Source organism: Nycticebus coucang, chromosome 22 (assembly GCF_027406575.1).
Source record: "Nycticebus coucang isolate mNycCou1 chromosome 22, mNycCou1.pri, whole genome shotgun sequence".
Classification (NCBI taxonomy): Eukaryota; Metazoa; Chordata; class Mammalia; order Primates; family Lorisidae; genus Nycticebus; species Nycticebus coucang.
Window position 1 is genome coordinate 22,419,415 of NC_069801.1, and position 283,304 is coordinate 22,702,718.

Consider the following 283,304-nt stretch of genomic DNA (forward strand, 5'->3'; position numbering starts at 1 on the left):
GTTGCTGTGAGCCGTGTGACACCACAGCACTCTACCGAGGGCAATAAAGTGAAACTCTGTCTCTACAAAAAAAAAAAGGAAAAAAAACATTCTACTCTATTTCAAAGCCAGCTTAAAAATGATACCTAAGGGCTTGGCACCTGTAGCAGTGTGGTTATGGTGCCAGCCACCTACACTGAGGCTGGCGGGTTCAAAACCGGCCCTGGCCAGCGAAACAACAGTGACAACTGCAACAAAAAATAGCCGGGCATTGTGGTGGGTGCCTGTAGTCCTAGCTACTTGGGAGGCTGAGGCAAGAGAATTACTTCAGCCCAAGAGTTTGAGGTTGCTGTGAGCTGTGATGCTACAGCACTCTACCAAGGGTGACATAGCAAGACTCTGTCTCCAAAAAAAAAAAAAATTGATACCTAACTGTGGCACCAGTAGCTCAGTGGGTAAGGTGCCGGCCACATATACCTAGGCTGGCAGGTTCAAACCCAGCCTGGGCCAGCTAAACTATGACATCTGCAACAAAAATAGCTGGGTGTTGTGGCAGGTGCCACAGCTACTTAGGAGGCTGAGGCAAGAGAATCACTTAAGCCCAAGAGTTTGAGGTTGCTGTGACCTGTGACATCATGGCAGTCTACCAAGGGTGACATAGTGAGATTCTGTCTCAAAAAAAAAAAAAAAAAGATGGGCAGCACCTGTGGCTCAGTGTGTAAGGCGCCGGCCCCATATACCAAGGGTGGCGGGTTCAGACCCAGCCCCGGCCAAACTGCAACAAAAAAATAGCCAGGTGTTGTGGGGGCGCCTTTAGTCCCAGCTACTCGGGGGGCTGAGGCAAGAGAATTGCTTAAGCCCAGGAGTTGGAGGTTGCTGTGAGTTGTGTGATGCCACGGCACTCTACCGAGGACCATAAAGTGAGACAGAGTCTCAGAGTCTCTACAAAAAAAAAAAAAATGATACCTAAGATACTGCTAATGACTGTAAATGGGAAGTGGAAGTGGGGAGAAATAGTAGGACATTAAATATAGCTAGAAGGGCAGCGCCTATGGCTCAGTGGTTAGGGCGCCAGCCCTATATACGGAGGGCAGTGGGTTCAAACCTGGCCCTAGCCAAACTGCAACAAAAAATGTAAGGCGTTGTAGCGGGTGCCTGTAGTCCCAGCTACTCGGGAGGCTGAGGCAAGAGAATCACCTAAGCCCAGGAGTTGAAGATTGCTGTGAGCTGTGATGCCACAGCGCTCTACCCAGGGTGACAGCTTGAGGCTCTGTCTCAAAAAAAAAAAAAAAAGAGAGCACGCGCCAGAGGTGAGGGTCATTCATGACTGTTTCTATCTGTGCCCAAATATAGAAAAAGAATAGGCTGCAGACAGGAAAGCTGCCTGTGAACCTGTACGTACCAGGTCTTGTTCCAGGAACTTTATACTATTTAGCCTTCTGTAGCCTATTAGGGAAGTTATACTATACCCATTTTACCAGTGAAGAAACTGAAGTGAGGGCAGTGCCTGTGGCTCAGTGGGTAGGGCGCCAGCCCCATATACCAAGGGTGGTGGGTTCGAACCCAGCCCTGGCCAACTGCAACAAAAAAACAATAGCAGGCGCCTGTAGTCCCAGCTACTCGGGAGTCTGAGGCAGGAGAATCGCCTAAGCCCAAGAGCTAGAGGTTGCTGTGAGCTGTGACACTACAGCACTCTACTCTCAAAAAAAAAAAAAAAGAAACTGAGGTGAAGTTGTTTCCCCAAGGTCAAAGCAAATTATGTAATTGCTCTTTGAATATATACAAGGACAACCACTTACATCCCAGGATTTATTCAGTATGGACCACATAGAAATGGACCTCAGGCTGACATCACAAAAGGACAATACTTCATGTCTTCCTTTCTGGCAAGCAGCCCAGTTTCAGTCCAGGTGGCCTCAGCAATGACTCACTTTTTATTCATCACTACAGTGATGACCTTGTTTAATGCACCACCCATTACCAGGGGTTCAGAGAAACTATGAGTCAGAATTGTTAATGTCATGGATTCTACCCACTCCCAGATTTCCCTTCTGCCAGCCCTCCAAAGAGGCCTCAAATTGCTATTGCCCTTTTGAGGTTAAAGGGTCTTGCAGAAGGCTGTTTAGGAGGTACATATTGCCCAGTGTTTGTTGAAACAGTGAACCAATTTTGAGTTTTTGTGGATTTAGATAGGAGAGGAGAAGAAAGTTTAGAAAGCTACTATCTATTGTACCCTCAATGAATCCCCAACAATAAAAAAAAAAAAAAGAAAATTGGAAGGTAACATATTCAACTGAAAAAAAAAAAAAAAAAGAAAGCTACTATCAGAAAGGGCAGGTCCTAGGCTGGGCACGGTGGCTCATGCCTTTTACTCCAGCATTTCGGGAGGCTGGGGCAGGAGGATTGCTTGAAGTCAGGAGTTCAAGATCACCCTGAGCAACACAGCAGACCCATGTCTACAAAAAATAAAAACATTAGCTGGGCATAGTGGCGCTGGCCTATAATCCCAGCTACTGGAGGCTGAGGTGGAAGGATTGCTTGAACCCAGGAGTTTCAGATTGCAGTGAGCTCTGATAAGGCCATTGCACTTCAACCCAAGCAACACAGTGAGACCCTGTATCAAAAATTTATTTTTCTTAAAAAGGCAGGGGCAGGGCCAGGGCCAGGCAAGGTGGCTCATGCCTATAATCCTAGCACTTTAGGAAGCCGAGGAGGGTGCACTGCCTGAGCTCACAGGTTCATGACCAGCCTGAGCAAGAGCAAGACCCCCATCTCTAAAAATAGCCTGGCGTTGTGGCAGGCGCCTGAATCCCAGCTACTTGGGAGGCTGAGACAAGAGAATCACTTTAGCCCAAAAGTTTGAGTTTGCTATGAGCTATGATGCCACAGCACTCTACTTAGGGTGACAAAGTGAGACTCTGTCTCAAAAGAAAAAAAAAAATAAGAAAACACAACCTTAAGCACTTCAAGGTTCCTATTCAATTGAAGTCCTAGAAGGCATGATGAAAAACCAGGAAATCACCAGCAACCCAGACATTTTGCTTCATCTGTCTTTTTTGTATAGATATTGGTAATTTTTCCCTCATGAATTTTGCCTTGTGAGGGGCTGTTCTACAATAGAACTTTACCCTGGAAGTGAGAACAATGTAACCTAAAGATTGTACCCTCATATTAATTTGAATCACGATTAGAAGGAAAGAAAAGAGTTTTGCCTCCGGTATAGAGTATAGAAGTCTTTTGATAGGAGCAAACACCTTTAATTTTGTTCCATTGGGCACCAGGGACACACATACACAAATATACACACACTCTCTCTTATTTAATGTTTACCTCCTTACTACTCCCTCTAGAAGAAACAAGCGTTATCTTGTGACTCTCTTTCTGCTTCAATCAATTGCCCTATAACCTGCTTTTCCTACACTCCTTTCACATACTCTATTCCAACATTATACAGGGTAAATTCCTATTCCAGGAAGCTGAGCCAAGTGATTGACAGATAGTGGAAAAAGAAGTGATGAAGATGTTACCTGAACAGGTTTCTTGGCATTGGTTTATGACCTCTGGTCTGTACACAGTGTTCTTTTTTTGTGTGTGTGTGTGTGGTTTTTTTTTTTTTTTGGCTGGGGCTGGGTTTGAACCCGCCACCTCTGGCATATGGGACCAGCGCCCTACCCGCTGAGCCACAGGAGCCGCCCTGTACACAGTGTTCTTACTACCTAAAATCACATTCACTCAAGTCATTAAAATCTAAACTAAATCTGGTGCACACTTCAGCAGCACATATACTAAAATTGGGACCATACAAAGGAAATTAGCATGGCCCCTGTGGAAGGATGACACACAAATTTGTGAAGTGTTCCATATTTTCAAAATAAAATAAATCCCAACTAAAGTGGCCTTCCTTGTGGTCACTAGCAACTTCTTAGTTAACTGCCACATCCAAAAGCCTATTTTCAGTTAATGTACTTGATTATTCTGCAGCATTTGTTGCTTTGGGTAATTTCCCAGTCCTCACAACTCTTCTTTCCTGGCTTGAGACACCATTATCTTGTGGTTCTACTCTAATCATGCTTTATCTGTCCTGCTGGCTTCTTCTCTGACCACCATCTAAATGCTGGTTTTACACAAAAAAACCCAGGTGGAAAAAAATAAAATAAAAAAAAAAGTTAGCGCTGGGAGGCTGAGGCAGGTGGATTGCTTCAGCTCAGGAGTCAAGACCAGCCTGAGCCGAGTGAGACCTTGTCTGTAAAAATAGGCAGGCCTTGTGGTGGGCCCCTGTAGTCCCAGTTAGTAGAAAGGCTGAGGCAAGAGAATTGCTTAAGCCCAAGAGTTTGAGGTTGCTGTCAGCTATGATGCTACAGCACTCTACTGAGGCTAACAAAATGAGACTCTGTCTCAAATAAATAATTAAAAAATGGCCACGCACCGAGGCTCACATCTGTAATCCTAGCACTCTGGGAGGCCAGGACGGGTGGATTGCCTGAGCTCAAGAGTTCGAGACCAGCCTGAGCAAGAGGGAGACCCCATCTCTAAAAGTAGTCAGGCATTGTGGTAGACGCCTGTAGTCCCAGCTAATTGGGAGGCTGAGACAAGAGAAATACTTGAGCTCAAGAGTTTGAGGTTGCTGTGCGCTGTGACGACACAGCAGTCTACAAAGGGCAACAAGACTGTCTCAAAAAAAAAAAAAAAAAAAAGGTTCCGTTTTTATGTCCTTTCATCACTTTCCCTGTTCTCCCAGGGTGACTTTAATCATTACCCTTATACAACTTGTAAATCTTTCACCAACTCACATTTCTTGCTGGAGCTCCAATCCCACATTTCTTTGGGCACATATACACCCAGGTTACTTATATGCACCTCCAAAGTGGAACTTACTCTCTACCTCCACAATGTAGTTTCCATTTATCAGGGTTAGAGATCCTGTATGTTCAGCCTTTGAAACCTGACACTTTGGTAACGTCCTGTCTTAATCTGAAGTTCATTGGGATAACAAATGCTACCTCAGAAATATTTCTTGGAATGCCTCAGGCCAGCAGTTCAACACCAGCTTGGGCAAAACAGCAAGACCCTGTCCGTATAAATGAAAAAAATTTTCTTTTTTTTTTTTTATAGAGACAGAGTTTCACTTTATGGCCCTTGGTAGAGTGCCGTGGCCTCACACAGCTCACAGCAACCTCCAACTCCTGGGCTTAAGCGATTCTCTTGCCTCAGCCTCCCGAGTAGCTGGGACTACAGGCGCCTGCCACAACGCCCGGCTATTTTTTTTTTTTGGTTGCAGTTTGGCCGGGGCCGGGTTTGAACCCACCACCCTCGGTATATGGGGCCGGCGCCCTAACGACTGAGCCACAGGCGCCGCCCTAAATGAAAAAAATTTTCAAACTCAGCCAGGTTCAGTGGCACATGCCTGTAGTTGTAGCTACTCAGAAGGCTGAGTTAGGAGGATCCATTCCTTGAGCCTAGGAGTTGTAAGATGCAGTGATCAGGCCACTGCACTTTAGCCTGGGTGACAAAAATGAGACCCTGTCCCTTTAAAATATGTACACATATACACACACATATATACAGCTCCTCACCTTATTTGCCATCCAATTTCTTTTTTTTTTTTTTTGGCCAGGGCTGGGTTTGAACCCACCACCTCTGGCAATATGGGGCTGGCACCCTACCCCTTTGAGCCACAGGCGCCGCCCTTGCCATCCAATTTCAAAGCCAATATAATATAATGAGACTTTATATAACATCTTTCCCACCTGTATCTCCCATGTATCCTCCAATACAATCTTTTACTTCAAAATTTATTGGACCTCAGGTACCTGCAGAATAAACTTTAAACTTCTTGACCTGGACTGTAAGATATTTTGTAATTCAGCTGTTGCCTACTTTCCAGTCTCATGAAAAGCCTGACAGTTCTTCCTGTAATGTTCTTCATAAAACTGACTTCTCAGGGCGGCACCTGTGGCCTAGTTGGTAAGGCGCCGGCCTCATATGGTGGTGGGTTCAAACCCGGCCCCGGCCGAACTGCAACAAAAAAATAGCCAGGTGTTGTGGCGGGTGCCTGTAGTCCCAGCTAATTGGGAGGCTAAGGCAAGAGAATCGCTTAAGCCCAGGAGTTGGAGGTTGCTGTGAGCTGTATGATGCCACAGCACTCTACCGAGGGCCATAAAGTGAAACTCTGTCTCTACAAAAAAAAAACTGACTTCTCAGTCTCCCTGGGAGACCATAGGCCTACCTTTGTACTAATTCCTCAGCCTAGAATACTGTCAACATCCATAACCCACCCCTTTACCATTCCTATAAGTTTTTGCTCAAATTTTAGCTTCTCAGGCCAGCAAGGTGGCTGACACCTGTAATCTTAGCTCTTTAGGAGGCCAAGGCAAGTGGATTGCTTGAGCTCAGGAGTTCCAGACTAGCCTGAGCAAGAGCAAGACCCCATTTGTACTAAAAATAGAAAGCACTACTGGGCATTGTGGTAGACACCTATAGTCCCAGCTACTCAGGAGGCTGAGGCAAGAAGATTGTTTAAGCCCAAGAGTTTGAAGTTGTGTGAGCTATGATGCCATAGCACTCTACCCAGAGCAACAGAGTGAGACTGTCTCAAAATAAATAAATAAATAAATAAATAAAATAAAAATATCAGCCATTCTTTCACATAAAATATTATTCCAGGAAAACATGTAGGGCCAGGTGCAGTGGCTTAAGCCTGTAATCCCAGCACTTTGGGAAGCCAAGGAGGAAGGATCACTTTTTGAGACCAACCTGTGCAAGAACCAACACCAAAATGGAAAAAGGTGTGGTGTGATCCTTTTGCAGTTCATAAGATTGGGTTTTCATGCGCATGCATGAGATGTGCCTCCCACAAATCTTGTTATGACTTCAGCACATTACCCGTCTGACACGAAGAAATTTTAAAAAATTGAAAAAAAAATAAAAAGGTGTGGTGACACTCACCTGTTGTCCCAGCTACTCAGGAGGCTGAGGCAGAAGGACCACTTGAGCCCAGGAGTTTGAAGTATAGTGACCTAAGATGATGTCACTGCATCTTAGCCCAGGAAACAGAGCAAGACTCTGTCTCAAAAACAAAAATTTAAAAAGTGGCTATTTTGGCTCACAACTCAAACATCACATAAGTGCTTTCCATAAGCACTAAAAGCACTAAAACGTCTCTTTATAGAGACAACCAATGTACTTTTTTACATAACAAAAGTGATTTATGTATACTTCTCACTTTGTCACAAAGAATACGTGTATTATTAAAGACACAGGTACTCAAAGATTGAGAATTAATAAAACTAATACCAAGGACATTCTTAGGTGAAGGTGACTTTTTTTTTTTTTGTAGAGACAGAGTCTCACTTTATGGCCCTCGGTAGAGTGCCGTGGCCCCACCCAGCTCACAGCAACCTCCAACTCCTGGGCTTAAGCGATTCTCTTGCCTCAGCCTCCCGAGTAGCTGGGACTACAGGAGCCCGCCACAACACCCGGCTATTTTTTGGTTGCAATTTGGCCGGGGCCGTGTTTGAACCCACCACCCTCGGTATATGGGGCAGGCGCCCTACCGACCAAGCCACAGGGGCCGCCCCGGTGACTTTTCTCTTTTACCGATTTTAATTAAAAAACAAAGATTCTATTAAGAATACAGTTACCACAAGTAGAGTTTGGTGACAGGCACTAGCAGGTTTACCTACTGTTGATTTTTACACCACCAGTGCTGCTGTCAGTAGAGCAAAAAGGGCAAATAAAGTCTAAGTCTTTTTTTTTTTTTTGCATTTTTTTGTTTTTGTAGAGACAGAGTCTCACTTTACCGCCCTGGGTAGAGTGCCGTGGCGTCACACAGCTCACAGCAACCTCCAGCTCTTGGGCTTACGTGATTCTCTTGCCTCAGCTTCCTGAGCAGCTGGGACTACAAGCACCCGCCACAACACCCGGCTATTTTTTGTTGCAGTTTGGCCGGGGCTGGGTTTGAACCTGCCACCCTCGGTATATGGGGCCAGTGCCCTACTCACTGAGCCATAGGCGCCACCCCTTTTTTGCATTTTTTATTTCCATTTTATATTTGTATACATATTGTTAGAGGTCTGCCAGTTTTAATGATCTCATGACCAAATCAGCCTTTAGGGCAGTGTCTGCCTGTCCTCTGGTTTTACTTGCAATGTGACCAGGTTCATTATAATCTCAAAGGAGAAAAAAAAATGTTTAAAAAGGAGAAACAGGGCGGCGCCTGTGGCTCAGTCGGTAAGGCTCTGGCCCCATATACCGAGGGTGGTGGGTTCAAACCCGGCCCCGGCCAAATTGCAACCAAAAGATAGCCGGGCGTTGTGGCGGGCGCCTGTAGTCCCAGCTACTCGGGAGGCTGAGGCAAGAGAATCGCTTAAGCCCAGGAGTTGGAGGTTGCTGTGAGCTATGTGAGGCCACAGCACTCTACCGTGGGCCATAAAGTGAGACTCTGTCTCTACAAAAAAAAAAAAAAAAAAGGAGAAACAACAACAAAACAATATTATTCAGAGCATCCTAGTAATTTTTTTGTGCATGTACTTAGCTGTACATGTACTATAAGTAGTTGGTTCATGAGAGACAGTTAAAAAGTCCAAAGATAAAAGGTTTCTTTTCTCTTTTTTTTTTTTATTATTGAGATTCATTGAGGGTTAGAAGAAGCCAGGTTACACTGATTGCATTTGTTAGGTAAAGTCCCTCTTACAATTGTGCCTTGCCCCCAAAAGGTGTCATAAACCCAGACTCCACCTCCCTCCCTCCTTCCCTCTCTCTGCTCTCCCTTTTCTCCACTCCCCACTGTGTCATTGTCATTAATTTCCTCATATCAAAATTGAATACATAGGATTCATGCTTCTCCATTCTTGTGATGCTTTACTAAAAATACTGTAAAGTCTAAGTCTTATGAAATAGTTTTGACCTCATGGACTCTCAAAAAAATCTCCAGATCCTGGAGTATGCTGACCACACCTTCTGAACAGGCTGTTCTGAGCCTGTTTCACATCTTATTTTTTTTTTCAAGCTGTCGCCTGGGTAGAGTGCCGTGGCATTATAGCTCACAGCTATCTCCAACTCAGGCTCAGGTGATCCTCTTGCCTCAGTTTTTCTATTTTTAGTAGAGATGGGGGTCTCACTTTTGCTCAGGCTGGTCTCAAACTCATGAGCTTAAGCAATCCACCTGTCTCAGCCTCCCAGAGTGCTAGGATTACAGGCATAAGCTACAGCACCCAGCCTGTTTTACATCTTACAATTTTGATAATCATGCCAATGTCTTAGAATTGCTGTGATAGTAAATAATGTATGTAAAGCACCCAGCACAAAATCTAAAATACAGAAGGAACGAGGGAACACCCTAAATGTTTCTTTTTTGTTTTCAGAGAACTTACAGGTTAGTGAAAGAAAAAACAACAGATGTACAGCAGCGCTTGTAGCTCAGTGGGTAGGGCACCGGCCACATACACCAAGTCTGGTGGGTTTAAACCTGGCCCAGACCAGCTAAAACAATGACAACTACAACAACAAAAAAAATAGCCAGGGGCGGCACCTGTGGCTCAGTCGGTAAGGCGCTGGCTCCATATACTGAGGGTGGGGGGTTCAAACCCGGCCCTGGCCGAACTCCAACAACAAAAAAAATAGCCGGGTGTTGTGGTGGGCGCCTGTAGTCCCAGCTACTCAGGAGGCTGAAGCAAGAGAATTGCTTAAGCCCAGGAGTTGGAGGTTGCTGTGAGCGGTGTGATCACGGCACTCTACCAAGGGCCATAAAGTGAAACTCTGTCTCTACAAAACAAAAAAAAAAAAAGAAATAGCCAGGCGTTGTGGCAGGCGTCTGTGGTCCCAGCTACTCGGGAGGCTGAGGCAAAAGAATCACTTAAGCCCAAGAGTTTGAGATTGCTGTGAGCCATGACGTGATGGCACTCCACCCAGGGCCACAGCTTGAGATTTTGTCTCACCAAAAAAAAAAAAAAAAAATAGACGTACGTGCAAAGTAAGAGTCTACACAAGTAGACTGTTCATGTTTTGTTTTGTTTTTTTTGTCCCTTGAGTCATAAGGCTGTTCATGTTTTCTTAAGTGAGTGAGTCAAGAGAGGTTTAATGAAACTCCTATTTCCTTTAGAAATTTTCAGAAGGCAGGACACAGTGGCTCACACCTGTAATCCTAGCACTGTGGAAGGGCAGGGTGGGTGGACAGCTTGAGGTCAGGAGTTCAAGATCAGCCTGAGCAAGAGCTGTTGTCCAGGGTGGAGTGCAATGACCCAATCATAGCACATTATAATCTAGAACCCCTGGCTCAAGGGATCCTCCCACCTCTTCTCGCCAGTAGCTAGGGTTACAGGTGTCTAATGCCACACCAGCCAATTTTTTACATTTTTTATGTAGAGAGGTCTCATTTTGTTGCCCAGGCTGGTCTGAAGTAATCCTTCTGCCAGGGCCTCCAAAAATACTGGCATTATAGGCATAAGCCTCTGTGCTCCCACCTCTCAAATTTAGTTTTCTAATGTTTTGTAAAGTATCAATATAACCTGTCATTACGGAGTATTTCTTTTTTTTTTTTTTTTTTTTTTGGCCGGGGCTGGGTTTGAACCCGCCACCTCTGGCATATGGGACCGGCGCCCTACCTGCTGAGCCACAGGCGCCGCCCCTTTTTTTTTTTTTATTATTATTTTTTTTTTTGTAGAGACAGAGTTTCACTTTATGGCCCTCGGTAGAGTGCCGTGGCCTCACACAGCTCACAGCAACCTCCAACTCCTAGGCTTAAGCGATTCTCTTGCCTCAGCCTCCCGAGTAGCTGGGACCACAGGTGCCCGCCACAACACCCAGCTATTTTTTGGTTGCAGTTTGGCCGGGGCTGGGCTTGAACCCGTCACCCTCGGTATATGGGGCCGGCGCCCTACCGACTGAGCCACAGGCGCCGCCCCCGGAGTGTTTCTTTTTAATCATGTTGGGTTGATGCTGACTTTGTCTTTTTCCTTCAAGACTGCTGCTTAGCTTAAGAAGCATCTAAGCCAAGTGCTCATTTAAAATGAAGATATATACATTTACCAGTTTATTATAAAAGATGTTATAATACAAAAGAGGGCGGCGCCTGTGGCTCAAGAAGTAGGGCGCCGGTCCCATATGCTGGAGGTGGCGGGTTCAAACCTAGCCCTGGCCAAAAACCAAAAAAAATAAAAAAATTAAAATAAAAAAAATACAAAAGATACGGGTTAAGAGATGAAGGCAAGGTATGGAGAAAGAAATTCAGAGCTTCCACTCTCTCCTGGGCTTGGAACTTCTACTGTTCAGCTATTTAGAATCTCCAAATACCATAAATGTTTTACTCAGTATAGTCCATTCTGTGATAGATGTCAATTTTATAGAACATTCACCTAACACCAAACTCAAAATTCAATCACAATTTGCAACATTTCATTCAGAATATGCGTCTCAACCATTCTCCAGTTGCCTACTTCTTTAAATTAGGAGGGTTTTGTGTGTTTGCGGTCAAATATCCGTAACATAAAATTGACCATTTTAAACACCTCTGTCACCCTGGGTAGAGTACCGTGGCATCATAGCTCATCGTAGGTTTTGTGTGTTTGTGGTCAAATATCCATAACATAAAATTGACCATTTTAAACACCTCTGTCGCTCTGGGTAGAGTACCATAGCATCATAGCTCACAGCAACCTCAACTTCTTGGGCTCAAGAGTTCCTCCTCTTGCCTCAGTATTCGGAGTAGATGGGACTACAAGCACCCGCCACACGTTCGGCTAATTTTTGTTTTTTTCCATTTTTAGTAAAGACCTCATTCTTGTTCAGGCTTGTCTCCAACTCCTGAGCTCAAGCAATCCACTGGTTTCGGCCTCCTAAAGTGCTAGGATTACAGGCGTGAGCCACCGCGCAGTACTTTTAACCAGTTCTTTTTTTTTTTTTTTTTGAAACAGAGTCTCAAGCTGTCGCCCTGGGTAGAGTGCTGTGGAGTCACAGCTCAGACAGCAACCTCAAACTCTTTGGGCTTACGATTCTCTTGCCTCAGACTCCCAGGTAGCTGGGACTACAGGCACAGGCCACAACGCCCAGCTATTTTTGTTGTCATTGAGGTTTTAGCAGGCCTGGGCTGGGTTTGAACACGCCAGCCTCAGTGTATGCGGCCGGCACCCGATGCCGTGCATCTATCGTTTTTTTTCTTTCACTAATCTTTTTTTTTTTTTTTTTTTTGTAGAGACAGAGTCTCACTTTATGGCCCTCGGTAGAGTGCCGTGGCCTCACACAGCTCACAGCAACCTCCAACTCCTGGGCTTAAGCGATTCTCTTGCCTCAGCCTCCCGAGTAGCTGGGACTACAGGCGCCCGCCACAACGCCCGGCTATTTTTTTGTTGCAGTTTGGCCGGGGCCGGGTTTGAACCCGCCACCCTCGGTATATGGGGTGGTATATGGGGCCGGCGCCTTACCGACTGAGCCACAGGCGCCGCCCTTCTTTCACTAATCTTTTTTTTTTTTTTTTTTTTGTAGAGACAGAGTCTCACTGTACCGCCCTCGGGTAGAGTGCCGTGGCCTCACACAGCTCACAGCAACCTCCAGCTCCTGGGCTTACGCGATTCTCCTGCCTCAGCCTCCCGAGTAGCTGGGACTACAGGCGCCCGCCACAACGCCCGGCTATTTTTTGTTGCAGTTTGGCCGGGGCCGGGTTTGAACCCGCCACCCTCGGCATATGGGGCCGGCGCCCTACTCACTGAGCCACATTCAGTGGCGTTAGGGGCATTCAAGGCAGAATCAATTCCTTTTGAGACTCTGCATTTCCGTAGATGTCTTTTTCTACTTCACATACTTATTATCCCAAAGTTTTTATCACCAGTTTATTTAACGGCATATCCTACAGACTAGGTGCAGTGATTATAGAAAAAGAAAATTTCAGGCTTGGCGCCTTTAGCTCAGCGGCTAGGGCGCCAGCCACATACACTGAAGCTGGCGGGTACGAATCCAGCTCAGACCTGCTAAACACCAATGACAACTACAACCGAAAAATAGCCGTGCGCCGTGGCGGGCGCCTGTAGTCTCAGCTACTTAGGACGCTGAGGCAAGAGAATCGCTGAAGCCCAAGACTTTGAGGTTGCTGTGAGCTGTGACGCCATGGCGACAGAGTGAGACTCTGTCTCAAAAAAAAAAAAATAAGAAAGAAAAAAAAGAAAAATAAACTTTCAGTCCGGTATATACCTACTCAGGTAAACGCTTACAAACCCATTTCTGTAACTTACCTTCCTGGCAAGGTCCCGCGAGAAGTGTCGCGAGAGGCTCTTAAACAAGGTAGGGGTGGAGCTCAACCTTCGGCATATTCCCAGAAGCCTCAGCGAGTTTCTGAATCTCTAACTGCGCATGTTCTCGCGCAGACGTACTAGGCATTCCTTAACATCCGGTGTAAGGTATAAATACTGATGCTGTGCGGTCAGGCAGCCTTTTGGAAAGTGATTCGCAATTGTTCCGTTTGTGGTCTGGTAAGGGATTTTTGTTTGCGTCTATCCTCAGCCGCGTACCTTGGTTTGGGAACTAGGTTTCCTCATGAGGATCATACTGTAGAGGAAAGTTTTGCCTACTGCGGTGGTGTTCGTACGTGAGTTCGGTGCGGGCCGCGGAGACCAGGGCCTACTCGGCTGCAGCCCGACTCGCGGAGATGCTAAATGTGTTGCACCACCTCTTTCCCAGTGCTGCCTGTTAACGCTGTTTGTCTTCCTCTCAGTAGGTGCAATCCCCATCCCATTCGGAGAATTTTCATTCTCTGGTAAATGGATCCAATTTTCCCATTTGTCTTTTTGTAATGCGTGTAGTTGAACGACTCCACGTACCCAATTTCACTGTAATTTTGACATTACCTCACGCATGGTACTGTAAGATTTCTAGATTATTTTGGGATCTCTGAAAATTAAAACTGCTGATACAGGACAGATGATCCGTTTTGAAAACGAATTTTGGTTTTGCTTTTTGATACTGGGAAGAGGGAAAGCCTGTTACCTAGTTGTATGGGAAACTAGACTACAACGTGGATACACCCGGGAGGTCACTCTCCCCGGGCTCTGTCCAAGTGGCGTAGGGGAGCATAGGGCTCCGCCCGGTGATGTACAGTCCCTTTCCACAACGTTGGAGATGAAGCTGGGCCTTGAGTCTGCGCCTGCATATTCCTACGACTTCCCAGAGTCCTGTGGACAATGACTGGGGAGACAAACCATGCAGGAAACAGCCTTTTAGACCACTCAGTATTCATCTTAATTCATCTCCAGTTTACTTCTTGATAGACTAATACCTTGTTTTGCAGAATTTGCTAATGATTCCATTAACTCCTGAGGTAAGTAGATTTGGTCTGAATTTATTTTGGCTTATTGATGTTAATCAACATTCTCTATAATAAAACTAGGAGTGAGCTAACCCCTGTTTTAGTCAAGAGTTACCATTCAGTCATTCTGAGCTCAAAACTCTTGTTTGATGTATGCAAACAAACATAGACATCGAATATGTTTTACGGGGTGATGTTTAGAAATAATACTACATTGATAACTGAAGTTTGTTACTAATTAGTTTCCAACGTGGATACCTTGGGAGGTCACTCTACCCAGGCTCTGTCCAAGTGGCATTAGGGGAGCATAGGGCTCCGCCCCATGATGTAGAGTCCCTTTCCACAATGTTGGAGAGGAAGCTGGGCCTTGAGTCTGCACCTGCATATTCCTACGACTTCCCAGAGTCTGTGGACAATGACTGGGGAGACAAACCATGCAGGAAACAGCCTTTTAGAGCACCCAAGCTTGATCTTAACTCATCTTCAGTTTACTTACTGATTGATTAATGTCTTATTTTGCAGAATAAGCTAATGATTACAATAACTCCTGGGGTAAGTAAATCTACTCTGAATTGAATTTAGATTATTGATGTATTACATTTTTTGTAATAGAACCATGAGGGAGGTGACGCCTGTTCAAGGAAGTCAAGAGCTACCGCTATGACATTTAATCATTCTGAACTCAAAACTCGTTTGATATATGCAAACATGGACATTGAAAATGTTTTAAAGGGTGATGCTTAGAAATACTACATTGATGACTGAGCGAAGTTTCTTTTTTTTTTTTTTTTTTTTTATAGAATACCCACAGGTATGGGGTATTCTTTTTTTTCTTTTTTTTTTTTTTTTTTTTTTTTTTTGTAGAGACAGAGTCTCACTTTATGGCCCTCGGTAGAGTGCCGTGGCCTCACACAGCTCACAGCAACCTCCAACTCCTGGGCTTAAGCGATTCTCTTGCCTCAGCCTCCCAAGTAGCTGGGACTACAGGCGCCCGCCACAACGCCCGGCTATTTTTTGGTTGCAGTTTGGCCGGGGCCGGGTTTGAACCCGCCACCCTCGGTATATGGGGCTGGCGCCTTACCGACTGAGCCACAGGCGCCGCCCAGACTGAGCGAAGTTTCTTACTAATCAGAAGTGTTCCAACGTGGATACCCTGGGAGGTCACTCTACCCAGGCTCTGTCCAAGTGGCATAGGGGAGCATAGGGCTCTGCCCCGTGATGTACAGTCCCTTTCCACAACGTTGGAGATGAAGCTGGGCCTGAGTCTGCGCCTGCATATTCCTACGACTTCCCAGAGTCCTGTGGACAGTGACTGGGGAGACAAACCATGCAGGAAACAGCCTTTTATAGAGCACTTAGTATTCATCTTAATTCATCTGCAGTTTACTTCTTGATAGACTAATATCTTGTTTTGCAGAATTTGCTAATGATTCCATTAACTCCTGAGGTAAGTAGATCTGGTCTGAATTTATTTTGGCTTATTAATGTTAATCAACATCTGTAATAGAACTAGGTGTGAGCCAATCCCTGTTTTAGTCAAGAGCTACCTCTGAGACAATTTAATCATTCTGCGTTCAAAACTCGTTTGATATATGCAAACATAGACATTGAATATATTTTACAGGGTCATGTTTAGAAATACTACAATGATGGGCAGCGCCTGTGGCTCAGTGGGTAGGGTGCTGGCCCCATATACCAAGGGTGGTGAGTTTGAACCCGGCCAAGCTGCAACAACAACAAAAAAATAGCCAGGCGTCGTGGCGGGCATCTGTAGTCCTAGCTACTTGGGAGGCTGAGACACAGGAATCCCCTAAGCCCAGAAGTTGGAGGTTGCTGTGATGCCACGGCAGTCTACCAAGGGCGACACAGTCAGACTGTGTCTCAAAAAAAAAAATAAATAAAATACTACATCGATGACTGAAGTTTGTTACTAATCAGAAGTGTTCCAACGTGGATACCCTGGGAGGTCACTCTACCCAGGCTCTGTCCAAGTGGCATAGGGGAGCATAGGGCTCTGCCCCGTGATGTACAGTCCCTTTCCACAACGTTGGAGATGAAGCTGGGCCTTGAGTCTGCGCCTGCATATTCCTACGACTTCCCAGAGTCCTGTGGACAGTGACTGGGGAGACAAACCATGCAGGAAACAGCCTTTTAGACCACTCAGTATTCATTTTAATTCATCTGCAGTTTACTTCTTGATAGACTAACATCTTGTTTTGCAGAATTTGCTAATGATTCCATTAACTCCTGAGGTAAGTAGATTTGGTCTGAATTTATTTTGGCTTATTGATGTTAATCAACATTCTCTATAATAAAACTAGGAGTGAGCTAACCCCTGTTTTAGTCAAGAGTTGCCATTCAGTCATTCTGAGCTCAAAACTCTTGTTTGATATATGCAAACATAAACATAGACATCGAATATGTTTTACGGAGTGATGTTTAGAAATAATACTACATTGATGACTGAAGTTTGTTACTAATCAGAAGTTCCAACATGAATACCCTGGGAGGTCACTACCCAGGCTCTGTCCAAGTGGCATAGGGGAGCATAGGGCTCCACCCCATGATGTACAGTCCCTTTCCACAATGTTGGAGAGGAAGCTGGGCCTTGAGTCTGCACCTGCATATTCCTACGACTTCCCAGAGTTCTATGGATAGTAACTGGGGAGACAAACCATGCAGGAAACATGTACTGTACTACACTTTCAGGTTAAAGGATGATCTTTGAGAAGCTTATCATTATTTCTTTTCCTTTAGGAAAGAACTGTACAGGGTGTCCATAAAGTTCTTACGCAATTTGAAATAGTTTGACTTTGTAAGTATACGTGATAGAATTTGTTAAAAGGATTAGAGGGCTTGATGTATCTATTTTTGTGTGTATGTGTCTAGAAATTTTATTTTTAGAAGTGTAATTTAAAAATTAATTACTTTTCAGAATCATGGACCTATGGCTTCACTAGAAGAGAATAGAAAACTGTGTTCTTTGGTTGAACTAAAATCTGCCGCTGCTGTCCAAAGAAGTTTTAGAACTCATTACAAGAAGGAAGGACAAATTTAAAGAAACAGGCTCTGTCAATGATACGCCATGGTCTGGTAGGCCACGTATTAGTGAAGGAACTGTAGCATCTGTAGAAGAAACCATTCAGGCAAATCCAAGAAAGTCATTAAGACAGGAATCCCTAGAACTGAGGCTTCCAAATTCTGCTGTACAAGAAGATTCTGCGGGCAAGACTTCACATGAAAGCATATAAAATTCAAGTGCATCAAATGTTAGAAAGAGGATTATCATACACAGCTTTCTGTCACCAGTTCTTTATGTTTCTTTTTGTTTTTTTTTTTTTTTAATAGATATTTATTTATTTATTGTGGGTTTTTGCCGGGGCTGGGTTTGAACCCACCACCTCGGGCATATGGGACTGGTGCCCTTCCCCTTTGAGCCACAGGTGCCGCCCTCTGTCATCAGTTCAATGAAAAACTTAGCAATGATGCATTTTTGAGTAATTTGATGATCTCCAATGAAGCAACATTCCTCATTAGTGGCAGAGTCAACAGGCATAATTGTCATATTTGGGGAACTGAAAATCCACATGAGTCTGTTGAACATGAAAGAGATTCTCCCAAAGTTAATGTGTAGTGTGTTTCGGGCAAAAATCAGTCATAGGACCCTTCTATTTTGAAGGGGGTGTTAATGGTGATAGCTATTTAGAAATGCTGCAAAATTATTTATTCCTTAGCTTGAAGAATTAGGACTGATACAGAATATAATGTTCCAACAAGATGATACTTCTTGTTGCATTGCTTTGCATGTTAGACAGTTTATTTATTTTTTTTTTTTTTGTAGAGACAGTCTCACTTCATGGCCCTCGGTAGAGTGCCATGGCCTCACATAGCTCACAGCAACCTCCAACTCCTGGGCTTAAGCAATTCTCTTGCTTCAGCCTCCCAAGTACCTGGGACTACAGGCGCCCGCCACAACGCCCGGCTATTTTTTGGTTGCAGTTTGGCCAGGGCTGGGTTTGAACCCGCCACTCTCGGTATGTGGGGCCGGCGCCTTACCGACTGAGCCACAGGCGCCGCCCACAGTTCCTACATTAGAAATTCCCTAAGAGATGGATTGGAAAAGGTGGACCATTTTCCTGGCCTCCACATTTGCCAGATTTAACTCCATTGAGTTTCTTTTTATGGGGACATGTGAAAGCTAATGTTCAACCAAGTCATCTTTAGAAAATTTGCAAGCTAGGATAACAGATGTGATTGCTGATAATACTGAAAATCAGCTTGAAAATGTTTCTGAGAATAACTGGCTTATTGTACCCTCAATGAATCCCCAACAATTAAAAAAAAAAAATGTTTCTGAGAACTACAGAATCGTATCACCCTTTGTATTGGTAATGTTGAAAATTAACAAGAGCAATAAATGTTTTTTATGGTTTTTATCCTTTTTACAAATTCCATCATACATTTACAAAGTTACAACTATTTTAAATTGCACATGAACTTTCTGGATACCCTGTATTTCACTTTTGGGCATTGATAGTATTTATTTCATCCTTTAATTACCAAAAGATTGATAAATGGAGACCAGAGAGGGTTATTTATCCTTTGACACAGTCTCACGACATCACTCTCAGAGTGCTGTGGGATCACAGGTCACAGCAACCTCAAAGCTCTTGGGCTTACACGATTCTCTTGACTCAGCCTCCCAAGTAGCTGGGACTACAGGCACCCCACACGCACACAGTGCCTGACATTTTGTTGGGTTTTTTTTGTAGAGACAGTTTCACTTTATTGCCCTCAGTAGAGTGCCTTGGCGTCACAGCTCACAGCAACCTCCAACTCCTGGGCTTAGGCGATTCTCCTGCCTCAGCCTCCCAGCTAGCTGGGACTACAGGCACCCACCACAACGCCCAGTTATTTCTTTTTGTTGCAGTTTGGCCAGGGCTGGGTTTGAACCCGCCACCCTCGGTATATGGGGCCAGCGCAGCAGGTCCAGGCTGGGTTCAAATCCCCCATCCCCGGCGTATGTAGCCAGCACCCTAACCACTGGTCTTCGGGCACCAAACCTCAGGGTTTTTTTAATCTTTGGCACATGACTAGAAAAACTGCATACATGTACCTTTTAAAAAATTTGTCCACTAAACAAAAGTCTGCTGAAGATACTGATAACGGGAATTGCTTTAAAATTCAGGTTTTTATGGCACCCCATCATAATGACAACCTTATGCCCAATTCCAGGTGGGGCTATATGTTAGTGTTTATGATAAAATGTGGTCATGGCCTATGAAGTCATAACACTACGATTGCTTAGCTTTCTGGTTTTGATCATGTCTAGTGTATGGATCTGAACTTTGCCTCAAAACCTGTATTTTATTTTATTTTATTTTATTTTATTTTTTTTGGCTGGGGCTGGGTTTGAACCCGCCACCTACAGCATATGGGGCCAGCACCCTACTCCTTTGAGCCACAGGTGCCCCCAAAACTTTTTTTTTTTTGTAGAGACAGTCACTGTACCGCCCTCGGTAGAGTGCCATGACGTCACACAGCTCACAGCAACCTCCAGCTCTTGGGCTTACACAATTCTCTTGCCTCAGCCTCCCGAGCAGCTGGGACTACAGGCACCCGCCACAACGACCGGCTATTTTTTGGTTGCAGTTTGGCCGGGGCTGGGCTTGAACCCACCACCCTCGGTATATGGGGCTGGCGCCCTACTCACTGAGCCACAGGTGCCGCCCAAAACTATATGTTTTTAAGAATTAAAGATTACAGGGGCAGTGCCTGTGGCTCAGTTAGTAGGGCGCCCATATACCAATGGTGGCAGGTTCAAAACCAGCCCCAGCCAAACTGCAACAACAAAAAGCCGAGCATTATGGCAGGTGCCTGGAGTCCCAGCTAGTCGGGAGGCTGAGGCAAGAGAATCGCCTAAGCCCAGAAGTTGAAGGTTGCTGTGAGCTGTGACGTCGTGGCACTCTGCCATGGGCGATAAAGTAAGATTGTCTGAAAAAAAGATTGAGGTATTTATGTGTGATTCTTTTTTATGTGAAAATAAATGCTGTGGTGGTATTAGCCAAGATACTTTGGTGCTGCTTTTGAAAACTACATACAACCTGATTGGTTCTTCAGTACTAACGATCGTGGCCTGGGTGGCGCCTGTGGCTCAGTCAGTAAGGTGCTGGCCCCATATACCAAGGGTGGCGGGTTCAAACCCGGCCCCGGCCAAACTGCAACCAAAAAATAGCCGGGCATTGTGGCGGGCGCCTGTAGTCCCAGCTACTCGGGAGGCTGAGGCAGGAGAATCGCCTAAGCCCGGGAGTTGGAGGTTGCTGTGAGCTGTGTGAGGCCACGGCACTCTACCAAGGGCCATAAAGTGAGACTCTGTCTCTACAAAAAAAAAAAAAAAAAGATCGTGGCCTAGTGCGGAATAGGCCCAGCTACTCGGGAGGCTGAGGCAAGAGGATTGCTGTGAGCTATGACTCCAGGGCATTCTACCCAGGCTGACAGTTACTGTCTTAAAAAATACTAATGGTCATGATACCTGGTCTGTGTTAACCTTATGTTGGCAATAATTTATTTATTGGGAATACCGAAGCCAGGTGTTTTGAAACAAGAATCCATGGTGAGTGGACAGATTCCACCTCCTGTTCCAGGGAATCTGACGGGCTAGGGTTCATCCTGTGCAAACCTTTGGGTTGGGGCTGGTTGGACCCTTTGTGGTCTTTTTTTGTTCTGACAGGGTACAATCTCCCCACAATGTAATAGAGCAACTGGAAGGTTTGGCATAAATTCCACAGTTGTCATGCTGGTTCAGCCTTTGCTGGGTGATGTAATTGAGCCTAAGGATTGTCAGAATTGGCCTGTCTAATGATGTGACAAACTTGAGTCACAATGGAGCCCTTGTTAAGTACCTGCATTGGCCCTCAACATAGGCAACTCCTAAGGCCCTGAAGGATGGAGACTAGTAGGAAACTATCTAGAAGGTAATGTGTAGGTGCTAGGTGGTAGGACAGCCTTGAGGCCATTTAGAAGTCACTGGGTGCAGCATTGAAGGTAGTGGATAAAGTTGAGGCTTTTTTGTTGTTGTTGTTTTTTTTTTTGAGCCTCAGGTGAACTCCTGAGCTCAAGCAATCCACTCACCCCAGCCTCCTAGAGTGCTAGGGTTACCGGTGTGAGCCACAGTACCCAGCCATGAAGTTGAGTTTTTTTTTTGTTTTTGTTTTTTTTTTTTTAAACATTTATTTATTTTTATTTTTTTGGCTGGGGCTGGGTTTGAACCCGCCACCTCTGGCATATGGGACCAGCGCCCTACCCGCTGAGCCACAGGCGCCGCCCAAGTTGAATTTTAAGTAGTGAGTTGTGGCAGTGGAGTTATTGAAGGTGCATAGGTGTTAGGATAGGAGCAGGTTAAATAAGGTTTTTCCTTGTAGTCATGATTCTGGGAAATATATGGGTTTATTTTTGAGACAGTTTCACTGTGATCCTCTTGCCTCAGCCTCCTGAGTAGCTGGGACTACAGATGCCTGCAACAACTCCAGGGTAGTTTTTCTATTTTGAGTAGAAGTGGGGTCTTGCTCTTGCTCAGCCTGGTCTCTGTGATCCACCAGTGGCAGCCTTCCGGAGTGCTAGGATTACAAGCATGAGCCACCATATCAGCCAACAGTTTTATTTTATTGTATTGTATATTTGAGACAGTGTCTCACAACGTCACCCTCGTAGGGTGCTGTGACGTCAGCTCACAGCAACCTCTAACTCAGGCTTAAGCGATTCTCTTGCTTCACCTCCCAAGTAGCTAGGACTACATGCGCCCGCCACAATGCCTGACTTTTTTTTGTTGCAGTAGTCATTGTTTTAGCTGGCCCAGGTCGGATTCGAACCCACAAGCCTTGGGGTATTTGGCTGGCATCGAAACCACTGTGCTCCAGACGCTGAGCCCAACAGTTTGATTTTAAATCTAAATAACAAGTACAGTAACCTTTAAGAGATCTTCCTGGGTCTGGGTGCTGGGGCTCACCCTGTTAAACCTAACACTCTGGGAGGTCAAGGTACGTGGATTGCCTGAGCTCACAGTTTTGAGACCAGCTTGAGCCAGAGCAAGATCCCCGTCTCTATACATAGGTATGGTGGCAGGTGCCTGTAGTCCCAGCTACGTGGGAGACTGAGGCAAGAGAATTGGTTGAACCCAAGTTGGAGGTTTTTTTTTTTTTTTTTTAGAGACAGAGTCTTACTTTACCGCCCTCGGTAGAGTGCCATGACGTCACACGGCTCACAGCCACCTCCAGCTTTGGGGCTTACGTGATTCTCTTGCCTCAGCCTCCCCAGCAGCTGGGACTACAGGACTGCAGTTTGGCCGAGGCTGGGTTTGAACCCACTACCCTCGGTATATGGGGCCGGTGCCCTACTCACTGAGCCACAGGCGAAGTTGGAGGTTTTGTGAGCTGTGATGCCACGGTACTCTACGGAGGACAACATAGTGAGACTGTCTCAAAAAAAAAAAAAAAAGCCAGATGTAGCTACTGAGCAGCCTGAGGCAGGTTTGTGTGAGCTCTGAGAGTTAAGGTGACAATGAGCTGTGATTGCACCATTACACTTGGTGGCATAACAAAAGCAAAAATTCGGTCTTTTCTTTTTCTTTTTTTCTTTTTAGCTGCAGGCTCCAAGCCACTTTTCTGTTTTTAGTAGACAGGGACTCACTCTTGCTCAGGCTGATCTGGAACTCCTGAGCTCAACTCACCCACCTCAGCCTCCCAGAGTGTTGGGATTACAGGCATGAGCCACCGCGCCTGGCCCTAAAACTCTGTCTTAAAAAAAAAAATAAACCGGGCGGCACCTGTGGCTCAGTGAGTAGGGCGCTGTCCCCATATACCGAGGGTGGTGGGTTCAAACCCAGCCCCGGCTGAACTGCAACAAAAAAATAGCTGGGCATTGTGGCGAGCGCCTGTAGTCCCAGCTGCTCGGGAGGCTGAGGCAAGAGAATCACATAAGCCCAAGAGCTGGAGGTTGCTGTGAGCCGTGTGACGCCACAGCACTCTATCGAGGGCAATAAAGTGAGACTCTGTCTCTACAAAAATAAAAATCAAAATCAAAAAATAAACCAGGAGGCCAGGGGAGATGGCTCATGCCTGTAATCCCAGTACTCTGGGAGGCCAAGGTGGTTGGATTGCCTGAGCTCACAAGTTCAAGACTAGCCTGAGCCAGAGTGAGACCATGTATAAAAATAGCTGATCGTTGTGGTGAGCGCCTGTAGTTCCAGCTACCTGGGAGGCTGAGGCAAGAAAATCACTTTATGGGCGGCGCCTGTGGCTCAGTGAGTAGGGCGCCGGCCCCATATGCCGAGGGTGGCAGGTTCAAACCCAGCCCCGGCCAAACTGCAACAAAAAGATAGCTGGGCATTGTGGCGGGCACCTGTAGTCCCAGCTGCTCAGGAGGCTGAGGCAAGAGAATCGCGTAAGCCCAAGAGTTGGAGGTTGCTGTGAGCCGTGTGACGCCACGGCACTCTACCTGAGGGCGGTACAGTGAGACTCTGTCTCTACAAAAAAAAAGAAAATCACTTTAGCCCAAGAGTTTGAGGTTGTGACCTAGGATGCCATTGCACTCTACTAAAGATGACAAAGTGAAACTTGGTCTCCAAAGAATAAACAAAATAAACCACAGAACTATTGTGTTAGTCTAGCATAGTAATCACTACACCATAAAAACTCAGTTTCAGTTGCAATGAATTATAAACCAATGTGCCTATCTTTACTTGATTGTAAAATACAATCAAGTATTGGAAAATACTAAAGGAGGAAAAAAATACTAAAAATGAGTACAGTTTTTTTTTTTTTTTGAGACAGAGTCTCACTTTGTCACCCTTGGTAGAGTGCTATGGCTTCATAGCTCACAGCAACCTCAAACTTGGGATCAAGTAATCCTCTTGCCTCAGCCTCCCGAGTAGCTGGAACTATAGGCACCTGCCACAACACCCAGCCATTTTTATATTTATTTATTTATTTATTTATTTTGAAACAAGAGTCTTTGTCACTCTCGGTAGAGTGCTGTGGCATCACAGTTCACAGCAACCTCAAACTTCTGGGCTTGAGCAATTCTTTTGCCTCTACCTCCCAGGTAGCTAGGACTACAGGTACCCACCACAACGCCCAGCTATTTTTTGTTGCAGTTGTCATTGTTGTCTAACAGGCTTGGGCCAGGTTTGAACCTGCCTACCTTAGTGTATTTGGCCAGTGCCCTAACCACTGAGCTATGGGTGCTGAGCCCTGGCTATTTTTAGAGACAAAGTCTCATTCTGGCTCAGGCTAGTCTTAAACTTGTGAGCTCAGGCAATCCACCTGCCTCAGCCTCCCAAGAGTGCTAGGATTATAGACATGAGCCACGGAGCCTGGCTATGAGTATAGTTTCCTGAAGAGTGAGGGTCCTTTTCTGGTCACACTTTCCTATATCATTCCTCATTGCCTCTTTGCATGTCTTTCCCATGCACAAAGACATGGATAGAACCTTCATATTTTGATAGTACTCCAAATTTGATGAAGATTTACCATGGGGTAAGCATTCACCAATCTTCATTACAGCCCTATGTGGTACAAACTTTTAGTCAATCCATTTTCTAGATATGGAAAACAATCAAACTTAGGTTATTTATTCAAGGTCATACAGAATGGGATTTGAAGGTCTGCTAGTCTCTAGATCCTGAGCTCGCTCTCCCTCTCTTTTTTCTTGAGACAGAATCTCATTATGTTGTCTTCGGTAGAGTGCTGTTGCATCACAGCTTACAGCAACCTCAAACTCTTATGCTTAAGCGATTCTCTTGCCTTAGTCTCCCAAGTAGCTGGGGCTACAGGCACCCACCACAAGGCCTGGAGATATATATATTTATATATATATATATTTATATTTGTGGTTGTCATTGTTGTTTGGCAGGCCAGGGATGGATTCAAATCTACCAGCCCCAGTGTATGTGGCTAGTGCCCTAACCGCTGAACTACAGGTGCCAAGCCTAAAATAGAGGGTTTTTGTTTGTTTGTTTCTGAGACAGTGTCTCACTCTGTCGCTCCCGATAGAGTGGTATGGCATCACAGCTCACAGCAATCTCAAACTCTTGAGCTTAAGCAATTCTCTTGCCTCAGCCTCCCAAGTAGCTGAGGCTACAGGCATCCGCCACAACGCCCAGCTATTTTTTGTTGAGGTTGTCATTGTTTAGCTGGCCCTGGCCAGGTTCGAACCTGCCAGCCTCTGTGTATGTGTACAGTAACCACTGTACTACAGGCGCTGAGCCTAAAATAGAGGGTTTTATAGCCAGGCGTTGTGGCGGGCGCCTGTAGTCCCAGCTACTTGGGAGGCTGAGACAAGAGAATCGCTTAAGCCCAAGAGTTTAAGGTTGCTGTGAGCTATGACATCATATCACTCTACCAAGGGTAACATAGTGAGAGAGACTTTGTTTCTCAGAGTCAGAGAAAAATAAAGTAAGACTCCGCACCTGTAGTTCAAGCAGGTGCCAGCCACATACACCAGAGCTGGCGGGTTCAAATCCAGCCTGGGCTCGCCAAACAGCAATGACAACTACAACCAAAAAATGGCTAGGCATTGTGGCAGGCACCTGTAGTCCCAGCTACTTGGGAGACTGAGGCAAGAGAATCACTTAAGCCCAAGAGTTTGACATTGCTGTGAGCTGTGATGCTACGGCACTCTACCCAGTACAATAGCTTGAGGCTCTGTCTCAAAAAAATAATTAAATAAAATAAGGTTTTACAAAATAGGCAATAATAATAATAATCACTTTTTATAATTACATTAAGCTTCATGAATGATTAAGATCTTGGAGGAAGACAGCAGAAAGAGATTAAAGATCCCAGGGTTAAAACTTGGAGAAACTTCACAGTATATCATCCAAAAAAGGATTGCATGATGGAAGCAGAGGTCAACTTGGACAGGTAAGAGACCCTGCAGATAGGGAAGTGCCTTTGGGTGGGCTCTGCAGAGTACAAGAAATTCAGTTGGTGAAACACTCATCAAAAGTGTCGGTCTAGAGTTTGTGTCGTTTGGGTGCCATATGATGACTTTCAGAGTCAGAATAAACATGAAATGGAGAAAATACCTTGGGGTGGCGCCTCTGGCTCAAGGAGTAGGGCACCGGTCCCATATGCCAGAGGTGGTGAGTTCAAACCCAGCCCTGGCCAAAAAACCAAAAAAAAAAAAAGAGAAAATACCTTTTTGCATAGGTTACTGCTCTGACTTGGGAAATTCCCAGACACAATCAAATGGCCTGAGAGGTCACCTCACAGGGAACACTTGAAGTCCTGAAGAACTGTGAAAGGATACTAAAGAAAGGATGTGGTAACAAGGGTGTACTTTGATGCCTGTTTTCTTTTTTTTTTTTGCTGTTTCAAAATTTCAATGTTAGTTTTTGCACGCCCTCCCATCCCCCAACCCTGTTTGTAAGGAACTAAAACATTACATCTGGTGAACAGCAAAGATTTCACTACACCTCAAATGCAGAACACCTATGAAGCAGAGGAATGTTGGCTTTTTAAACAGAAGCAGATAAAAAAAAAAAAGATGCAGGACTCCTTCAGTTCTTCACTAGTCTTAGAAAAACTTTCCAGAATACTGCTTCACACTATAAAAAAAAAAAAAAATCTTGCATTAGAATCCTTCAACATCTGCATACTGCTTCACACTGTTCTGCAGTAAATACTATGCATTCTGTATCTGATCCTGTGTTCCTGTAATGGTAATGATCCGATCTTCAGATCCTTCTAAAGGCTCATCGATTTTGATGGAAGCTCCCAACTCATGACAGATTTGTTTAATCCGCTGACCACCTTTGCCAATAATAGATCCAGCCAAATCTTTGGGAATAGTTACTTGTGTAGTAATAATAGGTCCACCAAGATCACCATATGAGCCACGACCCCCTGCATAGGAATAATCATATCCGGAGCCACCCTGTGGTTCATAAGCCATCTGCCATTCTGATGGGCTCCATGTATCTATTGCAGAATCCCAAGTTTCATCGGCACTGAAACCAACCATTCTATCGTAACGATCTCCAGGTCTTCCTCTTCTGTCATAGGCCATTAGATCTCCTCCTCTAGGTGGTGGTGGTGGAGGAAGAGGGAGATTCCGAGCTCTGCTACCACCCCGGCCACCTCGTCCAGGTGGAGGGGGAGGTGGTCCTCTATGAGGGCTCATGTCATCATAATCTCTTCTGGATGGAGGCATGGGACGCCCACCCCGACCAGGAGGCATTCTGTCAAAACCACTTCTTCCTCGCATTGGGAATCCCACAGGCCATCCACGGTGGTCATCAAACATCATTGTAAAACCACCATAGTCATAGGTTTCATCATAAAAATTGGGATCATAAGGCTGTGCACATCCTTTGATGGGAGACTCAGATATAAGATCAAGGATGATCTTTATGCACTCTACAACCCTATCAGGTTTTCCTCCAATAAGAATGACTCTGTCAATGGAATGAGGACAGCATTCCTGGAACAGCTTGATTGTTGTTTGAGTGTTCTCTCAAAGTTCTTTGATTTTAGCACCTTTCACCCCAATAATTCCTCCTGCCAGACTCTGATGAATCAACAGTCTCAACTCGCAGTCAAAGTCACTTCCTTTATAGTGCTGGTAATTTAAGCATTCCACAGCATCAGATTTGAGCAGGAGCTGGCTGGTTGCAGTGGGTGATGGCAACTGCAGGCCCTCTTCCAAGGTAGGGATGATTTTCTTCAGAATTTCTCCAATTGTTTCAATATCAGCACTGATACTCAATATGCGCTCGGGGCCACTCCTGTCTGGGACTGAAACACTGGCATTGTAGTCAGTATGGAGAGCCTTAATATTCTTGCCTCCTTTTCCAATCACTGCCCCAGAATTCTTGCTCTGAAGCAGAATGTGTAATTCAACCATCTCGTCAGTGTTTCTAGACCTTTTAAATGCTTGTTCTTCTTCCATATCTTCTGCAGGACGCTTACCAAATTCACCACTGGTTTCAGTGTTGGGGAAGGTTTCCTCTGGCTGTTCGGTTTCCATTTTCTTATTTAAATAGACACACCAATCTGTTATTATATGTCTTCGTAGAGGAGAACTGAAATGTTCTGGGCAGGACCAACAACTGACATCCTAATGCTGAAGTAGCCTCTCCTCAGCCCTTGATGCCTGTTTTCAATCTCCAGGTCCTGAGCCCAGTTCATACCTTACCTTCTTTCTTATTCTTTCTCATTCCTCTTACTTCCCCATTTTCCTCAAATCCATTGTATCTTGTTCTCAAAACTCTGATCATGTCATTCCCGTGCTCAAATTCCTTCCATAGTCTCCTTCCATTGCTTTAGGACAGAGACTGTATTCCTTAGCCACACAAGACCCTGTCACTCCCATGGGCACCCCAGCTCCAGTATACTACTTGGTAGCTTCCCACAACCTCCCTGAGTTCTCATGCCTTCCTGTCATTGCAAGGCCACTTCTCTTAGGATGCTTTGCCCTCTCAGACTTAACTTGGAAAGCTACTTGTAAGCCCTAGGTTGAGTTAGATGCCCCTTGTGTACCCTTGTCATAGCCCCCTGTGGTTGTTGATAATCTTTATTTCTTATCCTTCTCTGTGGAGACCTTTCTTATTTATTTATTTATTGAGACAGAGTCTCACTGTTGCCACAGATTAGAGTGCCATGGTGTCAGCTAGCTTGCAGCAACCTCAAACTTCTGGGTTGGGGGCGGCGCCTGTGGCTCGGTTGATAAGGCGCCGGCCCCATATACCGAGGGTGGCGAGTTCAAACCCGGCCCCAGCTGAATTGCAACCAAAATAAATAAATAAATAAATAAATAAATAAACTTCTGGGTTGAACCAGTTCTCCTGCCTTGGCTTCCCAAGTAGCTGTAACTACATGTGCCTGCCCAACTAACTTATTTTCTATTTTTAGTAGAGACAGGACCTTGCTCTTGCTCAGGCTGGTCTTGAACTCCTGAGCTCAAGAGAATCCTCCCACCTCAGCCTCCCAGTTTACAGGCCTGAACCACTCCACCTGGCCATGAGACCCTCTTGAGGGCAGGGAAGATCAGTATTTTTTTTATCCATAAGACCTTGCCTAAATATCCCAAATTCAAGTAATCTTTGTCAGTTCATTTGCCCTGATTTGGTGTTTCCAAAATACACAACCCCCGCAGCCAGGGCAGAGAAGAGATCTTGGCCAAGAGTTCCCTAACCAAAGCGTGCCACTTGTACTTCTCCGGGTGGCCGCCAGGGGCCGCTGGGCTCTTTGTTTTCCTTTCTCGCCCCGGGTCGAGGCCGGAGACCCGTAGAGCGCATGCTCTGGGGCAGTTCGCGGCCCGGCTGGCGGGCGCTGGAGTTCTGGTGGCTGATCTGCACCAAGGTAGGTCGCGCCTGTGACCCACGGAAGGTCTGGGTGGAAGGCGGCGCCTGGGGTGGCCACAGTCGGAGCACTGCCTGGTCCTCGGTGGGCCGAAGTCGTTGCTGACTCCCGCCTGGGTCGCGCGGAGCCAGCCCCACGTGAAGCGGGCGGCAGGAAAGTCGGGGCTCGCGCGCGAGCATCTGGCCCCGCGGGGCGCCCAGGCTGCCAGCCTGGCCCCGCCTCACCGGAGCGAGGGCCGCGCGGCCCCTCCGCCGCCGCGCTTCTTACGTCCGCCCTGTGGCGCCCGCGCAGGCGGGAGATTCAAACGGCCCGAACGGGGCGGGCCGGGTGCGCGCGGCAGCGGTGACCTCGCCAACCCCGGATGCGCAGACCTGAGCGCCTAGCCGGCTGGGGCGGCCTCCCAGGCGGGGACTGCATTTTCGCAGCGGGGAATGTGGTCTTCAGCATGCATTTAGAGAAAGTGGTTTGCAGATCAGGGTCGGAACCCTGTCCGAGAGAGGGTCTACTTTGGGAGCTCAAGGGTGGGTGCCGAGGTTCCGCTGCAGAGAAAGAATCCTCAGCGTTAGTAGGCACCCAGATGATGACTGTTGAACAGTTGTAGCGGTGTGCCGTGAACTCCGAATTAGCTCAATCTGTCAACGAAGTATTTGCTGGCGGTCTTCCGTGTTGCTGTTGCAGGGGTGGGGGACAATGGTGAGAAGGGCGGGCCCTGGCGCTCCTTGGAGAGACCTCATGTAGGCCCACAGTTGCAGTCCAGTGTGATCACCAAAATATGTTCTTGGAGCCTGGGGTGATGCTGCTGGAAACTCATTCATTCATGAGATATTAATGGAACTCCGACCACGTGTGATTTGTGTTGTGTGTATGAAGTGTTACGGGAATCCGGGAGGGGGGGGGGACCACAAACACTAACCAGGAAGGTTAGGGATGGTTTTCCAGGTTAGGTGACTTTTTTTTTAGACAGAGACTGAAGCTGTCGCCCTGGGTAGAGTGTGTGGCATCACAGCTCACAGCAACTTCCAACTCCTGGGCTTAAGCAATTCTCTTGTCTCAGCCTCCCAAGTAGCTGGGACTACAGGCGCCTACCACAAGCCTAGGCTATTTTTTGGTTGCAGTTGTCATTGTTGTTTGGATGGATTCGAACCCACCAGTTCTGGTGTGGCTGGCGCCTTAGCTGCTTGAGCTACAGGCACTGAGCCAGGTTAGGTGACTTTTGAACAGTATTTTGAAGGAACAGTAGTAATTCAAACAGCTTGGTGGGGGAGGGGGGTTGGGTGATTTAGGCAGGGCACACAGCAGAAGCAAAGGTTGGTATAGGGGAATGTTGTGGTCAGGGATACCACAGGCTTTTCAGTGACCGGAAAGGGAGAGTGATAAGATGCATGAAAGGTCTGGTGTGCAAGGAACACTGCGGGGCTGGTGGAGGTGTCAGGGAAGGTTTGCCCCAAGAAGGGCCTCAGAGCAGAGCCTGGAGAGATGAACTGGGAACCACCAGTCTTCTATTTAGAAGACATCTCAAGAATAGGCATCATCCTGTTCTTTGCAAGTTGGTAGTGGGGTTTCCTTGAGTGACCCACCCAATCCCTCTGAGATCAGTTTTCTTATCTGTAAAATAAAGGTAATAACACATGTGGTGAGGGTCTAACATCTGGTCGGGGTGGTGGCCTCTTTTTCAGGGGGAAAGGGCTGAATGCACAGGCCTAAGCACAGCTTGTGTACAGGGTGATCCTGGGTGAGGAATTCCTAGTGTGAAATATACCAGCTCTTGCCTGGCATAACAGCAAGCAGTTCAGCAAATGTTTGTTGACAAATGAGTTCTCTCCTCCCTTCCCTCTTGGGGACCTTCTACACAAAGAGATTCTTCAGCTCTGAGTCTGGCAGGCAGCTGCTGCACCTGTCTCTCTTTGCAGAAATGAGGCAGTGGTGAGGTCACAGGGGGTCATAGCAGGAGCACCAAGCTCCTGATACGCTGTCTAGGCTGGGATGCCAGTCCCCTTCATTCAACAAGTAAAGAAACTGGCAGTGCCCATAGCTCAGTGGGTAGGGCTCCAGCCACATACACCCAGGCTGGCGGGTTCAAACCCATCCCGGGCCAGCTAAAACAACAATGACAACTACAACAAAAAAATAGCCAGGCGTTGTGGCGGGCACCTGTAGTCCCAGCTACTTGGGAGGCTGAGGCAAGAGAATCACTTAAGCCCGAGAGTTTGAAGTTGCTGTGAGCTATGATGCCACCCACTGTACCAAGGGTGACAGCTTGAGACTCTGTCTCAAAAAAAAAAAAAAAGGAGGAGGGGTTGAGTAGCTGGGACACTGCTGTGGTATGGTCAGGAAACCTGGGATGTCATCCTACCTCTGTAATGGCCTGGGACTCCTTTCCCTGATCCTCATATCTCTAAAACCCAGGGATGATTACACCACCTGCAGAAGACAGGTGAGAGCATTTTAGAAAAGGCTGGCACACCATGGGTGCCTGTTAGTGGAAGTTGACCTAGTATCTGACTTTTATTTGTGACTGTCTCACACTCTTACAAGGATTGTAAACTCCTTGAATATGGAGCTCTGTTGAGAGCACTGGGGCTAGAACACAGGAACAAAAGAGGACTCCTTACTCTGCACCCAGACACTCATTACTGGATAAGAAGACACCCCCCAGGGCAGTTAGGGAGTCTGTACAAAGGACGAAATTGTGCATTAGAGAATAAGCAGGTCACAGGTGCAGGGCTCAACCTTTTAGAAGGTGGCCTCCCTTTCCCTACCCCTGTCTGCCCATCACAGGGCCTAGAGATGAAGAATCTGGGGCAGGGACCAGGCATAGTGGCTCACACCTATAATCCTAGCACTCTGAGAGGCTGAGATGGGTGGATTGTTCTAGAGTTCAAGATCAGCCTGAGCAAGAGTGAGACCCACCCCCCATCTCTAAAAAACAAAATAGCTGACTTGGCGCCCATAGGGTTAACGGTGCCAGCCACATACACCGAGGGTGGTGGGTTCAAAACCAGCCTGGGATAGCTAAACAACTGCAACAAAAAAATAGCCAGGCATTGTGCAAGTGCCTGTAGTTCCAGCTACTTGGGAGGCCGAGGCAGGAGAATCGCTTAAGCCCAAGAGTTTGAGGTTGCTGTGAGCTGTGACACCGCAGTATTCTACCGAGGGAAACATAGTGAGACTGTCTCAAAAAAATAAATAAATAAATAACCAGGCATTGTGGCAGGCTCCTATAGTCCCAGCTACTCTGGAGGCTGAGACAGACAGGAGGATCACTTGAGCCCAGGAGTTTGAAGTTGCTGTGAGCTATGATGGCACAGCACTCTACCAAAGTGAGACTCTGTCTAAATAAAAAAGAAAGAGAGAATCTGGGGCAAAAGAGAACTCAGGTTTGTCAGACTGACTCATTGCTCTCTCTACTCTAGCAGGGAGTTGTACCCAGTATCCTTTCCATGTCTTTCAGTGGATCTGTCACCATGTGGCCCTCCTTCAGGCCCTAGCTGCCTCAGTGTCTCTTGTCTGGTCTCACCATCTTCTTCCCAGCTGGTTTCTGTTCTTTGCTCCTTGTACTTGGCTGAGCTCAGCCTGCTCGGGCTGCCTTAGCTCCCACCTGGATCATGGTCTGTCTTTAACTGACCTGTTCTTTTTTTTTTTTTTTTTTTTTTTTGAGACAGTCTCACTTTCTTGCCCTCAGTAGAGTGCCACGGTGTCATAACTCACAGTAACCTCAAACTCTTGGGATCAAGCTATCCACCCACCTTGGCCTCCCAGAGTGCTGGGATTACAAACGTGAGCCACTTCATCAGGCTGTTCTTTTTTTTTTTTTAACCGATTAAATATACCTGGGTTCTTTTTCTGGCTCTCTGTGTGAACTTAGGCAGTTAAAGTTACCTGTCTGAGCCTCAGTTTCCTTAACTGTGAAATCAGAGTGATATGCCCTCTTCTTTAGCTTGTTATGAGAAGTAAAAGGTTTTTGCATGTGAAAGACACAGTGAGTGGCCAGTGCCCCCAAAGGAGCTCATATTGGGAAGCAGAGTGGTATGGTTGATAGGTGTATAAGTCATTGTGATCCAAAAGACTGTCCCAGTTTCTCTAGGATGGAAGGAGGGTTCAGAGGTTTACCAGAGGAGGTGACTTTAAGACATGAGTAGAGGCCGGGCAAGGTGGCTCTCTCCTGTAATCCTAGCACTCTAGGCCCAGGCGGGTGGATTGCTTGAGCTCACGAGTTCGAGACCAGCCTGAGCAAAAGCAAAACCCTGTCTCCACTAAAAATAGAAAAACCAAGGCAAGAGGATTGCTTGAGCCCAAGAGTTGGAGGTTACTGTGAGCTATAATGCCACAGCACTCTACCCAGGGCGACAACTTGAGACTCTGTCTCAAAAAAAAAAAAGGGCTGGGTGTGGTGGCTCATGCCTTTAATCTTAGCACTCTGAGAAGCCGAGATGGGTGGATTGTCTGAGCTCACCAGTTTGAGACCAGCCTGGGCAAGAGCGAGACCCCATCTCTAAAAAAATAGCTGAGTGTTGTGGCAGGTGCCCATAGTCCCAGCTACCTAGGAGGCTGAGGCAAGAGAATTGCTTGAGCCCAAGAGTTTGAGGTTGCTGTGAGCTATTATACCACGGCACTGTACCAAGGGTGACCAAGTGAGACTCTGTCTCAAAAAAAAAAAAAAGACATAAAGACATGATTAGAAGCTTTTTTTTTTTTGTAGAGACAGAGTCTCACCTTATCGCCCTCAGTAGAGTGCCATGGCGTCACACAGCTCACAGCAACCTCCAAATCCTTGGGCTTAGGCGATTCTCTTGACTCAGCCTCCCAAGTAGCTGGGACCACAGGTACCCGCCACAACGCCCAGCTATTTTTTTGTTGCAGTTTGGCCGGGGCTGGGTTTGAACCCACCACCCTCGGCATATGGGGCCGGCGCCCTACCCACTGAGCCACAGGCACCACCAACAATTAGAAGCTTTTTTTCTGTGGGATAGGGATGGGAAGGGCACTCAAGGTAAAGAGATGCAAAGTGCACAGAGATGACGGTTAGCAGTCCAGCCTCGTACAAGTGGCAGGGAGATTGTGGAAAGAGAAGGGAGAATGTGACATTTGGGGAATGAGGTCAGAGTTCTGTTGGTACCAGACCCTGGGGGCAGACCTCTGGTACCAGGCTGAGAAATGTAGGCTCTATTGTCCAGTTCCAGAGGGAACCAGTAAAGAGTCTGAGCAGGCAAGCAACTTGTTTCAAGTTTGAGGTTTAGAAAAATCATGAATGACTTGGAGAACGAAATGGAGGTGGGAGCGGGAAGACCAGAGACAAAATGCTATCTTTCCTAGGGGAGGAAGTGGGCAGAAGCGATTTCTTGTAACACTCAAGGGCACCAGCTCTGAAGTCTGACCAATGTGGCTCAGATCTTGGTTTTCTCTTCAAATCTTGGGCAAGATATTCACCTTGGTGTTTTTTTTTTTTTTGTTTGTTTGTTTGTTTGTTTTGCTGTTTTTGGCTGGGGCTGGGTTTGAACCCGCCACCTCTAGTGTATGGTGCCCTACTCCTTTGAGCCACAGGCACCACCCAACACCTCAGTTTTGTTGTCTGTAGAGTGGGAGTATAGCCTGCTTGCAGTGAGATGCCCCTAGAATGTTAGCCAAACACAGGTGGCTAAGGGGATGTTGACTGGGTCAGCTGCAGTGCACAGTGACAGACTTTTGTGAGTACCCAAACCATGTCACATAGCCCTTATTGTCTGATGACATTCCACACCCCGCTCACAGGTCATTCCAGCATCTGTGCCAACCATGCTACTCCAATCGTGTTGCACCAACCATGCTGACATAATTCTGTTTCCTGGCTTTTCACTTGATTTTTTGTTTGAGTACTTTTCCATGCTACTAAACACTCCCTCCTGGTCCCAGCTAACTGCTACAGATCATTGTGATGAGCTGATGAGATACTTGCCTTCGTGTACAGCCATCTACCTAAAACAAGAGGATATCTGTCATATCTCATGCCCCTACCCCATCTAATTTTGCCAGTGTAATGTCCCTTCTGGGATGGCTCCCAAGAACTTTGGACTTGATTAAAACACCTAGTAAAATGAGGCTTCAGGCCTCCTCTCTCCTGTTGGTTTCACAGTGTTCTCCATCTCACTAAATGGAAGTCTGCCATAAGTCAGGCCTGGTTATTTTCACCTGAGCCTGGGAGTCCTTGTGTTAGGCCAAACTCACTCTAGGATCCTGGGCAGGCCAGCCAAGGATCCCTAGATTTTTTAGGATGAACTTTTTTTTTTTTTTTTTTTTGGTAGAGACAGAGTCTCACTTTATCGCCCTTGGTAGAGTGCTGTGGCGTCTCAGCTCACAGCAACCTCCAACTCCTGGGCTTAGGCGATTCTCCTAAGCAGCTGTGACTACAGGCACCTGCCACAACACCCGGCTATTCTTCTGCTGCGGTTTGGCTGGGGCTGGGTTTGAACCCACCAACCTCGGTACATGGGGCCAGCACCCTACCCACTGAGCCACAGGTGCCACTCTTTTTTTTTTTTTTTTTGAGACAGTGTCTTACTGTGTTGCTCCTGGTAGAGTACTGTGGCGTCACACCTCACAGCAACCTCAAACTCTAGGGCTTACGTGATTCTCTTGCCTCAAGCCTCCCAAGTAGCTGGGACTACAGGTGCCCACTACAACACTCAGCTGGGTTTTTTTTTGTTTGTTTGTTTGTTTTGCAGTTGTCATTGTTATTTAGCTGATCCGGCCCAGGTTCAAACCAGCCAGCTTGGGTGTATGTGACCAGCGTCTTACCCACTGAGCTAGAGTGAGACTGTCTAAAAATAAATAAATAAATGTAAAGCTCATGAAGACATTCATCTACCTAAAACTTTTTAGTATTTTCTCTATAAGGCCTTGGGTGACCTAGCCCCTGCCTGCTTTCCTGTTTCATCCCATTCAACAATTGCTGCAGCCCCAGCTCCACTGGCCTCAGCAGGCTCCTAAATGCATTGCACTGTTGCCTAGGACGCTTTTCTCCTGGTCTCCCTCGCTGGCTTCCTCTCATATGTCATGTGTTAATTAAAATGACACCTCTGACCTCTCTCCTATCCCAAGTTATTCTCTTTTTTTTTCTTTTGAGACAGAGTCTCACTTTATTGCCCCCAGTAGAGTGCTGAGGCGTCACAGCTCACAGCAACCTCCAACTCCTGAGTTTAGACGATTCTCTTGCCTCAGCCTCCCGAGTAGCTGGGAGTTCAGGCGCCCACCACAATGCCCGGCTGTTTTTTTGTTGCAGTTTGACTGGCTGGGTTTCAACCCTCCACCCTCAGTATATGGGGCCGCCGCCCTACCCACTGAGCCACAGGTGCTGCCCTCCTTTTTTTTTTTGAGACAGAGTCTCACTTTGTCATCCTCAGTAGAGTGCCGTAGTGTCCTAGCTCACAGCAACCTCAAACTCTTGGGTTCAAGCGATTCTCTTGTCTCAGCCTCCCAAGTAGCTGGGACTACAAGTGTCCGCCACAATGCCCGGCTATATTTTTTTTGTTTAGCAGGCCCAGGCCAGGTTCGAACCTACCAGCCCTGGAACTGGCATGTGGCCAGTTCCCTAACCACTGAGCTATGGGTGCCCAGCCTTTTTGTTTTTCTTGTGATAATATAGTAAAAATTTACCATTTTAAAGTGTACAGTTTTGTGGTATTAAGTATGTTCACATTGTTGTTCAAATTATTCTCTCATCATATCACATGGTACCATCTATAATAATTTTGGCTTTTTTTCTTTTTTAGTAGAATGTAAGCTCCATGAGAGCGGGGAGAGGGTTAGTCTCCTTTCTCCTTGCTGTACCTCCTGGCCTAACCAAGCATATTTGTGGGATACATGAATAAATACTGCCATCTCTTGAGTACTTGCTGTGTGCTTGGCACTGCAGGGTCCTTTACAAACACCTCATTCAGCCTTGATGACAGGTCCAAGAAATAGTCATTGTGTCTCCTTTTACAGATGAGGATACAGCTCAGAGAGGTTAAGGCTGCTGGTCAGCTGAGATCCCAAGGCCAGGGGTAAGCAAGACACAGCTCTGGAAGGCAAATCCAGTTCCCTCTAAGCCCAAAGTTGTTTTATATATAGAGAGAGAGAAAAAACTAGCTATATATATATAGTTGTTTTTATGAAACAGTCTCACTCTTACCCAGGCTAGAGGGTCGTGGCAAGATAGCTCACAGCAACTTCAAACTACTGGGCTCAAGCGATCCTCTTGCATCTGCCTCCAGAGTAGTACAGGGCCTCCGCCACCAACTCCTGGCTAGTTTTTTCTATTTTTAGTAGAGACGGTGTCTTGCTTTTGCTCAGGTTGGTTTTAAACTCCTGAGCTCAAGCAATCTACCTGCCTCAGCTTCCCAGAGTGCTAGATTATAGGTGTGCGCCATTGTATCTTTTTTAATTTTTAAAAATTTTTTAGAACACACATTTTTAGTGTGTGGAGATGAGTCTCAGAGGCAGGTTGGAGGGGAGGAGTCCTGCCCTTTGGGAGGATAAAAGTTGGCTGAGGTTCAGAACTGCCACCTCATCAGAGTCAGAACCAGGCCAGTCCCAACCTGCAGTTCAGCCTACACAGAATTGGCAGGGTTCTAGGTCCTTGGTTACTTTCCCAGAAAAGTACCTGGTCTTGTATTCATCTACCAAGGAGGGGAGAGCTGGAGAGGCTGAGGCGCTTAGAACCTCCTGGAAGGAAGGAAGGAATAAGGAAGAGCAGCTGGTTTGGCCCACAGCCAGGACTGAGTAGGGCTCTTGGGGTTCTTGTTGAATTTTTAACCTTAGGTAGAGGTCTCTGTCCCTCATCTATAAAACAGAGAAGGGGTGAGTTAGATTAGATCACTGCTTCCAAGAGGGGTGTACCTGAGTATTGCCTGGGGCAGGCTCTAGACACTAGTGCCATGGTGTCTATTGCTCATAGCAACCTCAAACTCTGGGGCTTGAACAATCCTCTTGCTTCAGCCTCCTGAGTAGCTGGGACTGGGTGCCACCCAACTAGTTTTTTTTTTTTTTTTTTTTTTTTGAGACAGAGTCTCAGTATGTTGTTGCCCTGGGTAGATTGCCTTGATGTCACAGCTCACAGCAACCTCAAACTCTTGAGCTTCAGCTATTCTCTTGCTTTAGCCTCCCAATTAGCTGGGAATACAGGCGTCCACCACAAGGCCTGACTATTGTATTGTTGTTGTTGTTGTTGTCATTGTTGTTTAGCAGGCCCAGGCCAGGTTCAAACCCACCAGCCCCAGTGTATGTGGCTGGCACACTAACCACAGCTATGGGTGCTGAGCCCCAACTAGTTTTTTTCTATTTTTAATAGAGACAGTGTCTCACTCTTGTTCAGGCTATTTTTTTGTTAATGTTGTTGAGACAGAGTCTCACTTTGTCACCCTTGGTAGAGTGCTGCGGCATCACAGCTCACAGCAACATCAAACTCTTGGGCTAAAGGATTTTCTTGCTTCAGCCTCCCAAGTAGCTGGGATTACAGACACCTGCCACAATGCCCGGATATTTCTTGTTGCAGTTGTTATTGTTTTTTTTTTTTTTTAGCTGGCCCAGGCTGGGTTCGAACCCACCACTCTTGGTGTGTGCGGCTGTCACTGTAACCACTGTGCTACAGGGGCCAAGCTGGAGGCTCTCTTGAACTCCTGAGCTCAAGCAATCCACCCACCATGGCCTCCTAGAGTCCTAGGATTACAGGCATGAGCCACTGTGTATTAGGCACTTCTTTTTTTTTTTCTGAGACAGAGCCTCAAGCTGTTACCCTGGGTAGAGTGCTATGGCATCACAACTCCAACTCCTGGGCTGAAGTGATTCTCTTGCCTCAGCCTCCCAAGTAGCTGGGACTACAGGCACCTGCTGTATCGCCAGGTTATTTTTTGGTTGTAGTTGTCATTATTGTTTGGCAGGCCTGGGCTGGATTTGAACCTACCAGCTCTGGTGTATGTGGCTGGCATCTTAGCCCCTTGAGCTACAGGTGCCAAGCCCTATTAGGCACTTCTATGTAAGAACTTTCACATTATTAGCTCTTACATATCATACAAAGGTGTAGGTACTTTTTTTGTTTGTTTGTTTGTTTGTTTTGAGACAAAGTCTCACTAGGTTGCCCTTGGTAGAGTGCTGTGTCGTCACAGCTCACAGCAGCCTCAAACTCTTGGGCTAAAGGATACTCTTGCCCAGCCTCCCAAGTAGCTGGGACTACAGGCGCCCATTTTTTGGTTGCAGCCGTCATTGTTGTTTGGCGGATCCGGGCTGGATTCAAACCCGCCAGCTCAGGTGTATGTGGCTGGTGCCTTAACTGCTTGAGCCACAGGCGCTGAGCCTGTGTGTGTAGTTTTTAATCTCTTGTTGGACTTTTCAGGAAATCTAGGGTCTTATCAGAAGTGGCACTTATTAATCACAGAGGATAAATAGTCTGGTTTGGTTTTATTTAATGAAAATAGCTTTCCTTCCCTCTGTTGATAACAGTAATGCATCACCAAAGTTACTATCTAAGGGATAGAGAGAGTTATGAGGGGTATTTTAGTTAATGTTATTCAATGTTTTAATTTCTTTTTTTTTAGAGGCAGAGTCTCCCTGTATCACCCTCGGTAGTGTGCCATGGTGTCACAACTCACAGCAACCTCCAACCCCTGGGCTTAAGCAGTTCTCTTGCCTCAGTCTCCCAAGTAGCTGGGACTACAGGCGCCCGCCTAATTTTTTTTTTTTTTTTTTTTGAGACAGTCTCACTATGTTGGCCTTGGTAGAGTACTGTGGCATCACAGCTCACAGCAACCTCAAACTCTTGGTGATTCTCTTGCCTCAGCCTCCCAGGTAACTGGGACTACAGGCGGCCAGCCACAACACTGGCTATTTTGTTTTTTTTTTAGAGACAGAGTCTCACTTTATCGCTCTCAGTAGAGTGCGTGGCATCACAGCTCACAGCAACCTTCAACTCCTGGCCTTAGGTGATTCTCTTGCCTCAGCCTCCTGAGTAGCTGGAACTACAGGCACCTGCCACAATACCTAGCTATTTTTTTTTTTTTTTTTTGTAGAGACAGAGTCTCACTGTACCGTCCTCGGGTAGAGTGCCGTGGCGTCACACGGCTCACAGCAACCTCCAACTCTTGGGCTTACGCCATTCTCTTGCCTCAGCCTCCCAAGCAGCTGGGACTACAGGCACCCGCCACAACGCCCGGCTATTTTTTGTTGCAGTTTGGCCGGGGCTGGGTTTGAACCCGCCACCCTCGGCATATGGGGCCGGCGCCCTACTCACTGAGCCACAGGTGCCGCCCCACGCCCGGCTATTTTTTGGTTGCAGTTCAGCCGGGGCCGGGTTTGAACCCGCCACCCTCAGTATATGGGGCCGGCGCCCTACCGACTGAGCCACAGGCACCACCCTTTGTTGTTGTTTATTTGTTTAGGAGGCTGGGGCCAGGTTTGAACCCACCAGCCCTGGTACATGTGGCTGGCACCCTAACCGCTAAGCTACAGGCACTGAGCCCAGTGTTCTAATTTTTTTACAACAGACTAAAAAATCTGAAAACATATAATGCTCTTTTAAAAACAACTAATAGGCTTAGCACTCTATTATGACACCAGCCACGTACACTGAGGGTAGTGGGTTCAAACCTAGCCCAGGCCAGCCAAACAACAAGACACCTGCAACAAAAAACAGCCGGAAGTTGTGGCATGCACCTGTAGTCCCAGCTTGGGAGGCTGAGGCAAGAGAATCGTTTAAGCCCAAGAGTTTGAGGTTGCTGTGAGCTGTGATGCCACAGCACTCTGCCGATGGCGAACATAGTTAGACTGTATGTCAATTAAAAAAAAAAAAAACAGCTAATATAGGTAGGTACAAGGAAAAAATCCAAAATTGTCTATAATCTCATTTTCCAGAGGTTACCATTTTTAATATTATATATATTATTTTCTTCCACTCACTTTTTCTACACATTTTCATGTGTATATGCATTTTGATTTTTTTTTTTTTTTGAGACAGAGTCTCCCTTTGTTGCCCTGGTTAGAGCGCCTTGGCATCATAGCTCACAGCAACCTCAAACTCTTGGGCTCAAGTGATTCTCCTGCCTCAGCCCCCCAAGTGGCTGGGACTACAGGTGCCTGCCACAACATCCGGCTATTTTTAGGGACAAGATCTCACTGTTGCTCAGGCTGGTCTCCAACTCCTGAACTCAGGCAACCCACCTGCCTCAGCCTCCCAGAGTGCTAGGATTATAGACGTGAGCCACTGTGCCCAGCTTTCTTTCTTTTTCTTTTTCTTTCTTTCTTTTTTCTTTTTTTTTTTTCGAGGCAATGTCTCACTCTATCAGCCTGGGTAGAGTTCTGTGGCATCTTTCATAGCTCACAGCAACCTCCAACTCCTGGGCTTAAGTAGTCTCTTGCCTCAGCCTCCCAAGTAGCTTTAACTACAGGCGTGTGCCACTACACCGAGCTAGTTTTTCTTTTTTCTTTCTTTCTTTTTTATTTTTATTTTTTGCAGTTTTGGCCGGGGCTGGGTTTGAACCCGCCACCTCTGGCATATGGGGCCAGCGCCCTACTCCTTTGAGCCACAGACACTGCCCTAGTTTTTCTATTTTTAATAGAGATGGGGTCTGGCTCTTGCTTAGGTTGCTCTTGAACTCCTGACCTCAAGCCAGCAATCCACCCGCCTCAGCCTCCCAAAGTGCTAGAATTATAGGTGTGAGCTACCATGCCCAGACTCGAATGGCTTCGTATTGTTCTACCATGAATATTCCACATGTTATTATCTAGCTTGTCCACTATTGGCTGTTTTTCTTTTTTTTTGTAATGTTATAAAGAATATACTAGAGAGTATTTGTGGAACAACTCTGGGTGACTCCATTCTTCTATTGTTGTGATAAATTTTGGGAAGTGGAATTGCTAGCAATTCCTTTTAGCTTTTTTTTAGGGTTTTTGATAAATATTGCCAATTAGGAAAATGTTTACCATTTCTTTTTTCTTTTTTTTTTTTTTCTTGTAGAGACCGAGTCTCACTGTACCGCCCTCAGGTAGAGTGCCGTGGCGTCACACGGCTCACAGCAACCTCCAACTCCTGGGCTTACGCGATTCTCTTGCCTCAGCCTCCCGAGCAGCTGGGGCTATAGGCGCCCGCCACAACGCCCGGCTATTTTTTGGTTGCAGTTTGGCCGGGGCTGGGTTTGAACCCGCCACCCTCGGCATATGGGGCTGGCGCCCTACTCACTGAGCCACAGGCGCCGCCCATGTTTACCATTTCTTACATGTGATTTATGGGTTTTTCAGGACCAAAAGATGCCACCTAAGCGCATAGCTAAGAGAAGGTCACCCCCAGAAGATGCCATCCCCAAAAGCAAGAAGGTGAAGGGTAAGTTGATCTCCTATTTCTGGGTGTGGGCGGCATCTTGGAGCCCTGAGAATCTGGGACTATAATCCTTCCTCCATGATACTTGAAAATGAGGGGCTTGGACAACCCTGGATGCCCCCCAGCTAAAGGGTTTCCTATGGCACATTGAATACCACCCTTGGGGACTCATCTAAAAGGCAGTACTGGCAAAAAACTAGATCTAGGGCTTCTTCCCAGGCAGTAATGCATTATGGTTAGCACTGTTGATTTCCAGAAATGGGTTCAAGTCCTGGCTCTGCCACTTTCTAGCCATGTAACTATGGTTGAGTCACTTAATCTTGCTGAATATGGATTATCCATTTGATAAAATTAAGGCAAGAGCAGCACTAACCTCTCTGGGCTGTTGTGAGGATTAAATGGGATAATAGCCTGACAGTATTTGAGGGAGATGGCTGTACCTTCTTCTCTTCCTGGGACCCCTGAGGAGGACAGGGAGGAGAGAAGAGCCACCCCAGGCTGGGAGGGGCGAGTATGGACCCAAGCTTAGACGGTGTCTGTCTTTTACAGGCGTGAGGGCTGCTACCTCCCGCCGAGTTCCCGGTTCCCGCTCCTGCCAAGGTGCCTATGGGCTGAGCCCTCCTACCCAGACAACTCGACCAGGCGTCTCCCTGCCCAGCGCACCCACTGCGCAGCCAAGGCGGCGCTGGCCTCTGTGGCCACGCCCCCAGGAAAGTGGCTGGACGCCATTGGCCGTCTGGGGGCACAGGCGGCCTTCATTGGCCAGCAGGGGGCCCTGTGCCGCCTGCTGGTTGATTCCTACCTTTCAGCAAGTGGCTCCATTCACTCTTACTCCTGCCCTTTCCTCTTTAGCTGCTGATCTGCTGCTGGATAGGGGCCGTAGGGGATAGTTTTCTTCTGTGAATATGCCCAGGAGTTACAAATCGCAGCCTGGTAATACAAAGAGTGGCCACGATGGAGATTGAGGATGGTGCTTTGACTCAGATGTTCTCCCTTGGTTTCAGTGCAGACTCAGCAGACTGTACTGAAGTTCAATTTTATGACCCTGGGAAAGTTGCTGAACTGGGAAGCTCTGTTCCTTTCCCTAAAGCAGAATCCTAAATCTGGAAAGTATGTAGCATAATTTGGGATACTGCAACGCAGTTAGAATTAGGAGGGTAAGCAGTCAGTAAAGGGTAGACATTATTATCTGAAAGCTGACTGCTGACACCATGGCTCTTTACCAGTTACTTACGGCTAATTAGGAAAACCATCTTGTGTCCTCACTGTCCTCTTAACCCTCCCCACTTTTCCATTTCCTCTCTCTCATATTAATGTGCTCAGGGTTTTTTGTTTTTTGGGATAGAATCTCACTCTGTTGCCCAGGCTAGAGTACCATGGCATCAGCCTTGCTCACAAAAGCCTCAAACTTCTGGGTTTAAGTGATCCTCCTGCCTCAGCCTCTGGAGTAGCTGGAGCTACAGTCTCCCACCACATGCCTGGCTAATTTTTCTATTATTTTTTAGTAGAGACGGGGGTCGTTCTTGTGCAGGCTGGTCTCAAACTCCTGAGCTCAAGCAATCCTCCTGCCTCGACCTCCTGTGTAGCTGGGACTATGGGCATGAGCTACTGCGCCCAGCCAGTGTGTTTAGGTTTTTTTTTTTTTTTTTTGCAGTTTTTGGCCGGGGCTGGGTTTGAACCTACCACCTCTGGCATATGGGGCCGGCGCCCTACCCCTTGAGCCATAGGTGCCACCCTGTGTTCAGGTTTTAATCTTCACAAAAACCCTATGAGAGGAATTTTTGTTATCCTTGTTTCACAGATGAGAAACTTAGGCTCAGAAAAGATGATACTAATAGTCTGTGGCAGAGCAGGGGCTTGAACCTAGATCTGTGTGATCCCAGAGCCCATGAAGTGACCTCCCCTCTCTCCTGTCATCCTACAAACTCAGGGCTGTCTTCTTCACCCCTTAGTCTCACACAGGTCCCACAACACAGAACCAGGTTTGGTGCTGACACTGGGCCAGGGCGATGTGGGCCAGCTGGGGCTAGGTGAGAATGTGATGGAGAGGAAGAAGCCAGCCCTGGTGCCCATTCCAGAGGATATTGTTCAGGCCGAGGCTGGGGGGATGCACACCGTGTGTCTAAGCAAAAGTGGCCAGGTAGGTTGTGGGGTTGGCACAGGATTGGACAAGACGTGGGGTTGGGGGGTTTGGGGCAGGACCTTTGAGCCGCACGCTTTTCACTGTGGAGATAGAGCTGGCTAGCTAAGCAGGGAGTGGCCTGAGTCAGAATGGACTGAGAGACAGACCTTACACTAATGGGGCATCCTGGACACAGGTCTATTCCTTCGGTTGCAATGATGAAGGTGCTCTGGGAAGGGACACATCAGTGGAGGGCTCAGAGATGGTCCCTGGCAAAGTGGAACTTCAAGAGAAGGTGGTACAGGTGTCAGCAGGAGACAGTCACACAGCAGCCCTCACCGAGGATGGCCGTGTCTTCCTTTGGGGCTCCTTTCGGGTAAGGCTGGGTCTGGAAAACTCATGGGTCCTGGCAGGTGGAACCAGTTGATAGGGCCCCAAAGGTAATCCACCTCCATGCCCCCATTACGTTTATTGTTGAGGAGATAAAAGCCCATAGGTAGAACTGAGGCCCAGACCCAGGTCTCTGGCTTCATCATCCAGGCCTATCTACAACTCTGGCTGATTCTTTAAATCTGATGTTATGTAGTATATTTCCTGGGCAAAAAACAGTTCAAGGATGTTCCTGGGTTGAGGCTAATCCAGGAAGCCCTCACCCATCTCCCTACCTTCAGCCTCCCCCTGACCATCTAGCCCTTTTCCACCCTTCACAGAGGCTTAGGGCAGGGAGGCAGGGATTGTTGCATCCCAGAGAGCTTAGAGTTTTCAAGGCAGAGGAATATACATTAAAAAACAGATTCAGCATTAAACTATTTTAGAAGTTTGGTATTTAATTCATTTTGAAATGTCAAAAATAAAGGAATCTGATAGGGTGTTTCCTCATCAGGGATATTTTTAAAAATTTTTATGGAGAAATGCAAACTCAATATAAAAATAATCAGAATAGACTCAGTGCCTGTGGCTCAAGTGCCTAAGGCACCAGCCACATACACCTGAGCTGGCGGGTTCGAATCCAGCCCAGTGGGCGGTGCCTGTGGCTCAAGGAGTAGGGCGCTGGCCCCATATGCCGGAGGTGGTGGGTTCAAACCCAGGCCCTGGCCAAAAGCTGCAAAAAAAAAAAAAAGAATCCAGCCCAGGCCTGCCAAACAACAATGACGGAACCAAAAAATAGCCAGGCATTGTAGTGGGTGCCTGTAGCCCTCGCTCCTTGGGATCCCGGCAGAGGCAGGAGAATCGCTTGAGCCCAGGAGTTGGAGGTTGCTATGAGCTGTGATGCCACAGCACTCTACCCAGGGTGACAGCTTGAGACTCTGTCTCAAAAATAATAATAATCAGAATAATATATTGAAGTCCCATCTACTTGCCACATAGCTTCAACAATTATTGTGTGGCTAGAGTTGTTTATTTCCACCCCCCCTGCTTCTTGGTTATTTGAATGCAAATCCTATACCACATATGATTTCATTTCTGAGTATTGCAGCATGTGGCCTGGCTCCTCCTTGCCTCTTCATATCTATCTAGTACCAGAGCCCTTCATAAGACAGCTCCATGGCTGCCTGCAAGTCTGGACTTGGCTGGTATGAGGCAGGCAAGACTGGCTGGTAAGTGCTATATCCCTCCCTTCTAGGACAATAATGGTGTAATTGGGCTGTTGGAGCCCATGAAGAAGAGCATGGTGCCCATACAGGTGCAGCTAGATGCGCCTGTGGTGAAGGTAGCCTCAGGTAAGTCTGGAGGTACTTGCTCTGGGCAGGAGACTAAGAGCCCTGTTCTGAGGCTGGCCCAGGCTTGGGCTTTATAAACAAGCCGCGCATCCATGACCTTCTTCTCACCCTCAGGAAATGACCACTTGGTGATGCTGACAGTTGATGGCGACCTCTACACCTTGGGCTGTGGGGAACAGGGCCAGCTGGGCCGTGTGCCTGAGTTATTTGCCATTCGTGGTGGCCGGAGGGGCCTTGGTAGGTCTTGGTACCCCCAGCAGGTCAAATGGGCAAGTGAGCCCCCAGTAAAGGGCCAAAGACAAAGGATTCTGTGGTTAGGCTTGCTTCAGGTGGACCTTGGGTTTGAATCCTGTTTCTGCCACCTACTGGCTATGGGCCCCTGGACATAGTTTCTTCATCCCTACACTTAACCTACCCCTAAACCTACTTCATTAGGTTGTTGTGAAGTTAAATGGATTAATTAGAAGACTGTCTGGTGCATGGTAGGTTCCATGTAAATGTTACCTATAATGACTGTGGGAATCTGAGAAGGCACTTATATTCTCTTGGCCTCAGTTTCCTCTTCTATAAAATAGAGATAAGAGGCTGGGTGTGATGCCTCACACCCTCACACCTGTAATCTTAGCACTCTAGGAGGCTGAGGCAAGAGCTCAAGAGTTCGAGACCAGCCTCAGTAAGAGCGAGGCCCTGTGTCTAGTAAAAGTAGAAAAATCAGCCAGGTGTTGTGGTGGGCACCTGTACTCCCAGCAACTCAGGAGGCTGAGGTAAGAGGATCGCTTGAGCCTAGGAGTTAGAGGTTGCAGTGTGTTAGGCTGATGCCACAGCACTCTATCCTGGGACAACACAGTGGGACTGTATCAAAAAAAAAAGTAGGCATAGGAGTCCCTGTGTAGTCTCCCTCCGAGGGCTTTTGTTTTTTTGTTTTTTTTTGTAGAGACAGAGTCTCACTTTATGGCCCTCGGTAGAGTGCCGTGGCCTCACACAGCTCACAGCAACCTCCATCTCCTGGGCTTAAGCAATTCTCTTGCCTCAGCCTCCCGAGTAGCTGGGACTACAGGCGCCCACCACAGCGCCCGGCTATTTTTTGGTTGCAGTTTGGCCGGGGCCGGGTTTGAACCCGCCACCCTTGGTATATGGGGCCAGCGCCCTACCGACTGAGACACAGGCGCCGCCCCTCCTCCGAGGGCTTTTGTAATGGAAAAGAAACAGACTCACGGCGTGTGTGTGTGTGTGTGTGTGTGTGTGTGTGTGTGTGTGTGTGTGTGTGTCTGTCACTGACCACACAGGCGCCGCCCCTCCTCCGAGGGCTTTTGTAATGGAAAAGAAACAGACTCACGGCGTGTGTGTGTGTGTGTGTGTGTGTGTGTGTGTGTGTGTGTGTCTGTCACTGACCATAGTATCCTTCTCTGCCTGCAGAAAGACTCCTGCTCCCTAAGTGTGTGATGCTGAAATCCAGGGGAAGCCGGGGCCATGTGAGATTCCAGGATGCTTTCTGTGGTGCCTGTTTCACTTTTGCCATCTCCCTCGAGGGCCATGTATATGGCTTTGGCCTCTCCAACTACCATCAGCTTGGTAAGTCCCAAGCCAAGCATCGGGCATGACTCAATGACTGGGGTTCCAGTCCTGCTTCTACCAGCCATTCATATTGTACCCTTTGTGGGGTTATTTAACCACTCAGAACCATGCTTTTGTCATCTGTAAAGTGAGAATATTCATCTCCTGATGGGGGTGGCCTCCCTGTAAAGGGATTAGGAAGGGCAGCTCCCGGGCGGCACCTGTGGCTCAGTCGGTAAGGTGCCGGCCCCATATACCGAGGGTGGCGGGTTCAAACCCGGCCCCGGCCAAACTGCAACAAAAAAATAGCCGGGTGTTGTGGCGGGTGCCTGTAGTCCCAGCTACTTGGGAGGCTGAGGCAAGAGAATCGCTTAAGCCCAGGAGTTGGAGGTTGCTGTGAGCTGTGTGAGGCCACAGCACTCTACCGAGGGCCATAAAGTGAGACTCTGTCTCTACAAAAAAAAAAAAAAAAAAAAGGAAGGGCAGCTCCCAGAACACCTATTCTGGCCTTTTACCCAGGAACTCCAGGCACAGAATCTTGCTTCATACCCCAGAACCTAACATCTTTCAAGAATTCCACCAAGTCCTGGGTGGGCTTCTCTGGTGGCCTGCACCATACAGTCTGCTTGGATTCAGAAGGTAGGGCCTCCAGGTCCTTCTCTAGGTTGGGGGTGGAGTGTTCCTAGGGCTCAGGCCTAGCCAGATTCCTGAGACCATAGTCCTTGGAACTTGGGCTTGTTCCATGGACTGTGCCAGATGTGGGTCTGTGTGGGACACCCCATCCCCCCAGAGTCTTGTTCTTCCAAGTGTGTGAGTTCAAAGCGGAGGTATGTGGAAGTTCTCACAAAATTAGGAAGAGCCACTGCAGACCTTCCTCTGATGGCCTCGGGAGTGGGGACAAGCTCCCACAAACATGAGGACTCACCTGGCCTACCACCTATTTTGCCTAGAGCATACCCTTTGCTACTGCTTACCTCTCTCCCTTCTCCCACAGGAAAAGCATACAGCCTGGGCCGGGCTGAGTATGGGCGACTGGGCCTTGGGGAGGGTGCTGAGGAGAAGAGCATACCCACCCTCATCTCCAGGTTGCCCACGGTCTCCTCAGTAGCTTGTGGGGCCTCTGTGGGGTATGCTGTGACCAAGGATGGTGAGTGGGGCTGCCCACACTCGGTCTGGTTGGAACCCAGGGGTTGTGATTCTTTACCAAGTTCCTCAGCAGACTGTGATGTTCACCACTGGGGAGAGCTGAGATGCAGAGTATTAGTGAGTATTAGTATTAGGAACTTCATTCCTAATTCTCAGAAGTGCTGACTTTGATAAACATAAAAGGAGTAAGCATTAAACGTGATCTGTTCTGCAAAGGAGTAAAACAAAACTGAGGCCCAGGGAGACAGTGGGACCTGCACCAAGGTCTCCAGATTCCTAATCCAGGCTTCTCTGCACTTTCCATCATGGTGACGCCTTTATGTACCACCTAGCATGTGCCAGCTTCCCCAGGAGTTGCATTTAGAAACTTACCAGGAAAGAGAAGGCTCAGCAGTCAGTCCTGACAAGCACAGCAGACAAGAATACGCATAAGTGGCTTCCAAAACCTGAGTGGGTGAGGGGGACAGACAGGGAGATTCTTTAGAAGTCTGGGCCTGGAAGAGGTGGTTGATCTGAGATTATCTGGGAAGATTACTTGAGGGGGTCGGGCTTGCACTGCACTGCAAAGTTTCAATCCTTTATGAAAAGCGAAGGATGGCACCCCAGGCAGAGAGACATCAGAGCACTCTCAAAGGTCGCTAGTCCTGAGAACAGAGGGTGGTATGTGGTTTTGGGGAGTGGCCAGTCATGTAGGGCCTTGAATACCATGCTTAGAAGCAAGAAGAAGTCTTTGGCAATGTGTAAGGACTGTGGTCTCCGGTTTACAAAGGTTTTTTTGTCCATTTATCTCCTTGGCATCTCACATCTTCCCTAAACTGAGAAGCTGGGATCTTGTTAGGTTGCTGTTGTTCAAGGCCAAATTCATTCCCATGTCTCGGCTTTCTATACTACAAAAAGGTGGGGTGGAATCCTGGAGATAGCTGTCCCCATTTCTCTCCCTTGCAGGTCGTGTTTTTTCCTGGGGCATGGGCACCAACTACCAGCTGGGCACAGGGCAGGATGAGGACGCCTGGAGCCCTGTGGAGATGACGGGCAAACAGCTGGAGAACCGAGTGGTCTTATCTGTGTCCAGTGGGGGCCAGCACACAGTCTTATTAGTCAAGGACAAGGACCAGAGTTGATGAAGCCTCTGAGGGCCTGGCCCCCCTCAACCTCCTTCATAGAATAAGGAAGATTCTGGCAGGCCTCTCCCCAACCCTGAACACCGTGTCATCTCCTGCCTTTTTCCCATCAGCAGAACAGAATCCTTCTCTTTTTCTTCCTCCTTTTTGGAATTATCCTGGGATCTGCAGGATGAAGGGAGGGATGGATGGGGAGTGGTTCAGAAGGAATATTGCTCACTAAAGAGCTATGTGGTTTGCCCTTTGCTCCCATTTCCCTACCTTCCATCGTCCTGGCTGGCCCTGGTTTGCCTACCAGGAAACCAAAACTTCCTCACTTGAGGTTTTCGTGCCCACACTGAGAAGTCGGGTCTCCATCAAGCTCCACTGTAGTCATGTGCCCCTTTCCTGTCCCCAACAATCCACTGGCCAAATGGTATAGTAATCAAACCCAGCTATCATTGACCCATGCCTGAAGGAGTCTAGAGAAAAGGCATGGCTATATGGCCAGGGTAACCCCAAGCCAGCTGATCAGGTGTCCATGAGACAAAAAAGAATGATCCTCCGCTTGACCAAGAAAAAAGCTAACTAGCAGTTCTCCAGAAGCACAAACCATATGCTTGCCTCTCAGGCATAGCAGGTGTATCCTGCCTATTCATTTGGCTTCTCCTGTTAAGGGCCTGAAACCTTGAAAAAAAGCCACTTGTGCAGGATAGGGTAGGGCAGGGCAGGGTATGGGGGGAGAGAGGATAGAGGGTTTTATAAACAAACAGCAATATTGAGAGGTAAGGGTGGGATAGAGGGCTGGAGAAGAGTCTGGTCCCAAAAAGCAAGCAGCAATTTGTACAGTGGCTGAAAATATACTTTTGATTTTTTTTAACTGTAAAATATTTCGGAGGGGAGAGTGAAGTCTTTTAAAACTTGGAATAAATTTAGAGTTTTGTAAATTTAGAGTTTTGCCGTTCCTTTTCTACACAGTCCCTGCTTTTTCAAGGGAGCATCTGCTATGTGCTGGGCACTGTTGGGAAGGACAGAGTAAACCTATGAACCAGGTGTCAAGGATAAAAATGTAAGTGATGTCAGAATGCTGGGAGGTGCTGGTATATGAACACAGCTGCCAATACAGCTGTTCAAGGGGCTTTTCAAATCCATCACAAAGGAAGGGAAAGTTTCATTTGGTTGTTTTTTTTTTCTCCAACTCCTGGGCTTAAAGGATTCTCTTGTCTCAGCCTCCTGAGTAGCTGGGACTACAGGCACCTGCCAGAATGCCCAGCCATTTTTTTGTTGCAGTTTGGCTGGGGCTGGGTTTGAACCTGCCACCCTTGGAATATGGGGCTGGCGCCCTACCCACTGAGTCACAGGCACCACCCTCATTTGGGTATTTGTTTTGAGGGAAGGACAGCACTGCATTTCTTTCTTTTTTATTTTTTTTTCAGAGACAGAGTCTCACTTTGTCACCCTTGGTAGAGTGCTGTGGAGTCATACCTCACAGCAACCCCCAGCTCTCGGGTTTAGGCGATTCTCTTGCTTCAGCCTCCTGAATAGCTGGGACTACAGGCGCCCACCACAACCCCCAGCTATGTTTTCGTTTTAGTTTGGCTGGAGATTCCAACCCGCCACCCTCGTTATATGGGGCCGGCGCCCTACTCACAGAGCAACAGGCACCGCCCATTACTGCATTTTTCTAATACTCCAATTACAGGAATGGGGTGGATCTTTTTTTTTTTTTTTTTGTAGAGACAGAGTCTTTCTTTATCAACCTCGGTAGAGTGCTGTGGCATCACACAGCTCACAGCAACCTCCAGTTCTTGGGCTTAGGCGATTCTTTTGCCTCAGCGTCCCCAGTAGCTGGGACTCCAGGTGCCCGCCCTACGCCTGGCTATTTTTTTGTTGCAGTTTGGCCGGGGTTGGGTTTGGACCTGCCACCCTCGGTATATGGGCCTGGTACCCTACTCATTGAGCCACAGGCGCCGCCCCTGGGGTGGATCTTTTTAATATCCTAATCCTAAACCAAGATTTTTGAACACAATAGTACATCTCAAGAAATGCTAACTGAGCTGTTTGTATTATTGTCAGAAGACAATGTATTTATTTAAACAAATTTAAAACAATCAGGAGGTGGAGAGAAGTGTATGTATGGGAGGATTGTTGATAAAAGTATCTGAAACTGCAAACAAATAGAAGGTCTTGTAAATTATGTTATTTAAAAATAAGAATACAGGGAGCTCAGCGCCCATAGTTCAATTAGAGGGCACCGACCACATACACCCAGGCTGGCGGTTTGGAACCTGGCCCGGGCCTGCTAAACAACAATGACAACTGCTGGGTGGCACCAGTGGCTCAGTGAGTAGGGCGCCGGCCCCATATACTGAGGGTGGCGGGTTCAAACCTGACCCCTACCAAACTGCAACAAAAAAATAGCCCGGTGTTGTGGTGGGTGCCTGTAGTCCCAGCTACTTGGGAGGCTGAGACCTGAGAATGGCTTGAGCCCAAGAGTTTGAGGTTGCTGTGAGCTATGACACAATGACTCTCTACCAAGGGCAACAAAGTGAGACTGTCTCAAAAAAAAAAAAAATTAAAAACCTTCCACATGTATAATAACTTAAAAATAATGAGCACCAGCCTGAGCAAAAGTGAGACCCTGTATCTACTAAAAATGAAAAACTGAGGCAGGTGGATTGAGTCTAGGAGTTTGAGATTGCTGTGAGCTATGACACCACGACACTACCAAAGGCGACAGGGTGACTATCTCAAAAAAAAAAAAAGGCAAAGAGCACAGCACGGCGACTGGCAAATGGTGGTACAAACAGCTACCAGTTACAACTGCCACGTTGGAGAATTTACTGAATGCCAGTTACAGAGCCAAATGCAAGTGATTTCCCATCTTATTTTTTCCTCCCCACCTAATGCGGCAAGGACTGTCATTATGTTGGGCATAGAGGTTAAATAAATTGTCCAAATAATTAGCAAGAAGTGGGGCTGAGAGTATGCTCCATTTGTTCTGAGTCTATAGCCAAAGCACCTAACTACTACACTATTGCAGTAACAGGATAAAGCTGGAAATTTCCCAACTCGTGACTGGCCCCCAGGTTTTCAGATTGAGGGATTCTTGGCTTGGGAGCACAACATACTGAATGTAGTGTTTACATATTGGTAAGAAAGGACTTCAGGGGCCCACTAAGCCCAGAGGGATCTTCAGAAGGGGGACCCCAAGCACTTGGGATGAGCTTCACTGTCAGATTAGTATCACTATGTGCAGAAGCTTCCCATTCTGAGCACCAAAGTGAGGCTGAGGCCTGGGGACCCTCAGACTAAGCACGCATGGGCTAGGTGGCTCATGCTGTAAGCCTTGGACTTGGGGAGGATGAGGTGGGTGAATTGCTTGAGCTCACAGGTTCGAGACCAGCCTGAACCAGAGCGAGACCCCCGTCTCTAAAAATACCCGGGCGTTGTGGTGGGCGCCTATAGTCCCAACCACTTGGGAGGCTGAGGCAAGAGAATCGCTGGAGCCCAGGAGTTTGAGGTTGCTGTGAGCTATGACGCCATAGCCCTCTACCGAGGGCGACGAAGTGAAACTGTCTCCAAAATAATACTCAGTTTTATCTAGCCCATCCTGTTTATGATGGCCTTCTGTGGGCAGGTCACTGCTGGTACCAGTTAGCACTCTTGCAGTTTGGAGAAGGTATTGGGACTCGAGCAAAAAGACCTTGGGGATTTATTAGTGGTAAGGTGCCAGGGTTCCCCTAATTTAGAACTTAATTTTAACCCGCTGTGGGGCCATATACAGAAATAGGGGAAGAATTCCATTCCAGCTCCAACAAAAGCCCTGTTTTGTGGACTGAGCAATGCGCAGGCAAAGGATGGCTGGAGCAGAGCAGTGACTTGCATCAAGGTCACAGAGAAAGTAGTGGAACTGGATTCTCCGGTCTCCCGAAGAGGTCCTTTCACTTTTTTTGTAAGTGCTCACGTTTGCAACGTTTTCCAAGCATATATTAATTTTGTAAGTTGATATATAAAAATACACGTAGGGCGCCGGCCCCATATGCCAAGGGTGGCGGGTTCAAACCCAGCCCCGGCCAAACTGCAGCAAAAAAATAGCCGGGCGTTGTGGCGGGCGCCTGTAGTCCCAGCTGCTCGGGAGGCTGAGGCAGAAGAATCGCCTAAGCCCAAGAGTTAGAGGTTGCTGTGAGCCGTGTGACGCCATGGCAGTCTACCGAGGGCGGTACAGTGAGACTCTGTCTCTACAAAAAAAAAAAAAATAGCTGGGCGTTGTGGCGGGCGCCTGTAGCCCCAGCTGCTTGGGAGGCTGAGGCAAGAGAATCGCGTAAGCCCAAGAGTTAGAGGTTGCTGTGAGCCGTGTGATGCCACGGCACTCTACCCGAGGGCGGTACAGTGAGACTCTGTCCGGTGGCTCACGCCTGTAATCCCAACACTGTGGGAGGCTGAGGAGGGAGAATCGCTTGAGCTCAGGAGTTCGAGACTCGCCTGAGCGACAGTGAGACCCCGACTCGTGAAAAAAATGGAAAAACCCAGCCGGGCGCCGCGGCGAGCGCCTGTAATCCCAGCGGCTTCCGGAGGCTGAGGCAGCGGGGTGCCCGCAGCCCGAGTCTGAGGTTGTGGTGAGCTACCACGCCCACTGCACTCTGCTCAGGGGCATAGGGTGGGACCCTGTCTCAACAACAACAAAAAAAAACATGTTGGGGTATTGTTTTTTAAATACATAAAATCAGAAATAAACCCGAGAGCGCCCAATATCAAGCCGCCCACTAGCTCAGCAGGCGCCTGCCCCGTCCCCCGCGCGCTGGAAGTTCCGCGCCCTGCGGGTAGCTTTAAAAACCCAGAGCCCAGCGTCGGGGCCCGCCCCTCACAGTTGAGTTTCGGAGCGTGCGCAAAAGCCGTCGGATGCGCATGCTCCGTGGCGGTCCCCGCAGCTAGGACTGGCTTCCGCGCCGGCCTTTGAGGCCCGCGACGTTCCACCTGGGTACGCGGGCATGGCGGCCAGCTTGTGGATGGGCGACGTGAGTGAGGCGGCCGCCTGCAGTCTGAGGGGGGAGGAGGAATTTGGTGTCGCGAGGTAGCGAGGAGGACTTTAGATCCGAAAAGGGTGGACATGAACGGGTTATTTTTGGAGATACAAAAGCGGGTCCCAGCTTCTGAGGGAAAAGGCAGAGTCAGCGGGGGTTGGGGCCCTGGGGCCCCCACCTGGGTTTCTGGGAGAGAGAGAGGTGCTTTGGGAAAATAGAGTGAGGGGTATCCCGAGGATTGAGGGGCGCCGTGGTTGGTTCTAGGACGGAGGGATGGGGTTCCTAATTACAAGGGGGAGGCTCCCTAAAGGGGAGGGAATTTGAAGAGAAGGATCTGGGAGTCCAGACCATTGTGCAGAAGGAAAGCTCTGCTGAGAGGGAGGGCTCTAGCTTGAGTCGCTTTGTTGTTGTTTTTTTTTTTGAGACAGAGCCTCAAGCTGTTGCCCTGGGTAGAGTGCTGTGGCATCGCAGCTCACAGCAACCTCCAACTCCTGGATTAAGGCCATTCTCCTGCCTCTGCCTCCCACAACGCCAGCTATTTTTTTTGCAGTTTTTGGCCAGGGCTGGGTTTGAACCCACCAACTCTGGCATATGGGGCCAGCGCCCTACTCCTTTGAGCCACAGGCACTGCCCACCCTGCTAGTTTTGGGTTCTAGCTGTCATTGTTGTTTGGCAGACTCAGGCTGGATTCGAACCCACCAACTCAGGTGTATGTGGCTGGCGCCTTAGCTGCTTGAGCCACAGGGGCCAAGCCTCGTTCTTTGTTTTTTGAGACAGAGTCTCACTCTGGTAGAGACTCAAGTCTCTACCCTTGGTAAAGTGACATGGCACCATCATAGCTCACAGCAACCTCAAACTCTTGGGCTCAAGGGATCCTCCTGCCTCAGCGGGTAGCTAGGACTACAGGCACCCGTCACAACGCCCAGCTAGTTTTTTATATTTTTTAGTAGAGACGAGTTCTCACTCTTTCTCAGAGCTGGTCTCAAACTTCTGAGCTCAAGCAGTCCTCCCACCTTGACCTCCCAGGGTGCTAGGATTACAGGACTGAGTCATCGCGCCCACCCTGACTCATTCTCTCTTGTTTTTTGTCTTTCCCAAGACAAAGTTAGGTTTACAGAGCAAGATACATTGACCACAGACAATGAATGGCCCCTTGGTCACACCAAAAAGACCCATTCTCTCCTGTTTTTAAGCAGCTAGAACCCTACATGGACGAGAACTTCATCTCCAGAGCCTTTGCCACCATGGGGGAGACAGTGATGAGTGTCAAAATCATCAGAAACCGCCTCACTGGGTATGACGTCTTTCATGTCAGTTCTCTTCTATAATTTTTCCTCAGCTGTTATGAAGGAAAATATAAACTTCCGAGTGTAAGAGTTCCTCACCATTCGCTGATAGTTGTAATCATGATGTTATAAAAGCTAACATTTTGAGGGCTTCGTGAGTGGAAGTGTAGCATTTTGTTTAAACGCAGGACTGGAGCAAGACTGTTTGAAAGCTATTTCTGCTTAGATAACTTGAGTAATTTACACACCACATCAGTGCCCTTAACTCTAAATTTATTCACCTTGACTGTAAAAATGGGCATAAAAATAGCACCTGCCTCCTAGAGTTATGGTAAGGATTACATAGTTAATCCACATTCAGCATTAGAACAACTTCTGGCATGCATGCTCAGTAAATAAAATCAGGTTATGATCTGCTAGGTAATAAGCACTTTACATTCATTACCTTTTTAAAATCACAAAACCAAAATAGCCGTGTGTCAAGTGCTGGGCGCCTGTAGTCCCAGCTACTTGGGAGGCTGAGGCAAGAGAATCTCTTAAGCCCAACAGTTGGAGGTTGCTGGTGAACTGTGACGCCATGGCACTCTACCCAAGGTGACAGCTTAAGACTGTGTCTCAAAAATAATAAAATAAAATCACAAAACCTTAGAGCTAAGTACTGCTATTAGAGAAGCTTAATAACTGTTAAAATTACACATCTATGAAATAACAACCAAGGACTTGAATTCAAGTCTGTCCTCAAAGCTCATGAATGCCCTTAACTCTTAAGCCATTCACTTAAAAAATTATTTATAAAGACACTACTATGTGTTATGGTAAAGGTTCCTGGCTGAATCAAGCCAAATGTAGTCCCTCCTCATGGAGTTTACTAGTTTACTTCATTCTACCAAGTGAATGAGATCATAAATAAGTAAAACAGCCGGGCATGGTGGAGGCCAAGGCATGTGGATTGCCTGAGCTCACAGGTTGGAGACCAGCCTGAAAGAAACCTCGTCTCTAAAAAGAGCCGTGCTTAACCAGTTTGATGTAAATATTTCAAATGGTATGTAACACCAGTACATGGTACCACATTATCGCATTAATGTTCACAGTTATGATTTTAACAAATAAATAAATAAATAAACATAGCCGTGCATTGTGGCTGGCGCTTGTAGTCTCAGCTACTTGGGAGGCTGAGGCAAGAAAATCACTTGAGCCAAAGAGTTTGGGGTTGCTATGATGCCACAGCAGTCTACCAAGGGTGACAAAGTGAGACTGTCTCAAAAAATAAATAAGTAAAACAAAAAGCAGAGTATTTTTCGATAGTGTTACTCTCTTAGCTCTAGTTTCTTCTTTTTCTTCTGGGTAGTAGGTTTTTTTCAGATTCTGGTTAGAAATGAGAGAGTTTGGCTGGGGGCAGTGGCTTATGCCTGTAATCCAAGCACTCTAGGAGGCTAAGGCAGGAGGATCACTTTAGCTCACGAGTTTGGGTTGCTGTCAGCTAGGCTGAGGTCATGGCACTCTAGCCTGGAGCAATAGAGTGAGGCTCTATCTCAAAAATAAATAAATAAAGATGGCTCAGCACCCTTAGCGCAGTGAGTAGGGCGCTGACCACGTGCACCAAGGCTGGTGGGTTTGAGCCCGGCCTGGGCCTGCTGAACAACAGTGACAACTGCATTCAAAAAATAGCCGGACGGGCACCTGTAGTCCCAGCTACTTGGGAGGCTGAGGCAAGAAAATCGCTTAAGCCCGAGAGTTTGAGGTTGCTGTGAGCTGTGATGCCATAGCACTCTACTGAGGGCAACATAATGAGACTTTCCAAAAAAATAAATAAGAGGTGAGGGCTAGGTGTGGTGACTCACGCCTGTAATCCTAGCACTCTGGGAGGCTGAGGCGGGTGGATTGCCTGAGTTGAGTTCAAGACCAGCCTGAGAAAGAGACCCTGTCTCTGAAACTAGCTGGGTGTGGTGGCGGAATCTGTAGTTTCAACTACTTGGAAGACTGAGGCAAGAGAATCACCTGAGTCTGAAAGTTTGAGGTTGCTGTGAGCTATGATGCCATGGCACTGTACCAGGGGCAAGAAAGACCGTCTCAAGAAAAACAAAAAGGTGAGAGATCTGACTTGTGGCCCACTCTGTGGCTCTTTGGTGAACAGGTACTTTGTGTGACCCCGTGACTAGCTGAGCTCAGTGGCTCATTCCTATAATCCTAGCACTCTGGAAGACTGAGGTGGGTCAATTGCCTGAGCTCAAGAGTTTGAGACCAGCTTGAGCAAGAGACCCTGAGTTTAAGTAGAACTGAGGCAAGAGAATCACTTGAGCCCAAGAGTTTGAGGTTACTGGGAGCTAAGATGATGCCATGGCACTTTACCCAGGGCAACAGAGACTGTGTCAAAACAGAAAACTAAAAAAAAAACACATTACTCAGGGACCGATTTTCTGACTGTTAGATCATGCCCAACTAAATATTTCTCTTCCTGCTCAGACAGAAAACGCTAGATATTTAACTACTGGTGTAAAAATTCAGTCTGTAATAATGTCTCTACTTTTTGAAACATAACTCTCACATTTTAATCTTTATTGAAGTAAGATTTGGAATTATCTTTTCTTATTCTGTTGTTACTAAAATATAGTGGTTATTTATGATGGTACCTACAGACACGTTTACATCCTGCCTTATTTGACAAAGGCTTTGACGTGGCTTACAAGAATATAGTAAAATAGGGTGGCATCTGTGGTTCAAGGAGTAGGGCACCGGCCCCGTATACCAGAGGTGGTGGGTTCAAACCCGGCCTCGGCCAGAACCTGCAAAAAAAAAAAAAAAAAAGTGTATTGTAAAATAGGTGGCACCTATGGCTCAGTGAGTAGGGTGCCGGCCCCATATACCAAGGGTGGCGGGTTCAAACCTGGCCCCAGCCAAACTGCAACAAAAAAAATAGCTGGGCGTTGTGGCAGGCACCTGTAGTCCCAGCTACTCGGGAGGCTGAGGCAAGAGAATCGCCTAAGACCAAGAGCTGGAGGGTGTTGTGAGCTGTGACGCTATGGCACTCTACTGAGCACAACAAAGTGAGACTCTGTCTCTAAAAATAATAATAACAATGATATTGTAAAATAAATGTAAATAAAGAATCAAGACTCGGGTAGCCAGCTTTTAGCACTTTGTGAGGCTGCTGCAGGAGAATTCCTTGAGGTCAGTTCACCCTGAGCAACAGCAAGATCCTATCTCTACAAAAATTTAGCCAGGCATGGTAGTGTGTACCTGTAATCCCAGCTAATTGGGAAGCTGAAGCAGAATGATCTATTGAGCCCAGGAATTTAAGGTTACAGTAAGCTATGACTGTGCCATTGCACTCTAGCTTAGATGACAGAGCCAGACTCTGTCTCTAAAAAAAAATTTTGTAAATGATATACTGAAATAATTGAGGAATTGCCCAGATACCTTATGTCAGTGGTTCTCAACCTTCCTAATGCCACAACCCTTTAATACAGTTTCTCATGTTGTGGTGACTCCCAACCATAAAATTATTTTTGTTGCTGCTTCATAACTGTAATTTTGCTCCTGTCATGAATCGTAATGTAAATATCTGATATGCAGGATGTATTTTAATTGTTAGAAAGGGGTTGCGGACCACAGGTTGAGAACTGCTGCCTTATCTGCATATCTGCAGCTTACTGGCCAGGGTAGAGTGCAGTTGTCTCATCATACCTTCTATACCTTTTCAGGATAGAACCTCAAACTCCTGGGCCCAGGCAGTCCCTCTTCCTCAGCTTCTCATGTAGCTGAGACTACAGGTATGAGCCACTGTGTCCATGTCCAGCTAATTTTTTCTTTTCTCTTCCTTTTTTTTTGGAAATAGAATCTTACTCTGTTGCCCTGGGTAGAGTACCATGGAGTCATGGTAGCTCATGGCAACTTCAAACTCTTGGACCCAAGTGATTTTCTTGCCTCACCTCCCAGGTAGCTGGGACTACAGGCCACAGTGCCTGGCTTTTTGTTGTTGTTGTTGTTGTTTAGCAGGCCTGAGCTGGGTTCAAACCCACCATCCCTGGTGTATGTGACCAGCGCCATAGCCACTGAGCTGCAGGCACTGGGCCTCTTTAAATTTTTGGATTGGGAAATTTTCATAATAAAACATTGATGGTGCCGAATGTCGTGACTTATGTCTGTAATCCTAGCACTCTGGGAGGCTGAGACGGGTGGATTGCCTGAGCTCACAGATTCGAGATCACCTTGAGCCTGGCTATTTTTTTGTTGCAGTTTTGCTGGGGCCAGGTTTGAACCTACCACCCTCGGTATATGAGGCCGGCACCCTACCCATTGAGCCACAGGTGCCATTCCAGAAGCCATTTTCTTCAAGGCTCATGTCTGTGAATCCCAGCACTTGGGAGGCCGACGTGGGGGGATTGCCTGAGCTCACAGGTTTGAGACCAGCCTGAGTCTCAACTTCATAAGAGTGATAACTTCAGAAGAGTGATAACTTCATCTCGAAAAATAGCTAGGCATCATCTCGAAAAATAGCTAGGCATTGTGGCTGGCGCTGGTATTCCCAGCTACTTGGGAGACTGGGGCAAGAGAATCACTTAAGCCCAGGAATTTGAGGTTGCTCTCAGCTATGACATTATGGCACTCTACCCAGGGCAACAAAGTGGGACTCTATCTCAAAGAAAAAAAAAAAAAAGAAACCATTTTCTGGCTTGGTGCCTGTAGCTCAAGTGGCTAGGGCGCCAGCCACATACACCAGAGCTGACAGGTTCAAATCCAATCTGGGCCTGCTAAACAAGGACAACTACAACCAAAAAATAGTTGGGCGTTGTAGTGGGTGCCTGTAGTCCCAGCTACTTAGGAGGCTGAGGCAAGAGAATCGCTTAAGCCAAGAGTTTGAGGTTGCTGTGAGCTGTGACACCATGGCACTCTGCCAAGGGCAACATAGTGAGACTCTGTCTCAAAAAAAAAAAAAAAAAGTTAATTTAATATATATTTTAAAAAGAGAGAGAATAGGGCGGCACCTGTGGCTCAGTTAGTAGGGCGCCGGCCCCATATGCCAAGGGTGGTGGGTTCAAACCCAGCCCCAGCCAAACTGCAACAAAAAAATAGCCAGGCGTTGTGGCAGGTGCCTGTAGTCCCAGCTGCTTGGGAGGCTGAGGCAAGAGAATTGTGTAAGCCCAAGAATTAGAGGTTGCTGTGAGCCATGTGACGCCACGGCACTCTACCCGAGGGCGGTACAGTGAGACTCTGTCTCTACAAAAAAAAGAGAGAGAATAACCCAAGCAATAGACCCTGTCTCTAGTAAAAGAAAATCTAGTCCAGTGTTGCGGCAGGTGCCTATAGTCCCAGCTACTCTGGAGGCTGAGGCGAGAGGATCCCTTGAGCCCAAGAGATTGAGGTTGCTGTGAGTAGTGATGACATAGCACTATCCCCAGGGTGACTCTCCCCAGAGTGAGACTGTTTCAAAAAAAAAAAAAAAAAAATGGACTTTCTCTTATATTTCCACAACGTTCATATTACACTAACAAAACTAACAATGTTTCCCTAATACCATAGAAAAGCCAGTCTCTGTTTAAATTTTTCCTCAGAATATCTTTGATAGTTTTGTTGTTGTATAATGAATTAGGATCCAATCTTGTATGATGCACTGCATTTAGTTCTTCTAAGTGTCTTTTAAGGTACAAAGCCCACCTCTTTCTTTCCTGTCAACGTTGCTGTCTATGGGAGGTAATCCTAGTTCTTTTTTTTGGCCGGGGCTGGGTTTGAACCCGCCACCTCCGGCATATGGGACCGGCGCCCTACTCCTTGAGCCACAGGCGCCGCCCATAATCCTAGTTCTTTAATAACGTTTTACATTCTGAGTTCATTTGTTTCTTTGTGGTATTGTTTTATTTAGTCTATCCATAATATTTCCTATAAGTTGGATTTTAGATCTAAAAGCTTGATCGTCCCCAACAATGAAAAAAAATAATAAAAATTTAAAAAGCTTGCTCAGATTGCATAAGTTTTGCAAGCGTATGTCATACATGATGCAGCACACATAAATGAACATTTACTAAATGAGTCTGGGACTGGCCTAGATTGGCAATGCTTTTACTGAGGTTGTTAGGTTGCGTGTGAACTAGAATATGGCAGGGAGCAAAAACGATATGGGCTCTTAATTAGAAAAACAGTTTCTGTACCGGGCAAGTTGGCTCACACCTGTAATCCCAGCCTTCTGGGAGGCCGAGGCGGGTGGATTGCCTGAGCTCACAGGTTGGAGACCAGCCTGAGCCAGAAAAAGAAGTCGTCTCTAAAAATAGCCATGCATTGTGGTGGGCGCCCGTAGTCCCAGCTAGTAGGGAGGCTGAGGCAAGAGAATCACTTGAGCCCAAGAGTTTGGGGTTGATTGTGAGCTGTGACTCCATGGCACTCTACCAAGTGCAACAAAGTGAGATTCTGTCTCGAAAAGAAAAAGAAAAAAAAAGAAAAGAGAACGGTTTCTCTCTTCCTTCAGGCTAAGACACATCTGTGTTTGTTTGTTTGTTTTTTAATTAAATCAGAGCAGTGTACATTAATGCAATCATGGGGTCATCTGTGTATCTTTAACTGTTGTCTTTCTGTTTGCTTTCTTTCCAGGATTCCAGCTGGCTATTGCTTTGTAGAATTTGCAGATTTGGCCACAGCTGAGAAGTGTTTGCATAAAATTAATGGGAAACCCCTTCCAGGAGCCACACCTGTAAGGACATTTAGATACTGATGATGTTGCCTTCCTTTATTGTCATTGATTGCTACCCTCTGTTGGATCCCTGCTGTATACTTATGTTATTTTGCTCTACTTATGTTATGTTATTTTGTTATAACAACCTTGTATTGTGGGCATTGTTATCTCTGACAGCCCATGAAATTGAAGCTCAGGGAAGTGAAATAACTTGCCCAAGGCAACCAGGTTTAGTCAGTGGCATAGCCAGGATTCAAACCTAAGATTTGTTGCCTTCAAAATCCATGTGCTTCCCACTCTGTGTCACTGCCTCACATAAAAGAAGACTTGAAACTCTAGACTTCTTGCCTGATTGAGAAACTAGAACAGGCTGGCTGCAGCAAGGACACATTTCAAGAGAGTTACATTCTGCTCTTCCCACAGTTACTTAGCTTACAGCTGCACCAGCTGGCACACCTGGGCTCATAGAACCATGGAGCTGGCAGTGCCCTTAGAGGTCATCCGTGCAACCCCCTCATTTTATACAGGAGAGAAAGCTGAGGCTTAGAGAGGGGGAGATGTTTTGGCCAAGGTAATTTATTTCAGTTTTTTTCAAATATTGTTTGACTCTTGAAACACCTTTCTCTGTTTTAGTTTGTTTGTTTGTAAATTTCTAGGCAAAACGTTTTAAACTGAACTATGCTACTTACGGGAAACAACCAGATAACAGGTAAGCACAAAGTAATGTCTAGCCAGAGACACAATGTGTCTGCCAAACCATCACTCTACTGAGGGCGACATAGTGCTCTGCCTTAAAAAAAAAAAAAGAAGAGGGAATGGGAGCTGCTGAGTTCAGCTGCTCTTTGCCCCTTTCTGAAGACCTGCAGGAGGACCTTCATAGTGTGCCTCCTGTGAAGCCCAGGTCTTTTTCAATGTGTGGTCCCTCCCCTAGTCTTCGGTTTTACTACCCACAGTGTGATGGTTTTATTCTGAATTGATATTGTAGCAACATAAATCACTTATCAATTCAGGTTGCTGTTTGAAAACTTTAAAACCTTTTCTATTTTTTTTTTTTTTTAATTCTTTTTTTTTGTTTGTTTGTTTGTTTTGAGACACTGTGTTGCCTTTGGTAGAGTGCTATGGCGTCACAGTTCACAGCAACTTCAAACTTTTGGGCTTAAGTGATTGTCTTAAGTAGCTGGGACTACAGGCACCCGCCACAACACCCAGCTATTTTTTTGGTTGTAGTTGTTATTGTTTGGCAGGCCTTGGCTGGGTTCAAACCTGTCAGCCCCAGTGTATGTGGCTGGCGCCCTAGCTGCTGAGCTATAGGCGCCTAGCCAAAGTATTATATATAATGGGAAAACCCAAATAATCTAATAATAGTAAAGTGGGTAAATTATAATATGTTCATAAATTGGAATGCTGTGAATTTATTAACAAGTTTCTGTGTATCTATTAACAAGTTGCAGAATGCTAACTTGTCCAGATATTGGCAATAAGTTAAAAGTCAAAAAATGCTAGTAACAGGGCGGCGCCTGTGGCTCAGTCGGTTAGGTGCCGGCCCCATATACCGAGGGTGGCGGGTTCAAACCCGGCCCCAGCCAAACTGCAACCAAAAAATAGCTGGGCGTTGTGGCGGGCGCCTGTAGTCCCAGCTACTCGGGAGGCTGAGGCAAGAGAATCGCTTAAGCCCAGCAGTTGGAGGTTGCTGTGAGCTGTGTGAGGCCACGGCACTCTACCGAGGGCCATAAAGTGAGACTCTATCTCTACAAAAAAAAAAAAATGCAACAAAACATAATGAATTGGCTTAGCGCCTATAGCACAGTGATTATGACGCCAGCCACATACACTGAGCGAAGTTGGTTCCAGCCTAGCCCAGCCCAGCCCAGCCCAGCCCAGCTAAACTGCAACAACAACAAAAAATAGCCGGACCTTGTGGCAGGCGCCTGCAGTCCCAGCTACTTGGGAGGCTGAGGCAAAAGAATCACTTAGGTCCAAGAGTTTGAGGTTGCTGTGAGCTGTGATGCCACAGCACTCTACCGAGGGCGACATAGCAAGACACTGTCTCAAAAAAAAAAAAAAAAAAATCATAATTTTACCCAATTTTTTTTTGTGTGTGGGACAGAGTCTCACTTTGTCAACCGCAGTAGAATACTGTGGAATCATAGCTCACAGCAACCTTGAACTCAGGGGCTCAAGTGATTCTCTCTTTTTTTTTTTTATTAAATCATAAACCCATAGATCACGTATACCTTAATGCAAGGGTCCTCAAACTGCGGCCGCAGGCCACATGAAGCGGTGTGAATTATATTTGTTCCAGTTTTGTTTTTGACTTCAAAATAAAATATATGCAGTGTGCATAGGAATTTGTTCATAGTTTTTTTTTTTAAACTATAGTCCGGCCCTCCAACGGTCTGAGAGACTGTGAATTGGCCCCCTGTTTAAAAAGTTTGAGGACGCCTGCCTTAATGCATGTATGGGGTACATTGTGCTGATTTCATATAGAACTAGGAGCATTTACATCACACTGGTTAATATCAAGCGATTCTCTAGCCTCAGCCTCCCAAATAGCTGTGAATACAGGTACCCGCCACAATGCCTGGCTATTTTTTGGTTGCGGTTGTCACTGTTATTGAACCTAGCCTGGGCCGGGTTTGAACCCACCAGCATTGGTGCATGTAGCTGGTGCTGTAACCACAGTGCTACAGACGCCGAGCCTATATTCTGATTTTTTACAAGGAATATGTATTATACTTAAAATAGTGTTGATTTATTTTTTGAGCAGAATTGATTTTCTAGGCAAACTGGCCTGATCTCTACCACCTCAAAGCTATAATGGAAATATTTTTTGCATTCTTATTTTTTGAGAGAGTCTCACTCTGTTGCCCTGGGTAGAGTGCTATGGTGTCATAGCTCATAGCAACCACAAACTCTTGTTTTCTTTCTTTCTTTTTTTTTTTTTTTTTTTATTAAATTAAAGCTGTGTATATTAATGCAGTCATGGGGTACAATGTACTGGTTTTATATACGATTTGAAATATTTTCATCACACTGGTTAATACAGCCTTCATGGCATTTTCTTAGTTATTGTGTTAAGACATTTATATTCTACATTTAGTAAGTTTCACATGTACCCTTGTAAGATGGTAGGTGTGGTCCCACCAATTACCCTCCCTCCACCCATTCTTCCCCCTGCCCTCCCATCCCTTTCTCCTTTTCCCATATTCTTGGGCTATGTAACCTCAAACTTTTGGGCTCAAGCGATCCTCTTGCCTTAGCCTCCAAAATAGGTGGGACTAAGGCGCTTGTCACAAGGCCAGGCCATGTTTTTTTAAAGCCAGGGTCTCACTCTTCCTCCGAGTGGTCTTGAACTCCTGAGCTTAAACAATCTGCCTACCTTGGCCTCCCAGAATGGTAGGATTACAGGTGTGAGCCACCATACACAGCCTATTTTTTATATTCTTTTTTTTTTTTTTTTTTTTTTTGAGACAGAGTCTCAAGCTGTCACCCTGGGTAGAGTGCTGTGGCGTCACAGCAACCTCAAACTCTTGGACTTAAGCGATTCTTTTGCCTTAGCATCCCAGCTAGCTGGGACTACAGGCACTCACCACAACCAACACCCACTATTTTTTTTTGGTTGTAGTTGTTGTCATTTGGCAGGCCTGGACTGGGTTCAAACTCAGCAGCTCCAGTGTATGTGGCTGGCGCCCTAGCTGCTGAGCTACAGACACCAAGCCTATTTTTTATATTCTTAAGAGATTGTCCATAGAGGCCAGGCCCTGTGGCTGGCCTCTATGGACAATCCTAGCACTGTAATCCTAGCACTCTGGGAGGCCAAGGTGGGTGGATTGCCTGTGCTCACAGGTTCGATACCAGCCTGAGCCAGAGCAAGACTCTTATCTCTAAAAAAGAGCCAGCATCGTGGCAGGTGCCTATAGTCCCAGCTACTTGGAAGTTGCTGCAAGCTATGCTCCATGGCACTCTACCGAGGGCGACAAAATACAACTAGACCCATCGGCAATGTTGTTCCCTAAGAAATCCAGGAGAGTTTTACCTGGGATGTGCAGAAAAGCTTTTCAGAGCAGAGGTTTTGGTCTTTATGTCTGAATCTTTTTGTTCTCTCCTCTCAGCCCTGAGTACTCCCTCTTTGTGGGGGACCTGACCCCAGACGTGGATGATGGCATGCTGTATGAATTCTTCGTGAAAGTCTACCCCTCCTGTCGGGGAGGCAAGGTGGTTTTGGACCAGACTGGCGTGTCTAAGTAAGGCCTTACCTGTTAATGATGGCCACACTCTTTTCTCCTAGGTGGAGATGTTTTAGAGAGGCGGATAGCATGGCAGTAAAGAGCACAGGCTCTGGAGTATGAATCCCAGCTCCAGTGTTGGTAACAGTAATGCAGGGTACAGTTACTGAGCCTCTCTGACCCTGTGACCTTATCGGTAAAAGGGGGCTGATTAATAGTATCTGCTCATAGGGTTGATGTAAGAATTCCAAAGGATATAATATGAGCAAATCACATAGGAAATTGTTTATAGGTGTTTGCTATTTTATTACTGTTACTGAGCCTTCATTATAGGTAGAAGTTTTCACTTCAAAAATGGAAAAACCTTAAAGGCTCATTCTTGATTAGCATCGTAGTTAGAAGCCCAGGCTTTGTTAGTCTGACAGATGGGGCTTTAAATCCTGCTTCTGTCATGACATTTGACAAGTTATTAAACCTCTCTGAAGTTGGTTATCTCTTAGTAAAGTGTGGATCCTAGCTTCATGGAATTGTTGAAACAGTTTGATGAGATAACCTTGGGGAAATGCTTAGCACAGTGCCTAGGAAATAAGTGCTTGTTAACTTTAGCTGTCATTCATTTTCCCCCCAACTATAATATGAACTCAGGAGAGCATCAGAGCAGACTCTGTAAATATTTCCTGAATTAGTTTCTTCAACTGTCACTACCATTGCTACTGTTTCCAATAGATTGGGAAAGAATCTGCTACTTGGGCAGGATCCCCAGGGGTGATGGTGTAAAGGAGAATGGGGAACTGAACATGGAGATTCCTACAGATCTCAGGATTGTCATGTGCTTGAATCCTGACACTGCTCTGTGCTCCCCTCACTGATGGGACTATTGACTCTTGATTTTCTCAGCCCCTCCTTTCTGTATTCCTGCCCACCTTCTTGCCCTTCCCTCTTCTCCATGCCTCCATTCTTAAGATACATTCATCACATTTGTGATCTAAATAATGGGTTGGGTTTTTTTTGTTTGTTTGTTTTCTTGCAGGGGTTATGGTTTTGTGAAATTCACAGATGAATTGGAACAGAAGCGAGCACTGACAGAGTGCCAAGGAGCTGTAGGACTGGGGTCTAAACCCGTGCGGCTGAGTGTGGCAATCCCTAAAGCGTGAGTCCTGCAGGAAGGTAGAGGGGCTCTGGACTCCCATCTCTACCCCCCTACCTGGACACTCCTCACATGTTTGCTGAGAATCAGGACATCCCCATGTTGGATGGAAGATTGTGGGGGATATTCTGGTCAAGCCACAAGTAGTCAAAGGGCTGCTGTTTGCCAGGCTGTGTGCTGGGTGTTAGAGCTTAACTGGCATAGCTCTACCCCTCTAGAAGCTTATAGTTATGATTGTAGGGGGCAGATACATTAGATGTTGCTGGTGGCAACACTGGAAAAGCTTTTGGCTATACATACCTGTTATCCTTTGCCTACTAGTGCCACCATTGGAAACTTACCCACAGAATTAATAAGAATAACACAAAAAGAAAACAATTACTAATAGTTTTAGCCTTATTTATATTAATGAAACCTACAAACCGCTTCTGAATGTCTCTTGCTATGGGAATGGGTAAGAATTAATGTTGTAAACATCCTATAGAAGATTATATACGTCTGGGCCGGGTACGGTGGCTCACACCTATAATCTTAGCACTCTGGGAGGCCAAGGGGTATGGATTGCCTGAGCTCACAGGTTTAAGACCAGCCTGAGCCAGAGAGAGAATGTCTCTAAAAAATAGCCGGACATTGTGTTGACCTGTAGTCCCAGGTACTTGGGAGGCTGAGGCAAGAGAATTGCTTGAGCCCAAGAGTCTGAGGTTACTATAAGCTAGGACACCAAGACACTCTACCAAAGACAACAAAGTGAGACTCATCTCAAAAAACAAAAAAATTACATACATCACTAATACAGCTATCGTGTCAGGTAAAAACCTTTCTTCCCTTACATCTCTAGGCAGGTTTCTCCTGGAGATGTAATGCAGCTTTTCTTGAGCCAGCCGTGGTGGCTCACGCCTGTAATCCCAGCACTTGGGGGGCCGAGGTGGGTGGATTGCTTGAGCTCACAGGTTTGAGACCAGCCTGAGCCAGAGCAAGACCTCATTTCTAAGAAAATAGCGAGGCATTGTGGCGGGCACCTGTAGTCCCAGCTACTTGGGAGGCTGAAGCAAGGGAATCGCTTGAGCCCGAGAGTTTAAGGTTGCTGTGAGCTATGACGCCATGGCACTCTACCAAAGGTGACAAAGTGAAACTGTCCCAAAAAAAAGACAGCTTTTCTGTGAATAAAACCTTTCATCCTTTAGCCAAGTTAATGATTCCAACTGGGAGTAAATTTGCCTCCCAGGGGACATTGGCAACATTTGGAGACATTTGTCGTTATAGCCACTAAGGACGTGCTAATGGTATTTAGTGGGTAGCAGCCAAGGATGCAGCTAAGTATCCTGCAGTTCATAGGAGAGTTCCCACTACTATGTCAGTAGTGTGAAGGCTGAGAAACTCTGTACCTAATAAGTATAAGAGTTGCTAAGTTCTTAGCCGGGCGTTGTGGTGGGCGCCTGTAGTCCCAGCTGCTCGGGAGGCTGAGGCAAGAGAATCGCTTAAGCCCAGGAGTTGGAGATTGCTGTGAGCTGTGTGAGGCCACGGCACTCTACCGAGGGCCATAAAGTGAGACTCTGTCTCTACAAAAAAAAAAAAAAAAAAAAGAGTTGCTAAGTTCTTAGGGTAGGACTTCCAGATGGCCATTTTCTTAAAGCAACAAAGATTTTTTTTTTTTTTTTTTTTTTAGAGACAGAGTCTTCTTACTTTATCGCCCTCAGTAGAATGCTGTGGTGTCACAGCTCACAGCAACCTCCAACTCCTGGGCTCAGGTGATTCTCTTGCCTCAGCCTCCCAAGTAGCTGAGACTACAGGCACCCACCACAACACCCAGATATTTTTTTGTTGCATTTTGGCTGGGGCCAGGTTCAAACCTGCCACCCTCAAGTATATGGGGCCAGCGCCCTACCCACTGAGCCACAGGTGCCGCCCCAAAGCAACAGAGATTTTGAGGTTGTGATAAAACTGTGTTTAATGCATTGGAGATTATCTGGTTTCCCCCTCGAAATGTTACTTGATGTATCTTCTATCATATAAAAGACCAGCCTGGTCAACATAACAAGAATCTGTCTCTATAAAAATTTTAAAATTAGCCAGGCATGATGGCACACACATACTTGGGAGGCTGAAGTAAAATCACTTAATTACAAAAGTAAAGCTCATTCTTTTCTGTTTCTTTACAATATACAGTTTTCCTTTTTTTTGTTGTTGTTGTTATTGTTCTTGTTGAGAAAGAATCTCACCCTATGCCCTGAGTGGTGTCATTGTTCACTGCAACCTCAGACTCAAGCTGTGGGCATCTTGCTTCCTCAGCCTCCAAAGCCACTGGGATTATAGGTGCTTGGTGTGGCACCCAGCTGGGTTTTTCATTTTTTTTAATGAGTCAGGGTCTCCCTCTTGTTCAGACAAGTCTTGAACTCCTGAGCTCAAGCAATTGTCCTGCCTCAGCCTCCCACAGTGCTGGGATCACAGGTGTGAGCCACTGTGCCCCACTATAGTTTTCTATATAGTTGTACAGTCATCTTTTTTTTTTAACTATTAAAATCTCGTCTTGGCACCTGTGGCTCAATGAGTAGGGTGCCGCCCCCATATGCCAAAGCTGGTAGGTTCAAACCCAACCCCGGCTAGAAACTGCAACCAAAAAAAATGAAAAACAAAACAAAATCTCTTGTCTTAAAAGCATGGACTCTGGAGCCAGACTGCCTGAGTTTGAATCTCTTACTAAAATAGCTGCGTAGGGAGGTGCCTGTGGCTCAAAGGAGTAGGACGCCGGCCCCATGTACTGGAGGTGGTGGGTTCAAACCTGGCCCGGCCAAAAACTGCAAATAAATAAATAAATAAATAAATAAAATAGCTGTGTGACTTTGGACAAATTACTTAACCTCTCTCTGTACCTCAGTTTACTCATCTGTAAAATAAGAATAATGGTATACTTACTACATAGGGATGCTGTGAGGATTAATGAGTTAATCTGCATAAAGCACTTAGAATAGTCTCTGGCTACAAAGGCAGTATTATGGAAATGTTTTTGTATTTATTTTTGTTTATTTAAGGAGCCGTGTAAAGCCAGTGGAATATAGTCAGATGTATAGTTACAGCTACAACCAGTATTACCAGCAGTACCAGAACTACTATGCCCAGTGGGGTTATGACCAGAACACGGGCAGCTACAGCTACAGCTACCCCCAGTACGGCTATACTCAGAGCACCATGCAGGTAACAGTGGTTTGGCAAGTCTGCCCTTTTGGGTTATGTTTCTCCACTAGAAACTGGTCTTTCTCCTGGATGGAATTGGTAAGAACTGACAGTTGGGCTTCAGAAAAAAAATGGGGAAAGCTGAAACAACCATAAGCCATCGTGGACGTAGGCCATGATTTCACCACGCTCCTCACACACCTCTCTGGTCTCTTGGCAGACATATGAAGAAGTTGGGGACGATGCATTAGAAGGTAAGAGTTTGTTCATTCATTCCTCTGACTCTTGTCTTAATGGCTGGCGCTGTGCTTTCAACTAAATGCTGAGAGACAGTGAGGTAAATTCTGCTCCAGAAGAACTTACATTCTTAGTGGGAGAGCAGACATGACATGTGTCACAGAGTTGTGAGTGCAGATGAGCCCAGAATAAGTAGCTATTGGGGAACAAGTCCAGCACTGCCTAGGCTTGTGGCATTCTACTCAAGGAAGTGGGTCTCTAACAGTAATACTATTTATTACTTTGTTTGATGGTTTATAAAATTCATTTTATTTGGAAAATAAAGTATTATGAAGAAACTGAAAGTCACCCCTAATCCTGCAATGTAGTAATAACTGCTATTAATTTTTGTTTTTATTTTTTTGAAACAGATCTCACTCTTTCCCTGGTTAGAGTGCTGTAACATCATAGCTCACAGCAACCTCCAACTCTTGGGCTCAAGCGATCCTCTTGCCTCAGTTTTTCTATTTTTAGTAGAGACGGGGTCTTGCTTTTACTCAGGCTGATCTCAAACTCATGAGCTGAGCACAGCCTCCCAGAGTCCTAGGATTACAGGTGTGAGCCACTGCGCCCAGCCCAGTATTAATTGAGACAGTCTTACTTTGTCACCCTCAGTAGAGTGCTCTGGTGTTATAGCTCACAGCAACCTCAAACTCCTGGGCTCAAGCGATTCTCTTGCCTCAGCCTCCAGAGTAGCTGGGACTACAGGTACCCACCACAATGCCCGGCTATCTTTTTGTTTTAGACGGCCCAGGCTGAGTTCGAACCCACCAGCCCTGGTGCATGTGGCCAGTGCCCTACACACTAAGCTACGGGCGCCGCCCTAGAGACAGTCTTAATTCAGTTACCCTCGGTAGAGTGCCATGGCAGCTGGGATTACAGGCATCCCCCACAATACCTGGCTATTTTTAGAGACCAGGTCTCTTGCTCAGTCTGGTCTCCAACTCCTGAGCTCAAAAAATCCACCTACCTCGGCCTCCCAGAGCACTCAGAAAGTAAATTTAAACAGTTACAAAAGCAGATTTCTTCTTTTTTGAGAGTCTCCCTATGTTGCCCTTGGTACAGTACTGTGGCATCACAGCTCACAGCAACCTCAAACTCTTGGGTTCAACCCATGGTCTTGCCTCAGCCACCCAAGTAGCTGGGACTGCAGGCACCTGCCACGATGCCTGGCTATTTTTAGGGATGAGATCTCACTCTGGCTCAGGCTGGTCTTGAACTTGTGAGCTCAGGCAAGCTACCTGCCTCGGCCTCCCATAGACATTAATTTTGTTTTGTTTTGTTTTTGTGGTTTTTGGCCGGGGCTGGGTTTGAACCCACCACCTCCGGCATATGGGACTGGCACCCTACTCCTTGAGCCACAGGCGCCACCCTCTTTTTTTGTTTTTTTGTTTTTTTTTTTTTGAGACAGCCTCACTTTGTTGCTCTTGGTAGAGTGCTGTGGCATCACAGCTCACAGCAATCTCAAACTCTTGGGCTTAAGAGATTCTCTTGCCTCAGCCTCCCAAGTAGCTGGGATTACAGGCGCCCACCTAAATGCCCAGCTATTTTATTGTTGTTTGGCAGCCCTGGTCTAGCCACTGAGCTACAGGCGCTGAGCCAGCTTTTGTCAGATTTTGAGCTGGTGCTTTGGACTCAGTAACTTTGATCAGACTTGCCAAACAAAATTTGAAATGAGAACTAGACCATAAAATCTAGGGTGCCTGATCGCTGGAGACATTAGTTGCAGCTTTCCATGATAAGTATAATAACAGCCACCATTACTGTATTTTCTAAACACATTATCCTACTTTCAGGAGCATCAGAATCTGCCCCTAAGAGTGGAAACTGGCAGAAAGAGAATAGGGACCTTACCCTAAAACAGTCTTAGGTAATGGGAACAGAATCAAGTCCTTTACAGCTGTCCCTGTAGTCTTCCCTGACCCCATCCTTGCTTTTCTTACAGACCCCATGCCACAGCTGGATGTGACTGAGGCCAACAAGGAGTTCATGGAGCAGAGTGAGGAGCTGTATGATGCACTGATGGACTGTCACTGGCAGCCACTGGACACAGTGTCTTCTGAGATCCCTGCTTTCATGTAGCAAAGACAAAGAGCATGTCAGGACTGTGAGAGGGAGATAAGACCTTTTTAAAATTGTGTGTGAAGCCTTTTTTGAAATATGAGCTTTAAGATTCTAACCACCGGGCGGCGCCTGTGGCTCAGCAGGTAGGGCGCCGGTCCCATATGCTGGAGGTGGCAGGTTCATACCCAGCCCCGGCCAAATTAAAAAAAAAAAAAAAAAAAAAAAAAAAAAAGATTCTAACCACCGGGCGGCGCCTGTGGCTCAACGTGTAGGGCGCCGGTCCCATATGCCGGAGGTGGCGGGTTCAAGCCCAACCCCGGCCAAAAAAAAAAAAAAAAAAAGATTCTAACCACCACCATTTCTGGAGATTGAATATTTATGCAACGCTGCAACCTTGACAATGATCCATTGCAGTTGAAGTGACAAACTGTTGAACAAAATTCAAATTGACTTTTTTGACAGTCTCACCTTGTCACCTTGGGTAGAGTGCCCTGGTGTCATACCTCACAGCACCCTCAAACTTAGGTTCAAGCTATCCTCTTGTCTCAACCTCCTTAGTAGCCAGAACTATAGGCACCCACCACAACACCCGGCTATTTTTTTTTTTTTTTTTGTAGAGACAGTCTCACTGTACCGCCCTTGGGTAGTGCCGTGGCGTCACATGGCTCACAGCAACCTCTAACTCTTGGGCTTATGCAATTCTCTTGCCTCAGCCTCCCGAGCAGCTGGGACTACAGGCGCCCGCCACAACGCACAGCTAACACCCAGCTATTTTTTAGATATGAGGTCTCACTCTGGCCCAGGCTGGTGTCAAACCGTGAGCTCAGGCAATCCATACCTCTTGGGCTCCCAGAGTGCTAGGATTACAGCTGTTAAAAATAAAAAAAAATTTGAGCTGCCACACCTGGCCTCAAATTGCCATTTTGGTCACAACTATTGCCCATGAAGTTATCCACACTCCTAGAGATTAAGCACAGCTGGATATACCCAGAGTTTGTAAACTATTAAGGTTCTGTTTGAATTGTCAGAGCACCTGGCGTACAGCCATTATACATTGGTGGGGATGGGAGGAGCATGGCCCAATGAGGGATATGTGGTGGGAAGCAAAGATGCCAAACCTAAAGCCAATACTTCGTGCTTGACCTCATAGGTTTAGTCTGCTCAAGGGCATCTGTGTGCCAAGACCCCAAACATCACCCATTACTTGGCCTTAATTACCTTAAGCACTTTCCATAAGAAATGGCAAAGGAGTAACTTGACCAAGACGCAATTCCAAACTGAACGGCATTGTCACTCCCTTTTCCAAGTAAATCGGGAAACCCTATTTTCCAACTTATATTGTCATGTTGTGTACAAAGACATTTGCTAGTCCCTACTGAGTTTTATAAAACCGATAATTGATCTAGTTTGTGCTAGAGGATTGACTGCTTCAAGCAGAGTAATCAGTCTGTATCACAGAAGCCTTCAAAGCTGTAAGGACCTATTTAAAATAGCCTCAAGTTGAGGAAAAGAAAAATAAGTAAAAATGCAGTTATAAGATTGGTCTCATTATTCCTAAGAAGTTAAGATTTTCCGAGTTTGGGTTTACAGAGTATTACAGGGAGAATAACCAACACTTTGAACGACAAGACCAACATACATCCGGAGTCTTTAATTGATCAACATCAGATACATACAGAACCACCAAAATCAAACATCTGTGCTTGGATTTCAGTTTCCACCTAAAATAATTTGTCTTGTTGCCCACCTCTTCCTGTGGAGGTTCTCTCCTGAAACCGAAGAGTAAGCAAAGTGTTAGTACTGCCCCAATTAATCCCTACCCAGGCACTTTCCTAGGAGCTGGTCTCAGTCCCATATCCGCATTTCTCATCCATAGATGTCCACTCAGATTAGGTTTCATCCTGGACCAGACATCCTAAAAGAAGTACCTGGAGCTACATGGAACTACTTGTTTCTACCCCTCAATCTATATCCCACACTCCCTTGCTGGGGGAGTAAGGAAAGCTTGTAGAGTGGGGGAATCTAATAGACCAAGCCATTCTTTGAGCATTTATTTTTGCCCTCTGGTCATGAGTAGCTTAATAAATACAGCAGACAAGGAAGGCCAGATGCAAATACACTAAAAACCTTTTTCTTTTTTGAGACAGAGTCACTTTCTCACCCACGGTAGAGTGCCATTGCATCACAGCTCACAGCAACCTCCAGCTCTTGGGCTTAGGCAATTCTCTTGCCTCAGCCTGCTGAGTAGCTGGGACTATAGGTGCCTGCCACAACGCCCGGCTTTTTTTTTGTTGTTGTTGCTGCAGTTTGGCCCGGGCTGGGTTTGAACCTGCCACCCTCATATATGGGGGCTGGTGCCCTACTCAGTGAGCCATAGGCACCACCCATGTACTAAGAACTTTTACATAGAACTAAGTAACTTTACATCTCTATTTGCTACATTATTATTATTACTATTATTATTATTTTTTTTTTTGTAGAGACAGAGCCTCACTTTATGGCCCACAGAGCCTCACTTTATGGCCCTCAGTAGAGTGCCGTGGCCTCACACAGCTCACAGCAACCTCCAACTCCTGGGCTTAAGCGATTCTCCTGCCTCAGCCTCGAGGAGCTGGGACTACAGGTGCTATTTTTTGGTTGCAGTTTGGCCGGGGCCGGGTTTGAACCCGCCACCCTCGGTATATGGGGCCGGTGCCTTAACAACTGAGCCACAGGCGCCGCCCTATTTGCTACATTATTTAAGACAGCGTTCATGTACATTGAACAGTACCTGAATCTACAGGGAGCTGTGACAAAGCTTCAGGTAGTTATGAACTTACCCGACTCAGCAGCTCCATAATGATAAGCGAAGGCAGCTTTTACTGGTAACCTAGACCCAACAAAAAGGATACCATGAATTACAAGAAAGCGGATGACTAGGTATGGTAGCTCCTAGCACTTTAGGAGGCTGAAGTGGGAGGATTGCTTGAGTTCAGGGAGTTCGAGACCACCCTGAGCAACAGTGACCATCTCTACTAAAAATAGAAAAAAAAGCCAGCTATTGTGGCAGGCACTTACAGCCTCAGGTACTTGGGAGGCTGAGGCAAGAAGATTGCTTGAGCCTAAAAATTTGAGGTTGCTGTGAGATTCGACACCGTAGCACTCTACCCAGGATCTTTTTTTTTTTTTTTTTGTAGAGACAGAGTCTCACTGTATGGCCCTCGGTAGAGTGCCGTGGCATCACACAGCTCACAGCAACCTCCAACTCCTGGGCTTAAGCGATTCTCCTACCTCAGCCTCCCAAGTAGCTGGGACTGACTACAGGCGCCCGCTACAACGCCCAGCTATTTTTTTGGTTGCAGTTCAGCCGGGGCTGGGTTTGAACCCGCCACCCTCGGTATATGGGGCCAGCGCCTTACCAACTGAGCCACAGGCGCCGCCCTCTACCCAGGATCTTAAAAAAAAAAAAAAAGGAACAGATAGATCCCTCCCTGAACACAATAAAATTCATCATCAATCACTGTATCACTTCCACACATTCCTTACCCCTTGTAGCCAAAGCCTGCATTTATCTCATATTATACAGGGGAGCAATGAAACAAGTTCAAAGAGATTGTGAACTTGTTTGAAACTAGCCCACACGATCTATACCACATGACAAAGATGTGAGGCCAGCTTCAGTATTACTTTTCCTCCTTTTACGACCACCAAGACCGGTGTTCAGATCTGATGGGAAAGGGAATCGGGAGGGTCAAGATGTCTTCAACATCAGCCTTACCTTTAAAACAGCCCCAAAACATGCTGTTCTCTTCAGTATCAGATACTGCTAGGAAACTTAGGGGCAACCTGCAGAACAAAAGTTTAGTGTGAAAAGAAAACCAAGAAAATGATCCAATATACCCATTAACAAAAATTGATGGAAAACACCTGATTCAGATGGAAGGCTGAGCCCAGGCCTTGAAACATTATAGGAAAGGCGAGTGGCAGCTGCAGGTATTGTACTGACCTAAGCTGTCAAAGTCTCTCCAGATTGTTCTTGCATGCAGTTGGAGATCCCATGGCAACAATCAGCCACAGTCCTTGGAAACATGCTGCACTGTCCCCCACTGCCCTCCTTAGCTCCCAAAGTTAAGTGTCTAGAGCAAACCTACACAGGTGTCCTGAGATTGTTCTGTTTCAATCAGGAGCCTTCACTCTCCAGAAAAATCCAACTCCAGCCATCTTGAAATCTTCATCTGGCACAGCTAAAATGAGAACACAATTATCCTGAATTTATCTCATCGTTTCCTTCATTTGGTCCTCAGAATCAGGTCTGACTGACCTCTGGTCCTGATACTGATCCATTAAGCTTTGCAGGTAAGTGACACAATGCATTGTTATGTATGATCTGTGGTCACACGCCACTGGATTTCCACAGTACACATCTCCAACCTACTCCCAACTGCCTCTCCATGTTGATTCTTGGTCTCAGCCAGCTACTTCTCAAGTCTCATTCTGATTAATAGTATATATAAAACCCCAATTTTCTGCTGTTTTATGGGAACGTGCCAAGCTCAATGAAGGTCTCTGGCTATCTCCAAGAAACGGCAAGTACAAAAACTGTGTTTTCCCAAAATGTTGCTGATCAGTTACAGCAAACAGAACCGCGACCGTCGAGGAAAACTGTCACTCTAGGCTCCTCTTTGACCACAGCAGCTATATGGAAGCAGCTGCAGCTTCGATAAGGGCCACGGGGCAATTCAGGTCACAGAGCAGCCACAAACCACTACTACCTAGCCACGTGATCACCTAAATCTTGTGCATTATTTCTACCTAAATACATTTTAACTGACACTCTAGTGGCCAAAAAAGCAAAGTCATCCTGTAGGCCCCAAAGTCCACTAATTCATCTTGTGCCAGTCTGTGCTTTTTCTTAATGTTCTTAGCATCATTTTATCCCTATTTTATTTTTTGAGACAGTCTCACCGTGTTGCCTTTGGTAGTGCTGTGACATCACAGCTCACAGCAACCTCCAACTTTCCTGTTTAAGCGATTCTCTTGCCTCAACCTCCAGTAGCTGGGACTACAGGCGCCCACCAGGCCGGCTATTTTTTATTGCAGATGTATTTGTTTTAGCTGGCCCGGGCCAGGTTCAAACCTGCCAGCCTCGATGTATAACTGTGCTACAGGCGACGAGCCATATTTTATTTATTTTTTGAGACAGAGTCTGTCACCCTCAATAGAGCGCCATGGCGTCACAGCTCACAGCAACCTCAAACTCTTGGCCTCAAGCGATTCTCTTGTCTCAGCCTCCCAAGTAGCTGTGGCTCAGGTTGGTCGCTAACCTGTGAGCTCTGGCAATCCACCCGCCTCGGCCTCTCTGAGTGTTAGGATTGCAGGCGTTAGTCACCCCGCCCTGCCTTTATCCTTATTTTAATGGGTAAGAGATCTGGACCGATAAAATTCCTTGTCGAAGGTCACCAATCATAGTAGAAAGCGACGAGATTGTGATGCAAGAAAGGGTCTGAAGGACTAAAATACGTCCTTAAATCCTAGGAAACTTGGACGTAATCGCCTGTCCAAAGGTACTCTGCCGCTATCCTTAATAAGCAGATTTAACCGAGATTATCCCGACACAGCACACAGCCTCCTTCAATTAATCCACTTCAGGCCCAGGGCTCATCCCACGGCCCCAGGTGCCGGTTCCTGCGCCCTTCGCCGCGTTACTCACCCATCAGGCCCGAGCGCGCCTCTGCGCAAGCCGAGGCCGGGGAGGGCGCGGACCCCGCGGGCTCCGGCCCTTCTCACAGCGCAGGCCGCCGTCGAGGCCTCCCGGACCTGGGTCCCACCAGGCGGGCAAACACGGCTCCTCCGGGCGGCGGACAACATCGTGCAGCCTCGGGAGAAAGGCCATGCAAATATAGGCGGCGGCCGCGCCGAAGAGTGAAGGCGCAAACAGCAGAAGGGCGGCCTTCACAACACAAAGACCGCCAGAGCCGCCGCGGCGGGGAAAAAGAACGAGTGTCCCCGAGGGGCGGCTTATATAGGCCGCTCTGACGGTGGCCCGCTTTACTCCCTGGGAGTTGTAGTTCCTGTGGCCTCCGGAGCCCGAGGCACGTACCCGCCATGCCCTGCGCGCGTACCCGCGCCAACCCGGCAAGTGCTTTTCTCCAGGCCAGAGGAGGCGCCTTCGCATCTCAGAACTTGGGGCGCGCACAGCTGAAAAGGTAAGCAGACCCTGGGCGCCCTCTGGAGTTCAATCTCTGGAATGACTTTCAGTGTCGAGAAATTAACCCTGAGAGCTGGAAAAGGGCTGAGCTCAGAGCGCGGTGCGATGTGGGCGAGCCGCGACTGAGCGAGTTCGCGGGAGGGCTCAGATAAATGCAAGCCTTGTCTCTCCACTAATCTATAAATTATTGAGCGCTTATTATTTAAATTATGCTCGATTATGGGCGGCATCTGGGCTCGGTGGGTAGGGCGCCGGCCTCATATATTCAGGGTGGCGGGTTCAAACCTGGCCCCGGCCAAACTGCAACAAAAAAATAGCCGGGCGTTGTGGCGGGGGCCTGTAGTCCCAGCTACTTGGGAGGCTGAGGCAAGAGAATCGCCTAAGCCCAAGAGCTGGAGGTTGCTGTGAGCTGTGATACTACAGCACTCTACTGAGGGTGACAAAGTGAGACTCTGTCTCTACAAAAAGAAAATAAATAATAAAATAAAATAAATTATGCTTGATTATGTCATCTAGTTTTCATTATAACTATATGTATAATAATTAGGCCTTTATCTTTCTTTCCATTTTGATACAGTATCTCACTATGTCACCCTTGGTAGAGTGCTGTTGTGTCACAGCTCACAGCAACCTCAAACTCCTGGGCTTAAGCGATTCTCTTGCCTCATCCACCCACCTGTACCTATAGAGTGTTATTTCTTTCTCCCTTTCCCTTTCCTCAGCGTCTCATTCTGTTGCCTTGGGTAGAGTGCTGTGGCATTATCATAGCTCACAGCAACCTCAATCTCTTGGGCTCAACAGATCCTCTTGCCTCAGCCTCCCAAGTAGCTGGAACTACAGACACCCATCCCAATACCAGGCTATGTTTTCTTTTCTTTCTTTCTTTTTTTTTTTTGTAGAGACAGAGTCTCACTTTCTCACCCTTGGTAGAGTGCCGTGGCATCACACAGCTCACAGCAACCTCCAACTCCTGGGCTTAGGCGATTCTCTTGCCTCAGCCTCCCTAGTAGCTGGGACTACAGGCGCCCGCCACAAAGCCTGGCTATTTCTTTGTTGTTGTTGTCGTCATTGTTGTCGTTGTTGTGGTTGTTGAAGTTCGGCCCGGGCGGGTTTGAACCTCACTGAGCCACAGGCGCTGCCCACGTTTTTTATTTTTAGGAAAGTCAGGGTCTCATTCTTACTCACACTGGTCTTGAACTCCTGAGCTTAAGGGTTCTGCCCACCTTGACCTCCCAGAGTGTTGGGATTACAAGCATGAGCCACCTTGCCATCTTGCCCAGCCCTAATTTCTTTTTTTGTTGTTGTTGTTTGTTTGTTTGTTGTTGTTGGTTTTTGTTTTTCATTTCATTTAATAAACTTCATATCATGGATTGCATACCTGTCATATGCAGTAGAATCAATTATAACATGTGATATTTTAAGGTACATTAGGCACTTATACGTCAAAAACTGTAACTCTACTAAGATAAGTAAATGAAAATACTGAGTTTACTGAAATTTCTTTAAAAAACTCTTCTTCTGGGGCGGCGCCTGTGGCTCAGTCGGTAGGGTGCCGGCCCCATATGCCAAGGGTGGCGTTCAAACCCGGCCCCCGGCCGAACTGCAACAACAACAACAAAAATAGCCGGGCGTTGTGGCCGGCACCTGTGGTCCCAGCTGCTTGGGAGGCTGAGGCAAGAGAATTGCTTAAAGCCCAGGAGTTGGAGGTTGCTGTGAGCTGTGTGAGGCCACGACACTCTACCCAGGGCCATGAAGTAAAACTCTGTCTCTACAAAAAAAAAAAAAAAAAAAACAACTCTTCTTCTGGGGCAGCACCTGTGGCTCAAAGAGTAGGGTGCCAGCCCCATATGCCGGTGGTGGCAGGTTCAAACCCAGCCCTGGCCAAAAACTGCAAAAAAAAAAGTATTTTTGGGCAGTGCCTATGGCTCAAAGGAGTAGGGTGCTGGGCCTATATACCAGAGGTGGCAGGTTCAAACCCAGCCCCAGCCAAAAACGCAAAAAAAAAAAAAAAAAACCCTTCTTCTGGCTGGGTGTAGTGGCTCACACCTGTAATCCTAGCACTCTGGGAAGCCAAGGCCAGAGGATCACTTGAGCTCAGCACTTTGAGACCAGCTAAGCAAGCGCAAGACCCTTCTCTACTAAACAGAAAAGTCTCTTCTTCCAGTCCTCATCAACTTTCCTCTGCAGACTGATTTCTCCCAGGAGCTAAGGAACCAAGGCCAGGTCCTGAGACAGCCGCTGGTATTTGCCCTGGATCTGGAACTCCACCCTTAGAGGAGGTACATCATTGACATGTATTCACCCAAAGACTGGACCTGAGGGGCCTGAGGATTCTGCTGGTTCATTGACACATTGGATCCTGAGCTAGGCCCAGCACCATGGACTGGCTGAGTGTTGCCTGCGCTCAGCGTTGGGATATTTGTCTGGCAATGCAGAATTTTCAGGGCAATCTCCGGATCCGCAATTCTCATCGCTACCTGTGCTTGCAGCAATGCATAAGCCAATTGAGGGTTCTGAAGCAACATGTTCCGTACTTCCTGGGGGCTATTCTGGACACAGAGCTTCATTTGTTTCATCAGCTCAAACATCCGCTCTGGTGGAAGACGGCAACTGCTTTGCTAATAGACTCAGGGGCATCCTCAGGACTGATGGTCTTTCCAAAAGGCAACTCAGTGATAGGGGCCCCAGTGCCGAGGCTCTTCAGCTCTTCTGTGTTCTTTTCACTGGCAGCATTGTCATCTCGAAGGGCTCTCCCACTGAATTCACCCCCATTCAGGTTCCACATGGCACTAAGGGCTGTCTCTTGGTCTTGGTATTCACAGAAGCCATAACTCTTTGGCTTTCCTGTCTCCCTATCATACACCAATCTGAAATTAACAACAGGTCCAACCTCAAAAAAGATGTCCTTCAACTGCTCTTCAGTAGCTTCATAAGGAATGTTCCCCCACGAACACAGAATGTAGGGAACAGTCCACTGCAGGGTCTTTAACCGTCATACCCGCCATAGCTCTCTCTCAGCGTCTTCCCGTGCACCAAAGCACACTTCCGTACAGAGCCCCTAATTTCATCATCTTGTTTGTAGCTATGGTTTCATGGATGTAGGTTTATGTCAGAATTCATTGCACTGTACATTTTAATCTGTGCAGTTTTTATTGTGTGTCAGTTATGCCTCAATAAAGCTGCAAAAAAACATAAGCAAGAAAAAATATACATCATGTTTACCCACTCAAAAATCTCCAAATTTCTGATAAACTTAGAATAAAAACTGAAGCCGGACAATGGTCTCCAGAGTCACATGTCAGCAGACTCCACCTTGCTGCCCTCTTGCCCACCACTTGCTCCTTTACTCAGTCTGTTTCCTTTTTTTTTTTTTTTGTAGAGACAGAGTCTCACTGTACCGCCTTCCAGTAGAGTGCCATGACGTCACACGGCTCACAGCAACCTCTAACTCTTGGGCTTACACAATTCTCCTGCCTCAGCCTCCCGAGTAGCTGGGACTACAGGTGCCCGCCACAACGCCCGGCTATTTTTTTTGTTGCAGTTTGGCCGGGGCTGGGTTTGAACCCGCCACCCTCGGCATATGGGGCCGGCGCCGTACTCACTGAGCCACAGGCGCCACCACTCAGTCTGTTTCCTATCCCCTCTTCCTGGTCTCCTCTTCCAGAATGACCCCTGCCTGCTCCCACCTCAGGGCCTTTGCTCTTTTTTTTTTTTTTTTTTGTAGAGACAGAGTCTCACTTTATGGCCCTCGGTAGAGTGTCGTGGCGTCACACGGCTCACAGCAACCTCTAACTCTTGGGCTTAAGCGATTCTCTTGCCTCAGCCTCCCGAGCAGCTGGGACTACAGGCGCCCGCCACAACGCCCAGCTATTTTTTTGTTGCAGTTTGGCCGGGGCTGGGTTTGAACCTGCCACCCTCGGCATATGGGGCCAGCGCCCTACTCACTGAGCCACAGGCGCCGCCCAGGGCCTTTGCTCTTATTGTTGTTCTTCCACTTCTCACTCTCTCACTTCCTCTGGATTTCTGTCCAAATGTCACTTCCTCAGACCATCCTATTTTGATATAGCACCCTGCCACCCTTCCAGTCATTGCCCTGTTTGATTTTCAGCCTCCCCTGACATCACAGTATGTATTTGGTTTCTATCTTCCCCATTAGAATGTGAGCTCCCACGTGGGCCTGGTGGTGCTCTGCTACAATTCCAACTACTTGGGAGGCTGAGATGGGACGATCACTTAAGGACTGGAATTCAAGGCGGCGCCTGTGGCTCAGTCGGTAAGGTGCTGGCCCCATATACCGAGGGTGGCAGGTTCAAACCCAGCCCGGCTGAACTGCAACCAAAAAATAGCCGGGTGTTGTGGCGGGCACCTGTAGTCCCAGCTACTTGGGAGGCTGAGGCAAGAGAATCGCCTAAGCCCAGGAGTTGGAGGTTGCTGTGAGCTGTGTGATGCCATAGCACTCTACCGAGGGCCATCAAGTGAGACTCTGTCTCTACAAAAAAAAAAAAAAAGGACAGGAATTCAAGACCAGGCTGGGCAACACAGCAAGCCCTCCAACTCTTGGGCTCAAGAGATTCTCTTGCCTCAGCCTCCCGAGTAGCTGAGATTACAGGTGCTCGCTACAACACTTGGCTATTTTTAGAGACCAGCTCAGGCTGGTCTCAAACCTATGAGCTCAGGCAATCCACCTGCCTCTGCCTCCCAAGTGCTGGGACTATAGACATGAACCACCATGCCCAGCCGGTCAAAAAATATTTAAAGAATAGGGCGTTGCCTGTGGCTCAGTCGGTAAGGTGCAGGCCCCATATACCGAGGGTGGCGGGTTCAAACCCGGCCCCGGCTGAACTGCAACCAAAAAATAGCCGGGTGTTGTGGCGGGTGCCTGTAGTCCCAGCTACTCGGGAGGCTGAGGCAAGAGAATCGCTTAAGCCCAGGAGTTGGAGGTTGCTGTGAGCTGTGTGATGCCATGGCACTCTACCAAGGGCCATAAAGTGAGACTCTGTCTCTACAAAAAAAAAAAAAAAAAAATATATATATATATATATATATTTAAAGAATAAAAAAAATCAGCCAGGCATAGGGGCACTCATCAGTAGGCCCAGCTACTCAGAAGCCTGAGGCAGGAGGATCATTGAGCCCAGAAGTTCAAGGCTACATTGAGCTATGATCAGGCCACTGCACTCCAGCCTGGGTGACAAAGCAAGACCTCATCCCTAAAAAAAAAAAAAAAAAAAGGAAGAAAAAATAGAATGTGAGCTCCCTAAGAACAGGAATTTTGTCTTTTTTCTCCTCATTGCTCTCTAAGTGCCTCATACATAGAAGATGGCCAGCACTTACTGAAATAATTACCAAGTGAATGAATGAATGAATAAAACCTGGCTAAGGTCACATACTACAAAGGGGCAGTTGAAAGTACAACCTAGATCTGTTCTAATGCCAAAGAACATAACCTCAACTGCTATGTTACACAGTTCCCCCAGAATGACCCTACAAAGTGGGTACCATGATTTGCCTCAGTTAGCAGAAGAGGAATTAAGTCAGAGAAGGGAAATAACTTACCCCTGGGGTCCCACAGAAAATCCATGGCAGAGGTTAACTGACATCTGGATTTGAGTGAAACTTCAGGAGCAGTCAGAGGCAGACACATGACTCCAGCCCACAGCAGGAGCGTCTGGAAGAAAGAGGAAGTTCAAGAAGCCAGATGCTGACAGTGCACTGCCCATCTGAGCTGACCAGAAAGGCTTCAGGGACAGCTGGGTTCAAACTCTACTCCCGGCTGTTTCATGCTTCTCTGCCTTTGTTCAGTGGCCCTGCCTGGAATACCCTTCACCCTTGACCTCCTCAGCTCCCACCTACCATGCAAGATCCAGTTTCAGCATCACCTTCTCTGAGAGGTCTTTTCTGACCCATTGGTTTCCTGAACCCAGCTCTATTGTGGTATTTGAATGAATGGATGGATGGCTGCATAGCACTTAGCCACTTCATTCATTCATCCAGCCATAAATATTTGCCAAGTTCCTACCTTGTGCCAAGCACTGAGGATGCTAGCATCAGTGCCTGCCCTCCAGGAGCTTGCAGCCTAGGAGACAGCAGACATCATAGGTGGACAAAAGTGCATGTGACCTCATCTGGCCAGTCAATGAAGGGCTCCTCAAGGACAGGGATCCTCACTGAGGTCCAAAGTAGGATTAGTTCATCCTTCGAAAGGCAGAGGAGGAGTGTTCCTGGCAGAGGGCTGAGGAGAGGAAAGGTGTTCAGCATGGCTGGAGCTAGAGCCCCAGTGGAAGATAAGAGAAGGAGCTGAGGGCATCCACAGGGGCCACATACAAAAGATATTTTTCAAGCTGAACAGAGTGAGGTGGGAGAACATTCTGATGAAGGAAACTTTAGGGCAGGATCTCTTGGTTTGGGCAGCATGGGCAGGGGAAGACCTTCCCCTTTTCTGAGGCTCTTTCTGGTTCCCAGATTCTCAAGTTCCTCTCTCTCTTCTACTCATGGAGACTTGGACCCTTTCAGGCTTTACTGTGCAAGTGCCCAATAGTCAGATGTGAGAAAATGGCTTTCCATTGATTTGTTTAGAATAAGCCAGAATAAACCTGGGTCTTCCCAGATGCAGCCGAGAAGAAAAATAACACACAAGGCTTTAGCCTTGTGTAGACTTGGCAGCTAGCTTTAGTCTTCCCTGCTGAGTGACCTTGGGCTAGTAATTTAACTTCTCTGAGCCTCAGTTTTCTCTGTAAAAATGGGCAGAATATTTATTCACAAGGTTGTTATAGAAAGAGGTGATGATATGCTGTATTTCAACAGTTTGGACATCCCCGCCATTGCCAATTTGCCAGAAAAAATTAAACTGGTAAAATCCATCCATACTGGCACAGTGGGTTGATAAAGGAGCAAACCAATAGACCAAGGCTATTTGGAACCAGCCAGAACTCCAGCCTCAACGCCCTGGATTTTCAGAAGGCCAGCCTGAAAGAGTGGACTGGCTCATGCAATATCCTAGTCCCTAACCCAGCAAGAGCCAACCACAATCTTCTGGTTCTCATGGGACCTGCCTTGGGGTCTCCTCCCTTTTTGGGGGGGGTAGGGGATCTCACTCTGTCACCATAGGTAGAATGCAGTGGCAGACAGTGAGTTAAGGCTCACTCTAAGCTCAGACTCCTGGGCTCAGACAATCCTCCTGCCTCAATCTCCCAAGGCTGGAACTAAAGGTGTGCTCCACAATGCCTGCATCATTTTTCCATTTTTAGTAGAGACGGGGTCTCACTCTTGCTCAGGCTGGTCTAGAACTCCTGAGCTCAAGCAATCCTCCCACCTCAGCTTCCCAGAGTGCTAGAATTATAGGGGTGACCCATCATGCTCAGCCCTGGGGTCTCCTTTTGTGGCATCAGAGGAATAATGAAGAGTGAGACAAACTTGTGACCTGGGGCAAGCCATGGCTCTGAGCCTCAGTCTCCTCAGCTCTAAAATGGGCACACTATGGCCCTATGATTTGTGCTGCCCACGAATCATGGAGAACTGATCATCTAGCCTCATACATGTTAGTTGTCTAGTCCACAGGTCAACTGCCCTCCTCTAGAACTGCAGTTGTCTGTGTCTGCCCTGCCTCCTCAACCTGACTGTGTGTCCAAGTCCCTTCTGGGGCCCTGCTGTCCAGCACAGACAGTCATGAAGGAAGTAGTGGGGGCTGTTGAACACTGAACCACAGGCTCCAGGCCAGGGCCAATGGGGCTCTAGAAAAAGGGCAGCTGAATGGAGAGGGAGAACCTACAAACCACCCCGGTTCCAGAGTGGTGGTCCCAGATCCAGCATCAGGGACCCCTGGGGGGAGCAATGAGGGTGAGGCGGCAAATGCTTCACTTGTGCACACTGGGGTTCCCCTTCCCAAATTGTCTAGGAATCCCTTTATCCTGAGATGTAGGGGTTATTATCCCCATTTTACAGAGGAGAAAGTCGAGGCTCAGAGAGAGACAGTGACATGCCCAGATGTTTTCTCCAGGTTGGTTGGTAGGACTCCCTCGCGCCCGTTCCCCACTGTGCTGGAGACGGGTCAGGCTCCCCAGTCCCGCCTGCAGCTGAAGCAGGGGCGGCGCCGGACTTGGGGAGGGCTCTTGGGGGGCGGGAGGGCCGGGCGGGGCAGGGCCTTGCCGGACGAATAGCTGCTGGGGCTGCGGCAGGGACCATGGAGGCTGGAGGCTGCCACTACCAGTTTCGGATCGTGCTGCTAGGGGACGCGGCGGTGGGCAAGACGTCGCTGCTGCGGCGCTACGTGGCGGGCACGCCCAGGACCCCGGAACCTGAGCCTGAGCCCGAGCCCACGGTGGGCGTCGAGTTCTACCGCCGCGCGCTGCAGCTGCGGGCCGGCCCGCGCGTCAAGCTGCAGCTCTGGGACACCGCGGGCCAGGAGCGCTTCAGGTGCAGGGCCCGCTGGAGCGCGGCGGGGGTTGGGGTGGGAGGGACCCCCACACGTGCCAACCGCAGTGGTCAAGTAGAGGTCTGGGGTCTCAGCGCCGGGTCCCGGTCTGCTGGGTCGGCCCCTCCCTCACTGGGTCACTCGTCCTACAAATACTGCCGGTGGGCCAAGCCCCAGAGCAGCATTTGGAGGGGAGGAGGCTTGCACCCTGACATTGAATTCTGGATCTGGGAGCTGAGACAGGCCACGGAGCACAGAGGGGCAGTGTCAGGGAGTCGACAAAGCAAGAGGGGCTTATGTTGGGCTTGAAGGGGAGGGAATAGAGAAGCAAAGACCTGCAGTCAGGAAACATCAGGCCTCCCGGGAGTGGAGAGGGAGTCGGGAGAGTCTGTGAATCACATTTGCTTTCTAACTGGGAGCACCCAGTCTCTTGGGAGGGACGCAGACAGAAGCACCGGCCTGTGTGTGATGAACTGTAATGGGGTGCGAGGCATTCTGTGGATCCCAACTGGAGGCCTTCCTGACTCTGGGGGTGTCTTGAAGGCATAAGTCTCTCCCAACTTTCCTCCCCACTCCCAGGTGCATCACCAGGTCCTTTTACCGAAATGTGGTGGGTGTCCTGCTGGTCTTTGATGTGACAAACAGGAAGTCCTTTGAACACATCCAAGACTGGCACCAGGAGGTCGTGGCCATTCAAGGTCCTGACAAAGCGATTTTCCTGCTGGTTGGCCACAAGAGTGACTTACAGAGTACCCGCTGTGTCTCAGCCCAGGAGGCAGAGGAGCTAGCCACTTCCCTGGGCATGGCCTTCATGGAGACCTCAGCCAAAAGCAACTGCAATGTGGACCTGGCTTTTGACACCCTTGCCAATGCCATCCAGCAGGCCTTGCAGCAGGGGGACATCAAGCTGGACTGGGGGGGCATCCGGCTCATCCACAAGACCCAAACCCCCAGGTCCTCCAGCAGGAAGCAGCATGGCCCATGCCAGTGTTGACTCTGGGAGAGAAAAGGCTAAAGCAGTGCCAACTTCAAACCTACTGGTGGGGTGGGGAGTGCTGGTATCTCCCTAGAGGACAGATGACAGAATAAATAGTATCCTGATATACTCATACCTGCTGGATTTGGGAGTCTTGGCTCAGTCCCTTTCCATGAAAAGGTCTAAGAGGCCAAGTGTGCAACTTCCTGTCTTTGAGCCTCAGTTTCCTCATCTGTCAATGGGTCTCATAACAGATCCCACCTCACAGGGAGGTTGTGGCCATGAATGAGATAAAGGATGGGATGTGCTCACCCAAAGCTGCCACACTGTGAATTGAATGACAAAAGCTGTCATCCCCATTCTGTCCCCTCTTGGCTTCGATGGGGCTGCTCTGGCAGCATTCCTGGGCTTGGACAATGAGACATGCAGCATCTGGACGCTCCGGCCCAGGCAAGGACATGTGTGGGGAACTCTGGACGCTCCGGCCCAGGCAAGGACAGGTGTGGGGAACTCCGGTGAGCCTGGCTTGAGGCCTCCTTAGGTCCTCAGGCTAGGTTAGTCTGGGCATGGGATTGAGGGTTGCTGCCAATGTCCCTGCCCCAAGCCCAGGGGCTGAATCTGGTACTGAGAGGCCGGGAGGAAAATAAATTAGCAGCAACTATATTGGGTGCACAGTGGACACTACGGTGAGCCACTAAGATCCCCATTCTGGGCTGAGGAGCCCGTGAACCCTCCTCTAAGCTGCTGGGAACAGTGCCGGGGTGGGGAGTAGCGGGTGAGAGGAGTGGACATCAGCTTGCAGCACTCTCTGGGAAGTGCCCACCCCTCAGGAGTGGCCACATCCAATATCTGTCTGTTGGGAGAGTTTCAAGGTCTTGTCCCAACTCTAGACAACTCTGAAGATCAACCCAGATTTTATCACTGTCCATGGGATTCATTGAGGACATTGTTGTGACATCACAGCCAAGTTCTCCTCTGTCCCATCTGCCTCCTTCCCTGCCTTCCCCAACCAGGCATCCATCTCAAGAATACCCCCTAAGATTTGAGGTTGCTGTGAGCTATGACACCCCAGCATTCCACCAAGGGTGACAAAGTGAGACTGTCTCAATAAATAAATAAATAAATATAAAGGCATTTCAATCCCTTAAAAAAAAGAATACTCCCTAAGAAATGTCTCCACACAAATCTCTCTCTCAGAATCCACCTTCTGAGAGCCTCATCTACAACAGGAACTGCTGGATAGAGAATGTCTGGGGAGCAATTAGGGAAAGTCTCTTGAAGGAGATGGTGTTTGTGTTGGGTGGAATCTCAGCAGGTGTAGAAGGGGGAATATCATTGTGCCAAGGGGCACGGGTAGGGCAAGGGCATTGCCACAGCAAAATGCACGGCCGCTTAACTCACCTTGTAACCTTAGGCCAGTTACTTCTCCTCCTGGAGCCTCAGTTTCCTCTTCAGTAACAGGTAACTGATAATCCCATCTCCCTAGGGTTCTTGAGAGGTTTTTAATCAGGCTGAGTTTCTCAGCTTCCTCCCCATGGAGTTGGATTAGGATGCCTCTGCTTTTTATTTTATTTTATTTTATTTTATTTTGAGACAGAGTCTTACTGTATCACCCTCGGTAGAGTGCCAGGGCATCACAGATCACTGCAACCTCAAATTCTTGGGCTTAAGTGATTCTCATGTGTCAGCCTCCCGAGTAGCTGAGACTACAGGGGCCCACCACAATGCCTGGCGTTTTTTTTGTTGTTGTTGTATTGTAGTTGTCATTGTTGTTTAGCAGGCCTGGGGCCAGCTCAAACTCGCCAGCTCCAGTGTATGTGGCCGGTGCCCTAACCACTGAGCTACGGGCACTGAGCCTGTCTCCGCTTTTTAAAACCATCTCGGGGCAGCCCCTGTGGCTCAAAGGAGTAGGGCGCTGGCACCATATGCCGGAGGTAGCAGGTTCAAACCCAGCCCCGGCCAAAAACTGCAAAAAAAAAAAAAAAAATTAAAGCCATCTCACTCATCCTCGTGATGGTGGTGTTGTGAGGTCAGCATAATTATTCTCATTTTACAGAGAGAAAGGCTGGGGCCAGTGGAGGAAAGTGATTTGCTTAGGGCACATTTTCATTCCTTCATCAATTTTTAAAAAATGAACACCTACTCTCTTCTAGTCTTTGGGGATGCAGCTGTGAACACAACAGAAAAGCCCTCCTGGGGCTGACATTCTTGTGGAAGAGAGTGAAAAAATGGGCGGTGCCTGTGGCTCAGTGGGTAGGGCACCAGCCCCATATACCAAGGGTGGCAGGTTCAAACCCAGCCCCGGCCAAACTGCAACAAAAAAATGGCCGGGCATTCTGGTAGGCGCCTGTAGTCCCAGCTACTCAGGAGGCTGAGGCAAGAGAATCACCTAAGTCCAAGGGCTGGAGGTTGCTGTGAGCTGTGATCCTATGGTACTCTACTGAGGGCGACAGAGTGAGACTCTGTCTCTAAAAAAAAAAAACTGAGTAAATAAATGAGCTCCATGTTTCCCACTTGTGTAGGTTCTCTGGCAACCACAGGTCAGGGAGAGGGGACTGAGAGTGACAGGGGCTTCTTTAGAGCAGGAGGTCCGGGAGGGCCTCTCTGAGGAGACGACCTTGAGCTGAGACCTGGAGGAGGAGAAGCCAAGAGAAGAACAGAGATCTGGGCAAAGGGAACAGTCACTGCAGGCAGCATCTTACTAGCGGGTTTATATACAGTATATCAACTCAGCCTTCACAACAAGCACGTACAGTAGGCACTATCATTTCATTTTACCAGTGAGGCGAAAGGCCCAGAGAGGTTAAGTGACTTGCCTAAAGTCCCCCAGCCAGTAAGTGGAGAAGGAATAGCAAGAACAGACTTGAGGCAGGAAAGGTGCGGGCTCTTTCTGGAAATTCACAGGAGACCCACGTGGCTGGAATGGTGGGGAGGAGCAGGTAACGCCCCTCCGCAGGATCAATGGCTTCTGCCCTCCCAGAGTCTCTGTTCAGGGGCACAGGCCTAAACGGAAGCTTGTTTGGGAGATAAACAGCTGCTCCAGGGGAAGGTGTGAGGCCCTCAAACCAAGTCCCCCAAACTCTGGGGGTAGACAGGAAAAAGAAGGGACACTCTCCTCTCTCAAAGTGCTGGGTGGGAGTTGGAGAACCAGTCCCTGAAGGCCAGGCCCATCCAGGGCAGGGTCCACCTCCAGGAAGAGGCAAAGCCTACTGTCCCCTGCTTGCATCGAACTCTCAGCCTGGTTCCCAAATGTAACATGGGGATAATAACAGATTCTGTCACACAGGGTTGTAAGATTCAATGACATGTACATCAACTCTTCCCACATACACGGTTCATCCACTGTGAGCCGTTTCTATTGCCAATGGCTTATTCTCAACCCCACAGCAATCCAGGGACATCAGCTATTCTTTTCTTGTCCACTTCAGAGACAGGGACCTCCGGTCCAGGGCAGGGAGACTGATGCAGCTGAATTGGTGAATCGAGGCAGCTCAGCACTCTAGTAATTTTCTCCACTGCCTCTGGCCAGCTTTGGGGATGGTCCTACCTCACATGCCCCTCAGTGTGGCAAAACTTCCAGAGACAGACAGTAGGTGGCTTTGATGGGCCTGTGCCTGCACAAGCAGGGAGGCAGCCCTGCCCAGGCCCCTGTCTAGAGGAAAGGCTGAGAACATCAATGGAGAAGGGGGAAGCAGAGAGGGTTGGGCCACCTGGGAACTGAACAGTCTCTCCCACCACTGCTCAGAGCCGGGCCTCCTCTCCTTTGAGCAAGTCCTGTGCCCCATTTGCCATCATGGTCACAGTTCAGGCCCCCAAGCTACCTCTGGTATAGATTGTGACAGTCCTCTTTTCTCTTTTTTTTTTTTTTTGAGACAGAGTCTCAAGCTGATGCCCTGGATACAGTACTATAGCATCACAGCTCACAGCAACCTCAAACTCTTGGGCTTAAGCAATTCTCTTGCCTCAGCCTCCCAAGGAGCTGGAATTACAGGCACCCACCGTAATGTCCGGCTATTTTTTGGTTGTAGTTGTCATTGTTGTTTGGCAGGCCCGGGCTGGGTTCGAACCCGCCAGCTCCAGTGTATATGGCTGGTGCCCTAGCCGCTGAGCTACAGGCACCAAGCTGACACTCCTCTTGAGGATCTCAGGCCTCCAGGGTTTCTCCTGTGATTCAGCATCTGCATCATCCCAGAGGAATCTTTTTATTTTATTTAATTTGATTAATTAATTAATTTTTTTATTGTTGAGACAGAGTCTCACTTTGTCACCCTCAGTAGAGGGCTGTGGCGTCATAGCTCACAGCAACCTCCAGCTCTTGGGCTTAAGCAATTCTCTTGGCTCAGCCTCCCAAGTAGCTGGGACTACAGGCCCTGGCCACAATGTCCAGCTACTTTTTTTTATTTTTGCAGTTTTGGCCGGGCTGGGCTTGAACCCGCCACCCCCAGTATATGACTCACTCCTTGAGTCACAGGCACTGCCCTGTCCAGCTACTTTTTCTTTTTTTTTTTTTTGCTTTTGCAGTTTTTGGCTGGGGCTGAGTTTGAACCCACCACCTCCAGCATATGGGGCGGGCACCCTACTCCTTGAGCCACAGGCACTACCCCCGTCCAGCTACTTTTAAAGACGGGGTCTTGGGCGGCGCCTGTGGCTCAACGGGTAGGGCGCCGGTCCCATATGCCGGAGGTGGCGGGTTCAAGCCCAGCCCCGGACAAAAAAAAAAAAAAAAAAAAAAAAAAGACGGGGTCTTGCTCTTGCTCACAGGAACAGTCACCGTAGCCTGCATCATACAAGATGGTCTCAAACCCGTGAACGCAGACAATCCACCCTCCTTGGCTTCCCACAGTGCTAGGATTATAGGCGTAAGCCTGGGTAGAGGGCCATCGTGGCATTGTTCACAGCAACCTCAAACTCCTGGGCTTGAGCAATTCTTTTGCCTCAGCCTCCCAAGTAGGTGGGACTATAGGCACCCACCACTACGCCTGGCTAGTTTTTCTACTTTTAGTAGAGATGGGATCTTGCTCTTGCTTAGTTTAGTCTCAAACTCCCAAGCTCAAGCAATCTGCCCACCTCAGCCTTCCAGAGTGCTAGCATTACAGGCATGAGCTACCATGCCTGGCCCAGATCTTTTTAAAGTAAAAATCTGGACCTGTACAGTGGCTCACACCTGTAATTTTAGCACTTTGGGAGGCCTAAGAAGGAGGATTGCTTGAGGCCAGGAGTTCAAGACCATCTTAAACAAGACCTGTCTCTACAAAATAACAGACAAGTTTTTATGGACAAATTTGCCATGGTGTGGTGGCACCTATAGTTGCAGTTATTCTGGGAGGCTGAGGCAGCAGCATCACCTGAGCCCAAATGTTTCGCTCTGTTGCCCAGGCTTCAGTGCAGTAGCCTGATCATAGCTCACTGAGCCTTAAATGCCTGGGCTCAAGTGATCCTCCTGCCTCAGCTTCCTGAGTAGCTACCACATTAAGCAAATTTTTAATTTTTTTGTAGACTTGGGGGTCTCACCATGTTGCCTAGGCTGGTTGCCAACTCCTGGGCTCAAGTATTCCTCCCACCTCAGCCTCCCAAAGTGCTGGGATTATAAGCATGAGTCACCATGGCCAGCCTACTCTCAGAGTTTTAGAAAAGGTTAAATGAGAACTCTTCCTGTATAATAATAATAATAATTCTTCTTTGCTTCAAGTACTTATTATACAGGAAGAGTTCACAAAATGGAAGTCCCCATCTCTTGTCCCTGAAAGTTTCTCTATTAAGAATGGAAGAGATGGCTTCCAAGAAGTAGGGGGGAGCTGGGAGGTGGGAGCTGGGGAGATGGGGGCATGAAAACTCTTTGCAGTGAAATTTTCTTTTTTTTTTTGGGCCTGGGCTAGGTTTGAACCTGCCACCTCCAGCATATGGGACCGGTGCCCTACTCCTTGAGCCATAGGCGCCGCCCTGCAGTGAAATTTTCACAAATTTTTTTCACCTCAATCCTGCCCCTTCTGTAATCTTCCCAATGTTTGAATTCTGAACCAAAAAAAAAAAAAAAGAGAGAGATGGGGCAGCGCCGGTGGCTCAGTGAATAGGGCACTGGCCCCATATATCGAGGGTAGCGGGTTTGAACCCAGCCCCAGCCAAACTGCAACAAAAAAATAGCCGGGCGTTGTGGCGGGCGCCTGTGGTTCCAGCTACTTGGGAGGCTGAGGCAAGAGAACTGCGTAAGCCCAAGAGCTGGAGGTTGCTGTGAGCTGTGACGCCATAGCAGTCTACAGAGGGCAACAAAGTTAGACTCCATCTCTAAAAAAAAAGAATGGAACGAGAAGTCCAAGTAACCATGATGTTGGGGAAACAACAAGGATTCTAGACTCAGTTCTTTTTTTGTTTGTTTAGAGTCTCACTGTGTTGCCCAGACTAGAGTTATGTGGCATCATAGCTCATAGCAACTTCAAACTCCTGGGCTCAAGCTATTTCCTGCCTCAACCTCCCAAGTAACTGGGAATTACAAGTGCCTGCCACAATGATTGGCTAATTTTTTCTTTTTTTTGTAGAGAGGTCTCTACTAAAGAGGTCTCACTCTTGCTTAGGCTTATGTGGAACTCCTGAGCTCAAGGGATCCTCCTGGCTTCGCCTCCCAGAGTGCTAGTATTACAAGCATCAGCCACCATGTCTGGCCCAGATTCAGTTCCTTTTTTTTTTTTGAGACAGAGTCTCAAGCTTTCACCTTGAGTAGAGTGCCATGGCGTCACCTCCCAGCAACCTCAAACTCTTGGACTTAAGTGATTCTCTTGCCTCAGCCTCCCAAGTAGCTGGGACTACAGGTGCCTGCCACAACACCCAGCTTTCTTTTTTTTTTCTTTTTTTAGAGACAGAGTCTCATTTTATTACCCTCGGTAGTGCCCTGGTGTCACAGCTCACAGCAACCTCCAGGTCTTGGGCTTAAGCGATTCTCTTGCCTCAGCCTCCCAAGTAACTGGGGCTACAAGTGCCCGCCATAACACCCAGCTATTTTTTGGTTGTAGTTGTCATTGTTGGTTGGCAGGCCCAGCTGGATTCAAACCCACCAGCTCTGGTGTATGTGGCAGGCACCCTAGCAGCTGAGCTACAGGTGCTGAGCCCAGTTTGGTTCTTAAAGGTCCTGACACCCTTCTAGAGATGTGGCCTCAGCTCTGCTAAGAGTGAGGTTCCAGAATATTCTCTTTGGACCTATCCTTAAGCTATTCTATGCAAGCGAAGTCCCTTCTCCAAGATGAGACCCCAGCCAAACCCTCCAGCCACAGCAGCTGTGACAAAGTTAGGCTCCTCAGCCTCCAGATCTGTGAGTTGCTTCCCTGCCTCAAAACACGCTGGCCGTCGGGTGGCGCCTGTGGCTCAGTGAGTAGGGCGCTGGCCCCATATACTGAGGGTGGCGGGTTCAAGCCCAGCCCCAGCTGAACTGCAACCAAAAAATAGCGGGCGTTGTGGTGGGCGCCTGTAGTCCCAGCTGCTTTGGAGGCTGAGGCAGGAGAATCGCTGAAGCCCAAGAGGTTGCTATGAGTCCTGTGACATCATGGCACTCTACCGAAGGCAGTAAAGTGAGACTCTGTCTCTACAAAAAAAAAAAAAAAAACACGCTGGCCGCGGCGGCTCATGCCTGTAATCCTAGCACTCTGGGAGGCAGAGGAGGGCAGATCGCTGAGTTCACATGAGTTTAAGACCAGCCTGAGCAAGAGAGAGACCCCATCTCTAAAAATAGCCAGGCATTGTGGCAGACACCTGTAGTCCCAGCTACTTGGGAGGCTGAGGTAAGAGGATCACTTGAGCCTAAGAGTTTGAGGTTGCTGTTAGCAATAACGCCACAGCACGCAACCCCAGGGCAACTGAGACTGTCTTTAAAAAAAATTCGGGCTCCGCGCCTGTGGCTCAAGCGGCTAAGGCGCCAGCCACATAGACCTGAGCTGGAGGGTTCGAATCCAGCCCAGGTCCGCCAAACAACAATGACGGCTGCAACCAAGAAATAACTGGGCGTTGTGGCGGGCACCTGTAGTCCCAGCTCCTTGGGAGGCTGAGGCAAGAGAATCGCTTAAGCCCAGGAGTTGGAGGTTGCTGTGAGCTATGATGCTATGGTGCTCTACCCAGGGCGGCAGTCTCAAAAAAAAAAAAAAAAAAAAAATTCCAATTGAATATATCCCCTCTTCATCTTAGAAGGAACAGAGCTGCAATGTGCCACTATTGGATCCTTTCTGAAGACACTGCCTGCTCTGACAGCCGCAGAAAGCACGTCCATGCACCTTGTCCATGCTCAGGTTGGAACCCATCCTCTACCCTCTCACCCTCAGCCTCTTCACATGGTAAAATGATTCTGATTCCTAACTAACAAGATAGTTAGAGGATTAAATATGTCAAGCACCCAATGTCAAGTTCCTCTTGCTAACAAGCCTCTTTTGTATCTTTCATGTGTTCCTTTGCCTAGAATGTCCTTCTTCCATCTTTGTTAAACTGTTCACCCTTCAGGGCTCAGCCCAAATGCTGCCTTACATAACGTATCAGCTCCTTCTCAGAGCTTTCAGGGTGCTTAGCAGCTCTTTCCTTCTCAGCTCTGGCACTGTTGTCTGTATCTTACAGCCCCCCCTAGACTGCAGTCCTTCAAGGCCAGGGCTATTTGATTCTCTTGAAGAACCTACTATGGGTGGAGCTTTTAAAAAGTGTTACAGAAATTTTTTAAAACACCCAAGAATAAAGAAGATACTATAGGTGGTGCCTGTAGCTCAGTGGGTAGGGCGTCAGCCACATACACCGAGGCTGGTGGGTTTGAATCCGGGCCAGGCCAGCTAAACGACAATTGCAACAAAAAAAAATAGCTGGGCATTGTGGCAGGCGCCTGTAATCCCAGCTACTTGGGAGGCTGAGGCAAGAGAATCACTTAAGCCCAAGAGTTTGAGGTTGCTGTGAGCTGTGATGCCACGGCACTCTACCCAGGGCAACAGCTTAAGGCTCTGTTTCAAAAAAAAAAAAAAAAAAGAAGAAGAAGATACTATAAAGTATAAAACAGTATGAAGAACTCTTTGTGCCCCATGTAACTTAACCTCAATAAATACCAACAGGTATGGCCAATCTTATTTTACCATCCTCCCTTGTTTTATGAATCCAGCTTTAACCTAACACTCCCAACCCTGGTACAGAGCATGTGCTCCATCTACTGTCCCAGGGCTCCTGGCTGGGACATCTCCTCCTAGCTGTGCTGGGAGTGCTGGGAGAGGCGAGCTTTACACTGCACTGCCCCTATTCCTGCAGGAATTGGCCTAGGGCTGGATGCACGCCAAGGGGAGGAAGAGGGAGATAGCCTAGCACAAAGGGCTGTGATCTCCACGACCCTTTGAGCCTCCACATGGCGACCACTCAGGATGGATACAGGACCAGGGCTTCTATTTCAGGGAATTTCCACTTCTGTCTTGATGGGACCCAGCTCTGCCAGGTGGTTTCTTTCTTTTTTTTTTTAGAGACAGAGTCTCACTTTGTCACCCTCGGTAGAGTGCCGTGGAGTCACAGCTCACAGCAACCTCTAGCTCTTGGACTTAGGCGATTCTCTTGCCTCAGCCTCCCAAGTAGCTGGGACTACAGGCGCCCACCACAACGCCCCGCGATTTTTTTGTTGCAGTTTGGCCAGGGCTGGGTTCGAACCTGCCACCCTGGGTATATGGAGCCAGCACCCTACTCACTGAGCCACAGGTGCTGCCCTGCCAGGTGGTTCCAAATGACACTATGACATCTTGTAGAAGTTTTGTGGAGGCTTCTCTATGCCTACGTCTGGAGTGTCCTGGGGAACCTAGACCTGGAGGCCCCTGATCTTTGGGTTCTGGCTCTACTTCTCCTGCAAGTCTGATTCAGCCCCAAGGCCACATGGTTTGTGCATCAGCTCTGGCCTCACTTCTCCTCCTAGCTGGCCTCAGTGTCTTACACGGACATCCTCTGGTAATACTAGTTCCATATCATCCTCCTGGGAGACTCAACTGTGGGCAAATTATCCTTGTTGGGATGCTGCACAGAGGGCATCTTTGTTGAGGTAGCTGGGGGTACAGGTAGAGACCCAATGCTGAAACACAGGTGACCAGGAAGGTCCTGGTAAGTTTGGCAGCAGCAGGCCTCTGGACATGGTCCCTGTTCCCTACCTTCTACACCATCTCAACCCTGAGAGCCAAGGAAGGAGCATCTGCCAGGAAGGGTGGGGCAGGAGAAGGGGCCTTGGAGGTCATTTAGAACAATGGGACTCTGGACCGATAGCACAAGTCTGAGTCCTGCCCCGTCTAGTGACCTTGGAGAAGTCACGTGACACCTCCAGACCTCAGAGTTCTTACCTGCAAAATAAGGGGTCACACTGGATGACCTCTGAAGACTCTTTGTCTTTTTTTGAGACAGAGTTTTATGTCGCCCTTGGTAGAGTGCTGTGGCATCACAGCTCATAGCAACCTCAAAGTCTCTCTTTGGCGTAAGCGATTCTCTTGCCTCAGCCTCCCAAGTACCTGGGACTACAGGTGCCTGCCAAAACACCAGGCTATTTTTTTTTTTTAGAGACAGAGTCTCACTTTGTTACCCTCGGTAGTGTTGTGGTGTCACAGCTCACAGCAACCTCCAGCTCTTGGGCTTAGGTAATTCTCTTGTTGATTCAGCCTCCCGAATAGCTGGAACTACAGGCACCTGCCACAATGCCCAGCTATTCTTTTGTTGCAGTTTGGCTGGGGCCGGGTTTGAACCTGCCACTCTCGGCATATGGGCCAGCACCCTACTCACTGAGCCACAATAGCGCCACCCCAGCCTATTTTTTGTTGTAGTGGTCATTATTATTTAGCTGGCCCAGGCAGGGTTTGAACCCGCCACCCTTAGTGTATGTGGCTGGTGCCATAAGCACTGTGCTATGAGCGCCAAGCCATGAAGACCCTTGTCTTCAGGCCAAGAATGAATACAACTTCCTCTAGGAATTCCAGAAAAGCATTGCCAAAACTTGGGTGCCTCCTCAGTTTGTAGCTCATGACAAAAGCTCACCATGCCCAATTCTTATGACAGAAAAACTAGACTTAGCTCCTTCTGATGTTTGGCCTCCTTTGGAGTAAGATAACAGAAAAATCCTTGTGCTTTCTTCAAACACAGAAATAAATAACAGCACTGCCACCTGCTGACTGGAGAGCTATACCAGCCTTGCCTGTCCTCCTAACTCCTGTCATTTCAGAGGCTGTAAGCCATATGCCCTGTGTCTTTCAATTAGTAACTTCTTTATTCTGGAAAAGCAAATGAAAAGTCATATTCATATAAACACTGACATTACAAAGTACAAGGAAAAGGGGAAAGGAGAAGGAAATAAAACCCTCTATAAATCCTGCTAATACTGTCTCAGCCAACAAGATCATACTGCTTTGTTCCATATTCAATCACTTATATAATAAACCACAAATAAAATCTTCTCTGGAAGATACACTGCTCCTCTTTGCGACGGCAGGGAAACAGGCCAGGAAGTTGGGGTAGGAGGCTTTATTCTTTTGGCAGATCCTCTCAGTCATTATAGATATTGCTGCACTGTTAATAAAAAATATATGCTTCTCTGTAAAGCATTAAAAAAAAAATTCCAAAGATGAGATGGCTGAGGTCTCAGCTCAAGTATCTCCGAATACATTTTTGTCCATTCCCTGACCTTTCCGTGTGTTATTTCTTCGTTGTTTTTCGGATCAATGCCATTCTCTGAAAGGAGAGAGAAATAAGCAGTTACACTGGGGCAGTTAGAGTCAGGAGCCTCCTGGAACATCCATGTGTAGCTAGCAGGCAGCATCATCTACACTGTAGGCTGGAGCCCTCAGGGTCTCCACCTCCAGCTGAGCAGTTCCTTCCAACCAGACAGCAGTCTGGAGGGCCCCAACACATGTTTAGAGGGGCCAGTAGATCCGTTGCATTGATCAAAAGAGCCAAACTGCTCTAGGAGAGCAGGGTGGCAAAAAAGTTAAAAGCAGGAGAAGGTGAGAGTTCTTGCATTTGGGGAACTTTGAGGATAACCTAGCAAAGGATGTGTTTTCTAGACTCTCCATACCCCATTCTCTTCTTTCTCTGCTGGAGAAAATAGGAAAAGAGCCTCAATTTCAAGCTTGTCATCATATACAAAGGAAACTGACAGTTCACAACTGATGACCTGCCGTGAAGAGAAACTGAAGACTAATAACCTCTACCAAAACCCACCACGGGGCCAGGCGACGTGGCTCACATCTGTAATCCTAGCACTCTGAGAGGCTGAGGCGGGTGGATTGCCTGAGCTCAGAAGTTCAAGACCAGCCTAAGCCTCAAGAGTGAGACCACATTTCTGCTAAAAATAAAAAAAACTTGCTGGGTTTTGTGGGAGGCATCTGTAGTCCTAGCTACTGGGGAGGCTAAGGCAGGAGGATCGCTTGAGCCCAAAAGTTTAAGGTTGTGAGCGAGGACACCAGGGCACGGAGTGGCTAAAAACTGCTGTGGAAACATTCAGATCAGAGTTTCAATTCTTACTATTACCAGCCAGTGTGCAAATTAACAGCTTGCTTTGCTCACTCTTTTTTATCAAGAAATAATGCCAGCGGGTGGCGCCTGTGGCTCAAGGAGTAGGGCGCCAGCCCCATATGCCAGAGGTGGCGGGTTCAAACCTAGCCCCGGCCAAAAAAAGAAAAAAAAAAAGAAATAGTGCCAGGGCGGCACCTGTGGCTCAAGGAATAGGGTGTCAGCCCCATCTCCTGGCGGGTTTGACCCTGGCTCCGGCCAAAAACTGCAAAAAAAAAAAAAGAAAGAAATCGTGCCAATATTATGATTATTTGTTGACTAAATAAATAGGATTAAGAAGTCGATAATTTGGGAGCAGAGCCAAAGTGACAGTCACTTGCCTAGAGAGACCCCTTTCTGAAGAACAGAGCAGTCCTTTCATTCAGGCTTTTGGCAGTTTCCTTGTAGGGGTTTCTCTATGAGCTCTCTAAACATCTACTCCAAAGATACCAGGCTGTGGCAAAGCAAGTGGCACTCACTCAGGACTGCCCAGCAGTGCCTGCCAATAAAGCTCACTTTTCAAATTAGAGTAGTTGATTAAATTAAGACATAAAAGTGAGGCCAACAGTGCTGTTGGACTGACCAAAGACAGGGACAACTTGCTCTCTTAAAATGGTATTCTCATACTGACCTCTGCATTCCTTGGCAAGAAAATAGAACTGGGTGTATTGGCTCATTCCTGTAATCCCAGCAGTTTGAGAGGCTAAAGTGGGAGGTTCACCTAAGACCAGGAGTTTAAGAACAACGTAGGCAGGCGGTGCCCGTGGCTCAGTGAGTAGGGTGCCAGCCCCATATACCAAGGGTGGTGGGTTCAAACCTAGCCCCAGGCAAATTGCAACAAAATAATAGCCAGGTGGTGTGGTGGGCACCTGTAGTCCCAGCTACTCAGGAGGCTGAGGTAAGAGAATCGCCTAAGCTTAAGAGCTAGAAGTTGCTGTGAGCTGTGATGCCATGGCATTCTACCGAGGGTGACAAAGTGAGACTCTGTCTCTAAAAAAAAAAAAAAAAAGACCAGCCTAGGCATTACAGTGAGACCCTGTCTCTACCAAAAAAAATTATGTAGGCACAGTGGTATGTACCTATAGTCCTAGCTACTCAAAAGGCTGAGGCAGTATCACCTGAACCTAGGAATTTGAAACTGCAATGAACTATGATCAATTTTTTATTTTTTATTTATTTTTTTGATAGTCTTACTGTCACCCTAGGTAAAGTACTGTACCATCATAGCTCACAGCAACCTCAAAACTCTTTGGCTCAAGTGATCCTCTTGCCTCAGCCTCCCGAGTAGCTGGGACTACTGGCACCCACCACAACTCGCAGTTAGTTTTTCTATTTTTAGTAGAGACAGGATCTCAGGATCTCTTCTTGCTCAGGCTGATCTTAAACTCCTGAGCTCAAGCTATCCACTGCCTCGGCCTCCCACAGTGCTAGGATTACACAGGCATGAGCCACTGAGCCCTGCCATGTTTTTATTTTATTTTTTGAGACAGTCTTACTATGTCACCCTGGGGAGAGTGCTGTGGTATCATCTTAGCTCACAGCAACCTCGAACTCTTAAGACTCAAGTGATCCTCTTGCCTTAGCCTCCTAAGCAGCTGAGACTATAGGAGTCTGCCATGAGCCCTACTAATTTTTTTTTTTTTTTTTAGTAGAGACACGGTCTTACTCTTGTTCATGCTGGTCTCAAACTCCTGAGCTCAAGGAATTCACTCACCTCAGACTCCCAAAGTGCTAGGATTACAGGTGTGAGCCACCACGCCTGGGCCCATGATCGAGTTTTTTTTTTTTTTTGTAGAGACAGAGTCTTACTTTATGGCCCTCAGTAGAGTGCTGTGGCCTCACATAGCTCACAGCAACCTCCAACTCCTGGGCTTAAGCGATTCTCTTGCCTCAGCCTCCCGAGTAGCTGGGACTACAGGCACCCGCCACAACGCCCAGCTATTTTTTGGTTGTAGTTTAGCCGGGGCCAGGTTTGAACCCGCCACCCTCGGTATATGGGGCCAGTGCCTTACCAACTGAGCCACAGGCGCTGCCCCCCATGATCGAGTTTTTAAAGGACATTGCACTTCAGTCTAGGTAGTGATAGGAAGACCCTGTCTCTTAAAAAAAAAAGAGGGCAGAGAACCAAGGTTAAGCTTGGAGATAGGCCTATGTCTGGCACAGCAGCCTGGATACATCCTCTCAGCACAAGTACAGAACACTTCTGTTTTCTTTAACCTGCTCTCTCCTCGTAGGGTCAGATATGGTGTTCAGCAACAATGAAGGGAGATTTCATTAAGGAAATGTAAAGAGGGTGAGCTCCATCCATGTTAGAAAAACCTACAATCAACAGCTTTAAGTGACACCCATCAGAGCTGAGAGAGAAAACAGAACCCACGTGGGAAGAGCACAGCACCAAGGAAGCACGTGACTGATCTTCCACAGACTGCTGCTGCCTCTTGTCCTCTCTGACCCTTGAGGGGACAGAGTGAAGCTTGCTGTGTGGAAGAAGTGAGGCCCCTCGTAAGTACCTGTGTGCACCCCTTCTGGGATATACCTTGAGGGAGCAGCCCCAGATGTCCCTAAGGCTCTGGTGGCTCCTCACCTGTTTATGAGCTTCTGTGGTGCAAGCTTTTTTGTAGGGTCGGATTTCTTCAGAGCCAAATCCTGGGATCCACATGTTCCACTGGCGCTCTGCAAAAAAAGAAGTCAGCACAGAGATAAGGGTAACAGGAAGGCAGTGTCAAGAGCACAATGTGAACCTCAGACGAGGGTCGGGAGAAGGAATCTGGGCATCAACTGTCCTAACACTAACCCTCTAGAGGGATTCTATGGAATAGAAATAGGGACATCACACGTGGCTCTGCCTAGGTTTTAAGGACACAATTAGAGCTTCTTGCACAAAAAATGAGGGTAAATTAGTCAAAGCTGTGACTGCTTTCCATTCAGGTTATCTCATCTACATGAAATGAAAGTCGTTTCTCTCTTCAGTTATCTCATCCCTAAGCTCCAAGTAACTGTTCTCAAACCTAAAGAAAACCTAGGGACATAAAGGGCATCTCTAAATCCTGGAACTAAGAGTGAAAGCCCAGCTCTGCTGCTTTACTATGGACCTAATAACTAGTGGACTCAGTTTCTACATCTTTTTTTTTTTTTTTTGAGACAGAGCCTCAAGCTGTCGCCCTGGGTAGAGTGCCATGGCATCACAGCTCACAGCAACCTCCAATGCCTGGTCTTAAGCGATTCTCTTGCCTCAGCCTCCCAAGTAGCTGGGACTACTGGCGCCCACCACAATGCCTGGCTATTTTTTGGTTGCAGCCGTCATTGTTGTTTGGCAGGCCAGGGCTGGATTCGAACCCGCCAGCTCAGGTGTATGTGGCTAGTGCCTTAGCCGCCTGAGCCACAGGTGCTGAGCCAGTTTCTTCATATCTTATATGGTAGTAACAACAATAATAACCACCTCAGAGGGTGGCTGAGACATTCGGTGACATAATACATGTGAAGTGTTTAGCCTAGAGCCTGGGATAAAGACATACATATGGATATAGACACACGTATGTCCATATCACAGCTCCATGCTCTGGTGACACTGGATATCATAATCCCTATAAGATTGTCACTAGCATTTTCCAGAGAACAGGGACTTTGTTTATTCAACTTTGTCAATAACTAGCTACACAGCCTCTAACCCACAAATATAGGTGTACTATACTTTAAGTATACCTAGTATTAAAAACTTATACCTCGGGCGGCGCCTGTGGCTCAAAGGAGTAGGGCGCCAGCCCCATATGCCGGAGGTGGTGGGTTCAAACCCAGCCCTGGCCCAAAACTGCAAAAATAAAAATAAAAAAAAACAAAAAACATATACCTCAGCCAGGCACAGTGGCTCACCCTTGTAATCCTAGCACTTTGGGAGTATAAGGATGAGCCAGGTAAATTGCTTGAGCTTAGGAGTTTAAGACCGGTCTGAGCAAGAATGAGACCCTGTCTCTATTAAAAATAGAAAAACTGGCTCAGTGCCTGTGGCTCAAACGGCACCAGCCACATATACCTGAGCTGGCGGGTTCAAATCCAGCCTGGGCCCAACAAACGACGATGACGACTGCAACCAAAAAAAAAAAAAATAGCCGGGCGTTGTGGCGGGCGCCTGTAGTCCCACCTACTTAGGAGGAGGAGGCAGGAAAATCGCTTGAGCCCAGGAGTTGGAGGTTGCTGTGAGCTGTGATACCACAGCACTCTACCCAGGGTGACAACTTGAGGCTATCTCAAAAAAAAAAAAAAAAAGAAAAACTAACTGGGCACAGTGGTGCACACCTGTAGTCTCAGTTCCTGGGGAGGTTGAGGCAAGAGGATTGCTCAAGAGTCTAACATTGCTGTGAACTAGGATACCACAGCACTCTAACCAGAGCGACAGAATGAGACTTGGTCTCAAAAAAAAAAAAAATTATACCTCAAACTCTGGTTTCTCTTCAGGTCATATAAATCTTCTGCCTTTTAAAAAATCATACCTCTGGGGGCGGCGCCTGTGGCTCAGTCAGTAAGGCACCGGCCCCATATACCGATGGCAGGTTCAAACCCGGCCCCAGCTGAACTGCAACCAAAAAATAGCTGAGCGTTGTGGCGGGCGCCTGTAGTCCCAGCTACTCGGGAGGCTGAGGCAAGAGAATCGCTTAAGCCCAGGAGTTGGAGGTTGCTGTGAGCTGTGTGATGCCATGGCACTCTACAGAGGGCCATAAAGTGAAACTCTGTCTCGGTGGCACCTGTGGCTCAGTGAGTAGGGCGCCGGCCCCATATGCCGAGGGTGGCAGGTTCAAACCCAGCCCCGGCCAAACTGCAACAAAAAAATAGCCGGGCGTTGTGGCAGGCGCCTGTAGTCCCAGCTACTTGGGAGGCTGAGGCAGGAGAATCGCGTAAGCCCAAGAGTTAGAGGTTGCTGTGAGCCGTGTGACACCACGGCACTCTACCTGAGGGCGGTACAGTGAGACTCTGTCTCTACAAAAAAAAAAAAAAGTGAAACTCTGTCTCTACAAAAAAAAAAAAAAAAATCGTACCTCCACCTTATTAGGGAACTTATTAAGGAATAAATCACTACTACAACAGATTTATATGGTGACTCTTTTATCATTTTTTATCAATGTTCCTGAAGCACTGAAAATAGTATTTTTTTTATAAAATTTGTTTTTCCCAGGAAGACACCTACTTAAGTAAAAATGAATTATTACTGATTTCATAGTTATATTTTATGTCTAATGCATAGTAAATATTATGTGAATGAATGACTCATGTTTGTTTCTAGAATAATATGACATATAACTTTTCCTCTAACGTTTCTTTGAAAACAAAAATGTCTGAAACTGGCTGGGAGCCGTGGGTCACGCCTGTATTCCTAGCACTCTGGGAGGCTGAGGTGGGAGGATCCTTTGAGCTCAGGAGTCTGAGTCCAGCCTGAGTAAGAGTGAGACACCATCTCTACTAAAAATAGAAAGAAACTGAGATAACGCCGGAAAGGCTATTTTAACCACTGTGATAAAAATGTGTCAAATGGTTTATGAAGTGAGTGTATGATGCCCCATAATCATATCATTGTATACAGTTATGATTTAATAAAAAAATTAAAAAAAAAAAATAAAAAAAGAAATGTTACCAAAAATAATAGAAGTCAAGACTTGCTCTTGAAAAGAAAAGGTTATTTGGAAAATAAATTAATATGTGAGTTCAGATAAAAAAAAATAATAATAAAATAAAAATAGAAAGAAAAAAAATTAGCCCGGCATTGTGGCTGAAGTGAGAAAATTGCTTGAGGTCAGGTATTAGAGACCAGCCTACGCAATATAGTGAGACCCTGTCCCCACAATAAATAGAAAAATTAGGCAGATGTGGTGATGTGCACCTCTAGTCCTAGCTATTTGAGAGGCTGAGGCAGGAGGATCACTTGAGCCTAGGAGTTTGAGGTTGCTGTGAACTATGATGCCACCACTATACTCTAGCCTGTGCAAGACCCTGTCTCAAAAATAAACAAACAGAGCGGCACCTGTGGCTCAAAGGTGTAGGGCACCAGCCCCATATATTAGAGGTGGTGGGTTCAAACCCAGCCCCGGCTAAAAAAAAAAGAAAAAAAATAAATCTTGTTGATTGTTTCAGACACTGCCTCTTTAAAAAAAAAATAATAATAATAAAATGAAATACACAAAGAAATAATAAAATCAACAACGATTTTTTTTTCTTTGAGACCGAGCCTCAAGCTGTTGCCCTGGGTAGAGTGCCGTGGCATCAGAGCTCACAGCAACCTCCAACTCCTGGGCTCAAGTGATTCTCCTGCCTCCACCTCCCAAGTAGCTGGGACTACAGGTGTTTGCCACAACGCCCGGCTATTTTTTGGTTGCAGCTGTCATTGTTGTGTGGCAGGCCGGGGCTGGATTCAAACCGGCCAGTTCAGGTGTATGTGGCTGGTGCCTTAGCCGCTGACCCAAAATCAACAACTATTGTTTTTTATAGAGACAGCATCTCACTGTGGTAGAGTGCCGTGGCATCACAGCTCACAGCAACCTCCAGCTCTTGGGCTTAGGCGATTCTCTTGCCTCAGCCTCCCGAGTAGCTGGGACTACAGGCGCCCACCACAATGTCCATCTATTTTTTGTTGCAGTTTGGCAGAGGACGGGTTCAAACCCGCCACCCTTGGTATTTGGGGCCGGTGCCCTACTCACTAAGCCAAAGGGGCTGCCAAAATCAACAACTATTGTTTTGGACCACTGTTTAGGGCTTAATAGATAACAAGAATATCCGTACTTCCACCCTGAGCGAGAGCAAGACCCTGTCTCAACAACAACAAAAAAGAATATCTGACAGCAGCGCCCATAGCTCAGTTGGCAGGGCACCGGCCACAGACACCAAAGGTGGTAAAATCCAGCTTGCGAAGCAACAATAACAATTGCAGGGCGGCGCCTGTGGCTCAAAGGAGTAGGACACCAGCCCAATATATCGGAGGTGGAGGGTTCAAACCCAGCCCTGGCCAAGAAAAAAAAAACACAAAAGAAAAAAATATATATATATGGCTCGGTGCCTGTGGCTCAAGCAGCTAAGGCGCCAGCCACATACACCTGAGCTGGTGGGTTTGAATCCAGCCCAGGCCCGCCAAACAACAATGTACCCAGGGGGACAGCTTGAGGCTCTGTCTAAAAAAAAAAAAAACTATTGCAACCAAAAAATAGCTGGGTGTTGTGGTGGGCGCCAACTACTTGGGAGGCTGAGGCAAGAGAACTGCTTAAGCCCAAGAGTTTGAGGTTGCTGTGAGCTGTGATGCCACAGTACTCTACCCAGGGCAACAGCTTGAGACTCTGTCTCAAAACAAAAGGTGGCACCTGTGGCTCAAGGGGTAGGGCCGGTCCCATATGCCAGAGGTGGCGGGTTCAAACCCAGCCCCAGCCAAAAACAAAAAAAAAAAACACAAAAAAAGAATATCTGTCCTAGTCTATTAATACTAACACTGTGAACCAGAAGTGTGTTATTTACTTCACCTAAATTAACAATGCCTCTGCAATAGCTTTTTGACACGGTGAAGGAAGTCTTTCAGTATGCTTCTCTTTCATTCTCTTGGCTTAACTGAATTTGTAGTTATAGTCTATTCTCTCTTTTTTGATCATATCTTAGTCAATGCAGAGGGGGCTTATTCATTTCTAGGGGATTATGATTATCAATGTTATGTGAATATCTCCCAGAAAAATCCAAGGTCAAATTTAGTGTCTATTAAGTGGACAAGCAGAATATATAATTGGATGTACAGTATTATTATTCTTTTCTTGGGGAAATGCATAAATAGATAAAAACTGCAAGAGAACACCAAGGAAAGGTTTTATTTGAATAGGGGAGACATAATAGTAGCTACTAAGATAGAGCTACTAAGCTCATAATAGAGCTACATAATAGAGCTACTAAGCTCTTACTTTGTGCCAGGTCCTATGCCAGTCACATTACAAATATAATCTATAAATCTCACAGGAAGGAGGATATTATGATCTTTGATTTATAAATGGGGAAATGGGCTCTAAGAGAAATTAAATAGGAAGAATAAGCTGAGATAGCTAGCAAAATCTGATTTCAAACTAATGCCCGGGCTCATTCTCCTTGCCATGGATGGATTTCTCTTCTCTACTGAATAAATACATTAATCCCAGAGCTCAAAAGCCTGGTCCTGGCATGAAGGTTCCTCTGACTACACTTTCACTGGCAGTCCTGAAAAAGTAAGTTGTGAGGGTACGTCAGGGAGAAACAAGACCACATACCTAAATGCAGCTGGACATCTTTCACCTCCAAGGTGCTGGACTTGCGATGCCGAGCAAGCTGGCAGGCTGCTGTCACCACACTCTCGATAAAATCATCAGCAATCTGCAACAGCATCTGGTGAAGGTAAGGTGGAGAAAGTGACCATGACACTGTAAGGGTAGGCTCTTATTGCTGAGACAACTGTTTCTGCCTGAATTACATATTTAATTAGACGACTTCTTCTTTTTTTTTTTTTTTAAACTCACAGAGCTTTTATTTATTTTATTTATTATTATTATTTTTTTTTTCTTTTTGCAGTTTTTGGCCAGGGCTGGGTTTGAACCTGCCACCTCTGGCATATGGGGTTGGCGCCCTACTCCTTTGAGCCACAGGCACCGCCCTAGTTAGACTTCTTTTTTAGACATAGCCTCTGTCTATCGCCCTGGGGGAAGTACTATCACATCACAGGTCACAGCAACTTTGAACTCCGGGCTTCAAGCAACCCTCCTGCCTCAGCCTCTCAAGTAGTTGAGACTACAGGCCCCACCACAGTGCCCAGCTAGTTTTTCTGGGGTTTTTTTTGTTTTTTTTTTTGTAGAGACAGAGTCTCACTTTATGGCCCTCGGTAGAGTGCCGTGGCCTCACACAGCTCACAGCAACCTCCAACTCCTGGGCTTAGGCGATTCTCCTGCCTCAGCCTCCCAAGTAGCTGGGACTACAGGCGCCCGCCACAATGCCCGGCTATTTTTTTGTTGCAGTTTGGCCAGGGCTGGGTTTGAACCCGCCACCCTCAGCATATGGGGCCGGCACCCTGCTCACTGAGCCACAGGCGCCGCCCCCTAGTTTTTCTGTTTTTAGTAGAGAGAGGGTCTTGCTCTTAGTCAGGCTGGTCTCCTAAGCTCAAGCAATCTACCCGCCTAGGCCTCCCAGAGTGCTAGGATGACAGGGGTGAGCCACCATGCCGTCCCCATCCTTTCTATTAGAAGGCCTGGAGTCAGCATTTGGGCTAAGGTGGGGATGAGGAATGAAGAAGACAAAAGGATCATCACCTAGACTGAGTACAGCTCACACCATTCTAAGCATGTACCTTCAGAGATTCTGACAATGTATGATACTTTACTACCCAGCAGGGACCTACTAACCCAATCCCTACTCCCACCCATTATTTTCTTCAGAATGGGTCTCTCTTTTTTTATTTTAGAGACAGGTTCTTTATCCATCACCTGGGCTAGAATGCTGTGGCATTATCATAGCTTACAGCAACCTCAGACTCCTGGGCTCAAGCAATCCTACCTTACCCTCCTGAGTAGCTGGGACTCCTGGCACGTGTCACCATACCCTACTCATTTTTCAACTTTTTGTAGAGATGGGGTCTCACTCTTGTTCCGTGGGTCTTCAACTCCTGGCCTCAAGCAATCCTCCTGCCCTGCCTTCTCAAAGTGCTGGAGTTACAGACATGAGCCACCATGCTCAGCTGTCACAGTCTCTCTCTTTTTTCTTTTTTTTTTGAGACAGACTCTCAAGCTGTCATCCTGGGTAGGGTGCTGTGGTGTCATAGCTCACAGCAACCTCCAACTCTTGGGCTTAAGCGATTCTCTTGCCTCAGCTTCTGGAGTAGCTGGGACTACAGGTGCCTGCCACAAGGCCTGGCTATTTTTTTTTTGTTGTTGTTGTTGCAGTTTGGCCGGGGTCAGGTTTGAACCTGCCACCCTTGGTATATGGGGCCAGCACCCTACTCACTGAGTCACAGGCGCCGCCCCAGTTTTTCTATTTTTAGTAGAGACAGGGTCTTGATTTTTCTCAGGTTGGTCTTGAATTTGTGAGCTCAAGCAATCCACCAGCCTTAGCTTCCCAGAGTGTTGGGATTACAGCATGAGCCACTGCGCCTAGCCTGCTTCACAGTCTCTTAAGTGCACTTTTATCTCCATCATCTTCCTTAATCTTTTTTTTTCTTTTTTGCAGTTTTTGGCTGGGGCTGGGTTTGAACCCGCCACCTCTGGTATATGGGGCCGGTACCCTACTCCTTGAGCCACAGGTGCCGCCCCATCTCCCTTAGTCTTTACAATAATCATGTGAAGATGGGAGGCTGAGGCAAGAGAATAGCTTCAGCCCAAGAGTTGAAGGTTACTGTGAGTTGTGACAACACAGCCCTCTACTGAGGGTGGCACAGTGAGACTTTGTCTCAAAAGAAAAAGTGAGTGGTGGCTCAGTGCCTGTGGCTCAAGTGGCTAAGGCACCAGCCACATACATCTGAGCTGGTAGGTTCAAATCCAGCCCGGGCCCGCCAAACAACAATGATGGCTGCAACCAAAAAATAGCCATGGACCTGTAATCCCAGCTACTTGGGAGGTGGAGGCAGGAGAATCACTTGAGCGCAGAAGTTGGAGGTTGCTGTGAGCTGTGATGCCACAGCACTCTACCCAGGGCAACAGCTTGAGGCTGTGTCGCAAAAAAAAAAAAAAAAAAAGTGGGTAGCACCTGTGACTCACAGAGTAGGGTGCAGGCCCCAAATACCAGGGATGGCAGGTTCAAGCCCGGCCCCGGCCAATAACTGCAAAAAAAAAAGTCCATTATTTTGGTTCGGCTCCCTGTAGCACAGTGGTTACAGCGCCAGCCATATACACTGAGGCTGGTAGGTTCGAACCCAGCCTAGGCCTGCTAAACAACAGTGACAACTGCCACAAAAAATACCTGGGCATTGTGGCAGGCACCTATAGTCCCAGCTAGTGGGGAGGCTGAGTCAAGAGAATCACTTAAGCCCAAAAGTTGGAGGTTGCTGTGAGCTGTGACAGCAAGGCACTCTGCACTCTACTGAGGGCAACATAGTGAGACTGTGTCTCAAAAAAAAATAATAATAATCATGTGAAGAAAATGGGATAAGGATTTCTCATTCTACAGAGGAAGACTAAAACTGAAACAATTTGCTCTAGCCATGTAACTAGAAAGCAGTGGAACCAGGATTCAATCTCAAGGGTTCTGAGTCCAAATCCTATTTTTCCTGCTTCAATGTCAATTACTTCTGAATTATGTGAAAGCAAGAACAGAATTCTGAACATAAAAGTCTACATGAAAGGCAGCACACATAGCTCAGTCAGCTAGGTGCCAGCCACATACATGGAGGGTGGCGGGTTTGAACCCGGCCTGGGCCTGCTAAACAACAATGACAACTGCAACCAAAAATAGCCAGGTGTTGTGGCAGGTGCCTGTAGTCCCGGCTACTTGGGAAGGTGAGGCAAGAGAATCGCTTAAGCCCAAGAGTTTGGGCTGTGTATCATGCCACCGCATTCTATCAAGGGTGACAAAGTGAGGCTCTGTGCCCCCCCCCCCAAAAAAGTAAATTATTAAATACAGTGAGCTATGATTATGTCACTAAACTCCAACCTGGGCAACAAGAAAAAAGGGACTTACAGATACTGACATTTAGGGAATCCCCTAAGAGGAAGGGTGACTTATGGACAAATGATTCTGAAATGAAGCCAGTGGCATGCAGTAGCCAGCAGAGATCAGCTCATGAAGGCCCCTTATGTACCTCTCTTCTCAATTTTGCATTAAGTGACGTCATGTTGGTAGCTTCAAATAGGGCACAGTGGAAAAATCTACACCAACAGAAACCATGAAATGCAGCAAATCAGGACGTTTTTCTCCAAAGAGCTGGCTGTTAAATGGGCCAACCCCATCAGTTCTGCTTCAAATTAGCTTTTTATGTATTTATTTATTTGTTTAGTAGGCCCGGGCAATCCACCACCTCTGGTGCACAGGGCCAACGCTCTAACCACTGAGCATGGGCACCCAGCCAACTTTTTTTTTTTTTTTTGGAGACAAAGTCTCAAGCTGTTGCCCTTGGTAGAGTGCCATGGCATCACAGCTCACAGCAACCTCAAACTCTTGGGCTTAAGCGATTCTCTTGCCTCAGCTGCCCGAGTAGCTGAGATCACAAGATGTCCACTACAACCCCCATCTATTTTTGTCGTGGTTGTCATTGTTGTTTAGCAGGCCCAGGCCAGGTTCAAACCTGCCATCCCAGGTGTATGTGGCTGGTGCCATAACCACTGTGCTATGGGTGTCGATCCCAAATGGGTGAATTTTTTTTTTTTTTTTAAGAGACAGAGCTTCATTCTGTCACCCTGGGTAGACTGCCATGGCATCATAGCTCACAGCAACCTCCAGCTCTTGGGCTTCAGCGATTCTCTTGCCTCAGCTTCCCAAGTAGCTGGGATTACAGGCATCCACCACAACGCCTGGCTATTTTTTTGTTGCAGTTTGGCCAGGGCTCAGTTTGAACCTGCCACCTTTGGTATATGGGGCTGGCACCCTACCCACTGAGCCACAGGCACTGCCCCCAAATGGGTGAATTTTATGGTATATGAATTATATCCTAATACAGCTATTACAACATACACACGGACAATGTTTTCCCTCTAGTTAACCAAATGAAAATAACAATGAGGTTATACTGTTTTGTAATCTGTCTTTTCTTTCTGTCATTAAATATTCCTATACAAAGGCAAAAAGAAAAAAAAACTAAAGCTAATGTACAAAAATATCTCAGACTCAAGGTAGCCAAGCTTCTAGATAAAAGCTATCACCCAGAACTCAGCATAGTGAATATAAAATATAAGGTACTGGGCGGCGCCTGTGGCTCAGTCGGTAAGGCGCCGGCCCCATATACCGAGGGTGGTGGGTTCAAACCCGGCCCTGGCTGAACTGCAAACCAAAAAATAGCTGGGCGTTGTGGCGGGCGCCTATAGTCCCAGCTACTCAGGAGGCTGAGGCAAGAGAATCGCTTCAGCCCAGGAGTTGGAGGTTGCTGTGAGTGGTGTGATGCCATGGCACTCTACCGAGGGTCATAAAGTGAGACTCTGTCTCTACCAAAAAAAAAAAGAAAAAGATAAGATCTTAAAGGAACTATAAACTTAAAGTAGCATAAAATTTCTTTTCCTTTTTTGTTTTTTGTTTTTTTGAGACAGAGTATCATTATGTCGCCCTCAGTAGAGTGCTGTGGCATCACAGCTCACAGCAACCTCAAACTCTTGGGCTTAAGCGATTCTCTTGCCTCAGCCTCCCAAGTAGCTGGGACTACAGGCACCTGCCACAATGCACAGCTATTTTTTTGTTGTTGCAGTCGTCATTGTTGTTTAGCTGACGTGGGCTGGGTTTGAACCTGCCAGCCTCGGTGTATGTGGTTGGCGCCATAACCACTGAGCTAAAGCACTAAGCCCAGCATAAGATTTCTTTCTTTTTTTTTTTTTTGTAGAGACAGAGTCTCACTGTACCGCCCTCGGGTAGAGTGCCGTGGCGTCACACGGCTCACAGCAACCTCTAACTCTTGGGCCTACGCGATTCTCTTGCCTCAGCCTCCCGAGCAGCTGGGACTACAGGCGCCCGCCACAACGCCCGGCCATTTTTTGGTTGCAGTTTGGCCGGGGCTGGGTTTGAACCCGCCACCCTCGGCATATGGGGCCGGCGCCCTACTCACTGAGCCACAGGCGCCGCCCAGCATAAGATTTCTTAATAGGGAATTTTTGAAGACACTGGCCTTTACAATTTTGAAGACAATGCCTTTATAATTAAAAGGAACAATTACCAAAGTGGAATTCTAAATCTAGTCAAACTAAAAATTAAGTGTGAGGTTACAATGTCGACATTTTCAGACATTCACCTTCCATCTATACTTTGTTAGGCAGTAACAAAAAAGGGAGTCAATTAAGATGAGGTGATGTTGGGTGCAGTGGCTCACACTGTAATCCTAGCAGTCTAGAAGGCAGAGGCTGATGCATTGCTTGAGCTCAGGAGTTTGAGACCAGCCTGAGCTAGAGTGAGGCCTGTCTCTACCAAAAATAGAAAAACTAGCTATGTTGTGGTACATGCCGGTAGTTACAGCAACCTGGATTGCTCAAGCCCAAGAGTTTGAGGCTGCTGTAAGCTACAAGGACTTCATCCCAGAGAAAGAGAGTAAGACTCTGTCTCAAAAAAAAAAAGAAAAAAGATGACAAGATGACATGGGATTCTAGAAACAAGAGAGCTGACTAAGGGAATGAAGAAGGAAGACTCAGGAGGAGTTTGTGCAAGTGACATAAAATTAATCAGAACAAAAGAGGATGGATGTTTCTGGGAATGAAACATCCAGAGTAAAAAGACAAAAGAAACCTCAAGTCAATAGATTAGTTTTTCATTTGGAAACAACTTTGATGGAAGTATAATAGAGCTGATGTGGACACAGAAAAAAAAAAATGGCACAAGAAAAAGAAGCAAATAAAAAGGAGTCAATTATTGACCTCAAGAAAATATGTTGGGCTGGCCATGGTGGCTCATGCCTGTTAATTCTAGCATTCTGGGAGGCTGAGGTGAGTGGATCACTTGAGCTCACGAGTTCGAGGCCAGTTTGAGTGAGACTCTGAGCAAGAGTGAGACATTATCTCTAAAAACTAGCCAGTGTTGTGGCGGGAGCCTGTTGTCCCAGCTACTCAGGAGGCTGAGGCAAGAGAATTACTTGAGCCCAAGAATCTGAGGTTGCTATGAGCTATGACACCACAGAACTCTACCCAGGGTGACAGACAGACTGTCTCAAAAAGGAAAAAAAAAATCACACTTGAAAGGCTGGGCACAGTGGCTCATGCCTATAATCCTAATACTCTAGGAGTCTGAGGCAAGGAGATTGATTACTTGAGCTCAGGAGTTCCAGACCAACCTGAGCAAGAGTAAGACTTGGTCTCTATTAAAAATAGAAAAAATTAGCCAGGCACCTGTAGTTCCAGCTACTCGAGAGGCTGAGGGAAGGGAATCTCTTGAGCCCAGGAATTTGAGGTTGTAAGCTGGGCTGATGCCACAGCACTCTAACCTAGACAACAGAGTGAGAATCTGTCTCAAAAAAAAAAAAGGCTAGGCCTGGTGGCTCACACCTATAATCTGAACATTCTGGGAAGCTGAGGCGGGTGGATTGCCTGAGCTCAGGAGTTTGAGACCAACCTGAGCTAGAGCGAGACCCTGTCTTAAAGTAGCTAGGTGTGGCAGGCGCCTATAGTCCCAGCTACTGGGAAGCTAAGCCCAAGAGTTTGAGGTTGCTGTGAGCCATAAAGGCATGGCACTGTACTGAGGGCAACAAAGTGAGACTTTATCTCAAAAAAAAAAAAATAATAATAATAAAATCACAGTGGAAAATGAAGGAAAGTTGTATAGCATGTATATGAGTACTCTAACAAAATTCTCACCTACTATAATAGGAAGCCACTAGACTGTTATAAAAGCATAAATCAAAGAGTATCTATTTAAGTATATCATATAGAAATAATAGAAGAATATTATTAAGAAACAGCTAAAATTGTTTAAGGTGGTTGAGTTGTAAGATGTTGATTAGTGATTTAAAAAAAAAAAAGTAGCTGGGCACAGGAGCTCACTTTTATAATCCTAGCACTTTGGGAGGATGAGGTGGGAGGATCAGTTGAGGCCAGAAGTTTGAGTCCAGCATGGGCAACATAGCAAGACCCCGTCACTGTAAAAAAAAAAAAATTTTTTTTTTTTTAAATAGAGTCTAACTCTGTCACCCAGGATAGAATGCTGTGGCCTCTGCCTAGCTCACAGCCACCAAATTCTGGGGCTCCAGCAATCCTCCCACCTCAGCCTCCTAAGGACTTGGGACTATAGATGCATACCACCACACCCAGCTAATTTTTCTAATTTTAATAAAGATGGGGTCTCCTTCTTGCTCAGTGTGGTCTCCTGACTTCAAGTAATCCTCCCCCATCTTGGCCTCCCAAAGTGCTAGTATTACAGGCAAAACCCACCAACCTGGCCCTACAAAAAATTATTTCTTTATTTTCTTTTTTTTTTTGTAGAGACAGAGTCTCACTTTTTGGCCCTCGGTAGAGTGCCGTGGCATCACACAGCTCACAGCAACCTCCAACTCCTGGGCTTAAGCGATTCTCTTGCCTCAGCCTCCCGAGTAGCTGGGACTACAGGCGCCCACCACAACGCCCAGCTATTTTTTGGTTGCAGTTTGGCGGGCCGGGTTTGAACCCGCCACCCTCGGTATATGGGGCCAGCGCCTTACCGACTGAGCCACAGGCACCGCCCTATTTCTTTATTTTCTTGAGACAGAGTCTCACTCTGTAACCCCTGGAGAGAGTGCCATGGCATCATAGCTCACAAAAATCTCAAATTCTTGGGCTTAAGCCATCTTCTTGCCTTAGTCTCCTGAGTAGCTGGGACCACAGGCACCTGCCACCACACCTGGCTAATTTTTCAATTTTTAGTAGAGACAGGGTGTTGCTCTTGCTCAAGTTGGTCTCAAAATCCTGAGCTCAGGCAATCCACTCACGTCAGCTTCCCAGAGTGCTAGGATTACAGGTGTGAGCCACAATGCCTGGCCGAAAATTGTTTTTATTTTTATTTTATTTGAGACAGTCTCACTATGTCACCCTCAGTAGAGTGCTGTGGCGTCACAGCTCACAGTGACCTCAAATTCTTGGGCTTAAGTGATTCTCTTGCCTCAGCCTCCCAAGCTGCTAGGACTACAGGCACCTGCCATAATACCTGGCTATTTTTTTTTTTTTTTTTTTGTAATTGTCATTGTTGCTTGGCAGGCCCAAGCCGGGTTTGAACCCGCCAGCCCCAGTGTATGTGGCTGGTGCCCTAGCCGTTGAGCTACAGGCACTGAGCCCCAAAATTAATTTTTTTAATTAAACTGGGTGTCATGGCACACACCTATAACCTTAGCTACTTGGGAGGCTAACGCAGGAACACAGTCTCTGGGATCCCCAACCTCACCTTACCTCCTCCACATCTTCATCCAGCTGCTCATTAGGATCCACTTCTCTTACTAAGTCCTGTAATTTCTTCTTGGTCAATACCTAAAGTTAAAGGAGAGAAAATTTGTCAGTTACATATTAAGGAAATAAAACAACTCATTACCCCATCATGAAGAAAACCTATTGTGTTTAGGCTGGGTGCAATTATTCAGGCCCATAATCCTAGCACTCTGGGAGGCCCAGGCTAGAGGATGGATTGAGGTCAGGAGTTGGAAACCAGTCTAAACAACAGCAAGATGCCTGTCTCTGCTAAAAATAGAAAAAACTAGCCAGGCATTGTACCTGTACATACTACATAGCATATACCTGTAGTCCTAGCTACTCTGAAGGTTGAGGATCACTTGAATCCCAGAGTTGAGGTTGCTCTGAGCTAGGCTGAACTCCACAACACTCTAGCCTGGGCAACAGAGTGAGACTTTTTCTCAAAAAAATAAAGGCCAGGCGCAGTGGCTCACACCTATAATCCCAGCCGAGGCAGGTAGACTGCCTGAGCTCATGAGTTCAAGACCATCCTAAGCCAGACTGAGACCCAGTCTCTAAAAATAGCCGGATGTTGTGGTAGGCGCCTGTAATACCAGTTACTTGGGAGGCTGAGGCAAGAGAATTGTTGAGTTTGAGGTTGCTGTGAGCTGTGATGGCACAGCACTCTACTCTGAGTGACAAAGTAACTTTGTCTCAAAAAATAAAAAATTATCAGGCTTAGTTTTTACTGTTCAGAGTTCAGTTCAACCTCCCTGGTTGTACTGCTCTAAGACTACAATCTCAAAACAGAAATATCGTAGTCATGGGGGAATAAATTTGGGGGAGAGAATGTGATTTGAGGAACAAATTATGGAAAAAAAAAAAGAAGCAGTAGCCTAGCCGCCTAGCCTAGGGAAAGGCAGAAAGAGCAGCATGGAAGACTGACTAGCATCCAGTGGTAAGGCAGTTTATTTTAGCCTCATCTCTTTTTTTCACTGTGTGTCACCTTGCCTCCACATTAAGCAATTTGCAATTCTCTGACCACTACCAAGTATACTGTGCCTCTTGCCTTTGGCCACACTCTTCCTCCCTTTTTCCTAAGTGCCCAGTTCGTGGTGCCTCTTTCTTTTTTTTTTTGAGACAGAGCCTCAAGCTGTCACCCTGGGTAGAGTGCTGTAGCATCACAGCTCACAGCAACCTCCAACTCCTGGGCTCAAGCGATTCTCCTGCCTCTGCCTCCCAAGTAGCTGGGACTATAGGGGCCAGCCACAACACCCAGCTATTTTTTGGTTGCAGCCATCATTGTTGTTTGGCAGGCCCAGGCTGGATTCGAACCCCGCCAGCTCAGGTGTATGTGGCTGGCGCCTTAGCCACTTGAGCCACAGGTGCCGAGCCATGGTGCCTCTTTCTGATGCCTTGCCTAGCCCATCCAGGTGAGAGTAATGACTTACTTCCTCCTTTAGCCTTTATTGAACTCTGTGCCCTCTTTTATCATTGTGCATATTTACAAATTTGCCTATCTCTGACTCAATAGGCTAAAAGCTTTCTGAGGACAGGAAACATTGGTTCATTTCTAACTGAATATTGTATAAAAATGTACAGCTTCCAGCACTCTTTCTTTTTTTTTTTTTTTTTGTAGAGACAGAGTTTCACTTATGGCCCTCGGTAGAGTGCCATGGCATCACACAGCTCACAGCAACATCCAACTCCTGGGCTTAAGCGATTCTCTTGCCTTAGCCTCCAGAGTAGCTGGGACTACAGGCGCCCACCACAACACCCAGCTATTTTTTTGTTGCAGTTCGGCCGGGGCCGGGTTTGAACCCACCACCCTCGGTATATGGGTCTGGCACCTTACCAACTGAGCCACAGGTGCCACCCCCAGCACTCTTTTTTTTTTTTGTAGAGACAGAGTCTCACTTTATGGCCCTTGGTAGAGTGCCGTGGCCTCACACAGCTCACAGCAACCTCCAACTCCTGGGCTTAAGCAATTCTCTTGCCTCAGCCTCCCAAGTAGCTGGGACTACAGGTGCCCGCCACAACGCCCGGCTATTTTTTTGGTTGCAGTTCAGCCGGGGCTGGGTTTGAACCCACCACCCTCGGTATATGGGGCCGGCACCTTACCGACTGAGCCACAGGCGCCGCCCCACCCCCAGCACTCTTTCATAAAAGAGTATGTCATGTTGTATATACAGGATGGACATAAAGTTTGTGTGCAATTTAGATGGTTTAACATAGTAAATTGCATATGTTCACCCTGTATATACCATTAAAAAGTGATCAAAAGAATGCCTACAGTCCCAGGAGACTGAGGCAGGAGGATCACTTGAGCCCAGGAGTTCAAGGCTGTGGTAATGTACTATAATTGCACCTGTGAAGAGCTTGGGCAACACAGTGAGACCCTGTCTCTCTCTCTTTTTTGCAGTTTTTGGCTGGGGCTGGGTTTGAACCCGCCACCTCTGGTAATGGGGCCGATGTCCTACTCCTTTGAGTCACAGGCACCGCCCAAGACCCTGTCTCTTTTAGATAAAAATAATAAATAAATGAAAAGACATAAATTCTAACCTTGGCTATTTTTTTTTTTTTTTTTTTTGAGACAGAATCTTACTATGTCGCTCTTGGTAGAGTACTATGGTGTCACAGCTCACAGTAAACTCAAACTCTGGGGCTTAAGCGATTCTCTTGCCTCAGCCTCCCGAGTAGCTGGAACTATAGGCACCTGGCATGACACCCAGCTCTTTCTAGAGACAGATTCTCGCTCTTGCTCAGGTTGGTCTCCAACCTGAGAGCTCAGGCAATCCACCTGCCTTGGCCTCCCAGAGAGTTAGGATTACAAGCATGAGCCACTGTGCCCAGCCTTAACCGTGGCTATTTTTTTTTTATTATTAAATCATAGCTGTGTACGTTAATGCAATCATGGGGCACCATACACTGGTTTTGTGTACCATTTGACATATTTTCATCACACTGGTTAACATAGCCTTTTTGGCATTTTCTTAGTTATTGCGTTAAGACATTTATATTCTGGGCGGCTCCTGTGGCTCAGTCAGTAAGGCGCCGGCCCCATATACCGAGGGTGGCGGGTTCAAACCCGGCCCTGGCTGAACTGCAACCAAAAAAAATAGCTGGGTGTTGTGGCAGGCGCCTGTAGTCCCAGCTACTCGGGAGGCTGAGGCAAGAGAATCGCTTAAGCCCAGGAGTTGGAGGTTGCTGTGAGCTGTGTGATGCCATGGCACTCTACCGAGGGCCATAGGGTGAGACTCTGTCTCTACAAAAAAAAAAAAAGACATTTATATTCTACATTTAGTAAGTTTCACACGTACCTTTGTAAGATGCACCGTAGGTGTAATCCCACCAATCACCCTCCCCTCCGCCCATCTTCCCCTCTCCCCCTTCCCCATATTCTTAGGTTATAACTGGGTTATAGCTTTCATATGAAAGCCATAAATTAGTTTCATAGTAGGGCTGAGTACATTGGATACTTTTTCTTCCATTCTTGGGATACTTTACTAAGAAGAATATGTTCCAGCTTCATACATGTAAACATGAACCGTGGCTATTTTCGGATGGTACCAAAGGAATTATGGATTATTTATCCTCTGTGTATTGCTATGATAAGTATGTACGGCACTGGAAATAAATAAAATAGGAAAAAATTTTTTTTTTTTTTTTAATATATTTTTTTGTAGAGACAGAGTTTCACTTTATTGCCCTCGGTAGAGTGCCGTGGCGTCACACAGCTCACAGCAACCTCCAACTCCTGGGCTTAGGCGATTCTCCTGCCTCAGCCTCCCGAGTAGCTGGGACCACAGGCGCCCGCCACAACGCCCGGCTATTTTTTGGTTGCAGTTTGGCTGGGGCCGGGTATGAACCCGCCACCCTCGGCATATGGGGCCGGCGCCCTGCTCACTGAGCCACAGGCACCGCCCAGGAAAAATTTTTAAATTAATACCTTTTTATTTTATTTTATTTTTTGAGGCAGAGTCTCAACTTGTGGCCCTGGGCAGGGTGTCACAGCTCACAGCAACCTCCAGCTCTTGGGCTTAGGTGATTCTCTTGCCTTAGCCTCCCAAGTAGCTGGGACTACAGGCACCCACCACAACGCTCAGCTATTTTTTGTTGCAGTTTGGCCGGGGCCGGGTTTGAACCCACCACCCTTGGTATACGGGGCTGGTGCCCTACTCACTGAGCCACAGGCACCGTCCATGCCTGGCTATTTTTTTGTTGCAGTTGTCATTGTTGTTTAGCAGGCTGGGGCTGGGTTTAAACCCGCCAGCCTGGGTGTATGTGGCCGGCGCCCTACTGACCGAGCTACAGGCACCACCTTAAATTAATACTTGTTAATGCTGTCCGAGATCTATTTTCCTCCTTCTACCATCATCACCTAATTCAAGCCCTCGCTGCATCTTGATTTACTGCATTCCTTAGAATTAGCTTTCTCTTAGTTTAACTGCCTTTCCTAGTCTTCTTGTCCCCTTACTTCCAAGTTAATCTTCTCATAGTACTTTTACTGTGTTACTCTTACCCCTCTATTAAATATCTGCAAAGATTGTCTAGTGCCTAACAATTCCAATGGAGATTTACTAGCATAGGCCTACTATGTTTTGCTGTAATCCTGGCTATCCAATTTTAAATACTGCTCTCATTCAGCAGACTCCATGTTCAACACAGGTTGGTCTCCTGGCTATCTCTCCACCCATTCCCTTGATATACTGCCAGCTCATCCAGTCTACCCAGCCTACAAGACCCATAGTCAAGCGATTATACTTATTTCCTATGGCTTGGGAGGGCAGAATCATGATCAAAGGTAAAAAGAGGTTTAGAATCACTGAAGACAATAATAATGGCAACAACTGGATGACCCAGAAGAGGGAATCACCAGATGCAAGAGTACTTTTATTATAGGAATAATAAACCCATTTATTATTTTATTTACTAACTATGTAGCTAACATATATATACAACACCTGTCATACGAAAGTATTGTATAAGTGTATGTGTGTGTATGAATGTATATACTTATGTATATACACACAACCACATACAACATAGACTAAACCATTGGTTCTCAACCTTCCTAAAGCCATGATGTATTTTCATTGTTACAAAGGGGTCATGACCCACAGGTTGAGAACTGCTGGCACTGAACAATGATAAATCCTATATATGATAATTCAATAAATAATGTTAAAGGAGCAAATATTCAAGGCAACTTGAATCTCTGTCTCCGAGGCTGCAATCTTCAAATTTGACCCAAATAAACCTTTTATTTATATTTAAAAAAAAACAAAAATAACAACAACAAAAAGAATGTTAGAATTCCAAAGGAAGGAAAAGACTTTTTTTTTTTTCAGCTGAGAGGAAGAGGTAGCATCTGAGATGGACATCTCTCAAAACATTAGTAGTGGCTGAAATAATACATAAGAGGTGCCTGGGGTGGCGCCTGTGGCTCAGTGGGTAGGGCGCCAGCCCCATATACAAAGGTGGCGGGTTTGAGCCTGGCCCCAGACAAACTGCAACAAAAAAATAGCCGGGTGTTGTGGTGGGCGCCTGTAGTCCCAGCTACTCGAGAGGCTCAGGCAAATGAATCACCTCAGCCCAGCAATTGGAGGTTGCTGTGAGCTGTGACACTACGGCACTCTACCAAGCGTGATAAAGTGAGACTCCGTCTCTAAAAAAAAAAATAGAGGTACCTAAAGACAGCAGAGAATAAAATAATGATACCTGATTGTTTTCGGGGCTAAGACGACCTCCTGTCCCTGGAGTGCCTGGTATCTTTACCACTGTAGTGCTATTGGCCATGGAGCCTTGTGGAGGGGTGCTGGCTGGTTCCGGTTTTATGGATGAGAAGTTGGAGAGGTTGATTAGGGCAGAGGGGCCAAACTGGTTCATAATCTGCCGTGCTTTGGACTTCAGCTCATAGAGCTTATCAAGATCCTGCTTCTTTTTGGAGCTGTGAGGACCAAGGCCGATCAACTGGAGAAGGAAAAGACAAGAATTAGCTCTACGAGCACATGTAATAAAGGATGAGTTTTGAAAGAAAAATATGAGGTCTGTCAGACTTTGAGGGGTCTTCAAAATATCTGAATGGTGATTATTTAATACCTACACATTAAAAATGGAAGAAATGAAGAATGTTTATTGCTCTCACCTGATATTTAGAAACCATCTCTTCTCCAAAAGCTAAATGAAATAGTCCACAAATTGAAATAAGGAAGAAAGCAAATAAAATGAGGAATATTATGTATAAAAATAAACTGGATTCAGTAAGACATTTTTGAAGACTTTGTAAAAACAGAATACTTAGTTAAGTACTACATGCATTATGTTTAAAGTATCAAATAATGTTAACTTCAAATAAGTCATACACTTGAAATCATAATCACACACTTGAAAACTCAGTTACAAAGATTAGGGAAACAGACCTGTTCATTCTGGCATTTCAAAACATGCTTAAGTGTATGTCAGGGCTATGTTCAATAAACACAATTTCTAGCAATTGTTAAAAGTAAGCTCCTCTTTATCATCACGAGCAATTTTTCTCTGAGCATTAGCAAGTACATGCAGAGACTCCAGCCTGGAGCAGCTGAGATCCCTAAATCTTAGCGCCATGAGGTTGTCTCTGTGGCTATCAGCTTTGGTGTCATCAGGATCAGAAGCACATTCCCCAACTTCTGCCCACACTGGCCTCAAGGAGCTTACTTACAGCTATTTGAGTGTCTAGATCTTTAATTACATCAGCAACGGCTGTGAGCCCGGTGAAGTGAGAGGCAGCCATTTTCAAAAGCTACCTGTAAATGAACAACTGGCATCAAGCACCATCCTTTCCCCAGAACCATTTCAGTTGCATGACCTGGCACATCCTCACCAACCAGGATCTAGGCAAACTTGATGCAAAGAAATGTATTTCTTTATCCTTAGTGGGTGTCAAGAAAAACATCTTCATCTCTTTCATAAATTGCTTTAAAAAGTAATTGATTATAGCACATATAGACTCTCTTCCTATAAAATCAATGTTCTATCACTAGGGATAAATTAGCCATATAAAATACTTTGTTAAGCAAAATTATGGGAACTGAACTTCTAGGAGTCACATGAATGGGTTTTAGAACTTGGTAAAGCTTAGCAATTTGAATGTGTATCTATATCTATTCTATTCTTGCTCCTGTTACCAAGTTCCTCCCCAACACACAAACTTTCCTTTTTTGTTTTGAGACAAAGTCTCACTTTTGCTGCTCCAAGCAAGAATGCCATGGCGTCACAGCTCACAGCAACCCCAAACTCCTGGGCTCAAGCCATCCTCTTGCCTTAGCCTCCTGAGTAGCTGGGACTAGTTGGCTAGTTTTTTTACTTTTAATAAAGATAGGGTCTTGCTCTTGCTCAGGCTGGTCTCGAACACCTGAGCTCAAGCAATCCATCCACCTTGGCCTCCTAGAGTGCTAGGATTACAGGCACAGCACACTAACTTTCCAATATGAGAAATCATGTTCTCCTGGTTTACTCTTTTTTTCTGAGACAAAGTATCACTCTGTTGCTCAGGCTACCATCCAGCAGAGTGACCATGGTTCACCACAGCCTCTAATTCCTGGGCTCAAGGGATTCTCATCACAGCTTCCCAAGCAGCTGGAACTACAGGTGCATGCCTCTATACCTGGTTTATTTTTCTTATTTTTTGTAGAGACAGGCTCTCACTATGTGCAGCCCACCTTGGCCTCCCAAGGGTTATAGGTGTGATCCACCATGCCTGGCCCTGGTTTACCCATAATAAAAGCAACTAACTATGCGCTTGGTTAAATGAACAAGAGAAACAAGGCTGACTTGTTTGCCAAAAGACAGCAGAGTATCAGGATTACTTGTTTGTTTTATTATTATCACTATTTTCTTTCTTTCTTTCTTTCTTTTTTGAGACAGAGTCTTGCTCTGTTGCATGGGGTAGAGTGCCATGGCCTCAGCCTAGTTCACAGCAACCTCAGACTCCTAGGCTCAAGTGATCCTCTTGCCTCAGCCTCTCAAGTAGCTGGGACTATAGGCCCCTACTACAACATCCAGCTATTTTTAGTAGAGAAGGAGTCTCATTCTTGCTCAGCCTGCTCTCAAACTCCTTAGCTCAAGCAATTCGCCCATCTCAACCTCCCAGAGTGCTAGGATTTAAGGAATGAGCTACCACGCCTGGCCAAATAGGTAAAATTTTAAAACAAGAACGGGTGCTAGAAAGAATGCAGAGTAATGGAATCCTTTGTACATTACTGGTGTAACTGCAAAATGGTTCAGTCTTGGGTTATGCCTGTGGCTCAAGGAGTAGGGCAACGGCCCCATATACCGGGGATGGCGGGTTCAAGCCGAGCCCCAGCCAAAAACTACAGGGGCTGGGTGGGGAGGGCAGTGCCTGTGGCTCAGTGAGTAGGGCCCCGGACCCATATACTGAGGGCAGCAGGTTCAAACCCAGCCCCGGCCAAACTGAAACAAAAAAATAGCCGGGCATTGTGATGGGCGCCTGTGGTCCCAGCTACTTGAGAGGCTGAGGCAAGATCACCTAAGCCTAGGAGTTGGAGGTTGCTGTGAGCTATGACGCTACGGCACTCTACTAGAGGGCGACAAAGTGAGACTCTGTCTCTAAAAAAAAGTAATAATGGTTCAGTCTTTTTGAAAAACAGTTTGGCAGTTTCTTATAGAGTTGAACATATATTTATCATATGACCCCAACTCCTACTCCTGGTTATTTACCCTAGAAAACCAAAAACTTATATTCACACAAAAATATGTTGACTATTTATAGCAACATTGTTCACAACTGCCAAAAATTGAAAACAATCCAGATGTCCTTCAAGTGGCAAATGGATGAACAAACTATGATACATCCATACCACAGACTACTCCCCAGAAATAAAAAGGAAGGCCTTCTGATACAAAGCAACAACATGGATGAATCTCAAATGCATTACCCTAAGTGAAAAAAGCAAGACTCAAAAGGATATATGATTTCATTAATAGGACATTCTGGAAAAGGCAAAGTTATAGGAATGAAGAACAGACCAGTGGTTCCCAAGGGGTCTGAGGTAGGAGAGAGTTTGACTATAAAGGAGCAGCATGATTAAATTTGGGCAGTGAGGTCAGGTGTGGTTGCTATGCCTGAAATCCCAGTACTTTAGGGTGCCAAAGCAGAAGGCTCACTTGAGGCCAAGAGTTCGAGACCAGCCTAGGCAACACAGCAAGACCCTGTATCTATAAAAATAAATCAGCCGGCTCAGTGCCTGTGGCTCAAGCGCCTTAGGTGCCAGCCACATACAGCTGAGCTGGCAGGTTCGAATCCAGCCCGGTCCCACCAAACAACGACAGCTGCAACAAAAAAATAGTCAGGTGATGTGGCGGGCGCCTGCAGTCCTAGCTACTTGGGAGGCAGAGGCAAGAGAATCACTTAAGCCCAAGAGTTGGAGGTTGCTGTGAGCTGTGCTGCCACAGTACTCTTCCCAGGGCAAAAGCTTGAGGCTCTGTCTCAAAAAAAAAATCAGCCAGGCATGGTGGCATGTACCTGTAGTCCTAGGTAGTTAGCTGGGAGGCTGAGGCAGGAAGACCTTTGAAGCCCATGAGTCTGAGGCTGCACTGAGCACAGTAACACTGCACTCCAGTCTAATGACAGGCTGTCTGTAAAAAAAAAAAAAAAAGAAAAGAAAGAAAACTGGAGGGGGATGAAACTGTTCTGTATTCTGGTTTTTTGTTTTTTGAAATAGTCTCACTTCATCCCCTGGGTAGAGTGTTGTGACACCATAGCTCACAGCAACTTCAAACTCTTGGGCTCAAGTGATCCTCTTGCCTCAGCTCCCAAGTAGCTGTGACTACAGGCATGCATACAATGTCTGGCTAGTTTTTTTTTTTTTTTTTGAGACAGAGTCTCAAGCTGTTGTGCTGGGTAGAGTTCCCTGGCGTCACAGCTCACAGCCACCTCCAACTCTTGGGCTTAAGCGATTCTCTTGCCTCAGCCTCCCAAGTAGCTGGGACTACAGGTGCCCGCCACAATGCCCCACTATTTTTTTATTGTAGTTGTCATTGCTGTTTGGCAGGCCCATGCTGGGTTTGAACCCACCAACTCTGGTGTATGTGGCTGATGCCCTAGCCGCTGAGCTACAGGCGTCCAGCTCCTGGCTAGTTTTTTCTATTTTCAGTGAAGATGGGGGTCTCACTCTTGCTCAGGGTGGTCTCAAACTTGTGAGCTCAAGCAGTCTACCCACCTTGGCCTCCCAGAGTGCTAGGATTAAAGGTGTGAGCTAGTGTTATATATCTTGAGTCTTGTGTGCTTAAATGACAGTATATGTTTGTCATATTCTATGAGTTGTGACTATAAACCTAAAAGAATTTTATTATATGTAAATTTTAAAATAATTTTTAAAAAGCAAAACAAAACATCATAACCTGCTCAAAATGGCCAATGACTTGATATCCAAATTATCTGTTTACTGACAACTTTTAAATGAGTTGTGGATACTTATATTAGGAACAACAGAATGAAATGACTGTAAATAACTTGACTTCCATTATGCAATAAAACATGATTGTCTTTGGGCTATTCAAATTTCTAACTTTCACTTCCTCAGAATGTCATTAGGGATTTACTACTGTGTAAAAATAGGCATTAACTGTTGGACGGTTTGAGAGAAAAATTATAAGTTAACCTTTACTAGAATCTACTATGTGGAAATTAGGTGCTATGAGATTTAATTTTTTATTTTTTTTAGAGACAGAGACTCACTTTCTCACCCTCCGTAGAGTGCTGTAGTGTCACAGCTCACAGCAATCTGCAACTCCTGGGATTAGGCGATTCTCTTGCCTCAGCCTCCCGAGTAGCTGGGACTACAGATGCCCACCATAATGCCTGGCTATTTTTTTTGTTGCAGTTTGGCCAGGGCCAGGTTTGAACCCCCCACCCTCGGTATATGGGGCCGGCGCCCTACTCACTGAGCCACAGGCACCACCCAGCTATGAGATTTATAAAGTCTGGAAAATCCATGCCCTGGTGGTCAACAGTTGAAAATATTTAATAATTCTATCAAAACAAGATAACATGGCTTGCAATTCAATAACTAAGTCTATCCTCTCTATCCCTATGTTACATTTATTTTCATTTTTAACTTTTTTTTTTGAAACACAGTCTCACTATGTCACCCTTCCCACAGTACTGTGACGTCACAGCTCACAGCAACCTCCAGCTCTTGGGCTTAGGCAATTCTCTTGCCTCAGCCTCCCGAGCAGCTGGGACTACAGATGCCTGCCACAACGCCCAGCTATTTTTTTTTGTTGCTGCAGTTTGGCCAGGGCCAGGTTTGAATCTGCCACCCTCAGTATATGGGGCCAGCACCCTACTCACTGAGCCACAGGCGCTGCCCTTTTAAATCTTTTTACCTCTGAAATATTTAGCAATTTATTGTTTAAACAAAATACTGGAATCAAGAGGACCATCAGCCTAATGGTACATGATTTCACTTAATGACTGGGTGTTCTACCTGGCTATTTCTTTCCTTTCTGGCTTCCAGATGTATCCATATAAACTCATATTTTCCAGCCTAAATAAACCAAAAATAATCAATTATTTGCAGTCTGTGAGACTCAAGGGCAACAGAAATGTGGGATTTTTTTCCAGTTTGAAGTCAATACTGGGAATGGCTAGTTTGACTTCTCAGAAAGGTAGAACAGTACATACAGTAGGTCAAGAACCTGGATGATAGTGGCAAAGTCTGCGTTCAAGTGCCAATTCTGCCATTTATTAGCTGTATTGAGCAAGGTATTTAATCTCTTTATTTCTCAATTTCTTCATTTGAAAAAATGGAGTTAACAATAAAGTATACCTGTTGAAACTGTTGTGACAATTAACTGGGTTTAAGGAATCTCAAGTACTTAGAAGAGTCTGTGGCACATAGAAGCACTAATAAATGTCTGCTAATAACATACATATACACCCCTCTCTTCTAAATCTTAGTTATAAAAACTAGTGTATTGCTTGGTGCAGTGGCAAGAGCTTATAGTCCCAGCTACTTAGGAGGCCAAGTCAGGACAATTGCTTAAGCCCAGGAGTTTAAGGTAATAGTACAAGATGATTATGTCTATGAATAGCCACTATACTCCAGCCTGGGCAACAAAGTGAAATCTCTCTTTTTTTTTTTTTTTTAGAGACAGAGTCTCACTTTATCGCCGTGGGTAGAGTGCTGGGGCATCACAACTCACAGCAACCTCCAACTCTTGGGCTTAGGTAATTCTCTTGCTTCAACCTCTAAGTAGCTGGGACTACTACCTGCCACAACACCCAGGTATTTTTTGTTGCAATTTGGCCAGGGCTGGGCTCAAACCTACCACCCTCAGTATATGGGGCTGGCACCTACCCACTGAACCACAGGCACCGCCCAAGGAAGTGAAATCTCAACTCTTAAAAAAAGAAAAAAAAAATCGGGCGGCGCCTGTGGCTCAGTGAGTAGGGCGCCAGCCCCATATGCCGAGGGTGACGGGTTCAAACCCAGCCCCGGCCAAACTGCAACAAAAAAATAGCCGGGCGTTGTGGCGGGTGCCTGTGGTCCCAGCTACTCGGGAGGCTGAGGCAAGAGAATCGCTGAAGTCTAGGATTTGGAGGTTGCTCTGAGCTGTGTGATGCCACAGCACTCTACTGAGGGCTATAAAGTGAGACTCTGTCTCTACAAAAAAAAAAAAAAAAAAGAGAGGCTGAGGCAAGAGAATCGCTTGGGCCCAGGAGTCTGAGGTTGCTGTGAGCTGTGACACCATAGCACTCTAACCAGGGCAACGGCTTGAGACTCTGTCACCACAAAAAAAAAAAAAAAGAAAGAAAAAATCAATGGTGGCAGCAAGTGGTCAGCAGGAGGCTGATGAGGGGTACTGTGGAAAATCCAAATCAAAAGGGCTGGGTGCCGTCTTTTACTAAGAGTTTCTACATTTGTAAGTAGGAGCTGGAACAGGGTAATTCTGAAGGCCCTTGCAAGGCCAGGTGTGGGTGGTTGACACCAGTAATCCTAGCATCCTGGGAGGCCAAGATAGGTGGATAGATACTGACTTGAGCTCAGTAGTTTGAGTGCTCAGTAGTCTGAGTCTGTGACCAGCCTGAGCAAGTGCTTACAGTCCCAGCTATTTGGAAGGCTGAGGAGCAGGATCACTTGAGCCCAGGAGTTTGAGGCTGCAGTGAGCTGTGATGACACCACTGCACTCTAGTCAGAGCAACAGAGTGACTCTGTCTCCAAAAAAAAAAAAAAAATCATATAAAATCCCTTGCAGCTTCAAAATTCAGGGTAAGATTTTCTTTAAAAAAATTTTTTTTTAGAGACAGAGTCTCACTATGTCACCCTGGGTAGAGGGCTGTAGTGTCTTAGCTCACAGCAACCTCAAACTCTTGGTTCAAACGATCCTCTTGCCTCAGCCTCCCAAGTAGCTGGGACTATAGGTGCTGCCACAACACCTGGCTATTTTTTTTTTGTAGAGACAGTCTCTCACTCTATCGCCCTCTATAGAGAGCTGTGGTGTCACACAGCTCACAGCAACCTCCAACTCCTGGGTCTAGTTGATTCTCTTGGCCTCAGCTTCCGGACTAGATGGGACTACAGGTGCCTGCCACAACACTCGGCCATCTCCATGTTGCAGTTTGGGTGGGGCAGGGCTCAAACCCGCCACCCTTGCTATATGGGGCTGGCACCCTACCCCCTGAGCCATAGGTGCCGCCTATACAGTCCATGATATTAAGAGGAGTCTTAAGAAGGACAGGGTGGAGTGGCACCTGTGGCTCAGTGAGTAGGGCGCCGGCCCCACATACCCAGGGTGGCGGGTTCAAACCCAGCCCTGGCCAAAGAGCAACAACAACAACAAAATAAACAATAGAATTTCATTTAAAAAATTAAAAAAAAAAAAGGATAGGGTGGGGGAAGTGCTTTCATTCAATTACATGCTTTGTAAAACTATTACTTCTATTTGTTGATGGGCAAATTGAAACATGGAGAGGAATCCACTTAGGAAAGTGGAAAAAAGGCCAGGTATAGTGGCTCATGCTTGTAATCCTACAATTCTAGGAGGCCAAAGCAAGAGGATCCCTTGAGCTCAGGAGTTCCAGACTGCCTGAGCAAGATCCAGACCCCATCTCTACTAAAAATATAAACATCAGCCAGGTGTTGTATTGGGCACCTATAGTCCCAGCTACTCGAGAGGCTGAGGCAGGAGGACTGCTTGAACCCAGGAGTTTGAGGTTGCGATGAGCTAGGCTGAGGCCATGGCACTCTATCCTGTGTGATAGTGAGAGTCTGTCTCAAAAAAGAAAATAAAGTAGGGCGGCACCTGTGGCTCAGTCGGTAAGGCACGGGCCCCATATACCGAGGGTGGTGGGTTCAGACCCTGCCCCAGCCGAACTGCAACCAAAAAATAGCTGAGCATTGTGGCGGGCGCCTGTAGTCCCAGCTACTTGGGAGGCTGAGGCAAGAGAATCGCTTAAGCCCAGGAGTTGGAGGTTACTGTGAGCTGTGTGAGGCAACGGCACTCTACCGAGGGCCATAAAGTGAGACTCTGTCTCTACAAAAAAAAAAGAAAGTAGAAGAGTAGAAAAAAGTTTTAGAGGGATACATAATGGGGGTTGGGTCACTCAGAACCCTATGATTTCATGCAATGTTCTTAACCTCTCTAAACTGCTTTATCTGTACGATGGGACTACGAATGTCTAACCTGTGGGGCTGTGATAATTGAGTGATATAATATTTGGAAGTGCATAAGATGTGCTGGTTAGTTTGAGCAGGTTTCAGTAAAAGATATTAATATTGAAGAAGGGACGTGACTAGTCCAAGTCTCCCCACAAGTACTTAATGCAGGCATTCCTAGTAAATGCTTGTGCTAAAAATACAGGATACAACTTACTTATTTGGGACTGTCTAAATAGCTTATTTAAAAAATAAATAAAAAACATTGAGCTTCATTTAAAAGTTCTCTTGCTGGTGACATCCACTGCATCGACTGTCAATATAGTAATGAGATCCAAATAAAGTATCAGAGTCTATAAAAATCTTTCTACTGAGTTTGAAGATAGAGCAAAGACTCTAGAAGCATGTATTCAAGGAGTATTAACCAAACATCTCTCATTTGCTATGCATACCACAGTACTGTATTGAACAATGATCTAATTAATCATAGCCTCACTATGATCCTAAGCCCTCTTTGGAGCTTAGCCTCCTTAAATGTAAAATAGTTTTAAAAGGATGATCTCTGGGGGCCCTTCCTCCTCTGACATTCTTTTAGTTGAAATGTGGAGATTTGTGTTCAATCAGGGTTGAGTGGAATGGGGTTTAAAGTATATAACTGAATTCAAACTGTTTCCAACTTCACATCCGATTCGCAAGAATGAAGCAGAAAACGAAGGTGCTTCCAATGTGGGCTTCCTAGATCAAGAATCTGACACAAGAAAAGCCACCCAAAAGCCAAGTGAGCATCGTGAAGGAGGAGTTGTCTTCTCCTGAATACATCCTTTATCACTCTGACTTCAGAGAACACAAGAAAAAAAAAAAAAAAAGGATCACTACATCTCTTCTAAACCTTCTTCCTTTCCCCTGTCAGTCGATCTCACAGCCGTGGTCCCTCAGATCCTCCGCTTTTACGAGCCCTGTTCCCTCGGGACCTTGGAGTCTGAAAACCCAGATCCCATCCCCACAGCAGCCCCCGTCTTCACTGCCCGCTCCTGTCCCCTCCCAAACTCAAGTTGTCTCTGCCTGCTTCTGCCCCTCACGAGCCTAAGTCTTCGCTGCCTTGTTTCTAAATCTTGGGAACCTGGGTCCCTGCTGTCCCGTTTCTGCCTCTTAGGAGCCCAGGTCCTCGCTGCTCCACTTTACCTCTCCGGAGCCGGGGTTTTCACGCCCCGTTCCGTTCTGACTCTCTCCTAAGTGCGGGTCCTCACAATCCTGTTCCTCTCACCCCGCTTTCCCTCAGATGCGGGAGAACTCACATCCGCCCCCGTTCCCTAAGTCCCGTCTGGAGCCCGGGTCCCGATAGCCGTGTCTTCTCCGAGCCTGATCCTCTCAGTCCCGTCCCGACAGCCTGGATCCTCACAGCCCCGTCTCCTCCGCAATCTAGTTCTTCGAACATCGACCCACTGTGGGTCTGGGTCCTGACTCCCTCCTCCCGCTCTTCTTCCTCAACTGCCAGGGCCCAAGACTCACAGGCAACAGCGTCTATCTCCCCATGATATGCGGAGACTGCCCCAATGAAGCGTTCGTCTCAGCAGCCGGTCCGACTGCGCGGCCCTCCCCGAGTACTTCCGGCACCGCTCCCCGCCTCCAACCCGGAAACGCGCGGCTCTTCCGGCCCGCGGGCGCGCGCCTCGCCTGCGCAGGCGCAGAGTGCTGTGTGACGCGTGGTTTCTGTAGAGGGTTGTAGCTCGGTTCTGCTGGTCCTTTAATTCCAGCTTGTGGTTGACTGACAATGTGAGCAAGTTCTGCATCTTCTATCCCGGCGTTAAGAACCCTTTTCGGACTTCGCTTGTTGTATCTATCGCGTTCGTGACTGGTAATTGACATCTTCAGATGGTTTCGAGGTCGCCATTTTTGGTTGGTGCCTTTGTCGTGATGTCAGGACAGGGGTATCATCTGGGACACATCACCCCGTGGGTATCCTGTTGTACCCCCAGCAGGGAAGTTAGCTGCAAAAGGACCTGAGGAACCAAAGAAATCGGTTGTGCTTGTAAATTGGCAATTAATAATAATTGAGCTCCTACTGTCTACCAGGAACTGGGCTAAATTCCTTACCACCGAGATGTCATTTAATCGTTTAGGAAACCTGTGAGACAAGTTTCTAACTAGTATGCGCATTCGCCTATAATCCTAGAACTTCTGGAGGCCAAAGTAGGAGGATCACTTGATGCCAGGAGGTAGAAACGAGCCTGGTCAATAGTGAGACCCTTTTCTCGACAGAAAATAAGCCAGGCGTGGTGGGGTGCGCCTGTAGTCCCAGGTACTCTGGAGGCTGAGACAGGAAGATCCCTTGAAACCAGGAGTTTGAGTTTACAGTGAACTATGATGTTACCACTGCACTGTGGCCCAGATGACAAAGCAAGACCTTGTCTCCAAAAACAAAAACAGGGCCCATGCGGGGCCTGTAATTCTAACACTATGGGAGGCCAAGGCAGGTTGATTGCTTGAGCTCAAGTGTTTGGGACCAGTCAGAGCAAGAGTGAGACCCTGTCATTAAAAAATAGCTTAGCCGGGCGTTGTGGCCGGCGCCTGTAGTCCTAGCTACTCGGGAGGCTGAGGCAGGAGAATCGCCTAAGCCCAGGAGTTGGAGGTTGCTGTGAGCTGTGTGACGCCACGGCACTCTACCGAGGGCAATAAAGTGAAACTCTGTCTCTACAAAAAAAAAAAAAAAAATAGCTGGTAGTCCCAGCTACCCGGGAGGCTGAAGCAAGAGCCTAAGTGTTTGAGGATGCTGTGCTATGCTTTGACACCATAGCACTCTACTGAGGGCAAAAGAAAAAAAAAAAGACCAGGTTTGGTGGCTCACCCCTGTAATCATAGCACACTGAGAGGCTGATACTGGTGGATTGCTTGAGCTCAGGAGTTTGATACCAGCCTGAGCAAGAGCAAGACCCCATCTCTACTGGAAAGAAAAACTAGCCACATGTAGTGGCAGGCCTATATACCAGCTACTCAGAAAGTAGAGACATGAGGATTGTTCAAGCCCAAGAGTTTGAGGTTGCTGTGAGCTGGTTTCTGTGAGCTACAATGACGCCACAGCACTCTACCCAGGGCACCAGGGTGAGATTCGGTTTCTTAAAAAAATAGAAAAACCCAGCTGGGCCCAGCAGCAAGCGCCTGTAATCCCAGCAGCTTCGGAGGCTAAGTAAGGCAGCGGGATACCCACAGCTGGAGTCCAAGGTTGTAGTGAGCTATGACGCCATTGTGCTCTGCTCAGGGGCATAGGGTGGGATTGTCTCAACCCCAAAAAAATAAGCAAGAAAATAAAAAAAAAAACTCCCTCTCCAGTGCTTAAGCCTGTCCTGTAGTAATTAACCTGTGATGTTTTCAGTTTTTCAACAGCCAAATTGCTATAATTTTGACCACTGCTAGATTCTAGGCATGTAAGCAAGACCTGATTTCAGCATTTGGGGAGGAGGGGAGGTTCATTGTAAGATGGAGAAAAACCCACAAACACAAAAATGTATAAAGGGCCATGACAGCCCAGAGCAAGCAACAGAAACTTCCAGGAGGAATTAGGAAGAGCTGCTCAGTCTGGTCTAGCAACCTGCCTTCTGTGTCTAATCTTTGCATCTTCATCCTACCATGTTCCCAATCCTCCCGTTATACTCCCATCTGATACAAATTGTCAGATTCAAGGCCTCCTTACCATTAGATTCTAAGCTATCTTCCCTAAATTATTCCTCCGCCACTGCTGTCTTCATTTCTCCGCCACTTGTCCTTGTTGAACTCCTATACATCTTTTTAAGACCCAGTTTGAATGTATAGTTATTCATTCAACAAATGTTTTTTTGTGCCCAGGAGTTCCACAAACACTACACTGCTAAACAAGTCAAATTTACAGCAGAGTCCTTTTATTGGAGAGCCCGCTGGGGACTGCCTCAGTGTCCTAACATGGGGTTTCTGACAGCAGCTCCGAGTGCTTAAGGAGTCAGGTTTTTTTTTTTAGGGCCAGAGTCTCACTTTATCACCCTCGGAAGAGCGCCGTGGCATCACAGGTCACAGCAACCTCCAACTCCTGGGTTTAGGTGATTCTCTTACCTCAGCCTCCTGAGTAGTTGGGATTACAGTGCCTGTCACAATGCCCGGCTATTTTTTTTGTTGCAGTTTGGCCGGGGCTGGGTTTGAACCCACCACCCTCGGTATATGGGACCGGTGCCCTACTCACTGAGCCACAGGCGCCACCCAGGAATCAGGTTTTTAAGGCTTGGTCAGCATCCTGGATGGCACACGGGCTGTCCAGGTGCATGGGTGTGGGTAGCAAGCAAGCACTGTACAGAAGCAGAATTTTGCGGTTAGCCATACATCATACATCTTTGTTTTAATATTTTCCCATACATTTTGGTTCCAGTACTTTTCCTTCATATATCTTTGTCTCAGTATTCTCTCCACCTGTCAGTTCCTTTCCCAGGCCCAGGACTTAGTCAAGCAAGAAGTTAGTGAGTACTTTTCTATCTATCTTGGGAGTGAGCTAGACTTACTCCATTTTGTTGAGGGTTTGCAGCCAGGAAGTTGTCAGAAGTTAACTGGTATTTTTCTACTTGAGGCTAGACCTAACAGTTTATTGAGGCTTGGCACCGGCAGCACAGTGGTTATAGCACCAGCCACATACACTGGGCTGGCGGGTTCGAGCCCAGCCCAGGTCAGCTAAACAATTATGATAACTGCAACTAAAAAAAAAAAAAATAGCTGGGTGTTGTGGCAAGCGCCTGTAGTCCCAGCTACTTGGGAGCCTGAGGCAAGGGAATTGCTTAAGCCCTAGTTGGAGGTTGCTGTGAACTGTGATGCCACGGCACTCTACCAAGGGTGACATGGTGAGACTGTGTCTCAAAAACAAAACAAAACAAATGTTTATTGAGTCTTACTATAGGCAAGGATTTCTCCATGTGCTCAGTACAAAATGGTGACAAAAACAGATGATATCGGGCGGCGCCTGTGGCTCAGTCGGTAGGGCGCCCGCCTCATATACCGAGGGTGGCGGGCGCCTGTAGTCCCAGCTGCTCGGGAGGCTGAGGCAAGAGAATCGCTTAAGCCCAGGAGATGGAGGTTGCTGTGAGCTGTGTGAGGCCACGGCACTCTACCGAGGGCCATAAAGTAAGACTCCGTCTCTACAAAAAAAAAAAAAAAAAACAGATGATATCCTTGTCCTCAGTTTACAATCTATAGTGGGAAACCAACCGATTAGCAAGTACACAAAAGGATAAGAGGAGAGATAGCCAGAATAAGCCAAATTTATCTAACTGGGTGACAGAGGGCCCTAAGCCAAAACCACAAGTTAGGAAAGAACTTATTCAAGGAAAAAGATGGTCAAGGTGGCTGGAGCTTAACTAGATAACTGGAAAGACAATGAGGTTAGAAAGGAGGGCAGGGGTTCATGTGAGGCTGGACCTTAGACTGTGGAGGGGACTTGAAATTTTTTCAGTGTGCAATGGAAAAACATTGGAACATTAAAGAGAGGAGTGAAATGGTTTGCTTTTAAGAGAAAACAGTGGTGAATTAAAGGAGTAACCCAACAAACAATTGACACACCCAACTTTGGGCCCCATCAGTTTATTCTACACATCTGCTTTTTATTGCCATGTAAGAATGGCGCCTGTGGCTCAGTGAGTAGGACACTGACCCCATATACTGAGGGTGGCGGTTCGAACCCTGCACCAGCCAAACTGCAAGAAAAAAATAGCCAGGCATTGTGGTGGGCACCTGTAGTCCCAACTACTCCAGCAGCTGAGGTAAGAGAATTGCCTAAGCCCAAGGGCTGGAGGTTGCTGTGACCTGTGACATCACAGCACTCTAGCAACAGACTGAAACTCTGTCTCTTAAAAAAAAAAGAATTGTTTATTGTATCTTCTTTCTCTTGTAACTTCTACTTTGCAAAGTGCAGACACCATGGGTGGCGCCTGTGGCTCAGTGGGTAGGGCGCCAGCCCCATATACCCAGGGTGGCGGGTTCGAACCTGGTCCCAGCCAACAACAAAAAAATAGCCTGGTGTTGTGGCGGGCGCCTGTAGTTCCAGCTACTTGAGAGGCTGAGGCAAGAGAATTCCCTAACCCAGGAGTTGCAGGTTGCTGTGAGCTGTGATGCCACCGAGGGCTATAAAGTGAGACTCTGTCTCTACAAAAAAAAAAAAATAAAGTGCAGAGACCTCCATATATTATTAAAGTATATTAAAATAAAATGTCTTAAGAGTATATACTTTGTTTTAAAAAGTATGTATATGGATATAATGTGTATTAACAGAAATTTGGCAAGATAAACACTAAACTGTTAGTAGTTTGGAGAAAACATTTTCATATTTTATATCTCCTCTGTACTGTTTGTTCAGTTTCCCTATAAGTATCACATTTTGCCCAGGCACAGTGGCTCATCCCTGTAATCCTAGCACTCTGGGAAGCAGAGGTAGGAGAATGGCATGAGTTCAGGTGTTCCAAGACCAGCCTGAACACGAATGAGATCCCATCTCTACTAAAAATAGAAAAATTAGCCTGACATTGTGGCAAGTACCATAGTCCCAGCTACTCAGGAGGCTGAGGCAGGAGAACTTCAACTCCAGGAGTTTGAGGTTGCTGTAAGCTAGGCTGATGCCACAACACTCTACACTGTAGCCTAGGCAGCAGAGAACAAAGACACATACCCCTCCATGTGAATTATGTACTTCTAGAATCTGGATCCAAAAACACCACATATATTCTTACCACTGAGTTTAAGAAAAAATATATAGGGGCCAGGCACAGTGGCTCACACCTGTAAATCCCAGCACTCTGGGAGTCCAAGGCGGGTGGATTGCCTTAGCTCACAGGTTCAAGACCAGCATGAGCCAGAGGGGGACTGCATCTCTAAAAATAGCCGGGCATTGTGGTGGGCGCCTGTAATCCAAGCTACCTGGGAAGCTGAGGCAAGAGAAACAAACTTAAGTCCAAGAACTGGAGGCTGCTGTGAGCTGTGATGCCTTAGAACTCTACCCAGGGCCGGGCGGCACCTGTGGCTCAAGGAGTAGGGCGCCGGTCCCATATGCCAGAGGTGGTGGGTTCAAACCCAGCCCCGGCCAAAAAAAAAAAAAAAAAAAAAAAAAAATTTCTATTTGGTGGCGCCTGTGGCTCAGCGGGTAGGGCACCGGTCCCATATGCCGGAGGTGGCGGGTTCAAACCCAGCCCCGGCCAAATAAAAAAAAAAAAAAAAGAACTCTACCCAGGGCAACAAAGTGGGACTCTGTCTCAAAAAAAAAAGAAAAAAAATACGAAGAAAATACAGAAGGCAAGGACTGTATTTTTAAAATAATCTTAAATTACATAAATAAAATTACACAATAATTATTCCTCTTAATAATTAGAATAGAGCAAAGGGGCTCATGCCTGTAATCTTACCACTCTGGGAGTTTGAGACCAGAAGATCACTTGATGTTTTTGTTTTGTTTTTGAGAAAGAGCCTCAAGCTGTTGCCCCAGGTCCAACTCTTGGGCTTAAGTGATTCTCTTGCCTCAGCCTCCCAAGTAGCTGGGACTACAGGCACTTGCCACAACGCCTGGCTATTTTTTGGTTATAGTTGTCATTGTTGCTTAGGAGGCCTGGGCTGGATTTGAACCTGTCAGCTCTGGTGTATGTGGCTGGCGCCTTAGCCGCTTGAGCTACATGTGCTTGATGGGTTTTTTTTTTTTCTCTCTCTCTTTTTTTTTAGAGACAGAGTTTCATTTTATCGCCCTTGGTAATCACAGCTCACAGCAACCTCTAACTCCTGGGTCTAAGCGATTCTCTTGCCTTAGCCTCCCAAATAGCTGGGACTACAGCCACTTACCACAACGCCCGGCTATTTTTTGTTGCAGTTTGGCCGGGGCCGGGTTCAAACCCGCTACCCTCGGTATATGGGGCCGGCATCCTGCCCACTGAGCCACAGGCACCGCCCCTAGATCACTTGACGTTGATGTATATACTTATATATATTTATATACAAAATCCTGTGTGCCAGCGCCCCATCCTGATTCCCTCCCTCCTTCCCACGGGTAATCATTGGTATGTGTTCTTTAGATCTTTAAAGACAATTTTATGCTGGCTGGAAAGGAACCGACATGCATACAAATATGTGGGCTTAGAAAGTATAGAGACTTGGTTTTCACTGTACGCCTATATGGTCTTCATTACATTAATGGTATAAACACCCTTTTCCCGGTCATTTAAAAAAATATCTGTAGATAAAGATCTTCACTCAAGGTGCAGCATTGCTTTATTTTTCTGATTAATAGTATGCTGTACCTTGTTCTACCACTCATCACTCAACTTTTTTTTTTTAATACACTCCTTCAAAGTGCAGCATGTAGCATTCCATCCTATGAACATACCATGGCAGCCTGCTGTTTATACCAAACAGCGTATCCGTTGTTTTCATTTAAGTGATTAGCTGCACTCACTTTTTGCTCTTACAATGCTCTGGTGCCACCTGTTTGGGGCTGCTGCAGGGTGGATCGCCAGGGAGAGCACAAGTTTGAAACGGCATTTTTTTTTTTGCAGTTTTTGGCCGGGGCTGGGTTTAAACCCGCCACCTCTGGCATATGGGGCCGGCGCCCTACTCCTTTGAGCCACAGGCGCCGCCTTGGAACGGCATTTTAATTTTTTTTTTTTTTTTGAGACAGTCTCACTATGTCGCTCTGGATAGACAGCTGTGACGTCACAGCTCACAGCAACCTCAAACTCTTGGGCTGAAGCGATTTTCTTGCTTCTGCCTCCCAAGTATCTGGGACTACAGGCGCCCACCACAACGCCCGGCTATTTTTTGGTTGCAGCCGTCATTGTTGTTTGGCAGACCCAGGCTGTATTCAAACCCGCCAGCTCCGTTGTCTGTGGCTGGCGCCCTAGTCGCTGACCTACAGGTGCCGAGCCGGCATTTTCAATTTTGATAGGTTGCGATTCCTGTCTTCCCCAATTAGGTACCCACACCCGCTAGGAGCTTGTCTTCCTGCGCCAGCAGTCGACCTGCTGTGTCAAGAAGTTAACAACAGGCGGGACCTATTGCCCGCTGCAGCAGGCAGGAGCTTCCACGCTAGCGTCCCCGCCAGCACTTGTCCGTCACTCCCACGGCGGCAGTCGGTTCCTTCCCAGCCAGCATTGCGCATATTTGCATATAAACTGAGTCTTTGCATTTACTTCTAAATAAAATCGGAACGGCAAAATCATAGATTCATCTTGTAAATATTTCCCTCCGGTTTAGAGGACACTGGAATTTCCTCACTCAACTTCAGGAACATGAAGTAGAAAATTCCTTAGGTTTTTGTTTCACCTTTACCAAAATATGGATTTGCCAAAACTGCCACCTTGTTCTTGGTGCCGCTAGAGTAAAAAGGGCTTCTGTCGTGAGTGGCACACGTGGGGCAACTCAATTGCTCTTCGTGCGGAATCGACATCAAGAGATTTCGGAAGCATAATTTTTTGGTATTTGGGCAGCTGGTGATCGTTGGTCCCGGCGCCCGTTTTTATCATCAAAGAAAGATATTAAAAAATCCCTACGGGGTGGTTTCTGTGGTTCAGTGAGTGGGGCGCCAGCCCCGTATGTCGAAGGTGGCGGGTTCAAGCCCATCCCCGGCGAAATTGCAACAACAACAAAAAAAAAATAGCCGGGCGTTGGGGCGGGCAGCTGCGGTCCCAGCTGCTCCGGAGGCTGAGGCAAGAGAATCGCGTAAGCTCAAGAGTTAGAGGTTGCTGTGAGCCGTGTGACGCCACGGCACTCTACCAAGGGCGGTACAGTGAGACTCTGTCTCTACAAAAAAAAAAAAATCGCTGGGGGACAACGCGGGGCGAGGGCGGCAAAGGAGTAGGGTACCAGCCTCGTGTTGCGGAGACTGCAAAAAAAAAAATCGGTGGGGTTGTGCCTATGGCTATAAAGAAGTGGGGCCCCGGCCCCATATGCTGCAGGTGCCAGGTTCAAACCCAGCGCTAGCCAAAAACTGCAAAAAAGAAATCGCACTGGTGTCTTTTTCGAAATTGAAAGTAATATACGTGATGGGTAGCGCAATAATAAACCGCACGGAAATCACTGAACGTGAACACGGAACGCTAGAGGTTTTATTATTTTTTAATGACATTAGTGAAACTTTAAGTTTTTTTGTTCTTTCGTATTTTTGTTATTTTGTAAATAATTCAGCTTAACATAAACAGATTTATAGGGCGGCGCCTGTGGCTCAGTGAGTAGGGCACCCGCCCCATGTATCGAGGGTGGATAGTTCGGCCCCAGCCAAACTGTAACATGAAAGCCAAGCGGTATGGTGGGCGCTTGTAGTCCCAGCTACTCAGGAGGCTGAGGCAAGAGAATCGCCTAAGATTCTGGAGGTTGCCCAAGAGCTGGAGGTTGCAAAAACGCACCTATTAAAAGATATTAAAACACAAACACGAAATTATTATTATTTTTTTTTTTTTTCAGTTTTTGGCTGGGGCTGGGTTTAGAACCCACCACCTCTGGCATACGAGGACAGTGCCCTCCTCCTTTGAGCCACAGGCACTGCCCAAAATTACTTTATTTTTATTTTTATTTTATTTGATTGATTATTTTTTTTTTGAGACAGAGTTTCACCATGTCACCCTTGGTAAAAGTGCTGTGGCATCACAGCTCACAGCAACCTCAAACTCCTGGGCTTCAGCGATTCTCTTGCCTCAGCCTCCCAAGTAGCTGGGACAACAGGTGCCCTTCAATGCCCGGCTATTTTTAGAGATGGGGGTCTCTCACTCTTGCTCAGGCACTACACCTACCTCAGCCTCCCAAGTGCTAGGATTACAGGTGTGACCCACCGTGCCCAATAAAGTTATTTTTCTTTATACTTTTTATTTTATTTTATTTTGAGACAGAACCTCAAGCTGTTGCCCTGGGTAGAGTGCTGTGGCTTCACAGCTCACAGCAACCTCCAACTCTTGGGCTCAAGCGATTCTCCTGCCTCAGCCTCTCAAGTAGCTGGGACTTCAGGTGCCCGCCACAACGCCCGGCTATTTTTTGGTTGCAGCCGTCATTGTTGTTTGACGGGCCCCGGCTGGATTCAAACTTACCAGCTCAGATGTATGTGGCTGGTGCCTTAGCCACTTCAGCCGCAGGCGCAGAGCCTCTTTATACTTTTTAAAACTTTTTGTTAAAACTAAGACACACACTGAGCAGCGCCTGTGGCTCAAAGGTGTGGGGCGCTGGCCCCATATACTGGAGGTGGTGGATTCAAATCCAGCCCTGGCCAAAAACTGCAAAGAAAACAAAAAAAACTAAGATACACACAGGGTCTACACAGGCTAAGATCATCAATAACATTGTTGTCACATCTTGTCCAGTAACACACATGGAGCTGTCGTCTCTTATAATCACAATGACTTCTTCTAAAATACCTACTGAAGGACCTGGCCTGAGGCTACTTAGGAGGTGTCACTTTTTTTCTGGGTACCCACCACCTCCGTTATATGAGCCCAGTGCCCTACTCACTGAGCCACAGGCACCCCCCAACCTTTTTTTTTTTTTTTTTTTTGCAGTTTTTGGCTGTGGCCAGGCTTGAGCCTGCCATCCCTGGTATATGGGGCCAGTGCCACACTTCTTTGAGCCACAGGCACTGCCCAGGGAGTGACTCTTTAAGAAATCTTATCTGGGGTGGCGCCTGTGGCTCAGTGAGTAGGGCGCCGGCCCCATATACAGTCCCGGCTGAACTGCAACCAAAAAATAGCTGGGCGTTGTGGCGGTGCCTGTAGTCCTAGCTGCTGGGGAGGCTGAGGCAGGAGAATCGCGGAAGCCCAAGAGCTAGAGGTTGCTGTGAGTCCTGTGACATCATGGCACTCTATGGAAGGTGGTAAAGTGAGACTCTGTCTCTACAAAAAAAAAAAAAGAAAGAAAGAAATCTTATCTAGACCTAAAGGTAGCAGTCTTTGGGAGAAATGTTTACACTAACATCACCACAAACATGTGAGTAATACATTGCCTTCCCAAATTATGTTGGATAAGACATCACTAGTTAGAAAATTTTCTGTCCATGATATTACCTGAAGGAATGGATGTGGGTATGTATGGACTTTTTCTTTCCCAGCTGCATGAATTTTTGGAGACTAGTTATAGTACCCAAGCAGATTTTTTTTTAAAGAGACAGATGTCTCACTATGTTGTTGAAGTTGGTCTCAACCTCATGGAGTCAAGGGATCCTCCTGCCTCAGCCTCCCGAGTAGCTGGAATTCCCAGGTACCCACAACTTCAAGCAACTAATTCTTATTTTTTTTGTAGAGACAGAGTCTCACTTTATGGCCCTCGGTAGAGTGCCGTGGCCTCACACAGCTCACAGCAACCTCCAACTCCTGGGCTTAAGCGATTCTCTTGCCTCAGCCTCCCGAGTAGCCGGCTATTTTTTGGTTGCAGTTTGGCTGGGGCCGGGTTTGAACCCGCCATCCTCGGTATATGGGGCCGGCGCCTTACCGACTGAGCCACAGGGGCGCCACCTTTTTTTTTTTTTAATTTCTAATTTCACCTTCCTTGTTCATTCTTTGTTTGAAGTACTCTTTATTGTTGTTGTTCATTTTCTTCTTCCTCTGGCGATGCTCTGTCTCACTATTTTTTTTTATGTTAGTAGAGACACGGTCTTACTCTGGCTCACTGCTGTTTATACAGGTCTCGAACCTCTGAGCTCAGGCAGTCCACCCGCCTCGGCCTTCAGGCGTGAGCCACCACACCTGGCCAAGCAATTAATTCTTTTTTTTTTTTTTTTTTTTTTGTAGAGACAGAGTCTCACTTTATGGCCCTCAGTAGAGTGCCGTGGCCTCACACAGCTCACAGCAACCTCCAACTCCTGGGGCTTAAGCGATTCTCTTGCCTCAGCCTCCCGAGTAGCTGGGACTACAGGCGCCCGCCACAACGCCCGGCTATTTTTTGGTTGCAGTTTGGCCGGGGCCAGGTTTGAACCCGCCACCCTTGGTATATGGGGCCGGCGCCTTACCGACTGAGCCACAGGCGCCGCCCAAGCAATTAATTCTTAATTTTCTAATCTTGAAACAGGGAAAATAATTCCTGCTCTTTCTACTTTAAGCAACTAATTCCTTTTTTTTTTTTTTTTTTTGGTATTTAGCCGGGGCTAGGTTTGAACCCGCCACCTCCGGCATATGGGACCGGCGCCCCACTCCTTGAGCCACAGGCACCACCCCGAAGCAACTAATTCTTAAAGTAGAAAGAGCAGGGAATATTTTCCCTGTTTCAAGATTAGAAAATTAAGGTTTAAGCAAATTAAATTTATCCTAGGGCACACTGTATTATGCAGCCAGAAGGAATATCTAGACTCCATTTAGGTGTCTGCCCATTCAAATGAGGGAATCCTCAAAATCCTCAAAAACTTTGATTTTGTAAAAATTCTTCCCCTTTTACTTGAGATATATATCCCTTTCTAAAGCTGAGTTGATGTTTTCTCTAAAGCTGTTGTGCCGTAAAGGGGAAAAAGGTAATAGTTTCAAATACTGACTTAAGGGTGGCACCTATGGCTCAGTAACTAGGGCGCCAGCCCCATGTACTGCGGGTGTTGGGTTTGAACCCTGCCCCAGCCAAACTGCAACAAAAAAATAGCCGGGCATTGTGGTGGGCGCCTGTAGTCCCAGGTACTTTGGAGGCAGAGGCAAGAGAATCGCTTAAGCCCAAGAGCTGGAGGTTGCTGTGAGCTGTGACACTACAGCACTCTACCGAGGGCGACAGAATGGGACTCTGTCTCTAAAAAAACAAAACAACAACAACAAAAAAAAACTTAAGTGGCACTTACTGCTGACAGCAACAACTTTTGTAGACACCGGTTCAGCAACAGCCATGCAAGATCTAAGGCCTTCAACAAGGACAGGAGAGGCAGCTCATGCCTGTAATCCAGCGGATCTCAACCTGTGGGTCAGAATCCCTTTGTAACAATGAAAATACATCCTGCATATTAGATACTTACATTATGATTCATAACAGTAGCAAAATTACAGTTATGAAGTAGCAACGAAAAAAATTTTATGGTTGGGGGTCACCACAACATGAGGAACTGTATTAAAGGGTCGCAGTATTAGGAAGGTTGAGAACCACTGCATCCTAGTACTCTGGGAGGCGGAGGTGGTGGACCGCCTGAGCTTATGAGTTTGAGAGAAGCCTGAGCCAGAGTGAGACCTGTCTCTAAAAATAGCTGGGCATTGTGGCGGGTGCCTGTAGTCCCAGCTACTTGGGAGGCTGAGGCAAGAGAATTGCTTAACCCCAAGACTTTGAGATTGTTTTGAGTTTGATGCCAGGGCACACTACTAAGGGTGTCAAAGTAAGACTTTGTCCCAAAAAATAAAATAAAATAAAGCCTTCAATGAATTCCTCTCCTAGGAATGTATCCTCATAGTTAAAATTATGTTAAAGGGGAAATTTAGCAATAAGGGGCCATTCATTCTAACAACTAATGTTTACTGTGCCATCATTAAATAGCAGACAGAATAGATCCAGTCCCTGACTCCACAAGGCTTAGAGTTGAGTGAAGACAGAGAGTAGCAAATGGAATATGGCAGTGAATTTGGCCTCTGGGAAAGCGTTCCTGAGGCAATGATTTTTTTTTTTTTTTTGAGACAGAGCCTCAAGTTGTCACCCTGGGTAGAGTGCTGTGGCATCACAGCTCACAGCAACCTCCAGCTCCTGGGCTCAAGTGATTCTCTTGCCTCAGCTTCCCAAGTAGCTGAGACCACAGGCGTTCGCCACAACGCCTGGCCATTTTTTGTTTGCAATTGTCATTGTTGTTCACCAGGCCTGGGTTGGATTCAAACCCGCCAGCTCTGGTGTATGTGGTAGGCGTCCTCGCCGCTTGAGCTACAGGTGCCAAGCCGAGGCAATGATTTTTTTAATCTGAAGCCTAAATAATAAATAGAAGACAACCAGGCACAATGTGGGAGGGAAGACAATTTTTTTTGGAGGTGGGGGACAGAGATTCACTTTGTTGCCCTGGGTAGAATGCTATGGCATCACAGCCCACAGCAACCTCAAATTCCTGGGCTCAAGCGAGTCACTTGTCTGAGTCTCCCAAGTAGCTGGGACAACAGGTGCCTGCCACAATGCCTGGCTATTTTTATTTATTTATTTATTTATTATTATTTTTCTTTTTGTAGAGACAGAGTCTCACTTTATCGCCCATGGTAGAGGGCTGTGGCATCCCACAGCTCACAGCAACCTCCAACTCCTGGGCTTAGGTGATTCTGTTGCCTCAGCCTCCCGAGTAGCTGAGACTACAGGCGCCCACCACAGTGCCCAGCTATTTTTTTGTTGCAGTTTGGCCAGGGCCGGGTTTGAACCTGCCACCCTCGGTATATGAGGCTGGCGCCCTTCCTACTGAGCCACAGGCATCACCCATGCCTGGCTATTTTTAAAAACAGTCTTGCTCTGGCTCAGGCTGTTTTTTTTTGTTTGTTTGTTTTGTAGAGACAGAGTCTCACTTTATGGCCCTCAGTAGAGTGCCATGGCCTCACACAGCTCACAGCAACCTCCAACTCCTGGGCTTAAGTGATTCTCTTGCCTCAGCCTCCCGAGTAGCTGGGACCACAGGTGCCCACCACAATGCCCGGCTATTTTTTTTTTTGGTTGCAGTTTTGGCCGGGGCCAGGCTTGAACCCACCACCCTCGGTATATGGGTCCAGCGCCTTACCAACTGAGCCACAGGCACCGCCCCTCAGACTGGTTTTGAACTTGTGTGTCAGCTCAGGACAATTTATTTTAGGACAATTTATGGAGAAAAGCCATGAGAGAATGTGCTGCAATTCAGGAAGTGAAAGATCTACATGGCCAGGGTGAAGCTGTCCAGGTACACTGAATTCTGTTTTTTTTTTTTTTTTTTTTGTAGAGTCAGAGTCTCAGTGTACTGCCCTCGGTAGAGTGCCGTGGCGTCACACGGCTCACAGCAACCTCCAGCTCTTGGGCTTACTCGATTCTCTTGCCTCAACCTCCCAAGCAGCTGGGACTACAGGCGCCCGCCACAACGCCCAGCTATTTTTTTGTTGTTGTTGCAGTTTGGCCGGGGCTGGGTTTGAACCCGCCACCCTCAGTATATGGGGCCAGCGCCCCACTCACTGAGCCACAGGCGCCGCCTTGTACACTGAATTCTGAAGAGGCCACTGAGGCCTGGTCTCACAGGCATTGGATGTTCATTGCAGTGTTTTTTATAGCGCCCAAGGAATTGAAATTCACCAGCCACCAGCAAATCTTTTCTGTACCCTATATCACATACAGAAGAATAATGGATCAAAGACCTAAATGTAAGAGCTAAAGTTATGTAACTCTTAGAAGAAAACATAGGGGGTGGTGCTTGTGGCTCAAAGGAGTAGGGCGCTGGCCCCATATACCAGAGGTGGCAGGTTCAAACCCAGCCCCGGCCAAAAACTACAAAAAAAAAAAGAAGAAGAAGAAGAAGAAAACATAGGAGAAAACTTCATGACATTGGATCTGTCAATGATTGCTTGTTTATTATATTGCAAGCACAGATAACAAAATAAAAATTAAATATATTGGGCGGCGCCTGTGGCTCAAAGGGGTGGGGCCCTGGCCCCATAAGCCGGAGGTGGCAGGTTCAAACCCAGCCCCGGCCAAAAACTGCAAAAAAAAAAAAAAAATTAAATATATTGGATTTCATCAAAGGACACTATAAAGAGAGTGAAAAGACAACCCACAGAATGGGAGAAAATATTTGTAAATCATGTATCTGCTTAGGAATTAATATCCAGACTTATCCAGACTATATAAGAAACTCCTATAACTCAACAGCAACAACAAAAACCCAACCCAATTAAAAACTGAGCCAAGGGGCGGCGCCTGTGGCTCAGTCGGTAGGGCCCATATACCGAGGGTGGCGGGCTCAAACCCGGCCCCGGCCAAACTGCAACCAAAAAATAGCCGGGCGTTGTGGCGGGTGCCTGTAGTCCCAGCTACTTGGGAGGCTGAGGCAAGAGAATAGCCTAAGCCCAGGAGTTGGAGGTTGCTGTGAGCTGTGCGAGGCCACGGCACTCTACCGAGGGCGATAAAGTGAGACTCTGTCTCTACAAAAAAAAAAAAAAAAAACTGAGCCAAGGACTTGTATAGACATTTCTCTAAAGAAGAGATACTGGTGGCCAATAAGCGCATGCCGCATACTCAGCATTACTGATCATTAGGAGAATGAAAATCAAAACTTCGGTGTGATATCACTTTACACCTGTTCAGATAGTTATTATTAAAAATCTGCCTGTAGTCCCAGCTGCTCGGGAGGCTGAGGCAAGAGAATTGCTTAAGCCCAGGAGTTGGAGGTTGCTGTGAGCCATGTGATGCCACGGCACTCTACCCAGGGCCATAAAGTGAAACTCTGTCTCTACCAAAAAAAAAAAAAAAATCAAGCTAGGGGCTTGGCAACCATAGCACAGTGGTTACAGCGCCAGTGCTGGTCACACACACCAAAGGTGGCAGGTTCAAACCCGACCCCGGCCAGCTAAACAACAACGACAACTGCAACAAAAAATAGGCAGGTACTGTGGCGAGCACCTGTAGTCCCAGGTACTTGGGAGGCTGAGGCAAGAGAATTGCTTAAGCCTAAGATCTGGGGCGGCACCTGTGGCTCAGTCGGTAAGGCGCCGGCCCTATATACCGAGGGTGGCGGGTTCAAACCCGGCCCCGGCCTAATTGCAACCAAAAAATAGCCAGGCGTTGTGGCGGGCGCCTGTAGTCCCAGCTACTCGGGAGGCTGAGGCAAGGGAATCGCTTAAGCCCAGGAGTTGGAGGTTGCGGTGAGCTGTGTGAGGCCACGGCACTCTACTGAGGGCCATAAAGTGAGACTCTGTCTGTACAAAAAAAAAAAAAAAAAAAAGCCTAAGATTTGGAGGTTGCTGTAATGTAAGCTGTGATGCCGCGGCACTCTACCCAGGGTGTCAGTTTGAGGCTCTGTCTCAAAAAAAAAAAAAAAAAGAATCTTAGGCTCAGCACCTGTAGCTCAGCGGCTAGGGTGCCAGCCACATACACCGGAGCTGGCGGATTTGAACCCGGCCCGGGTCTGCCAAACAGCAATGACAACTACTACCAAAAATTAGCTGGGCATGTGGTGGGCACCTATAGTCTTGGCTACTTGGGAGGCTGAGGCAGGAGAATTGCTTGGGCCCAGGAGTTTGAGGTTGCTGTGAGCTGTGAAGCCACAGTACTCTACTGAGGGCGACATAGTCATACTCTGCCTCAAAATAAATAAATAAAATAAAATAAATAAAGAATCTTAACATATATTCCTCAAATTGTTGATGTTCTGATCAATGTCACCTGTGCAAAAAGAAAAGAAAAAGAAAAAAAAATAAATAAAAAAAAGTCACCTGTGCATACTAAATAAGATGCTGATTTAAGATTAACTGAAGCATGAAGTTCCACTGATTGTCTTACACATAGTCACTTTCAGCCTGTATGATGTAATCTGCAGCCAACGATTGTAACTGCTGTATTGTGCCCTCCAGTGGAAAGACGGACAACTCTGGTATGAGAAGCCTCCTCCCTCCTTTTAAACTTTCCTATAAGGCCGGGAGAGGTGGTGCATGCCTGTAATCCTAACACTCTAGGAGGCCAAGGAAGGTGGATGGCTTGAGCTCAGGATATCAAGACCAGACCTAGCCAGAGCGAGACCTCGGCTCTACTAAAAATAGAAAAAAACTACAGGCATTGTGACAGGTGCCTGTAGACCCAGCTACTCTGGAGGTTGAGGCAGGAGGATCACTTGAGCCTACGAATTTGAGATTAAAAAAAAACAGAATTGGGCGGTACCTGTGGCTCAGTCGGTAGGGCACCAGCTCCATATGCTGAGGGTGGCAGGTTCAAATCCAGCCCAGGCCAAACTGCAACAAAAAAATAGCCGGGCTTGGCAGCGCCTATGGCTCAAAGGAGTAGGCACTGGCCCCATATGCCAGAGGTGGCGGGTGCAAACCCAGCCCCGGCCAAAACTGCAATTAAAAAAAAAAAAGCCGGGCGTTGTGGTGGGCGCCTATAGTCCCAGCTACTTGGGAGGCTGAGGCAAGAGAATTGCTTAAGCCCAGGAGTCAGAGGTTGCTGTGGGCGATGATTCTATAGCTCTTACCCAGGGCACAGAGTGAAACTCTATCTCAGTAAGTAAAGAAACAAACAAACAAATAAGTCAGAAATAAACTTTCTTTTTTCTTTCTTTCTTTCTTTTTTTTTTTTTGTAGAGACAGAGTCTCACTTTACGGCCCTCGGTAGAGTGCCGTGGCCTCACACAGCTCACAGCAACCTCCAACTCCTAGGCTTAAGCGATTCCCTTGCCTCAGCCTCCCGAGTGGCTGGGACTACAGGCGCCCGCCACAACACCCGGCTATTTTTTGGTTGCAGTTTGGCTGGGGCCGGGTTTGAACCCGCCACCCTCGGTATATGGGGCCGGCGCCTTACCGACTGAGCCATAGGCGCCGCCCCCTTTCTTTTTTTTTTTTTGAGACAGATCCTCAAGCTGTTACCTGGGTAGAGTGCTGTGACATCACAGCTCACAGCAACCTTCAACTCCTGGGCTCAAGTGATTCTCCTGCCTCCGCCTCCCAAGTAGCTGGCACGACAGGCACCCACCACAATGCCCGGCTATTTTTTGGTTGCAGCCGTCATTGTTGTTTGGCGAGCTTGGGCTGGATTCGAACCTGCCAGTGTAGGTGTATATGGCTGGCACCTTAGCCACTTGAGCCACAGGCACCAAGCCTTTTTTTGCTCTTCTTTTTTTTTTCTTTGTAGAGACAGAGTCTCACTTTATGGCCCTCGGTAGAGTGCCATGGCATCACGCAGCTCACAGCAACCTGCAACTCCCGGGCTTAAGCAATTCTCTTGCCTCAGCGTCCTGAGTAGCTGAGACTACAGGCGCCCGCCACAACGCCCAGCTATTTTTTTTGGTTGCAGTTCAGCCGGGGCCGGGTTTGAACCCACCACCCTCGGTATATGGGGCTGGCGCCCTACCAACTGAGCCACAGGCGCCACCCTCTTTCTTTTCTTTCTTTTTTTTTTTTTTTGAGACAGTCTCAAGCTGTTGCCCTGGGTAGAGTGCTCAGTCATAGCTCAGTCATAGCTCACAGCAACCTCAAACTCTTGGGCTCAAGCAATGCTCCTGCCTCAAATTTCTATTTTAGTAGAGACAGGTATCTCCCTTTTGCTCAGGCTAGTCTCAGACTTATGAGTTCAAGCTATCTACCTGCCTTGGCCTTCTACAGTGCTAGGATTACAGGCGTGAGCTACCACCTCTGGCCTAAACTTTTCTATAAAAAGCTTTCACAAGCCAAGAATGGTGGCTCACGCCTGTAATCCTAGAACTTTGGGAGGCAGATGCAAGTGGATTGCTTGAGCTCAGGAGTTCCAGACCAGACTGAGCAAGAGCAAGACCCTGTCTCTAAAAATAGCCAGTGGTTGGCAGTGCCAGTAGCTCAGTGGACAGGGTGCCAGCCATACACCTAGGGTCATGGGTTTGAACCGGGCCCAGGCCAGCTAAACAATAATGACAACTGCAACAACAAAAATAGCTGGGTGTTGTGGCGGGTGCCTGTAGTCCCAACTACTTGGGAGGCTGAGGCAAGAGAACTGCTTAAGCCCAGGAGTTTGAGGTTGCTGTGAGCTGTAAGGCCATAGCACTCTACCGAGGGTGACATAGTGAAACTCTGTCTCCAAAAAACAAACAAACAAAAAAAACAATAGCGAGCACTGTGGCAGGTCCCTGAAGAACCAGCTACTTGGGAGTCTGAGGCAAGAGGATCTTTTGAGTCCAAGAGTTTGAGCTTGCTGTGAGCTATGACACTACGGCACTCAAAAACGGGGCAGAGTGAGACTCTGTCTCAAAAAAACAAAATAAACACACACACACACACACAAAAGCCTTTCCCTTTGTGACAAACTCCGGAACGTCCCCAGCTTTGTTAGTTCTGTCCCAGATCAGTTCTCATATTTGTCTTCCAGTAAACCTTTAACAAGTTATTTCTGTCTCAACAGCCTTAATTTCAGTTGGCATAATGGTCTCTATTATATATAGAAAGCCTGAGGCTCAGAAAGGGCATTAACTAAGGTCTTATAGCAAAGGAGGCAGCACAGATGGGGCTCAAGGCAAGTGGGTGGTAGGTGCCAATTGGTTTTTTTTTTTTTTTGAGACAGTCTTACTTGGTCACCCTTGGTAGAATGTTGCGGCATCTTAGCTCATAGTAAACTCAAACTCTTGGGTTCAAATGATCCTGCTGGCTCAGTCTCCCAACTCCCAAGTAGCTTGGACTACAGGCACCCACCACAATACCCAGCTATTTTTAGAGATGAGGTCTCTCTCTGGCTCAGGCTGATCTTGAACCTCTGAACTTAAGCAATCTACTCCCTTGCTCTCCCAAGTACTGGGATTACAAGTGTGAGCCACCAAGACCGGCCCCAGTTGTATTAATAGTAATACCAGCTGGCATTTCTTGTGTGCTTACTACATTCCAAACATGATTCTAAATCCTTTGTGCATATGGATTATCTCATTCACCCTTCAGTGTTCCTCTGTGAATAATGGACCATTACCACTTTTTTTTTTGCAGATGAGGAAACTGAGGCACAGAGCCCACAAGACTTGAATCTGGTCTTCTCTGAATCCACACCCGGAAAGTCATTCTTTTGCTTTTTTTTCTTTTTTCCTTTCCTTTTCTTTTCTTTTTTTTTTTTTTTGTAGAGACAGAGTCTCACTGTACCGCCCTCGGGTAGAGTGCCGTGGCGTCACACGGCTCACAGCAACCTCTAACTCTTGGGCTTACGTGATTCTCTTGCCTCAGCCTCCCGAGCAGCTGGGACTACAGGGGCCCGCCACAACACCCGGCTTCCTTTTCTTTTTTTCTTTCTTCTCTTTTTTTTTTTGGTCACCCCGGTAGAGTGCCCTGGAGTGATAGCTTGCAGCAACCTCTAACTCTTGGGCTCAAGTCATTCTCTTGCCTCAGCCTCCCAAGTAGCTGGGACTACAGGCGCCCACCACAATGCCCGACTATTTTTAGAGACAGAGTCTCACTCTGGCTTAGGCTGGTCTCAAACTCCTGAGCTCAGGTAATCTGCCCACCTCGAACTCCCAAAGTGCTGGGATTACAGGGATGAGCCACTGCACCCCACCTTCTCTCTCTCTTTCTTTCGTGTGTGTGTGTGTGTGTGTGTGTGTGTGTGTGTGTGTGTGTGTGTGTGCGCGCCCTGTCTCACTCTGTCACCCAGCCTGTAGCACAGTGGCAATATTGTAGCTCAGGTCAAATTCACATGCCTAGGTTCAAATGATCCTCCTTCCTTAGCCTCTGAGTAGCTGATATCTTCCATCATGCCTGGTTAATATTTTTTAATTTTTTAAAAGCATTTTTCTATGTTGCTCAGATTGGTCTCAAACTCCTAGCCTCAGGTCATCATATGCCCTTGGCCTCTCAAAGTGCTGGGATTACACATGTGAACCACTGTGTCCTACACAGACTTTTGCTTTGCCCAAGGTGGTGGGCTGTGGGTGAGGGTGGGGGTGGGGTTATGGGGGAGGAAGTGACTCACTTGACTGTATCTAGGTTCATTCCAGCCTTTTTTTTTTTTCTTTGCACCAACTGGCAGAACTTCCTTTTCTCTCTCTGCCTCCTTTCTGATTCACTCCCCATCTGTCAGTGGCTTCTGGCTTCTGAGAATGTGAATGCAGAGGGTGGGGTAAGCAGTGGGGGTGGGGTGGGGAAGCAGACACAAAAGTGCAGGCCGTCCATAATAGACAAATGTCTTTTTGAGAGCTCTCTGTGTGCTAATGTTCTAGGAGCTGCAAGTCCTACCGTGGAGAAAACAGACTTTGTCTCTGTTCTCCTGGAGTTTCCATTGCTAAGTATGAGGATATAGGCAGGAACAGGATATGTCAGGGTGGGTAAGAGTTGTAAGGGAGAGGTGAGGCAGAGTGTATGGGGAGGCGACACAACTTGAAGCCCAGAGAACACACGGAAGACCTGGCTGAGGAACTGAACTCTGGGGACAGGAAGATCTGGGGAAACAGTTCTGGCAAAGGCCATGAAGTCCATGTGCTGGTGAAACTTTCCCAAAGACCCGTGTGGTTGGAGCACAGTAACATAAAGGAAGCGAGTCTAGGCAAGAGCCCAATATTAGGTGATGTAGGGTCCTATAGATCATGATGAGTTTAAGTTTTATTTTATTTTATTTTCATGTTGATTGTTTGTTTCTTGAGATAGACTCTCACTCTATTGCCTGGGCTAGAGTACTGTGGTGTCAGCCTACTTCATAGCAACTCAAATTCCTGGGTTTAAGTGATCCTCCTGCCTCAGCCTCCCAAGTAACTGGGACTACAGGCACCTGTGACAACATCCAGCTAATTTTTCTAGTTTTTAGTAGTGATGGGGCTCACCTTTGCTTATGCTGGTCTCCAACTCCCGACTTTAAGCAATCCTTCTGCCTTGGCCTCCCAGAGTGCTAGGATTACAGGAAGGCGCCACCACGACTGGCCTGTTTTTTCTTTTTTTGGCGGGGGCAGGGGCGGGGACAGGATCTTCCTCTGTTACTAGGGCTGGAGTGCAGTGTCATCATCATAGCTCGCTACATCCTCAAACTCCTGGACTTAGGGGATTCTCCTGCCTCATCCTCCTGAGTGGCTGGGACTATAGATATGCACCACTGTGCCTGGCTCAAATTTTATTTTAAGGGGATGGGGCTCAAATTTTATTTTAAGGGGATGGGAGGCTATTGGAAGAGTAAAGAATGACTCAAAGGCACTTCAGCAGAAAGTGGGGAAGCCAGTTATAAGGCTCTGGGTGTAACAGATGATCCAGACCAAATTGAAGTTCCAAGAAGACATGGTATTACAGGGGTCTTGGAGGTGACTGAGAAATGGAGGTACCATTCCCTGAGAAGGGGGACACTATAGGAGAAGCAAGTTTGCTGGGGACTTTTTTTTTTTTTTTGTAGAGACAGAGTCTCACTTTGTCACCCTCAGTAGAGTGCTGTGGCATCACGGCTCACAGCAACCTCCACCTCTTGGGCTTAGGCGATTCTCTTGCCTCAGCCTCCCCAGTAGCTGGGACCACAGGCGCCCGCCACAACGCCCAGCTATTTTTTGTTGCAGTTTGGCCAGGGCCAGGTTTGAACATACCACCCTCGGTATATGGGGTCGGCACCCTACTCACTGAGCCACAGGCGCCGCCCCTTGCTGGGGACTTTTAAGGGGCAAGAGAGAGAAACAATGAATCCAGTTGTGGACATGCTGAGTGTGGAGAGTCAGTGGCTGGTCAGGCATTTGGAGACACTGTTGCAGGTGGGTACCTGGAAGGAAAAACCAGAGGTTACTACTGGGGACCTGCAGGCTGCACCTCTTTTCAGGCTTGGCTTGGTTGCACAGTGATTACGGCACCAGCCACATACACTGAGGCTGATGGGTTCAAAACCAGCCCAGGCCAGCTAAATAACAATGACAACTGCAACAAAAAACAGCCAGGTGTTGTGGCAGGTGCAGGTAGTCCCAGCTACTTGGGAGGCTGAGGAAAGAGAATTGCTTGAGTCCAAAAGTTTGAGATTGCTGTGAGCTATGATGCTACAGCACTCTACCCCGGGTGACAGTTTGAGACTATGTCTCAAAAAAAAGGTAAAGAAAAGAAAAAGAAAGAAAGAAAGGAGGTGGACCAACTTCTGAAAGCAGGGACAAGAGTTTTAGTAAATGTTCAATAGTATATGATGCATAATTAAAAGACATAGATGTTCACACTAGTTCACATAGGTTAAGTCCAATCATGAACAGCACCCTTTACACTCAGAATTATCTGTTTATGTGTAAGTTCCTGATCATTAGAACAGATGCTAACATAGGTCTCTTTATTTGATCCAGGTAACAGCCCTAAAAGGTGGGCAGATATGTTGGGATGATCATCTCAATTTTACAGATGAAGAAATCAAGGCTTGAGGGAAGTGTGACTTGGTCAAGATATCCTAGCTGCTAAAGCCAAGTCTAGAATTCAGGTTGTCTGACCACTAAATTCAGTTCTATTGTTTAACTCACAGGCTGCTTCATCTGTTCTTTTTTTTTTGAGACAGAGCCTCAAGCTGTCACCCTAGGTAGAGTTCTGTGGCATCACAGCTCACAGCAACCTTCAACTCCTGGGCTCAAGTGAGTCTCCTGCCTCCGCCTCCCAAGTAGCTGGCACTACAGGCGCCTGCCACGCCTAGCTATTTTTTTTTTTTTTTTGTAGAGACAAGAGTCTCACTGTACAACCCTCAGGTAGAGTGCCGTGGCGTCACACGGCTCACAGCAACCTCCAACTCTTGGGCCTACGCGATTCTCTTGCCTCAGCCTCCCTAGCTATTTTTTAGTTGCACTCATCATTGTTGTTTGGCGGGCCCAGGCTGGATTCAAACTTGCCAGCTCAGGTGTATGTGGCTAGCGCCTTAGCCGTTTAAGCCACAGGCGCCGAGCCGCTTCACCTGTTCTTAATGTCTCCAGAGAGGATGAACAGACATGTAACTCATAAGAGGAGGCAAGATGGGGAAGCAATTTTTTCTTCTCAAAAAAATGCCTATATACCCACCACCTCATTTGTTCTCAATAACAACTATCTTTGTGGTTATAACTATGGACTCTGGAGAAGGAAGAATCTGAAGTTTAAATCTTGGCTATACTTTTTTTTTTTTGTAGAGACAGAGTCTCACTTTACCACCTTCAGTAGAGTGCCATGATGTCACCGGACTCACAGCAACCTCTAGCTCTTGGGCTTCAGCGATTCTCCTGCCTCAGCCTCCCGAGCAGCTGGGACTACAGGCGCCCACCACAACGCCCGGCTATTTTTTGGTTGCAGTTCAGCTGGGGGTGGGTTTGAACCCGCCACCCTCAGTATATGGGGCCGGCGCCCTACTCACTGAGCCACAGCCGCCACCCTGGCTATACTGTTTATAGGTTATATTAATTTGAAGGATCAGCTTCTCTTGGCCTCCCATTTTTTTTTTTTTTGTACAGACAGAGTTTCACTTTATGGCCCTCAGTAGAGTGCTGTGGCGTCACACAGCTCACAGCAACCTCCAGCTCCTAGGCTTAAGCGATTCTCTTGCCTCAGCCTCCCGAGTAGCTGGGACTATAGGCGCTCGCCACAACGCCCGGCTAGGCCTCCCATTTTTTATCTATAGAATGAGAGTGGCCCAGCGCAGTGGCTCAGCCTGCAATTACAGCACTTTGAGAGGCCAAGGAGCGTGGATTGCTTGAGCTCAGGAGTTCAAGACCAGCATAAGCAAAATTGAGACCCATCTCTACTAAAATCAGCTGGGTGTAGTAGTGGGCGCCCGTAGCTACTTGGGAGGCTGAAGCAAGAACACTACTTGAGCCCAAAGAGTTTGAGGTTGTTGTGTGCTATGATGACACCGCAGCCCTCTACCCAGGGTGACAGAGTGAGACTCTGTCTCAAAAATAAATAAATAAATATTGGGTGGCGCTTGTAGCTCAGTGGGTAGGGCACCAGCCACATGCACCAGGGCTGGTGGGTTCGAACCTAGCCCTGGCCTACTAAAAACATCAATAACTACTACTAAATAAATAAAATAAAAACATACCATCTTCCCAAGGCAAGGCCTTGCAGAATAGTCTTAATACTCCTTAATTACTATTACTGGTCCCAAGAGCTTTCCCAAGCACTTGTCATCTATCACCTCATCACTTCTTTTTTTTTTTTTTGAGACAGGGTCTCTCTGTAGCTTTGGCTAGAGTGTGGTGGTGTCATCATAGCTCACTGTAACCCCAAACTCCTTGGCTCAAGTGATCCTTCTGTTTCAGCCTCCCAAGTAGCTGAGAGCTGGGAATACAGATAGTAGCCCCACCACACCCAGATAAGTTTTGTATTTTTTGTAGAGAAAGGGGTCTCCCTTTTGCTCAGCCTAGTCTTGAACTCCTGACCTCAAGTGAGCCTCCTGCCTCATTGTTCCAAAGTGCTAGGATTTCAAGTCTAAGGCACCTTCTCCAGCCCATGTAATCCTCACTTTTTACACTCACAATATTATGCCTTATTGGAAAGAAAAGGATTAAAAAGCCGTCAAGTAACTCCCTCAAAGTCGTTAAACTTCCAACAGAGACCCCAACACTTGAATCCAGAAGCCTGGCAAACAGGAAAGGCATAGTAAAGACGCATAGATCACATAACATAAAGGGCTTGCTCAAGGACTTGTAACCAGTTACTGCGAATCTGATGCCAGTTGATAGCTGGATCGTAACTAGAAGTCTGATAAAATGTCAGCTTCATAAAACAGGACTTAAGTAGGTAAAAGGAATGGAGTCCTCCAGAGGAGTCGAGAAACCTGCGCTGATTGTGGATAAGGCGATTCTTTAATTTAGGGCTTATTTACTTCATCTATGAAGTGGGGTAAGAAGAATTACTGGGGTCTCAGAGAACTTTCCATCACTGATTTTCAAGGGCAGAGACCCCTGCTCACGTAAAGACCCAAATCCCTCGGCTAAGGTTAATCCTCTGCGGGGCCGGCAATAGGGACACGTCCCCTTTAAGGTGCCAGCTCGCCAGCCCCGGCGGCCGGAAGTGTTGAAGCCCGGCCTGGCGCGGCGGTGGCGGCAGCAGCCGTGGCGGCCTCTGCGCATGCTCCGTCGCCCGCCCGCCCTGGCCGCTCGCCGCCCGCCCGCCCGACGGAGACGGTGAGGAGGGGGAGGGGTGGGCGCGCGGGCGCGGGGTGGGGTGGGGGCGGGGGGGCCGGGCGCGGGGGCCGCGCGGCGGCCGGCGAGGGCGGGCGGGCGGGCGCGCAGGGGGCGGGGGGCTGCTGCCTCCGCGGGCGCCTCCCCACGCCCTGTGCGTGCCGCCGCCGCCGCCGGGGAGCGAGCGGACGTCGCGGCGCCGCGGGGGGGGGGTGGGGGGACGCTGCCGCTGGGTCCGCCCGAACAGCCGGGCTGCCCCCAGCACAGCCGGCCGCCAGGGCTCGGGCCCCGGGCCGAGGGCGGTGGGGACCAGTGAGGCCGGCATTGGGGGTGCCCCGGCGCCCCCGGACCAAGGGTCCCGGAAGTACGCGGCCGAGGGGCAAGGAGGGGCCTGAGCACCTCTGGACCGAGAGGCTCCGGCGCCCAGGACCCCGGCGAGGGGTCTGGGGAGCCCGGCGCATCCTTTAAGGCGGGGTCCGCGGAGCACCGGGCCCCTAGTTGAGGAGCTGCATAGAGGCCTGGGGCCCTCCCGGGGGGAGGAGGCGATAGGTGGGGGAAGCCGGGATGCCCTCCCGGGAAGAGACCTTCGGAACCTGGGCGGGGGGGAGCAGAGAGTGGGTCCTACTGAAAGGAAGAGAGTCCACCCGAGGGGCACGTTTATGCCCTTGGCTATTTAGTCCAGGGGAAAAGAGGCAGGTTGTTTTCCAAAGGCCACGGGGACAAGGAAGAGGAACTTCAAAGGAAAATGAGCAGACTCCTGGGCTTCCCGTAGGTTAGGGGATGGTAGGAAGACTCCTAAAGCCTTCTGGAGTAGCTGAGAAAGGTCCGTAATTGAGGGGATGAAAGAGATTTGAGTACCTCTTGATCTATAGGTAGAGAACAGGATAATCCGTTTTGTCAGGAGATGGGAAAACCTATGTTTTTAAGAACAGAAGAGAAGATAATTGAGGGAAGTAGCTTAGGGTGCTGCTTTCAGAAATGACAGGGGAATCGTCCAGGTGTCATCTACTTGAGGACCAGGAAAGAGAGGGGTAGAATCTTACCTGAAGGTCTTGCAGAGTGATCCGCCAGACTAAGGCGGGTCAAGCCTTGACCTAGGGATCAGATTAAGGCTTGGCTGCCAAAGGAGCACTAGGAGCCTGAATTTTCTCAAGATGAGGGAAATCTCAAGACCACTTCCTAGTATACACAAAAGGGGCCTTGATTGGCCTCTAGGAGAACCAAGAAATGGGGAGAATCGGGTAAAGGGAGTATCAGATAATTCCCGTTTAGAGAGATTACTTTCTTCCCTCTTTGCTAATATGTGGTAGCTGCCTAAGTGCATTTGGGGGATTTTTTGCAATTGAGTTAGACTACCTCATAATTTGACAGTCTTATGAAGTATGTACATTTAACGTCTACTGACTGAAATGGTGACTTTTTCATTCATACTTACTTCAGCAAGCACATTGAATAACTTTTTCTCAACTTCAAAGAGCTATCTGAAGCTTTTTTTTTTTTTTTTTTTTTAATAAAGAGTCTTACTCTGTTGCCCTGGCTAGAGTGCCATGGCCTCAGCCTCCTGAGTAGCTGGCCTAGAGGCCTCCACCATCAAACCCAGCTAATTTTTCTATTTTTAGTAGAGATAGGGTCTTGCTCTTGGCTCAGGGTGGTCTCCAACTCCTCTTACATTGGCCTCCAAGAATGCTAGGATTACAGGCATGAGCCACCTGGTCCAGCCTAATTGGTGCCTTATTTTGGTCTTTCCTTAAGCAGAAGTCCCTTGGGCTCTAGTGGGATGACTCTCTAAAGAATTCTTTTTTCCTGTCTCTTCCTTAAATATCTACACAGTAGTCTCCAATCTGTGACTTATCCAGAAGTTCATTTATTCTGGATGTTTCCATCACAGAGTTTCTGTGTAGTTTACTTGTTGGCTTCATCACATCTATTAGCATTCTAGATCACCAACTAAATATTTGAGAAAAAGAAGGGGTGGGGGCAGTGCTTGTAGCTCAGTGGGTAGAGCACTGGCCACATACACCAAGGCTGGTGGGTTTGAAACCAGCCCAGGCCAGCTAAAACAACAGTGACAACTGCAACAACAAAAAAATAGCCGGGGCGTTGTGGCAGGCACCTGTTAGTCCCAGCTACTTGGGAGGCTGAGGCAAGAGAATCACTTAAGCCCAAGAGTTTGAGGTTGCTGTGAGGTGTGTGATGCCATGGCACTCTACCTAGGGCGACAGCTTGAGACTGTCTCAAAAAAAAAAAAAAAAAAAAAAAGGAAGGTTTCTCTGTGATCCCTATAATGCGATGGTGCTCAACCCCTGGGCAACAGCATGACCCTTTGTCTCAAATAAAGAAAGAAAGAAAGAAGGGGGTGGAAATCAAGGAGTTTTGACTTCAAGCAATAATAAAGTTTTAACTTGGACAGTCTTAAGAAAACAGTTTACAAAAGTTACAAAAGAGTGTGTAATAAATATATGTTGGGTTAGAAAATTTTAGAATGTGTGAGATTATTCCTTTTCAAGTACCAGTTCCGATGTCCCTACAATCATGTGACACTTGTGTTTACTTCAAACATAGCGTCTTGCCATATTTTAGACATTGGGTTTTAGGACACACAGAAATGAATTTAGAGTAAATCAGATGTCATTCATTTCATTTTCTGATAGCTTATGTGGGCAGTGATATGCTTAGTTTCAAGGTGTCTTTTTTGTCTTTGAAAATAACTAAAATAATTCTTTTTTTCTTTTTGGCCAGGGCTAGGTTTGAACCCGCCACCTCCGGCATATGGGACCAGTGCCCTACTCCTTGAGCCACAGGCGCCACCCTAAAATAATTCTTAAACTTTTCATATAAATTTGACATATTTCCTTTATGTGTGTTGACTTAGAATTACAGAGGTATTGTGTGAATCCACAATGAATACTTTTAAGGCTTCTATGAAATACTCAAAGGATCAACTTGCTCATCAAGCCTCTGGAGTATTTGTTGCTATAAACAAATACTCCAGCTCAGAGATGGCCTTGCATTCAGCTAGTGTAGTCTATAGGGATGGTTTCAGGTAACTCGCAAGGAATATGGTATTTAGGGTAATGAGAATACTCAATGCAACTTGCTTCTCTAAAGAATAAGAATTACCATGTTGAATCAGACCTGTGTCTCTGACTGACACTGAGAGAGATATTGTGATGGTTGTAATTATCCTCTGATAGAAGACTAGAGAATCAGCTAGAACATTCCTCTTGGGTTCTAAGGGGTGGGAGGGGTAAGGAGTAAAATATGAGTTCCTATGAGGGAAGGTATCAATCAAGAAGTTAGTCAACCACTTATTTAGAAGTTATAGAAGGGACTCAACCTTAGGGTAGAAGGTTGAAATTAGAAGCATCCTTCTAATTGTGCATCTGTAACCATTCCATCACCCATTAATTTGCCCAAGCTATTACAGGTTGAGCATCACTGATCTGAAAATCTGAAATCCAGAATACTTCAAAATCTAAAATTTTGAGTGCTGACATGATGTTACATGTGGAAATTTTCACACATAGTGCTTAACACAAACGTTGATTCATGCACAAAATCATTTAAAATACAGTTTTGTTTTTTTTTTTTTTTTTGAGTCAGGGTTTCACTTTGTTGCCTTTGTAGTGTGCTACAGCATCATAGTTCATGGCAACCTCAAACTCTTGGCTCAGCCTCCCAATTAGCTGAGACTACAGGTACCCACCACGATGCCTAGGTGACATTGGTCTGGCTCTTGTCGTGGCTAGTCTTGAACTCCTGAACTCAAGCAGTCCATCTGCCTCAGCCTCCCAGAGTGCTAGGATTACAGGCATGAGCCACTGTGCCAGACCTTTCTAAAATAGATAAAATTATCTCAGGCTATGTGTGGAAGGTATATATAAAACATAGATGAATTTTATTGATTTTCATTAACTGATTTAGAGACAGAGTTTTACTCTGTGCACTGGGTAAAGTGCCATAGTGTCCTGGTTCTCAGCAACCTGAAACTCTTGGTCAAAGGAGATTCCTTTGCCTCCTAAGTACTTGGGACTACAGGTATGTGCCACCATACCTGGCTAGATTTTGTGTTTTTAGTAGAGATGGGGGTCTCACTTTTGCTCAGACTGGTTTTGGACTCCTGAGCTTAAGCGATCCACCCATCCAGAGCTCCCAGAGTGCTAGGATTGCAGCCATGAGCCACTGAGCCTGCCCATGAATGAATTTTATGTTTAGACTTGGTACCATCTCTAAGATAGCTCATTATATATACAAATATTCCAAAATTTGAAAAAATATGAAATTCAAAACACTTCTGGTCTCAAATAGATTATTCAACTTGTAATTATTGCTTTTGGTGACAGGGTCTTAGTCTGTCACCCTGGCTAGAGTGCAGTGGCATTACAGTTCACTGCAACCTCAAATTCCTGGGTTGGGGTGATTCTCCTGCTTTAGCTTTCTGTGTACCTGTAACTACAGGCACAGGCCACCATGCCCAGCTGATTTATTTTCAGTAGAGGTAGGATCTCACTCTTCTCAGGCCGGTCTGGTTATTTTTAGAGATGGTGTTTGGCTTTTGCTGTGGCTGGTCTCCAACTCTTGAGCTCAAGGAATTGTCCTGCCTGGGCCTCCCAGAGTGCTAGGATATAGGCATGATTATACTATGCCCAGCCTCAACCTGTAATTTTTTTTGTTTGTTTGTTTAGAAACACGGCCTCATTTTGTCACCCTCGGTAGAGTGCCATGGTGTCACAGCTCACAGCAACCTCCAGCTCTTGGGCTTAGGTGATTCTTTTGCCTCAGCCTCCCGAGTAGCTGGGACTACAGGTGCCTGTCACAACGCCCGGATATTTTTTTGTTGCAGTTTGGCTGGGGCTGGGTTTGAGCCTGCCACCGTCAGTATATAGGGCTGGTGCCCAGTTTTTTTTTTTTGTTTTTTTTTTTTTGAGACAGAGTCCCAAGCTGTTGCCCTGGGTAGAACCGTGGCATCACACAGCTCACAGCAACCTCCAACTCTTGGGCTTAAGTGATTCTCTTGCCTCAGCCTCCCAAGTAGTTGGGACTACAAGGCACCTGCCACAATGCCTGGCTATTTTTTTGTTGTCACGGTTGTCGTTGTTTTAGCTGGCCTGGGCTGAGTTCGAACCCACCAGCCTCAGCCTCCCAGAGTGCTAGGATTACAGGCGTGAGCCAATGTGCCTGGCTAATTTTTGTATTTATTTTTAAAGATGGGGGTCTTTCTCTTGTTCAGGCTGGCCTCAAACTCCTGAGCTCAAGAGATCCTCCTGCCTTGGCCTCCCAGAGTGCTAGGATTACAGGTGTGAGTCACCACACCTGCCAGAACACAACCATGTCTAACAGCAACAGAAACTGTGAAGGAGTTTTAAGTGAGGAAATGGCCTATGGTCTTTTGTCAATTAGTTTGGCTGCTCAGTGGACAGTAGTTGGAGGAGAGCAGACCAGAGATTAAGGTAATGATGAAAAGCAGCTGCAGAAATCCAGGTACCAGAGTGTGGTTGCCCAGAACATGGTGGTGGCGGCAGATTCATAGGTGGCAAAATGGATAGGATTTGGTGGTTGATTTGATTTAAAAAAGAAAGCTCATTCTTAAAATACTAGCATTCTGGGAGGTCAAGATGGGAAGACTGCTTGAAGCCAGATGTTTGAGAATAGCCTGAGCAAGAGCAAGACCTCATCAATACAAAAAATAAAAAATTAGCTAGGTGTGATGGCTCCTGCATATATTTCCAGGTACATGGGAGGCTAGGGCAGGAGGTCACTGGAGCCCAGGAGTTCAAGGCTGCAAGATATGATGAAGCCACTGCACTCCAGCTGTAAAATAAGGCTGAATGTGGTGGCTCACTCCTTTAATCCTAGCAATCTGGGAGGCCTGGATGTGTACATTACCTGTAATCCTAGCATTCTGGGAGGCCCAGGCAGGATAACTCCTTGAGCTCAGAAGTTTGAGACCAGCCAGTTCAAAACCAGCCTGAGCAAGAGCAAGACCCCGTCTCTACTAAAAATAGAAAAAACTAGCTGGGCATTCTGGTGGGCGCTTGTGGTCCCAGCTACTTGGGAGGCTAAAGCAAGAGGACTGCTTGAGCCCATGAGTTTGAGGTTGCTGTGAGCTATGATTGTACAGCACTCTACACAGGGTGACAGAGTGAGGCTCTGTCTCAAAATAAATAAGTAAAATAAAATAACAAAGAAAGAGAGAAAGAAAAGAAGGAGAGGAGCAAGAAAAAACCTTTTAGGTTCTAGCTTGAGAAAATAGGTGGAGGTTACCACCCTTCATTAACCCAGGAAACATAGGAGCAGGTTTGAGAGGAAACGTGTGTTCAGTTTAATGTGCCTGCAAGCCATTGTAGAGATTGTTGGCTTAGAGGATATGGAATTTAGGAAAAAAGTTTAAATGTGAGAATCCTAAAGTACAGAAATAGAAGGTAGACATGAGGAATTTTAACTAGGTCATACACAAACAAAAATTAAATGAACCAACATTTATCATTGCCTAAGATGAGCAGAGCTGTGGGAGGCACTAGATTTCTCAATAAGATGCAGTACTTCTTTGCAAAGTGTAGTGCAGTTATGGAGATAAGTGTTCAATTAACTGCAATACAGGGCACAGTGTGTAAACATGAGGAGAGATGTACAAACCAAGTTTTAAATGCAGAAGTGGCTCTGGAGGAATATACTTTGAACTGTACCGTTTCAGGAGAAAGACATTTCAGGTTTAGGGAATAACAAGGGTTGGCTGGCTGTAGTGATTTATGTCTATAATCCCAGCACTATAGGAGGCCAAGGCCTGAGGAATAAGTGAGTCCAGGATTCAAGACCAACCTTGGCAACATAGCAAGACCTTGTCTCTACAAGAAAGAAAACAATCAGCCCGGCATGGTAGTGTGTACCTGTAGTCTAGCTACTTGGGAGGCTAAGGCAGGAGGATTGCTTGAGCTAGGAGTTTGAGGCTGCAGTGAGCTATGATGACATGGCACTCCAACTGGGCAATACAGTCAGATCCTATCTCTAGAAAAATGAAAATGAGCCGGTGTGGTGGCTCTTGGCTGTAATCCTAGCACTTTGGGAGGCGGAGGTGGGTGGATTATTTGCCCTCAGGAGTTTGAGACCAGCATGAGCAAAGTGAAACCCTGTCTCTACTAAAAATAGAAAAACTATCTGGATGATGCCATGGTACTCTACCCAGGGTAACAGGGTGAGACTCTGCCAAAAAAAAAGACTGGAAAATTTATTTTAGGGCAATGAGGGAGACTCTGAGTGCCATGGTTAGGTTTTTTTTTTTTTTTTTTTTGAGACAGAGTCTCACTATGTTGCCCTCGGTAGAGTGCTATGGCATCTCAGCTCACAGCAACCTCAAACTCTTGGGCTTAAGTAATTCTCTTGCCTCAACCTGCCAAGTAACTGAGACTACAGGTGCCTGCCAAAACCCCTGGCTGTTTTTTGTTGTTGCAATTGTCATTGTTATTTAGCAGGCCCAGGCTGGGCTCGAACCCACCAGATTCTGTGTATGTGGCCAGTGCCCTGCTCACTGAGCTATGGGTGCTGAGCTAGGTTAGGTATCTGTTTATAGGCAAACAAGCGCTGTGAGAAAGCTGAGTTGTGGATTAAGTCTTTTCACCACCAGTTGCATACTGAAACTTGCATCCTATTGTGTGTCTGTTCTGTCCAGGCACAGCCCTAGTCATCTTTATATTTAGATAAATACAATGCTCTTAGCTATACTTAAGTACTCTGTTGTAAACTGTGAGGACTAACAGCTGCAGAATATCCTGGTGCCCTCTGAGTTTCCTTTCTTTTAGCTTTCATTAAGATTGGGAGAAAGCCTAGAGTTACTTTAGAGTCACGGAGCTCATGGTGCTTACACTTGTTTCTTCAATAGCTCTATAAGGGAGATGTTGGGCAAAATCATATCTCCATTCAGTCTGAAGTAAAGTTCCTAGAGGGCCATGTGGGTGGATTGCTTGAGCTCAGAAGTTTGAAACCAGTCTGAGCAAGAGTGGGACCCAGTGTCTACTAAAAATTGAAAAATTAGCCAGATGTGGTGGTAGGCACCTGTAGTCCTAGCTACTCAGCAGGCTGCAGCAAGTGAGTCTTACTCTGTCACACTGGGTGGAGTACCATGGTGTCATAGCCCACAGCAGCCTCAGACTCTTGGGCTCCAGTGATCCTCTTGCCTCAGCCTCCAGGGTGGCTGGAACTACAGGTGCCCATCATCACATCCAGCTAGTTTTACTATTTTCAGTAGAGATAGGGTCTTGCTTTTGCTCAGGCTGGTCTCAAACTCCTGAGCTTAAGCAATCTACCCGTCCAGGCCTCACAGAGTGCTAGAATTGCAAATATGAGCCACCATGCCTGGCTTATCCCCATCCTTTTCAGAGGCCCATTCATCTCCAGGGTGTTCTTGGAATTGGTAGTTAATATCTTGTCATTCTTTTCCTATGGTTGCCATTTTTTCAAACCAGATAAAGTTACTGGTACTTCTTTTTCCTGACAGCAGCCACAATTATCTGACTTCATGTGAAAGATGGCTAATGCAGAAGTGAGTGTCCCAGTTGGGGATGTGGTTGTGGTACCCACTGAAGGAACTGAAGGGGAGAACCCTGAAGACACTAAAACCCAAGTGATCTTACAGTTACAGCCTGTGCAACAAGGGTAAGTGGCTAGAGATTTGGATGTTCTGAAATATATATATAATATACTACTATTATATATTAACATATACTATTATATATAAATGTATATACTATTATATATGTATATATTAATATATGTACTATTATTTATATGTGTGTGTGTGTGTGTATATATATATATATATATTTTTTTTTTTTTAGAGACGGAGTCTCAATTTATCGCCCTTGGTAGAGTGCATAGTGTCACAGCTCATAGCAACCTCCAGCTCTTGGGCTTAGGCGATTCTCTTGCCTCAGCCTCCCGAGTAGCTGGTACTACAGGTGCCCACCACAATGCCTGGCTATTTTTTTGTTGCAGTTTGGCTGGGGCTGGGTTTGAACCTGCCACCCTCAGTATATGGGGCCGGCGCCCTACCCACTGAGCCATGGGCGCTGCCCTGATGTTCTGAGGTATTTTGGGAGATTTAAAGGGTGGAGAAATGAAAACTTTGTGGTTGCTTAGCACACTAGAACATTTAACATCAGTGGGAGCTGGCTCCCTCATCTTATTTTTCCACACTAGTTACAGGGCTTCCTTATTGTTTACCAAAAGACAGTATAGTTAGGGTCAGAAGGGATCAGGCAGATGTAAAAGTACTGCTACCATAAGTTCTCTGAACCTTCATAGTTGGGCAAATTATTAAGCTGCATCTATCAAAAATATATGTATCAGTCTGGGCGCAGTGGCTCACTCCTGTAATCCTAGCACTCTAGGAGGCTGAGGCAGATGAATTGCTTGAGCTCACAAGTGAACTTGAAAGATCAGCCTGAGCAAGAGCAAGAGTGAGACCCCCATCTCTACTAAAAATAGAAAAAGTGAGACAGGAGGATCGCTTGAGTCCAAGAGTTGGAGGTTTCTGTGAGCTATGATGCCATGGCACTCTACCAAGGACCTCTGTCTGTATCTAAGCTGGATATGGTGGTTCCTGCCTGGCACTCTGGGAGGTCAAGGTGGGTGGATCACTTGAGCTCAAGGGTTTGAGACCAGTCTGAACAAAACAGCGAGACTCTGTCTCTACTAAAAAAAAATAGAAAGGGCAGCACTTGTGGCTCAGTGGGTAGGGCTCTGGCCCTATATACCGAGGGTGGCAGGTTCAAACCCGGCCCTGGTCAAACTGCAACCAGAAAATAGCCAGGTGTTATGGTGGGTGCCTGTAGTCCCAGCTACTGGGGAGGCTGAGGCAAGAGAATTGCCCAAGCCCAGGAGTTGGAGGTTACTGTGAGCTGTGTGATGCCATGGCACTCTACCAAGAGTGATAAAGTGAGACTCTGTCTCTAAAATAAATAAATAAATAAATAAATATAGAAAAACTGAGGCAAGAGGATTGCTAAGCCCAAGAGTTGGAGGTTGCTGTGAGCTGTGAGGCCACTGAACTCTACCCAGGGTAACAGCTTGGGATTCTGTTTCAAAAACAACAACAACAACAACAACAACAAAAAAACGGTGGCACCTGTGGCTCAGTGGGTGGGGTGCTGGCCTCATATACTGAAGGTGGCAGGTTCAAACTTGGCCCTGGCCAAACTGCAACAAAAAATAGCCAGGCATTGTGGCAGGCACCTGTAGTCCCAGCTACTCAGGAGGCTGAGGCAAGAGAATAGCCTAAGCCCGTGACAGTCTACCAAGGGTGATAAAGTGAGACTCTGTCTCTAAAAAAAATATATATATAGGGGCGGCGCCTGTGGCTCAGTGAGTAGGGCACCGGCCCCATATGCTGAGGGTGGCGGGTTCAAACCCAGCCCCGGCCAAACTGCAACAAAAAAATAGCCGGGCGTTGTGGCGGGCGCCTATAGTCCTAGCTGCTCGGGAGGCTGAGGCAAGAGAATCGTGTAAGCCCAAAAGTTAGAGGTTGCTGTGAGCCATGTGACGCCACGGCACTCTACCCAGGGCAGTACAGTGAGACTCTGTCTCTACAAAAAAAAAATATATATATATATATGTGTGTGTGTATACATGTATATATATCACCTTACCTATTGTAATATAGTATATATTATAAAGGTGTTGAAGGAAATATAGCACATGGTTCCCAGCATGATAGGACTTATAGTCTAGTTGTAAGAACCAAAAAATATATGTATGTAAAAATTATATTTATGTAGGCTGGGTGTGGTAGCTCACACGTGTAATCTTAGCACTCTGGGAGGTTGAGGTGGGAGGTTTGCCTGAGTTCACACATTTGAGACCAACCTGAGCCAGAGCGAGACCTTATCTCTAAAAATAGCTGGATAGCTGGGGCGGCAGCACTTGTAGATCAGTGGTAGGGTGCGGCCACATACACCGGGGTTGGCAGGTTCTAACCTGGCCAGGGCCTGCTAAAACAACAATGATAACTGCAACAACAGCAAAACAAGTAGCCGGGCATTGTGGTGGCACCTGTAGTATCAGCTAGTTGGGAGGCTGAGGCAGGAGAATTGCTTAAGCCCAAGAGTCTGAGGTTGCTGTGAGCTGTGACGCCATGGCACTCTACTAGGGTGACAGCTTGAGACTCTGTCTCAAAAAATAAATAAATAGATAAAATAAACAAACAAATAAATAAATAGCTGGATGTTGTGGTAGGAGCCTGTAGTCCCAGCTACTTGGGAGGCTGAGGCAAGAGAATTGCTTGAGTCCAAGAGTTTGAGGCTGCTGTGAGCTGTGATGTTATGGCACTCTAACAAGGGCAATATAGTGAGACTCTCTCTCTCAAAAAAAGAAAAAAGAAAAGGCTTGTTGCCCGTAGCACAGTGGTTACAGCGCCTGCCAAAGGTGGCAGGTTCCAACCCGGCCCGGGCCAGCTAAACAACTGCAACAAAAAAGAGTGGCTGGGTGTTGTGGAGGGCACCTGTGGTCCCAGCTACTAGGGAGGCTGAGGCAGGTGAATTGCTTAAGCCCAAGAGTTTGAGGTTGCTGTTAGCTGTGATGCTATGGCACTCTACCCAGGGTGAGACTCTGTTTCAAAAAAAAAAAAATAATAATACATATATGTATTTATGTGAACATAAATATATCCTTTACATGGCAAATCTAAAAAGTGCTGAGTGGCATGGTTAGGAAATGCTTTGGAGTTCAGTGGATCATTGTGAATTTGAAAGAAGGGATAAGATTTAAAATGGAATTTTCCATTCGAGCCCAGGAGTTCGAGGCTGTAGTGAGCTATGATTGAGCCACTGCACTCCAGCCTAGGTGATACAATAAGACCCTGTCTCAAAAAGAGGAGAGGGAAGCCGTTAAAGGATAAATAAAAATTAAATTTACAGAGAAAAGGGTGGTGGTGGAAGTTCTATCTTGGGGATTGTGTAAAAGATTTCTTCATAGGATTCATAGGGTTAGCAATGTAATCCAGTCCCATTTGAGTAATGTTTCTTGTTTTAACATTTTTGTAGAAAGGCAATCTCTCTTGGTAATTTAAAAAACATTTTAGTATAGAAAATTTCAAATATGTACACAAGTAAAGAAAACACTGTAGTGAACCCTGATATAAGTACTATCACTCAGCTTTAGCACTTATCAACATGTGGCTGGTTTATTTATTTTATTATTATTTTTTGAGATAGAGTCTCACTATGTCGCCCATGTAGAGTGCCCTTGTGTCATAGCTCGCAGCTACCTCCAACTCTTGGGCTTAAGCAATTCTCTTGCCTCAGCCTCCCAAGTTAGCTGGGACTACAGGTGCCTGCCACAATGCCCGGCTACTTTTTGTTGTGGTTGTCATTGTTGTTTAGCGGGCCTGGGCTGGGTTCGAACCTGCCTGCCTCAGTGTATGTGGCTGGCACCCTAACCACTGAACTACAGGCACCTAGACTTATTATGTTTTTTTTTTTTGTAGAGACAGAGTCTCACTTTGTCGCCCTCGATAGAGTGCTATGGCGTCACAGCTCACAACAACCTCCAGCTCTTGGGCTTAGGCGATTCTCTTGCCTCAGCCTCCCGAGTAGCTGGGACTACAGGCACCTGCCACAACGCCCAGCTATTTTTTGTTGCAGTTTGGTCGGGGCTGGATTTGAACCCACCATCCTCGGTGTATGAGGCCAGCATCCTACCCATTGAGCCACAGGCGCCTCCCTACTCATTATGTTTTTTTTTTTTTCTTTTTTTTGCAGTTTTTGGCCAGGGCTGGGTTTGAACCCACCACCTCCGGCATATGGGGCCAGCACCCTACTCCTTTGAGCCACAGGTGCCGTCCTCATTATGGTTTTAATTTGCATTTCCCTGATGATTAGTGACATTGAACATAATTTCATAGGTTTATTAGCCATTAGTCTGTCTCCTTTTGAAAAGCTTCTGTTCGTGTCTTTTGCCTGTTTTTAAATGATATTTTTTGTTTTTTTTTTTTGCTTTCTGATTTGCTTAAGTTCTTTATAAATCATGGTCACTAGCTCTTTATCAGTTATGTAGCTTATGAATACTTTCTCTCTTATTTCTTTTTCTTTTCCTATGAGTTCAACTCTTGATTTTATCCTGGTATCCCAGATTTGCTCTGTTGATTATGTCCTTAGCTATGTAGCACCCTTTTAATTTAATCAAGCTTATTTATTTATTTTTGTTACTGTGATTGCTGTTGGTATCTTTTTCTTGAATTCTTTGGCTCAGCTGCTATCTAGAAGAGTGTTTTTTCTACATTTACTTATAGAATTCTTTTTATTTATTTATTTATTGAGACAGAGTCTTACTTTTTTGCCCTCAGTAGAATGCTGTGGCATCATAGCTCATAGTAACCTCAAACTCTTGGGCTTAAGCAATTCTTTTGCCTCAGCCTCCCAAGCAGCTGGGACTACAGGTGCTTACCACAATGCCCAGCTATTTTTTTTATTTTTATTTTTATTTTTTTTTTTTATTTTTTTTTTTTTTGTAGAGACAGAGTCTCACTTTATGGCCCTCGGTAGAGTGCCATGGCTTCACACAGCTCACAGCAACCTCCAACTCCTGGGCTGAAGCGATTCTCCTGTCTCAGCCTCCCGAGTAGCTGGGACTACAGGCGCCCGCCACAACGCCCAGCTATTTTTTTGGTTGCAGTTCAGCCGGGGCCGGGTTTGAACCCGCCACCCTGGGTATATGGGGCCGGCGCCTTACCGACTGAGCCACAGGCGCCGCCCATGCCCAGCTATTTTTAGAGATGGGGGTCTCACTCTGGCTCAGACTGATCTTGAACTCATTAGCTCAGGTGATCCACTGGCCTCAGTCTCCCAGAATGCTAGGATTATAAGTGTGAGCCACCACGCCCAACCTCGTTTGTTCTTTTTCAATGGGTTGATCTCTTTACTGAAGTTTTCATTCATTTCCTGATATTGTTTCTGGTTTTGTTAAGTTGGTTTTCCATTTTTTCTTGGTTTTCATTGAGCTTCCTAACAATCCATATTTGGACTCTTTATCTGTCATTTCAGTATTTTCATTTTGGTTGGTGTGCATTGGTAGAGAGCCGGTGCTCCCTTTGTGGGGTGTCCTTTTGGTCTGATTTTTTATACCTCTGCAGTTCTTTCACCGATTCCTTCTATTTGGAGCAGCTGTCACTTCCCCCATCCCACCCCTACTTGTAAGGGTATGTCTGTAGCATATGTTGGGTAAGAACCTTTGACTTTTATGGTGCTTTTATGGTGGTCTAGATTCATGGATGGATGCTGTGGTTATAGATATCCTCAGTGTGAAGGTGTCCTTCAGTTGCTACTTGTGTGTAGACTGTGGCAGTGGTGAGCTGTGTAGGGGTAGATTCCCTATCTCTTGTTTTTTTTGAGACACAGTCTCACTTTATGCCCTGGATAGAGTGCCGTGACATCTGCGCTCACAGCAACCTCAAACTCTTGGGCTCTCGTGATTGCCTTGCCTTAGCCTTCCAAGTAGCTGGGACTATAGGTGCCATCCACAATGCCTGATTAGTTTTTCTATTTTTAGTAGAGATGGGGGTCTGGCTTTGCTCAGGCTGGTCTCTTAACTCCTAAACTCAGATGATCCACCAGCTTTGACAGAGTTCTAGGATTACGGATGTGAGCCATCACACCTGGCCTCCTGTCCCTTTTTTTCCTTCTTTACATGAACCAAAATACAAAGTTATTTTAGAATAAACCCCCAGGAGAGAAAAATAGCAAAACAAAATACCTAGAGACAAGCATGTACATCAACTGTCCCTTGCTGATGAGGGAGAACGAAGGTCTTTGAAATCCTTTCTTTTTCCCCAGCCCTGTAGTCTTCTTAACAATCCATGGCTAGTCTTATTTCATCTCTATATCCACCCACTCCTGAATTGTTTTTGAAGCAAATCCCAGACATTAGTGTATATCTCAAAAAGACAATGACTTTTTCATTTTAGATTTATTTTTGGCAAATATAACTAGATGTTTGCTGATATTTCTGAATGTTGTTAAGCACAAAGGAAGCATCGTAAGATCTATAAGGGAAAGTTGATAATAATTTCTAACATAAAATTGATTAATAGAGTGATTTAAATGTTTTTTGTTTTTTTGAGACAGACTGTCACTATGTCGCCCTCAGTAGAGTGCCATGGCGTCACAGCCCACAGCAACCTCAAACTCTTGGGCTCAAGCTATTCTCTTGCCTCAGTCTCCTAAGTAGCTGTGACTACAGGCGGCCACCACAACACCTGGTTGTTTTTTTGGTTGTAGTTGTCATTGTTGTTTGGCAGGCTCTGTCTGGATTTGAACCTGCCAGCTCCAGTGTACGTGGCTGGCGCTACAGGTGCTGAGCCTGACTTAAATTTCTATGGGCACCAACAGTTTATATATGCTTATTCAAATTCACTTGTTTGGGAATTTCTTTTTCTTTTTCTTTTTTTTTTTTTGGAGAGACAGAATCTCACTTCATCGCCCTCAGTAGAGTGCCATGGCATCACACACCTCAAAGCAACCTCCAGCTCTTGGGCTTAGGAGATTCTCTTGCCTCAACCTCCCTGGTAGCTGGGACCAAAGGCGCCCACCACAACGCTCGGCTATTTTTTGTTGCAGTTTGGCCGGGGCCAGGTTTGAATCCGCCACCCTTGGTATATGGGGCCAGTGCCTTACTGACTGAGCCATAGGCACTGCCCAGGAATTTCTTTTATTATACATACACACATTTGCTGTTGTTACCATTTGGTACATGAGGACAAATTAGAAGAGTTTCTTTGGATCTTGGCAGCTTTATTTTCTCATGAAGTCATCTTTTATTCTATCTTTCCTAGTTGTCACTTATCCTATCCCTAGCAGACACGGAAAAAAATTTTATATGCTATTTATGGTCTTAGGGTTTTTAAAAAAGATTTAGTTCCATTGATTTTCCTTTTGTTTCTCTGTTATTTTCCTTATTGATACTGCCTTTTCTAGAAAGCTGTTGTTGCTCAGTTACACATAGGCATCTTTGTTTAATGTATAGTGACCTCTCAAGCAGCTGTTTACACTAAGTTTAGTACATTAGCTAGTGAATAAACATTTAGAGCTAGTAAATACTGCGTTTTGAGATGCCTTCCAATCAATGCTCAGTTGACTTGTCTAGTTGTATTATCCAATTATTTGAATATTTTAATGCATTTTGACCTCATTTTATTACATAAAAACAAGTAGGGTAACAAAAACATTGGTACCATTGATGAGAAAGAAGTACAGGTCTTATAAGTTTAATATACTTGAGACAAAGATGGAAATCATCAAGTGTCAGTATTCAACCTCGGGGGACTTCACCTCGTTGGCTATGGGTTCAGGTAAAAAGAAAAAAAAAATAATCAAAGAACATGTGTAAAATGTTGGGAATATATTGGTAAAGATTATATCCAAAAGACAGGTACTAATTAGGGGTTTTATATCAATATTTTTAGATTTCAGTATATAGAATTACCTTTACATATGTTTTCAGCTTTTATATATTTGGAAGTTGAGGTAAGAGGATTACTTGAGGTCAAGAGTTTGAGCTATAACACCATGGCACTCTAGCCGGGGCAACAGAGTGAGACTCTGTCTCAAAAAACCCCAAACGAGGGAGGTGCCTGTGGCTCAACAGGTAGGGTGCCGGTCCCATATGCCAGAGGTGGCGGGTTCAAGCCCAGCCCCGGCCAAAAAAAAAAAAAAAAAAAAAAACCCCAAACGAAACAAACACTTAGCTAGTGGTGTGGACCTATACTCCTAGTCCCTCAGGGGATTTGAGCCCAACCATTTTGAGGTTGCTGTGAGCTATGATGCCACGGCATTTTACCAAGGGCAACAAAGTGAGACTCTGTCTCTAAATAAATAAATAAAAGTAAAAAAAATGGTTAATTTTTGTTTTTTTTTTTTAGAGACGGAGTCTCACTTTATCACCCTCGGTAGAGAGCTATGGCGTCACAGCTCACAGCAATCTCCAACTCCTGGGCTTAGGTGATTCTCTTGCCTCAGCCGCCCGAGTAGCTGGGACTACAGGCACCCACCACAACGCCCTGCTATTTTTTTGCTGCAGTTTGGCTGGGGCCAGGTTCAAACCCGCCACCCTCTGTATATGGGGCCGGCACCCCACCCACTGAGCCACAGGCGCTGCCCACTGGTTAATTTTTTCAACTAAAATTGCTTTAATAACATACTCAAAAAGTTCCCAGAAGGAGTGTAGGTACTGAAATTGCATCATCATTCTTGACTTTCCTGTTATTTTGGATTCATACTAGAGTTTTAAACATAATATAATCAAGATATTAGTACCACATAAGTTTATTCATTGTATTGACTGAGTTCATTCTTCTTCTGCAGATGAAATTCAGTCCAAATACAGTAGAATAGTTCAATTTGAGGAGTAGTGGCCCTTTTTCCCTTTCAATCCCTACCTATCCTTCCCTAGTATTTGAAAGTTTAAGGTCTTTGGAAAATATTAATTCTTTCATATCAGTAGGGGGTACTCCTTAGTTTATATAATAATCCTCTTGTTTTTTGAAAATCCTTAATTTTTAAACATTTTAACTTTTTTTTGAGATAGGCTCTTGCTTTGTCACGCAAGCTGGAGTGCAATGGCATGGTCATACCTCACTATAATCTCAAACCCCTGGGCTCAGGTGATCTTTTTACCCCAGTCCCCTGAGGAGCTAGGAGTATAGGTCCACACCACTAGCTAAGTTTTTATTTTGTTTTTGTTTTGCGGTTTTTTGAGACAGAAGCTCACTCTGTTGCCCAGGCTAGAGTGCCATAGTGTCATAGCTCACAACAACCTCAAACTCTTGGGCTTAAGTGATCTTCCTGCCTCAGCCTCTCAAGTAGTTGGGACTACAGGTACCTGCTGCAATGCCCAGCTAGCTTTTTCTTTTATTTATTTATTTATTTACTTTTTGAGACAGAGCCTCAAGCTGTCACCCTGGGTTGAGTGCTGTGGCATCACAGGTCACAGCAATCTCCAACTCCTGGGCTCAAGCGATTCTCCTGCCTCTGCCTCCCAAGTAGCTGGAACTACAGGCGCCTGCCACAACGTCTGGCTATTTTTCTGTTTTCTTTTTGGTTGCAGCCGTCGTTGTTGTTTGGCGGGCCTAGGCTGGATTTGAACCTGCCAGCTCAGGTGTATGTGGCTGTGGCTGGCACCTCAGCTGCTTGAGCCGTAGACGCTGAGCCCCAGCTAGCTTTTTCTATTTTTTTTTTTTCTTTTATAGTAGAGACAGGATCTCACTCTTGCTCAAGCTGGTCTTGAACTCCTAAGCTCAGATAGTTACCTGCCTGGGCCTCCGAGAGTGCTAAGGTTACAGGCCTAAGCTACTGTGCCCAGCCTAATTTTTCTATTTTTAGTAGAGCCTGGGGTCTCATTCTTGCTCAGGCTGGTTTGGAACTCCTGAGCTCAAGCAGTCCTTCCACCTTGGCCTCCCAGAGTGCTAGGATTACAGGTATGAGCCACCACGCCTATTCACCTGGCTATTTTTTTTGAGACAGAGTCTCACTATGTCGCCCTTGGTAGAGTATCGTGGTGTCACAGCTCACAGCAACCTCAAACTCTTGGGCTTAAGTGATTCTCTTGCCTTAGCCTCCCAAGTAGCTGGGACTACAGGCGCCCACCACAATGCCCGGCTATTTTTTATTGTTGTTATTGCAGTTGTCATTGTTGTTTAGCTGTCCTGGGCCAGGTTTGAATAATCTGGCATTCAGTTAACCAGAATATCTTTCCTTAACATTCTGGATAAAAAGAACTTAAATATATGTGGATTTTTATTTTTCAGAGAATTAGAACACAAAATATAGACTTAATAGCTGGGTGTTATGGCAGGTACCCATAGTCTCAGCCACTTGAGAGGCTGAGGCAAGAGAATCGCTTAAGCCCAAGAGTTTGAGGTTGTTGTGAGCTGTGATGGCACAGCACTCTACCAAGGGTGACATAGTGAGACTCTCAAAAAACAAATAAACAACAAAAAACAAAAAAATTCCCAAAATGTAGACTTAACTTTAAATTTCTAGTAAACATAATTTTACCTTCCTTTGGTGATTTATAAGGCATATCAATTCCTTATAATGCCTCAACTGTTTAAACATATTTTAGGACTTTTAACTATAGCTGTAATAGGTATAGAGAAGTAAGCTAAATTCATCACTATCTTGAGTTATTTTAGATAATTTTTCTCTGATAAGATCTTTTTTATACACAAAAATATAGACTACGTTCCATACTTCCCATCCTCAAGTGCGATTTACTGATTTTTGAAATTAGGTATACATGAGAATTTATTCTCTTAAGGGATTTTTCACTTTTTTTTTTTCTAAAACAGTGTCTTACTCTGTTGCCCTGACTAAAGTGCAGTGGTGTCATTATACCTTACTGGAACTGCAAACTGTAGGCTCAAACCACCCTCTTGCTTCAGTCTCCCAAGTAGCTGGGACTACAGGCAGCATGCCATTGCACCCAGCCAATTTTTCTATTTTAGTAGAGATAGGATCTTGCTCTTGCTTTTGCTCAGGCTGGTCTTCACCTCCTGAGCAGAGCCTGAGCCTCCACCTGAGCCTCCCAGAGTGCTAGAATTACAGGTGTGAGCCACCAAGCCCAGCCCGGAGTTTTTACATACTGTTCAATTTAGAATAAGTTTATTCATCTTACTTGAAGCAATGCTTCCTTCTGTTTATCACAATCTTCGTTCATGGAACAGCAGTTTATGGGTGCTTTACCATGTAAACTCAGTAAACTATGTGCCAGGCATACAAAATTGAATACATGAATAAGACATATTCTCTGCTCTCAGGGACCTCTTAGGCTATGCCCAAGGGGAGACAGACAGATAAACAAGTATATAATATTAAGTGTTATAGATCCTGTGACAAAAACCCCAAATATAGTTTGGTCATAAAGGAGGAAATGAGTGATTATACTAAAGCGATTAAGAGGAAACGCATCATAGAGACTGCTTATTGAAGACAGAAAACAAATACAATCAGTGTAATCGAATTCTTTGTTCCCTCAATGAATCCCAAACAATAAAAAAAACAACAACAAAAAGATATGGAAGATGTTCTAGAAAGAAGGAGAACAAAGATTGAAGATGTAGATATAGTTTTGAGAACCACAAATAGTTTCATAATACTGGGGCTTGGATTGTAAGTTGGGGTTTGAGGAGAGTTAAAACCAGAGACCAGATTTTGGAGGGCTTTAAATATCATATTAAAGATTTGGGGCCTTGAGGGCAGCGCCTGTGGCTCAAGGAGTAGGGCACCGGTCCCATATGCCGGAGGTGGTGGGTTCAAACCCAGCCCCGGCCAAAAACCACAAAAAAAAAAAAAGATTTGGGGCCTTGGTGCCCACAACACAGCCAGATACACCAAGGCTGGCAGGTTCAAACCTGCCTAGACCAGCTAAACAATGACAACTGCAACAAAAAATAGCTGGGCGTTGTGGCAGGCACCCATAGTTCAGCTACTTGGGAGGCTGAGGCAAGAGAATCGCTTAAGCCCAAAAGTTTGAGGTTGCTATGAGCTATGACACCACGTCACTCTACCAAGGGCGACATAGCGAGAATCTGTCTCCAAAAAAAAAAAAGATTTGGGGCTTTATTTTAAGAGTGAGGGGAGAGAAGGTGTTTGGAACGTTTTAAGGAGGGAATTAACATGATCATTCTGGTGAGAGTGTAGAAGATCAGTTAGATGCAAAGAGACTGGTCCAGACTAGAGATGATGAGTCTTGAATTAAGGCAGTACCAGTGGAGATAGACAGGGAGGATGGCTGGCATTTAAGAGATGCATCTGGCAGGATTTGATGACTATGTAGGAGTTTAGGAGGAGGAAAAGGGAGAAATCTAGTATAATTTCCGGACTTCTGTCTGGGTCAGATTTCTGTTTACAGTGTGTTGGGTGGTGCCATTGACAAGGCTGGATAGTATAGGAAGAAGAGTAGTTTGAGGGGTGGGAAAGGGAAGAGAATTTGTTAGTTATTTTAGACATATTGAATTCAAAAAAGTCCTATGGGACATCCAAATGTATTTACTCATTTAGCAGTGTACTGGTATGAAATTTAGAAGGGAAGTCTGCTAGAGGTGTCACCATGGAGGTGGATAGTCACTGATGCAAAGGAGATCATTCTCGCAATACTTTCAAATAAGGCGCAATAGTTAAAACATTATGTTTATTATAGAAATTAAACAAAGGACATTAGTATATCAAGTTATCTGAGTCCATAAATGTAGACATTTTAGAGTGATCTGCAATATATAAACCTTCACTAAGTGGTGCCTCTAGTTAATGCTAGTTACTTTGCGTATACTATAGTTTCTTTCTCACCTCTTTTCTGCCAGGCTTTGCTCACGTCGAGTCTTTGGTTTTGGCAGCACCTGTAGCTCAGTGGGTAGGGCACTGGCCACATACACCGAGGCTGGCTAAATAACAATGAGAACTGCAACAACAGCAGGAAGAAATAATAGGAGGGCATTGTGGCAGGTGCCTGTGGTCCAGCTACTTGGGAGGCTGAGGCAGGAGAGTCGCTTGGGACCAGGAGTTTGAGGTTGCTGTGAGCTGTGATGCCATGGCATTCTACCCCGGGCAATAGCTTGAGACACTGTCTCAAAAAAAAAAGTCTTTGGTGGCAATGCCTGTGGCTCAAAGGAGTAGGGCACCGGCCCCATATGCCAGAGGTGGCGGGTTCAAACCCAGCCCTGGCTAAAAACCGCAAAAAAAAAAGTCTTTGGTTTTGTTTTTTTTTTTATAGAGACAGAGTCTCACTGTACCGCCCTCGGGTAGAGTGCCGTGGCGTCACACAGCTCACAGCAACCTCTAACTCTTGGGCTTACGTGATTCTCTTGCCTCAGTCTCCCGAGCAGCTGGGACTACAGGCGCCCACCACAACGCCCGGCTATTTTTTTGTTGTTGCAGTTTGGCCGGGGCTGGGTTTGAACCCGCCACCCTCGGCATATGGGGCCGGCGCCCTACCCACTGAGCCACAGACGCCGCCCAAGTCTTTGGTTTTATGGTACCATAAAAAAGGCTAAATTGCTAAAAAAAAAAAAAGAGAGAGAGAGAGAGAGAGAGAAAAGAAAAAATATGTAGATTTCAAAGGATATCGACTTTTGTGGTCAATATAGTTCTTCCTATCTTGAACTGTCTGCTGGTATTTCTCTTTAGTCTTGTTAGGACAATTCCATAATATGACTTAATTGTGTACTTGAAACAACACTTTATCATGAGCATTTAAAGTTATAAAGGGCAATTATAATATAATACAAGTGGCAAGTGGTGGTATAAATACAGTAGCAAGAATTACTCTCCTTTGAAGAGAAGAAAGGCATTGATCCACTTCTGTGGTAGGAGCTGCTGAACAGTTCTGGACAGCTTGGAGTTTAAATACAAGAGAACCAGTCAAAGCATAAACGTAAAGTTATAAAGTGTATTTATTTTATTCCTTTTGAGATAGATTAAAACAAATTTCTTAACCCCATGCTGTGAGTATTAATTTTTTCATGATTTATATAGTTTGTTTATCGATGGACACTTTTACAACAGGATTTATGAAGCTGGGTCAGAGAATAACACGGCAGTTGTAGCAGTAGAAACGCACACGATACACAAAATTGAAGAAGGAATTGGTAAGTATTTCTGATCTTCTAGCACCTTTGACTTTAGCTTCTTTTGGCTGTTTTCTTGCCTTCTATGCCTTGTTTTTCCCTGCTCCTTGTTTTGCCCTACAAGTACCTCATCCCTTAATTTGATGGGGCTACATCTAGAGACACCACTAAGATGGTAGGGCTGTCAGTTGCTTAATATCAGTTTGCTGAGATAGCTGAAAATATTTTTCATCTCTAAAAATCCAAAAAAGAAATTTGAGTTTCAAGGTTGATTCCTATCATTAGGAGGATGATGACTGATGAGGTGTTGACTGGAAGGCATTTTAGTAGAAATAGACTTTGAAATTAAACCAACCTGAGTTTGAATCCCACTTTCTCACTTCTTAGCTGCATGTCCTTGCAAAAGTTACTTCATCTTTCTGAAGCTCACATAGTTATCTGTAAAACCTGGGAAACAATTGCTGCCTTACCAAATAAGATGAAGCATGTATAAGTATACACTGTGCTTGAGGTGTCTGTCATCATGGAGGTGGTGTCTGGCGCATAGTGGAAGCTTGGTAACAGATAACTATTATGCCAGACTTCTGGAGGATTTCTAAACAGTACCAGCAAGAGTGAACTGTTAGGCCTTCAGAAGAACCAGGAAACTAGAAATTTTGAATGTAACTTTAGAGACTAGCTGTTTAATAAATAACTGATATTTCTTCCATTTTCAGATGCAAGCACTATAGAAGCAAATGAAGATATGGAAATTGCTTACCCCATAACTTGCGGGGAGAGCAAAGCCATCCTCCTCTGGAAGAAGTTTGTATGTCCAGGAATAAATGTGAAGTGTGTCAAGGTAATTGTCTTCTCTTTCCTGAGGCCTATTTTGGGATTCCTTGTTTTCATAGGGTACGGTTTCAGTGCCTCCTTTTCCTCTCCCACCACATCAGTGTTTTTGATTTTTACAGTTGTTCTATAGTGTCACAGTAGAAAAAGTAAGGATACAAAAGTAGGCAACTTGTCTGTTTTGTTCACCAATGTATCTCTTCCTAGTTCACAGAATGGTCCTTGGCATGTAGTAGGTAATCAAGAAATATTTGTTCAATGAATGGATGTATGGAGCCCTCTGTCTATCACTGACTAGCACCCTGGGAGGACAAGGCAGGTGGATTGCCTGAGCTCAGGAGTTGAGACCAGCCTGAGCAAGAGTGAGACCTCATCTCTTAAAAAATAGCTGCAGTAGTGTGATGCCACAGTACTCTACCCAAGGGCGATACAGTGAGACTCTGTCTCTACAAAAAAAAAAAAAAAAATAGCTGCAGTATTGTGGTGGGTGCCTGTAGTCCCAGCTACTAGGGAGGGAGGCTGAGGCAAGAGAATTGCTTTGAGCCAAGAGTTGAGGTTGCTATGATACTAAGGCCAACAAAGTAAGACTGTCTCAAAAAAAGAATTATTAATTGATAAAAATAAATCAACTTCATGCAAGCATAATGAGAAAATACAGTAGAACTTCCATAATTGACTCTCTCTACGTTGACTGCTTCCTTAAGTTGACCTAATTTTCATAGACTGGACGTGCACCATGTGAACATATCAGTACAATAGGCCTAATTCCTTACGTTGACCAGTTTGTTACCATCCCTTGGGTGGTCAACTTACAGAGGTTCTGCCGTAATTGCTCATTCTGGCCCTATTGGTAGCCACAACTATATTTAGAGATAATGGTGACCATAGTGGATCATCCTAGATTGATAGGATTACAGAGCTTTGAGGCTCTGCAGTCCTTTGGTTTCCACCATACTCGTTCTTTCTGCCACATCTTGAACCTTGTCATTAGGGCTGGATAGATTACTTCAGTTTATTTGAACAGCCTTTGTAACACCTGATTTTGGTCATAAATGGATTTTAGATGCTAATCAATATATTCATCTTAGGTCTTTCTCATGTAATCTGTGGCTATTTACCTGGAAAAGATACTGTGCTCAGAGAAGGATCATCTCTGGCACAATAAGACATCTCTTGAATAACACAAAGCTATGACTTAGGATGTCATCAGGGTATTTTTTTTTTTTTAAAGTAAGCACGTGCAATTTATTATTTTATTTTTTTCTTTTTGCAGTTTTTGGCCGGGGCTGGGCTTGAACCCGCCACCTCCAGTGTATGGGGCCGGTGCCCTACTCTTTGAGCCACAGGTGCCACCCTCATCAGGGTATTTTTGTAACATAACAAGTAGAGTTATCATGTCATTATTTTCCTATTCACCTCCCTAAGTTGACATTGGGCTATTTTGGACTTTTCTCTTTAGTTCAATGATCAGTTGATCAGCCCCAAGCATTTTGTTCATCTGGCTGGCAAGTCTACTCTAAAGGACTGGAAGAGAGCTATTCGTCTGGGGGGAATCATGCTGAGGTAAGCTCTAATATCAAGCACATACCTTTTAACAAACTTTGGGGCACTGAATCATGGCAGACTCTACTTTTTTCTCTAAAAGTTCTGTTGGAAGGATTGGCTTGAGTAATCCGTACCTTTGACTTTCACCAACTTAAAATCCCTGGGAGAAAAGCAAGATTGAATTGAATTAACTCTTCCTAGCATCTAGAGCAAATTTTTCTGATGTTAGGATGTTGGGTAGGATCCTCTCTGGTCAGAGAAGTTCAGAAATAGATGATAGTCCTGAAATGTGGTGCTGAGGAAGCATAACAATCATGAAAAAGGGCCAGGCGTGGTTGCTCATGCCTGTAATCCCAGCACTCTGGGAGGCTGAGGCGGTGGATTGCCTGAGCTCACAGGTTCGAGACCAGCCTGAGCTCAAGCAAGACCCCATCTCTAAAAATACCCAGGCATTGTGGCAGACAACTGAAGTCCCAGCTACTTGGGAGGCTGAGGCAAGAGAATCGCTTGAGTCCGAGTCTGAGGTTGCTGTGAGCTATGATACCACAGCACTCCACCAGGGGGCAACAAAGTGAGACTGTCTCAAAAAAAGAAAACAATCTTGGAGAAGAGTAGGCTGACTGACAAATCCTAAGATAACCTGGTAAAGTAGAGGGTGCTGTTGATAAATAACAGTTAGGCACAGTGAGTATAATCCTTGCATCATATAGAAATAAACTTCAGAACGTGTTCTATCTCCCACTGCCATCTTTTTTTTTTTTTTTTTTTTTTTTTTGCAGTTTTTGGCCGGGACTGGGTTTGAACCTGCTACCTCTGGCATATGGGGCTGGTGCCCTATTCCTTTGAGCCACAGGTGCCGCCCTTCCCATCCTTTTTTTGTAGTATGTTTACCATTATAGTTTTTTCTTTGTAAGATTAATATTACTTAGTATTCTTTGAGCACTTACCTACAGATACAAAATTTTTAAATGTAGCCTGGACGCAGTGGCTCACTGGCTCATGCTTGTAATCCTAGCACTCTGGGAGGCTGAGGTGGGTGGATTGCTTGAACTTATGAGTTTGAGACCAGCAAGTGGGAACAAGTGGGAGACCCTGTCTCTAAAAATAGCCAGGTGTTGTAGTGAGCAGCAGTAGTCCCCACTTGGGAGGAACTTCGGAGGCTGAGGCAAAAGGATGGGTTGAGCCCAACAGTTTTATTTTGTTTTTTTTTTTGAGACAGTCTTACTATGTTGCCCTCGGTAGAGTGCTATGGCATCATACCTCACAGCAACCTCCAACTCCTGGGCTCAAGTGATCCTATTGTCTCAGCCTCCTGACTGGATGGAACTACAGGCACCTGCCACAATGCCCCTAGTTTTTAGAGACTGGGGTCTTGCTCTTGCTCTGGCTGGTCTCAAACTCCTGACCTCCAACAATCCACCTGTCTTGGCCTCTCAGAGTGCTAGGATTACAGGCATGAGCCAATGCCCCCAGCCTCTGAGCCCAAGAGTTTGAGGTTTCTGGGAGCTGTGATGCCATGGCACTCTACCAAGGGTGACAAAGTGAGACTCTGTCTAAAAAAAAAAAGTCTTAACCTTGGCTCAGTGCCTGTAGCTCAAGTGGCTAAGGCGCCAGCCACGTACACCAGAGCTGGCGGGTCTGAATCCAGCCCAGGCCTGCCAAATAACAATGACAACTACAACCAAAAAATAGCTGGGCATTGTGGCGGGCGCCTGTAAATCTGAGCTACTTGGGAAGCTGAGGCAAGAGAATTGCATAAGCCCAGGAGTTGGTGGTTGCTGTGAGATGTGATGCCACGGCACTCTACGTAGGGTGACAGCTTGAGGCTCTATCTAAAAAAAAAAAAAAACTTAACCTTTTTGTCTCCTTAATTCTTCTTTTTCTTTTGTAGAGGCAGAGTCTCACTTTACCACCCTTGGTAGAGTGCCATGATGTCACAGGACTCACAGCAACCTCCAGCTCTTGGGCTTTCGCGATTCTCCTGCCTCAGCCTCCTGAGCAGCTGGGACCTTAATTCTTCTTAAGGAATCTATCCTAAGAAAAATCTATAATGCTTATGGACATTTAAGCATAAAGATGTTCATTGCAACATTATTTATTATAGTGAAAATTACAGTCTGCTTTAAGTCAAGAGACTTCTAAAGTAATTATGGTTCATACTATGGGATATTTTGCAGTCATAAGATACTTCTGAAGAGATTTTACATGGAAAAATGCTTATGCAGGTAGTACCTGTAGCTCAGTGAGTAGGATGCTGGCTCCATATACTGAGGGTGGCAGGTTCGAACCCAATCCCGGCCAAACTGCAACAAAAAATAGCTGGGCGTTGTGGCGGGCACCTGTAGTCCCAGCTACTCATGAGGCTGAGGCAAGAGAATCGCCTAAGCCCAAGAGCTGGAGGTTGCTGTGAGCTGTGACACCACGGCACTCTACTGAGGGCGACAAAGTAAGACTCTGTCTCTAAAAATAAAATAAAAACTTATGCTATAATATGAAGAAAGAAAGCAAATATAAAACTGATAAGACAGTGTGAGTTTACCAGCGTTAAACATATTTAAGTAAAATTTAGGAGAAGAAAATTCAGTAAAATGTTGACATTATCTGTGTGTTACAGGATTTTTTCATACAAAAGGAAGTTTTCTTCTTTATAGTTTTCTGTATTTCTACAGAAAAATGTTAATTTTTATTTTTTAGAAACAGTTGTGCTATGTTGCCCATGCCGAAGTACAGTGGTTATTCACAGGTGAATATAGCCCACTGGTATTGGCTATGGGCCTCAAATTCCTGGGCAAAAGTGATCTTCCTGCTTTACCTTCTGCCCAGCTAAGGGTGCAGGATGCACCACTCTGCTTGGCTGAAAATGTTAAATATTTTCTTCACATGTCTTTTTTTTTTTTTGCAGTTTCTGGTCGGGGCTTGCGTTGAACCTGCCACCTCCGGCATATGGGGCCAGTGCCCTACTCCTTTGAGCCACAGGCGCTGCCCTTTTTTTTTTTTTTTTTTTTTAATAGAGACAGAGTTTCACTTTATCGCCCTCAGTAGAGTGCCATGGTGTCACACAGCTCACAGCAACCTCCAACTTCTGGGCTTAGGAGATTCTCTTACCTCAGCCTCCCGAGTAGCTGGGACTACAGGCGCCCGCCACAATGCCCGGCTATTTTTTTGTTGTTGTTGTTGCAGTTTGGCCAGGGCTGGGTTTGAACCTGTCACCTTCGGTATATGGGGCCGGTGCCCTACCCACTGAGCCACGGGCGCCGCCCCACATATCATTTTTATAGTCAGATACACATAAACATTATTAAAAAAAATTTTTTTTTCTTGTTTTTTTTTGTTGTTGAAAAAGTTCTACCCTGTGCCCTGAGCAGAGTGCAATGGTCTGATAGCTCACTGCAACCTCAGACTTGGGCTGTGGGTATCCTGCTGCCTCAGCCTCCGAAGCCGCTGGGATTACAGGTGCTTTCCATGGCCCTCGGCTGGGTTTTTCCCTTTTTTTCGTGAGTTAGGGTCTCACTCTTGCTCAGACAAGCCACGAACTATTTTTTGAAAAATTTGTTCTAGGTGATTTGTATGCAGAAATCAGTAATTGAATGAAACTGGAGAGGAAGACCTTTAACTTTTATTTTTGTTGTTCTTGGCCTGTTTTATTTACCTGGAAAGACAAGCGTATGCCAGTTTTTCCCAAAGATAAAAAAGAATCAGAATCTAAAAAGACCTGTTTGAATAAGAGCAAGACCCTGTCTCTATAAAAAATAAAAAAATTAGCTGGGTGTGGTAGGGCATGTCTGTAGTCCCAGCTACTCATGAGGCTGAGGCAGGAGAATTGTTGGAACCCAGGAGTGAGTTTGAGATTACAGAGAGCTATTATGCCTAAAAAAGTCTTTAGTGAACACCTGGAATCCTTGCACCCTGGGAGGCCAAGGTGGGTGGATTGCCTGAACTAAGGAGTTTAAGACCAGCCTGAGCAAGAACAAGACCCTGTCCCTGTCTCTAAAAAATAGCTGATTGTTGTGGTGGGTGCCTGTGTTCCCAGCTACTTGGGAGGCTGAGGTAAGAGGATAGCTTGAGCCCAAGAATTTGAGGTTGCTGTGAGCTACCAGGGCATTCTACTGAGGGCAACAAAGTGAGACTCTCTCTCAAAAAAAAAGTCTTGGGCAGTGCCTGTGGCTCAAAGGAGTAGGGCATTGGCCCTATATGCCAGAGGTGGTGGGTTCAAATTCAGCCCCAGCCAAAAACTGCAAAAAAAAAAAAAAAAAAGTCTTGGCTTGGCCCCTGTGACTCAAGTGGCTAAGGCGCCAGCCACATACACCTGAGCTGCCGGGTTTGAATCTAGCCCCAGCCTGCCAAACAACAATGACGGCTGCAACCAAAAAACAGCTGGGCATTGTGGTGGATGTCTGTAGTCCCAGCTACTTGGGAGGCGGAGGCAGGAGAATCACTTGAGCCCAGGAGTTGGAAGTTACTGTGATGCCACGGCACTCTACCCAGGGCAACAGGGCAACTGTGATGCCATGGCACTCTACCCAGGGCAGCTTGAGGCTCTGTCTCTTTTTTTTTTTTTTTTTTTTTGTAGAGACAGAGTCTCACTGTACCACCCTCGGATAGAGTGCCGTGGCGTCACTCGGCTCACAGCAACCTCTAACTCTTGGGCTTATGCGATTCTCTTATCTCAACCTCCTGAGCAGCTGGGACTACAGGCGCCCGCCACAACGCCTGGCTATTTTTTTTGTTGTTGTTGCAGTTTGGCCGGGGCTGGGTTTGAACGCGCCACCCTCGGCATATGGGGCCAGCGCCCTACTTACTGAGCCACAGGCGCCACCCAAGGCTCTGTCTCAAAAAAAAAGTCTTTAGTGAAAGCTAAGTGACCTTATAACACAGAATTTCCTATAATTAAAATAACCTATGGTTTTGACTAGGCATTATGGCTCCTGCCTGTAATCCTAGCACTCTGGAAGGCCAAGGCAGGAGGATCCTTTGAGCTCAGGAGTTCAAGATTAGCCTGAGTGAGAACCAGACCCCATCTCTACTAAAAATTGAAAAAATTAGCCACGGATCATGGCAGGTGCCTATAGTCTCTGCTACTCAGGAGGCAAAGGCAGGAGGATTGCTTGAATCCAGGAGTTGGAAGCTTCTATGAGCTAGGGTAACCCCATAGCACTCTAGCCTTGAATAACAAAGTGAAACTTTGTCTAAAAACAAAACCAAACCCTGTGGTTTTGTTCATGGCCTATAATAACTATCTGGGGATCCATTTATAAGTTCATTTTCCATAGGGAATTTAATATAATGAACTTTGGGCTGGACGTGGTGGTTCATGCCTGTAATCCCAGCACTCTGGGAGGCCGAGGTGGGTAGATTGCCTGAGTTCATGAGTTCGAGACCAACTCTAAGCTAGAGAGAGACCCCATTTCTTTCTTTCTTTTTTTTGTAGAGACAGAGTCTCACCTTATTGCCCTTGGTTGAGTGCCATGGCATCACACAGCTCACAGCAACCTCCAACTCCTGGGCTTAGGCGATTCTCTTGCCTCAGCCTCCTGAATAGCTGGGACTATAGGCACCCACCGCAACGCCCAGCTATTTTTTTGTTGCAGTTTGGCTGGGGCCGGGTTTCAACCTGCCACCCTCAGTATATGGGGCTGGCACCCTACCTACTGAGCCATAGGTGCCGCCCGAATGAGACCCCATTTCTAAAAATAGCCAGGCGTTGTGGTGGGTGCCTGTAGTCCCAGCTACTTGGAAGGCTGAGGCAAGAGAATCACTTGAGCCCAAGAGTTTGAGGTTGCTGTGAGCTATGATGCCACCGCACTCTACTGAGGGCAACAAAGTTAGATTCTGTCTAAAAAAAAAGAAATCAACTTCGTTCTTTATTTTTTTATTATTTTTTTATTTTTTGAGACAGAGCCTCAAGCTTTCACCCTGGGTAGAGTGCCGTAGCATCACAGCTCACAGCAACCTCCAACTGCTGGACTCAAGCAATTCTCCTGCCTCCACCTCCCAAGTAGCTGTAGCTGGGACTATAGGTGCCTGCCACAACGCCCGGCTATTTTTTGGTTGCAGCCGTCATTGTTGTTTGGCAGGCCCAGGCTGGATTCGAACCCACCAGCTCAGGTGTATGTGGCTGGCGCCTTAGCCACTTGAGCCACTGGTGCTGAGCCTTCGTTCTTTATTTTTAAGAGAATTGTTAATTTTATTTTATTGAAGAAAAAGATATCTGGTGAAGTTTATGTCTCTAAAAGTAGCAAGAGATCTGCTGGTCTAGGAATATTAATACATCAAAATCTCATCATAAAATTCTAATTTCCCTGTTGTGTTTCTTAATGGTACCAGGATTTCCCCTTTCAGGTTTGGTTTCAATGCGATTCTATGGGGAAACTTAGCTACTTTTAGGAGCATATACTTGAAGCTTAGTGATAACTGGAAATAGAAGAGAATACTCATAATGAGTGAACTAGTGAGAGAGGAAGAGTACTGGTAAATGTGGGAAGGACCAGTGAAAACTGAAAGCCCTGGCTCAGCACCTGTGGCTGAAGCTGCTAAAGTGCCAGTCACGTACACCTGAGCTGGTGGGTTCGAATCCAGCATGGGCCCACCAAACAACGACAACTGCAACCAAAAAAAAAAAAAAAAACGGGTATTGTGGCAGGTGCCTGTAGTCCCAGCTAATTGGGAGGTGGAGGCAGGAGAATTGCTTGAGCCTAGGAGTTGGAGGTTGCTGTGAGCTGTGATGCCAAGGCACTCTACCCAGGGCGAAAGCTTAAGGCTCTGTCTCAAAAAAAAAAAAAGAAAAGAAAAGAAAATTGAAAGCTCTAAGGTAGGTGGATCACCTGAGCTCACAAGTTCCGGACCAGCCTGAGCAAGAAGGAGACCTCATCTCTAAAAATAGCTAGGCGTTGTGGTGGGCACCTGTAGTCCCAGCTACTTGGAAGGCTGAAGCAAGAGAATCGCTGGAACCTGAGTTTGAGGTTGCTGTAAGCTATGATGCCATGGCACTCTACCAAAGGTGACAAAGTAAGACTCTGTCCAAAAAAAAAAGAAAAGAAAATTGAAAGCCCTAATTAGGGGTTTTGCAACTCAATGACTTCCAATACTATTAGGTTTCACTAATCTATAGCGTAGACTTAGTAATGTTGTCCCTATTTGTCCCTGAGGCCTAGTTCCCTCTAGATGAAGTGCAGGCTGAACCGGTACTTCTTGTCTCCCTTTGCACAGGAAAATGATGGACTCTGGACAAATTGACTTTTACCAGCATGACAAAGTTTGCTCCAATACCTGCAGAAGCACCAAATTTGATCTTCTGATCAGCAGTGCAAGAGCTCCAGTGCCAGGACAGCAGACAAGTGTGGTGCAGACACCCACTTCGGCCGATGGTAGGGGGTAGGAAACCACCTGAAAACCAGCTGTGTTTTTCAGCAGCACTTTCCTTTTCATTTCTTCTTTGTCTGTCTGTCTTTCTTTCTTCTTTGTGTTTCTTAAGTTCAATTCTTGTGATCATTGATGTGTCTTATTGTAAGGTATAGTAATCTTGGGTAGAATTCTGTGGTTTGGAAACAGATTTGTTTCTTCCAAATGATTGCTTTTAGCCAGGCCTCCCTCCTTTTTTCTTCTTAGACTGAGTTATAAGCATCAGAAAGATGGTTCCGTAGTTATAGTACTTATTCAACAGTCTTAGTTTGGTGCCACTTGGCATATCAAGATTGAATTAGACTGTTTTTTTTTTTTGGCTGGGGCTGGGTTTGAACCCGCCACCTCCGGCATATGGGGCAGTGCCTTACTCCTTTGAGCCACAGGTGATGCCCTGAATTAGACTGTTTTAAAAATTTTTTGCTCTTGGCCTGGTGTGGCGGCTTAACTCCTGTAATCCTAGCACTCTGGGAGGATGAGTCAGGTGGATTGCTTGAGCTCACAAGTTGGAGACTAGCCTGAGCAAAAGCAAGACCCTGTCTCTACTAAAAGTAGAAAAACTGAGGCAAGAGGATTGCTTGAGCCTGAGTTGGAGGTTGCTGTGAGCTATGATGCCATTGTACTCTACTCAGGGTGACAGCTTGAGAATCTGTCTAAAAAAAAAATTTAGTATAAAACATGTTTGTGTAGGGCTGTTGGCAAAGCATACTTTTTTTTTTTTTGGCTCTACTAGTGGTCAAGGCAGGAAGGTAGTTTAGAATGATGAATGGTCTTTAACCATTAAACGTGAGACTTCTCAAAGACAATGTGTCATTTGTTGTGCTGGACTCTGGAGACTCTGCTGTTACTCAACTGAGACTTCTCAAGAGATGAAACAGGATGAGCACATACTTAACATCAATGTTGTTAAGCTTGCGATTAGGGCTCCTCACCATCCAGGACAGATGTAACCATGTGAAGTTATTACTAAGGGTTCAGTTAGTCCAGCTGGGGTCTTAAACATAGTTGGATAAAATATGTCTCAACTATTGTCATAAGACTTATCCCTGACAGTCATAAGAATGCTAAAGTATTTAAAAGGTTAGGGAAGTACACTGTGCTTCAGAAATACCCTTAAAAGTTTTCTTTTGGTCAATCTGAATACTCTGTGAGTAGGCTTGGCATCTGTGGCTCAAGTAGCTAAGGCGCCAGCCACATACACCTGAGCTGGCGGGTTCAAATCCAGCCCAGTCCTGCCAAACAACAATGACGTCTGCAACCAAAAAAATAGCCAGGTGTTTTGGCAGGCGCCTGTAGTCCCAGCTACTTGGGAAGCAGAGGCAGGAGAATTGCCTAAGCCCAAGAGTTGAAGGTTGCTGTGAGCTGTGATGTCACAGCACTCTACCCAGGGCGACAGCTTGAGGATGTCTCAAAAAAAAAAAAAAAAAAATACTCTGTGAGTAATCCATGGGTGAGTAGAAGCCAAATTTCTTGGAATTTAAATCCTTTTCAGGCAAGTATAAAATATCTGGCGGTTTGAAATTTTGGACACTTGACTCTTGAACTTGAAAAGCAAGTATAGGGCGGCGCCTGTGGCTCAGTGAGAAGGGCGCCGGCCCCATATACCGAGGGTGGCGGGTTCAAACCCAGCCCCAGCCAAAACTGCAACAAAAAAATAGCCGGGCGTTGTGGCAGGCACCTGTAGTCCTAGCTACTTGGGAGGCTGAGGCAGGAGAATCGCCTAAGCCCAGGAGTTGGAGGTTGCTGTGAACTGTGTGGCGCTACGGCACTCTACCGAGGGCAATAAAGTGAAACTCTGTCTCTACAAAAAAAAAAAAAAGAAAAGCAAGTATAATTCCAGCAACTTGGGAGGCTGAGGTGGGAAGATCACATGAGGCCAAGAGTTTGAGACCAGCGTAGGCATCATAGCAAGACCCTGTCTCTAAAACAATATTTAAAAAAAATTAGCCCAGCATGGTGGCATGGCATATAATCTCAACAACTTTGAGTATAAGGCAGGAGGATCCTTCCAGCCTAGGAATTCAAGACTGCAGTGAGCTTTAATTGCACTACCACACTCCAGCCTGAGCAACAGAATGAGATCTCATCTCCCCATCTTTAAGGGGAAAAAAGGAAAGAAAAAGAAAAGTGAAAATGCACCTATACCTGTTTTTTTCCCCCAAACAGATGCTGATTGAAAATACACTATTCGGGGCGGCACCTGTGGCTCAGTGAGTAGGGCGCTGGCCCCATATACCGAGGGTGGCGGGTTCAAACCCGTTCCCGGCCAAACTGCAATAAAAAAATAGCCGGCGGGCGCCTGTAGTCCCAACTGCTTGGGAGGCTGAGGCAAGAGAATCGTATAAGCCCAAGAGCTGGAGGTTGCTGCGAGCTGTGTGACGCCACAGCACTCTACTGAGGGCAGTAAAGTGAGACTCTGTCTCTACAAAAAAAAAAAAAAAAGAAAAAGAAAATACACTATTCGAGGGACTTTACCTAACAAATGCAATCAGTGTAACCTGGCTTATTGAATCCCCAACAATAAAAAAAAAAAAAAAAAAGAATATACACTATTTGTGGGAACATTTCTTCTATTTTTCCCAATAAAAATAAATTTTTAAAAAAGAAAATACTGAATTTGTGGGACAGGAAACCTGGATATACTGAGGTTTGACTTCATATCCCCACGAGTTCTGTGTGGCCTACTTGGGGACTTGAGCATGCATGGATTTGGTTTTATATACACGGTCCTAGAATCAATCTCCGACATATGCCAAGGGAAGGCTGGACTTCCTTTTCATATGGTCAAAACTTCTGTACTTTATTTTCCATATTGGTATTACTCCTTTGCTTGAGGAGAGTCTATACTTATCTATATTGCTGTTTGGATCAATTTGATTTTTCTCAATTCTGTCTAAAATCTTAATATATAATTGTTAGCAAAGGTTGCCCCCACCCCACTTTGTGAATCCACTATACACTGATCTCTTATCTGCTTCTTTTAGTTTCCATTTCTCTTGCTTTCTCATCGTAGGGTAATAAATAAGTTATGATAACTATTCTAGATACTTAGTATAATTTTCTCCTCCATGACAGGGACCCACTTCCAGCTCTCTTGGGAAGTGCTCTAAACTTTCCCACAAAAGAAAAAAAAATAAAGAGAAAGAAAAAAATAGATACTTAGTATCAAGCATGTTTGTGTAGGGCTATTGGCAAAGCATACTGTTTTTTTTTATTGAGACAATGTCTTGCTGTGTTCCCAGGCTAGAATACAGTGGTGTAATCATAGCTGGTGGCAACCTCAGACTTCTGGGCTTAAGCAATCCTCCTGCCTCAGCCAACCAAGTTGTTGGGACTACAGGTGCACACCACCATGCCCACCTGATTTTTTAAATTTTTTCTAGAGACAGGGTCTTGGCATGTTGCTCAGGTTGCTTTTGAACTCTTGGCCTCAAGCAGCGCTCCCACCTCAGCTTCCCAAAGTCCTGGAATCATAGACGTGGAACACCATGCCCATCCTATACTTTTAAATTATTTCAGGTCTTCTTCACCTTCAATAAGTGTGGGGCAGGCAGACTAGCAACCAGGCCTGCCTTAATTTCTTTCAAAAACATTTACTGAGGAAACATTGCCCTTTTATGATTTTATAAGTTATCTTTCACTTTCTCTTCAGAGTAAAAAGAAAGTATTTTCCTTTTCAAGGCAGGTTTTCTTTAGAAAATCCAATGTTCATCCTGACTCACCTAAGAGTCTAGTTTTTTAAAATAGGGCCCTTTCGTGAAGAGTCTAGAATGGTTAAAATAATAAGGTCTTTGTAGCTGTGAGTATGAGATAGAGGACAGCTATGGCTTTTTCATAAAATTCACTGGTCTCACCTCTACTGGACTGCTTTTAGGTAGCATCACACAGATTGCCATCTCAGAAGAGAGCATGGAAGAAGCAGGCCTGGAGTGGAACTCGGCTCTCACTGCTGCTGTCACCATGGCCACAGAGGAGGGTGTGAAGAAAGACTCGGAGGAAATCTCAGGTATTTTTCTTTGGGCCTCAGATATCTTGCAGGGTTTTCTGATTCTTTTTTTTTTATAGAGACAGAGTCTCACTTTATGGCCCTCGGTAGAGTGCCGTGGCATCACACAGCTCACAGCAACCTCCAACTCCTGGGCTTCAGCGATTCTCTTGCCTCAGCCTCCCGCGTAGCTGGGACTACAGGCGCCCGCCACAACGCCAGCTATTTTTTGGTTGCAGTTAAGCCGGGGCCGGGTTTGAACCCGCCACCCTCGGTATATGGGGCCAGCGCCTTACCGACTGAGCCACAGGCACCGCCCGGTTTTCTGATTCTTTTCCTCATGATTATGTACTTATGTACACAGAAGACTTCTTAATTACTTTGGTTGTTTTTTTCTTATGTATATAAATACTATTCATAGCCACTAACATCTTAGGTTTGCAAAGTTACATTTTACATATGAAGAAATTGAGATTCCTAAAGGTTTCTCAGGCTCAGCGCTGTGGCTCAAGCAGCTAAGGCGCCAGCCACATACACCTGAGCTGGTCCGAATCCAGCCCGGGCCTGCCAAACAATGATGGCTGCAACCAAAAAAAAAATAGCCGGGCGTTGGGGCAGGCGCCTGTAGTCCCAGCTACTTGGGAGGCGGAGGCAGGAGAATCACTTGAGCCCAGGAGTTGGAGGTTGCTGTGAGCTGTGATGCCATGGCACTCTATCCAGGGCAACAGCTTAAGGCTCTGTCTCAAAACAAAAATGGTTTCCCAACTTGCCTAAGACCAGTCACACAACTAATAAATTGCAGAGTTGAACTCAGCTGTAGTTCATGCTTTTCATCCTATCAAATTGCCTATAACTTGGCACTTTTCTTAGATAATCTGAGCTTCAGGACATTAGATGGAAAAATTAGGTAGCAGGTGTTTTAGAGGATGGTGGTTAATGATGATCCTTAGAAGGGACAAGAAGTTTCACATCATCCTCCATTCACTTGATTATTTTTAGTTGGCATTATTCCTAGATACTAGGTACATAGGTGAAAAGACAAAGTAGTCACAACCCTCAGGAAACTTACAGCCCCATTTATTCATTTTTAGAACAGAGTATTGCTCTTTTGCCCAGGTAGAGTGCAACATCATCATCATAGCTCACAGCAACCTCAAACTCCTGGGTGATCCCAAACTCCTGGGTGATCTTCCTTTCTAGTAGCTGGGACTGTGGGAGCATGCCATGATGCCACAATAATTTTTCCATTTTTAGTAGAGATGGGGTCTTGTTCATGCTCAGGCTGGTCTCAAACTCCTGAGCTCAAACAATCCTGCCTTGGCCTCCCAGAGTGCTAGGATTACAGGCGTGAGCCACCTTATCTGGTTCAAATCTTTTGTTCTATTTTTAGGTATAGGTCTGGGGAGGCATATTTCTTAATTTCTTAATTTAATATATTTATTATTTAAATTTTATAATATTAAATATCTAATTTTTAAAATTCAAATAATATTTAACACTTATTTAATATTTAATATATTTATTGGAAGAAGATGCCTATTCTTATAGCATGAGCCATAACAAATTGAGGACATGACAAATGGAGGCAACTATCCCGGCCTCTATGCTGCTGAATGGGCCAGATAATTAGGTACCAGTTCTGTTCTGGGGGCCATCTAGTGTTCCAAAAGTTTCTTCCTTTTTCCAAAAAATGGCCCCATAGGAAATCCTTTTGAATTGAACTAATTTTGAATTTAACATTATAGAGATTTGCCAAAATATCTTTGTAACATTCCTTGTTCACACTCTGTCTTATCCTTATCGTACCAGAGGACACATTGATGTTTTGGAAAGGAATAGCTGACGTAGGGCTGATGGAAGAGGTTGTCTGCAATATACAGAAGGAAATAGACGAGCTACTCAGGGGAGTTCAGCAGCGGCTTATCCAGGCTCCCTTCCAGGTCACAGGTAAGTGTGCTAATCCTAACAGTAGTAGTGAGTTATTGGATATTCTCAACTGTAGGCAGGTCTAATTAGCCTCACAAAGACCCAAAGATACAGGTATTACTATCTGTATTTGCTAGATAAGGGAACTAAGGCTCATTAGAGTTAAGTCACTTGTCCAAGTTTCATAACTGAATTTTGAACTCAGATCTAGCTATGGTTTTCCCACAGGTAACGGTTGCCTTTATAAATGGTGCCTGAAAGCACCATCTCTTTCTCTCTCTGTAGATAAATTTTTTTCAACTCTCTCTCTCTCTCTCTCTATATATATATATGTTTATATACACACGTACTATATATGTATGTATATATGTGTGTCTGTATATATATATACTAGACTGGTATTGTGGCAGGCGCCAGCTACTTGGGAGGCTGAGGCAAGAGAATCGCTTAAGCCCAGGAGTTGGAGGTTGCTGTGAGCTGTGTGAGGCCATGGCACTCTACCGAGGGCCATAAAGTGAGACTCTGTCTCTACAAAAAAAAAAAAATAATAAAAAAAAAAGAAAAAAAAAATATATATATACAGACACACATATACTCACACAGAGGATGCCAAAAAATGTATAGACATTGTATGAAAGGAAAAAACTGTATTAAGTTGTAATTCTCAATATATGCCAATAACAAAAGATGAATACAAGTCATGTTTGACTTCCGCAATTACAAGAGATGCTCATGGTGGCTACCATCAGCATCCAGACACTTCTGATTTTGGAGAACTACTGCTTGAGCAACGTTAACCAGAGGCCTGTATCTTCACTTTTCCACATCACACACAGTACTCAACTTAGCACAAATGTGTTAGTTGTTAGGCTTGTTAGAGATTCTGTTGCATATTCACATTTTCATTGTCATTAAACTTCTACAATGTTCTCAAATTTCAAATACCACTTCAAAATGGTCTTATACTCCTCAAATGACAGCCTCAAATGATAACTGTGCTTCTGTAATTTTCTTTGACTGTCCTGCCTATCACATGACACTAGCATTCATTTGATTAACGCCATCTTTTGAGTGAACATGATACTACATGTTGCTACTATAATCCAATTCAACTTCAAAAAAATAATATGTAGGTCAGGCTTGGTGGCTCATTCCTATAATCCTAGCACTCTGAGAGGCTGAGGCAGATGGAATGCTTGAACTCAGCAAGAGGATCTCTTGAGTCTCAAAAAAAAAAAAAAAGATAAATTAGCTGGGCATGGGGGCAAGTACCTATAGTTCCAGCTACTTGGCAAGCTGAGGCAGGAGGACTGCTTGAGCCCTGGAGTTTGAGGTTATAGAGATCTATGATGATGCCACTGTACTCTACCTAGGGCAACAGTCTTTGTCTCAAAAAAAAAAAAAACTGGTCTCAAACTCCTGAGAGAGTTTTTTTTTTTTTTTAAATATACACACAGGTCTGCTACGTTACCCAGGTTGTTGGAACTGCTGGGTGTAAGTGATCCTTCCACCTTGACCTCCCAAAATGCTGAGATTATAGGCATGAGCCATCACACCTGGCCTAGATTTATATATTTTTAAATATCACTCTGGTTGCTGTGTGGGGAATAGACTATATTGGTCAAGAGTACAAACAAGAAGACCAAACCAGTTGGGAAGCTCTTAAAGAAATTCATCTAAGGGCGGCGCCTGTGGCTCAGTGAGTAGGGCGCCGGCCCCATATGCCGAGGGTGGCGGGTTCAGGCCCAGCCCCGGCCAAGTTTGCAACAACAAAAAAATAGCCGGGCATTGTGGCGGGCGCCTGTAGTCCCAGCTACTTGGGAGGCTGAGGCAAGAGAATCGCTTAAGCCCAGGAGTTGGAGGTTGCTGTGAGCTGTGTGAGGCCATGGCACTCTACCGAGGGCCATAAAGTGAGACTCTGTCTCTACAAAAAAAAAAATAAAAAATAATAAAAAAAAAAGAAAAAAAAAAGAAATTCATCTAAGCAAGAGATGATGTGGCCTGGCATAGAGTGGGCAGTGGTAGATCTGGGAAGAAGTGATCAGACTTGGGATGTATTCTGGATGTGTAACTGACGAGTCTTGCCAATGGATTAAATGCAGGGTGAAAGAGAAAGAGAGATTTCCAAGATGACTCATACATTTTTGGCCTGAGCTGAGTATTGATGCCATTTACTGAGATAAAGAACACTGTGGGAGGAACAGGTTTAGAGAGGAAATCAAAATTAAACTGAGATGGCTATGAGGCCATCAAATGGAGATGTCACTCCTATAGATGTAAGTATGAATGTGGAATGCAGGAAAGAGGTTATGACTAGAGATTTACGTGTGGGAGTTCTTAGCATGCACATGTTATTTAAAACCATAGAGTTGGTTGAGAAGACTGTGGAAGGCAGTGTAGATGAAGTTGTCCAAGTTCAGAAAGTAATGACCACAAACACAGTTCTTTTAAAGAAATTTTATATAGACTGGGCAAGGTGGCTCACGCCTGTAATCCCAGCACTTTAAGAAGCCAAGGCAAGGGCAGTGCCTGTGGTTTAGTGAGTAGGGCGCCGAGGGTGGTGGGTTCAAACCCAGCCCCGGCCAAACTGCAACAAAAAACTAGACTGGCGTTGTGGCAGGCGCCAATAGTCCCAGCTACTTGGGAGGCTGAGGCAAGAGAATCGCCTAAACCCAGGAGTTGGATGTTGCTGTGAGCTGTGATACTATGGCACTCTACCAAGGGCGACATAATGAGACTCTGTCTCTAAAAAAAAAAAATAAATTAGGGGGGCGGCGCCTGTGGCTCAGTGAGTAGGGCGCCGGCCCCATATGCCGAGGGTGGCGGGTTGAAACCCAGCCCCAGCCAAACTGCAACAAAAAAATAGCCGGGCGTTGTGGCGGGCGCCTGTAGTCCCAGCTGCTCGGGAGGCTGAGGCAAGAGAATTGCGTAAGCCCAAGAGTTAGAGGTTGCTGTGAGCCGTGTGACGCCACGGCACTCTACCGAGGGCGGTACAGTGAGACTCTGTCTCTGCAAAAAAAAAAAAATAATAAATAAATTAATTAATAATAATAATAAATAAAAAAGAAGCCAAGGCAAGATGATTGCTTGAGGCCAGAAGTTCAAGACTCTATACTACAAAAAAATAGAAAAATCAGTTGGGCATTGTGTTATGCACCTGTGGTCCTAGATACTTGAGAGGATGAGGTAGGAAGATCACTTGAGCCCAGCAATTCAAGTTTGTAGTGGGCTGTGGTCATGCCACTGTACTCTGTCCTTAGCAATAAAGTCAGACCTTATCTCTTAAAAAAAAGGTTTGGTGTGGCGCGGTGGCTCATGCCTGTAATCCTAGCACTCTGGGAGGCTGAGGCAGGTAGATTGCCTGAGCTCAGTAGTTCAAGACCAGCCTGAGCCAGAGAGAAACCCCATCTCTAAAAAAAAAAAAAAAGGCAGGTGTTGTGGTGGGCACCTGTAGTCCCAGCTACTTGGGAGAGGCTAAGGCAAGAGGGTCGCTTGAGCCCAAGAGTTTGAGGTTACTGTGAGCTATGACACTATGGCACTCTACTGGGGCAATAAAGTGAGACTCTGTCTCAAAAAAAAAAAAAAGTTGTATGAGCAGAGATAATACTATTAGTTCTGGCTGGGTGCGGTGTCTCACACCTGTTATCCTAGCACTCTGGGAGGCTGAGGCGGAGGGATAGCTTGAGCTCACCAATTCAAGACCAGCCTGAGCAAAAAGCAAGACCCCATCTCTACTAAAAAAAAAAAAAAAAAAAAACTGAGGCAAGAGGATCGCTTGAGCCCAAGAGTTAGAGGTTGGTGTTAGCTATGACGCCGTGGCACTCTACCCAGGGCCTGAGACTCTTGTCTCAAAAAAAATAAAATACTATTAGTTCTAATATTGCTATGTCAGTATCATATTTTGGAATAAAATATGATATTTATGGGCGGCGCCTGTGGCTCAAGGAGTAGGGCGCCGGTCCCATATGCCGGAGGTGGCAGGTTCATACCCAGCCCCAGCCAAAAAAAAAAAAAATATGATATTTATAATCTTCATACCTACTTTGCAGAATAAGTATTATTAGTCCCATTTGTTTCAAATGAGAAAACTGAGGAGTCAAATGACTTGCCTAAGATCATACAGATAGGAAATAGCAAAATTGAGATTCAGATTTATCTCTTTCTAATATAATGACCATGTTTTCTAAACCAAAAGTCAGAACCTATAAACAGCTGTAAGATAAAGCAAAATTCATTAGACACGTGATAAATCTTTGTTAAAAATTTATTAAAATGTAATTAGGAGAATTCCATAATTTTTGAGTTGTTCCATATTTGTAACTAGCACAGTGGGGAAGTGGTGGAACATTTCTGTTGACAAGTATGTTTTGTGTTTTAAATAGACGCTGCTGTTCTCAACAACGTAGCCCATACGTTTGGCCTAATGGACACAATCAAGAAGGTTTTAGACAACAGAAGGAACCAAGTAGAGCAGGGAGAAGAGCAATTTCTCTATACTCTGACAGGTATTATAACTTATGTCTCTTCTTAGGTGATATTTTGCTAATACTCTTATCATTTCCTTGTTGACTTCTGTTGGGACACACGGACTTCTTTTTAATTTACGTAGTATCAAGATTTTACTATTTTTAAACAGAGTCTCACTTTGTCACCCCCCAGGAGAGTGCCGTGGGGTCATAGCTCACAGAACCTCAGACTTCTGGGCTCAAGCGATTTCTCTTGCCTCAGCCTCCCATCTAGCTGGGGCTACATGTGGCCACCTCAATGCCCAGCGATTTTTAGAGGTGGGGTCTCGCTCTAGCTCAGGCTGGTCTCGAATTCATTAGCTCAGGCGATCCACCCACCTCAGCCTTCCAGAATGCTGGAATTACAGGCGTGAGTGACCTCGTCCTGCCAAGGTTTTACTTTTAAATTGGAACAGTCCCAGGTGAGGTGGAGTGGTGGGAAACAAAGAAGCACAAAGGAAAAAAGAAAGACGTCAACATTATGGTCCTCCTTCTGGGTCTTGTGGAGGATTAAGATGTATCCTAGATTGTCCATTCATTAATCCAGTAATGTTGGTAGCAGAAGAGACATTTTTGTCTTTTTACATTATTAATATTGCTTGTTTTGGTGGATATAAATTTAGCATCTTCTCCAATATTTGTGGTAATCAGAAATTATGAGCATATAATTAACTATGTTTATGAAGTACTTTGTGCTTGTCTCTGAACTAGGCTTTAGAAATGTAATGTTGACTAAGACAGCCTCAGTCTCCACAGGTATTTTTTTTTTAAGACAGTCTTAGTCGCACTGGGTAGAATGCCATGGCAACATAGCTCACAGCAACTTCAAACTCTTGGGCTCAAGCAATCCTCTTGCCCCAGCCTCCCGAAGAGCTCGGACTTTAGACACTTGCCACAATGCCTGACTAGTTTATCTATTTTTGGTAGAGATGGGGTCTTTTTCTTTTTTTTTTGTGGTTTTTGGCCGGGGCTGGGTTTGAACCCGCACCTCCGGCATATGGGACCGGTGCCCTACTCCTTGAGCCACAGGCGCCGCCCAGAGATGAGGTCTTGCTCTTTTGCTCGGGCAGGTCTTGAACTGCTGAGCTGAGGCAATCCATCTGCCTTGGCCTCCCATAGTGCTAGGATTACAGTTGTGAGCCACTGCGCCTGGCCTTTTTTAAAAATAAATTTTTTTTTTTTTTTGAGACAGAATCTCACTCTCTTGACCCAGGCTAGAGTACCATGGCATCAGCCTAGCTCACAACAAGCTCATACTCCTGGATTTAAGCAATCTTCTGGCCTCAGCCTCCTGAGTAGGCTGGGATTATAGGCACTTATCACAACACCTGGCTAATTTTTTTTTCTAATTTTAATAGTGATGGGGTCTTGCTCTTGTTCAGGTTGATCTATAACTCCTGAGCTCAAGTGATTCATTCCACCTTGGCCTCCCAGAGTGGTAGGATTACTGGTATGAATGACTGTGCCGGCGTCTCCTCTGGGTCTTCAAGAAACTTAAGGGAAAGTAGAGGTAGAGGCTGGGTGTAGTGGCTCACTCCTGTAATCCTAGAACTCTAGGAGGCCGGAGCAGGTGGAATGCCTGAGCTCACAGGTTTGAGACCAGCCTGAGCCAGAGCAAGACCTCATCTCTAAAAAAAATACCCAAATATTGTGATGGGCACCTGTAGCCCCAACTACTTGGGAGGCTGAGGAAAGAGAATAGCTTGAGCCCAAGAGTTTGAGGTTGCTGTGACACCAGGGCACTCTACCAAGGGCAACAAAGTGAGACTCTGTCTCCAAAAAAAAAAGAAAGAAAGTAGAAATAGAAACAAATAAAGGCAGAAACATTGTAAGTTTTGTGACATGCAGTGGGTATTGTAGAATAACAAACAGGGTTTAAACATCTACCTGGAGAGTCAAGAGAAGCTTTTAGAAGAGGTAAAGCAGTTACAAGATACAAAACATATAGGAAGTGTGTATGATCAGCATTTGAATTTATAGAAAATATTACAGTCAGTTGTGAAACCAAAAGGGTTAGGTTATTTGATAAGAAGACAATTTAGTGTGGCACCTGTGGCTCAGTAAGTAGGGCACCGGCTCCATGTACCGAGGGTAGTAGGTTCAAATCTGGCCCTGGCCAAACTGCAACAAAAATAGCCAGGTGCCTGTAGTCCCAGCTGCTCGGGAGACTGAGGCAAGAGAATCGCCTAAACCCAAGAGCTGGAGGTTGCTGTGAGCTGTGTGTGACGTCATGGCACTCTATTGAGGGCAGTAAAGTGAGACTCTGTCTCTACAAAAAAAAAAAAAAAAAAAAGAAGACAATTTAGTTTGTTTTAAACTTACTTTTATACCCAGTTTACTGAATTTTGATCCTCCTGTGGATTGTAGGATGTCTGTTATCCCAATTTTACAGGTTACCAGGGGAGACAGAGAGGATAAGTGATTTGCCTGAGGCCACATTGCTACTTGACAGATAATCCTCAAGGAGAACTCTTTCATTTTACTTCTAATCCACTGCTTTCTCTCACCTTGGCGCAAACTGTCAGAAAAATGGTTTTTGTGGCTCAGCGCCTGTAGCACAGTGGTTAGGGTGTGGCCACATGCACCTGAGGCTGGCAGGTTCTAACCTGGCCCAGGCCAGCTAAACAACAATGACAACTGCAACAAAAAAATAGCCGGGGGGCAGTGCCTGTGGCTCAGAGGGGTAGGGCGCCGGCCCCAGATGCCGGAGGTGGCGGGTTCAAACCCAGCCCTGGCCAAAAACTGCAAAAAAAATATAGCTGGGTGTTGGCTCAGCACCTATAGCTCAAGTGGCTAAGGTGCCAGCCACATACATCAGAGCTGGCAAGTTCGAATGCAGCCCGGTCCTGCCAAACAACAATGATAATTACAACCTAAAAAAAAAAAAAGATAGCCGGGCGTTGTGGCGGGTGCCTGTAGTCCCAGCTACTTGGGAGGCTGAGGCAAGAGAATCACTTGAGCCCAGGAGTTGGAGGTTGCTGTGAGCTGTGATGCCATGGCACCCTACCCAGGGCGACAGCTTGAAGCTCTGTCTCAAAAAAAAAAATAAATGGTTTTTGTTAGAAATGTGAGCTTTTGGTTCCTTGTCAGTATTGTAAGTTTTTTTTGTTTGTTTGTTTTGGTTTTGAGATGGTCTCACTCTGTTGTCTGGGCTGGAGAGCAGTGGTCTGGGCTGGAGAGCAGTGGTATCATCATAGCTCTCTGCAGCCTCAAACTCCTGGGCTCAAATGGTCCTCCTGCCTCAGCCTCCATAGTAACTGGGGTATAGGCTCATACCACAATACCTGGCTAATTATTTTTTTTTTTTAGAGATGGGGTCTCACTGTTGCCTAGGCTGTTCTTTAGCTGGGCCTGTAATCCCAGCTGCTTGGGGGCTAAGACAAGAGGATCACTTGAACCCAAGAGTTTGAGGTTGCTGTGAGCTACGACACCACAGCACCCATCCCCAGGGTAACTGAGTGAGACTCTGTTTCAAAATAAAATAAGATAAATTTTCTTTAGTACTTTATTTTGTTTTTTTTTTTGTTTTTTTTTTTTGAGACAGAGCCTCAAGCTGTCACCCTGGGTAGAGTGCTGTGGCATCACAGCTCACGGCAACCTCCAACTTCTGGGCTCAAGTGATTCTCCTGCCTCCGCCTCCCAAGTAGCTGGGACCACAGGCGCCCGCCACAATGCCCGGCTATTTTTTGGTTGCAGCCGTCATTGTTGTTTGGCGGGCCCGGGCTGGATTCGAACCCGCCAGCTCAGGTGTATGTGGCCGGTACTTAATTTTGTTACAATGAACTTGTTTGACTGTAACTTTTTCTTTTTTATGTCCTTCTAAACTACTTTCCAGGACTAGACTTTAGGTTAAATGTTCTAGACAATGTTTTTATGGATTTTTATAACCTATTGTCAAAGTCCCAAGAAAATTATGCCAATTTATGTCGCCAGTTTGAGCCCACCAACATTGAGTGTTAGGGTATTTATAATGTTGAATTTATTTTAGTTGTAGATTTAATTAGTGCCTTGGGGGTTTTTTGTTTTTGTTTTTGCAGTTTTTGGCTGGGGCTGGGTTTGAACCTGCCACCTCAGGTATATGGGCCGGTGCCCTACTCCTTTGAGCCACAGGCTCCACCCTTAATTAGTGCCTTGTTTAGGTACACATTTCTTTGATTACTGTTAAAGATTTACAAAATACATTATTGGGCTAGGTGCAGTGGCTCACATCTGTAATCCTAGGAGGCTAAAGTGGGAGAATCCCTTGAGTGCAGAAGTTCAAGACCAGCCTGATGGCTCCGGTGCCCATAGCTCAGCAGTTAGGGCTCCAGCCACATACACCAAGGCAGGAGAGTTTGAACCCAGCCCAGGCCTGCTAAATAAGAATGACAACTACAACCAAAAAATAGCCGGGCATTGTGGTGGGTGCCTATTGTCCTAGCTACTTGGGAGGCTGAGGCAAGAGAATCGCTTAAGCCCAGGAGTTGGAGGTTGCTGTGAGCTGTGATGCCATGGCACTCTACCAAGGGTGACATAGTGACAGTCTGTCTCAAAAAAAAAAAGACCAGCCTGAGCAAGAGAAAGAACCCTTCCCAACCAAAAATAGAAAAATGAGCCAGGCATTTTGTCAGGCGCCTATAGTTCCAGCTACCCTGGAGTTTGAGTCAGGAGGATCGTTTGATCCAAAGAATTTGAGGTTGCGGGTGGCACCTGTGGCTCAGTGAGTAGGGCTCCGGCCCCATATACCGAGGGTAGTGGGTTCAAACCCGGCCTCGGCCAAACTGCAACCAAAAAATAGCTGGGTGTTGTGGCGGGCGCCTGTAGTCCCAGCTGCTTGGGAGGCTGAGGCAAGAGAATTGCGTAAGCCCAAAAAGCTGGAGGTTGCTGTGAGCCGTGTGACGTCATAGCACTCTACCCAGGGTGGTAAAAGTGAGACTCTGTCTCTACAAAAAAAAAAAAAAAAGAGGGTGGCGCCTGTGGCTCAGTGAGTAGGGTACCGGCCCCATATACTGAGGGTGGTGGGTTCAAACCCAGCCTCGGCCAAACTGCAACAAAAAAATAGCCAGGCATTGTGGCGGGCGCCTGTAGTCCCAGCTACTGGGGAGGCTGAGGCAAGAGAATCATGTAAGCCCAAGAGCTGGAGGTTGCTGTGAGCCGTGTGACGCCATGGCACTCTACCGAGGGCGGTAAAGTGAAACTCTGTCTCTACAAAAAAAAAAAAAATTTGAGGTTGCTGTGAGCTAGGCTAATGTCATGGCACTAGCCAGGATGGTAAAGTAAGACTCCGTCTTGGAAAAGTGTAGTTATTTCAGTATCTTCTTAGCTTAAAAGGCAGTATTTTATGAATTTTGTAGGTGTTCTTTATCCCTATCCATTCCTTTATTCTAAGCAAGGAATTGACTTGCTTTTGGTATATTTTATTGTATAAAATGGGAGAAACCAAAGTGTTTTTCCTATCTCACACACTCACACAATATGGCATAGAACACTTGTATAACCAGATGTATGGGGGTTATTTTCTGCATACACCAAGCAGTAAAATTTCTAGCAGACACTGACTGGGTTTGCTATAATTCAGTTCAATTCTGATACACCTACCTGGAAATAGCATCAGATTCCACAGGGTTAGGGCTCATTCCTAAAGACTGCCCCCTACTGTCGCTCCTGGTTTTTAATCTGTGCTTTTGAACAACTCACTATAAATTGGGGTTCCCACAGTCCGTTCCTTGGGTTTGATTAATTTGCTAAGATGGCAGACAAAACTCAGAGAAACACTTACTTACTGTACTGTGTTTATTACAAAGGTTATTTTACCAAGGACATAGGTGAATAGCAGGATAGAAGAGATGCATAGGGCAAGGTGAGTTGTAAGGAGTGTAGAGCTTCCATCCTCTCTTTGGGCATGCCACCCTCAAGAACCTCCAACAATCTGAAACTCTGAACACTGTCCTGCTGGGGGTTTTTTAGTTTTCTTTTTGTTGTTGTTGTTGTTTGTTTGTTTGTTTGTTTGTTTTTGAGACAGAACCTCAAGCTGTTGCCCTGGGTAGAGTGCCGTGGCATCACAGCTCACTGTAACCTCCAACTCCTGGGCTCAAGTGACTCTCTTGCCTCAGCCTCCCAAGTAGCTGGGACTACAGGCGCCCACCACAATACCCAGCTATTTTTAGTTGTAGTTGTCATTGTTGTTTGGCAGGCCTGGGCTGGTTTTGAACCTGCCAGCTCTGGTATATGTGGCTGGTGCCTTAGCTGCTTGAGCTACAGGTGCTGAGCCATGTTTTGTTTTTTGTTTTTGGTTTTTGGTTTTTTTTCGAGACAGAGTCTTACTTAGTCACATTGAGTAGAGTGCCCCGGTGTCATAGCTCATAGCAACCTCAAATTCCTGGGCTCAAAGTGATCCCTTTGCCTCAGCCTCCCAATTACAGATGCCCGTCACAGCACCCAGCTATTTTTAGAGCTCGGGTCCTGCTCTTGCTCAGGCTGGTCTCGAACTGAGTTCAGACGATCCACTTACCTCATCCTCCCTGAGTACTAGGGCTACAGGTGGGAGGCATTATACCCAGCCTCCTCTGCTGGGTTTTTATGGAGGCTTCTTTACGTAGGTTTGATTTACCTCTTGGACATTGGTGAGCTCAACCTTTAGCTCTTCTCCACTCCTTGGAGGTTGGTGGGTAGGACTGAAAGCCCTAGCCCCCAATCATAGCTTGGTCTTTCTGGTGACCAGCCCCCATTCTGAAGCTATCTAGGGGCCCCCAGCTACCAATCATCTCATTGATTACAAAAAGACACTTAACACTCTGGAGATCTAAGTATTTGAAGAACTGTGTGTCAGGAACTAGGGACAGAGTACAAATTTATATTTATTATATTACAATAGGGAGTACCAAGTACCCTATAAGTGTAACTAACTGATTATTTCTTGGGTGCTTATCAGATACTAAGTAATGGAGAATTTCCAGTGTAGAACCTGACTCACCAGTGGTCACCAAGATTGGATTGGACACTTGGAAGAGAGACAGTGACAGGCATATTGTAATGAAAAAGCCAGGAAGTTTGCCATCAGATTTTTGTCCTACCTGAAACTCTGCAACCTTGGCCATTAGAGCTCCAGTTCCACATGGATCATGCAGATAATACTTATTTTCATCTATAGATTCAGGCAGGGCATATTCAAACTATAAGACCAACTGGGGGCTTCTTTGATTTGCATTTGGTGACATGTGACAAAATGCCAGAGGAGCCTCTTGGATTGAGTTAGAATAGAATCACAGCTTGTGAAAGTTTCTGAATTGTTGCCCTGCCTATAATTAAACAGTGAAGTGTAACGACTAGGGGATTTTTAAAATCGTCCAGTCTCCTTTCTTCCTTTTAAAAACAATAGAGTGGCTCGGCGCCTGTGGTTCAAGCGGCTAAAGTACCAGCCACATACACCTGAGCTGGAGGGTTCAAATCCAGCCTGGGCCCGCCAAACAACAATGACAACTACAACCAAAAAATAGCCAGGCGTTGTGGCAGGTGCCTGTAGTCCCAGCTACTTGGGAGGCGGAGGCAAGAGAATCACTTGAGCCCAGGAGTTGGAGGTTGGTGTGAGCTGTGATGCCGTGGCACTCTACCCAGGGCGACAGCTTGAGGCTCTGTCTCCAAAAAAAAAAAATAATAATTAATAAAATAAAATAAAAACAATAGAGTGACTTGCTTGAGCCTATGTAGGAGCAAAACCTGTTCAAGACCCCAGGTTACCTGGCTCCTAATTTAATTCTCCTGAGATTTTATTTCCTCCACTGAAAGTCTTTTCTTTTTTTGTATAGACTTGGAACGCCAGTTGGAAGAACAGAAGAAGCAAGCTCAGGATCATAGGCAGAAATCCCAGATGGTTCAAAATGTGGTGCTGATGCCTGTGAGCACTCCTAAACCTCCAAAAAGGCCCCGGCTCCAGCGGCCAGCCTCCACCACTGTCCTGAGCCCTTCTCCTCCTGTCCAGCAGCCTCAGTTCACAGTCATCTCGCCCATCACCATCACCCCAGTGGGTCAGTCATTTTCCATGGGCAATATTCCAGTGGCTACCCTCAGCCAGGGCTCCAGTCCTGTGACTGTCCACACACTGCCTTCTGGCCCTCAGCTCTTCCGCTATGCCACAGTGGTCTCCTCTGCCAAGAGCAGCTCACCAGACACAGTGACCATCCATCCTTCATCCAGTTTGGCACTGTTGAGCTCTACTGCCATGCAGGATGGGAGTACCCTGGGCAACATGGCCACCATGGTTAGCCCTGTGGAGTTGGTGGCCATGGAGTCTGGCCTGACCTCAGCAATCCAGGCTGTTGAAAGCACCTCAGAGGATGGGCAAACCATCATTGAAATAGACCCAGCCCCAGACCCAGAGGCTGAAGATACTGAGGGCAAAGCAGTCATCTTGGAAACAGAGCTGAGGACTGAGGAGAAAGTCGTGGCTGAAATGGAAGAACACCAGCATCAAGTCCACAATGTGGAGATTGTGGTCTTAGAGGATTAACTGGGGGTCTTTTGAGGCCAGGAGATATGTTTTGGTTTGGAAATTTTAATTATTTGTTTATTTTTATCATTGTCCCACTCATTTCCACATAGGATCCTTTTTTTTTTTTTTTTTAAACAAAATCTTGTTGTAACTGAAAATGTTGGGTTCCTCTCAACCCCCTCATTGAAAAACGGACAAAACAAGTTGCCCTTCTGGAAGTTGAGAATAGGTCATTCAGTGTCCTAATCTTACATCAAGAAAGTAATTTCTTTTAGGAGAGGACGAACAGAAACCCTGTCCAGAAAGCCATTTCCAGGCTAGTCTGTCTGTATGTATAAGCATGTGTTTTTGTTCTGTAAAGATGCATTGAGCAAACCCTGGATCACACATTTGACACTGGAAGGCAACCTATTTGCATGTGGATGCAGAAGGGCACTTTAAAGGGCCCTCAGAGCCCAGTGCAAAACTCTGAAACAAAGGAAGTTGGAGGGGAAGATGGTATGCCAGCATTAGCTTAAAAAGTGAAGTGCTTTGGTGAGGATGGGGCCAGGAAATTATCTTACTTCCAGAGGTACAACTGATGCTTCTTGAGCTCTCCAAAGGTTACTACATAGGTGCCATTTTGAGAAGAGGCTGGTGATAGGTGGAAGGGTGCATCTCCACAGAGAAAGTGGCAGCAGTGGCCTGTGACTTTGCAGAAATAGAAATTCAAGGATGCCACAGCTATGCTTTGGGGTTCAAGCACTTTGTCAGAGTACTTACCCTCCTAAACTAGGATCAGTCCATTTATTTGCAAACTCTGTGATGTGTCATAAATCGCTCTAGTTCTTGGACTGTGGCTGCCATGAGGGTGGGGCTCCAAGGCCATCATTTTATTGCATGACTCCAGGAGCAGTGGAGTTCCTTATCCAGACCAGCTGCCATTTTCAGTGGGGCCATTTTTTTGGATTTGGAACCAAAAAGCAGCCACTCACTTGGTGCTTCCTCTTGTTCTATCCTCCATCCCTCAATTCTTAATGGCATCTGCCTCCTGGATCCCACGCTCTTCAGCTTTTTGGCTGATTTGGAAAACAGTGAGAAGTGCCTGCCTTCCTTTATCCCCTTTTAGATTCATTTATACCACAGATGTTTCTGTGAGATATTGAGCTCATAAAAAGCTTTAGGCTTGGCAGGGAAGAGTCAACACCCCCAGCTTTTCCCACAGCACCAACTAGATGTCTCCTCCTGAATAAGCTGGACTCCCTGGGAAAGAAGCATTGTCTTCAACATTATATTATAGGAAATGTACCAGGAATGTCAATAATGTCTTAGGGAGTTTGTTTTGTTTTCCTTTTTAAGAAAATATTGTTTGTATATTTAGAGCTGATTCCTTCTCTTTGACCATCTTCAGTGTTTGGGGCAAGAGTGGATCCTGGTTTTTATTTCTTTGATTGCATTGTTTACTGCACTAGGAACAATATAGGGAAACTGCAGACAACTTAAAGGAAAAATAGGTTAAAAAAGAAAGCACACATCTTAGGAGTGGGAGGATTTTTTTCTTTTCTTTTTTTTTTTAATTAAAAACAAAACTTTGACCTGTAGTTTCTTTCTTTCTTTTTTTTTTTATAAGAAGGTATCCACCTGAAGCCATGTTTCTTTCAACAGATGTTAGAAACCCCATCAAGCAAGTGAAAATGGCATTCTACCATCCCTCAGATGGTTGTATGTAGCTAAAGAAGCTTTCTAACTTGGGGGAAATCACTCTTAATCTCCTTAACAGTGAGATTAATGAATCCATACAGTTGTAGGTTTCAGCTTCAAAATTATCTGGGGTTTTGTTTTTCTTTTCAAAATATCTACTAGATTAGCAATTTTGAATAAATCTTTGGCTCTTTATGTATTTAGTGAGGGAAGTGGCTTTTGTTTCCTGCTTCTTTAGGTTTTCTGTTAGTACATAAACAAGATTTCTGTATAAGACTGAAAGTACTGCTTGAACTTAGAAAGGCACATCTCATCCCTATTGTGGTTTTAGGAACACACTTTTCTCTTTCCCAGAGATGAGAGAACCAGTTCAGGACAGGACAGGAGCCCTAGAGAATACTGACAGGCTAGCTCAGGTTCCCTTCTTTACTCCATCAGAGCTGTTGGTGGTATTTTAAGGTAGTATGAACATCATGCTCCCGAAGTCAAGAGCTCTCCTCCTTAAGACGTGGCCTGTGGCCTGTTTACTTTCACTATATGAATATTCTGTCCGGTGAAATACATGAGCTTTGTTATTTTCCTTGTCTTCTGGTAGCCTGTCATTATTGCTAGATGTTGTCAAGTGTGGGTTCCCTCACAGCCCAGCTCTAGAGACATAATGCAAGCCATTGGTGTGTGCATAAACAGTCGCAATGAATCACTCCTCAGGCTGACTTGGCAGCAGCCATTTATCTTTCTATTCATTCATTAAATAAACATTTTTAAGTATCATCTATGTGCCAGGCTTTGTGCTTGGCACTGGCAGTACAGAGATTAAGACACAGTCCCTGCACTCAAGGAATTCATACACCATGTGTGGAGTTAACAAACTACATATATCACCACTGTAACTTTCGTAATCCTATGTATTCTATTTTATGCATTGAAAAACATTATTTAAGAATTGGTGGCTCTCACCTGTAGTCTTAGCTACTTGGGAGGCTGAGGCAAGAGAATTGCTTAAGCCCAAGAGTTTGAGGTTGCTGTGAGCTGTGACACCATGGCACTCTACCAAGGGTGACATAGTGAAACTCTGTCTCAAAAAAAAAAAAAGAATTGGGCGGCACCTGTGGCTCAGTAAGTAGGGTGCCGGTCCCATATATGGAGGGTGGTGGGTTTGAACCCAGCCCCGGCCAAACTGCAACAACAACAACAAAAGTAGCCAGGCTTTGTGGCGGGCACCAGTAGTCCCAGCTACTTGGGAGGCTGAGGCAAGAGAATCGCTTAAGCCCAAGAGTTTGAGGTTGCTGTGAGCTGTGATGCCACAGCACTCTACGAGGGTGACATAGTGAGATTGTCTCAAAAAAAATAAATAAATAAAAGAGGGTGGCGCCTGTGGCTCATTGAGTAGGGCGCCTGCCCCATATACCAAGGGTGGCAGGTTCAAACCCAGCCCCGGCTGAACTGCAACCAAAAAATAGCCGGGCGTTGTGGCAGGCGCCTGTAGTCCCAGCTGCTTGGGAGGCTGAGGCAGGACAATCGCTGAAGCCCAAGAGCTAGAGATTGCTGTGAGTCCTGTGACATCATGGCACTCTACTGAAGGCGGTAAAGTGAGACTCTGTCTCTACAAAAAAAAAAAAGAATTGGTGGCTCATACTGTAATTCTAGCACTCTGGGAGGCCAAGGCAGGAGGATCGCTTGAACTCAGGAATTCAAGACCAGCCTGAGCTAGAGCGAGACCCTGCTTGTACTAAAATAAGAAAGAAATAGCCGGGTGTTGTGGCAGGTGCCACACCCAGCTACTGAGGAGGCTAAAAAGGCAGGAGGATTGCTTGAACCCAGGAGTTTGAGGTTGCTAACAGCAGAGCAGCCAGTGAGCAGCCTGGGCAACAGACTGAGACTCTGTCTCCAAAAATAATAATAGTAATAATAAAAATAATAAAGAATCGGTTCTTAGGTTTCAGCAGACTGCCAAAGACACAAAAAATTAGGAAGTCCTCCTGTAGTGAGGTACTGAAAGATCGTACTGGGGTGAGCACAGTGATAAAGAGCCAAGGGAACATGGGGTCAAGCCCCTAACCCAGCTCGGGGTGTAGGGGTGGAATCAACAATATGAGAGTACTTCCTTCAAGTAACTGGGCTTATTCAAGAGACAAAAAAAAATACTTAGTCTCTTGCTGCTTCTGCCTACAGAGCCAGGCAGTCAACAGCACAGTCTGGCCACTGGAGGAAGTAGAATCATGCATGAGCTCTGAGTTTCCATCAGATGGGATCCAGTGCTGAATTCAGTGCAGGACTGGAGTCTATCTAGTAAAGGGTAACCGCCCCAAACCTTCCTGTCCTATGGTTTGCGCAAAGGCCTCAGAGTCAGCTGTACCATGGTCTTGTCTTGGCCATGGCCCTGATTGGTCCCTGCTTTCCTTCTCAATTTCCAGGCTCTACCTACTTAAAAAACAAAACAAACAAAACCTAGTCATTCCGAAGTAAAAAATGGACAATAAACATACTCAAGATTCAAAGCCACTTCACGTGAGGGTTCTTTCGCACCTCCGTCCACATTAGAGAAGGAAGGCCAATGTTAATCCAAATATCTGGAAAATAATACACTGGTCAGGTGGTTCTGATGCTGATAAGGGGTAGCATCTTATCCCATTTCATGAAAAGCATTAAAAAATGGAAACTCCAGGCTCAAGTGACTAAGGCGCCAGCCACGTACACCTGAGCTAGCAGGTTCGAATCCAGCCCGGGTCCGCCAAACAACAATGACGGCTGCAACCAAAAAAATAGCCGGACATCATGGCAGGTGCCTAAAGTCCAAGCTTACTTGGGAGGCTGAGGCAAGAGACTCACTTGAGCCCAGGAGTTGGAGGTTGCTGTGAGCTATGATGTAATGGCCCTCTGCCCAGGGTGACAGCTTGAGGCTCTTTCTCAAAAAAAAAAAAAAAAAAAGAATGGAAACTCCACATGGTGGAGAATATTCATTATAAAGATAGTAAAAGTTAAGCATGAAATAACAGAATTACAAGTTGATTGAGTTATAACTGATCCATGTTTTAGTACTACCAAGGAGATGAAAAGGACCAATAGAGGTTGAAAATAGGTATGAGGTTGTGATACACCTCAGGCTATATTCTTGAGAAGTCCTCTCTGAGACAAAACATCAGACGTCGGCCTAACTCCTACATTTTCAGGCAACTTTCTCAGTGCAGTTGACCACTTTCTGGGGCTGAGGTAGATCCCTTAAGCCTGGGATAATTCCTTCCTGGGAAGTTTTTGTGTAGTTTATAAAGTACTGTCATAATAACTAAGGGTGTCAGGGACCCCAACTGTTCAGATGTGCTGTATGTGGATTTATTCTTTTTTTTTTTTAAATCATAGCTATGTACATTAATGTGATCATGGGGCACCATACACTGGTTTTATAGACCGTTGATTTATTCTTTTTGTCCTTAGAATTTCTGTCTTTGGAGAGCCCTATTTGAGCCCTTATTAGGTTTCTTTCCCTAATCCTGGAACACCTTTTTTGGCCCTGAGTTATGCAATTTGACTTCCTCTAGGTTTTATTTTCCTTAAACTTCCCTATCCATCCGCCTACTTCATCCTTTCAAGCTTTTGCTTTTGGAAACCATGATTTAGTTCCCAAATTCTGCCATGTCAATAACTCTTTCAACTCAAATTTTCCCAACTCTGGACACCCCCAGACCCCAATCTGTACATAAATCCATAGACAGCAGTCTTCATCAACTAAAACAGCCTTTTTTTTTTTTTTTTTTAAATTAAGAGCCTCACTATGTCACTCTCAGTAAAGTGCTATGGCTTCCAGCTCATAGCACCCTCAAACTCTTGGTTTTAAGCAATTCTCTTGCCTCAGCCTCCCAAGTAGCTGGGACTACAGGCGTCCTCCACAATATCTGGCTGTTTTTATTTTTTGTTGTAGTTATCATTGTTGTTAGGAGGCTCGTGCCAGATTCCAACCTGCCAGCTCCAGTGCATGGCACCCTAACCACTGAGCTATGAGCACCGAGACTAAAACAGCCTTTTAACAGCATCGACCAACTGAATTAAAGCACCTTGATGATGTGCTTGTATGGTGACCAATATGCAAATTCCTCAAAACACATTTTTTTGAGACAGAATCTCACTATGTTACCCTCAGTAGAGTGCTATGATATCACAGCTCACAGCAACCTCAAACTCTTAGGCTTAAGCGATTCTCTTGCCTCAGCCTCCCAAGTGGCTGGGACTACAGATGCCTGCCACATGCCCCGCTATTTTTTGTTGTAGTTGTCAGGCCGGGGCCAGGTTTGAACCCACCAGTTCCGGTGCATGTGGCCAGTGCCCCAGCCGCTGAGCTACAGGCACTGAGCCAAAACATACGTCCTTTACATCTGATTGATTCTCTAATCATAGTCCAGGGCCCAGGCAAAGACATACATTATTTCTGGGGTGAATTATTTCAGCTCAGTAGGATCAAAACTGCCAGAAATTGGCTAGGCCTGGTGGCTCATGCTTGTAATCCTAGAATTCTGGGAAGCCCAGGCTGGTCGATAGCCTGAGCTTAGGAGTGAGACCCCATCTCTACTAAAAATAGAAGAACTAGAGGTGCTGTGGTGGGCACGTGTAGTCTCAGCTATCGGAAGGTGGAGGCAAGAGGATTGCTTAAGCCCAAGAGTTTGAGGTTGCTGTGAGCTGTGATTTCACAGCACACTATGCAGGGTAGCAGAGTGAAACTTTATCTCAAAACACAAAAACAAAAAAAAGGAAGAAAGGAATTGCTGTTGTATCTCGTGAGCCTCTCAACCTAATGTAGACCACACACTATGTTGTAAAATTGATCCTCTAGGTTCTCTTCACCTATCTGTGGTTTCTGACTATCACTACTGATAGTCCTGGCTTAGAATATGGAATATATGGATTTATTTTCTAATTTGATGACAAGTTGGAACAAGAAATTTGGATTGCATATAAGAGTAAATGTGAGGTTAGATAAGGACCCAGAGGGAAAGACAGGTTCCTCATTGGACTTTGTAGGAATTACTCCATGGAAATCATATACACATGGGATTTACCTATGTTTTTTCAGTTTTTTTTTTTTTTTTTTTGAGACAGAGCCTCAAGCTATCACCCTGGGTAGAGTGCTGTGGAATCACAGCTCACAGCAACCTCCAACTCCTGGGCTCAAGGGATTCTCCTCCCTCCTCCTCCCAAGTAGCTGGGATTACAGGTGACTGTCACAACGCCCAGCTCTTTTTTTTGGTTGCAGCCATCGTTGTTTGGCAGGCCCAGGCTGGATTTGAACCCTCCAGCTCGGGTGTATGTGGCTGGCGCCTTAGCCGCTTGAGCCACAGGGACCAAGCCGAGATTTACCTATGTTTTAAAGTGTAAGATTTTTTACTTTTTTTTTTAAACTTCCTCTGCTGTTTCCTCTAAAGTCTATATATTATATAGCAAACTGGAAGCCCATAGCCCTTAGCTAGCCTGAAGAGTTAGTTTGGCCCATATATTTAATTTGTTTTTATTTTTTATCGAACATGCATACAGGAATGTGTACAACTTGTAATTGTACCACATGATAAATTTAACAAGCTAAACACAGTAGGCGGCACCTGTGGCTTAAAGGAGTAGGGTGCCAACCCCATATGCTGGAGGTGGCAGGTTCAAACCCAGCCCCAGCCAAAAACTGCAAAAAACAAAAAACAAACAAAAAAAAAATAAACACACCTGTGAAACTAGGTTCCAGATCAAGAAAACAAAAATTACCATCTAGGTGCACTACCCAGGGCAACCAAGTGGAGACTCTTGTCTAAAAAAAAAAAAATTACCAACACACACTTTCACCATCTGAGATAAACACTAGTTACCTCTCCAAAACTATAGCTTTTTTTTTTTTTTTTGAGACAGTGGCTCACTCTGTCACCCTGGGCAAAGTGCCATGGCATCATAGCTCACAGCAACCTCAAACTCTTGGGCTCAAGCAATCTTTTTGCCTCAGCCTCCCAAGTAGGTCCAACCATAGGTGCCTGCTACAACACCTGGCTTTTTTTTTTGGAGACAGGGTTTCACTCTTGCTCAGGCTGGTCCTGAACTGAGCTCAGGCAATCCACCCACCTCGACCTCCCAGAGGACTAGGATTACAGGTATAAGCCACTGTGCCCAGCCCTAGCTTACTTTTTTTTAAATTTTGAAATATTAAGGGGGTATGAAATGTTTTTGTTACATGGATACCTTTTATAATACTTAAGCCGGGGCTTTTAGTGTGCCCATCACCCAATTAGTGTTCATTTTACCCAATGGGTTAGTCCACCCCACCTGCCTCCCTATGGCTTTTGCCTTATTTTTAACTCTTGTGACTATTTTCACTCAACATTATGTTTATGAGGTTCATCCAGAATGTTCTGTGAACTTGTTGTTGGTTCCTTCTCATTACTATAGAGAAGCTGTGACTATGTCACAGCCGATCCATTCTACTAATGATAGTTACTTGGGGACTTTCCAGTTTGTACTATTATCATAATGCATTTATGAATATCCTTGTCCGTGCCTTTTGATAAACATGTATACAAATTTTTGCCTACAGACCTACAGAGTTTCAAACATGAGGACAGTTCATATGAAAAACTCAAGATACTGGCTCGGCACCTGTAGGTCAAGCGGCCAAGGTGCCAGCCACATACACCAGAGCTGGCAGGTTCAAATCCAGCCTGGGTCTGCCAAACAACAATGACAACTACAACCAAAAAATGGCCAGGCATTGTGGTGGGCGCCTGTAGTCCCAGCTACTTGGGAGGCTGAGGCAAGAGAATCACTTAAGCCCAAGAGTTGGAGGTTGCTGTGACTGTGATGCCACTGCACTCTACAGAGGGTGACATAGTGAGACTGACTCAGTAAAAAAAAAGAAAAAAAAAGAAAAACTCAAGATACAACCTCAAACTCTCAGGCTCAGGTGATCCTCTTGCCTCAGCCTCTTGAGTAGCTGGACTGGCCACCATGCCCAGCCCAAGATACAGTTTTTTGTTTGTCTTTAGAGACAGGGTCTTTGCTCCGTCACTGAGGCTGGAAGGCAGTGGTGCGATCATAGTTCACTGCAATCTGGAACGCCTAAATTCAAATAATCTTCCTGCCTTAGCCTTTCAAGTACCTGGAACTATAGGTGCACACAACCACACCTGGCTAATTTTCAGTTTTTCTTAAAAACAACAACAAGGTCTGCGAACATTGGGTTCACATTTCTCACAGTTAACGCTTGAGTGGGGCTGAAACATACTTTAGATCTTGGTGACTTCTGCACAAGCCCTGTAACTCACTATTACAAACCCAGACCTTCTTATTTTGGTAGCTTTTAAAAAATTATTCAATTGGGGGTGGCGCCTGTGGTTCAGTGGGTAAGGTGCTGGCCCCATATACCCAGGGTGGTGGGTTCAAACCCAGCCCCGGCCAAACTGCAACAAAAAAATAGCCAGGCATTGTGGTGGGCGCCTATAGTCCCAGCTACTTGGGAGGCAGAGGCAAGAGATTCACCTAAGCCCAGGAGTTGGAGGTTGCTGTGAGCTGTGATGCCATAGCACTCTACTGAGGGCGACAAAGTGAGATTCTGTCTCTAAAAAAAATAAAAATTATTCAATAATCTCTTAGAACGTTTCTCACCCACATAACTGCAAAGCTTATTTCTTCACTTCCTTCACGTCACGTTACCTTATCAGAGAGGATCTTCCCAACACCCACCCTATAAAAAAAGGTAACTTCCCCTTGCATTATGCTTCCTATTTCCCTTTGCCCTGCTTTATTTTTCTCACTTTTACTTATCTGACATATGAAGCCTAACAATTAAGTTCATGAACTCATCCTAGAAAAAGTGCAACATTGGGGCGGCATCTGTGGCTCAAAGGGGTAGGACGCTGGTCCCGTGTGCTGGAGGCGGCAGGTTCAAACCCAGCCCTGGCCAAAAAAAAAAAGAAAGAAAGAAAAAGTGCAACATACTTCATTGGTGAATATCACTATGATCACATTTGAAGTACTTCCCTTGGAAAGCTACACGCAGTGCCTAGTCCACCCTTCAAAGCAATTTTGGAACTCTTTTCCTGGCATGGCCATCAGAGCTGTTATCCTATTACCCGTGATTCTCTGAATGTCATCAAAATGTCTTCCTTCCAATATTTCCTTTATTTTCGGGTAAAGAAAAAAGCACTAGGGGCTAACTCAGGTAAGTAGGGAGTATGTTCCAGTACAGTTATTTGTTTTCTGACTAAAAACTCCCTCACAGCGCCAGGCGAGCTGATGCATCATCATGATTAAGAGGCAGGAAAAGTTCAGGTCATTTTGTCTAACTTTTCACACAGATTTTTTAGCACTTCTAAATAGTAAACTCAATTAACTGTTTGTCTAGTTGGTACAAATTCATAATGAGTGATCCCTGTCATATCAAAAAAGTTTAGCAACATTGTTTTGACTCTTGGTTTGGACTGACGGAACTTTTTTGGCTCTCGAGAATTGGCTGAATTGCACTGTGCACTTTGATGCTTTGTTTCAGGGTGGTATTGGTACATCCATGTTTCATCACCAGTGATAACACGACCCAAACATCGTCTTGCCTCTCCAAAAGGTCTTGGCAAACTTCAACTCTCCTTTGCTTTTATTCATCGGGACCATTTTTGCACATATCTTTCTCATGCCAAGATTTTCAGTAAAGAGTTCCCTGTTTCTCTATCAATGTTTAGTCTGCTATGCTTCTCACACACCCAATAATTTTGACACATAATTCGATGAATTTTTGCAATGTTTTTGTCAGTTCTGCTTATTACTGACTGCTCTGACTTCTCTTCATCAGTGACACTTCTCTCCCCTCGGAAAAACATTTAATCCGTTTGTACACTGCTGTTTTTTCTTTTCTTTTTTTTGAGACAGAGCCTCAGGCTGCCTCCCTGGGTAGAGTGCTGTGGCATCACAGCTCACGGCAACCTCCAACTCCTGGGCTTAAGCGATTCTCTTGCTTCAGCCTCCCAAGTAGCTGGGACTATAGGCCCAGGACCCAGGCTCACCGCAACACCTGGCTATTTGTTGGTTGTAGTTGTCATTGTTGTTTGGCAGGCCCAGGCTGGATTTGAACCCGCCAGCTCTGTTGTATGTGGATGGCACCTTAGCCGCTTGAGCTACAGGTGCCGAGCCACACACTGCTGTTTTCTTCATGGCACTATCCCCACAAACTTGGACTAACATGTCCCTAATTTCACTTCCCCTCTTGCCAAGTTTAACCAGAAATTTACCAGCCTGAGCAAAGCAAGACCCTGTCTCTACTAAAAATAGGAAAACTAGCTGTGGTGTTGTGGCGAGCACCTGTAGTCCCAGATACTTGGGAAGCTGAGACAAGAGGATCACTTGAGGTTCCTCTGAGCTATGACGCCAGTGCACTCTACCAAGGGCAACAAAGTGAGACTCTGTCTCAAAAATAAAATAAGAAAAGAAAGAAATTTAACGTTTGTTCATTGCTCTGATTGAAGCTCTGACATTGGACGGCACACAAAAAACACACAACACGGGGACATGACTTGGCTCCTATAGCTCCTATATAGTGAGTAGGGTGCTGGCCACATACACCAAAGCTGGTAGGTTCGAGCCCGTCCTGGGCCTGCTAAACAACAATGACAACTGCAACCAAAAAATTGTCGGGCGTTGTGGTGGTCACCTGTAGTCCCAGCTACTTGGGAGGCTGAGGCAAGAGAATTGCTTAAGCCCAGGAGCTGGAGGTTGCTGTGAGCTGTGATGCCATAGCACTCTACCAAGGGCAACATAATGGACTCTGTCTCAAAAAAAAAAACAATACATGGCATGAACACAGCTGTGAGACAATGACATACTAAGGTTATATACTGATATACCACTGAAACCTTACCAGCTATTTATACAGTGCTGCCAATGTAAGCACACAGTGTTAAGTTTGTGAATTTAATCGTCATGCCTCATACATTTATTTTCTCCCTCCAACTACAATGGAAGTTCCATGAAAGCAGGGATTTTTTTTTTCTTTTTTTTTTTGAGACAGAGTCTCCCTGTGTCACCCTTAGTAGAGTGCTATGGCATTACAGCTCACAGCCACCTCCAACTCTTGGGCTTAAGCGATTCTCTTGCCTCAGCCTCCCAAGTAGCTGGGACTACAGGCGCCCGCCACAACACCCGGCTATGGGCTATTTTTGCTGTTGTTGTCATTGTTTAGCAGGTCCTGGCCGGATTCAAACCCACCAGGCCTGGTGTATGTGGCCAGCACCCTACCCACTGAGCAATGGGCGCCAAGCCAAACTTTCTTTTTGTATTTTTTGTTTTTTGTTTTTCTATAGTTTTAGGGACCTTTCTTGTCTCTCCCTATTCACCATAGTTTTCATAATCCCTGGACCAGTGCCTGACATGTAGTAAAAGCTTGATAGATATGTGATGCATGAATAACTAACAATAGCCAATACTTACTGAAGAGGAACTATGTACAGAGCATTGTTCTAAGCATTTCTCATTCTAATCCATTTGATCCTCACAACAATCCTATGTGATAGCATTATTTACCCCATTTTATAATAAGTAAACTAACGTAGTTATGGGTCTACTTTAAATGATGGACCTTTGATGCATTGTATGCCAATCAAATTTATTAAACAGAGCTGTTATATGTACTAGAAAACCTTAATACCTAAAAGGAATGTTTCGATGAATCATTTTCTAATGGAAATATTTTATTTAAGAACATGTTTAGGGCGGCCCCTGTGGCTCAAGGAGTAGGGCGCCGGTCCCATATGCTGGAGGTGGTGGGTTCAAACCCAGCCCCGGACAAATAAAAAAAAAAAAAAAAAAAAAAAAGAACATGTTTAGTGGGTGGCTCCTGTGGCTCAGTGGGTAGGGTGCCGGCCCCATATACCTAGGGTGGCAGGTTCAAACCCGGCCCTGGCCAAATTGCAACAAAAAAATAGCCAGGCGTTGTGACAGGCGCCTATAGTCCCAGCTACTCGGGAGGCTGAGGCAAGAGAATCACCTAAGCTCAGGAGTTGGAAATTGCTGTAAGCTGTGACACTACAGCACTCTACCAAGGGCGATAAAGTGATACTCTGTCTCCAAAAAAAAAGAACACATTTTGTCTTTTTTGTTTTTTTTTTTTTTTTATATTTTTTTTTGTAGAGACAGAGTTTCACTTTATTGCCCTCGGTAGAGTGCCGTGGCGTCACACAGCTCACAGCAACCTCCAACTCCTGGGCTTAGGCGATTCTCCTGCCTCAGCCTCCTGAGTAGCTGGGACCACAGGCGCCCGCCACAATGCCCGGCTATTTTTTTGTTGCAGTTTGGCCGGGGCCGGGTATGAACCCGCCACCCTCGGTATATGGGGCCGGCGCCCTGCTCACTGAGCCACAGGCGCCGCCCCACATTTTGTCTTTTGATTGTTTTGAGACAGAGTGTCATTCTGTTGGTCTAGCTAGAGTACAAGGTCCTGTTCATAACTTACTGAAGCCTCAAACTCCTGAGCTCAAGTAAGCCTTCTTCTCTGAGCCTCCCAAATAGCTGGGACTTCAGTTGTGCACTACCACAGTTGGCAAATTTTTTCTATTTTTATTTTTTTAATTGTTTCTATTTTTAGTAGAGATAGGGTCTCCCTCTTGCTGAGGCTGGTCTCAAACCCCTGAGCTCAAGTGATCCTCCTGCTTCGGCTTCCCTGAGGGCTAGGGTTACAGACATGCTCCACCACACTTAGCCAATCTCTCTATTCTTACCTTGTCCAAGTTCTATGTAGCTACCACTCAAGGATCAAAACAGAAGGATTTATCTGTTAAACATTGTCACAAATAGTTTAGACATATTTGCTTATGTAACTATTTTTCGTTGGCATAGATTTAAAATTCAACCAGTTTTTCCAGGGGCTCCCTGGCTTCATTTCCCTCTGGCATTTTCTCCAGAAATCTTGTTTAGGTATCATTTTTTTCTCCAACCTATTGTCTTAGATTGAGATGATAAGCTGTTTCCTACCACAGTACTATTAAGACCTACAGATCTCTAGGGGTGGCGCCTGTGGCTCAGTGAGTGGGGTGCCGGCCCCATGTGCCAAGGGTGGCGGGTTCTAAGCCCAGCCCTGGCCAAACTGCAACAACAACAACAAAAAAAAATAGCTGGGTGCTGTGGCGGGCACCTGTAGTCCCAGCTACTCCGGAGGCTGAGGCAAGAGAATCGCTTAGGCCCAGGAGCTGGAGGTTGCTGTGAGCTGTGTGATGCCACGGCATTCTACCAAGGGGCATAAAGTGAGACTCTGTCTCTACAAAAAAAAAAAAAAAAGACCTACAGATCTCATGTATCAATAAAACAAATTAAAAGTCTTGGGGAACAACATGAGTTCCCAACATTATATTTTGCTAAGTAAGGACTTTTTTTTTTTTTTTTGAGACAGAGTCTCACTCTGTCACCCCAGGCCAGACAGCCATGATGTCATAACTCACAGCAACCTCAAGCTCCTGGACGGAAGCAATCCTTCCTCAACCTCCCAAATAGCTGGGACTACAGCCGTGCACCACCAAGACTGGCTAATTTTTCCATTTTTAGTAAAGATGGAGTCTCCGGCTGGTCTCGAACTCCTCAGTTCAAGCAATTCATCTCCTTCGGCCTTCTAGAGTGCTAGGATTACAGGTGTGAGCCACCTCGTCTGGCCCTAAGTAACATCAACTCTCATTTTCTCTCTCTTTTTTTTTGCAGTTTTTGGCCAGGGCTGGGTTTGAACCCGCCACCTCCAGTATATGGGGCCGGTGCCCTACTCCTTTGAGCCACAGGTGCCACCCTCAACTCTCATTTTCATCATTTGAAAAGAAAGGACATGTTTACATCAAAAAGGTAGGAAAGAAATAATCTCAGAATAAAGTCTTCCACACTGAATAAATTTACCTTCATGAAAAACTCATTACCTGGCCTTGGTGTGGTAGCTCCTGTCTGTAATCCTAACACTCTAGGAGGCTGAGGCAGGTGAACTGGTTGAGCTCAGGAGTTCCAAGAACAGCCTGAGCAAGAGAGAAACCCCATCACTGCTAAAAATAGAAAAATTAGCTAGGCATTGTGGTGGGTGCCGGTAGTCCCAGCTACTCAGGAGGTTGAGGCTGGAGGTTTACTTGAGTCCAGAAGTTTGAGGTTGCTATGAGCTAGGCTGATGCCAGGGCACTCCAGTCTGGAGCAACAGAGTGAGACTCTGAAAAAAAGAAAAGAAAAGAAAGAAAAGGGAAGGGAAGGGAAGGAAAGGAAAAAGTCATTATATTGTCATTACCTTTCTCATTAGTAAATGAGAAATTACAATGTCATTACCTTTACATTAGTAAAAATTTCTGTTCTCACTTCTAGAGAGATTTAAACTTCCAGTTTAATCTTAAAAATGCCTTTAGTTGTAATACTTTCTTGGTTCCTATTCTTTTCTGGCCTTGATGTCTCTAATAGCATCTTTTAGATATAAACAGCTGTGAATTCCTAGTGTCCCAACGCCACCTGGCCCAGCTGTAGGTCTTTTCTTCCTTTAGTCTGATTCTCACATTGGTCTTTTCACACCTCCATTCAGAGATTCATAAACCACCTGCCCATTAAAAAGCCAATCATCAACTTACCTTGTGGTTTTCATTTCCACAGTGCCTTTCTTTTAACATTCAATTAAGCTAGTTAATACTGTACATTTAACGTTATTTATTTACTTATTTTTGTGCAGTTGTCACTGTTGTTTAGCTGGCCCGAGCAGGGTATGAACCTGCCACTCTCAGGGTATGTGGCTGGCGCCGTAACCACTGTGCTACAGGCGCCAAGCCAACTTTTTTTTTTTTTTTAAGAGATGAGATCTTTGGCTCTGTTGCCTAGGCTCAAGTGCAGTGGCTCACTGTAGCCTTGAACTCTGAGGCTAAAAGGATCTTCCTGCCTCAGCCACCCTAGTAGTTGGGACTACAGGCACATGCCACCATGCCCTAGCTACAATTAACTTCTTTTTTTGTGTGTGTGTGGTTTTTGGCCGGGGCTGGGTTTGAACCCGCCACCTCCGGCATATGGGACCAGCGCCCTACTCCTTGAGCCACAGGCGCTGCCCTACAATTAACTTCTTTTTTTTTTTTTTTTTTGTAAAGACAGAGTCTCACTTTATGGCCCTCGGTAGAGTGCCGTGGCCTCACACAGCTCACAGCAACCTCCAACTCCTGGGCTTAAGCGATTCTCTTGCCTCAGCCTCCCGAGTAGCTGGGACTACAGGCGCCCGCCACAACGCCCGGCTATTTTTTGGTTGCAGTTTGGCCGGGGCCGGGTTTGAACCCGCCACCCTCGGTATATGGGGCTGGCGCCTTACCGACTGAGCTACAGGCGCCACCCCTACAATTAACTTCTTAACACAGATGATGGTAGCACCAGGTTTTCATCATTTTTTATTTTTTATTTTTTTATTTTTTTTTTGTGGTTTTTGGCCGGGGCTGGGTTTGAACCCGCCACCTCCGGCATATGGGACCGGCGCCCTACTCACTGAGCCACAGGCGCCACCCAGGTTTTCATCATTTTATAGAGGGTTGACATTACAAGGGAGAATTTTGAAAATGAAGAACAGATTAATGCAACATTTTTTTAGCATTGAATTATACAGTTTTTTTTTTTGAGACAAGAGTCTCACTATGTCAACCTCGGTAGGGTGCTATGGTGTCACAGCTCACGGCAACTTCAAACTCTTTGGGCTTAAGTGATTCTCTTACCTCAGCCTCCCAAGTAGCTGGGACTACAGGCGCCTGCCACAAAACCTGGCTATTTTTTTGTTGTAGTTATCATTGATATTCAGCTGGCCCGGGCTGGGTTTGAAACCACCACCCTTGGTGCATGTGGTCAGTGCCATAACCACTGTGCTATGGGCGCTGCCCTGAATTATAAAGATTAATAAGGAAAATTGTTCTGGGCGGCGCCTGTGGCTCAAAGGGGTAGGGCGCTGGTCCCATATGCTGGAGGTGGCGGGTTCAAACCCAGCCCTGGCCAAAAACTGCAATAATAATAATAATAAATAAATAAATAATGAAAATTGTTCTTTGTTGTATAAGCAGTTGTAGATTTATTGGCGAGGCAATATGTAAAGTAGGGGTTTTCTTCATCTGGGGTCCATGGGGTGGATGGGCTTGGAGGGGATGGTCAATGAGATCATACACAAAATGTTGGGTGTATTCATACTCTTCTGGAGAGAAGATTCATTACTTTCTTCAGATTCTCAACTGAGCCTAAGATTTCCAAAAGAGAAAGAAATATTGATAGAAATTGATAGTTTTTTTTTTTTTTTAATGTCAGAATTACAGGGGTACAAACGTTTTGGTTACATGAATTGCTTTTGTAGTTTGAGTCAAAGTTATAAGTGTGTCCATCTCCTGGATGGTGTCATTGTACTCGTTAGGTGTAAATTTACTCCACCTCTCCACTCCCTAGAAATGGATAGTGTTAATACACTAAGTTACCATAAGGAAGTATGATCAATATTATGTGTAAACAAAGAATAGCAGCTTCTTTCTGCTGAGGGGAAAATAAGGCTTCATTGATGAAGATTTTGGAGGACAGATAGCAACTGGGTGAGGAAGATGGCAAAAGCATTTCAGGCAGAAAGATCTGTATGTGTAAAATCATAGGCTTTGGGGCTGGGTGCGGTGGCTCATGCCTATAATCCTAGCACTCTGGAGGCTGAGGCCAGTGGATTGCCTGAGCTCACGAGTTTGAGACCAGCCTGAGCCAAAGCATGACACCACAGCACTCTACTGAGGGCAACAAAGTGAGACTGTCTCAAAAAAAAAAAAAAAATCATGGGGCTTTGGGGAAAAAAGGTGTATTTGAGAAAAAAGAGCAGTGTGACTGAAGCATGGAGTGTAACTCTGTGGTTAACATGGCAGTTGAGGCTTCAGAAATACGTGGGGCTAGAGAGTGACAAGCAATGTAGCCCACAGAGAACCAGCAGAATTCTTTTTTTTTTTTTTTTTTTTGAGACAAGAGTCTCACTACGTCGCCCTTGGTAGAGTTTGTGACATCACAGCTCACAACCACCTCAAACTCTTGGGCTTAAGGAATTCTCTTGCCTCAGCCTCCCAAGAAGCTGGGCAGCAGAATTCTTTACACAGGCTTCTACAGTTAATTGTATGAGATACATAAACATTTCTATGAGAGGTCTCTTTTATTCCTACCGTATTAAGAGGGTAACTTGGGCAATGAAGTCTACTGTTCCTGATAACAGCTTTGAAAAACTGGAAAGCTGGGCGGTGCCTGTGGCTCAGTGAGTAGGGTGAGGGTGGCGGGTTGGAACAAGGTCCTGGCCAAATTGCAACAAAAAAATAGCTGGGTGTTGTGGCGGGCGCCTGTAGTCCCAACTACTGAGGAGGCTGAGGCAAGAGAATCACCTAAGCCCAAGAGCTGGAGGTCGTTGTGAGCTGTGACACCATGGCACTCTACCCAGGGTGACAAAGTAAGACTCTGTCTCTAAAAAAATAAAAACTGAAAAGGTTGAGAACCAGAACTCTAGGACCCAGTCTAGCTCACTGAAAAGTTCTGAAGACTACATAAAATCTGCCCTTTCCCCTTCCTATTTCTTTTCCCCCTCACCAGCACCTTCCCCCACCTTACATATCCAGAAGGTTCCACTAGCGGTAGAACTAGAAGGGATTCAGAGGTCATTTTGGCCCATCTTCTTTGTTTGATAGTCTTGGAATTAGATGCTGAGTGTGGAAATGATTTTCTCCCCTGATCCCCCTTCTCTCTCTCTGATTTGGTGCTCTTCTTCCTGTCTTCTGAAGAAATCTCATGGATTCCCTGGGCTTTAACTAACATGTGTCCCAAAGGTGCCAAGACTGTATTCTCTTTAAACCCTGAACTGTTTGTCTACAGAGCATTTCTGTCTGTTTTATGTTCTCCGGAATCATAGCAAGTCCAAAGATAAATGTGTGCCCACCCCACCTGCCAGAAAAAGGCACCTGCTTCACCCAGATGTTTTCATCAAACTAGGCCGCATCCTTCGTACTGCCTTCTCCTTTAGAGTCCTCCCAATTCTGTCAACCACCAAGACTTCTCATTTTACCATCTACAACTCCTGTTTTTTATCTACTTCTCGCTGTCTTCACTGTGGCTGTGTTAGTCTTCCACCATTACTTTTTGCCTGGATTTACTGCAACACTCTTCTTTTTTTTTTTTTTGAGACAGAGTCTCACTATGTCGCCCTCAGTAGAGTGCGATGGCATCACAGCTCACAGCAACCTCCAACTCCTGGGCTTAAGCAATTGTCTTGCCTCAGCCTCCCAAGTAGCTGCGACCATAGGTGCCCCGTCGCAATGCCCAGCATTTTTTCTGTTTCAGTTGTCGTTATTGTTTAGCTGGCCTGGGCCAGTTTCAAACCCATCAGTCTTGGTGTATGTGGCTGGCGCGGAGCCTGCAACACTCTTCTAACTCCTAATCTACAATCTTCTCCCTACATCTAACTCCTATACTGCAACCAGAGTGAATTATTATTATTATTTTTTTTGAGACAGAGCCTCAAGCCGTGGCCCTGGATAGAGTGCTGTAACATCACCGCTCACAGCAACCTCCAACTCCTGGGCTTAAGCGATTCTCTTGCCTCAGTCTCCCAAGTAGCTGGGACCATAGGCGCCTGCCACAACACCCTGCTATTTTTCTGGTTGCAGCCGTCATTGTTGTTTGGCGGGCCCGGGCTGGATTCAAACCCACCAGCTCAGGTGTATGTGGCTGGCGCCTTAGCTGCTTGAGCCACAGGCGCCGAGCCTATTATTATTATTATCTTTTTTTTTTTTTTTTTGCAGTTTTTGGCCGGGGTTGGGTTTGAACCTGCCACCTCCGGCATATAGGACTGGTGCCCTACTCCTTTGAGCCATAGGCACTGCCAAATTTTTTTCTTTTAATTTTAATTTTAATTTTTTTTGAGACAGAGCCTCAAGCTGTCGCCCTGGGTGGAGCGCCATGGCATTACAGCTCACAGCAACCTCTAACTCCTGCACTCAGGCAATTCTGTCTCCACCTCCCAGGTACCTGGGACTATGGGTGCCCACCACAACACCTGGCTATTCTTTGGTTGTAGCTGTCATTGCTGTTTGGCAGGCCAGGGCTGGATTCGAACCTGCCAGCTCTGGTGTATGCGGCTGGCTCCTTAGCCACCTGAGCCACAGGCGCCAAGCCTATTTATTTATTTTTTTTATTTTTAAAATTAAAGTAATTTTTTTGAGACAGACTCTCACTTTGTTGCCCTCAGTACAGTGCCATGACATCATAGCTCAGAGCAACCTCAGACTCTTGGCCTCGAGTGATCCTCTTGCCTCAGCCTCCCATGTACTTGGGAATACAGGTGCTCACCACAACGCCCGGCTATTTGTTAGAGATGGGGTCTTGCTCTTCCTATTGCTTAGGCTGTGCTCAGGCGATCTACCCACCTCAGCCTCCCAGAGTGCTGATTTTTCTCCTTTCTACACAATTCTCCAGCTTTATCTGGTGCTCACATCATTATGTAGCAGTCATGCTGGACTTCTTTTAATTCCTTACCAGTGCCTGAGCTCCTTTGCTTAGGGCCTTTGCAATGCACTGTTCTCTTGCTTTCCTTCCCTGCTTGCCTGCGCAATTTCTCCTTAACCTTCATGTTTTAGCTGCAGCTCATTTCCTCAGAGAAAACTTCCTTGGTTTGTCTAAAGAGATGGTATCTATCTATATTTCCTCATTGCACTCTCCATAATTGTAACTGAGTTAACTATTTGCTTAGTCTCAGTTTCCCTGTCTAGTCTAAAGCTTAACGAAGAAGTGAACTGTCTTAACACTTTCTCCCCCAGCACACTGCCTGGCCCTCCATAGTTGACCATCTCCCTATGTTGACCACCTCCTTAAGTTGACCTAATTTTCCTAGACCCGACATGCACCACACGTACGTTATCAGTACAGTAGGCCTAGTTCCTTACGTTGACCACCTACCTCTATATGTTGACCAGTTTTTTAAGTCCCTTAGGTGGTCAACTTGCAGAGGTTCTACTGTATTTGACAGAAGAGGGATTCAATGTTTCATCCACCCAGTGGCAGAGTTGAAACTAGAATCTATACCCATTTCCAGCATAGTATTCTTTCCTCCAAACTATAAAATAATACCACACATTCTAACTTCCCCTCTTTCTTTCCACTGATTAAATATATATTAGTCTTGGTTAGGTGCAATGGCTCATGCCTGTAATACTAGGACTCTGGGAGGCTAAGGTGAGAGGATTGCTTGAGGTCAGTAGTTTGAAACCAGCCTGTCTCTATTAAAAATAGAAAAATTAGGGCAGCGCCTGTGGCTCAGTGAGTAGGGCGCCAGCCCCATATGCCGAGGGTGGTGGGTTCAAACCCAGCCCCGGCCGAACTGCAACAACAAAAAAATAGCCGGGCGTTGTGGCGGGCGCCTGTAGTCCCAGCTGCTCGGGAGGCTGAGGCAAGAGAATCACATAAGCCCAAGAGCTGGAGGTTGCTGTGAGCCGTGTGACGCCACGGCACTCTACCGAGGGCAGTAAAGTGAGACTCTGTCTCTACAAAAAAAAATAGAAAAATTAGGCTCGGTGCCTGTGGCTCAAGTGGCTAAGGTGCCAGCCACATACACCTGAGCTGGCAGACTCGAATCCAGCCCAGGCCTGCCAAACAACAATGATGGCTGCAACCAAAAAAATAGCTGGGCGTTGTGGCAGGCACCTGTAGTCTGAGCTACTTGGGAGGCTGAGGCAGGAGAATCACTTGAGTCCAGCAGTTTGAGGTTGCTGTGAGGTAGACTGAGGCCATACCTTTCTACCCCAGGTGACAGAGTAAGACTCAGTCTCAAAAACAAAAACAAAAACAAAACTTTATCAGTCACGTGGGTTCTGTTTCTTCAGGGGCCTATTAAAGGCAATTTGGTAAATTAATCCAGGTTTAGAGATTACTCTTCTCTCTGAAGGATATTTGCATCTTAACTGGGAACTCCTGGAGAACAGAAGGTAATCCCAAAGGAACTAATCAAATGTTTTGGCACCATGAAGGTATTTTTGGAAGCAAAGAATTTTTACTTGCATCCCTAATGGGTTTGCAGAAAATGAACCTACAATGTAACAGACATGCTGGTTTTTAAAACTATCTCCACAATAAATCTGTTACATAGGTATTATTATCCCCTTTATCAAATGAAGGAATCTGGGAAATATTTAGTAATCTACCCAATGTTGGACATCTGATTGGGAAACCAGTATTTATTAGACCCTTTCTCTCCTAGCATATGACTCCTGGTCTAATCTTTTTACAATACCATGCTGCCTCTAAGGGTAAGCATAGGCAACTGCTTACAGTTTATATAAATCTGGGCTGGCTGCCTGGTTGATTGACTAACAAAAGTATTACTAGGCATCTTTTATTCTCTGAAACTTGACATTTTATTGCTTCCACTAAAAGTCCATCACATTTGGCACCTGACCTTATTCATTCCCACCATAAATGTGATTATGGGCAAAACAGAAAAAAGCTTTGAGCACTTTCAACAAAATTACGACTTAAAATCCAAGATGCCACATTATTTTACTACTGAGTCCACCAAAACCTACTGTATCCAGCAAGTGGATGGCATGAGGTTAACAATTCGTAGTGCATTATTTATCTGTTTGTAACTTATTTGCAATAAAAAAGCCATTATATGGGCTTTCCTAGTATCAAATATCCCTTGATACGTTGAGTTTTCTGATTAAAAATGCTTCCACCCATCTTTTGGGTCCCGATCGGATTCTGGTTCTAGAATACAGGATTACTTTTCTCTGAGTGGCTGGCTATATATTAGCTTTGTAAATTTGGCCGTATTTACTTAACCTCTGCTTTTATGGATGTGAAGTGGAGAGACTGATAGCTATTTTGAAGTTGTTGAAAGACAAATGTGTTTGAAAATATCTAATAACAAAGCTTGGCCCACAGCGGGTATTGGAAGAATGCTAATTTACTCGTTTCTACATATCAAAAACATTCCCTCCTGAGGTCTACATATTTTGTGCTTTGGAATCCTTGAAAGTAAATGTAAAATTTTGGGTCGATGTGGGAGGTGTATTTTTCATGGAAATAAAGTCCACAGTTTTCACAGGTTATCTTGGGCGCTAGTGACTTCCTTGAGAAATTGTAGATTCTCCTCCCTGCAAGGGTAAAGAGCGAACCTCTTTCGCGGGGGACCGGATGTTTTGTGTGGATATTTTGTTCTTTGGGGTATATTCTTCTGCAGTCCGCTAACATAGGAAAATGATCGGGGCCCTTATCGGGAGGTGGGGGATGTCACTCTCCAGGGCAGAGCCCAATAAAGTTTTCTCGGGGGCTCTGTGACCCCTCTTTGGGTTCCCTCCCAGATGGGGGTGGGATGCCACTTGCAGCTGGGAGGCAGGTTCACTTTAAGGTCGCCCGGGCTTCAGACGCCGCTCCGTTACTGAGAAACCAGCTTTTGACAGTTCTCTCAAGCTAAAGCTGCTCTCTCCAGGAGCTACACAAATCCTCTCGGCGAGACCCGAGCCGCCCCCAGCCCCCTAGGCCCCAATCCTGAAGCGGTGGGGGCGGGGGGGCCGCGCGCACCGCTTCCGCTCCTCCAGACCACCAGAGGGCGCCGCGGCCCCGCCTCTTCCTTCCCGGGGTGCTTCGCGCCAGGCCCGTTCCGCGTGGGTGAGTGAATGTGAGAGTCAGCGCTCGCGCTGCGCGCGCTGTCCACCTCCGCCGCTCGGCGCTCTTATTTCGACTGTGAGGGGCGGGCACGCGCGCGCGTAAAAGCATAGAGACGGGCGTTGAGCTTTCGGGCTAGAGCGTCGCCGAATCCGAGCCGGAGCCTGAGCCGCGCGCTGTGTCTCCGCTGCGTCCGCCGAGGCCCCCGAGTGTCACGGACAAAAGCCGCCGTCGCGCCGCCTGCTCCCGCAGCCGGGGCTCATCTGCCGCCGTCGCCGCGCTGAGGAGAGTTCGCCGCCGTCTCCGCCCGTGAGGATCCGAGAGCCATGTCGGCCAGCAGCCTCTTGGAGCAGGTACAGGCCCGGCCCGCATGCCTCGGCCATTGTGTGAGGCGAGAGGGAGCCCGACTAGGCCCGGGCCCGCCGCCCCCGGTCGCGCCGAGGCGAGGCGGCGCATCTCGTGGGCCGGGTTTCGGGCCTCTGCGGCCAGCCGCGCCCCGCGTCTCGCCCTCAGCCCGCTCTTCCCGCTCCTCCCGGGCCTCGGAGCCCAGCGGCCGCGCCGCGTTTCCTCCTCGGCGGGCCTCGGTTTCCTTCCTTGTTTCCTTCCCCCTTTCTCGGAGCGCTGGTTTCCCCGCGGGGCTGCGGGCGTCCCCAGCGTTTCCTCCCGGGGCCCCGCGGGCCTGGCGCTTCCCCTCGCCTCCCATTTTCCACCTCCCCCTCACCACCATTCCTCACGCCTCCCCCTCAGGCCTGCTCCTTTCTTCCCTTTTCGGGCCCTGCTTTAATTTGTCTTTTCTTTTCTATTCCTCCCTCGGACAACTTGCTGCTCGGCGACGTTTCCTTCGCCCTCAGAGACCAAAAGGTCAAGGAAACAAAGGTAAGCCCGGCGCTGCCGGCGGGCCGGGGCTGGGAGGGGGCCGGCGAGCCGCGGGGGCGGGGTCTCCGGGAAGCGCCGGGGGAGGGGACCTTTCGGAAGCCGCGCAGCTCGCAGGTGCCTCACGCTGAAGGGTTTGACCCTGTCGGTGTGCTCTCGCAGCTGGCGAACTGCTTTTTAGCTAACAAGGAGTGATTCAGGAAGGGTGGGGTGGATTCGATTTTGAAATGCCCCAGGTCCTGAGTTTCCTGTAGGTCTTAGAAGGCCTTTGTTTTTCCTCCTCGTGGATCACTCTCTGGAAGGACCCGCATGGGATGGGGGAGGGGAAGCCAGAGGGAGTAAAATCGAGAGGAGCCGATAAAATGACCTTTTTAGATCAGCTTGCTCTGGGTGGAGGGAGAGAGTCTCTCTGACGAATATTGCTTAAGCATACACCTTCACCTTTACCCTTTTGAAGTTTAAATTTACATGCTCTTCTAACTAGTAAGGACGTTCGGTTAATTTGGGAGGGAGATGGTGGGTTTGAGACACTCCTAATTTGAATTTTTTTCTTTAGTACAAAATGGATCTGTACATCAAAAAGATGGATTGAACGATGATGATTTTGAACCTTACTTGAGTCCACAGGCGAGGCCCGTGAGTAGTTAAGCATTTACATATCTGATCAAAGGATGTAGTATGCTACTCTTTCTCTGCCCTATCAGTAAATCTCATTTTCTGGGGGGTTCACTTTCTTAATACCTACTAGGGTGTCATAAAAGTTACTACAAATTTTATAGGCTTTTAAGATTATCATCTGTGTATTGTCAGGAAACATTGTACTGAGAGTATGGTACTGATAACACTTTATGTATACTAACAGTAACACCTGTTTGAGTAACTGTCCTCCCCATCTCAAGAATATAGCAGTGCAAAACTTGAGAATATTTAACACTGGCAGGTATTCTTAATTTTCACCCTTGAAAACTTTTAGGAAAATTGGATTAATATGTGAAGGGAAAATTGCAATATGAAATCATCTGAACTTTATTCAGTCCTAATGGGTTCTTAATAATGTCAGAACTATTTTGGAGTTAGGTACTTTTTTTTTTTTTTTTTTTTTGGAGTTGAGCTGTACTTGTATCTGTAGAGATTAACATCACTGAAGGGGAGCTATGGGATTTATAAAACGGAGTTAAAGTTGAAGTACTCTTCTGGACAAAGTAAAGTAAGGTCAAGAATGATTCAGTGGGGCATGGTGACTTACGTCTGTAATCCTAGCACTTGAAGAGGCTGAGGCTGGTGGATTGCTTGAGCTCCAGAGTTTGAGACCAGCCTGAGCTGGGCATTGTGGCAGACCCCTGTAGTCTCAGCTACTTGGGAGGTTGAGGCAAGAGAATTGCTTGAGTCCAAGAGTGAGGTTGCTGTGAGCTATGATGCCACGACACTTTACTGAGGGTGACATAGTGAGACTCTGTCTCAAAAAAAAAAAGAATGATTGAAATTTTATGATATAGTCACTTCTAATGTGAAGGTAGAGTTGCACGTAGATTCAAATGTTAATATACTCTGCACTTGTAAAAACTTGCATTATTGTCTTGGGTCCCCAAAAAGGTGTAGTTATATTAAAAAAAAAAATAGGGGTGGTTAATATAACTCCTTAGATGAATAGAGCAAAAGGAAAATTGACAATAATAATACCCCAAATACCCTAAAAGATCAAGAAGTTTATGGAACAGTTACGTAAGTTCTGAACATATGCTATATGAAATGTGGCTGGTAGTCTTGAATAACTTGACATTACTTACTGCCGCATATTTGGACCAGATTCTTATATAAAACTTTTTTTTTTAAGATAGTCTTACTATGCTGCCCTTGGTAGAGTGCTGTGGCATCATAGCTCATAACAACCTCAAACTCTTGGGCTTAAGCTATTCTCTTGCCTCAGCCTCCCGAGTAGCTGGGACTACAGGCGCCCACCACAACACCCAGCTATTTTTTGGTTCTAGTTGTCGTTGTTTGGCAGTCCCAGGCTGGATTCGAACCTGTCAGCTCTGGTGTATGTGGCTGGCGCCATAGCCACTGAGCTACAGGCGCTAAGCCATATAAAACTTTTAGATTCCCTGTGTAAACTTACGTACATTGCAAGTATAGAAACTGCCTAAGCAAGTGATTGGAATAAACTTTCCACAGAAGACAACCAGTGAATCAGGAAAAGAAGGGGGAAGGAAGTAGAGGAATGAACTAGTAATAGATTCTTTTTATTGAAATAGTTTGTTTACATAATTATAACAGGGATGGGGGGGCATTTAGAAACATAATTCTTGGTAGTTCTTGTAAAACATTGTATAATTCAGATTTTTGAGCTCAGGGGCATGTAGGAGCCTGCCAGTTCAGGTGTAGGCATTCAGCTGTATCTTGGCATAACCTGTGATACTAAGTGCATTTGGGTTTTTTTTTCCTGGTAAGCCAAAGCTTAAATGTCTTTGTTTAAAAATTGTTTTCAGGATAATATAAATCTTAGATGAGTATACGAAAAAGAATAACCTGAGAATCTTTTGTTCTTTTTCTCTCTTTTTTTTTTTTTGGCCAGGGCTGGGTTTGAACCCGCCACCTCTGGCATATGGGACCGGTGCCCTACTCCTTGAGCCACAGGTGCCACCCATCTTTTTGTTCTTTTTAGTTTATCATCTAGGGTAGTTTAGCTACTTTTTACTAGTGTTTCTTCACCATATGTTGAAATAATACCCTAAATCTTAATTCATTGACTATTGACTGAATTTCTTACACATAATGGGTATAATGGGTTTGAATCTTAAAATTTTAACACTACCTTTGAGAACTTTTAAACATGAGGCTGTGTGTGGACTTTTCTTTTTAAATTGGCAGAGCACCACTGGTTTATCAAATTTAGTTGGAAAACTTCACATTGAAGAGAGATACATTTTAGTGGCTAAAGAGTAGCTTTAGTAATACAAGCTTTTTTTTTTTGGCTTTGGTAATACAAGCTTAGGGCTTTAGGTAGTTTGATCATCTAAGTCTTTTATTTTTTTGAGACATGGTCTCACTCTGTCATGTTGGGTGGAGTTCTGTGGCATCATAGCTCACAGCAGCCTTCAACTCCTGGGTTCAGTAATCCTCTTGCTTCAGCCTCCCCAGGAGCTGGGACTACAGGCATGCACCATAATGCCCGCCTAATTTATAGTTTCAGGAGAGACACGGTCTTGCTGTTGCTCAGATGGGTCTTGAATTCCTGAGCTCAGGCAATCTATCTTCCTGGGCTTCTCAAAAGTGGTAGGATTATAGGCATGAACCACTGTGCCCGGCCCCAAGTCTCGTTAAGAACACAGCTAGCGGATGCTTACATTACCAGAACTATTTTGAAGTTAGAGTAAACTACTCTATTTTGAGTTGAGCTGTATCTACATCTGTAGTATTTTGTGTATTTGTGTACCTCTGGTTTCTCACTTAAGGGCTTTTCAAATGAGATACAGCATTTATAAAAAATGTTCAGCACAAACTGAACATCAAGAATGAGGCTTTTTCAATATACTTTGTATCCTAATGTGAAGACTAGCTGCATGTGTATTTCTATTTCTGGTTATTTTGGTGATTTTTTTTTTTTTTTTCAGGAGTGTAGACTGTCTAAAGTTATACTTTTCCTAGTTTTAATGGAAAAGTTAGGTATGTATTTAAGTTCGGAGCTATTAATTGTATAGGTGAAGCAAAGGTAGCAATATTGTTTCCTCATTTTAAAACCTCTGGGCCAAATGCAGTGGCTCATACCTGTAACCCAGCACTTTTTTTTTTTTTTTTTTTTTTTAGACAGGCTCAAGTTTTGATAACTGGGCTTAGAGTGCAGCGGCATCATCAGAGCTCACTGTAGCCACAAACCCCTGGGCTTGAGGGATTCTCCTGGCCCAGCCTCCCTAGTAATTGGGACCACAGATTTATGCTACCACACCCAGCTAATTAATCCCAGCACTTTGAGAGACCAAGGCCAGGAGTTCAAGACCAACCTGGGCAATATTGTGAGATTCCCCGTCTCTACAAATATAACCAGGTATGGTGATGTGCACCTATAGTCCTAGCTACTGGGAAGGCTGAGGTAGGAGGATCGTTTGAGCTCAAGAGTTTGAGTTTCTGGTGAGCTATGATGACAATGCTGCATTTAGCCTGAGCAACAGTAAGACCCTGACTCTTAAAAAAAAATATTCTGTGGGAAGCCAGTGTGTATTTTTAAAGGTTATAATTAAATAGTGGTCTCTATTGATGTTCCCACATAGTTTGCCAAGAGGCTAACACTGTAAATTATAGGTAATGAACCTTGCATTTTAGTGATTGTACACAGACATTTGGGCTAGAACCTGAAATTTCTATTTTTTTGTTATCTTGCTTGACCTATTGCCTGGTTTAAACAGGAAACTTTAAAACGCTATACTGCCAAAATTCATACTCATTTAACGCCAAAGATAATTTTTTTTTTTTTTTTTTTTTTTTTTTTTTTGAGACAGAGCCTCAAGGTGTCACCCTGGGTAGAGTGCTGTGGCGTCACAGCTCACAGCAACCTCCAACTCCTGGGCTCAAGAGAGTCTCCTGCCTCCGCCTCCCAAGTAGTTGGGACTACAGGCGCCTGCCACAATGCCCAGCTATTTTTTGGTTGCAGCCGTTATTGTTGTTTGGCGGGCCCAGGCTGGATTCGAACCCACCAGCTCAGGTGTACGTGGCTGGCGCCTTAGCTGCTTGAGCCACAGGTGCCAAGCTCCAAAGATAATTTGTTTTAATAAAACCATCATCTCAATACTTGAGACTTCGACTGTTGACAAATCTCGTGTTTTCCCTTTTCTGAATTGTAGCATTGAAGGCCCACATTCACTGCCTAGGTTAGCTTAACTTTAAAGTTTAAATTTTTCATAATTCTTACATCAAAATTTCTTAAAATATGCAAATGTCAGTTTAAAAGATCATCTGAATGTGCTACCCTTTTTTTTTGTAGTAATGGCTGAAATTTGAATTATGTGACTTAAGTGGGGCGGAAATATCCTGATGTAATTTTGTTTTGATTTATTTGCCTTTTTCTCTTCCACAGAATAATGCGTATACTGCCATGTCAGACTCCTACTTACCCAGTTACTACAGTCCCTCCATTGGCTTCTCCTATTCTTTGGGTGAAGCTGCTTGGTCTACTGGGGGTGACACAGCCATGCCCTATCTAACTTCTTATGGACAACTGAGCAACGGAGAGCCCCACTTCCTACCAGATGCAATGTTTGGGCAACCAGGAGCCCTAGGTAGCACTCCATTTCTTGGTCAGCATGGTTTTAATTTCTTTCCCAGTGGGATTGACTTCTCAGCATGGGGAAATAACAGTTCTCAGGGACAGTCTACTCAGAGCTCTGGATACAGTAGCAATTATGCTTATGCACCTAGCTCCTTAGGTGGAGCCATGATTGATGGACAGTCAGCTTTTGCCAATGAGACCCTCAATAAGGCTCCTGGCATGAATACAATAGACCAAGGGATGGCAGCACTGAAGTTGGGTAGCACAGAAGTTGCAAGCAATGTTCCAAAAGTTGTAGGCTCTGCTGTTGGTAGTGGGTCCATTACTAGTAACATTGTGGCTTCTAATAGTTTGCCTCCAGCTACCATTGCTCCTCCAAAACCAGCATCTTGGGCTGATATTGCTAGTAAGCCTGCAAAACAGCAACCTAAACTGAAGACCAAGAATGGCATTGCAGGGTCAAGTCTTCCACCACCCCCAATAAAGCATAACATGGATATTGGAACTTGGGATAACAAGGGTCCTGTGGCAAAAACCCCCTCACAGGCTTTGGTTCAGAATATAGGTCAGCCAACCCAGGGGTCTCCTCAGCCTGTAGGTCAGCAGGCTAACAATAGCCCACCAGTGGCTCAAGCATCAGTAGGGCAACAGACACAGCCATTGCCTACACCTCCACCACAGCCTGCCCAGCTCTCAGTCCAGCAACAGGCAGCTCAGCCAACCCGCTGGGTAGCACCTCGGAACCGTGGCAGTGGGTTCGGTCATAATGGGGTGGATGGTAATGGAGTAGGACAGTCTCAGGCTGGTTCTGGATCTACTTCAGAACCCCACCCTGTGTTGGAGAAGCTACGGTCCATTAATAACTATAACCCCAAGGATTTTGACTGGAATCTGAAACATGGCCGGGTTTTCATCATTAAGAGCTACTCTGAGGATGATATACACCGTTCCATTAAGTATAACATCTGGTGCAGCACAGAGCACGGTAACAAGAGACTGGATGCTGCTTATCGTTCCATGAACGGGAAAGGCCCCGTTTACTTACTTTTCAGTGTCAACGGCAGTGGACACTTCTGTGGCGTTGCAGAAATGAAATCTGCTGTGGACTACAACACATGTGCAGGTGTGTGGTCCCAGGACAAATGGAAGGGTCGTTTTGATGTCAGGTGGATTTTTGTGAAGGACGTTCCTAATAGTCAACTGCGACACATTCGCTTAGAGAACAACGAGAATAAACCAGTGACCAACTCTAGGGACACTCAGGAAGTGCCTCTGGAAAAGGCTAAGCAGGTGTTGAAAATCATAGCCAGCTACAAGCACACCACTTCCATTTTTGATGACTTCTCACACTATGAGAAACGCCAAGAGGAAGAAGAAAGTGTTAAAAAGGTAACCTGCTTACCATTCTTAAGACTTTAGGGAAGAAGGAACTAGGAAACGGGAGAGCTATGATGTAGTGAAACGTTAATAAAATCACTGTAAATTAACACAGTATCACTTAACAGTTCAGTCTTAATTTGAACCCTAGTGTGAAAGACTGTAAGAACATTAGTGGAGGACAAAACCAACAATACAGAAATTGAAGTTACACGATCCAGAAAGAGGTGAAGAATGAGTCTGAAGGAAATGAAAAGGGAATAATTGGAGTGATAAAACCATGGAAAATTAAAGTAGGAAAAGATTGAGGCTATAATATGGCAGAGAAGAATGTAAAAGTTCTCTCTTGGAATTAACTTGGCCTAGCTGGGGTTTTGTGGTTATTTTCAAGAATTGTGTCACTAACCCCTGGAATAACTTTTCTGCCTTCTGTAACAATTGGCAGTGTTTTTCAGAACTTTATTCCTTGTTTTTGTTATTTGTGGTGTTCAGCTTAATCACTTTTTCTCATTAGAAAAGTTAAGGCATAATATGTTAAACTTGGAAAACAGAAAAAGCTGGTCTCTCACTTTCAACATTTTGTCATTTTCTTGGAAGAGTCGCTTATCCTGATTTCCTCTGTAAACAGGAGAATCTTGGGCAGAATGGAGAATGGATGTAAACTTGAGTTGAATTTACTTGAAAGAGTTGCTAGTACTTTCTCTGTGGGTATTGTGTGAATGTAAACTTCAGAAGGATGGTGTAAAGAAATAAACTGGTTTGGGCAGATCATGTATTATTTAAGACACATTCTAGCAAATAAGGTGAAAAGATTATGGACAAGGAGAACTTTTGTTTTGAGATGGAAACTCATTATGTCACCCTCGGTAGAGTGCTGTGGCATCCCAGCTCACAGCAACCTCAAACTCTTGGGCTTAAGCGATTCTTTCTCTTGCCTCAGCCTTCCAAGTAGCTGGGATTACAGGTGCCTGTTGCAATGCTCGGCGGCTACTTTTTGGTTGTAGTTGTTTGGCAGGCCCAGGCTGGATTTGAACCGCCAGCTCTGGTGACGGTGAATGTGACTGGCGCCCTAGCCGCTGAGCTACTAGGCACCGAGCCTCTTTTTTTCTTTTACGATCTACATATTAATGACTGAGAATCCTGTTGGTTAGCCTCAAATACAAAAACCTAACAAGCTTATATAAATGCGTTTTCCTTAACTTTGTCATGAATTCTTAGGGATCTTGTATATGGGTCCAGGATCTGAGGCACTTGTTATACTGCTACAAAAGCCTACTGCCTTGAGCGGTGGAAAGAGGGTTCCTTGATCTATGTGGAGGTACATTAGTTAGGCGGAAGGAGGGGTAAGTTGGCCATTTTACCATGTGTTGTATACAGACTGATGAAAATGGAGATAACACTTAAAACATAAGGGATTATGAACCAGGTTATTGAAAAGTTGGCTGACAAGAGAAATCCTTCTTTTTGATACCCTTTAAACTTCCCTCTTCCCAGTGGTTGACAATTTAACTTAAAATCTGCCATATTTTGTAGAAGTTAATTTACTGATGCTTTTTGCTGGACATCTGATGGGCTCTAAAAATGTCTTATGCTCCGATTTCTAGAGCAGTGGTTCTCAACCTGAGGGTAGGGACCCCTTTGTAACAATGAAAATACATCCTGTATATCAGATATTTACATCGCGATTCGTAACAGTAGCAAAGTTACAGTTATCATGTAGCAACGAAAATACTTTTATGGTTGGGGGTCACCATACATGACCCCCCATACAACATGAGGAACTGTATTAGAGGGTCCTGGCATTAGGAAGGTTGAGAACCACTTTTCTAGAGGAACAAGTAAGGAGGCCATGACCTTTTAAGTATCATGTAGTAACATAGCATATGAACATGTGTGAGAGGCATCTGGGTATTTGATTTAACCACTTGAAATGTGTACTATCTAATACTATGATTCAGCTTTCCTTCATCTTGCAAAATTTTGTCCTACATTTTGTGATTAAAAGCAGGAAGGAAAAGATGAATTGTTTTAGGAAGGCACAACATAGATGGTAAGATAAACTTAATAGGTGTTAGGACCAGTGGGGAAATGGGCTTAAAAATGAAGCAGCAAATTTGGGTTTTGTTCATTTAACTTTAAAAAAAAATTATGTTAATTTTTAAGCAAGTATGTATCTGGATTATGTTCACTAGAGTGGTTCAGTGAGTGATAACTGAACTTTTTTAAGAAGATGTAAGTAAAATTCCTAAGTTAGAATGACCAACTTTCTAATGTTTTCATGGAATAAGTCTAAAATAAAGGTTTAGGGTCTTGGTTATGATAACTAAAACTATGCTTCTTTTGGCTTGGCGCCCATAACTCACTGACTAGGGCACCAGCCACACCAAAAGTAGTGGGTTCGAGCCTGGCCCAGGCTTGCTAAACAATGACAACTGCAACCAAAAAATAGCTGGGCATTGTGGCAGTAGCCTGTAGTCCCAGCTACTTGGGAGGCTGAGGCATGAGAATCACTTAAGCCCAAGAGTTTGAGGTTGCTGTGAGCTTTGACTTGACAGCACTCTATGGTGGGCGAAATAGTGAGACACTGTCTCAAAAAAAAAAAAGACGATTCCATAAAGAGTCTTGATGAATGATGACTCTAATTGTTACCAGGCTAGTGAACAAAGCACCAAATTAAAAATAATAATAATAAAAGGTTGGATCATACTTAGATTGCTTTTTAGTTTACTTTTTGTAAAAAGAGCTGCTGAGGTTTGGGGAAGAGTCTAAGCCCAGGTACCATTTCAGTTGGTATTGTCTTATTCTGTTGGTTACTATTATCTTTAACATCCTTACATTAGTGACTGTAGACTAGCTTAGAATCTTTAACAGATGTCCAGGAATAAGCAACTTTTATGAGAATGGGGCTCATAGCTCATTGAGACGTCTTTAAATGAGATGTTTGTGTGTACTTTTGTAGTATTCATTCGATTTCAGAAATTTTTATGACAAACAGGAATGATAACTCAGTAAATAAGGAGGAAAGTACTTAAACATACTGAAGATGATGTCATAGCTGTTATAAAGTTCCATGTTTGGGCACATATCTTGGCAGAAAATACTGAAGCAGAGCCACAGCCTTTTTTTGCCTAGTGCTGTTATTGACTTGTTCTGTCACGTGATCTAGTTTGGTATCTCAGAACCTCATATCTGTCTGGCTCGAAACTTACAGTTTTGAGACAGTCTCATTTTGTTGCTGTGGGTAGAGTGCTGTAGCATCATAGCTCACGGCAACCTCAAACTTTACAGGCACCCGCCACAACACTTGGCTAATTTTTTTTTCACCCCTATATTTAGTGGAGACAGGGTCTCTTCTTGCTCAGGCTGGTCTCAAATTCCTGAGCTAAGTTGACACACCAGCCTCAGCCTTTCAGAGTGCTAGGATTACAGGCGAGAGCCACTACACCTGTCACAGATACTGTTTTATAATGTGTTTTCTACATTTAAATATTAAGTATTTCCCCAGTTTTTCAGTATTCCTCTGTGACAGCACTCTTGATGGTATTTATATAATTTACGAATCCCTAATTGTTGAACAGTTAGGAACAGGCGTCCTCAAACTTCTTTTTTTTTTTTTTTTTTGTAGAGACAAGAGTCTCACTTTATCGCCCTTGGTAGAGTGCTGTGGCATCACACAGCTCACAGCAACCTCCAGCTCCTGAGCTTAAGCTATTCTCTTGCCTCAGCCTCCTAAGTAGCTGGGACTACAGGCGCCTGCCACAACGCCCAGCTATTTTTTGGTTGCAGTTCAGCGGGGGCCGGGTTTGAACCCACCACCCTCGGTATATGGGGCCGGCGCCTTACCGACTGAGCCACAGGTGCCGCCCTGGACTATAGTTTAAAAAAAAAAACAAAACTATGAACCAATTCCTATGCACACTGATCTTATTTTGAAGTAAAAAACAAAACGGGAACAAATACAATTCACAGTTTGAGGACCCCTGGTTAGGAATGTCAAAACTTTGTATTTTTGTCTCGGCACTTGTGGCTCAAGCGGCTAAGGCATCAGTCACATACACCTGAACTGTTTTGGGTTTGAATCCAGCCTGGGCCTGCCAAACAATGACAGCTGCAACCAAAAAACAACTGGGCATTGTGGCGGGTGCCTGTAGTCCCAGCTACTTGGGAGGCGGAGGCAGGAGAATCATTTAATCCTAGGAGTTGGAGGTTGCTGTGAGCTGCATGCATAGATGCCATGGTACTCTACCTGGGGTGACAGCTTGAGGCTTTGTCTCAAAAGAAAAAAAAACTTTGTATTTTTATTTTTGTAACATTATCCGGTTTAAAAATAACACCACAGGCTGGGTGGGGTGGCTCACTCCTATAATCCTAGCACTCTGGGAGGCTGAGACTGGTAGATTGCCTAAGCTCACAGTTTCGAGACCAGCCTGAGCCACAGAAAGACCTGGTCACTAAAAATAGCCAGGTGGCACCTGTGGCTCAGTCGGTAAGGCGCCAGCCCCATATACCGAGGGAGGCGGGTTCAAACCCGACCCTGCTGAACTGCAACAAAAAAATAGCCGGGTGTTGTGGCGGGCGCCTGTAGTCCCAGCTACTCGGGAGGCTGAGGCAAGAGAATCGCTTAAGCCCAGGAGTTGGAGGTTGCTGTGAGCTGTGTGATGCCATGGCACTCTACTGAGGGCCATAAAGTGAGACTCTGTCTCTACAAAAAAAAAAAAAAATAGCCGGATGTTGTGGTGGGTGCCTGTAGTCCCAGCTACTTGGGAGGCTGAGGTGAGAGAATCCCTTAAAGCCCAAGGGTTTGACACCATGGCACTCTTAACAAGGGCAACAAAGTGAGACTCTGTCTCAAAAAAAAAAAAATTACACTAAACATCTTTTTGTATAAATACTAATTTACATTTGTCCTTTAGCATTTAGATAAGGGTATATACTTTTTTGAAGTCTTGGCTGTTATATGTGATATATTGCCATATGGACCTTTTTCATTTTCCCTGATTTTTTTTTTTTTTTTTTTGAGGAAATTATTGTGCTGCTATTATCCTGAAGAAGGCAACAGTGAGTTAAGAACCTTTCTCTTCAGACTCATCTTTGGAATTGCCTAACAGAAAGGGAGAGTTACTCTCTTCATTAGTGATGCTTTTTTTTTTTTTGAGATGAGCTCTTGTGGTTGCCCTGGCTGAATATTCTGTAAATATCTCTGGAATTATTCCTATTTTCTTTTTTTTTTTTTTCTTTGTAGAGACAGAGTCTCACTGTACCGCCCTTGGGTAGAGTGCCGTGGCGTCACACGGCTCACAGCAACCTCTAACTCTTGGGCTTACGCGATTCTCTTGCCTCAGCCTCCCGAGCAGCTGGGACTACAGGCGCCCGCCACAACGCCCAACTATTTCCTATTTTAAAATAGGAGATCAAAAATAGTGACTTGAGAGTGTCTTTGTTTTTTGTTTTATTTTGTTTCTGTTTTGAGACAGTCTTTCGTTGTTGCTGTGTAGAGTCAGCCTAGCTCACAGCAACCTCAAACTCCTGGACTCAAGCAATCCTGCCTCAGTCTCCTGAATAGCTAGGAATACAGGTGCCTGCCATGCACTCAGCTAATTTTTTCTTTTTCTTTTTCTTTTTTTTTTTTTTTTGAGACAGCGTCTCACTTTGTTGACTTTGGTGTCATAGTCACTTTGTTGACTTTGGCTATGGTGTCATAGCTCACAGCAGCCTCAAAGTCTTGGGCTCAAGTGATTCTCCTTAGCCTCCCAAGTAGCTGAGACTATAGATGCCCACCACAATGCCCGGCTATTTTTAGAGATGGGGTCTTGGTCTTGCTGTTGCTCAGGCTGGTCCTAAACCTGTGAGCTCAGGTAATCCACCCACCTCAGCCTCCCAGAGTGCTAGAATTACAGGCGTGAGCCACCGTGTCTAGCCCTATTTTTTTTCTTTTTATCAGCATTTTATATTTTATTTAAAATTAATAAAATACCAAACAGTTACAGGTAAATGACAAGTCAGTACATTCAGTTGGATAATATTTATAAGTTTAAATACTCACAAGCTCACTGATCCATCCTTCACTACTGTTAAATATTTTAGTCTATGTAGTCAAAGTCTTCTGGGGGAATTCCAAAATTTTTATCAATTTTATTTTATTCAAATCCAAATTTTCTTTTGGCCCAAGATTTTATTGCAAATATGTTACCAGTCCATCTATTAACAGCTTCCTTGGCCACTTTATTTGCTTGACGCATTTCTTCTATAACTTGTGGGTCACACTCTTTGTATTTTTCTTCTTCTGTCTTTAGCTGTTCCCTTTGGTTATGAAGTGAAGAAAGTTCTTTTGCTAGCATAGCTTGCTCCTTCGTCTCATGTCAACCAATTTTAGCTTTTTCAATGCTTTTCTGTAGATTTGCATGCTTTTGGCTTCCCTCAAACAACTGAGATTCCAGAATCTTCAACTTAGGTTTCCTTGCATGAAGAGCTTTACTTGGAAAAGCCCAATAATAAATTAGAAGTTCCAATCCTCTCACTGTCCACCATACCATCATCAACTAAACTTTGAAGCATTTCTTTTACTGACATAGCAGTAATGCCTTTCTCTTTGGGAGCAATCTTCTCCATGTCTTCTAATTGAAATACATCTTTTGTCTCAAAATATTTTGATCATGCAGGTTCTCTTTTCTTCTGCACTCAGTCCTTTTTTCTTTGACATGGAGTGGGAATTTCGGGTGGCGAGCCCTGTGCATGGTGTGAGGGGCTTTTTTTTTTTTTTTTTTGAGACAGAGTCACACTGTGTTGCCCTTGGTAGAGTGCTATGGCGTCCAGCTCACGGCAACCTCAAACTCTTGGGCTTAAGCGATTCTCTTGCCTCAGCCTCCCAAGTAGCTGGGACTACAGGTGCCCACCACAATGCCCAGCTATTTTTGTTGCAGCTGTCATTGTTTGTCTAGCTGTCCCAGGCTGGGTTTGAACCCACCACCCTTGGTGTATGTGGCTGGTGCCATAACCAGTATGCTACAGGTGCTGAGCCAATTTATTCTATTTTTAAAAATCCCAGCTGCTCGGGAGGCTGAGGCAGGAGAATCGCTTAAGCCCAGGAGTTGGAGGTTGCTGTGAGCTGTATGATGCCATGGCACTCTACCAAGGGCGGTACAGTGAGACTCTGTCTCCACAAAAAAAAAAAAAAAATTTTAATTTATTTTGGAGCATGGCATCTGTCTTGGCCTCCCAGTGTTAGGATTGTAGGCATGTGCCACCATACCCAGCCTTTGAAAGTGTCTTTGGATATACCTAAATTTTATCAAGCTATGAATTGACATGAAGCTATTTATCTTTGAACATCTTTGAGTGTTAGACACTACAGAGGATTCAGGAAAGTATTGTTGAGGAGGCCTTTATACCTTAGTGGCATATAATGGTACAAAGTAGAAAGTGTTTTCTCAAGATAGACACAAGGTGTCAATTTGGAGGCTTGAAGAAGATTGCTTAACCCTTCTAGGGTGCAGGTGGATTGGTCATAGAAAATAGCCAGAGGTGTTTTGGAAAGAGTGAACATGGGTTCAGGACAGCCCAGATCTGTATAGATGATAACTTAGGACAGGAAGTATACGTAATTCAAGAAAAGTCTAATTGGCTGGATGTGGTTGCTTACGCCTATAATCCTAGCACTCTTGAGAGGCTGAGGAAGGGGACCAGTTGAGCTTAGGAGTTTGAAACCAGCCTGAGCAAGAGCGATAGCCCGTCTCTACTAAAAATACAAAAAGTTATCAGGGCGTTGTGGCTGGTGCCTGAAGTCTCAGCTACTGAGGCTGAGGCAGGAGGATCACTTGAACCCAGGTGTTTGAGGTTGCTGTGAGCTAGAACTGCCCTCTAACCTAGGGTAACAATGAGACTTGTCAAAAAAAAAAAGAAAGGTCTAATTGTATTTATGGGATGGGTGTCCCCCAAAGGAAGTTCGGAGATGAGGAAAAGAGAATTGAATGAAATGTGGAGTTTGCTGAATAAAGGAGGAATCTACTGTTAGGGGTAGTGATGTACATGAGTAGTCCTAGCTGGTTAGGAAGCTGAGGCAAAAGTTCAGGAGTTCTGGGCTATTGCATGCTATGCACTAAGTTTATCATCAGTGTGGTAACCACATGGCACAGGGAACTACCAGGTTGCCTAAGGAGGGATGACTGGTCCAGGTCAGAAATGGAGTATTCAGTACTTCTGCTGTGCTGTGGGATCATGGCTGTGAATAGCCACTGCATTCCAGCTTGGGGACCATAGTGAGACCTTATTTGTCTTAAAAAAAATTATTAAGGGTGGCGCCTGTGGCTCAAAGGAATAGAGCGCCAGCCCCATATGCTGGAGGTGGCAGGTTCCAACCCAGCCCTGGCCAAAAAACAAAAAAAGAAAAAAAAAATTATCAAAAGGAATCTGCTGAGACTGGTATAAGTTCGATTTTAAGAAAAACGGGAAACAAAACAGTGGGTAGGCATTGGTGGGTCCACCTATAACACTGGGAGGCCAAGGCACGTGGATTACTTGAGCTCAGGAGTTTGTGACCAGTCTGAACAAGATCAAGATCAAGACCCTGTCTCTACTAAAAATAGAAAAGCTAGCCAGGCATTATGGCTGGCTCCTGTAGTCTCAGCTACTCCAGAGGCTGAGGCAAGAAGATTGCTCAAGCCCAAGAGTCTGAGGTTGCTGTGAGCTATGATGCCACAACACTTTACCCAGGGCAACAGGGGAGTGAGTACAGTATAATTTGAGTCAGGATGGAGGAGCTCCTTGATGTAACCTTTACATGGAACTTGTAAACAGAAATGAACCACAGTATGGAAATAGTAGATACCTTTACTGAATACACAGCTTACTTCTTCCTACAGAGTGTTTCATAGATGTTATATTTCTTATCCTAGTATGTCTTATCGAAGGGCAGAATGTTTAGCTTCTAAGAGATGACTTGGAGGAATATGATAGCTGTTTTCAAATACTTTCAAGACTAGGATTATTCTCCAAACCAAAAGACAATGCTAGAACCAGTGAGTAGCGATTATAGGGCGGAAGATTGTAGTAAATAAAAGGAAAAACTTTCTAAAAATGGCTAAAAATGAAGTTCTGAGTCATAGGGTTTTAAAGTAGAGACTAAAAGCTGTGTTGCATATATTGGAGTCTACAGAAGGTAGTCCAGAGAAACCATGGATAAGAAAAGGGGGTTAGCTGACTTACAATAACATACAAAATTCATGAAAGGAATTGATTTTTTTTTTTTTTTTTGAGATAGAGTTTCAAGCTGTCACCCTGGGTAGAGTGCTATGGCAACATCATAGCTCACAGCAGCCTTCAACTCTTGGGCTCAGGCTTTCCTCTTGCCTCAGGTTTTGTGTTCTTTTTTTTTTTTTTATTTTTTATTTTTGAAACAGTCTCACTTGGTCACTCTTGGTAGAGTACTGTGGTGTCATAGCTCACAGCAACCTCTAACTCTTGGGCTCAAGCTATTCTCTTGCCTCAGCCTCCCAAGTAGCTGGGACTACAGATGCCAGCCTCAATGCCTGGCTATTTTTTTGTTATAGTTGTTTAGCAGGCCTGGGCTGGGTTCAAACTGCCAGCCCCGTGTATGTGGCTGCGCCCTATCCACTGAGCTACAGGTGCTGAGCCTTTTTTTTTTTTTTTTGAGACAGTCTTTTGGTTAGGCTAGAGTTCCATGGCATCCGCCTAGCTCATGGCAACCTTAAACTTGTGGGCACAAGCAGTCCTTCTGTCTCAGCCTCCCGAGTAGCTGGGACTACAGGGGCCTGCCACAATACCTGGTTAGTTTTTCTGTTTTCGGTAGAGGCAGGGTCTTGCTTTTGTTCAGGCTGGTCTCCAATTCCTAAGTGGAAGTGGTCTTCCCACCTCAGCCTCCCAAAGTGTTAACGATTACAGGCGTGAGCCCCCATGCTGGGCTTGAACATATCTTTTTGACATCTGGGTTTTGGGGGATTTTTTGTTCGAGGAAGTAAATAACAGGTATCTGTGGGTTATTTGTTCCATTTAGCATTTCCCCACCTCACCACTGTTTTAAGTTGTCTCTTCACAGCTGGTGGATAGGCATCCTGTGGATATATATATATATATTTTTTTATTTTGTTCTGGAAGTCCACCACTGAGCAAAATCTGAATGGTAAACCTGAACTTTATTTGTAAAAACCTAAGGTCATCTATGTCTACTTTAGTCTTACATACTTGTTTTTCTGCCAAAAGGGTTGAAGAAATCTTATTTGTATTACTTGTCACCTTCCTTGTTCTGTGGATAGATAAAATGCCTCCTTGAAATGCAGCCTTCTTAAAGGAGGACTAGGAGACGTTGAATTTGGATCTCTTTGAAACATGTTCTTTGCATTCATCTTTGAACAGATGTTTGTGTTAATTGCTGAGATTGAACATTTAAGCAAGGCACTATTTTTGTCTTAGGAGCAAACAGTGTTAAGAGGACAAAAAAATGGATAAAACATGGGATAAAAGATGTGATAGAGGAATGAAGAAATTTTTGACTTACTGGAGAACAGTGAAATTTGGGGGAATTAAGGAAGGTTTCACAAAGGGGATAACTTTTGAACCATGTGATATAGAATAATAGAATGATAAGCACCAAATGATAGCATAGTGCTTTTTTTTTTTTTGCAGTTTTGGCCGGGGCTGGGTTTGAACCCGCCACCTCCAGCATATGGGGCCAGCGCCCTACTCCTTTGAGCCACAGATGCCGCCCCAGCATAGTGCTTTTGTGTGCACTGTGCTTGGTATATAGTGCACACAAAAGCTTAGCTATCTCATCTAATACCATCGTTCTCAACATTTCATATGAATGTGAGCAAGTTTAGAGGTTATTTGTCCAAGCTCTTAATAGGTAACAAGTATTGGAGCTCGTATTTTCACATGTCTCTCCAGTGATGTGCTGGAGTTGGGTAGTTGGGAACCAACTATTTAGTTTTCTTTCTTTCCTTATTTTATTTTTTTTTGAGAGAAAGGGTCTCACTATGTTGCCCTTGGTAGAGTGCTGTGACATCATAGCTCACGGCAACCTCAAACTCTTGGACTTAAGTGATTTTCTTGCCTCAACCTCCCAAGTAGCTGGGACTACAGGCGCCTGCCACAATGCCCGGCTATTCTTTTGTAGTTGTTGCAGTTGTCATTGTTATTTAGCTGGCCCTGGCCGTGTTCCAACCTGCCAGCCTCAGTGGATGTGGCCCGCGCCGCTCTCAGTACCAAGCCACCAACTGTTTAGTTTTCAAGAATTTTTAGCAACCTGGTTGTTAAACAGTCTTTATTAAACAAAAAGTTACAGTTTTTTGGATTAAAAGGTTTTAAAAAGCTTTTATGTGTATATTAACTTACATTGTAAACTAGTTTGTAATATTACAGTCACAAACAGAATTAAATACCATTGAATGGAACAGTAACAAGTATTTATTACTCTTGAGGTTATTTACATCTATTGTACCCATACTGTGTATAATACTGTGCTACTGCACGTCTCTTCTCTATCCTACATTCGGCAATACCACCTCGGTAATCTGAAGTCCACTGTGTTATTTACATCACGGAAATTGGCACACACCATGTAAGGATTTAATTTTTGTTGTCTAGACTTCACAGTGATGGAGAATATAGCTGGGCGTTGTGGCGGGCGCCTGTAGTCCCAGCTGCTTGGGAGGCTGAGGCAAGAGAATCGGGTAAGCCCAAGAGTTAGAGGTTGCTGTGAGCCGCGTGACGCCACGGCACTCTACCCAAGGGCAACATAGTGAGACCCTGTCTCTACAAAAAAAAAAACAGTGATGGAGAATATATATTAATGCACATTAAGTGTGTCATGTCTGTGAATAATGCAAAAATCTGAGGAAATACTCTTGTAGTACTTGAAAAATCCTATCTAACTTAGCAAAGAAGTTGCTTATACAGTGTGGCCATAAAGTTCATATGCAATTTAAAATAGTGTTCAACTTAAAAATTACACATGAACTTTATGGACACCCTGATCAAATACATTGGTACTGTACCTGGAGAGCTACTGAGTCTCTATAACCCCAAAAGCCTATGGACCATTTTGTGATATGTGGAGTTTGCTAGATAGAAAAATGGGGAAGAAGGGGGCTGGGCAAGGTGGCTCATGCCTATAATCTTAGCACTCTGGGAGGCCAAGGTGGGTGGATTGCTTGAGCTCAGGAGACCAGCCTCAGTAAGAGTTAAGACCCTGTGTCTACTAAAAAACACAGCCAGGCGTTACAATGGGTACTTGTAGTCAAACGCTGTGAGTTTGAGGTTGCTGTGAGCAATGATACCATGGCACTGTAGCCTGGACAACAGAATGAAAATGTCAAAAAAAAAAAAAAAAAAAAAAAAGCGATGGTCACAGTGCCTTACAGCTGTAATTTTAGTCCTCTGGGAAGCCAAGGTGAGTGGGTTGCCCTGAGTTGAAGAGTTTGAGACCAGCTTGAGCAAGAGCCAGACCCATCTCTACTAAAAATAAAAGATGTTTTTGAGGATTGCTTGAACCCAGGAGTTTGAGGTTGCTGTGAGCTGTGATGCCATGGTACTCTACATAGGGTGACAGAGTGAGACAAAGGGGAAAAGGGCATTTTAGGAAGAGGAGACTGTTTTCAAAAACATGATCTTGGTCCAGACATGGTGGTTCACGCTGTAATCCCAGCACTTGGGAGGCCGAGGTGGATGGATTGCCTGACCTCACAGGTTCGAGAGCAGCCTGAGCCAGAGCAAGACCCTGTCTCTAAAAAATAGCTGGGCATTGTGGGAAGCATCTGTAGTCCCAACTACTTGGGAGCTGAGGCAAGAGGATCACTTGAGTCCAAGAGTCTGAGGTTACTGTGAGCTGTGATGCCATGGCACGGACTATGCACTTCATCCTGGGTGACAGTGAGACTCTGTCTTGTCTTAAACCCCAAAAAACTTCACAATGGTCTTAATGTACCATAAGCATTTACATTCAGAGTGATAGGAAGTTTATCATGGTATAGAACGGTAAGTGATAAAGTTGGAGAAATTCATTGAACCTTTTTTTTTTTTTTTTGTAGAGACAGAGTCTCACTTTATGGCCCTTGGTAGAGTGCCGTGGCATCACACAGCTCACAGCAACCTCCAGCTCCTGGGCTTAAGCGATTCTCTTGCCTCAGCCTCCCGAGTAGCTGGGACTACAGGTGCCCGCCACAGCACCCGGCTATTTTTTTGTTGCAGTTTTGGCCGGGGCTGGGTTTGAACCTGCCACCCTCGGCATATGGGGCCGGCGCCCTACTCACTGAGCCACAGGTGCCGCCCCATTGAACCTTTTATATGAAGGGTTTCAGAATTTTATCTTCGACTTTTTTTTGAGACAATTTCATTTTGTCACCCTTGGTAGAATGCCGTGAGACACTGAGACAGCTCATAGCAACCTCAAATTCTGAGGCTTAAGCAATTCTTTTGCCTTAGCCTCCCAAGTAGCTGGGACTATGGGTGCCTGCCACAATGCCCAGCTATTTTTAGAGATGGTGTCTTTCTCTGGCTCAGGCTTGTCTTGAACTTGTGAGCTCAGGCAATCCGCCTGCTTTGCCTGCTAAAGTGCTAGGATTACAGGCACGAGCCACTTTGCCTGGCCCTATATTCTTGTTTTAGTTGGGTTGTAAGGGAAGATAGTTAATTGGGGGAGCAACAGTTTGGATGGGAAGGAAATATATTTGAGTGCTGACTTTGTTAGGCACTATGCTAGCTATTTTCATGGTCTTTAATCCCTACACCAACCCTTGGAGAGAGTATCCCATATTTATTGAGAAAGAGAAACTCGAGTTAGCAACGTACTGAAACATCAGTTAAATGAGGAAAGGTAAGTGGCTCAGACTAAAAGATACTGTTTTTGCCTCTCAGACTGTTATGAAAGCATTGAGGGCCTGTATCAAGACAGTGGGAATGGGAAGTTGAATAATGTGATAGACGTTTGCTGACTGGGTTTTAAAAAATTAGATAATGTGGTAGGAGCAACACTTCAGGGTTGGGGTTTGGAGAGGTATTGGCTTTTGGAAATAATATTTGGGGTGCCTGTCGGACAGCAAGGTGATAGTAGACAGTTAAAAATGGGGACCTGGGCAGCGCCTTTGGCTCAGTGAGTAGGGCGCCAGCCCCATACCGAGGGTGGTGGGTTCAAACCCGGCCCCAGCCAAACTGCAACAACAAAAAAGCTGAGCGTAGTGTGTGTCACACTTTATGGGGGCAAGACATGATTGCAAGAGGGACTTTACCTAACAATTGCAATCAGTGTAACTGGCTTATTGTACCCTCAATGAATCCCCAACAATAAAAAAAAAAAGAAAAAAAAAACAACAAAAAAAAAAAAAAAAAAAAAAAAAGCTGAGCGTTGTGGCGGGTCCCTGTAGTCCCAGCTACTCAGGAGGCTGAGGCAAGAGAATCACCTAAGCCCAAGAGCTGGAGGTTGCTGTGAGCTGTGATGCTACGGCACTCCACTGAGGGTGACAAAGACTCTGTCTCCTCTAAAAATAAAAAATAAAATAAAATAAAAATGGGGACCTGGTACTCAGAAGAGAGATCTGTTAGCAGAAACTTTGGAATTTTTCAACCCTTTGTATATGTAAAGGTATGGAAGAATTTATTCCATGACTATTCAAAAGTATTGGCTGACAATTACTGAATGCTCTGTATAGTATCTAGCATACAGCTCTCTTCAATATATACTTAAAAAAAATTTTATGGTGTTTATTACCATGATGTAACATTTTTAAATATTTAAATGAGCAGAATTTCAGACAAATGTGGAACACCATTATGCACATACAAGAAGTTCAACAAACTTCAAGTAAAATAAAACATATCTGTACTTAGACATGTTATAGTTTTGAATACATACTTTGATGTAAGTTTCATTTAAATTTTTATGTCCTTGTGATGTGGATGCAAGCAACTAGGGTAGAACATAATTGACTACATCCTAAGTTGACCTAATCTTTGTAGACAGGATGTGCACCATATGTGTGAATTAGTACAGCAGGCCTAGTTTGTTCCTTAGGTAGACTACCTATGTATGTTGACCAGTTTGTTACACTCCCATGGGTGGTCACCTTATAGAGGTTCTACCGTGTTTCAGTTTACTGATGAAGATACACTTAACAAAGAGTGAATAACTTTGCAAAGTCACATCAGAATTATAGCTGTTTTAGTTCTGTAGTTTTATTTTAGAACCAACAGGGAGTGAGGAGAAAGGACCAAAGAATCTCCAGAAAGAACAAAACTTGTAAGAATAAGTTAAACAGGGAATAAGCGAATACTTTAGAAAGAAAACAAGGGGCCAGGCTTCAAAACAAAAGCCTTACCTCCATCTTTTAGATGGTTAAAATCCAAAATACTTACGGTCTCACAAGTCTTTCCAATAGAGGATATACAACCTGTGTGTCTTGACTAGAACTTCGCACAATAGGATATAAACAGTTTACTCAGAGGCTACAGAGAGATAACGGATGACTGTTGATGATGATGTCTGTTGAATGAAAGATTGTTTTGCTGGTAGGAGTTGGAAGGTTTTGTTTTCTTCCCTTCATTCAAACATGACATATGCTTATCTTTGCCATCCTTTCCCACCTGCAGAGTCTCAGTCTCTAAACCTATCTGTTCTAAACCTGGCTGGTCTAAGACGTAAGACCATCTTTTTTTTTTTTTTTTTTTGCCTAATATGCGTTGTTTTGATAAATTAGACTATAAAAATGTCTGAAATACAGTGAGTAAGAAAAATTTTATATGGGATCCCTTTCCTCCTGGAGATCCCTGAAGAACCACCTCCACGAAGCATCATATAAAACTCATTAGATTATATACACATAAAAAAAGTTTGGTTTATTTTTGGAGATAGGATATTGCTCTGTTGCCAGGCTATAATGCAGTGGTCTCATTATAGCTCCCTGCAAACTTCAAACTCCTACGCTCCAGCAATCCCCCTTTCTTGGCCTCTCAAGCACTTGGGACACACCACTATCTCTGATTTTTAAAAAAAATTTTTTGTAGAGATGAGGAATTGCTTATACTCAGGCTGGTCTGGAACTCCTGGTCTTTAGCAGTCCTTCCACTTTCACCTCCCAAAGTGCTAGGATTGTAGGTGTGAGCCACTATGCCTGGCCTAGATGACATGCGTTTTTAAAAATGGAGTGTAGGGCTGGATGTGGTGGCTCACAGCCTGTAATCCTAGCACTCTGGGAGGCTGGGGAAGTGGATTGCCTGAGCTCACAGGTTTGACACCAGCCTGAGCCAAAGTGAGACTCTCTCTCAAAACAGCAGAGTGGTGGTGGAGGCTGAGGCAAGAGTATTTATTGCTTGAGCCCACAAGTTTGAAGTTGCTGTGAGCTATGATACTATGGCACTCTACCAAGGGTGACAAAGTGAGACTCTGTCCTCCCCCTCCCGAAAAGGGGAGGGGGAGTAGTGCATGGAAGTTGAGGTAAGGGATATTTTGAGAATGGAGAAATGTGAGGATTCTAAGGGTTCAGCATCTCTTTTAGATGTGTTGTTGTGTTTAGTCTGAGGATGGATGTACAGGTGTAAGAAAGACATACTTCCCAGAAAGGAGGCAGGGAAGGCTATTATAGCATTGGTTATGACTATACTATTTTAAGGGACAGTATGAGAACGGACTGTTTTCTATAGTTCATCAGGAGTTCATGTGGAGGAGGAGGAAAAGCTGTTTCTTGAATTAGGGTAAACAAACATGATATCTTCCTGCTTTTCTACATTTGCCGTGTAAATCCTATAACTCTGAAATTGAGCAAGAAGAAAGGCTCTGTGTAGCAGCTCAGATCATCCTTTTCTCCAGCAAGGAAGCAGGTAATGGTTTAAATTTACATGGTGCTACCACCTCCTGGACCAAATTCTAGTTTGAACAGCCAGTGCAATAAATAGTGCCCTAATGCTTTTCATCCCTTGCTGAATAAACAATCCCTAGTTGAACTGATTTTTTTTTTTTTTTTTTGTAGAGACAGAGTCTCACTTTATAGCCCTCGGTAGAGTGCCATGGCATCACTCAGCTCACAGCAACCTCCAGCTCCTGGGCTTCAGCGATTCTCTTGCCTCAGCCTCCCGAGTAGCTGGGACTACAGGCGCCCGCCACAACGCCCAGCTATTTTTTGGTTGCAGTTCAGCCGGGGCTAGGTTTGAACCCGCCACCCTCGGTATATGGGGCCGGCGCCTTACCGACTGAGCCACAGGCGCCGCCCTAGTTGAACTGATTTAACTTCAGTTAGCTATAGGGAAAAGTTATTGAGTTAGGACATGAATATAAAATGAAATAGTATAGGACAACATGTTAAAGTGCTGATTTTACATTTGGGGACAAAGTACAGAAGAAAAGAACAGCAAGACCAATTAGGGATAAAATCATGAGGAAATTTTTATGGAAGCCTTAATTTGAGGTGGGTCTGGAAGTATGGGTAGGAAAAGATAGTGGAAAGATAAAGTGAGTGACTAAACCTCTGAGCTATTGAGTATGGAGGGAGAAAAGGCAATCAGTTGCCCTTTTTCCAACTTATTTGAACTTGGCTTTTGTTTATAATTTCTGATGGTTCTTATGAGATGTTCAGTAGTCTGCATATGTCAAAATTCAAATTTATAGGCCGGATACAGTGACTCATGCCTGTAATCCTAGCACTCTGGGAGGCTGAGGTGGGTGGATTGTTTGAGCTCAAGAGTTTGAGACCAGCCTGAGTGAGTCCTCCTCTCTACAAAAATAGAAAAACTAGCCAGGAGTCATGGCAGTCACCTGTAATTCCAGCTACTTGGGAAGCTGAGACAAGAGGGTCTCTTGAGCCCAAGAGACTGAAATTGCTGTGAGCTATGATGATGCCCTGGCACACTATCCAGGGTGATAAGAGTAAGACTCTTGTCTCAAAATTCAAATTTATGTATATATTATATGTCTATACATATTCATGTATTATACAACTGATATTATTTATACTCAAATTATATAATATCAGTTGTATAACACATGGAGCCATTTAGAAAAGATAGACTTATATAAGCTCTTAAACTTTATGTGAATTTTTTTAGTAAGATGTAGGTAGCATACATAACTTTTTTTTTTTTTTTTTTTTTTAGAGTCTCATCTCCCTCGGTAGAGTGCCGTAGTGTCACAGCTCACAGCAACCTCCAACTCCTGGGTTTAGGCATTTCTCTTGCCTCAGCCTCCTGAGTAGCTGGGACTATAGGCACCTGCCACAACGCTGGTCTATTTTTTTTTGTTGCAGTTTGGCTGGGGCCAGGTTCGAACCCGCCACCGTTGGGTATATGGGACTGGCACCCTACGCACTGAGCCACAGGTGCCACCCATAACTTTTTTTTTTTAAGAGACAGAGTCTCATTTTGTCACCTTCAGTAGAGTGCTATGGCATCACAGCTCACAGCAACCTCCGGCTCTTGGGCTTAGGCGATTCTCTTACCTCAGCCTCCCAAGTAGCTGAGACTACAGGCACCCGCTGCAACACCTGGCTATTTTTTTGTTACAGTTTGGCTGGGGTTGGGTTTGAACCTGCCATTCTTGGTATATGGGGCCAGCGTTCCATATATAACTTTTTAAGTGTTTGCATGTTAAAAAGAAAAGTGCAGGCCATGTGCCATTGTAACACTCTTGGGAGGTCTGGGTGGGAGGATTGCTTGAGTTCAGGAGTTCAAAACTAGCCTGAGCAAGAGCGATACCTATATCTACTAAAAATAGAGAACATTAGCTGGGCATTGTAGCATGCTTCTAAAGTCCTAGGTACTCCGGAAACTGAGGCAGGAAGATTGCTTGACCCCAGGAGTTTGAGGTTGCTGTGAGCTAGGTTGACTCCAGGGCACTCTAGCCTGGGGCAACAGAGTTAGACTGTGTCTTCAAGAAAAAAATATAGTATGCAGACTTTATATTAATGTTTGCATTTGTTTTTATTGTAAAAATATAACCTAATTGGCTCAGTGCCCATAGCACAATGGTTATAGCTCAGCCATAAACACTGAGGCTGGCGGGTTCGAACCCAGCCAAACCAGCTAAACAACAATGACAACTGCAACAAAAAACTAGTCGGACATGTTGGCGGGTACCCTTGGGAGGCTGAGGCAAGAGAATCACTTAAGCACAAGAGTTTAAGGTTGCTGTGAGCTTTGATGCCACAGCACTCTGCCGAGGGCAACATAGCAAGACTGTCTCAAAAAAGAAAACCTAATTATACAAGTGTAGAAAATGAAAATCACCCATATTTCTGTGACAAAACCATCCATTGTGGCATTTTTTCCTTCTACCTCAGTCTATTTTTTTTATTTAAATAAATTGATTTTATATAGACGTGCATAAATACGTATACACTTTAATACTTTTTTTAACTTGTCTTTTAACAATAATTTTCATTGTGGCATTTTTCTTTCTCATCTTTATCTATGCAATTTGTTTAAACAGTTAAAAATCATACTGTGGGGTGGTGCCTGTGGCTCAAGGAGTAGGGCGCTGGCCCAATATGGCAAGGGTGGCAGGTTCAAACCCAGTCCCAGCCCCCCCCCCCAAAAAAGGTAAAAATCAGTACTGTGTATAGTATTATTTTATTCTGTGTTCTGTTCCTTAACACTTAAGGTATTTACCCACATGTAGGCATTCGCCAGACATCTATAAGGTACATACATCTCCAGTCTCTTGTAATAATGAAGATTATGTTTTCATTTTACAGGTAGGGAATTAAGATTCAAAAGGAATAACTTTCTCAAGATCACTAGTTAGGAAGTAGAGCTGGAATTTGTTTTGCCCCAAAGTTCTTTTTGTTCTTAGCCTGTGCTACATGTTCATTTCATTACTAGTAGTTGTGTTCTAGTATCTGCTAATGCCTGTACCCAGTTACCTCTTTGTAGGCATAAGAGGAATACAAGTAAATGAAAGCTTAAATATATTAAGCATGCAGTTTTAGCATAGAGTACTTTGGATCTCCTATAATAATCTTCATAATTATCTGCTGAAGGTTGTATACGTTTTTGCTGATTACAAGCAGCAAGAATAAGGAAGAGGGTGAATAGTTCTGGGTAAGGTTTAATCTACCCTGCTGATTCTTTTTCTTTCTTTTTTTTTTATTAAATCATAGCTGTGTACAATAATGCAATCATGAGGTACAGTGTGCTGGTTTCATATACAGTCTGAAATATTTTCACTGAACTGGTTAACATAGCCTTCCTGGCATTTTCTTTCTTTTTTTTTTTTTTAGAGACAGAGTTTCACTTTATGGCCCTCGGTAGAGTGCCGTAGCGCCACACAGCTCACAGCAACCTCCAACTCCTGGGCTTAGGCAATTCCCTTGCCTCAGCCTCCAGAGTAGCTGGGACTACAGGCGCCCACCACAACACCTGGCTATTTTTTTGTTGGGGACAGGGTTTGAACCCGCCACCCTCGGTATATGGGGCCAGTGCCTTACCGACTGAGCCACAGGCGCTGCCCGGCATTTTCTTAATTATTGTGTTCAAACCCTTATACTGTGCACTTAGTAAATTTCACCTACACCCTTCCAAGATGCACCCTAGGAATCCTGCTGATTCTATTCACAAACTACAAAGTTACTTCACTGACAAATCTAGAATTAGAGCCCAGATGAGTTTTTGGCTAATTCAAAGTCATTTATGGCAAAAATGCCTTTGCTTGGAGTTTAGCAGGCCTGCAAAGTATTGAGGGGAGCAGACTGGACTTGAGCAAGAGCTTCAGTGCATAAATTTCAAAAAATGGTACTGGTTAAAGGCAACTTTGATCGGTTAAAGGCAACTCGGTGCCCGTAGCACAGCAGTTAGGATGCCAGCCACATACACTGAAGCTGGTGGGTTTGAATCCAGCCCCAGCCTGCCAAACAACAATGACGACTACAATCAAAAAATATCTTGGCGTTGTGGTGGGTGCCTGTAGTCCCAGCTACTTGGGAGGCTGAGGCAAGAGAATCTGCTTAAGCCCAAAAGTTTGAGGTTGCTGTGAGCTGTGACGACACAGCACTCTACCAAGGATGACAAAGTGAGACTGTCTCAAAAAAAGGGCAACTTTTGAGTCACCTATAAAATTTAAAAAACATTTTGATACCTAGGCTGTACTTTCAGAATTAATAAATTAGAAATTTTATTTAGTAAGTACCCTAGCTATTTCTTATATATAGGATTAGAAATGATTGAAGAAAAGTTTTAGGGTACAAATTACCTTCTGAGTTCTTTCATTGAGATCATTGTTTTCCCTCACCTACTGAATGAGCAGTAGGAGGTGAGGCCTTGGAATCTGCATTTTATCAGCTCTACAGCTAATTCTCTATATTATATTTTAAAGTTTGAGAACTCCTGGATTGTGTATGTCATTAGTGTTCTGTCTCTCTCTGCCCCACCCCCAACTCATAGTCTTTATGCTTATTTTTCCTGCATGTCTGGTAACTATTTGTACTGTAGTGTCTTCTGCCTTCCTTACCCATAGAGAGTATATACTTTTTTTTTTTTTTTTTTTTGAGACAGAGCCTTAAGCTGTTGCCCTGGGTAGAGTGTTATGACATCACAGCTCACAGCAACCTCCAGCTCCAGGGCTCAAGCGATTCTCCTGCCTCTGCCTCCCAAGTAGCTGGGACTACAGGTGCCTGCCACAATGCCGGGCTATTTTTGTTTGTTTGTTTGTTTGCAGCCATCGTCATTTGGCGGGCCTGGGCTGGATTCGAACCTGCCAGCTCAGGTGTATGTGGCTGGTGCCTTATCCGTTTGAGCCACAGGCGCTGAGCCGAGAGTATATACTTTTAACCTGCTGGTCTTCATTCTTAGAAACGATACTAGAATTCACATGTGTCTGATAAGTCTGGCTGTATGTACTTTTCAAAACTGTGGCCTGCCTTAAGGCTGAAAGGGGTTTTTGGGAGTAGTGTCCCATTTTTCATCAGCTACAGTTTTATGACTTTCTAGTACATTAACTGTACCTTTTGTCAATTAAAAAGTGGCAGTGTCTTTGGCTTAATATCCTACACGTGTAACTTCATGTTATAATCTATTTAGCGTTACTTCCTTCTCATGAGCATATTGCTTTTTAGAGAGTTTACATAATTTTAAACTAGAAGATTTAATTGCCACTAGCTAGCTATCCTGAAGTTCCCCAAACTAGGATGTTAAAGGTGTTTTAAAAGGTGACTAGTTTTTCTGTTGTGGGAAGGGATTTCCATGGTATAGTTATATGTATCTGTTGTGGGAAGGGATTCCCATGGTATAGTTATATGTATCTGGTTGATAGCAGAGTATGAATTGTGGATTTATGAACATATGTATAGTAGTGGAAAGGTCTGGGGCTACAGAGGAAGACTTGGTTTCATATTTGCTCCTGTCACTGATGTTGAGCATGTAAACTTCTGAGCCTAAATAGCTTTCTTTTCTTTTTCTTTTTTTTTTTTTTTTTTTTGAGACAGGTCTTGCCCTTTTGTGAGGCTAGAGTGCAGTGGTATCATCATAGATCACTGCAACCTCAGACTCATGGCCTCAGGCGATCTTGCATCAGCCTCCCAGAGTGCTAGAATTATAGAAGTGAGCTACTACATCTTGCTGAGCCTACATATTTTTAAAAATTAGGGAAAGTATGTCATTGGGTTGTTAGGATTAAATGTGTATGTGGTCACGTGTTGCTTAGTAATGGAGGGATATGTTCTGAGAAATGCATATCAGATGATTTCATTGTGCAGACATCAGAGTGTACTTAACAGAAATCTAGATGGTATGGCTCACTACATACCTAGGCTATATGGTATTGCTCCTAGACTATAAACCTAGTATACTGAATACTGTAGGCAATTGTAACACAGTGGTGAGTATTTGTGTCTGAACATTGAGAAGGTACAGTAAAAATATGGTACAAAGATAAAGAATGGCAGCTGGGTGCGGTGGCTCTTTGAGCCTGTAATCCTAGCACTCTGGGCCGCTGAGGTGGGTGGACCACCTAAGCTCAGGCTTTCCTGAGCAACAGCAAGACCCTGTCTCTAAAAGAAAAAAAAAAAAAAAAATAGCCAGGCACTCTGGCAGGCACCTGTAATCCCAGCTACTTAGGAGGCTGTGGTAAGATAAGTGCTTGAGCCCACAAGTTTGAGGTTACTGTGAGCTATGATGCTGTGGCACTCTGTGAGGGTAACAAAGTGAAACTCTGTCTCCCAAAAAAAACAAAACTAAAAAGATAAAAGAATGGTATTCCTGAACAGGGAACTTTAGTAGCTTGCAGAACTAAAAATTAATGAGTGGTGAGCAAATGCAAAGGGCAAGGACATTTAGGGTGCTTACTAAATAAAACTTCAATCATTTCTAATCCTATAAGAAATAGCTAGGGTGCTTACTAAATAAAATTTCTAATTTATTCTGAAAGTAGAGCCTAGGTATCAAAATGTTTTTTAAACTTTTGTATGCTTGTAGACTTTATAAATGCTGTACCCTTTGGCTCCGCTAAGTTAATAAAAACTTTTCTTTCTTCAACAATAGCCATTGCTTACCGTAACTACTTCATAAAGTTTTTGATTTTTTGAACTTTTTACTCATGTTAAAACACAAATATAGGCCAGGCGTGGTGGCTCTCACGCCCGTTATTCTAGCACTCTGGGAGGCTGAGGTGGGTGGATTGCTTGAGCTCAGGAGTTCAAGACTAGCCTGAACAAAATCAAGACCTCTTCTCTAGAAAAAATAGAAAAACTGAGGCAAGAGGGTCGCTTGAGCCCAAGAATTGGAGGTTGCTGTGAGCTATGATGCCATAACACCATAGCACTCTACTGAGGTTGATAACTTGAGACTCTGTCTTAAAAAAACAAAAACAAAAACAAGTATGTTAGCTGGATATAAACATTTCCTTTATATCCTTATTCTGTAAGCTTTTTTTTTTGGTAAGCTTTTCTATATAATTTTTTTTTACTTTTTAAACGTTTTTGTTAAGCTAAGTCACAAACACACATTAGCCTAGACCTATGCAAAAATCAGGATCATCAGTATAACTGTCTTTCACATTTTGTCTTACTGGAAGGTGTTTAGGGGCAGTAACTTACATGGGCCTGTCAGCTCCTAAAAAAGTATCTTCTTTTGGATTACCTCCCAAAGGACCTCCCTGAGACTGTTTTACAATTAACTTAAAAAGAATAAGTATCTGGGGTGGCACCTGTGGCTCAGTGGGTGGGGCACTGGCCCCATTTACCAAGGGTAACTGGTTCAAACCTGGCCCCGGCCAAACTGCAACAAAAAAATAGCAGATGTTGTGGCGGGTGCCTTGTCGTCCCAGCTACTCCGGAGGCTGAGGTAGGAGAATCACTTGAGCCCAGGAGTTGGAGGCTGCTGTGAGCTGTGACACTACGGCACTCTACCCAGGGTGATAAAGTGAGACACTTTGTCTCTTAAAAAAATAAAGAAAGAAAAGAAGTATCAGGAATACATTCTAAAATAATTAAAAGTATAGTAAATATATAACCTGTAACACAGTATATGACTGGCAGTGCGATATGTCTACATACCAGCATCATTATCAGCAATATGTTGTGCTATATTACGACAGCTACATCATCAGGTGAAAAAAATTTTTCATCCTCATTAATTCTAAACAGGTCCACCCTTGTACATATGTTCAGTTGACTGAAATGCCGCTGTGCAGAGCATGATTATGTAAGTGTGGTGCTTATATACAGATCATGTACACAGTTATGAATGATTGTTGTGATTCATGATCTCAAGTACACACATACCCCTTTGTTTAGATCATCAAGTTCTTCAATAACATTTTGCATGGTACTTAATAGGACCACTGGATTTCCTTTTGGGATCTCATTTTTGGAATAGACTTGAAAAGATAAAAGAGTGAAGGCAGGAAGATCGCTTAAAGATTGTGAGAAAATTCCAATGAGAGATGACAGTAGCTTGGAATAGAGTGGTATAAAAGAAGAACTTAGAATGGTTAGATTGGAAATTTTTTGAAGGGGGAGTTGGAGGAGAATGTATCATTTATTAGATAGGTGGACAGCATATTCTAATGATTATTTCATTTTCTCTAAATTTACCTGTTAAATGCAGAATATCCGTGGAGGGGGTGGATTTCACACGCTATTGAAAACATTTGTCTAAGGGTAGCAGAATGGCTTATGTCTGTAATCCTAGCACTCTGGGAGGCCGAGAGTGGATTGCTTGACGGAGACCAGCCTGAGCAAGAGATACCCCTGTCTCTATAAAAATAGATAGACTACAGGTGATGGGGCGTGTGCCTGTAGTTCAGCTACTTGGGAAGCTGAGGCATGAAGATCAGCTGAGCCCAAGAGGCTGAGTTGCTGTGAACTATGATGATGCCACAGCACTCCACCCAGGGTGACAGTGAGACTCTGTCTCCAAAAAAAAATGTGTCTTACTGTTTTCTGATATAATACCAGCCAAAATCATTATTTCCAAAGTATTTTGAGGAATTGGTTTTGTTGGAAAATTTAGTTCAGATGTTGTATTTTTTTTACTATAGAGACAAGGAATGATTTTGAGAGTAGTCAAGCCTGGCAATCTATTTCATTTGATTTGGAGCTAGTGTTTTCAAATTTTACTTTTAGTTATATATCAAAAAATCTTTATCTTGCTTTTTGTTCTTTCTTAAGAAATTACTGGTCAGGGTGGCGCCTGTGGCTCAGTCGGTAAGGCGCCGGCCCCATATACCGAGGGTGACGGGTTCAGACCCGGCCCCGGCCAAACTGCAACCAAAAAATAGCCGGGTGTTGTGGCGGGCGCCTGTAGTCCCAGCTACTCGGGAGGCTGAGACAAGAGAATCGCTTAAGCCCTGGAGTTGGAGGTTGCTGTGAGCTGTGTTAGGCCACGGCACTCTACCGAGGGCCATAAAGTGAAACTCTGTCTCTACAAAAAAAAAAAAAAGAAGAAGAAATTACTGGTCAGATTTATTACTCAGGGACTGAATTTTTTTTTTTTTTTTTTTTTTGAGACAGAGTCTCGCTTATTAACCCTCAGTAGAGTGCTATGGCATCACAGCTCACAGCAACTTCCAATCTCCTTGGGCTTAGGTGATTCTCTTGCTTCAGCCTCCCGAGTAGCTGGCACTACAGGTGCCTGCCACAATGCCTGGCTTTTTGTTGTAGTTTGGCCGGGGCTGGGTTTGAACCCGCCACCCTTGGTATATGGGGCTGGCACCTTACCCACAGAGCCATAGGCACTGCCCAGAGACTGAATATTTTCAGGCCTTTTCCTTCTGATCCTTTTGTTGAAATGTATATAGGCATTAAGGTATTAATAAATAATCGTCTTATGAGAATTAGGTGGTTGGAAAGATAATTAGTTAATGCATTTATTTCATCCTGGTGCTCCTGCTTGAGTTCCCAGAAATTCAGACCAATTGAAATGTCATTTCTGTACCTAGAAAAACTCAAGAGGGAATGAGAAAATAGTTTTAATAAAACATTATAACCCTGCTTTAAATTGGAAAACTGATTTAAAAAATATGTTAAACTCCCTGGCTTAAGTTTAGATCTTTTTGTCTCAACCTCCCAAGTAGCTGGGACTGCAGGTGCAATGCTCCCTTGCCTGGCTTAAATTTATCTTTATTTAAAGATCAGGAATGACTATCCTAGTGGAAGTTTTGTGATAGGGTATGAACTTAGTAAAGTTTTTCTCTGCTATTTTTCTCTATTCTTTGCTTATTTGCCTACTTTAGATTAGAAATGCATCTTATTCCTCTTAGCTGTGGGTTTGATCTGTATGTACATACGTATGTATATATTCTTTTTTTTGAGACAGAGTCTCATTATGTCACCCTTTGGGGAGTGCCATGGCGCCGCAGCTCACAGCAACCTCAAACTCTTGGGCTTAAGCTATTCGCTTGCCTTAGCCTCCCAAATAGCTGGGGCTACAGGCGCCCTGCTATTGGTCAGTTGGTTTCGAACCTGCTAGCCCCAGTGTGTGTGGCTGATGCCCTAACCACTGAGCTGCGAGCGCTGAGCCTGATTTGTATTTAACTGGGGCCTTATAATTGATTTTGTGTTTGAGCTTTAGCATATCCCATAACAGGAGCTTAAATTAGATTCACCAATTCCAGCCAGCTCCCACCACAGATCTCACTGTAACGTTTAAGACAATAGAAGCTTCTTTTTCATTCTAAAAGATTCGTGAAAGTGGTTGAGTAGCCTTTCAAAAATGAAATACACTTTTAGTGTAGGTCTGAGAAAATATATTTTAGAAGTTAATAAGAAATAAAACTTTAGTGAACTCACTTTTTTTGCAGAGGGATTACATGAACCCCCCACTCCCCATTTTTATTTTGAAATACTTTTAGACTTTTCACCCAGATTTACCAGTATAATGTCTTGCCATTGAGGAATATGTATGTAATAGTTTTCTGGAATCATTTGAGAGTTAATGTCCAGACATCATGTCCTTTCTTCTAAATATTTTGGTGTATAGTTCCTAAGAACAAAGATATGCGTTTATATGACCTCAGTGCATTTATCAAAATCATGGAATTTGACATTGACACGATATTGTTAACCACAGATACTCAGACTGTTTTTTCTGGTTTTTGGCCGGGGCTAGGTTTGAACCCTCCACCTCCGGCATATGGGACCAGTGCCCTACTCCTTGAGCCACAGGCGCCGCCCCAGATACTCAGACTTTTTCCAGTTGTACTAATGTCCTTGACATTAGTGTTTTATAGTTCACGTTCCAGTACGGTAACATTTGGTTTTCTGTCTTTTAATCTTTACTATTTCAAATGATGTTGTCTTTCTTAGTGCATCATAAATAGGAGATCATGATGTCTGCATTGGTAATGTTAAATTTGCTCACTTGTATAAGATTTTGTCTGCCAGATTCTCCGCTATAAAGTTATTGTTTTTTCCTTTTAATATGTGGGGAAATACTAGTTTGAGACTATGTAAATACCTTATTTCTCATCAAAGTTTCACCCTTTAGTTTTAGCATTCATTGATAATTCTTTTTTGTTGTTGTTGAGACAGAGTCTCAGTCTTTTGCCCTCAGTAGAGTGCTGTGAAATTATAGTTCACAGCAGCTTCAAACTCTTGGGTTTAAGCAATCCGCTTGCCTCAACCTCCCAAGTACGTGGGATTACAGATGCCTATCACAACGCCTGGCTTTTCTTAGAGAGTGTCTCATTCTTGCTCACTCTGGTCTTGAACTCCTGAGCTCAGGCAGTCCACCCAGCTCAGCCTCTGGGAGTGCTAGGATTATAGGCTTGAGCCACCACATCTGGCCCTTACACTTTATTACAATACAATATGTCCATAAAGTTCATGTGCAATTTAGTTTTAAATTTCAAATTGCACACAAACTTTGTGGACACTCTCTATGGTGATATTTTGAGACAGTGTCTCTGTTGCCTAGCCTAGACTACAGTGGTGTCTTGGCTCACTGCATCCTCAAGTTCCCAGAATGCTGAGATTATAGATGAGAGCCACTGTGCCTGGCCTAGATTTTTGGTTAATGAATAACAAGTTTTTATTTCATCTACTATTTAAAATCTTGTGAATCATTTAGTTATTTCACTGGTTCCAAATTTATCGAGTTGATTTGATGTGAATGCTTAAGTATCCTTAATGCTTCCTAAGGTGATTGCTATTATTTTTATTTGTAAATACAGTAGAATGTCCATAGTTGACAACCTCCCTGCCTTAACCACCTCTTTAAGTTGACCTCATTTTCATAGACTGGACATATACCATATCTGCATATCCATACAGTAAGCCTACTTCTTTATGCCAACTAGTTTGTTACAGTTTCTTTGGTCAGCTTACAGACATTCTACTGTATTGTAAGTTTATTTTGTGTGTACACATCAAAACTGCCTTTGGAAGTGGAACAGTTAAATTAGATTGAATTGTATCAGTATGGTGCTTTCTTGATGTTGGTAAGAGAATTAAGGCAGCTAATAATTTTTTTTTTTTTTTGAGACAGAACCTCAAGCTGTTGCCCTGGGTAGAGTGCGGTGATATCACAGATCACAGCAACCTCCAAGTCTTGTGCTTGAGCAATTCTCTGGCCTCAGCCTCCCAAGTAGCTGGGACTACAGGCATCCGCCGCAGGGCCCGGGTATTTTTTGGTTGTTTGGCAGGCTTGGGCTGGATTTGAACCCGCCAGCTCCAGTATATGTGACGGTGCCCTAGCCATTGAGCTATAGGTGCCGAGCCATAGGCAGCTAATAAATTTGTATGCAGTTTGCATCATTTAAAATAAGCCTTTGGGTGTACAGGTTTACACTAGGACACAACTTGTACTTGTCCTCTTACTATTCAGAAATAGGTTTTTTTTTTTTTTTTTTGGTGATAGAGTCTCAAGCTATCACCCTGGGTAGAGTGTTGTGGCGTCACAGCTCACAGCAACCTCAGACTCTTGGGCTTAAGCAATTGACTTGCCTCAGCCTCCCAAGTAGCTGGGACTACAGCACCGCCACAATGCCCGGCTATTTTTTTTGTTGCAGCTGTTGTTTAACTGGCCCGGGCTGGGTTCGAACCTACCAGCCTCTGTATGTGGCTGGCGCCTTACCCACTGAGCTATGGCTGCCACCCCAGAAATAGATTTTTGAGGCATAATTGAACACACATTTTTGAGGAATGTAAACTGATTGTACATTATAGAGAGGAACTTTGTTTTAAAAATGAGACAATGCAGGCTCGGTGCCCGTGGCTCAGATAGCTCAGGGCTCTTGCTACTTGGGAGGCTGAGGCAAGAGAATTGCTTAAGCCCAATAGTTTGAGGTTGCTGTGATGCCATGTCACTCTACCCAGGGTGACATAGTGAGACTCAAAAAAAGAGATGCAGGCCAGGCGGGCTGGCTAATGCCTTTAATCCCAGCACTTTGGGAAGCCAAGGAGGGGAGGGATCGCTTGAGGCTGGGAGTTTGAGACCTAGTCTCCACAGGAAAACAAACAAAAAGAAAACAAAAAAATTAGTCAAGTGTGGTTGCATGGGCCTGTTTTATCAGCTACTATGGAGGCTGAGGTAGAAGGATCGCTTCACTTGAGCACGGGAATATGAAGCTGCAGTGAGATAGGAATCCTGTCCCTGCACTCTAGCCAGAGCAGCAGAGTGACACTCTGTCTTAATGAATGAACAAATGTCAAAAGTGATTTCCCATTATTTGGGGTGTTTAAGTGTTTTGGTTTTACAAATACAAGACATAAAAGTCAGTTTCTATTTGTGGGGAGTATTCTTCCTAGCACAAATAGTTAAATTTCTTTTGAGCGATTTTATAAAGTTTTAATTGTTAAACAAGCACATTTAGATAAATTTTAACTCACTGACCATTTCCCTTTTTTCTTATCTCTAGGAGCGTCAAGGTCGTGGAAAATAAAAGGCAGTTCTGCACAGACTGCAGCAACGGTTGCATCTGTATATCCTGAAAGGAAAAAATGACCTTCAAGAGAATTAGGACTTTTTTCTTAATTTCATTGACTTCAGAGACAATTGAAGACTTGCAGTTTAAGTATTGGAATTCCACAAAAGACATAGGACTTAACTGGAAAATGAAAAAAAAAAAAAAAAAAAAAAAGAAAGAAAAAGAAAAAACTAAAAAAATCCCTCTAGATAGTTTAGGTGAAAAATGTCCCTTTTATTATTTTGGCTTTGGTTGTGATTTCAAAGCATAATGCTTTGTTTTTTGTCTTTTTACTATGTTTTTCGGATTTTTAAGTCCGTAAGTGCATACAATTTTCTCTAATTTTTAAACCCTTTCCTCCTCCCATTTTGACATTTGCACTTGGAGAACACTTGAGTTGCAAAGGTTTTGGGCATCCACCCCAGAAAGTGGGAATTTGATTTTTCCCTTCCGAACTGGAAGAACATTTTTATGAAGAATTTTTGTCCTGGAGAATTTAACAGTGTTACCCCAAGGTTATGTCTTTAAGGGTGGTTCAATTTTCTCTGACCCTTTGTTACTCAAAGTACTAAGAGTCCTAAGAAATGTTCTGTTCCTGTACATTATACTGATTAAGTCAGGATTAATTTGATTTCAAAGCTAAGGACAGTGGTTCAAAACTTGTTTACAGAAATGCATTTTGGAAGAGAAAAATATTGTAAAACGTGTAGTGAATGTTTCTTCAGTTTTCTTGTTCAGCCAACGAGGAAAGGGCATTGCCTTTCTTTTTACCATTAATCACTTCTCAATAAACGTGAGATCCTGTTGAGCATCACTTCTAGTACCATTTAGTATTATTTGAGTCTGCTGAATATTATGAAAAATTTTGGAGTATACAGAATACTGAGAGATGAGACAGTTACTAATTTTAGAGTTTGTGCTGAGAGGGACTAATTCAGGCTTGCTTGTACCCAGGGCTGGATAACCATGACCTCTTCAAAATGTAATGGGTTGATATTAATGCTTTATTTCTGGATAATTTTCGGAGAAAGAGTCATTGGTAGAACAGTCATTTAACAAATATTTGTGTTTATTAGGTGCCAGGCACCGTACTAAATATAACTCCATAGAATCTGGCCAGCTATCTTATGTGCAAAGGAGGTAGAGCCCAGTATCAAGGATATAAATGTTTAAAATATGGTTTATTTAGATAGTATTCCACATGGATGCAGGTCCCCCAAAAAGAAATTTTAGTGGGGTTGGGTCTGTGGGAACCTTATTAAGTGTAATGGCATTTCACTCATTCATACTTACCCCAAAGTTTTGGAGGCTTCTCTGCCTTAAGGATTTTTAGCTCTTAAGATGTTCCAATTCTATGTATGATAACATCTATGCTAAGAACAGGTTCTGGAATGGGTTTTAGTACTTCTGGATAGTTTTGTTCTCAAATGACTTGTTCATTCTGTTCTACACAGCCCAAGCTACTAAAGTCAAGGATACGGATAAAATGAATAAATACTGATTTCTAATTAGCATCACTGTTGACACTTTAAATTCAAAACCTTTCTTTGCCTACCAGAGGTCCAGTACAATATTCCTAGATATTTCTGTCAAGCTTTTTGAAATACATTTCCTCCAAATTGGGGAATCCTTTTTGTCTTCATATGTTTGAAGATACTGGATTTCCCAGTAAGGTCACATTATTGTTTTCACTTTTAGCTCAAATGTCTGTGCCTTCTAGAGTACTCTGTTAGGCTTGTTTAGTATTTTGCCTTCAGAAGGGAAAATAGCCAATCAAATCAAAACCAATTTTAACTATGTTTTTCTGTTGGATTTAAGTTGGCTATGAGATTATTCAAGATTATCTCAATTTCAAATTACCTAAATTTGAAATGTTAGCCCTTTAGTAGTTTAAGCCATTGCTTCCTGGTATTTTCATAGCACATATAGGAAATACTGTTATGGCTTTGGTAGTAAACTAAAAGGAATTTGGGAGTCCCTAACAAGGTTGTTTGTGTAGCCCTCCCTGAATGTTTAGTGTTTTTTTTTTTTTTTTTTTGAGACAGTCTCACTTTGTCACCCTTGGTAGAGTTCCATAGCATCATAGCTCACAGCAACTTCAAACTCTTGGGCTTAAGCAATTCTCTTGCCTCAGCCTCCCAAGTTGCTGCAACTACAGGTGCCCGCCATGATGCCTGGCTATTTTTGGTTGTAGTTGTTTGGCAGGCCTGGTATGTGGCTGGTGCCTAGCCACTGAGCTACAGGTGCTGGGCCGTTTTTTGCAGTTTTTGGCTGGGGCTGGGTTTGAACCCACCACCTCCAGCATATGAGGCTGGTGCCTTACTCTGTTGAACCGCAGGTGCGGTCCATTTTTTTTTTTTTTTTGGAGAGACAGAGTCTCACTTTGTCGCCCTCTGTAGAGTGCTCTAGCGTCACAGGTCACAGCAACCTCCAACTCCTGGGCTTACACGATTCTCTTGCTCTCTTGCTTCAGCCTCCCGAGTAGCTGGGACTACAGGCGCCCACCACAACGCCCAGCTATTTTTTGGTTGCAGTTCGGCCGGGGCTGGGTTTGAACCTGCCACCCTGGGTATATGGGGCTGGCGCCTTACTGACTGAGCCACAGTCACCACCCAATTATTATTTTTTGAGACAGTCTCACTATGTCACCCTTTGTAGATAGAGGACTGTGGCATCACAGCTCACAGCAACCTCTAACTCTTGGGCTCAAGCATTTCTCTTGCCTCAGCCTCCTGAGTAAGTGGGGCCCGCCATAATGCCCCACTATTTTTTTGTTGCAGTTGTCATTGTTTAGCTGGCGTGGGCCACATTCGAACCTGCTAGCCTGTGTATGTGTCTGGCGCCATAACCACTGTGCTGTGGGTGCTGAGCCAACTGTCTTTTTTTTTTTTTTTTAATTTTTGCGGCAGTCTCACTTTGTTCCCCCTAGTAGAGTGTCCGGCTCAATTTTTTTATTTTTTTGGTAGAAATGAGAAGTGTATGAGATCTTGTACTGAAGTTTTCAATTTTTCTTTCTTTCTTTTTCTTTTCTTTTTTTTTTTTTGTAGAGACAGAGTCTCACTTTACTGCCCTCGGTAGAGTGCCATGGTGTCACACGGCTCACAGCAACCTCCAGCTCTTGGGCTTACGCGATTCTCTTGCCTCAGCCTCCCGAGTAGCTGGGACTACAGGCACCCGCCACAATGCCCGGCTATTTTTTTTTGTTGTTGCAGTTTGGCCGGGGCTGGGTTTGAACCCGCCACCCTTGGTATATGGGGCCGGCGCCCTACTCACTGAGCCACAGGCGCCGCCCCAGTTTTCAATTTTTCATTATGAAGTGTATGAGATCTTTTTTTTTTTTTTTTGTAGAGACAGAGTCTCACTGTACCGCCCTCGGGTAGAGTGCCGTGGCGTCACACGGCTCACAGCAACCTCTTAACCCTTGGGCTTACGCGATTCTCTTGCCTCAGCCTCCCGAGCAGCTGGGACTACAGGCGCCCGCCACAACGCCCGGCAATTTTTTGGTTGCAGTTTGGCCGGGGCTGGGTTTGAACCCGCCACCCTCAGCATATGGGGCTGGCGCCCTACTCACTGAGCCACAGGCGCCGCCCAGTGTATGAGATCTTGTACTGAAGTGTAATAAGATCTTGTTCTAAAGTTTTCAATTTCTCATTATGGAGCTAATATAGCATTTGAATATTACCACTTTGGCCTTTATTTGAAAAATAAATCGTTTGTAGTCTGTATCATGAATATTCTGAAAATGAAAGAAAAGTGTCCCTAGGATTCAGGTCTGTTAAGTGAATTGGAGAAGGTCCTAGACTCTTCTGGGCCCTTGGTTCTAGGTTTCTGGGAGCTGCGTTGCAGTTCCGCATGCAGGGGCGTCCTTGGCCGGGTACTCTGGGTTCCGGTCTTGCTCAGCCTGGTCATGGGGTCGGGGGTTTGGTGGCCGCAGGGTGAGTGCGCTGCGCCTGCGGACGGAAGAGGGCTGGTTTATGTCCCTGCAAGCGCCTTGGTTCTCTCCAGGCTCCCCCGACTCCGCTGCAGCCTCTAGGTTTTGTACACTTTCCTACCAACTAAGCCTCTGTCTGCAAGGAGCCCGGTGCTCAAGGTGTGCGCCTCGTAGCTTCTGCGCCTGCGCAAAAGGCTGTCCGGTGCCAAACCCCTCACCTTCCAAGTGAGCGGGTCGCATGAGGGACCGGGAGATGGGGGTCACACGCCGCGCTACCAGCAAGGCAGAGTTAACATTCCTATCTTGCATGGCTTACTGCTTTTTTAAATAATGGACAAACACGGGGCTGGCTAACACTTGGGCCACCTGGTGGCCCTAGTGGCTGTATACTCAAAACAGTTAAGCTGCTCTTTAAAAAACAACTTCCAGTTTTGTTGCTCTGTCCGTTTGCATGTGAGTGTGCCTTTGTGGTTTTTCCATCTGTTTAGTCATTCAGCGTGTATTTTGTGAGCTTCTGTTGATATGATTGTTGGGCACTGGGATAAAGAAATACGTGAAGATTCTTGTCTTCTCCGAATTTAGTTCAAGGAATACTCTGTAGTAGTTGGGCATTGTAGGAGATATGCCCACAGTGCTGTAAGAGCAGAGGACAGGCATCTACCCTTTCTAAATTGGCGTTTTCTTGTTAGCTTTCCTCTCAGGGGAGACCACACATGTCCCTGTCTGCTTCACCCTTCCCCACAGCTTTGGCCATCAGAAGTTTCTATGTACACCTTGTTATACACAGACTGCTCTCTTAAACCAAACCTTAAATTTTTTTTTACTTTATGACATAAAATCAGTATATATAACATGTGATTTCCTAAATATATGCATATACACACAATATTCTTTTTTTTTTTTTTTTTGAGACAGCTCCATAGCGTGCTGTGGCATCACAGCTCACAGCAACCTCAAACTCTTGGGCTTACGTGATCCTCTTGCCTCAGCCTCCCAAGTAGCTGTGACCATCGGTGCCCTCCACAGTGCCCAGCTATTTTTTGTTGCAGTTGTTGTTTAACAGGCCGAGGCCAAGTTCGAACCCACCAGCCCCTGTGTATGTGGCCAGCGCCCTAACCAGTGTGCTACAGGTGCCGAGCCAACATACAATATTCTTTTACAAAAATGGAAGGGTGTGCTTCCTTTATCTCCATGTCCACCCTCTGCCCCAGTCATAATTCTCTGAGTCTTCCCATCTGCTATAGAAGGACCCAGAGCTTCCATGACAACTTACTATGGCTGGTCTTCTGGGATCCTGGCGTGAGCAGTGCCCAAAGGGCCTGGGTCTCAGTCAGCAAAGGTAACCTGGGGAAGCCCATTCTTCTAATCTTGCTCTTAAGTGCTGGAACCAAACTTTACAATTTCTGCTTTCTTGAAGCTTCTCTGAAGAGTTAGGCATTCAGTTTGTAGATGAATGTCATTCCAGGTCAAGGCATTTGATGCAGACCATGTCCTGGGTGTGTGATTGAGGAGGAAGCTGTCCAGGACAGGATAGAGAAGACTGTAGAGAAGGATTGCTATATGCTAGGCACAGTTCTAGGCACCAGGGCTCCACCAGAAAACAAAAAGCCCTTGCCTTCAGTGGAACATTAATTCTGGTGGAGAGACAAACATTTGTCAGATAATGATAAATGCTATAGGGAAAAGTACTATAAGGTAGGGTATGTGGCTGGAAAAAAGAGCTATGCTAAGAAAAGCCCGAAAAGTGAGAGATGAAAACAAGTTGGATAAGGTTTTGAAAAGAAAGCACTCACCTTTGAGAAAAGTATTTCATTTTCCTTTATCCCTTACCTCTTTATCTGGCTTAAATGCCATGCATGGCTCATCATAATCTCCCTTCCCACTTTGTTTGCACCATCAATTCCCTGGCCCCTTGCTTCATCAAATTATTATTATTATTATTTTTTTTTTTTTGAGGAGATGGAGATGGAGGTATCTTGCTATGTTGCCCAGGCTCGTCTCAAATTCCTGGCCTCAAGCGACTCTCTAAAGTTGATCTCCCAAAGTGCTGGGATTACAGGTGTGAACCACTGTGCCCAGCCTTGCTTAATCAAACTTAATTGACAAACCACAACCCCAGTTGCCTCACCTGCAATGTAGAGTGGCTGGATAAAATCATTCAACCGATGTCTCATTTCAAATTCATAATCATCAACCTCAGGAAGAAAATCAGCGTCTCCCCCACCAATTCATTCTACTCTCAAGACAACCATTTCATAACTTCTCCCTTTCCTCAAACCTCCAACATTTCCTCTCCCGTCTCTACTGTCAGTTAATGACTAGATTGAGAAAAATTAAAGCAATCAGAACAAAACATCACAGACTCCCTCTGTTGCATTCGCTTCCCTACGTATGCTGCTTTCCCACCCACATTAAAGATGAGTATCTCTTGAAGCTTGGTCACCTGGCCGGCAGCATTCGCAGCATTGGAGAACTTGTTAGAAATGCAAGTAATTTGGTCCCATCCCAGACCTACAGAATCAGAAGTTCTAGGGGTGGGAGTTGGCAATCTGTGCATTAACAAGTTCTCCCTGGTGTTGGAGAACCAATGACCTTGGACTATGCATATTTCTGTCTGGAAAAAAATTCCTCACTTGAGCATCAGATCTCAGTCTCATCAACTCACAAAGATGACTCCATCAAATCTACCTCTTTCCCACTTTACACTTTTACCTCTATCGGATCATTATCAGCATATACTGTTGTTTCCCCCATTTCTTCTACCTGTTACTGCCCATTTCTCTATTCCTCTTTGCAGCAAAACCCCAAAGAAGATATTATTACTCATTGGCTCCATTACTTGCCTTCCATCTGTCTTACCTACTCCAATCAGGTTTTCTTCCTCTTCATTGCAATGGGACTGCTCTTGTCAGGGTCACTATCCCATATGACTCTCAGTCCTCATCTTATTTGACCTATAAGTACCATGTGACATCATTGATACCTCTTTCATCCTTTCTTTACTTGGATTCTAGCACCGTGTACTTCTTGATTTTCCTTCTATTCCAGTGGTGTTTTTACTTAGTCTCCTAGCTGGTTCCTCTGTTCTTTGTCCCCTTGATGTCAGAGTGATCTAAGGCTCAGTCCTTGATCCTCTTTCTATCAACACTCAATAAATTTTGTCCAGTCCTGTGGCATTAAATACCATTCATGTGCCAACAACTCCCAAATATGGACAGCTGTCCCCTGAGCTCTGGTATATTGAACTGCCAGCTCAGCCTTTCCACTGGATTTCACTAACATCTCAAACCCAACACTTGCAAACCCAAACCCCTTCCTTCTTCATCTGCTCCATCTGATTAATAGCAAGCTTATCCTTGCGGTTTCTCAGACCAAATCCTGGGAGAATCCTCCCTTTCTCACATCCCATAACATAGTAGTCAGTGTATCTTTTTGGTTGACTGTGTCTTGTCATATCCATCCTGGGCCAAGTCATCGCCCTCTCTCCCCTCCATGATTGCAGTAATCTCTTTTTGTTTGTTTTTTGAGACAGAGTTTCACTATGTCACCCTTGGTAGAGTGCTGTGGCATCATAGCTTACCTCCAACTCTTGGCTTGAGTGATTCTCTTGCCTCAGACTCCTGAGTAGCTGGGAATACAGGTGCCTGCCACAACGGCCAGCTTTTTGTTGTTGTTGTTGTAGTTGTCATTGTTGTTTAGCTGGCCTGGGCTGGGTTTGAACCCACCAGCCTCGGTGTATGTGGCTGGTGCTGTAACCACTGTGCTATGGTCACTGAGCTAGATGGCACTAATCTCTTAGGTAGTTTGTATTTCTACCTTTGCCTCCTACAGTCTGCCCGCCACACAGCAGCAGGGGACTCCTCTGTAAAAGTATATCAGGTCATAGCACTTATTAGCTCACACCCTCCTATGGCTCCCTCTCAGAGTAAAGACTAAAACCTTCAACACCCCACAAGGCCTTAAGCCATCTAACTCCCTATTCTTGTTCTCATCGCATCCCCCACTGTTCTGCCAGAGGATCTTCTCCCAGTGACATCTTTCCCCTGGAATCCTCTTCCCTTATATATCTGCAAGGCCCACTCATTCCTTCACCACTTTAGGTTTTTCAATGGAGCTTACCTCATCAGTGAGGCCTCCCCTGGCTACCCTACCTACATTCCTTATTCCTACCTCCCATGCTACCTGTCCCCTCATGCTCTGGGCTGAGATTAGCTAGTGGTGGACCTGAGATTCCACCCACCCCAGATAGGTCTCTTTCTACACTGAGGGGTGTGGGGAGTTAAGAAAGCTAACAAAGAACTGTTTGACAATTTAAAAACATATCAGTAATTGTTGGTTAACAGCATTTTTAAAATGGTTTCTATTCTGGGTGGCGCCTGTGGCTCAGTGAGTAGGGTGCTGGCCCCATATACTGAGGGTGGCGGTTTGAACCCGGCACTGGCCAAACTGCAACAAAAAAATAGCCGGGCATTGTGATGGGCACTTGTAGTCCCAGATACTCAAGAGGCTGAGGCAAGAGAATCGCCTAAGTCCAAGAGCTGGAGGTTACTGTGAGCTGTGACACTACAGCACTCTACCGAGGGTGACAAAGGGAGACTGTCTCTACAAAAAAAAAAAAGGTTTCTATTCTCAAATTTTAACTCCTGCTTTAATATGGTGAAAGAACATGGGGGTGGGAGTCAGAAACCTTGTATTCTAGGCCTGGATCCATCACTTTGGAGTACTTGTGACCTATGGCAAGCAAGTCTTTAGGTTTGGCCTGTTTGGGAAGTGAAGGAGGTGCGCTATGTAGTGTATGAGGTTAAACCACCTTTGATCCATCTGCACGACCTGTTGGCTATGCTTCCAAAGTAAACCAGCATCGTTGATGTTTCTCCAACCCACTGTAACCACCCTATCTGTGGTGGTTTCTCCTGCTCAAGCTAGTATGTCAGTCTCTACTGATCTCTTGCTCTTCATTGTTTTTTTTTTTCACAGCTCACAGCAACCTCAAACTCTTGGGCTCAAGGGATCCTCTTGCCTCAGCCTCCCGAGTAGCTGGGACTACAGGTGCCTACCACAATGCTTGGCTATTTTAGAGATGGGATCTTACTCTTGCTCAGGCTGGTCTCAAGCTCCCTGAGCTCAAGCAATCTATC

General features: G+C 45.5%; 7 protein-coding genes, 1 long non-coding RNA gene, 11 other non-coding genes and 2 pseudogenes across 35 annotated transcripts; 13 read left to right on the forward strand and 8 right to left on the reverse strand.

Annotated features, from left to right (window-relative positions):
* Nucleotides 1-3,740: 3,740 nt before the first annotated feature.
* LOC128575650 (U6 spliceosomal RNA) lies at nucleotides 3,741-3,847 on the forward strand. The gene has a single exon (XR_008377073.1). It is a non-coding gene; the product is annotated as a U6 spliceosomal RNA (small nuclear RNA).
* Nucleotides 3,848-6,774: 2,927 nt separating this feature from the next.
* On the forward strand, nucleotides 6,775-6,871 carry LOC128575732 (uncharacterized; annotated as a pseudogene).
* A 6,483-nt stretch (nucleotides 6,872-13,354) lies between these two features.
* On the forward strand, nucleotides 13,355-50,613 carry RCC1 (regulator of chromosome condensation 1). Of its 7 annotated transcripts, none has more exons than XM_053576216.1 (14): nucleotides 13,355-14,281; nucleotides 14,792-14,821; nucleotides 15,687-16,521; nucleotides 26,053-26,187; nucleotides 42,871-42,952; nucleotides 43,499-43,549; nucleotides 44,902-45,089; nucleotides 45,268-45,447; nucleotides 46,696-46,792; nucleotides 46,907-47,029; nucleotides 48,209-48,364; nucleotides 48,866-48,985; nucleotides 49,341-49,493; nucleotides 50,438-50,613. In XM_053576216.1, the coding sequence occupies exons 5-14, from the start codon at nucleotides 42,880-42,882 to the stop codon at nucleotides 50,611-50,613; spliced, it is 1,317 nt and encodes a 438-aa protein (XP_053432191.1). In that variant the 5' UTR covers nucleotides 13,355-14,281; nucleotides 14,792-14,821; nucleotides 15,687-16,521; nucleotides 26,053-26,187; nucleotides 42,871-42,879. The 7 variants fall into 7 exon arrangements, with proteins under 7 accessions (XP_053432191.1, XP_053432192.1, XP_053432193.1 ...); XM_053576217.1 differs by having other exon boundaries at nucleotides 13,364-13,436; nucleotides 14,252-14,821; XM_053576218.1 differs by lacking the exons at nucleotides 13,355-14,281; nucleotides 14,792-14,821 and having other exon boundaries at nucleotides 15,132-16,521.
* On the forward strand, nucleotides 13,974-14,178 carry LOC128575678 (small nucleolar RNA SNORA73 family). The gene has a single exon (XR_008377092.1). It is a non-coding gene; the product is annotated as a small nucleolar RNA SNORA73 family (small nucleolar RNA).
* LOC128575680 (small nucleolar RNA SNORA73 family) lies at nucleotides 14,515-14,718 on the forward strand. Its single transcript, XR_008377094.1, has one exon. It is a non-coding gene; the product is annotated as a small nucleolar RNA SNORA73 family (small nucleolar RNA).
* On the forward strand, nucleotides 15,409-15,611 carry LOC128575677 (small nucleolar RNA SNORA73 family). Its single transcript, XR_008377091.1, has one exon. It is a non-coding gene; the product is annotated as a small nucleolar RNA SNORA73 family (small nucleolar RNA).
* LOC128575676 (small nucleolar RNA SNORA73 family) lies at nucleotides 16,215-16,418 on the forward strand. The gene has a single exon (XR_008377090.1). It is a non-coding gene; the product is annotated as a small nucleolar RNA SNORA73 family (small nucleolar RNA).
* LOC128575679 (small nucleolar RNA SNORA73 family) lies at nucleotides 16,759-16,960 on the forward strand. The gene has a single exon (XR_008377093.1). It is a non-coding gene; the product is annotated as a small nucleolar RNA SNORA73 family (small nucleolar RNA).
* Nucleotides 26,753-28,429, reverse strand: LOC128575006 (heterogeneous nuclear ribonucleoprotein K-like). The gene is given in 1 exon segment (XM_053576213.1): nucleotides 26,753-28,429. A coding segment is annotated over 1 exon segment (1,395 nt). The 5' UTR covers nucleotides 28,295-28,429; the 3' UTR covers nucleotides 26,753-26,899.
* A 905-nt stretch (nucleotides 50,614-51,518) lies between the features above and the next one.
* TRNAU1AP (tRNA selenocysteine 1 associated protein 1) lies at nucleotides 51,519-74,561 on the forward strand. Of its 5 annotated transcripts, none has more exons than XM_053576224.1 (9): nucleotides 51,519-51,661; nucleotides 56,810-56,910; nucleotides 63,485-63,584; nucleotides 64,223-64,275; nucleotides 67,679-67,810; nucleotides 68,823-68,942; nucleotides 71,969-72,131; nucleotides 72,331-72,364; nucleotides 74,332-74,561. In XM_053576224.1, the coding sequence occupies exons 2-9, from the start codon at nucleotides 56,825-56,827 to the stop codon at nucleotides 74,466-74,468; spliced, it is 825 nt and encodes a 274-aa protein (XP_053432199.1). In that variant the 5' UTR covers nucleotides 51,519-51,661; nucleotides 56,810-56,824; the 3' UTR covers nucleotides 74,469-74,561. The 5 variants fall into 5 exon arrangements, with proteins under 5 accessions (XP_053432199.1, XP_053432200.1, XP_053432198.1 ...); XM_053576225.1 differs by having other exon boundaries at nucleotides 51,520-51,661; nucleotides 56,813-56,910; XM_053576223.1 differs by lacking the exon at nucleotides 51,519-51,661 and adding an exon at nucleotides 55,504-55,610 and having other exon boundaries at nucleotides 56,813-56,910.
* A 610-nt stretch (nucleotides 74,562-75,171) lies between these two features.
* LOC128575012 (uncharacterized) lies at nucleotides 75,172-80,428 on the reverse strand. The gene is made up of 5 exons (XR_008376893.1): nucleotides 80,140-80,428; nucleotides 78,581-78,673; nucleotides 78,208-78,275; nucleotides 77,270-77,319; nucleotides 75,172-76,219 (listed from the first exon to the last, which is right to left on the reverse strand). It is a non-coding gene; the product is annotated as an uncharacterized LOC128575012 (long non-coding RNA).
* LOC128575723 (small nucleolar RNA SNORD99) lies at nucleotides 76,288-76,361 on the reverse strand. The gene has a single exon (XR_008377133.1). It is a non-coding gene; the product is annotated as a small nucleolar RNA SNORD99 (small nucleolar RNA).
* On the reverse strand, nucleotides 78,049-78,181 carry LOC128575709 (small nucleolar RNA SNORA61). Its single transcript, XR_008377120.1, has one exon. It is a non-coding gene; the product is annotated as a small nucleolar RNA SNORA61 (small nucleolar RNA).
* LOC128575705 (small nucleolar RNA SNORA44) lies at nucleotides 78,393-78,523 on the reverse strand. Its single transcript, XR_008377116.1, has one exon. It is a non-coding gene; the product is annotated as a small nucleolar RNA SNORA44 (small nucleolar RNA).
* On the reverse strand, nucleotides 79,027-79,161 carry LOC128575694 (small nucleolar RNA SNORA16B/SNORA16A family). The gene has a single exon (XR_008377107.1). It is a non-coding gene; the product is annotated as a small nucleolar RNA SNORA16B/SNORA16A family (small nucleolar RNA).
* An 8,388-nt stretch (nucleotides 80,429-88,816) lies between the features above and the next one.
* RAB42 (RAB42, member RAS oncogene family) lies at nucleotides 88,817-90,177 on the forward strand. Its single transcript, XM_053576227.1, has 2 exons — nucleotides 88,817-89,049; nucleotides 89,627-90,177. The coding sequence occupies exons 1-2, from the start codon at nucleotides 88,817-88,819 to the stop codon at nucleotides 90,039-90,041; spliced, it is 648 nt and encodes a 215-aa protein (XP_053432202.1). The 3' UTR covers nucleotides 90,042-90,177.
* Nucleotides 90,178-101,239: 11,062 nt separating this feature from the next.
* TAF12 (TATA-box binding protein associated factor 12) lies at nucleotides 101,240-135,834 on the reverse strand. Of its 5 annotated transcripts, XM_053576230.1 has the most exons (8): nucleotides 135,709-135,780; nucleotides 126,240-126,324; nucleotides 125,685-125,716; nucleotides 125,258-125,509; nucleotides 119,540-119,617; nucleotides 110,792-110,906; nucleotides 105,118-105,206; nucleotides 101,240-101,714 (listed from the first exon to the last, which is right to left on the reverse strand). In XM_053576230.1, exons 3-8 carry the CDS (start codon nucleotides 125,700-125,702, stop codon nucleotides 101,679-101,681), a joined length of 588 nt encoding a protein of 195 aa, XP_053432205.1. In that variant the 5' UTR covers nucleotides 125,703-125,716; nucleotides 126,240-126,324; nucleotides 135,709-135,780; the 3' UTR covers nucleotides 101,240-101,678. The 5 variants fall into 5 exon arrangements, with proteins under 5 accessions (XP_053432205.1, XP_053432203.1, XP_053432204.1 ...); XM_053576228.1 differs by lacking the exon at nucleotides 125,685-125,716 and having other exon boundaries at nucleotides 135,709-135,811; XM_053576229.1 differs by lacking the exons at nucleotides 125,685-125,716; nucleotides 135,709-135,780 and adding an exon at nucleotides 135,495-135,691.
* Nucleotides 135,835-143,559: 7,725 nt separating this feature from the next.
* Nucleotides 143,560-143,693, forward strand: LOC128575713 (U11 spliceosomal RNA). The gene has a single exon (XR_008377124.1). It is a non-coding gene; the product is annotated as a U11 spliceosomal RNA (small nuclear RNA).
* An 18,026-nt stretch (nucleotides 143,694-161,719) lies between these two features.
* Nucleotides 161,720-213,208, forward strand: GMEB1 (glucocorticoid modulatory element binding protein 1). 3 transcript variants are annotated; one of them, XM_053576209.1, is made up of 10 exons: nucleotides 161,720-161,830; nucleotides 170,319-170,476; nucleotides 184,339-184,451; nucleotides 185,147-185,271; nucleotides 186,721-186,824; nucleotides 194,013-194,170; nucleotides 198,079-198,210; nucleotides 199,999-200,136; nucleotides 204,498-204,620; nucleotides 212,405-213,208. In XM_053576209.1, exons 2-10 carry the CDS (start codon nucleotides 170,349-170,351, stop codon nucleotides 213,103-213,105), a joined length of 1,722 nt encoding a protein of 573 aa, XP_053432184.1. In that variant the 5' UTR covers nucleotides 161,720-161,830; nucleotides 170,319-170,348; the 3' UTR covers nucleotides 213,106-213,208. The 3 variants fall into 3 exon arrangements, with proteins under 3 accessions (XP_053432184.1, XP_053432185.1, XP_053432186.1); XM_053576210.1 differs by having other exon boundaries at nucleotides 184,369-184,451; XM_053576211.1 differs by lacking the exon at nucleotides 204,498-204,620.
* A 23,559-nt stretch (nucleotides 213,209-236,767) lies between these two features.
* On the forward strand, nucleotides 236,768-275,049 carry YTHDF2 (YTH N6-methyladenosine RNA binding protein F2). The gene is given in 7 exon segments (XM_053576184.1): nucleotides 236,768-236,838; nucleotides 236,840-236,965; nucleotides 236,967-237,135; nucleotides 237,138-237,273; nucleotides 237,827-237,906; nucleotides 242,339-243,919; nucleotides 274,188-275,049. Coding segments are annotated over 7 exon segments (2,187 nt in total). The 3' UTR covers nucleotides 274,212-275,049.
* LOC128575011 (meiotic nuclear division protein 1 homolog) lies at nucleotides 249,740-250,607 on the reverse strand (annotated as a pseudogene).
* Nucleotides 275,050-283,304: the final 8,255 nt, after the last annotated feature.

Excerpts from the sequence above, each read along its gene's own strand:
- RCC1 (XM_053576214.1), top strand. The coding sequence starts at position 29,563 with ATGCTCTGGGGCAGTTCGCGGCCCGGCTGGCGGGCGCTGGAGTTCTGG. Across the intron at positions 48,986-49,340 it reads AGTCTGCTTGGATTCAGAAG|GAAAAGCATACAGCCTGGGC; the intron begins GTAGGGCCTCCA and ends CTTCTCCCACAG. Across the intron at positions 49,494-50,437 it reads GTATGCTGTGACCAAGGATG|GTCGTGTTTTTTCCTGGGGC; the intron begins GTGAGTGGGGCT and ends TCTCCCTTGCAG.
- TRNAU1AP (XM_053576222.1), top strand. The coding sequence starts at position 55,584 with ATGGCGGCCAGCTTGTGGATGGGCGAC. Across the intron at positions 67,811-68,822 it reads GACCAGACTGGCGTGTCTAA|GGGTTATGGTTTTGTGAAAT; the intron begins GTAAGGCCTTAC and ends GTTTTCTTGCAG. Across the intron at positions 72,132-72,330 it reads ATACTCAGAGCACCATGCAG|ACATATGAAGAAGTTGGGGA; the intron begins GTAACAGTGGTT and ends GTCTCTTGGCAG.
- RAB42 (XM_053576227.1), top strand. The coding sequence starts at position 88,817 with ATGGAGGCTGGAGGCTGCCACTACCAGTTTCGGATCGTGCTGCTAGGG. Across the intron at positions 89,050-89,626 it reads GCGGGCCAGGAGCGCTTCAG|GTGCATCACCAGGTCCTTTT; the intron begins GTGCAGGGCCCG and ends CCCCACTCCCAG.
- TAF12 (XM_053576228.1), bottom strand. The coding sequence starts at position 126,311 with ATGGCTGCCTCTCACTTCACCGGGCTCACAGCCGTTGCTGATGTAATT. Across the intron at positions 119,618-125,257 it reads TTAGCCCCGAAAACAATCAG|GTATTGACCAAGAAGAAATT; the intron begins GTATCATTATTT and ends CTTTAACTTTAG. Across the intron at positions 105,207-110,791 it reads AGATGTCCAGCTGCATTTAG|AGCGCCAGTGGAACATGTGG; the intron begins GTATGTGGTCTT and ends CTTTTTTTGCAG.
- GMEB1 (XM_053576209.1), top strand. The coding sequence starts at position 170,349 with ATGGCTAATGCAGAAGTGAGTGTCCCAGTTGGGGATGTGGTTGTGGTA. Across the intron at positions 170,477-184,338 it reads TTACAGCCTGTGCAACAAGG|TTTGTTTATCGATGGACACT; the intron begins GTAAGTGGCTAG and ends TGATTTATATAG. Across the intron at positions 200,137-204,497 it reads GGCTCCCTTCCAGGTCACAG|ACGCTGCTGTTCTCAACAAC; the intron begins GTAAGTGTGCTA and ends TGTTTTAAATAG.